Source organism: Artemia sp. Qi Xiang Cuo, chromosome 6 (assembly GCF_049724085.1).
Source record: "Artemia sp. Qi Xiang Cuo chromosome 6, ASM4972408v1, whole genome shotgun sequence".
NCBI lineage: Eukaryota > Metazoa > Arthropoda > Branchiopoda > Anostraca > Artemiidae > Artemia > Artemia sp. Qi Xiang Cuo.
In genome coordinates this window covers 54,990,664-55,279,021 of record NC_142799.1, presented here as the reverse complement: position 1 = coordinate 55,279,021, position 288,358 = coordinate 54,990,664, and the positions used below count along the sequence as shown (strand labels likewise).

Sequence of the window (288,358 nt, the reverse complement as noted above, 5' to 3'; positions counted from 1 at the left end):
TCGTGTCATCTTCCTTCTTTCTTTTTGATCTTTTATGTGAAACCCAAAGAAAAGGAGAGAGGGAAAGGTCGACAAACCCGGGTTGGAGAATTCTCAGTTTGTGACAGTCCATTTTTGCTAGTCTTTTATAACAGGCTATAAGAAAATAATTAGTGTTATTATTAAGAGTCACTATTAAGAGATTAAGGGACTGATTGATATTGCCCTGGGTGTTCCAATAATCCGACTAAGAAATGTCACTTGTTTCAGAATTAAAACGATGCCAGAATCTATGATATCGCATCCCCCTAGGGTCCTAGTTGCTCTGAGACTTATTACGCCTTTTTGAAGCAATGAAACTCTGGGAATAAAATCTGTTTTTCCTCAGATGCTAAAATGGTGTGCACTGACTCGAAGTTCAAGTTAGCTCCAGAAAGAGTTTAGCTTGCAAGCCTGAGAGGAGCGTAAAATTTGTCTTTGTTTTAAATGAATAATGTGAGTTTTATTTTGTTTAGCATTTCCCGTAAGTATGAAAAACACCATTCGATAAAGTGGAAGAGGGACAAAAAATAATTTAAATTATTTATATAATATAATAATATAAATTATTTATAGATAGTGTCAATGACAGGAAAAATACAAAAAAAAACTTAATTTTTCATCTTTCCTGGATACAAATAAATACTGTGCACATTGAGAGTAAAACGTTTTCAGTATTCTGAAAATATAAAATAAAATATAGATATAAAAAATAACCACCACGAAAATACTTTATCAATTTATACCATATTTGGAGCCTTAATAAATTGAACAGAGGCTAGAACGCGTTGAGTGTAGATAAGGTATGGTGATATTAGAACTTCCAGACGCGCAATGAGATGAACGCGAATACGTTATAATAATTAAAAATGAAAAACTCACTAAATTGTTAATGTGAACACAGTGGTGTGCAAAAAGACTCGTGTCGTGCAGACAAAAACAATATAATAACTCTAATTTTCACTCCCCTCTTTAACCGATTCTCATGTAATTTTTCTTCTAAAAACATCAAATGGGGAAAAGTGTTTGAGCTCCCCTCATAGTTTGTGACTCTGTAGATAATTTTGTCGCACATTCACAACACGGCTTTTATAAATTCGTGTTAATTATAAAATTTGTTTGACTCGTATTTAGAGTTAGCTTAGTTGAGTGTTACTCTTGTAACAGCCATTGATCTGAATCTTATGCCTAGATATTATACATAAACTAGATATAATTTTTGGCTCGCTTCTAATTTGGACATTTATCTCAAACTATATGTATGAACAGACACGTTCGCTGGTTTTTTTTTGGGGGGGGGGAGGGGGGGGGGGTTCAATCAAGCAAAAAATCTGCCAAAAGTGCGGAAAACTTCAAAAATCAAGACACTCGGAATGGGTGAGGCACGATCCCAAGGGACCCACTCTGTGTATGTGCCTGAGTGGGAAATTTCTATTTTACTAATGACGCCTTACTGGCGACATATAGTCGTAGTGACTATATTACTGGAGCAGAATATACTTTTTATCTTTTCCAGTGATTGTAGTCAATGTTAAGAAAGAAAAGACGAAAGTTATGCAATAAAGATACTTTCTGTTTGTTGAGTTTTTTTTATTCCTCTTTTTTGCCTCATCCTTCGTCTAAATTACGTAACTAAACTGAATAAGTGAAAATGGAAGTTCAGGAATCAGTACAATAGCCATAGCTCTACTGCAAAACGAAGCTCTACAGTATTTTTTTCTTCTGTATGTTTTTTTTTCTAATGTAATTTTCGATTTTAGATCTCAGTTCTTGGATGACCCAGCACGATCACAAGCCTTAGACGCCGTCTTATACCGTTTAAACGAACCTGAAACCCCACCAACAGCTTCTGCAGTGCGTACCACTTCACGCGATTTGGCGTCTACCCTCAAGATACTCAAACGAATTGATCAAGTCTTTCAAGGTAAACGTTTATTCCTAAAATTTGACTATTCCTAGGAAATTAAGTTCATTTTCCGACTATTTCATATTTTCCTGGGGATGGGTGGGTACTTTGGACCGACCTCTAAGCCCCCCTCCTGTGTACAGTTTCGTATATTTTCAAACGTAGACACGCTAAATCTAAACCATTGCATAATTGCATTTACTTTTTTTGTAGATATATTCTTTGCTTTTGTAACATACCATTGTTCGGCAAAGTTGTCCCTTTTGGCTGAATAGTCGTCTGCGATGAAATATCAATAAAATGTCTCTTGCATCAAATTCATAAATTGCTTGCATAGACATTATCATTGAAAAGGATGTCCCACAGGTTGCCAAAGTAAGTTTCTGGGTGGTATCTGAAGCCACAAAAAAAAAAATTTTAACCTAAATTTTCCAATTCTTCGTGAGGGGGTGGGGGTTCTCTAGACCCATACTAAAATATTTTCTCCTCAGCCCTTATTTGGTAAGTCGCAAATGACAGCCACCTTTGTTGCAAGTTTGATTGCATAATCTTTATCCTCAACAAATGTAATCAGTAACTTATTCTGAATTATTGGACTTCGTCAACAGTGGTTTCCAATAAAGTCATAGAATTTGTGATGAAAGCCTTCATTCAGTGCAAAATAGCTAAATTTATTACATTGCGAAACTGAATCATATTTAAGGAGGCCCTAGACGGTCAATCATTTTGATCAACAGAAGTGTGATAGATTAGCTTTGGTCAAGATTGATGGATTGATTGAAGGGTCGATTGAAGGTTGATTAAAGAACACGTCAATCGATTGACGGAAAGTTTTGATCAAAATGACTGACCGTCTGTTGCCTCCTTTACGAAAGTAAAATGCTCCATTCATTCATAAATCTTCATACATGTGAAAGCCATTATACCCATTTTTGGCTATAAAAAATAGACCATCTTATAAAGCTACTCGAGCAGTACTGCAAGCAGGGCTGGATTTAAGGCTTTGACGCTTCTAGGCCCAAGGATTTATGCCGCTCCGTTTTTGCAAAATTTTCAGGAAAATTCCCAAAAGTTTAGGGATAGTGGAAGCACTGAACAGATCACAACTGATGAGCCAAAAGTAATGAAAGAGAGATAGGTAGTACCGAACTCTCAGCTGTTATTCTTGGGAGACATCTAACAGTTTATAAGTGGTGACGGAATTCCTCTGTTATTTTAAAATCATTTTTCTGTGAATAAGCAGCGTGGCGGCGGAGTGCACCTGGCCCTTTGACGATAAATCACATCAGTCCAGTTTTTGTTAAGAAAAACATTACTCAGTGATAATTTATTGCGCCCCCTGGCTTTGTGTGCCCCTAGGTCTCGGCCTAATGGGCCTATTTGTGAATCCTGGTCTGACTGCAAGCTGTGTTATGATTCAAATCATTTAAATCTTTCACGTTTTTAGTTAATCCAAATGAACGTATCCTACTAAGCTGATGTATACAAACGTACTTTTCAAATCGATGTATATAGAATTATTTAGAATCAGATTTGGATCCAACCATCTACCCTGGGAATTGAGATCCACGGTCATAGTTTGGGTCTGCACCTGATCTTACCTCTGCGTAGAGGAGTAGGAGGGTGATCAACACGTCGTTTTAACCACCTAATTATTAGACGACTGTCATAATCATTCAGCAAATCAATAGTTAGGGTGTCGGATATAACTGTATTTTTTTCTGACGATTTTGAAGCCTTATGTATTTTTGTCTTCCTTTTACATAATACGTAGCCGTCCTAGCCGAGTGGTTAGCGCTCAGGACTTGAAATCTTGAGGTCAGAGTTAGAGTCCTGCTGTCGCTGGCTATTTGGTTTGGAACGGGGGTCAATGGTTTCACTCTGTAAGCTCGGCCAGAGTTGGTCCAGCTCCAAATGAGTACCTGGAAAAATCTGGGGGAAAAACACGGGAAGCGTTGAATGGTTTGCCCGCAACCACGCACTGTACTCCCAGCCGAAGGCGAAGAATCAGGAGATCGGTACCTTCGCAACGCAGACCTTTGGTCAGCCTGCGAAAAGGTTCAAGGGGGGACGCCAGTCCAAAGCCGTTTTGGCGGATTTGAGCCCTTTTCCTGGTCGGCAAAAAGGCTCAAAGACAAAGGTATCAGATTTCACACAGACTTGAGTAAACAAACTCGAAGAGGGCGACTTCCAGGAGTTCCTTACGCTTTCAATATTAGTTACATTTTATGATAGATACTTTCACGGAGTGTAATAGGTAGATATGACACTTATTATATATCCTACTTATTCGCATAATTTGTCGAATGTCCAACTCTTAAGCTAACGCTTTCAAATTATACACACCAAATAAATCATTTCAAGAGCTAAAGCTTCACTAAATCAAAGTCCAACTGACCGCTTTTGAACAAAAGGAAGCTTTAACCCCCTCAGCATAATTTATGCGCCCACATCCGTTTGATTCCAAGTATTTTAGGCTCTTTGTCGGGTGATAAGCAATTTGAAACGTTGGTATGTAAAGTATTCGAAGGGACTGCAGTCAGCAAGTGTTTTTTATAAAAATAAGCTGCAACCGCTTCAATAGAATATTTTTCACTGCATTTTTAAGTACCAATTACGACAATATTGACTGCAGCGATCTTGCAGGCAAACCCAAAATAGGTTTTTGAGTTTTTTTGGGATTTCAGGAAAAATAGGTGTCGGCTTTAGCATTTTGCTAAATCAAAATGTTCACCTGATTCTATTCTATTAGAAAAGACTGAGACCGCCTAACTGCCTCAACTATTAATGTCAGTCAAACTCAAAACGCTTACTATGGGAGAGATAAGGAAGGTCGCTTCAAGTATGGTCGCCCCTTAAGCTAAAGGAAGTTTTACATGATAAGGTGATTAAATAGAAAGTTAAATAGCTATAAACGAATTAAATAAAGATAATATTTGTTTCCAAAAGGCTATCACAAACTCTGAGAGATTTTGGTTTGCTTAATACGATAAAATATTATCAGAATTAAGAGAAAACTTGTAAATATTAAGAGGGAATGAAGATCTTCAGATGTATATGTTAAATGGATGCAAGAAACAATCCTTTGAAGTAATAGACTCAAGCAACTGGTTGAAATTAGAAAAAAAAACTGCATTGTCTTCATTATAAATAAGGGTGTATTTTGCTATTGCGCAATTATTAAGATTGACAAGATAAAAAAGTTTTTAGTTCAAAACAGCCAAAAAAAACTAATAAGTTAATTTTTTAATAATTGATATTTTTATTTCTTAATATAATTAATAATTAAAATAATAAATGTTAGAAAACCAATAAATTAAATTTTAATAAATTAATATTTTAGTAAGTTAATATCTAACAGTTTTTTTTTCAGGGGTGATTGCATCGACCCATCGATCCTAGAATATTGTGAGAGGGCTTATTCGAACAGAAATTAAAGGTTCTAGTGCCCATTTTAAGTGATCTAAAAGATTGGAAGGCAAATGGACCCCCTCCCCTGGCACTTTTTTCCCAAAATCGTATGATCAACATTTTTACATAGCCATTTTGTTCATCATAGTTGAAAGGCCCAATGCCTATACCTTTGGATATATGAACCATTCTCCCCCCCTCCCACGGCCCCAGGGGAAGACCTTTAAGTTATAAAACTTGTCCAATGTTTACGTATAGTATTTGTTATTGGGAAGTATGTATACATTTCTGGAAGGGGGGTGAATTTTCTGCTAGGATTTTTCCACAGGGGAATTTTCCATGGGGAGGAAAATTTCCAGGGAGTGAACTTATCAGGGAGAATTTGCCAGAATTCTTGTACAAAACTTTTTTTTTATGTCTTGCTTTCTCTTTTTCGTCTCAAGTTTACGCGTGGATTTGTTAAAGGTGATTGTCCTGGATAAATTTTCACCGGCATTGAATTGTCTAGATGATATTTCCGTCGGGATTGGGATTTCTCCGTGAAGGTGGGGCCAGATTTCCTGGCATTATTCGAAGAACAATCAGAAATTAAAAATATAAAAAAAGAAGTTTTTTTCAACTGAAAGTAATTAGCAAAATTAAAACTTAAAACGAACAGAAATTAGTACGTGTACGAGGGGGGTTGCTCCTCCTCAACACCTCGCTCTTTATGCTAAAGTTTGAATTTTGTCCCAACTGTCGACTCCTGAAACACAAGGCTCGTTTACAGGGCCGTATCCAGGATTTTTGTTCGGGGGGGGGGGGGGTTACCCGTTTTTTTTCACGTGGACTTTGTCTAACATCCTCGAGCAACATTACGTTAGCTCGAGATTGTTAGTCCGCCCCTTACGAACGAGGAAGCGTCCACTAGGCATATTTTCGTATCTTTAAGGTTTTTTTTTTTTTTTTAGTAACGAAAAAACAAGACAAGTATTTACATAAAGTTAAATACTACAAACTAAATTTTTGTTTTTCTTTGGAGACAGCAAAAACAGTTAACGCAAAAAGAAGCCAAATAGTACAAGTAGTCTATATATTTTTTTGTTTTTTTGTTGTTGTTTTTTTAGCTAAAAGTAAGGGCGAATATCTATAAAACGAAATCCAGGTGACGATTTTTCTTCCCTGCAAAAATGTCGATGACCTTGCCAGGGCAGATGTCAACGTCCCTATGGACTGCAAGGAGGGCTAAGCCACTCAATCGTTCTTCTCCTGTTGAATTTTTCAGCCAGGTTTTGAGCCCTCTGAGCGTTGAGAAACTTATTTCCGGAGTAGCAGTGCTAACAGGTAACGTCGCAAGAACAGCCAGAAGAAGAAAAACATTTTGAAAAAAGGTGGCGTCGCATGCCTGAAGCGAAGACACAGCACAAGTAGGCCTCTCTGATACCGGAACATTCTCCCACTTGATGCGCCATAGTTCAATTTCTTGCTTCAGACAGTCTGGCTCGGGAAGAATATCGCTATACAATTCAACCAATGACTCCAGGTTTAATGCCTTCAGATCAACAGAAACAATTTTGGCAGGAGAAAGGACGCTGAGATTTGACAGCAGTTTCTGGTGAAGCACAAATTGTTCTTTCAGCTCGAAAGTGAAGGGGTCCAGGAAAGGAATAAAGAGCGAGGTTCTATAGTGGTTGAAAATGTCTGAATCGTCTGTATGCATACTCCGGCCACCTCTCGTCCTTGGACGAGTCATCTCCAGTCCTAAGTCGCTGCAAAACGCTGGGCTTCGTCGAAAATAGCCGTGAAAGCAGTAGCAGCATTTCCTCGCATTTCCTTTGTTTTTGAAAGGACAAATTCCACGTGCCTGCATGCAGCTGCCAAATCACAGTCAACTGACTGAAGAGTTTTGCACAGTGGAAGCGTAAGGCAGAAAAGCTCTTTGACCACATGGAGACACACAACAAATTGCGACTGTTTCATAGTGTCCAGCAACTGCGCCGCTTTTGCAGAAGTCTCTGCATTTCCGTTCTCTTCAAGAGCTTCCAGGGATCGCAGGGTTGGTCGGTACAGCTCAAGAAAACGCACGACTGAATCGTGGCGCTCCACCCATTTTGTTTCGCAGAGTCGGGTTAAAGTATGTTTCCTCGAATGCGGTAGTATTTCATTGATCTCTTCTATTAAATTCTGTGTCTTGAGTTGGGAAGTCTGGTAAAAAATGCAGACTTGGTAAAAGACATAGAAGAAATACTTAAATGCCAGAATAGAGTATACAGAAGAGATGACCATGTTGATACTGTGCCCACTACAATAGATGTAAAACACCTTCGGATACTTTCCATGTATAACACCCTGAACACCCCTAAGATGTCAAGTCATCACTGCCGCACCGTCATATCCCTGACCAACCATCTTGTTCAGATTAAGACCAAGGCTTTCGAGAAATCGCAGGATTGATGAAGCCAGACCATACCCATTCAAATCAGAAACTGGGGTAAAACCAAGGAAGTCCTCATGCAGGTTCACTTTGAAAGTGTAGCGGACGCAAACAGACAGCTGCTCGGTATTCGAAACGTCCGCCTTTTCATCGGCAAGCACCGAAAAGCATTGACTTGCGTTTACTCTTTCCACAATAGACAGCTGAAGAAGCTCCCCGGATGTGACAATAATACCATTCTGGATGATGGGAGAAAGATATGTGGCATTACCGGCTGGAGAAAGAAGATGGTTCTTCAGAACATCGTCACCGTGTCTCGCCCTCAGCCGCAGTAGTGCTCGGAAATTGCCATCATTGTGAGAAGGTTCTGGACCCGAGACCGAAATGGGGCTGGAATCGTCGGTACCACGAAGGCCAAGCTCTTGCCGCCCATAAACTTTCACCGTCTCAACAATTGGTCGCAACTTCTGGTGATTTTCTTGAACCTGTGCTTTCCTCGCCGCGTCTAGTTGGTGCACGATATTGTCCTACCTTTTCTTCGAGACAGAAATGAAGTTTTCAGCCGATACGATGCAGTTTCTATGAAACTGTGCTTGTTGGTGAGCTGTGAAGCACTCTATCGCATCCTTCCAGTTCCTGAATGGTTTGGTGACTAGATTCCCCAAGCGCTGGCGGCAGCCTTTGCCAGCTGTCTCTGACGAGAACGGGACGCAAAATCTGCAAAAAGCAGCGTCCTCAGACGGAGAGTAGGACAACCATCTAAAACGAGTGAGCCAAGTTAACTGGAAATTCAGCATTTGTTTTTTGTATACTCGAAAAATCTGGGAGATATCTGGAGTCCAAGGGCTTTTCAGAAAACAAAATTTAGAATTTGCATCAAGACCGGATGATTTGTTGACAAAACGATCGATGTCATTTGCAAACAACGACAGAGCTGGGTTGGTGCAGGTGCGTGTTGCGTCGTGGTTGGTTCCAGTGTGCGTGATTCGGAGGCTTCAACGATGGCTCCAGTACCCTTTAGATCCGGTGATGTAGATGAATGCTCTACAGATATCCCGCTAACGCCGATGTCAGAACCATCTCAGGGCCGCTTGGGCGGGAAAAATGAAGGAATGTCACACTTCCTCTTTATGTTGAAAATCGCTCTTCTCTTATCCAAGTCCGAAATTGAACTGAACTGACAATCTTGCACTATCTTATAACATTTACCTCGAACCCTCATTAATCCGAATTTACTGTACAAGGTCTGACCTTGCATAATAATGCGAACATGGGGTTACCTCATTACGTAAGCTCATCTCAACCGTTTACCCACAAAATTGCAAAAAGATTTTTTGTGCCACAAAACGCATTAGGATAATAACGTATATTAACCCTAATTTACTATGCAAGGTCAGGTGAACATGGGGTTACCTACGGTTACCTAATTGCAAAAGCTGATCAGAACCGTTTACCCACGAAATGCAATAGGATTTAGTGTGGGAGCATATTTTTTTTCTGGTAAGGTTTTGTCTTTAAAGATATTTTTTAGACTAATTTTTGACTCAGTCAAAATTTTCAGGGGGGGGGGGGGTTAAAAACGGGGAACCCTCCCCCCCCTGGATACGGCCTTCATCGTTTAATTGGAACATTAAGAAGCTTTTTTAAAAGTTAAAAAAAAAAACTTTAGCATAAAGAGCGATGTGTTGAGGAGGGGGCATTCCTTGTGATATACGTAATAATTTCTGTTCGTTTTAAGTTTTAATGTTCTCCTTACTTTCAGTTGGAAAAACTAGTTTTTTATTTAATTTTTTCTTCAAGGCCTGAATTACCGTTTGCAGTCTTTTTTTTATCTTGGAAGAAAAGTTCTTAGAAAATGTGAAAAATTGAGAAAAAGAGGAGAAAATGTTAGAAAGTTTAGTCCACAAGCGAAACTCTTCGATTTATTTCTTTTTTCAATTAAAAAGATCAAAAAAAGGATCGACACTGTCGTAAACCATTGTAGATTAACTGGAAAACAAAAATTGAAAAAAATCTGTACACAATTCAAAAACAATGTATATAAAAACTAAAAGGAAAATTCGAAAAGATCAATCTCGCGTAAAACTAATGCGAATAGGAAAAAAAATAATAAAAAACTACGAAATGCTTAAAAACTTACTAAATTTAAGAAATCAATCAAAGAAAAAGAGTTGTCAAAGCTAAATGTTAATTAAAAATAAGAGAGCATATAGACTAAAAAATTGAGTATAACATAAACTAAAGTGTAATTATCTTTGTTTGTTCTTAGCTTAGTCTGGAACTTTGGCTTTTCTCTTCCTCCCAGGCAGGCCGTTTGTAAAATTATTCTATGGACATGGTCCTCTTGCATTCTAACAACGATCCCAACCCCCTAAGCGGTCCTTTTATAATGTGGTCAAAAGATGCATTAACTTAAGAATGTTCTCTTTTATCTGATATGCCAGTGTTTACAAGGGACTTTTATTTATTTTTTTCTACACGTGAAAAAAAGTCAAAGATTAAATATATGATTTAAAGTAATTAGCGAAACTGCAAGATTTTCCAGAAATGGAGAGGCTACTGGGAGACTGTGTGTGGCAGTTTTGTCAAGGATGGGTTTCAGGGTTTAATTAAAGTTGTTACAGTATTCCTTATTGCTGCTACCCAAAACAGTAATTAATGTTAACTTTCAGCTCCCTGTTTTTGATATCAGTGTGAAAAGGGCTTAACTTTATGATTAGGTGTTTTGGAATAACATTCATGACAAATAATGAATGGTCATTAGCAATAATTACCTTTTGGAGCCCACCCAAATTCGATGCTTCGATAAAGCGTAGTTTTATTGTTGTCTAAGTAAAGCTATGTCAACCATATCATTCATGAATTTAAATACCAAGGTTCATTAAAAGAAAAAAAAATATGCAATGTTTCCAATGTGGTTAATTCCTAAATGTTAAATCCAGCCAATTTCTTTTATTTTTAAAGTATCGATGCATGAACGTAGCTGAAAAAAAAATATTTGACATTTTAGTCTCGAACGGAATTCTAAAATGTTTTCTTAGATATAGTAGCTGTTTCTAGAATCCTGTGAAAATACATGATTTCTTTCCAGAGGAATACTGAATCAAATCGACCTTGTTTAGAATTGTTTATTGTTTTCGGTTTTTTAATGTATTGTAGGCTTAAGGCGTAATATAGTCCCTGCAGCTCTGGCCAGAAGAGCTAGCTCTTCCCCTTTTCAAAGCTGAATAACTGGATTGCGATCAGAACGTATTCTTTACGTTGTCGGTTTTTTTTATCCCAGTCAGTGGCTGTTTCTCCTATTTTGATAAAGTAAATTTATCTTAAACAAATGCGCCCAGTGGATACAGGCTCCTTGGGGGGGGGGGGGATTTTAAGAAGAAAAACAACTCGTCTTGGAAAAAAACATTCACACAAGTCCTTTTGGTTGAAAATGTGCATCCGCTTCCGAGTAGTGTTTCTTCATTAATTATTTTAAATTAATTTGTTTTTCTTCAGAAATTTCATTTTGAGTTATTTGTTTTAATCGAAAACGCAAATAGTCAGAATATTTTGACTTATCAAACAATGATCTTCAACGGACGAGGAATAAAAAAAATAGAAATATTTTAAATATCAAGACAAAAAATTGCGAAGAAGAGAACCTTTTCTCTTCTTCGCAATTTCTGTTTTGTCATGATTAAAAAATAAATACCAATGGTGACTCGTCTTCATTCATTCCATTTGCTTATTAATTTCTAATATACCATTGGAAGGCAATAGAAATGAAAAATATATGGGTATTCACTAACAATTGCTTTAAGCTTACATAAGGTTGCCCTGATTAAAACTATAATTAAATAAAGCAAAGGGCTACAAAACAGTAACTGCAAAATTAAAGTAGCCGGGGCTAGTGGCTACTTCACGGCCAGCTTAATCAGGTATAAAGATACGTCAAACAAAAAATCAGTTGTTAAAATGACGAAGAAAACAATCTGCCGAGTATGCCCCCCCCCCCCTGGAAACCAGATTCAAGGTGAAATAAAAAAATGAAAAATAAAGCTCCTGGTATAACCTAACCCACTGGAATGTACTCCCGGTGGCCCTCATGACACAAAGAAACTACCATGGGTTTCTGTCGCCGACGTGAAACTTTATTCTTTCTTTTGGTAAGACTCAAGCTTTTTATTCCAGTTAGTTTAGTATAGATTTCTTTGTGTATTTCTTGGTAAGGGAGAACAATTCCGTGACAAAAGTTGAATTGTCTATATTTCACTCCAAATAGTTATATATTTAAAAGTTCTTAAGTACGACGACTACAAGGCAATTTGGCCTTCATGTTTATTTACGAATAGTCGTTGTTTTTTTTCTAGTTCTTGATGATACGCTTTTTGAAGAAATAGAAGAAGATGACATGCGAGGAGATATTTAATAATTCTTAAATTTATAATCAAGTCTTTCCCTATTTTAACAAGTCCTAAAACTAAACCCGTCCTGTGGACCAAAGAGTGATCCAATTTAACATTGTTTCATCATAGGTGCAAGTGATTAGTCTCATTGTGATTTTCTTGTGCTTATTTGTGAAGCTTATTTTATTGTGCTAACTCTGGTACAGCTGCGCCAGAATTCTTTGCGTTGTTTAAATTTTTGTAGTGTCGATAATGTTGAAGACATTGGATAAAGAAATTCTTGATAATGTTTTATTTCTGAAAGTAGTATTATCATGTCATCTCGTGCATTTATTTAGTTATTTAAATTGATGCTCCTTTCACTGTTAAAGTTTTTTGTTTTTAATTGAATTGTCTAGTAATCATTCAATAAATGTCAGGTTGATCGTTCTCATGTTCCATTTTTTTGACAAAAAAAATTCTATAAATGATAAATTAACATAATCATTATCAATACTAATTAATGTGAATAATTAATCAAAAGATGTCTTATTAGTGTTAACGATAATTGACAATAAGTTTTTATAGCCAATGTATTAATATAAAATAGATCAAATGAAGTTTATATTTTGAGCCCTTCCCTGTCTGAGTCTAAACTTTTCCTTTAATAGTTAGCTATTAAACTCTTATTGTGGCTTACTGAAAATGCCGAATAATCACAATAAATAAGAATGAAACTAATCCAGTGCTGGTCGTTGAATATTAAACGATTTTTTAACCAATTTGATTAAATTTCCCTCTAAAATGGGTTTAAATTCATTATTCATATTCAATCAAAGACCCCATTTTACTAGACACTAAATAACCCTATTTAAACGATCACTGCGCGTCTTTGTTTATCGACAACAAGCATAAAACCGTCTATCAAACCGTTCTTTGGGTTATTTTTTTTTCTCAGACGTTTAAACGTTTACGTTTTAATTTTAACAATTACCGTTTACGTTAGAATGTTAACGTTTTTCTAATGATATATAACCTAATTTGATAAATTTTCGTCCAAAATTTATTTAAAGTCACTATTCATACTCAATCAAATACGCCATTTTACTAGACTCTAAATAACGCTATTAAAACGATCACCGTGCGTCTTTGTTTATCGACAACAAGCATGAAACCGTCTATCAAACCGTTCTTTAGGTTATTTTTTTCTCAGACGTTTAAACGTTTACGTTTTTATTTTAACATTTACGCTTTACGTTAGAATTTTAACGTTTTTCTAATGATATATAACCTAATTTGATTAATTTTCGTCCAAAATTTATTTAAAGTCACTATTCATATTCAATCAAAGACCCCATTTTACTAGACACTAAATAACCCTATTTAAACGATCACTGCGCGTCTTTGTTTATCGACAACAAGCATAAAACCGTCTATCAAACCGTTCTGTGGGTTATTTTTTTTTCTCAGACGTTTAAACGTTTACGTTTTAATTTTAACAATTACCGTTTACGTTAGAATGTTAACGTTTTTCTAATGATATATAACCTAATTTGATTAATTTTCGTCCAAAATTTATTTAAAGTCACTATTCATATTCAATCAAAACCCCATTTTACTAGACACTAAATAACCCTATTTAAACGATCACTGCGCGTCTTTGTTTATCGACAACAAGCATAAAACCGTCTATCAAACCGTTCTTTGGGTTATTTTTTTCTCAGACGTTTAAACGTTTACGTTTTAATTTTAACAATTACCGTTTACGTTAGAATTTTAACTTTTTTCTAATGATATATAACCTAATTTGATTAATTTTCGTCCAAAATTTATTTAAAGTCACTATTCATATTCAATCAAAGACCCCATTTTACTAGACACTAAATAACCCTATTTAAACGACCACTGCGCGTCTTTGTTTATCGACAACAAGCATAAAACCGTCTATCAAACCGTTCTTTGGGTAATTTTTTTTCTCAGACGTTTAAACGTTTACGTTTTAATTTTAACAATTACCGTTTACTTTAGAATGTTAACGTTTTTCTAATGATATATAACCTAATTTGATTAATTTTCGTCCAAAATTTATTTAAAGTCACTATTCATATTCAATCAAAGACCCCATTTTACTAGACACTAAATAACCCTATTTAAACGACCACTGCGCGTCTTTGTTTATCGACAACAAGCATAAAACCGTCTATCAAACCGTTCTTTGGGTAATTTTTTTTCTCAGACGTTTAAACGTTTACGTTTTAATTTTAACAATTACCGTTTACGTTAGAATGTTAACGTTTTTCTAATGATATATAACCTAATTTGATTAATTTTCGTCCAAAATTTATTTAAAGTCACTATTCATACTCAATCAAATACGCCATTTTACTAGACTCTAAATAACGCTATTAAACGATCACCGTGCGTCTTTGTTTATTGACAACAAGCATAAAGCCGTCTATCAAACCGTTCTTTGGGTTATTTTTTTTCTCAGACGTTTAAACGTTTACGTTTTAATTTTAACAATTACCGTTTACGTTAGAATGTTAACGTTTTTCTAATGATATATAACCTAATTTGATTAATTTTCGTCCAAAATTTATTTAAAGTCACTATTCATACTCAATCAAATACGCCATTTTACTAGACTCTAAATAACGCTATTAAAACGATCACCGTGCGTCTTTGTTTATTGACAACAAGCATAAAGCCGTCTATCAAACCGTTCTTTGGATTAGTTTTTTCTCAGACGTTTAAACGTTTATGTTTTTATTTTAACATTTACGCTTTACGTTAGAATGTGAACGTTTTTTAATGATATTTAACCTAATTTGATTAATTTCCCTCCAAAATTTATTTAAAGTCACTATTCATGTTCAATCAAATACACCATTTTACTAGACTCTAAATAACGCTATTTAAACGATCACCGTGCGTCTTTGTTAATTGACAACAGGCGTAAAACCGTCTATCAAACCGTTCTTTGGATTAGTTTTTTCTCAGACGTTTAAACGTTTACGTTTTGATTTTAACATTTACGCTTTACGTTAGAATGTTAACGTTTTTTTTAATGATTTTTAACCTAGTTTGATTAATTTCCCTCCAAAATTTATTTAAAGTCATTATTCATGTTCAATCAAATACACCATTTTACTCGACTCTAAATAACGCTATTTAAATGATAACCGCTCATTATTGTTTATCGATGATAAGCAGAAAACCGTCTATCTAAAATCTTTGGATTTTGTTTTCAAACGTTGGGATTTTTAACAAGTGAACCTCGCAATACGTTAAAATTCTGAGTGGCAACCCCGAGCTACCCAAAAATGTAGCTCTCAAGACTAATACATTGCCAGCAAGTATTAAGAATTGTAAGGACTAAGTTTCCTCTGATAACTTTGTCATTACAAAAAAACGGTATTCTCCCTTCCCATTTTAGTAAAACCTAAGAATAAGTATAAGCAATTCTTAAATATTTTATAACCTAATGTAAACTAATAATCTATGTATAATATACCCCTAAGAATAAGAATAAGTATTTCCCCACCTCTAAAGCAATCCGCTAGTGACACCCGTGCGGATCAGTAAACTGTTTTAAAAAGGGTAATCAGTTACCAATAATAAAGCTTGATTTTATGACGAAGAATTCTATGACAAGGCTTGAATTTTCAGTGTTGCTTTAATTTTTTGGTAATAGAGAAATTTTGAGGCTCTTGTAAACTTAAATTTCGCTTTACAATGAAGTATTCTGTTCAGAACCTTGTGTGGCAAAAAATATTAGTCTGTATTTTATTGTTTTTAACCTGCTTATTGGATATGATAATCATTTAAGTAGCTGTGATTTTCCCTTTAAATATTATAAATTGCTTATGATCTTGTTTGCCTATCCGAGTGATTGTTGCTATTTGTAAGTTTTCTTAGTTTTTATTACAGCGTTATTGCAGCTCTTTTCCGATATATATTTAGCTCCGTTTATACTTGTTTCCGGTTGAATAGCTTTTTATTCCATTAAAAATTTACAATCTCCTTGCTTTTACTTAGAGTTTTACTCTGGTATTACCTTCAGTTTCATCATTCCTTCGTTTTCGTGTTTTACCTCCATTTATATTGCCGCCCTCATTGTCATCATAATGCTATCAACCATCCGTAAAATGAGGAGCTTCTTCATCAAGCCTTCGCCATACCATCTTTACCATTGCGCCAGATTGTTTACTGTTTCTAACGGTTTTTCTGAAAAACGGTTAGTACACACAGTTTTGAGTTTATCGGGTTGAGTTATCAGTGTGTAGAACAACATGGCATTGGGCTGAAGCAGTCGAATTTTGTGTTAGGGAGGGGGTGCAAAACTGTGTTTCTTTGATCTGCACAAAAAGCACACGATACATTTTGTTTTTTGTGAGTCTTATCGAACAGGATTCACCATGGGCGTAGGGAAGGGGGGCAGGGGGGTAGCTGCCCCCCCCCCCCTAGAACTTCCAATTTACGATAGATATTAGCGAGAACTTTTCGTATGTTGGAATTTTTTGTTGGATGTTACCTGGTAGATGGTTAAAAAAGCGGGAAATAAACAGAAATTTTCAAATATCGTTTGCGATATCAACATTTACGTTTCGATCTTCAATATTGATTTTCGGTCCGATATATATATATATATATATATATATATATATATATATATATATATATATATATATATATATATATATATATATAGGAGACTGGCCCACGATCGGCTGATTTTGACTTGTTTAATTCTCCATGAATTGATTCAAGCGATAAGAAGTTGCTGAGCATGTCAAAGCAAAAGTAACTCATTCCATCCTTGAAAAAGACAATTAGAAATACTCCGCCATTTTTCCACCTGGATGCCTCTCTATCCAAGTGGTCAAGAGTGCCAAACCTGGGCCATCCCGGCACTGGTTCAGTCGTCTCTGCCTTACGTTTTGCCACCGGACAAAAGAAAAATGACCAGGGGAACATTAAAGCTTGTTTTTTGGCTATAAAATTAAGAAACAATATGGTCAGCATAAAAAACTAAAAAATGATTTTCTTTAAGGTTTAAAAAAAAATAAAGAGCATTCATTTCAAATTATACATTGACTAATCAACACCAAAAGTAAGCTGCTCCGCTAATCTTGGAGCTCTATCTTTCAATGGTTTCAGTTTTATTTCAACTTCTGTCTTTATGACACTATTCATCTCGTCAGTTAGCGCAAAGTCTCTTGCTCCAGTCTTCTTCCAAAAGAGGACCTTAAGTTCTTCAGTTGCTACTTTTGATAATGATAATATTGTGAACAGAATTCCCTTTCTTGCTCTTCGGCTCAATCAGAATGTAATCACAAGCCTTGACTTTCTCAGTGTCAAATTAGAAGTTGCTGGTAGGGGGATTGTCTTCAATGTCTATGCTGGGGTCTGAAGAGTTGTTGTATACAGGATCATCTACGTCAGAATCGTCACTCTAACTCAAACTCTTGTTGCCAGAGACACGCCTTTTCATTTTTAGTCTTTTCAGGTGTCTGACTTTCTTCCGTTCCAGGACTACGGCTTTTTGGCAGAAACATCTCTTATCCAAGCAGTAATGCATTCTTTCATAGGGGTGTCAGTGAGCACTTCTGACTTTGTCATATTTTTTTCCTGTTGATTTTTTGGGTTTGAGTTGATTGATAAAATGCTGCAAGTAAAGCAAAGAATGAGAGGCAGTCATCCAGCCAGAAGTATTTCTGAGCTGATCGTGATGGTTCCTGGTAAAGCTCCCCTGAGTAAAATTTCCGGACACTGTTTTTGTGGGGAAATAAGTAGAGAAGGAACTGTGTTCCCAACACATTAACATCAGCACAAATCGTGGTCAACTGAACTCTTTCTGCTGACGTGACCTTCCCTACTTACTTCTAGCCTCGCAGTGCAATGATTTTACCAGGCTTGTGGATTTTTTCAGACCTGATTCGTCAAAACTTCCAATGTCTTGTGGTCTGAACATGTGTTTGTATAGGCCTCAATCCAGGTTGTTAAAGAAAGCTCCTTCATTGTGACAGTTGAAAGCAGTTGTCCGTCATAGGCTTGTACTTATTGGCGTTCTTACCGATAGAGTTTTAAGTCAATCCATAAAACCACGGTACCAATCTTTACCTGTAATTCCTCCACTGTTTCCACTACCTTTGCAGTTCCGTTATCCGGAACGTTATCTGAAAATATCAAAAGGCCCTAACAGGTCGAATTCCGCTTCGAATGAGTCCTCATTCACCCGGATCCGTTGCCAACTGTGGCCTAAGTTCCAACTGTGCAGATCCGTTGCCAACTGTGGCCTAAAACAGGGTGTAAGGAAACTCAGGTCCAGACCTTTTAGATGGATATTCAGCTTCTCAACTTTTTTTTTATGTAGTCTTGCAGCGTTCCTCTAGGGACACCCATGGTACTTCCATAGAATCCAACTGACTTCTTGTAGAATAAGACAGAAAAAACTTCTATTTTATTTTCTTCTGGATCACAGCCACCTTTCTTTCTTTTCTCTTCTGTTTTACTTTTAATCATTCTATCTTGAATGAAATTAACAGAAAAAAAAGAACTTCAGTTCACCTACTGTTCTGACAGGATTAAACAACGCCAGAAATAACACAGTTTTGGGTATTAAGCTTGCCTTCAACCTTTAAATATTCTGTTTACACAGCTTTTACAAGCATAGCCCACTTTTGGACACCTTGGTACGGCATGCCAAATTTACCCTGGGTATTGTGGCCAAACATGGGAGTTCACTATCCCACAGGATGAAAAAATAATTACAGCAAACTGGTGAAGATGGCACGTCTCGGAAGCTGGCAAACATAAGCAAATAGTAAGGGAATATAATGTGAGTTTACAACACGAGTTTTTTAGTATTCGTAATTAGGCAAAGACTTTCAGACAAAATTGAAAAAAATTCCAGAGTTAATCACCATAAAACCTGATCCAATCTGAAATTTTTGGTAAAAGTATTAATTAAGGTCAGACTTTTAAACAAAAATACACTGTAATCTGTCAGAGCTTGTATAATCCACCAGAAGCCCCATAGGTTTTTGTATTGAAACTGTTTGCTTTGGCTAGACGTGGGCCGGTCTCCCCTATACCAATTTTAATATTTAATTTTACCCAACTGTAAACTTTTGAGTTGAATTCTTAGAAAAAGCTGTAATCTAACCATAATGTGATTTGTGTCAAATCGATTTTGTGGTGTTCATGTTTTCTGGAAATTGGAAGTAGGATATTGGGTCTCTTAAGTTATACTGTTGCAGGAAAAGTAGAACATGGAAAATGTTGAAGGCCGAGTTTTAGTGAAATATAGAATGACTAGTTTCTAAAGACCTATATTCAAAGGACCTCGGGAAGTATTAGTAAGATCCCTTCCCCCTCCTTCACAGAAGCGGCTGCCCCCCCCCCCCCCCTACACAAGATGCTGCCTACGCCCATGGGATTCACTACTAGTTTTCTTTTCCGAAGGGTTTAGAGTATATAAAGCCGGGTATAATAGCTATAATTATTGTTTAACTGAAAGCCCCAGCGTGACGGTGGTAATATAGGGAATACATAATAGTGCTCTGTGTAGGATGAAGATATATCTGATACCCTGACATCAAGTGTGGTAGTCTAGTGAAAGTGCAAGATTGTGTTTGTACTGAAAGTGTTTAATGGGGTTCGTTTCAGATGGTATAGTCAGTTTATACCCGAGCACAGCTGCGGTAATACAGTGAGTGTAAAAGAGAAAACTCGAGCATGACTACGGAAGTATATGGCCTCTACAGATGGGGTATGTACAAATCGTAAAATAAGTGTATACCCAATCCAGGCTTTTGCTTTATAATAATGTATACAGCATTGCAGTCCAAATAGCAATACTGATACTCTTGTGTGTCTGAAACGGCGAGTGCTGAGGGCCATAAAAACCAAAAAATAAGGAGAGTAGCATACTAATTTTGTTTTAGTGTTGTATCGATTCACTCGATAGCTTAGCCTTTTCTACCAACTGGTTAGAACTTAGTTCACTTTTGCACCGAGAGAATCCATAGCTTAGACGTAGCTTATTTTTGCAGGCAGATTGAAAATCACGGCATGAATTAAACGAGATACAACATGAGTACATTTTTGCCAAAACGTGGGTGATTGAGGGGATGAGGGGTTTTCTATATGATTCACCAGCCCAATTGGTCCCTTCAAACCTACAGAATTAAGTACCTTATATGAGCCCGGTTTTATCTCGTTTTTTGGGCTTTTAAAATTGAATGAGTCCTCTTCCAAGCTGATTAGAGCAACGAGATATAAGGCTCCGTTTTTTTATAAAGGCGTTTAATATTTGGTATTCCTAACAAAAAGAAAAAACTTTTTTTCACTGTCTGATTGTCTAGGGCTTCTCTCCCAGATCTGGGATTTTTTATGTATTTTGTCGCTTAAAAAAGTGCCTCATACACTGGAACGACTGTGACAAGACAAATCGGAGTGTTATTAAATCATTAGAAAATATAAAATGTAATTGGCTGCATTGATTCGTGGAAACCGAAAATGTGCCTAAAAGTCTTTTTGTCTCTGATAGCTCTGAACATACACTGAGAATGGAGTCGGTATCATCTAATTGTCTATTCTTTTCCTCTCTAAAAATAATCTTGATTTTGTATAATTCAACTTAAAACGTCATCTATTCTTCGTAGATCTTTGCCAACTTTGAATATAGTTTTTTTTTTGTTATATCTTCCTTTAAAGACTCATTGCCCTCTAAGTCGTAATTTTTCTTCTCTGGGGTAAAACTTCTCTGGCTCATTTTGAAAATCGACTGAAAGGGGATTCATATTTTCATCTTTTTCGTTCACCCAGTCATCATAATATTAATCATGTCCTCGTTCCTGGCATGTGAGGTATCAAAAACTCATAGTTTTAGTTTCTTTTAAATTATTATGTGTTACACTGTAACTGGTAATCTTTGATTTCTATATTGATTTGTGTTGCATTTTATGTGTTTTTCCTCGTGATGCTCCACGTATTGTACCTCTGTACAGTGTGGGTTAGAAATAAATAATAATAATAATGCCTTTAAAAACTAATATTTAATTTTCGTCATGTTCTGGATTTTATAGTCTCGGGCTAACTGCATGGGCGAAATTTAAATATTTCGCGATTTTAAGGGATTCTAAGCTGCTTAGGACCAGGGCAGACCATGCACATCTGTAAGGATCTTCTTGGTTGGATGAGGTATCATTAATATTTAAAATTAGATCCGAAACAAAGAATAGATTCAACAGAGGTTATTCAAGATCTAAGTAGGATGTATGGTTAGGGGTCTTGGGGGGACTGGGCATCATTAATGTTTAAAATAGAGCTGAAAATATAGAATATAAAATATAGAGTGTACATATGTTTATTAGTACTCTTTGCTAAGATGAGATACTTTTAGGATTTACAGTAGATTTGAGAAGAAAATGAAATTCATAGGAGTTAGAGTGAAAGGGAGCCTTTGACCTTTACTGAAAATAAAATATATATAAAAGATTTCTCTTTTATGGAGTGAAAAATAAGAATGAATATAGTTACCGCTTTCGAGAGGGAGGGAATATACCTGAAACTGCTTTTTAAATCTTGATTAGCATCAATATATTCTTATTTTCTAAAAATATTAAACACTTTTGATAGAAAGATATGTTTATCTTGAGGTGGGATAATTTGACACGTCATCCCTTTATATGGTGGAGAAGAGAGATTATGTAATTTTTTTATAGTCCAGATAGGGATGAATATAGTCCAGACAGAGAAAGTGGGCAAAGGACTATCAAGGAGGCACACTTGCGCCTCTTTAAAGAGGTGACCCACCACAATGTTAAGCGATTTCCGGTCCTAGCGGTCGTAGAGAAACGGCGGTGATCGCATTTTGTAGCCTAAGCTCAAACTAAGAAACCTGCAAAATTTCACCCCCCTCCGACTTTATCTTTATGGGGGAAAGTGGGCCGGAAGTTTCGACCCTCCCACCAAAGCCCCCCTTTAGCGTTGTCTGATCGAGCTGAAATTTAGAGGATAAGCTTTCCTAGGGCTTAGGAGCTAATCCTCAAAATTTCAGCTCAATCCAATCATTCCTTCCCTGTTTTCCAAAAACGAAATATAGCCACTTAATGCTCATCAAGTTTTTTTTTTAATCAGCCACGCCTACAGGCCACAGTTGGCAACGGATCCGGATGGAATGAGGACTCATTCAAAGCGGAATTTGACCTGTTAGGGCCTTTTGATATTTTCAGACCAAAAAAATTATCCCCCGAATTTACATTTACGAAAAACCTCGCTTTCCTATAAGAGCCCATGTTAATTTTTGAAATTCCTAAAAGCATAGTATTTCATTATTAAATTAGATCAAAATAGTCGCCTTAACCTGACAAGACCGACTGCAAGCTTCCAAAAATTCCAGCTCTTTCCCAGAAGTTTTTTTGTCGAAAAACGAAAATCTTACTTTGTATTTGCTTGCGTCGACTCAGTAAAAAAGAAACTCAGTTTCTTTTTTAAATCCAATCTATTAAATCCTTCGGCTCAACAGGCGTCTCCAGAAGAATATCACAGTCGGCCTTCAGCTTACAGGTAAGTCTCCATTGCTTTGATAACATGCCGTATACCCGCATGCTCGAAGAAAAGTTGAAAAAAGAAAATTTTACTGTGCATTTGATTTCAGTATTCAAGAATTAAAAGCCTTAACACAAGAATCTTCAAAAGCGGGGGGTTTGGGGGCGGCAGCCCCCCAACTTTAACTCCTGACACGATCAGCTAACAGTTAGTCAAGCAATAATACTTAATAAACTGTACAAAAACATGCAGAAATTATTTGAAAAAAACTACGTTTTCTAAAGAGTTAGAGAGGCTGAGTCACAAGTTCGAACCTTAAAACGTACAGGAATTAGAAGGTACAGTAGGGGGCTGCCGCCCCCCAAACCCCCGCTTTTGCAGCCTCTTTTGTTAAGATTTTTATTTTGGGGGTCTGCCGCCCCTCTCAACCCCCGCTTTTTCCCTTACAAAGAAATACTTTGCAACACGAACGAAGTCTGCTTGAATTTTTTACCGTAAGAACATCCTATTGCATCTCTTTGATTAGAAACAGTACTGAGCCTGTTGCTGGATTTTTTACAGGAGATTTTTCCCTAACCGATAAAAAGCTATAATGTGATGAACTTGGTACGACCAACTGATTGCAGGCTACAGGACTTAAAAAACCTTAACAAAAGAGGCTGCAAAAGCGGGGGATTTGGGGGCGGCAGCCCCCCAACTGTACCTCCTAATCCCTGTACGTTTTAAGGTTCGAACTTGTGACTCAGCCTCTTTAACTCTTTAGAAAACGTAGTTTTTTTTTCAAATAATTACTTAAAGGGATGATGGTTCAATAACACGAACAAACAGTATATCATACAACGGCTGGGAAGTGATAAAGAAGGAATTCAACCAAAAGAAATAAGGGGTAGAAATCTTTCTATAATAAATCTCGATGTAGTTCAGACATGGAAAAATATGTCACTCATTTCTCAAAGGTCGTAAATTTGGTCGAAATCTCAAGCTACTTTACTCCTAACTCTCTTGATCTAGGAAAAATATTAATTTCCCAGTCATTCCTGTTATGATATACATACATAATGACATTCGTTGATGTTTGCTGTTTCATGGTTTCCCTGAATTAGGGAATAATACTTATGAAGTTTTAAACAAAATCACCACCAGAAAAGAAAAAAGTTTTTTTTTATCAATCCTTCCAGAAATGAAACCATTTTTTATCAATCATTTCCCTAAACCAGTGGTTCTCAAACTTATTTAGACACTGTACCCTTTTTACCCATAAAACATTTTAGGTACCCCTACTCAGTCACCAGTACTAAGTAAACTACAGCTAAAATATAAATGAAATTACCTGTCCTAAAGTCAAAGGGTTGTTTAAATTTTTTTTGTTGGTCGGCCGCGTACCACCCAGGGATACGCGTACCACAGTTTGAGAACCACTAAACCATTAGGTTTGAGCCCTAAACCATTAGGGAAATGACCGCCAAGAGTGGTTCCAAGATATTGGTGTATTTTGTAGATTATAAGACCCATGCTACTTCCTTTTTAAATTTGAACACCAAGCATTTTTTGTATACCTCCAAGGCAACAGGCTCAACTTGCGTCCCTATCACCATAGCTTTTAACGCCCATAGACTAAATTTTAGGGGGGGGGGGGCTTACCTGGTCTAATCGGCACTTCCATTTCTGTATAATTGAAATCTCAAGACGAATATCATAGGCAGCGCTATAGCGCTGCCTAAGTAAAGAGCGATGTGGGCACAATATATTGTTCTTTTTAGACCAGGGCACTTCTTATAGAAAGAAATGTCACAGGAACTTCAAAAGAGCTCATGGAGGGCAACCAGCTCCCCCTCTCCCACGCCAATCACTTCCCCAAACACATCCAATCAAAATTTTGAGATAGCCATTTTGTTCAGTGTAGTTTTAAGGTCCGGAAATTATGACTTTGAGAATGACAACCCCCCCCCCACACACAACCCTCAGAACAAGGTTTATAAGCTATACCCTATGGGGATATAAGGCTTTTTAAAGAAAGGGTGGTCGTATAATCCTCACAGGGGGCTCATTTGATTGGTAATCAGAAGTTATACTGGCATTTTTAACAGTCAAAAGTGACTGGAGGTCATGCAGCCCCCCCCCTTCACCAATCATTTCCCCAAACACATTCAATCATAATTTTTGAGATAGCCATTTTGTTCAGTGTAGTTGAAAAGTCCAGAAATTATGTCTTTGAGGATAACCCTCCCCCCATATAGCCCTCAGGTCAAGGGTTGTAAGTTACGCACTGGGAGCACATAAGGTTCTTATAGAAATGGTGGTCGTATAAACTTCAAAGAGGGCTAATTGGATTGGTAATCAGAAGTGATAGTGCTCTTTTTAAGAGTCAAAGCGATCACAAAGCAAATAGCCTCCCCTCCCCACACACACACACGTTGTACTTTCTAGAAACCTATAGGATGGAAATATTAATATGGTCATTTGTTGTCGTAGAAACCTCAAAACGGGCTCATTCGGCTGGTAATTGAAAGGACTATTGTCTTCTTTAATATTCAAAAGTGATTGGCGGGCAACATCCCCCCCCCTCCCACGCCCATCATTTCCCCAAACACTTCCAGTCAAAATTTCGAGATATAGTTATTTTGTTTGACGTAGTTTAAAAGTCCAGAAATTCTGTCTTTAAGGATGAGAACCCCCTCACAGTCCTCAGGGCAAGGGTTTTAAGGTATGCCCCGAGGGCATTTAAGGTTTTTATGGAAACTTTGGTCGTATAAACTTCGCAGGGGGCTCATTGGATTGTAAATCGGAAGTTGAAGAGCCATTTTTAAGAGTCAAATATATCGGAGGGCAGCTATACCCCTCCCCCCCGCTTCGTATTTTCCCCCAATGCATCCGACAGAAATTTTAAGATAGTCATTTGTTCAAAAATAGTCCAAAGATCTCATAACTCGGCGTTTGGGGTTGACACAACCCCCCAAAGTATGGGGATAAGGGTTTTAAGTTATGCCCCGGGGGATGTAATGTTTTTTTATGAAGAGGTGGTCTTGTGAACTTTAAAGGAGGCTCATTTGATTGGAAATGCATACTTTAATTCCATTTTAAGAGTCAAGAGTGAGGGAGAGAAAACAGCCCCCCCCCTGCCTGATATCCTCTTTTCCTCAACCACATTCGACCGAAATGATGAGATAGTCATTTTGAAACCAATAGTCCAAAGAGAATATAGCAATGTCTTCAGTAATCAAATATAAGAAATATTTGGGCAGACGTTTATCTAAATTAACACAAATTATGAGAATGTGAGCTTTAAAAAGGTGACAAAGCAATATTTCAAGAACAATTTACATTTTTAAGTTAGATGTTTAAGAGTAAGTTATGGGGGATTTTGAACTAGCCAGACTGCAATATGTGTATACTTTTAGTACTACAACTTCAGCTACTGTAACTAATGACGCTTAGAGTATTAAGGTGAAACTTCTAGGAAGTGTTTAGGGGGAGTTCCAATTAAACGAAAAACTGTATACATGCAGGTTTTCAAAAAGACGTATAAGCAATATCATAGGCAGCAGCACTATATAATACCTAGAAATATCATTAAAACATTTAAAGAAGCTAATTCGATCCAAAATTCAAAGTTCTAGGGTCCTTTCTTAGAGTAAAAAGAGATTGGAGGGCAATCAGCCCGTCTTTCAAGCCGATTTATTTCCAAAACACATCTAGTCAAAATTTTGAGACAACTATTTTGTTCAGCATAGTAGAACTGTCCAGCAACTATGTCTTTAAGGATATTGGGCATCTCAAACCCCCACAATTATGCCAAACTATGGATTCTTATAGAAAAAAACGAAAAGATGTAAAATATTTTTTTTCATGAAAATGACTTTGTCAATAAAAAAACGAACAGAAATTCATCTAAAAAGCATTTTCCACAAAACAAGCTTTTCAAAGAAAAGTAAAGAGCTTCATTAAGCAAAAAATGGACCGAAATGAATTCAAGTAATCATCTAAGCGTAAAACTACCACACATCACTATCAATAAATAAATGAAACTCAAAATGAACAGAAATTAGAATAAATGGCGGAGTCGAACTCGAAATGAGCAAAAATTACATTAGTAGGGCTGATAACCCCCATGCCTTCTCAACACCAGAACATAATTTGCGCTTTACTGAAAACAAAATATGTATTAATGTTTTTACTTTTTTTTACTTAAATAAGTTGAAAACTTTTTTTCCTCACTTTTTTACCCATTTTTTTATTTTAAGGAATAAATAACAGTATAGGGAAATTAAAATGACAATCCACGGTCATTTTTTTATTTTTTTCAGTAAAGCCTAAGTTATGTTCTGGTCTTGAGAAGGCATGGGGGTTGTCAGCCCTAGTAATGTTAATTTTTGCTCATTTTGAGTTCGACTCCGCCATTTATTCTAATTTTTGTTCATTTTAAGTTTCATTTAATTGTTGATAGTGATTTGTGGTAGTTTTACGCTTGGAAGATTATTTGACTTTATTTCTGCCCATTTTTGGCTTAATAGAGCTCTTTACTTTTCTTTGAAAACTTATTCCGTGGAAAGTTTTTTTTAAATTAATACAAATATACGACAACGTCATTCATCCAGAGGAGGCTGGCGCCCCCCTTGCCCCCCTTATGGGCGCCCATGGTCCTATTGTATCTTTGTACAGTTGATATTGTTTAGTCTCGTTCAAGTTCAATTTTCCTGCCCCCTAGGCCTTCTTTGCCACATCCATCTTCTGCAGAATAAAATCTGGCTTGTTTGAGCTTTATAATCTTGGTCCTCTTCGAGCGATTTGAAGTTTTTTGTTGCCATGTATCTTCCTCCTTTCTAACGATAAATATTTCCTTATTCATGTTTGGCCGCATATGATCCCTTGAAGTCTGATTATATAGGTCTTTATTATTTTGCAAGGGGCTGCTCCAAATGTATTTTTCTAAGTTTATACATGCCATTCGAACTCACTGAGTATGATCTGCTTATTCTGACATTGTCGGACCGACGTTTTGAGGTGCTAATTTGCTTTTCCATAAAGGAATTTTACTGCAACAGAGATGCAATTTCCTGCCAATTTTTTTGTGACATAGTTTTTAAAAGGCTCTATCTTATGGCTAACGTTTTCAGTTCCAATATGCGTGTCCCGTATTATTTTTTGGAAGACATTTATAGCGGTCTTCAAATCGGTACTTCTCTTCTTGTAGATGATATGCTTGGAGCCTGTTTTTATTAGGTGCTAAAGATTTGCTTCTGAAGAAAATTTGTTTTTATTGAATCTTTAAATAATTTGATAAGTTTTTGTATCGCCTAGTTGCTAAGAAGTTTAGAATGGAGGTCCCTGTGTAATTTTACCAGATTAAAAAGAAAGGCTGTACCTTTTTTGGGACAGGTTTAGCACATTCCTGCTTCTGAATGCGCAACCGATAATGAACATATTGCCTCAGTTCAAGATAGACGCTAGAGGTATAGACGTTGATATATCCTAAATATTGGTGACTGTGCATTTCTTCATATGCATAGAATCATTCCAAAAAATATGAGTTTCTATTCTCTTAAATGGTCCGTTTTAGTTTACAGAAAATACGTGGTTCGGCTTTTTTGACTTCCTTGTGGTAAAACCTGTAGCAATACAAAGTGCTTCTTGCATCGCTTATTCAAGCCTCCATCACAAACTACATTAGTCTAATAAAAGTCATTTTTATATCGATTTTCACGGATTGTCAACTTCAATGACTCCCTTCTATATGCCAGAGCCACACCACTTCAGATCTGTCAATAAAACGCTAAATTTTATAAATGACATGGGGTTACTCTTGATTTTAGCGCCGCACTTGTATTTCAAAAAGTCAAATTTGAAATTACAAGAAATTGTTTTAAAAAGTTTGCACAACTCTAATTTGATTCCAACTAATTTTTCTTCTTAACTTTTTTCAGATGTATTTTACGTATAGAAAATTTGTTGTTCCAAGCTTCCATTTTTTTTAGTTTCAACAAATTAATGCAAATAGAGTATACAATTGGCACTGTAGTCGTACGTGATTTTGATTTTATCAACAAATTTGACTAATGTGGCCTGGGTCTTATTCAATATAGTAGTAATCTGATCCATCCAAGCACTGCATACTCTGCACTCTCTATGTACATGAACATTCCAGATGACATGTCCTTTACGCCGACGACAGCCAATACTTCGCTGAGGAAGGAATATCCGTTTTTAGAGCCTGGAACCCGCCAAATAGATTTTAAATTGTTGTCCCCTCGCAGCTTGCCATTTTCTTTACCTTCATCGACATCATTGGATGTATTTGAATATTGTAGAGCAGTCACGACGGGAACTTGGGGTTCACCGCCAGTTCTTTTTTTCCATGCATAATTAACACAGGTAATTATAAATTCTAGTTGTAATCTGACGTTCTTGACGGTTCTTATTTTGTGATTAGACTTGCCATTTTTGTGGCTCACTCGGTTAGCTACTGTACCTAGGTCCTTTTTAATCAAATAATATACAGTAATGAGTAATAAAGTTACGTTTATGTATTTTTATGCCCTATTTATGTTTAATAAACTTTAACATCTGAGACTAAAATAAAAAAAAATCAAGAATCAATAAAAAACATGAAAGAGTTAAAATTGTTGTGTTTAAGTAATTTTGTACTTAAGTAATTTTTGAATCAATAAAACATATTTGATGTATAAAAATACAGAGTAGGTTTTCAGTGCTTCAATTTTGGGTTTAAAATAGTCAAGGGAAAATACCTCATCTGGAAGCATAGTTTAGCTGTTGGCAGCATTAATTAGACTCGGAATTACACGGTCTCCATGAAGTTTAGGGGCCCACCTCAACTTAAATGGTTTTTGTCAATTTTTTTCAAAGTCTCCTGTCACCTTCATATAATTTGGCCGATTACGTGCATGTGTGTTCGTCACTTCCTCCAAACAAAAAGTTCGCTTGCTTTAAATATATACTTATGTAGAAAAGTCGTAATTTATTCATTCATCAATTCTGTGAGTTACAGTGATCCCTCCTCCCCCTATATCTCCCTCTCTCTCCGTCCCTTTTCAGAGCATTGCATACCCTCTATAGGTAATGGGGTCTAAAGTGGAAATACACACAGGAATTTGGATTGGGAGAGGAGAGGAGATACTATATGTAATAAGGAGACAGACAAATCATGCAAAATTACTGACAATTATAAATATTAGGTGAGGCCCAAGTATACTACCTCCCTTGGGTGGATATTCATTTTTTTCTACGCTTCCTTCTGATATCATCGATGGGTGCGCTGGATTTAGGATTCTTTGTCCGAGAGGACGAGGGTTCGAATCCTAGTGTGCCCAATTATTTGGTTTGGGACGGGGGTCAGTGGTGTGACTCTGTAAGCTCAACCAGAGTCGATCCAGCTTTAAATGGGTACCTTGGAGAGATCTGGGGAAGGTAAACAGGAAGGGTGTGCGAAAGTACAGGATGGTTAGCCCCCAGCCCCCCATCGCACTTCCTGGCTGAATGGCCAAGAAACGGAGATCAGCACCGCGGGTAGGGACTGCAAAATCCAATGCCGTATTCTTTGCCTTACCTTTACCTTCTGATATCAAAATCTGCTTTTTTTGTCGATACAGCAGTCATGAGTAAAATTATTACTCGTCAGTACATAATATTCTTCCATTGCCTGATTTTCTTTCTCCTTCTTATATATTAGAGCGAACAATTATGATTTGTAGTAGATAAGGAAATTCTAGGGTAGAAGGCAAAAAAAGACCCTAAAAAATGTACGCCTATCATAACTCACTGTCGAAAATAAGTAAGGAATTAGAAGGCTGAAAACCACTTCTTTTTCCTTTATGCATTGGATAAAAGCCTATATTATTCTGACCTTTCTTTGCAATAAATAAAATTAATTTGTCCAAATGAAAGCGAAAAGTAACATTAAAACTAAAAAGGAACAGAAAGTAGCCTATATACGAGTGCGCTGCCTCCACTTTTACTCCTCAGCACCTGCATTGCACTCTTAGTGCAAATATCTTCATAAGAGTGAAGGGAGGTCAGCCAGCCACAGCTTCAGAGTTGTGTTTTTGGAAGGGGGAATGAGGGTTGGTGATATTTATAATGGAGATGGAGCTTAATTTATTCAAGCAATTATTCATTGCTTTGGCAAAAGTTATTAAAATTTAGTATTTTTGACACGTTTATCCATAATGAAAAGGAACGAGTGTCACAGCCAGGTTGATCTTATGAGTAAAGGCATATGCGAACTCGATGCTTAAGAAAATACTTTTTTGGAAGAATGTGAGACAGACCCGACCCTATTAGCCACCTACTTGAATTTGTTTGTAAGGTCAGGGGTTTAGATTCCCTCAAATATCTGTGAAGGACATTTCACATTGGATAATTTGGACATAAAAGGCACTTTTTGAGGCTTTTGGTACCATCTTCTCCACACTAAAATATTCAATAACCCTCCCCTAATAGCGGATGTGCAAGTATTCGAACTCATGCAGCCGTTAAAATTAGTAAATAAACAGTCAAACCTTTGTTGTGTGTGGACTGCAAATATTTCTGGTTACAAGTCTGCCACAGCTTGGTACCATATCCTTTAAAACTGGGAGAAAGTAAAATTATCTTTGGCTTTTTCAGAGTATCATATCTAGATACCATTTTGAGCCTATTAACAAAGGACATAAATCGGAACTTTACTGTGTTTTGATCTATTTTAATTACTTAAACAGGGCCACAAAAACTTTATTTTTGCTAGACATCCGATATTGTACAACGAATGAAATAACATCAGGATTCTTGGAAAAAGACCACATTTAGAATTATGAAATATCTTTGGGACAGATATGAGTTTAAAACTTTCACTCAAGGATTTATGGCAACAAGCTATAGGATTTGGCACCTGAACCCGTGAATTTCATCAAGATTTTACCCCTATGTGATGGTTTCCCTGTCATTTCTTTTTTAAATTTACAAATTCTTATGCTAATGGCTAATAGCTGAATATAGGTTAATAACTAATAGAAATCAGAATATTTGAACCTGTTTAAGGGCTAATTAAAAAGAAAATTGCTGTATCTAGTGGGTTTTGCAATTAACAAAATATAACATCTAAACTGTGATGACATTTTTGACAAAACTCTGTAACTTCATATACAAGATAATCTTAAGTAGATCCAATAAGTTTCAAATTTTTTAGCTCTTAGCATATATACATATATTAGCAATTTGTATAAGAATTTATATATGAGAAGCAAACCATCAAAAATGGGAACAATTTTGATGACATTTACTCGTTGAGTTGCCAGAACCTATGGCATTTTGCAAAAAAAAATTCACATAGTGACGGTTTATTAAGCTCCAATCTTTAAAAAAACGAAATTTTGTATTATTGCGTGGTGTTCTTGTCCAGGAGGCCATAATACTGCATCATTAATGAAATAACGTTGGCAAAGAAAATATGTTACTTTCATGGCGTATTTACTCAGTGAAGTAGAGGTAGAAAACAATGATTCTCCCTGTTGTTCAAACCAATTTATTTTCCTTGTTCTTCAAGCTAGACACCAAAATAGCAGTGGTGATTGGTTGACAGGGAATGTATTTCAGGATATTTTTTCGTAGGAATAATTTTTTGAAAATACTTTTAGGAAGAAACTCAAATAAAAAAAGCAATTAAATTTTATGTGAAATGAAACAAAATACTGTAAATTTTAAACGAAAAGGATTCCTGGTAAAGGGATCAATTTATTTAATCAATAATATATTTAATTATTATGCATTTAATATTAAAAGAAATGCAAACTCAAACCAAAATTACAGAACTATATATTGCTTCCGTAGATTATAACAGATGTAGACTTGTCTTTATGCAATTTCCTACGCCTTAGAATAATTTACAGAAGGAGTAGATATACTCAAAAATTATCCTGCCTGCATAGATACCAAACGGCCATGTAAAATGTATCTCTTTCATAACAGGACAATTTTCTCCCTCGAACTGAAATCCCTTATATATTCAGACATTAAAAAGAAAATGGAATAGCGAAAGAAAAAAAAACTTACTATCCAGATGTCAAATTGCCCCTCTTTCTTTTTATTATCCTATTCAACTAAATAAAATGAACAGGTTATAGAAATTTCGTCACAGGAGAATCTTATCAAATAGTTAAAGTAAAAAGTGACTTGGCCCAATATTCACCAAAACTAAAAATGGAATTCTCATGACAATTGCTACACCGGCAGTATTGGCTTTTTATGCTGATTCTAAATACATAAAATTCTTTCAGTTTATTGTTACCTTAACTTGACTTACTTGACTTAAGGCTCCTGCCGAGGGTTCGGTGTAGAGAACGATGAGACTAGGCGCCTCAAGGTTGACCTATCGCTTGCCAGGATCGTAGCTTCTTCCACCGGGATGTGGGCTTGGGTGAGCTTTTTATTGGCTTTGTCTTTCCACCTAGTTGGGGGGCGTCCCCTGGGTCGCTTCCATCCGTGTAGGGTGGGGTCGAAGTTGAATGCGACCCACGCTGGGGCTTAACATGATAGGCAAAGGAGATGGCCGTACCACTGAACAGTACGCTGGGCGAGCTGCGTTGAGAAAGGAGTTTGAGCGGTAGGTGGCAGGAGAGTCTGGCTGCTAACGAAGTCAGTCCAGTGAACTCTTTCGATTCTTCGGAGATGTTTCGTCTGAGCAATATCGACGGCGCTGATGATAGATTTTGTAGCTGGTCACGTCTCCGCTCCATACTGCAGGGCGGTGCTGACTGACGCATTGTAAATGCGCATTTTTGTAAAGTGGCTTATGTTTGGCTTTCGCCAGATGCTGCTAAGCCTCCCAACAAGTGCTGAAGCTTTGGCAATTCGAGATGTAAGCTCTTTTGGGATCAAGCCATCATTCGACAGAATAGATCCCAGGTAAGTGAAGTCTTCAACCACATCTACTCGGTTGCTTCCGATGTTTACTTCCTTTACAGTAGAACGAGACGTGGGGGGCCCAAGGAGCATAACTTTGGATTTCTGCCAGTTGATCTTCAGTCCAACTTTCGAGGCTTCTTCTGATAGCACCTGGAGAGCTTTGGTGACCTTTTCGACGGTGCTTGCAACTAGCACTATGTCGTCGGCGAAGTCGGCATCAGAGAGTAACTGGTCTCCGAACTGAAGACCAAACTGAAGGCGATTCGTCGTGCTCGTCATAACATGGTCTATGACGCAGTTGAAAAGCTCGGGAGCGGCGGCGCAACCTTGCCAAACGCCAGTCTTCACCGCGAATGTGGGACTGCGTCTTCCATTGACTTGCACGCAGCTTTCCGTATCCTCGAACAGCTTTTCAAAAAGCGAGCAATATTTCTTGGGTAGGCCCGTAGTTCTTAGTATCAGCGAAAGTGAACAGCGATCAACAGAATCAAAGGTAGCCTTAAAGTCCACGAATGCGATATACGCTTTTTAGTGGAACTCTTGGGTCTTCTCTATCAACTGGTGCATAGTAAACATTTGCTCCGTCGTCGACCTGCCGGGCATGAATCCGGCTTGCTGGAATCTTCTCTTTCTACGCAAAAAGGTGGAACACTTTTCCAGGAGTGACATGGTGAAGAGTTTACCAGGAACGGAGAGAAGCGTGATCCCACGATAGTTGGAGCAGATTTGACGGATGCCCTTACGTTTCCAGAGCGGCAATATGATGCTAGCACGCTAGTCATTCGGTATGCTTTCCGTCGTCCATACAATTGAGAAGATTAGCTGGAGCCACAGAATCGTCGCTGCACCCCCGTACTTTAGGAGTTCTGCAGAAATACCACAGACGCCGGGGCTCGATTATTATTTAACCGTTTTACAGCATTTTGGATCTCAAAGGTGGTAAGCGGTTGTGATACGAGGTCGGAAGTAGCCTCGGGTGTGGTCATTTCTGCTTGAGTCAGATCAGGGTCGGGATGAGCAACTGCCTCGGCATTCAGAAGCCTTGAGAAGTGACTGCTCCAGGCAGAGAGTTAGCCTTCATCGTCATCCGGCATGCTTCCGTCAGCAGACAAAACACGGCTCACGGTGGAAGTCTTCCCTTCCGTCAGCTCGCGGAGGTGTTTGTACAGGTGTCTCCTTTTCTTGAGGCATCTTCAATATCGCTGGCTTTCTTGTCGACAAAGGTCTTCCTATCACTGTGCAGTAGGCTATTGGGCAGGCCATTGAGTCGTCTGTACTCTGGCATATTCTTTGCTAAGCGGGCCTTCCGGCGTAGCTCGATTACAGACTAAGTCTCCTGGGATATCCAGGGTTCATTCTTGTGTGTGCTGCAGCCAGTGATACTGCCAGCAGAATTGAGTGTATTATCTTTGAACGACCTCCATGCTACTTTACGGTCGTCCAGAACTTGGAGGCAGCTAAACCGGTTAGAGATATCGAGAGCATACTTCTGCTGCATCTCAGATGTAGCCAGACTACTCAGATCGAGCTTGGGAGGCCGTCTCTCTTGTCCTTGTGCTCTCAGGCGTAGCCTGAGTGTGGCGACTACCATCCTATGGTCTGTGTTTCCAAGCTCGGCCCACCTATAAGTCCGACAATTTGTTATCGACGAGCACCAGCGACCCGAGATCATAACATAATCGATCATCTTCTTTGTCTGGCCGTCGTTACTATACCAAGTATATTTGTGATATCTCGTCTCTGAAAGAGCGTGTTTGATATGACCAGATTATGCATATTGCAGAGCTGGAGGAGTGTTTGTCCGTTGTCATTCAGTGAATGTGGAGTCACAGGGCCGTGAACACTTCTCCACACGCCCTCCCTGTCATTTACCGTCGCGTTAAGGTGTCCCAGAAGAGTGACGATGTCGTCCGGTGGGAATCTAGACAGGGTCGCTGAGAGCTCCGCATAGAACTGATCCTTCACTTCCGCAGGACCCGGATTGATGGGAGCATAGCATACAATAATTGTCCACTTTCCATGCTTGTGCTGGAGCTGAGCCACCAGTATTCTATCTGAAATTTGTTTATAGGAGAGAAGGCATCTCTTGGCTCTGGCGTTCAGCGCGAGGCCTACACCATTTGTCTTGCTTTTTGGGTCACCACACCAGACCAGGTGATATCCTTCACCAATATCCTCGGACTCTCTTCCGACAAGGCGGGTTTCCGTAAGGCCAATCACAGCTATATTGAAGCGTTTTAGCTCATAGGCAAGCATTGATTTAGCTCCAGGAAAGTTGAGTGTGAGTACGTTCCAGGTGGCGAGTCGTATTCCACCCTCGTCAATAAGGTTCATTCGATGGTCTGAAATCGGTCCAGGGACATTCTGGGTTCGTGGAAGGTAAAGGGGGGGGGGTAGGTCATCCGAGGCAGTATCATCGTTTTTCGTTGCGGTAAAAATTTGGGTGGAGGGTTGCAGGCCCAACCGACCCTATACCTGGGATCTAATTAGAGCTAGGACTTGCCTAGATACTGACAGTCCCTGGGGTGGGCTCCACCCACCTCGTAAGGTTGAGGCTGCCCATTAACATGGAGCGTTTAGTTAGGGGAAACCCCATATCCAGAGGCACATGGTCAGCAGACATAGTCTGCCTCATTCCGGACGAACTCCATTGCCTTATTTTTTTAAAAAAGGGGAAACATCCCCAAAAAAGAAAGCGATCTGATTGAAAAACCCTTTATTAGATACATTATATCAGAGAACCCTACCATAGAGGTTTCAAGATCCAATCTTCAAAATGCGGAGTTTCGCTTTGTTTTTCAGAACAAACATCGTCGATGCATATTTATTTGTTTTGCTTTTTCCCAGGGGTGATTGTATAAAATTGAAGGTCCAATATAATTGAGAGGGAGCTCATTCAAACGTAACTTTAAAGCTCTTTTTGAAGTGACCATACAGGTTGGGCCAGGGGAAAGTCTTGTTTTCTGCCATTTTAGGGCACCAAACTATGATTTTACCCCAAAGAGGACGAATTTGCAATGAATTTAAAACTCTGAGAAGCTAATTGAATTAAAAGTACCAACAACTACTTTTTGAACAGTACCAATGAGCCCTTATATAATTCTCTATTATGTTCCAATGCCCCACTAGGAGCAAAAAAAAAACGAAAAAAGAATGCTTCCCATGCAAAACAATGGTTTTCCCTGTTGTTCAAATCGATTTATTTTCCATGTTGTTCAAGCCAAGGGTCTTTAAGTTTCTTGTGTTAAGTTCTCGGTCAAGGCGATTAAACCGGTGTACTTTTTATGTACTGTTTAGATTTGGCACCACATTTTGGTGTAATTGTTTTTTTTGTTACTATGGGCTGTGTTGTCTTTTACAAGGTTGCAGCTAGCACTGGAACCACGATCTCACAAGCCAGTTTTTTTTTCAACGTTTTTTTAATTCTAGTTACTATGGGACATGGTTTAGCCTTCATCAGCTTATAGCTACTGCTACCATTATGATGTGACTGATAATATCTTGTTCATTAATTGTTGGTGTAGTACATTGGTAAGGAAGCAATCTCTAAGAAATAAAGCATTTGAATTCAAGCCTGTCTGCGCTAACGATCCTAGAACAAAATTTGGAAACGGCTTCTTTGTTCGGGAATGGAGTACCAAGTAGGGAAACGGAGTACGGAGACTAAGAAAATGGAGTGTAATTTTTTGGAACGAACTGAAAACAACTAAAAGACAAAAAAGAAATTTTATTTATCTAGACATCACGGGAAATAATAAAAGAGGATTTAAAAGTGGTAGAACGGCAACCAGCCCCCTCCCGTGCCCTTTTTAGCTGCCCTTCTGAGTGTCACAAGAAAACGGGGTAGTCGAAGGGTCCTATCAAAGCAGGGGGAGGGTAGGGGAGTATCATTTTTAAATGATAACACCTTGAATTTTTTCATTTATATGCTACTTGGTACTAATTCAAGTTATGTTGTGACATCATTAAATTAGTTTTAAATATTGACACAAAAGCTAAACTTTAAATCACCTAATGAAAAAATATGCAGCCAAAAAACAGTGAGACTGTGTCAGATAAATGACGGCTTAATTCAATTTTATTAGTATTCATCCTTTTCATTATTCATTTACTTGATTAATTCTATTAATTCATTATTCAATTACTTGATTTTTCTTGATTAATTTCTATCTTGTTACTAACAATGTAGCCAGAAGACCGTATTGAGAAATAGACGGCCTTCAAGGATAATTCCAGATTATAGTGGAATTTTAGAATAATCTTAGCAACGCACAATAAGCTTTGAACCATAGAAAAGCAATAGAAAATGACACAAAAGCCCTTAAAGATAGTTTTTGGTTATTATGGCCCGAGTCGTTTTACTCAAAATTACATTTTATTTCAATATTTCAGTTACTATGGCCAGTAGTTCATTCATTACAACAATTTTTTGCGAGTTCAGGGTGCTAGAATTTGTTTGAAAATTAATGTTAGGAAGACTAAGTCACTAAGGCTAGGAATGAGTGAAGATGAAAAGGTGACGTTGGGTAATGAAAAGATTGATCAGGTGGGCAGCTTCACTTACCTTGGTAGTATTATTAGTAAAGATGGTGGGAGCAGTGAAGATATTAAAAATAGAATAGCCAAGGCTCAGGGTGTTTTTTCACAGTTAAAAAAGTTTGGAAGAATAGGAAGATATGTCTGCAAACCAAGATTAGAATATTAGAAGCTACAGTAATGACAGTGGCCAAATATGGCTCTGAAGCATGGACGCTCCGAAAAACGGATGAAGATTTGCTAGATGTTTTCAAGAGAAATCGCTTAAGGATTGTTCTGGGTACCCGGCTGACTGGCCGTATTTCAAACAATAGGCTATACGGAAAATGTGGTTCAATACCGCTCTCTAGGGCTATAATGAAAGAAAGGTTGAGGTGGTTAGGGCACGTTGTGCGGATGAACGATGACAGATTGCCGAAGATTGTTCTTTTCGGCCAACCATCTAGGGCTAAACAGAAAGCAGGTCGTCCCCGTCTGGGGTGGGAGGACGTCATAAAGAAAGAGTTAAAGGAAATGGGAACTTCGTGGGCGGGTGTAAAAAGGGAGGCATTGAATAGATTGGGGTGGAGGAGGATCGTGCGTAGCTGTGTTGGCCTCAGGCGGCTTGGTGCTGCGGTGAGTTGTTAGTAGTAGTAGTAGTAGTAGTAGTAAGTTATATATTTCTGTATATAACTTATATAGTCAGTGATTTATATATGTTTATAAGTAGTAGGTTATATATGTCAGTAAGTTATATATTTCTGTATATAACTTATATAGTCAGTGAGTTATATATATTTATAAGTAGTAGGTTAAATATGTCAGTAAGTTATATATTTCAGTATATAACTTATATAGTCAGTGAGTTATATATATTAATAAGTAGTAGGTTAAATATGTCAGTAAGTTCTATATTTCTGTATATAACTTATATAGTCAGTGAGTTATATATATTTATGAGTAGTAGGTTAAATATGTCAGTAAGTTATATATTTCTGTATATAACTTATTTAGTCAATGAGTTATATATATTTATAAGTAGTAGGTTAAATATGTCAGTAAGTTATATATTTCTATATATAACTTATATAGTCAGTGATTTATATATATTTATAAGTAGTAGGTTAAATATGGTGGCTCTGAGGTCAGAAATAAGTTATTGAAGATTATGAATAGGATTTTTGAAAAAGGGGAAGTACCTAAAGATTTTAGGAAAACCTTAATTAAGCCACTTTATTAAAAAGGTGATAAAAGTGAGTGTGGTAATTATCGAGGCATTAGTCTGGTCTCTGTAGGTAGTAAATTACTTAGTAATATGATACTTTTTAGACTGAGAGCTGCCGAAGACAAAGTTTTAAAAGAAGAGCAGTGCGGTTTTTAGAAAAGGTAGAGGATGTGTCGACCAAATTTTCACTCTTAGGCTAATGATTGAGAAGTGCCTGAGTTTTCAAACACCTTTGGTCCTCAGTTTTATAGATTAGGAGCAAGCGTTCAATTCTGTTGATAGAGGAGCTTTATTAAACGTTTTATCCTTGTATGGTATATCAGACAAATACATTAAAGTGATTAGTTATATGTATGAGAATAACACGACTTCGGTTAAGGTAGGAAATGAGGCTGGCAGCTGGTTTTGTATTAAATAAGGAGTTAAGCAGGGTTGTGTTCTATCCCCCTTTATATGGACTATTTTGATGGACTTTATTTTAAGGAGCACAGGAAAGGCAATGGGAGACCACGGAATCAAATGGAGAGGAAAAAGTCTCCTGGACTTGGATTATGCTGATGATTTAAGCATCCTAGATGAAAGTGTGAGCAAAATGAATGAAGTTTTAGAAGTTTTGCGAGTTCAAAGTGCTAGAATTGGTTTGAAAATTAATGTTAGGAAGACTGAGTTAACTAAGGCTAGGAATAAGTGAAGATGAAAAGGTGACGCTGGGTAATGAAAAGATTGATCAGGTGGGCAGCTTCACTTACCTTGGTAGTATTATTAGTAAAGATGGTGGGAACACTGAAGATCTTAAAAATAGAATAGCCAAGGCTCAGGGTGTTTTTTCACAGTTAAAAAAAGTTTGGAAGAATAGGAAGATAAGTCTGCAAACCAAGATTAGAATATTGGAAGCTACAGTCATGACAGTGGTCAAATATGGTTCTGAAGCATGAACGCTCTAAAAAGCGGATGAAGATTTGCTAGATGTTTTCCAGAGAAATTGCTTAAGGATGGTTCTGGGTACCTGGCTGACTGGCCGTATTTCAAACAAAAGGCTATACGGAAAATGTGGTTCAATACCGACCTCTAGGGCTATAATGAAAGAAAGGTTGAGGTGGTTAGGGCACAGTTGTGCAGATGAAGGATGACAGATTGCCGAAGATTGTTCTTTTCGGCCAACCATCTAGAGCTAAACTGAAAGCAGGTCGTCCCCGTCTGGGGTGGGAGGACGTCATAAAGAAAGATTTAAAGGAGATGGGAACTTCGTGGACGGGTGTAAAAAGGGAGGCTTTGAATAGATTGGGGTGGAGGAGGATCGTGCGTAGCTGTGTTGGCCTCAGGCGGCTTGGTGCTGCGGTGAGTTGTTAGTAGTATTAGTAGTAGTAGTAGTAGTAGTAGTAGTAGTAAGTTATATATTTCTGTATATAACTTATATAGTCAGTGATTTATATATGTTTATAAGTAGTAGGTTATATATGTCAGTAAGTTATATATTTCTGTATATAACTTATATAGTCAGTGAGTTATATATATTTATAAGTAGTAGGTTAAATATGTCAGTAAGTTATATATTTCAGTATATAACTTATATAGTAAGTGAGCTATATATATTGATAAGTAGTAGGTTAAATATGTCAGTAAGTTATATATTTCTATATATAACTTATATAGTCAGTGATTTATATATATTTATAAGTAGTAGGTTAAATATGTCAGTAAGTTATATATTTCTGTATATAACTTATATAGTCAGTGAGTTACATATATTTATAAGTAGTAGGTTAAATATGTCAGTGAGTTCTATATTTCTGTATATAACTTATATATTCAGTGAGCTATATATATTTATAAGTAATAGGTTAAATATTTCAGTGAGTTCTATATTTCTGTATATAACTTATATATTCAGTGAGTTATATATATTTATAAGTAGTTTGCGTGTTTGGGTACTTCCATAGGAGGCACGGACCAAGGGGGGACCTTGTCCCTGGGAATCTTGTCCCAGATAATAGAATCTGGGACGCCCTCGCCCGGGGTCATAAATACAGGCGGAGGAGGAAGAAGGCCCCTCAAATGTACACTCAAAAGGACCCACTGGTTTGTCCACAAGTCCCATGAGTTGCAAACCTTCTCCCAATTATTGGTTAAATTGCATGGTGATGCAGAACACCCTCGCGGGAGAATCCTCTATAGGGGGACAACTGCGGCGGGGCGTAAGATCCAGATCTATGGACAACGGTCTCTGCAAAGGGTTGCCTCGACCTTTTCGGGATACCGACAAGACTGGGGACCTTGCGGTCAACTCTATTCCCACTTGAGAAGTGGCACCCCTCGAGGAAATTATAGCCTAGTAAATGACACAGCATTCGCATGGGTTTGTGACTAATGAACAATTCTTCTGGGCTTGGTTTGTTCTGATGTGTGTCTACGGCCTGAAAAACCTCTTCCTAGCTAATTTATCTATTATTGGTTGCCTCCCCGTAGTAGTATAATATTTGTAGGCATGAATATATAATGAGTCGGAAGTAATAGGCTTGAGAATGTCTGTGCAGGATTTCGACTCTTGTTGATAGAAGAGCATCGCCAAGTGCTGAAAACCATGTTGTGACCAAGATGGGCCCAGGATTGCACAAAGCCTCCATTCATGGAGGTCCCAGGGACTTCTTGCTCTCCGGTTCTAAGACAGGTTAAGCGCTTCGGTATAGACTTGAGAAGATATGTTTATCCCCGTCCTGAACTGTTGTCTGGGATCATTGCTTTTCCTGAGGCGAAAATAATTTCAATGATTTAAAGAACATGAAAATTGGAACTTGGAATGTTACGACATTAAAAGATGACTATCGTATCGACATTTTGACTAACGAATTCAGACGATTCGAACTGGATTTATTGGGAGTTTCAGAAACTCATATCCCAGGGGTAGGAAGCATGAAATTAGGTGATATAGAATTTGTTTACTCAGGCAGGAAGGATGGGGTACATAGACAGGGAGTAGGGCTCATGATGAATAAGGAATCTGCTAAGTCTTGTTTAGGCTGGGAAGGTATTAATAATAGAATACTAATTGCTCATTTTATGACTAGAAAGTTCAGAGTATCAGTTATAGTAGTATATGCCCCTGTATAACCGACTGACGGAGATACTAGGGACTCAGATGAATTTTACTTACAGTTACAGGAGCAAATAGACAAGGTCCCAGGTAGAAATTTGATGTTATTACTGGGAGATTTTAACGCCCAGGTTGGTAGAAATAGGGATAGTTGGTATTCTAGCCTAAGTAAATCTGGAGTAGGAAAAGAAAACAGTAATGGCTACAGACTTTTGTAATTCCTTAGGCATAACAATCAGGTTATAACCAATGCGGTGTTTGGTCATAAAATGGCCCATAAGTTAACATGGTACTTACGTGATGGTAAGACAGCAAACTTTATTGATTAGGTTATAGTAAACCGAAGACTGGCAGGATCAATAAAAGATACTAGGCTATGTAGGAGTGCTGTTATTGATGTTAAAAGTAAAGATCACCATCTAGTAGTGTCAAGGGTTAATTTAAAACTGAAATATCGGAAGCGTAACTACCTCCCGGGAAGTTATGATGTTGGCAGACTCCAGGATGAGAATTTGAGAGAAACTTTTCAGGAACAGTTGAATACTAAACTTGAGAGTTTAAAATTTGATAATGTGGAAGATGTTTGGAATAATTTTAGAAAAATAATTTGTGAAGTTGCTGAAGGTGTATTAGGGAAGAAAGCTAGAACTACAGCTAAGAATATTAGTGAAAAAGCTTTATGTTTAATAGAAAGGAGAAAGGACTTGTACAAGAATTATCTGAGTGATAGATCGTATGAAAATAAAAGAAATGTAAAGAAAGTGGGGAAAGCATTAAAATATGAACTAAGTAGGTGTGAAGTGGAGGCCATGGATAAAATTGCCGAGGATCTTGAAGATGCAGCTAGACGGCATAATAGTAAAATATTGTACTGGCACGTTAACAAATTGAGAGGGAGTAGTCAATCCGGACTTGTCCCAGTTAAAGATAGGAATGGGGTCGCAATTAGCGATAACGAAAAAACTAAAGAGATATGGGCCGAACATTTTGAGAAATTGCTTAACCGAGATAGAGTTGCAAGAAAAAATATAGAGGAAAATGAAAAAGTTTGTGATACTTTGGATGTGAAGGAAGATTTGTTTTGTGAGGAGGAATTAGCAACAGTACTAACAGGATTAAAGAATAATAAGGCTCCAGGTGCTGATAGGGTGGTAAATGAGTTTCTTAAATATGGTGGCTCTGAGGTCAGAAATAAGTTATTGAAGATTATGCATATGATTTTTCAAAAAGTGGAAGTACCTAACGATTTTAGGAAAACATTAATTAAGCCACTTTACAAGAAAGGTGATAGAAGTGAGGGTGGCAATTATCGAGGTATTAGTATGGTTTCTGTAAGTGGTAACTTACTTAGTAATATGATGCTTTATAGACTGAGAGATGCCGTAGACAAAGTTTTAAGAGAAGAGCAGTGCGGTTTTAGAAAAGGTAGAGGATGCGTCGACCAAATTTTCACTCTTAGGCTAATAATTGAGAAGTGCCTGAGTTTTCAAACACCTTTGGTCCTCAGTTTAATAGATTATGAGCAACTGTTCGATTCTGTTGATAGAAGAGCTTTAGTAAAGGTTTTATTATTGTATGGTATACCAGACAAATACATTAAAGTGATTAGTGCTATGTACGAGAATAACAATGCTGCGGTTAAGGTAGGAAATGAGGTTATCAGCTGGTTTTGTATTAGATCAGGAGTTAAGCAGGGCTGTGTTCTGTCCCCCTTTATATGGATTATTTTGATGGACTTTGTTTTAAGGAGCCCAGGAAAGGCAATGGGAGACCACGGAATCAAATGGGGAGGAAAAAGTCTCCTGGACTTGGATTATGCTGATGATTTAAGCATCCTAGATGAAAGTGAAAATGAATGAAGTTTTAGAGGTTTTGCGAGTTCAGGGTGATAGAATTTCTTTGAAAATTAATGTTAGGAAGACTTAGTCACTAAGGCTAGGAATAAGTGAAGATGAAAAGTGGACGTTGGGTGATGAAAACTTTGATCAGGTGGGCAGCTTCACTTACCTTGGTAGTATTATTAGTAAAGATGGTGGGAGCAGTGAAGATGTTAAAAATAGAATCGCCAAGGCTCAGGGTGTTTTTTCACAGTTAAAAAAAAGTCTGGAAGAATAGGAAGATAAGTCTGCAAACCAAGATTAGAATATTAGAAGCTACAGTGATGAGAATGGTCAAATATGGCTCTGAAGCATGGACGCTCCGTAAAGCGGATGAAGATTTGCTAGATGTTTTCCAGAGAAATTGCTTAAGGATTGTTCTGGGTACCTGGCTGACTGACCGTATTTCAAACAATAGGCTATACGAAAAATGTGGTCCAATACCGCTCTCTAGGGTTATAATGAAAGAAAGGTTGAGGTGGCTAGGGCACGTTGTACGGATGAAGGATGACAGATTGCCGAAGATTGTTCTTTTTGGCCAACCATCCAGGGCTAAACGGAAAGCAGGACGTCCCTGTCTGGGGTGGGAGGACGTCATAAAGAAAGATTTAAAGGAAATGGGAGTTTCGTGGGCGGGTGTAAAAAGGGAGGCTTTGAATAGATTGGGGTGGAGGAGGATCGTGCGTAGCTGTGTTGGCCTCAGACGGCTTGGTGCTGCGGTGAGTTGTTAGTATTAGTAGTAGTATATCTACATTGTCGAATGCCTTTCTTAAGTCTAGAAACGCAATATACAGCTTATTTCTACCTGATCCATACTTCTCTATCAGAGCACTTAACACAAATGCTCTATCTGACGTACTATACCCTTTCCTGAAACCCCCCTGCTTGTCTTTAATTACCCCATAACCCTCCAACCATTCATTCAACCGATTGTTCAAAATCTTTTCTAAAAGTTTTACTAAGTGCAGACGCTAATGCTATCAACCTATAGCTATCATAATCACTAGGACTACCTTTCTTAAATAGAGGTACCATAATCTATACTTTCCATAAGGAAGGCCATACACCACTATTTATAATTATATTAAAAATATTCACTAAAACTAGCAAAAAAACCCAAGAAACCTCTTCAGCAAAACTGCTGGTATACCATCTATTCCTGGCCCTGATCCTCCCTTCATCTTCTAAAATACTTTCCCAACTTCATCTGAGGTTACCTCCTTCACTAACTCATAATCTTTGTCGTTCATGGGAAATTGTGGAGCAATCCTTGATTCTTCACTATCAAGGCCACTAGAATCTTCATCTATACTCTCAAGAAAACTAGGCCAAGTATCAGCTTCAGGGATTTGTAATTGGCCTTTTCCTCGTCTATTCTCCTGCCTTATTCCTGACCAAAATTGCTTTATATCCCCTACCATATAAGCCTTCTCTATCTCTTTCTGTTCATCTCTAATTTTCTCCCGTTTTAGCTTATTATATTCCCTTCTCGTTTCCTTAAACCGTAAAAACAAACTCTGCCTTTCTTCCTCTACAGAGCAAGTATTTACCAAATCTAATAACTCCCCCAACTCCTTTTTAAAAGAACTACATTCATCATCAAAAAAACTATTTTTCCTTTTCATATTTGATTTCTCTGACACACGAGCACACTCATAAATCACAAAACCCAAATCTTCCAAAATTTCATCTATATCTCTTGTTTCATTATGCAGACTCTCAACTTTCTCAATTATTTCAGGCCTCAAAAACTCCTCTTTCATCAACTCCAGCTCCTCTTTACTCCATTTACTCTTTAAAAACTTCCTGAAAAACAAAGATCCTTTGTAACTCTACTAGTAGCAAAATCACCTTTTTTATTCCTTGGCACTCCTCTTCCAAGGCAAAGCTTAATCTCAACTGGTAAGTGGTCAGAGCCTACGACCCAAAGAACATCAACTGTCAGGGCCACGAGCTCAATACCAACCAAAATATAATCAATTACACTAGGGTTTGTCCCCGACAGACAGGTAAACTCACCCTCCTCCCCATCCTTCCCAAATCTTCCATTTCCAATCACTAATTAATGCATTGTCTGAACACAGTTCCAGAAGCCTTTTACCCCGACAATTAACCCTTCTTTCAATGTCTTTGCTCCTTCTAGATGTTTTATACATATCAGGTATCAGGTCCGGCGTATCAACAAATGAAACTTGATTAATCTCATTACATATCCCCGTATAAGCATTAAAGTCCCCCATCACCAAAAAATAATCCTTATCAAAACGTAATCGCAATTGCCTCCTCTAATAAATCCCATGTCACTTCTACTACATACGAACTATTCTGGGGGGCAATATACACGGCACCTAAAATCAAACTTTTACCACTAACAAGATGAATCCGAACCCATATAACATTTTCCGATACACCAGAAATTCGAGAATGTTTACGGAAACGACCTTGCTTAATTAACAACAAAATACCTCCATAGTATCTCATATTCTTTGCTGGTTTACGCGCCACATTTTCTACCCAGTATCCTTCCAAATAAGGCACCGTATCGTCACTATGCCACATAACATAGAGAACGAATTCATGAGCGCCGGGGAGCGGAGCGAAAGTCAAACTTTTAGATCCACAAGCTTTTTGGGAGAGATACTAAACGTGTCCCTTTTTGCTAATTTTGACACTTTGGTTCGGACAATCTTCGGCAGCTGCAGCTTGTTCTTTGTTCGCCAAGATTCAAAATTAATACCTCATTTAAAGGTTGTAACCAAGAAAGACCAATTAAGCCTAGAAGGTAAGTCACTTTCTGCTCAAATCCATAGAGTAGACAAACTTATAATACAAATCATTGGGTAAGGTTTAGACTAATGGACTACTCATGTAGCTCAGAAATAAACTTACCTCCATATTCAGAATTGCACCCTGAATCCAAATTTAACATTTGTTTATGTCAGACACAAACTTTACCCCCACTCCTATATATACCAATTCAGGGTATATTCCAATTCAGAATATATTTTCAAATTAGGGAGGTAGGGGTAAAGTTAACTTCTGATGCAAATGAATATTAAATTTGGATTCAGGATGCAATTCTGACTATAGAAGTAAGTTTGAACTTTGCTGTCACCACCCTCCCTAATGTGCAAATATATACCCTGAATTGGAATATACCCTGCATTTGTATATATAGGGCTGGTGATAAAGTTCATTTCCAATGCAACTGCATGTTAAATTTGGACTCAGTAGCCTATGCAATACTGACTAGCCTATGGAGGTAAGTTTATTTCTTAGCTACCTGAATAGTCCATAATTATTTTCTTGCATTGCCACTTACCTATATTTCTTTTTATTTCTAATCAGCTTGAATAGGCTATTTTTGTACAGATTTTCTTTCATTGAATGATGTCTTTCACCAAGAAAGAGGATCTTGTTACTACACTTGCATTGCAACATGCTGTAGTAAAATAGGGACAGTCCAAAAACCCATCTATATTTCTCTGGAATGCTGAAGATAAGTGGTCTTTCTTGAAAAGAGGTTTTAGCCTATATATAAGTCAGGTTAGTAATTATATAAGATTCTGTAGCTGAGGTGGAGATAAGGTGAGTGCACTACTTGATGTATTTTCTTAGGCCTATGCTTTTTCCAAAAATAATAACTGTTTCACTAGCAAGTGCACTTTCCTCTCCTATAGTCCTATGTAGGCCTATAGCCCTATAACATAGGGTTATACAAGAGTTAAAATAAATTAACAACAAAATCCTTACTTTATAATATGCAGTATGCTTTTATTAATCACATTCATGGGTGGGTATGCCTACAGAATTCATGTTTATAAGGGGCACCAACAAAACTGGACTCCTCCAATGGTATTTTTGCTCCTCTACCTAAATAATGATTACAGCTTTCAACCTTTTTTTCTTAGGGGGGGCATGTGCCCCTAAAACCACCCCTTTGATCTACCCCTGACAGTGGCAAAGCTAGGGTTTTGAGCCTTGAGGGGGGATATAAAGAATGTGCCATCAAAATTGTCCAGTGTGCTGACAAATGAAGACATATGGTAAATTAAGACACCCAAAGTTCCAAGGCATCAGCACTGTGTGCTTCCTCAGGGTGGAGGAAGCCCTTCCCCCTAGCTGCACCCCTGAGCACATTATCAGGTTTAATTTATTTGTAATATGAATTTATAAGTCATTTTCAAATAATATTTTATGTCCACTAGATCTGAAATTCTTTTGTATTCAGATATAAGTCCAATGGTTTTGACAGGTGAAAAAAACCTATTCACAAAGAAAACTAATCATTGTCAAATATTGTCCAAAAAATACTAAAAGATTTATTAATTGTTTATTAGTTTGTTGAATTTGTTTGTTTTTAATCAATAATGTTTTTAATCAAATTGAATAGATGACTTGGAAAGAAATGATTTTTAATTGTTTGACATGTTTTTGACTACATTTCTTAACCCATTTCTTCTGCCAAAAATAAGGAATAAAGTATCACTTTAGGATACATTAAAGGGTTTTAGATTGGATTGGCAAGCAAAACCATTATTATATTTGGAAAGAGCATAAAAAAGGCATTCTGTAGTATGCTCACCTTATACCTACCTCAGTTATAGAATCACATATATATTTCTACATGTATGTACTTTAATCTTGTATATAACATACCTTGTTCCCTATATAACCCTAAGATCAAGGGTGTATCAAGGACTTTTTTTCAGGGGGGAGGCATACATAAAGTGCACGAAAATTTGTTTATGTGCATTTTTGTTATGTTTTTATGATTTGAATATTTTTTTGGAGGGGGGAGGTGGGGGCTCAAATGCAATGACACCTCTCCCCTCATCCTAGATGCAACCTTGCCTAGGATGTAAGTTTGTACAAAATTAAAGACAAACTATTAAATAATGATGAATACTAAACTGGAGAGTTTAAAATTTGACAATGTTGAAGATTGATAGAATAATTTTAGGAAAACAATTTGTGAAGTTGCTGATGATGTCTCAGGGAAGAAAGTTGGGAGTGCAGCTAGGCATATTAGTGAAAAAGCTTTATGTTTAATAGGCAGGAGAAGGGGCTTGCACAAGAATTATCTGAGTGATAGATCATATGAAAACAAACAGACTGTAGAGAATGCATTGACCAAATTTTTACTCTAAGGTTAATAATTAAGAAGTGTCTTGAGTTATCAAATGCCTTTGGTCCACAGTTTTATAGATTATGAGCAATCATTTGGTTCTGTGGATAGAAAAGCTTTAACAAATATCTTATCCTTGTATGGTATACCAGACCAATGCATTAAAGTGATTAGTGCTATGTACAAGAATTACACTGCTGCAGTTAAGGTAGGAAATGAGGTTAGCAGTTGGTTTTGTATTAAATCAGGAGTTAAGCAAGGCTTTATCTTAATCCCCCTTGATTTGGATCAATTTGATGGACTTTATCTTAAAGAGCACAAGAAAGGCAATGAAAGACTACAGAATCAAATGAGGAGGAAAAACTCTCCTGGACTCAGATTATGCTGATGATTTGAGCATCCTAGATGAAAGTGTGAGCAGAATGAATGAACTTTTAGATGTTTTGCAAGTTCAGGGTGCTAGAATAGGTGTTAAAATTAATGTTATGAAGGTTAAGTCACTAAGGATAGAAATAAGTGAAGATGAAGAGGTGACATTAAGTAACAAGAAGATTGATCAGGTGGACAGCTTCACTTACCTTGGTAGTATTATTAGTAAAGATGGTTGGAGCAGTGAAGATATCAAAAATAGAATAGCCAAGGCTTAGGGTGTTTTTTTACAGTTAAAAAAAGTTAGGAAGAATAGGAAGATTGAGGTGGACTACAATCCAAGATTAGAATTTCAGAAGCTACAGTGATGACAGTGATCAAATATGGCTCTGAAGCATGGGCGCTCTGAAAAGTGGATGAAGATTTGCTAGATGATTTCCAGAGAAATTGCCTAAAGATTTTTCTAGGTACCCAGCTGACTGACCACATTTCAAATAGTTGGCTGTATGAAAAGTGTGGTTCAATCCTGCTTTCTAGGGCTATAATGAAAGAAGGGATTTAGTTGGCTAGGGCACGTTCTACAGACAAAGGATGACAGATTGTCCTTTTTGGCCAACCGTCTAGGGTTAAACTGAAAGCAGGTCACCTGCAGTTGGGGTGGCAGGATGTCATAAAGAAAGATTTAAAGGAGATGAAAATTTTCTGGAAGAGTGTAAAGAGGGAGGCTTTGAATAGATTGGGATGGAGGAGGAGCTTGCATAGCTATGTTGGCTTCAGGTGGCTGGGTGTTGTGGCGAGTTGTTAGTAGTAGTAGTCAAGGAACCTGTCACAAAGAAAACAAAGGATCAACAGATGCAAAACAGCAGAGAAATAGATTATTTAGGGCTATATATAGGACAGTTAGATGAAGGGTTGGTTCATTTGTAAGTAAAATGATTATTCTGTTAAGAAAGAGCATAAAAAAGCACCAGGTAGTATGCTCACCTTGCCCCTATGTCAGTAATGATGTATGTGCTGGTGCTGTCTCTGAGAGCATCAAGTGATGAGATTAAGGCATATTGCCAAAAATGCAAATATGATATTCGAAAAGGGCATAAAATAAGGAATCTAGTGATACTATTTTTATTTTGTTAATATGTTTCCTTCTGTGGATCAACAAATTTAGAATGTTGCCCTTACTTCATTTCATATTTAACTATGTTTATTGTGTTACAACACTTGCTTTATTCTAACTTTTACGATTCTCTGTCTAGGATTGGGTGGGATTTTCTGAGTGTACACTCAAGCTTAAAGCACCAAGGACATACAAGTGAAAATAGTTTCTGGCCCTTGAACCCATCTCAGGTCTATTCATACCTGAAAACCATGATTTTCCACAATTTTCTTTTTGTTGTTTCAAAATGATGGTGTTCTTAGGGCATTACCAAATTTGTTTCAGTCTTGCCATGTTAAACTGCAAAAATAAATCAGTAGAAATTTTTGCTGTATTTGCCAACATTTGAAAATCCAAGCATTAACAATCTGTTAATTGAGATTAAGTAGTCTCCAATCTAACAACTGTTAAACCATCGTCCTTAAAGTAGAAATTTTTTCAAAATAAAGTTTTAGTGCATACAGCTTTCACATGATGTAAAGTTCTTTGAAATTCGCTATCATTTGGGAGGTTTTACTTAAAATTAAGAATACAAGTATGAAATTGATGTAACTCCAGATGTCAGAGAGTTCACCTAAACCACACAGTTGTTTGGCATCTATTTGGAAAAGAGCTTTCAAATGAGGTGCTGCACAACAGATTTAAGTGCAATGTTGGGGGTCCAGTATTGACGATAGGAAGGTAGGTCCAAGAAAGTCTGATTTATTTTAATTTTCAATCCATCATAATGAACATTGACAGAATACTATCTGCTGGAAACAACTCTGGCATAAATTCCCACACCTATACTGAAATAGCTGAATAAAATTTCTTTTTCTTCACACATTTGACCTCCTTCAAAAACTTCCTGATTTGACCAAGAATAACGAAGATAAGCACAAACTCCTAGAACTCAGGTCTATTCTAAATGAAATACTTTGCTCATTGATAGTGATAATTTTTGCTTATAATTGCTCAGTGATAATTTTTCGCACTGCCTGGCATTGTGCGCCCCTAGGCCCGGGCCTAGTGGGCCTATTCGTAAATCCTGGCCTACCATCAGGGAAGGTTAAGGATAAAGTGATGCATTGTGCCCTTAGGTATGAGATAAGTAAGTATTTAGGATTGTTTTAATATAGCTTTCTGAATTTGTTGGTCTTTCCTTCAAATGGTCCTCAGTCCTAGCTATTACCTTACATTAGGATGACATCACAATTGGTAGGATGTTTCCTGTCACCACGGTCCATTAGAGATAGTGAGATGGATCACCTAGTCCTTCCCACACTGTTTTCTATGGCTTGGTGCACCATTAGAATTTTACTTTCATTGAAACTATACAATGAGATCGATTTATTGAGGGAATTCTCAAGTCAATAACTTGTTTGGTGAAGAATGAGCTATAAAGTTCTAGATGAGGCAACTTCTTTATTAGATAATATTTAAGTTAACCAAAGAAAATTTTCCAGATTAGATCCTAAATTACACCATAAAGAGGATAAAAGATTCACCTCTATTCCTTCGAAAGGCACTGAAATTGGTTGAACTTGCACGAACCTTATGTTATAACAACAATATTTTCAAAAATACATCTATAAGGCAAATAATGATAAAACTGAAGCACAGGGACTCGTTTGAACAAAACCCTAAAATATTCTGAAAATCACTTAAAAACAACCAAAATAATTTACTCATGTCAATCCTAAAAGCTCATTGCTTCACTTTACTCCTCTATCTCCCTAACAGAGTAATAAATGGTAATATATTTTACATTAGCATAGGCTAACTCTTTTCTTTCTTCCACTTGTTTAGTATTTGCTATAAAAAAAAGAATTGTTCTATTGTAAAATATTAGTTAAAAAAAAAATTTAAGAAATAAGTTTTTCAAAGGAAATTATAGAGCCATATTAAAATTCAGACTAACAGAAATAAATTCCTGTAATAATTCAAACTCAAAACGACCAGAAATCATAGGCAGAGCAATAGCGCTGTCTAAGTAAAGAACGATGTGGGCACTATGTATTATAATTTTTGGTTTCTTGGTGTTAGACCAGGGCACTTTTTATCGGAGATGTCGTAGAAACTTTGATAAGGGCTCATTTGATTGGAAATTGCAGTGGCTTGTGCCCTTTCTAATAGTTGAAAGTGATTGGAAGGCAACTGACACTCCTTCCACCCCCACCATTTCCCCAAAAACATCCAATCAAAATTTTGAGATAGCCATTTTGTTCAGCATAGTTGATTTCCAGATAGAAATTATGTTTTTGAAGAGGACACTCCCTCACAGCCCCAGGGTAGGGGTTGTAAGTTATGCCCTGGGGGCATATAAGGTTTTTATAGAAACGTTCTTGTAGAGACTTCAAAAAAGGCTCGTTCGATTGGAAATTCAAAGGGCTAGTCCCCTTTTTAAGAATTGAAAATGATTGGACAGCAACTAACCCCCCCTCTCAAGCCTACATTTTTCACCCTCACCGCCAGTCAATATATTTAGATAGACCGTGTTTTCAACGCAGTTGAAAATTCTAAAAATTATATGTTTAGGGGTGCTCCCCCCCCCACAGCCCTCAGGGCAAGGGGGGTAAGTTATGCCCTGGGGGCATATAAGGTTTTTTTTATAGAGAGTGTTGTTGTAGAAACTTCAAAAAGGGTTCATTTGATTGGAAATTGAAATGGCTAGTGCCCTTTTTAATAATCGAAAGTGATTGGAAGGCAACTAACACCCCTTCCATGCCCACCCTTTATCCAAAGACATCCAATCAACATTTGGAGATAGCCATTTTGTTCAAAGTACTTGAAAGGTCCGGAAATCATATCTAAGAGGATGAAAATCCCCCCACAGCCCTCAGGGTTAGGGTTGTAAGTTATGCCCTGGGGGCATATAAGGTTTTTATTGAAAGCTTTGTTGTAGAAACTTTAAAAATGGCTCATTTGATTGGAAATTCAAATGACTAGTGCCCTTTTTAATAGTCGAAAGTGATTTGAAGGCAATTGACACCCCTTCCACGCCCACCATTTCTCCAAACACATCCAATCAAAATTTTGAAATAGCCATTTTGTTCAAAGCAGTTGAAAAAAAATTTTGAGATAGTCATTTTGTTCAAAGCAGTTGAAAGGTCCGGAAATTATATCTAAGAGGATGAAAATCCCCCCACAGCCCTCAGGGTTAGGGTTGTAAGTTATGCCCGGGGGGAATATATGGTTTCTATTGAAAGCTTTGTTGTAGAAACTTGAAAAATGGCTCATTTGATTGGAAATTCAAAGGCTAGTGCCCTGTTTAATAGTCGAAAGTAATTGGAGGGCAGCTAAACCCTCTCTCACGCCATCTTTTTCCCCAAACTCATTCAATCAAAATGTTTAGATTGCCATTTTGTTCAACGTAGTTGAAAGTTTTAGAGATTAGGTCTTTGAGGATGATAACTTCCTCAGAGCCCTTGGGGCAAGGGTTGTCAGTTATGCCCTGGGGGAGTATAAGGTTTTTATAGTTAGTGATGTTGTAGAAACGTCAAAAAGGGCTCATTCGATTGGGAATTTGAAGGGCTTGTGCCCTTTTTAATAGTCGAAAGTCATTGGAGGATAACTAACACCCCTCTCACACCCACTATTTCCCCAAACACATCCAATCAAAATTTTGAGATAGCCGTTTTGTTCAACGTAGTTAAAAAGTTTGGAAATTATGTTTTTGAGGATGACACTCCCCCCACAGCCCTCAGGGCAAAGGTTATAAGTTATGCCCTGCGGGCATATAAGGTTTTTTTTTATAGAAAGCGTTGTCACAGAAACTTCTAAAAGGAATCATTTGATTGGAAATTGAAACGGCTAGTGACCTTTTTAATAGTCGTAAGTAATTTGAGGGCAAGTAACCCCCCTCACCATTTCGCCAAACACATCCAATCAAAATTTTGAGATAGCCATTTTGTTCAACGTAGTTAAAAGGTCCGGAAATTATGTCTTTGAGGATGACAACACCCTCACAGCCCTCAGGGCAAGGGTTTTAAGCTATGGCCTGGGGCATATAAGGTTTTTATAGAAAGCGTTGTCATAGAAACTTCAAAAAGGGCTCATTCGATTGGAAATTAAAAGGGCTAGTGCCCTCTTTAATAGTCGGGAGTGATTGGAGGGCAACTAACCCCCTTCCCATGCCCACCGTTTCCCCAAACACATTCAATCAAAATTTTGAGATAGCAATTTTCTTCAACGTAGTTGAAAGTTGTGGAACTTTGAAACTTTGAGGATGACAAACCCCTCCCATCCCCAGCCCTCAGGGGAAGGGCTTTAAGTTATGCCCTGGGGGCCTATAAGGTTTTTATTGAAAGCTTTGTCGTAGAAACTTCAAAAGGGCTCATTTGATTGGAAATTGAAAGGGCTAATGCCGTTTTTAATAGTTGAAAGTGATTGGAGAGCAACTAAAGCCCCTCTCACGCCCACCATTTCCCCAAACACATCCAATCAAAATTCTGACATAGCCATTTTGTTTAACGTAGTTGAAAATTCTGGAAATTAGGTCTTTGAGGATGACAATCCCCTCACAGCCCTCAGGGCAAGGGTTGTAATTTATGCCCCAGGGGCATATATTGTGTTTTAAAAAAACGAAGAGATTTAAAGAATTATTTTCTTTTTCCCTGAAAAGACTATGTCAATATAAAACGAACAGAAATTAATTTAAAAACTTTTTCCATAAAACAAGTTTTTCAAAGAAAAGTAAAGAATTCCATTAAAACAAAAATGATAAAAAATAAAATCAAATAATCTACCAAGCGTGAAACTACCACAAATCAGCATCGATAAATAAATGAAACCCAAAACGAACAAAAATTACAATAAATATCCGAGTCAAACTCAAAACGAGCAGAAATTAACATGAGTAGGGCTCAAAACTCCTATGCCTTCCCAAGGCCAGAACATAATTTACACTTTACTGAAAAAAATACAAATGAATATGCATTGTCAGTTTAATATGCATATACTGATATTTAGTAATCAAAATCTTAATATTATTTGATTTATTAAAATTATAAAAGTAAAAACATTTATATTTTGTCAGTGCTAGTTTCACGCTTGGCAGATCATTTCATTTTATTCTTGCTCATTTTTGGTTTAATGGAGTTCTTTACTTTTCTTTGAAAAACCTATTTTGTGGAAAAATTGTTTTTAATTAATTACTATTAAAGAATAAAAGAAATCCAAAACGAACAGAAATTAAATAAACAATCATAGCAAACAAACATATAACAGGTACTAATTTAAATGAATAAATAAATCTTAAAACGAGTTAAACTGAAATTGAATATTCAAATCAAACTTAGAACGAACAAAAATCGCTACAAATAAGAGTTTGGCTACTCTCCCCTTCCCTAACTGTAAAAGCCTAAAGCCAACTGAGTTATTTGCGTTTTATTGAAAACTATACATGTCTTGAACAGTTCTTGGAAAGAACTAATAAAATTAACCTTAACATTTGATATATAATGGTGTTAATTTTTGAAAGCTCTGCAGTTCAAGATTTTATTTCACTGTAAATTTTGTTTTTATTTTCAATATTTTAAGTACAAAATAAAATCTCAACTAAAATCTAATAAAGTAATATAGGCTAATTCGTTTTAAGTACAGCACAAATGACGCAGTAGGCTTTAGACTTTCACAGTTAGGAAAGGGGGCAGTTGCCAAACTCTCGTTTGTAGTGTTTTTTTTTTTGCCTGTTTTAAGTTTGATTTAAATATTCCATTTGAGTTTTAATCGTTTTAAATTATTTATTCTTTTGTATTTTTGCAGTTAGGGAAGGGGGAAGTAACCGAACTCTTGTTTATAGTGATTTTTTTGTTCGTTTTAAGTTTGATCTGAATATACAATTTGAGTTTTACTCGTTTTAAAACTTATTTACTCTATCGTATTTTTGCAGTTAGGGTAGGGGGAAGTAACCAAACTCTTGTTTATAGTGATTTTTTGTATTTGTTTTAAGTTTGATTTGAAAATTCATTCTGAGCTTTTACTCGTTTTAAGACTTATTTATTCTTTCATATTAGTACCTGAGGTATGTTTGTTTGCTATGGTTGTTTATTTAATTTCTGCTCGTTTTGGGCTTTATTTGTTCTTTGATAGTAATTTCTGGCCGTTTTGAGTTTGAATTATTATAGGAATTTACTTCTGCTGGTCTTAAATTTAATATTGATCGTCGCTTTTCTTTGAAAAATTTGTTTTTGGATAGTTTTTTTATTAATTTCTGTTCGTTTTTGATTGGCAAGGTTCCAAGTTTTTCAACATTCCGTATTTCAACATAAAAGTTTTTTTTTTCAATATCGAATTTTAGTTGAAGTATCAAAACATCAAACTGATGTTTTTTTTCAACCTTAAAGTTTCAAAGTTCATTATCCCCCTCAACATTCCCCTGAAAGTGGTTACGAATAGATGTAGTAGAAGCTGCAAATTGTCGCAGTTGGAAGTAGTCACAGTTGCAGTCACAACAAGTCTCATTTGCAGCCGCAAGTATAGTAGTATCGGTCCTGGAAGTTTCAAGTTAATACTCTTACCTGTTTGTAGAATATTGCAGATATGCCTTTTTGATATCTTTGATGCATGTAGTTTTTTCTATTTGGCTCAACGTACCCCTCAGTTTTCCGAAATTTTGCCTCAATACCCTTAGTCTTTTTGGACACACCCAGGATCAAACATTCCCCCTTTTCTAAGGATAAATCCTGCATGTAAAAATGGACAAATCGCAAAATTTACATTCCTTTCCCTGGGGGCTGCGGGGGATAGCATCCCCAGAAGCTTAGCTATTTGACGTTGTGACTATTTCGAATAAAATCATATTTTAAGATTTTAAGATATCAATGTTAAGGGTATAATCTAAGAGGGGAGAGGGGTGGCTGTCCTTTGTTGCTTTTCAACATTCCTTACAATATGCTTTTAAAGTTTCAACGTAATACCCTTAGCTGTTCTTTAGATATTGCTGTTGTGTCCTTTTGAAAACCCTCCTGCATATTATGTACTTTTTCATTTTTTTTTACATCCCCCTTAATATTTTCTAAAAGTTTTACCTTAATATTCTTAGCCTTTTTGTAGACTCATGATCAAACATGTCACGTTTCACCAATAACCAACCTTGTACATAAACAATGGACAACTTATATAACTTGCAACACTTGCCCCAGGTACTTTGGGTTTTTAGAGGTTTTAGAGGTATAGTTATTTGACTTTCCTACTATTTTGAACAAGATGGCTATTCCAAAATTATGATCAGATATCTTGTAGGGAAGGCGGCTAAAAAGGGAATGGGAGGGGAATTTGTTGCTCTTCGACCACTTTTTAACATCTTCCTCAATATGACCTGAATGTTTAAACTTAATAACCTCAGCTGTTCTTGTGATGTTACAGGTACACCTTTTAATAAACAGGATGCGCATAGTATCTAGGTTTATTTTAATACGCCCCTCAACATTCCGTGAATTTCCACCTTAATAGCTGTAACGGTTGAGCTGTGGCGGTAATGTGACTGAGGCGAATCATTGCCACTACTGGCCCCCACTAGAGTATTGTAATGCGATTGAGCTGTTCAAAGGGTTCTTCAAGTTCATCCGCACTGATATTACAACCAGTAGGAATATGACAAGTGTACTAACTGCAAGGAGAGGGAGGGGTAAGGGCCATGCTATTTGGCCCGAGGTGCCATGACCCTTGTCAGCATTAATGCCTCTATAAATATCTCTTTGGAGTGGGAACAGACCCTCCTGTTAATACTACAATGACGGTAATTCTCAATACTCTTTTCCTAATCCCCACCAGGGTTCGAGGAAAAATAATCTCATGCAGTCGTAGAAAATAACTCACTTTTATTTTCCAATGTCAACTCTAACACTATTTAATAACTAACTGAGACGAACTCTGAACATGGACCCTCAATACGAACTAACTACAAAATATCTGTACACATAAAAAGAAAGGGTCGCCTCGGGTGTTTTCTAGTGTGACGCGAGCACATCTAATCTATCAAACCCAGAATTGAATTTACAGTGCCCATTAATTAGGAAACAATGGGCTAAGGTTTAGCTCGCCCGTGCGGTGACCCATGCAGAATAGTAATACAAAGCCAATTTGTTTTCTCTGGCGAAATTGTTTCCTTGACAACGAGAATTTAGCTTGAAAATTATAAATATACTATAAGTAAGTCTAAGCAAAAAGGAAAAGGGATATTCATCTGAAAGGAAAAGGGGCACTGCCCAAACCCCTCCTCCGCTAGATAAATGGCCACCCATGCGCCACGCTGATCCACCTTTAACAACATAAAGCATTAAACGTCAACTTTACAATCTCCATTTGCCCTCTGTCTTCCATTTTCTTCCAATGTCTGTGCTGCGGCTTCTCAAGGCTTGGCTCTGGATCTGTCGCCATCCTCCTGTCTCTGTCAGACAAATCGAAGTTGCTGGCTGTACAGCCTTCCACATCAAGTTTTGGATTTTTAAGGAGGAAGATCCACGAGAGTTGTGGAACACAATAGTGCTAATCTATCTAATCATTTTTAGCCATGGCCTAAGGTTAATTCATATCCAGTCTACTAGCATAAAGGAACAATTCAAAGAAATCATATAGGTTTTGGTTCCTTATGAATCAAAGTCTATTAGCACGATTAAATCAGAAATTTTCTCGCTCTCAAGAATTTACGTTTGAGAGAAGCGAAAAAACAGGTTCTGGCATATGCGACGATGCCAGTCGACAAAGAGGAATTGGCTAAACTACCCTCTTAACATCCGACAGTGAAAACAACTCTACATCTCAATTAAAACGCGAATTGTCTCTTGGCATAACTTGAAATCATCCATGGCTGAAAATATCAGGGCCCTCGAAAACGGTGGGGTTACAGGGAAGTCATGTAAAAATCTGGACGAACCGTGAATCATTTTTTCTGGGTCCACTCCCCTGGAATAATCAAATGAACAATGCATGTTGATGCTAGCTGAAGATGTAACTTGGATACATAGCTCAAGGAATAAAGTTTGTAGGAAATAATTATCGATTCCCATGAAGAGTAAGAACAGCGAATGAGTCTTTACTGAGTACAGGTTTGGGTGAAATATGAAGTGACTGGTAGCGGGATAGAGTATCTCCCTGAGGCCCAAAATTGGAAAGGCAAAGTGTCTGTAACGAGATCACAACTTTTCCCACCAGTTGTGATTGAGGGAACTGTCTGTCATTCATGGCTCCCCGAAGGGGCTCACCCCCCTTAAAGAGACCAAATACCCCTTAGGGCTGGTAGGACCGATTCCAGATTCCTTCCCAAGTCTTTCCAATCCAACCCAAAATTCAATACCTCCCAACCTTTCTACTACCCTTTGTAATCCATCCAATTCTACCCTTTGATCATCTCTGGTTATTCCCAATGGGCTCTGGACCTCTTCGTTCCGCCTAGGCTCTTCTTCCCGTAGTTTTGTAATTCTCCCAAAATTTTACCTTCTACCATCACAGACTGAATTTGTAAATCATATTTCTTTTTTTTCATCTTTTGTCTCTTTTTTTACTTTCTTCCAATTTTTTCTTGATTCTTTCTCTCTAGTCGACAGTTCCAATTGATTATGGGCCGTGGTTCGTTCCTTACTAAATTACTTACTAGGTCGGAGCCACTGCTGCAATCATGATTAAAGTGGCTTAATGCTTCTTCACAAAGACTTAGATATTTGGAAGACCGAGTCAAAGTGGAAATTTCGGAAGGGTAACTACCCCCCCCGGAAGATATGATGTTGGTAGACTCCAGGATGACAATTTGAGAGAAACTTTCCAGGAAAAGTTGGATACTAATCAGGGGAGCTTAAAATTTGACAATGGGGAAGATGGATGGAATAATTTAGGAAAACAATTTGTGAAGTCGCTGATGGTGTCTTAGGGAAGAAGGTTAGAAACGCAACTAGAAATATTAGTGAATTTTTTATGTTTAATAGAGAGAAAAAGGGGTTCTTACAAGAATTGACTGAGTGATAGATCATATGAAAACAAAAGGAATGTAAAGAAAGTGGAGAAAGCATTAAAATATGAACTAAAGAGGTGTGAATTGGAGGCCATAGATAAAATTGGCGAGGATCTGGAAGATGCAGCTAGACGTCATAGTAGTGAATTATTGTACTGGCATGTTAATGAATTGAGAGGTGTCAGTTAAAAATAGGAACGGGACCATAATTAGTGATAAGGAAAGAATTAAAGAGAGATGGGCAGAACATTTTGAGATTGTGCTAAACCAAAATAGAGTTGCAAGAAAATATATAGAGGAAATGAAAAAGTTTGTGATACCTTGGATGTGAAGGAAGATTTGTTTTGTGAGGAAGAATGAGTTACAGTACTAAAAGAATTAAAAATGATAAGGCTCTGATTGTCTGGTAAATGAGTTTCTAAAATATGGTGGCTCTGCGGTTAGAAATAAATAATTGAAGATTATGAATATGATTTTTGAAAAAGGGGAAGTACCTACCCGATTTTAGGAAAATCTTAATTAAACCATTATATAAGGAAGGTGATAATAGTGAGTGTAGTAATTATAGAGACATTAGTCTGGTCTTTGTAGGCAGCAAATTACTTAGTAATATGATATGTTTTAGACTGAGAGATCCTGTAGACAAAGTTATGAGAAAATCACAAAGTTATATTAATAAAGACAATAGGAGCAGTGAAGATGTTAAAAGTAGAATAGCCAAGGCTCAGAGTGTTTTTTAACAGTTAAAATAAGTTTTGAAAAATCGGAAGATAAGTCTGCAAACCAAGATTAGAATATTAGAAGCTACAGTGATGACAGTGGTCAAATATGGTTCTGAAGCATGGGCGCTCCGAAAAACGGAGGAAGATTTGCTGCATGTTTTCCAGAGAAATTACATATTGACCGTATTTCAAACAGTAGGCTCTACGAAAAGTGTGTTTCAATCCCGCTTTCTAGGGGTATAATGAGAGAAAGGTTGAGATTTCTAAGGCACATTCTGTGGATGAAGGATGAAAGACTGCCGAAGATTGTCCTTCTTTGGCCAACTATTTAGGGCTAAACGGAAAGCAGATGGCCCGCGGCTGGGGTGGGAGGCTGTCGTAAATGAAGATTTAAAGGAAATGGGAACTTCCTGGCAGGGTGTAAAGAGGCTTTGAATAGATTGGGATGGACGTGCGTAGCTGTGTTAGCCTCAGGCGGCTTGATGCTGCGGTGAATTGTTAGTAGTAATAGAAGCAACATTTTGAAGTAGATCCACACAATATAAACGCCAATGAGTTATAATGTTCTGTGCCGGACTTTTTATGGAGAGGGTTGGGGGTAGAAGCGAAAGGACTAAAAAGTTTAGAGGACTAAAAAAGTTTAGAAGAGAAGCTATTTTTACACAAAAGTATAACTTTTTCCCCCAGACATTGCAAGATTTTCCCGTCTTTATTTCGTTTGGTCTCCAGTCGGGTCTGACCCCGCCTCTAGTTGGTGTCCTTGATGTTTGTCTTTTGAATTCCTTCCTTAAGTTTTAGAGCATCGTCGATTTTGAGCAATTAAAACAAAATAAAGTAATCCTACTGAATTTTCGAATCGAATTTGTACTGAATTTTCCTTGATTTAATTGGTTTTTCTTTTCACTGTGAATGAACTTTTAGGACATCTTTTATACTGGTTTACAAACTGTTGCAAAGAATAAGAAAATTCAGAAATTTACGGTTCTGAGTTCAGTGTTCTATTGATAAGCTAATAGTATACTGTGTTTTGTGTTTTGAGATTTAATTTTTACCTAAAATGAACTCAAGCATTTGACCAATTTCATTGATAAAAACTGACATAATTTGTGATTTAAAAGAGGAAAAGGTTGAATCTAATTATTTAGTAAATGTAACATTTTAATGGGTTTTTTTCGAAGTTCATTCAATCTTTTGCAAAAAAAATATTAGGTGGATTCCATGTAATAAAGCTGTTGTTGTTCAAAGAATATGTTTTCTGGTTTGAGTTAAAGTTCTTCAAGATAACTCTTCTTTCTTTTCTGAATGATAATAATAATTAAAAAATCAAAGTCAAACAAAAATCACATTAAAAGATTAATGCAACAAATTCTGAATCGCTATTCAATAATGAATAACTATGTAAGTTGACGCAGTAGACAAAATAATTTTTCTCTAATCCAACACTTCATTTGTTTGTTTTTTAATTTCTTTCAATGGTAATTGCTTGATTTCATTTTAGGTCACGTCATGGACAAGTTAAATACATTGGCCAGTGACCGTCACCCTAACAGTAGAAGTACTTCTCCTGCGAGAAATAATTCTGGATTCATTTCGTTTCTTTCGCGGAAAAATGACCTGACTGTACCAAAGCCCGAACGGTCTCGTTCTAATCCAAATAATCTGTCAGATGATATTACACCAACCACGTCTAGTTTGTCACTTGCCGGAGACGGGTCGATGGTTCTTGAAGAAGGGAACGAATCTGTAAATGATGGTATTAATGATAATGATTCACTGATCTCTGAGAAGCACAAATATGCATATGATGTAATAATTTCAAAGTTGAACAAATCTAAGGAAAAAATAAAGGAACTCCAATCTGAAAAAGACAAAAATGTAAACGAATATTTGCAGTTATCTGGTTCAATTAGCGACAAGGCGCAATTGGCAAAAATTAAACAGACCTTTGAAAAACGCAATTTAAAGACGTCCCATGCGATAAGCCAGCTTCAACGGAAATGTGAGTCATATAATAAGAAATTAGAAGATTTTTTGACAAGTGGTGTACCTTTGTCCAAACCAAAACATGGAATTAAGGAAGGCTTGCGATACGTAGGAGGTAACATACGTGAAGGCGTCACTGGACTAACAGGGAGGCCAAAAGAACTTGCTAATATGATAAAAAGTAAATTTGGAAGTGCTGATAATGTTAGTGACCTCAAGACTGAAAAGGCTGACGCTGATGAGCTGTCAACTGCAGAGAAAGGATCAAGTTCGGTTACTATTCATACCACATCTCATGGTGGATCTGGTGGCACCAAATATACATCAGAAGAAGGGTCTGAATGTGGAAGCTCAGCAACTAGTGAAAATGTTGTCAATCAAATCTCACCAAATCATCAGTTTTCCCTGGAGATGGAAACAGTGTGGAGTGAATTAAAAGATTTGAGGAGTGAAAGTGAGAAGCTTCGTGAAGAAATTGAGTCTTTGAAAGCCAGTACACAAAATGATAACTTGTTTGTCAGTCAAGCACTCCAAGAAATGAGGTATAGATTGGAAAGGCTTGAAGAACAAGTAAATGATCTCTCTGATCTTCACCAAAGTGAAGTTTCGTCTCTTCGCCAGGGTGTAAACGATATGGAGGATAAGGTTAATTATCAGTCTGAAGAAAGGGTTAGGGACATTCATGAAATGCTTGAGACTTGTCTTACACGAGTTGCAAAACTTGAACATCAAGCTGCTTATACCCAACAATATGTATCATTTGATAGAATTGAAAATGGCTTTACTAGGGGCGCGATTGCCAAGATTTTCACTATACTTTTGACGGTGTTGCAAGTGATTTTAGTTATTGTTGCTAATCTATCAAATGCTATAATGCCATTGTTCCGAAATAGGTTGCATACTCTCATTACATGTGTTGTTGTAATTTGCATTGCTTTCTTGATGAGTCAATGGGCCGAATTGAAAGCACTAACTTCAAGCTTCCTGCGAAATTATAGAGAAACATTGAATTCCAGTGATAAAGGCCTTAGATAGCTCGAACAAATATTTTGCAACAAAGAAGACTCGTCAATGGATCTGACTTTTGCACGTGTTGTTAGCTTGGGTGTTGTTTTGAATCTTTTTATGAAATTGTAGCTGTCATTTGGTTTTTTGGCTTTTTTCCTCGGACTAATTAGTCTCTACTAGGACGCCTATTGTGATTCAGTTGATTCATTTGTGAGTCAAAATATAATTATCTTGCCACTTATTTTGTTTTTCCCTTACATTCCCATGGCATTTTTTTTGGTTCGACAAATAAAAGGCTATCCGATTTCGGGGCTTTTCGCTAAGAAAGTTATTGCGTACTTCTAATATTCGTATTTTTTTTTTCTTAGTGATGCATGAATGTACCTTAAATTATCTATGAATTTTCCTTTCGACTATTATCATTACTGTCACTATCACTTTTACTCCAATCTAAATTATATATCTCTTCTCTCTAAAAGATATCTTGTCTTTCAAAGACAGCTTATTGAAATTCATTGGTTTTACATTTGACAATAGGAAAAACGTATTTGAACTTAGGACATTTAGATATATTCATATCTGCACATAGGGAGGGAGAAAGGGATTTTATTAAGATTAGTCTGAGAGCAGCCCCTGAGAAATTATGGAATATTTTGGCCTAGAAAGATGCTGAAGCGTGTTCCTCTTCCACTGCTCCGCAAAATCTTATGGAGACCAATACTTTGGACTAACTTATATTAAAGTTTCAGTGCACTTTTATTGCCTTATTTGCTTGCTGAAGCAAAAATAAAGAAAATAATTTTTCAATAAAAAATACCAGTATGCTTTCTAACAACCAAGGATTGTCCTACTATTTTAGTACTATACATTGAGTCCATCAATCTGGGCACATAGGCAATTTCATTATTTTTCTTATTTATGTAATTTTTATTTCTACATTGAATGATGATTTGGTCTTCTCTGCCCAATCGGTTTGAAGCAAAAATACAACAAACCGGAGGGGAAAAGACGAAATTAAGGGAGAGGGGTTGGCCCATTTTTTCGCTAACCAATTTTTAAAGTTTGTTTTCATGTATTCGGGTTTTCTTGATCCTGGAACTTCTGATAATAATTTCAAGTCGTTCAGAAAAACAAAATAATTTTTTGGACTTTTTTTTAGAAAACCAACTTTTTATTTCTTTTTGGGAACAGGGTCTCCTTGACCCAATGGTTTACGAATATAAGTTTCAAGCCGTTCGAAAAAATTTTTTTGACCCATTTCCAAAGGGCCTGTGTCCTAACTCAAATCGTTTTGCAGATTAGGGTCCTCATGCCTCAAGAATTTGCGGTTCTAAGTTTCAAACCGATCAGAGACAAGGTTTATCAGCCTATTCTTGGCCACAATAAAATGTGAGGTCCCTTTACCCTTAAAACGATATATGAAAGTTTTAAGTCGACCGTCTTGCCAAGACTAAACCATCATTCAATCAGGAAAATAAAGACAACAAATACGAACCCAGATTTTGTGGACATTAAATAACTTTACTATCATTAATATAATTGAGTTAAATATTTTGTAGACAATTAACGTGGATAAATAAGTTTCCATAGTTTATTTATCTTTATTAAAATGTTCTTTGGGTTCAAACTGCAGTATTTACATGGTTCTTTATTTCTGAATAAATAAGCAATGTCCACTAAAAGGTATTGTTAGTTAATTTTAGATACAGCTCAAAATTGCTTTTAAACATTTTTTGATGTGACCCCGTATTCCAATTCTGGTTGTTTACTTCATTCTCAATTTGTGCTATTTTTATGGCTGCTACTTATAAATGTTGTCTTCAATGGCTGGAACTATAATAGGCTAGCCTGAACCCTTTTTTCGTCTTCTTTGCTGTAGCAATAGTTACCGGACAACTCTGTACATTTTAATCTTCGTATTTTAATATGAAGAGGATGAGGCTGAAACAAAATGTCTGAGGGAACTAGGCTTTAATTCACGTTTGGGAGAAAATAACTTAAAACCGGTATCTATTCTCGTTCTTAAAGGGAAGAAAAACATAGGAACCATCATGTCTGCACACAGGACGGAGGAATCGAAGGAATTCGTAGCCCCTACCCGGGAAAAATCTTGCAATGCCTGATCCTCTAAAATTTTGGCTATTTTAACCTATAGTTGTACTAACAAATATTTTCCAAAGTTTTACCTACGAGAAAAGAAGGTGCAGGCCCTTCTTCCACATAAAAAGTAAAAGAAAAACCGTGAACACTATTACCATTCCTACTCACGCCACAAGGGCGAACGGAAAGAATGGGGAGAACTCCCCTAGCATTCCGTGAACCGAGAAAATGTCTAGGAAACCCAGATATGCAAGCCTTGTTTAAGTTATAAAAGTGAAATACTCTTGAATTATTGTCATGTACTTCTTGAGCAAGAGAAGTGTTCTAACAATAAATTATTCAGGTATGGAAATGTGATCAGTTGAAACCAGGAATTGACTTTGTTAATCTATGTGGATCCTAATTAGGGCTTTCGTTCATCTTTTTTTCTTTTTTTTTGAGGGGAGGGGGGGGGTCCTTTAGGTATGTAGCTCTCGGAAATGTGCTATTAATTTTTAATGTTGGGTATAACCATGAAAGAGGGGTTAATACGGTGAATTGTTTTGTGTCGTAATCAGTGTTTATTTAGTCAATCTGGTCTCTTTCATAACTTGCAACCTTAGGTTGAAGCTCAAATTAACCCGTGCTCGTGAAAGAAGATACTAGTACACTTCCCTGTCATAGGGTAAAAAATAATACCGTATTTTTTAAAACTGGCATAGGCTGACCTAGAAAACCCAAGCCTTGGTTTACAAAAACCCCTGCTCTTGCCTGAAACCTTAAACTTTGCTAGTTTTTTTTTTAATTCTAATGTTATTTTGTATTTTATTGCTATTACTTATTTGAACATTTTGGGAAATTTTAGAGCTTTCTGGCTGTGTTTTTTGAAACCGTGCTTAATTCTATTTTATCACTTTGTTTCGATTTAAATTTAGGCCCTTTTGAATATTAAAGCGATAGGACTGTTATAGGCTTCGCCAAGAGCTTCTTGCTTAAGGATTGAAAGACTTTTTTTAATTGTAAAAAATATTTAATGATTTTTTACCGATAAATTTGAAGCTTCAGGGCGTTGGTATGGATTGCCTTGATTGACATGAAAAATTGTAAAATTTTGCTTAAAAGATAAGGCTTTTTGAAGTGTGAGGAAGGGATTGGTAGATTTAAAGGGTCGTCAAGTCTTGGCTAAAGCTGTTGTTTGAGGGGGAGTGACGGCGATTGTGAATTAGGGGTAAGATCTTAGATGAAAGAAGAGTAAAAAAAAAGACAATCAAATTTTATCAAAAAGCTTAGACACTGGAGGGGAAAAGGAGGAGGTTAAGCTTCCCTTGTTTTTGAACGGTCATCTTTTTATTAAAGCTCTGTCTTATTTTTTTTTTGCTTTATCTTTTTAATCTTTCGTTCTTTTAATTAGGCTTTAAGTCAGCCGAGAAGGATGTATGTTCGGATGATATTGTTTATACTGATTTAGGCTGCTTGAATTGTTCGTAAATACTGTTGTTGAAATTGGAATAAAATTAAGTTTTTGATTTCATTCTTGTGTTTGAAGGAAAGAACGTATTTTTGCCATTTAAACAGAAGGTTGAAGGGGCGTCAGTTCCTTCATATAGGGGTAGTCTCGAGCAATTGAATAGACCAGCATTTGGGGTCTAAGTATGTTTCTTTGCTGTATAGTACCAGTGCTCTTCGGCAATAAAGCATTGGATTGATGCTCAGTTCAGGGGCGGAACCAGAATTTTTTTAAGGAGGGGGGGCGCAAAGTAGGTTGATCTGATAAAGTTGCGGTAGGAGCAAGTTTAATTAACGCAAACTTGAGTTAATTAAGTAAATTACACTACTCTAGACTACGCTAGGGGGGCGCGCGCCCCCTTTGCCCCCCTGGATCCGCCACTGGCTCAGTTAAGGTACCTGTATCATTGTATATCAGAATTTGTACCAGTTCTGGGACTGTTCTATTTTTAGCCCTTTTTGTACAACATGTGACGTTTGAAGTGATAATATTTGTATGGGTCTTTTTTGCGACCTTATAGTTTAGATTCTCGTAAATTTTGTTATCTGAAATAAGGCTAATATTCTGCAAGACAGCTGATGTGGCTTGCGATTTCGAGCAAACGAAAACACTTTAATATGATAGCAAGATTTAGGTTTGCTATTTTGGGCTTCAGTTAATCAAGTATACCATTGCTGAAAGTAATCGTAGATAGTGTTTATTTAGTATAAAATCTGAAGCTGAGAGGACTAGAGCGTAAGCTTGTGACTCACGGTGCTTATAAATTGAGTCATCGGGCTAGAATTTCAAAAAATTGGGCTAGGGGCTTATTGCCAAAACGGTAACTTCTCTCTGTTCAGAGAACCTGTGACAGATCTAGTAACTCTTCTCTAAAATATTCAGCATGCAGGTTCTTTTATCACCAAGTGACTTTTATCATTAACTGGGATTGAAGAAACAGTCTGAATGTCGGATTTTAATGTTTTACCTCACTATTTTTATTAGACAATGTCATATGCTATTTTGAAATGTGATCGCGTACTCGACACGGGCCCAGAAATTTTGCTTGTTATCAGTGAAAACTAGGCTTCAATAGAAAAGCAAGGAACCATAGCATACAATAAACCCACATTTTTGGAGGCTGATAATACACTATCTATAATGCTAATAAATAATTTATCTTTGTTAGTTTAAAGTGCTAGGTCACATTCAGACTGTTCTCGGGCGGATCTGGTGCTTGCATGTTGGATGCACCCGATCTATAGACTACATAATTGGTTTAGAATTTAGGTTTCTCTCTTAAACCTTTGGTGTTGTAAATTGCACAGAGAAATTCTTGTCACAGCAGGGAACGAAGGGGTGCCAGTTCCTTCATATAAAGGTATTTCGGAGAAACGGAGTAGAATATGGTTCGTATAAAAAATGTTTCTGTTTTGTTACGCGGGCTATTCGGAAATTAACCTCTGTTTCTGAGCAGCTTGAGAAGTATTGGAGATAGTGATACCCTTTGTGTTGCAGGGAACATATCAGTTTGTGGTGCGCCTACCTATGCTTTTGGTAAGGTCACAGTCTTCTCCGTCTATTGAAGACGGAAACGGAGTAGAATATGGTTTGAATAAAAAATGTTTCTGTTTTGTTAAGAGGGCTATTTGGAAATTAACCTCTGTTTCTGAGCAGCATGAGAAGTATTGGAGATAGTGATACCCTTTGTGTTGCAGGGAACATATCAGTTTGTGGTGCGCCTACCTATGCTTTTGGTAAGGTCACAATCTTCTCCGTCTATTGTAGACGGAAACGGAGTAGAATATGGTTTGAATAAAAAATGTTTCTGTTTTGTTATGCGGGCTATTTGGAAATTAACCTCTGTTTCTGAGCAGCATGAGAAGTATTGGAGATAGTGATACCCTTTTTGTTGCAGGGAACATATCAGTTTATGGTGCGCCTACCTATGCTTTTGGTAAGGTCACAGTCTTCTCCGTCTATTGAAGACGGAAACGGAGTAGAATATGGTTTGAATAAAAAATGTTTCTGTTTTGTTATGAGGGCTATTCGGAAGTTAACCTGTGTTTCTGAGCAGCATGAGAAGTATTGGAGATAGTGATACCCTTTTTGTTGCAGGGAACATATCAGTTTATGGTGCGCCTACCTATGCTTTTGGTAAGGTCACAATCTTCTCCGTCTATTGAAGACGGAAACGGAGTAGAATATGGTTTGAATAAAAAATGTTTCTGTTTTGTTAAGAGGGCTATTCGGAAATTAACCTGTGTTTCTGAGCAGCATGAGAAGTATTGGAGATAGTGATACCCTTTTTGTTGCAGGGAACATATCAGTTTATGGTGCGCCTACCTATGCTTTTGGTAAGGTCACAATCTTCTCCGTCTATCTGTTGCAATCTCACAAAAACTTTCGCTAGAAAAACCACAAAAAACATAGATCCTGGCGTGGTGCGTTTAGTGCCGTAAAATGGTGTGCACCAAAAATAATCGCCCGGATCATGGCTTTTGGCGAGATTTTGCATGTAATACTCCTTACAGCAGCATTAATTTTTCCTGTAATCAGTGTCGTCACCAAGAAAAAAATGCTAATAATGAAGGTTTTATGCTACAGTGATAAAAGGAACTAACGTTTAAATATTATCGAACCAACATTTATGAAGAGGAAAGAACTAGTCAGGCATAAGGAAGGTTTTAACCTTTCACCGAGATGTTTACATTGGCCGCTTGCCTATGACTTTTACCACTTAAAGTAGAAAACTGTCACCTAGTCAAGAGTGAGGATTTGCCTGTGAAAAAGAAAAAATTAAATGCACAAACGACATAAAATATCGGGTGACAGGGTTCTTTAAAAAAGTTTATTTTTTGTAAGCTGATTATTTAAGAATAAAATAGAAAGCTGTAGTTTCAATATGCATAAAATGGAATTTTTATGCCTTTATTCCTTTTTTATTATTGCTAAACAGGGTTTATATTCCGAACCGAGTTTATGGAGGACACGGAGACCACCAAGAGTTGACAAGAGTCAACCGAGTTTATGTTGGTTGACAGGGTTCTTTGAGAAAGTTTTTTTTTTGTATGCTGATTATTTAAGAATAAAATAGAAAGCTGTAGTTTTAATATGTATAAAATGGAATTTGTATACCTCTATCCCTTTTTTATTGTTGCTAAACAGAGTTTATAATTCCAACCGAGTTTAATTCATGTTCTAAATATAGAAAAGAAATAGACTTCAACTTTTGAGTTGAATGAGACCATCGTCTGATTTTATGCGGCACACGTTTGATGTGCTGCTTCCCAAGTGCAAAAAAAAAACAGTTTGGAACGAGGCTTGAAACGGTATATTGAAGCAGCAAAAAAATAGAAAATATTATGTTGTTTGGTAAGGATTTAACCGAATGGTCGCACTCTCTCAGATCTCAGGTACACACTTGGCGTATGCCAAGTGTGACAGAACCGTGCCAAGAGTTTTAGGGAATGTGCTAAGCGTTTTGGTAACTGTGCCAAACGTGGTGGAACTTTACGGCACACGCGGCGTTCCGAGATGTACACCATTGGGGGGGGGGTCTGAGATAGTTTCTATCATAATTTTATTCCTTCTTAGAGAGGTTTAACCGCTTTTAAACCACATAAATGTGTTTAGTCACTTAGCTTCCAGCTTAAATTCTCGTATATCCTGCAAATTTAGAATCTTCCTGAAAAAAAGGTTTTTTTTCGCCAAATGTATAGGTTTTTAATGGTAGCCTGATGCTAGTGTTGCTCTGCACGAGAGGGTCGCCTCTTTTGGGACCATAATTTTATTTTAAATGATTCTTATCCTGAGAGCTTTGCCAACAATAGAAAGATTTCCCTTTAGATTACATCCTGCGACGGAGTTGACCATCTATCATTGGAAACAGGACTTATATTGGAGTCGCTGACGCAATATACAAGAACAAACTATTTTTTTTTTAAACAATACAAAAGCTGTGTAATCCATTCCTAAGCTTATAGGAAAACTAAAGACCAGAAGCTGTGAAATACCTATATTTAATAGCTTAGAAACTGTTCTGATTTAGTACTTGCATAGAAATTTCACGCGTAGTGTTTCTGTTGCCTAAGCTGAATTTTTTTTTATCGTTGTAGTTGAGCTCTTTAGTGGAATTCGTACCTCTGAACGAAGCTTTGACCTTTTAAATAGTAGATAAGATGAGTACACTGGTTGTTTTTTTCAATAAGACACAATTTTTTTTGAATTTTGAGCTAGACTAAATTACGCCACGCTTAGGTTTCAGGAATATTTTATAAACGTGGGGAAGCAAATTATGGATTTCGTGTTTATAAATGCGGGAGAACATGACATTCTTCGAAGAAGAAGTGTCCAATCGTTAAACATTTTGCTCATTTCATAGTTTTTCAACTAAATAATTTAAATAGGTTATTCACTCATCATATCGCAGTTTTCAGTTGGGGTTGACTAGTAAGGCTACACTAATTTGTCAGTTGTATCGCCTTTTTTATTCGAGCTATGACTTGTTCATGGTAAGGAACCGAGCTGTGAATGTGGTGTTGATTCTCATAATTTGTCCAGCAGATTGAGTGTGCAGTAGATTTGGTTCTAGCAATGTGGTTTTTTTTTATCGCTTGTGATCAGACTGTCCATAGCTATGTTGAATGATTTTCCGTCTTAAAAAAAGTACTCATCTGTTATATTGCTCAATTTCTTAGAACTGAGTGTAGGCAGATTAAAGCTGACCGGCCGGCTTTGTTTACAGTAGAAAAGTGGTTTTAGATTCTAACCATGGCTGCAAAAACTGTCACTCTCGACCAAAAAATACTGCAAACTCTGTCACTTCCGACCAAATCAGCTATAGGTAAAGCTCAAGTCCGGCCAGATTGACATTAAGACTCTGGGAATTCCCAGCACATTTCCTATGTCTAGTTCTTAGGCCACCTGGGCTGGTAACGCACGTGGAACAACCAAGCTGGCAGATGCAATAAACACACTGGGCTTTCCCGTCATAAGAATTTTCTTCTATTATGCTCGAACATACTCAGACCTAATTTCCTCTACTTGTATAGTTACATTAAACCTAGCTGCCACCTCTGCAACAACAACAAAAAAATTGTATTATCATGTTTGAATTTGTTCACATTTTTTTTTTGTTTTACCGAATAAAAATTGCGTACGGAGGCCGTATTCTCTCCAATATCTTTTGTGTAGGCTACTAGCATGAAATGTTCAAATTTCCTTTATCCATCCTTGCTTAATTTATGACACTAAGAAGAGTGACATACTTAAGCGGGCCCCTCCCCCTTTTTCTTTTTTTTTAAACCCACCTCCTCTCTTCTCAGTGAAGACAAATTTTAAGTTCAAAATACATCTAATTTTAACTTTAGACGTCACCTACTCTTTTTTTTTTTAAATAGTAGCCGAACTGGACACACTTCAAGTCACCATATGCTACCAAAAAAAGAAAAAAATTTGCCATTCCCGTGGAAAAGGGCGTTCTCCCCCAACAGGAAGCCCTTCATACGGTGGCCTATTTTAAAGGGCCCCTCCCCTTTAAAATAGGCTGATTGCTTTCTTTTAATATTATTTTCATTTTTAAATATATCCTAAAACTTAAACCTTTCTTTTAACTATATGCAAAAATTATCCCCATGCGCGGGACAAAAGCTTAGAAAATTGCTTATTTTTTTGCGAAAAAAAACTTGTGTTTTATTGCCTTCTGATATTTATTCACATGGAATTTTATAATTGAATTTTATTCCCTTCCCGAAAAATCCCCTCCGTGTTTTCATATAATGTGAAATCCTTATTTTTCTTTTATCTGTATTTACTTATTATTAAGCGAATAGAGGGAGGGGGGAATACCACCGTCCCTGAAATGTTAATTTTGCTGATATGCTAAATATACTGGAAATTGAATTTGAGAAAAGCAAGATTTTCAAGCCAAATGTCTTGTTTGTTGTTTGTTCAAAAGGCAATCGAGGTGATGCGATTCCAGTAAACTCCATACATTTTATTTTGCGATTTTCGCCAGACAAAATGTGATGCAAGGTTTAATACACAAAGGTTTTACCGGTACCGCCTGGTCTATCTATGGAAAAAAAAATTTGCAACATAATTAGGATCATTGGCAGCCTGTAAAATATTGTCAGCAATTTCCACCTGTCTTTCTTGCAGAAGCTGATAATACTTTTTCCAGTAGCAGCTGACTCTTTAGAATTTAGGAATTCCGTGTTTTGGTCATCTTCGTATTTCTCAGTGTCGTCCATATCATATCTCTCCACCCCAAAATTAAAATTTTGACCTTCTATTGCCGTCGTATTTAACTCGGATGCAATAGTACCATAAGCACGTTTGATTGCAGTATCTTCAAATATATTCTTTCGTCGTGTATGCAGAATAAAATCCTCTGCTACCTGATTTTTGGATCTTTCCCAAAAGCCTCTTGGCTCTCCAGAATGTCCAAAAACAATAATCTGACCAAAGAGTTCAGATTCTTGGGACTAAGAAAGTCACTGTCAAACAGTTTCACTGTTTAAAAGGCATTCTGGACAGTGTCAATTCTTCTAGGCCATTTATCTACTGTTTGTCGTCGTATGCGAGTCAATGAGCTACGCGTGCTTGTTTGTGTGTCATATAACGAGTGTAATTCACAACAAGGACAAGGAACTCTTCAAAACTTGTTCTATCATTCACATAATAGATAAGTACTTGCAAATTGAAGCACTCTGGAGGAGCTGCATAATTTACGTTGTGAGTTCGACCAGTCCCACGCAATCGACGGATTCCTGGTTCCCACGTACTGATTTTCCCATTCCATTTAAAGTTTTCGAGTATTTTCCTGTAATAGTAAAATTTCTGGTTTGTTTGATTTTCTTTCAAAGCCTGGTTATGTCGACAATACGCTTCTAACATTGAGCCCTGTTGTCCAATATCTAATCTTTTTGGGTTGGACTGACATCTTGCATTGGGTATTGTCCAGGTAAATGAATTCAAACGTTGAACGATAATCATTTTTCTTTGGATATCTTGACCAAATAGTCGCCAGAATGCTTCAGTTGATAAACACTTTATTGGGCCGATACTCCCAACATATTGACCATTAATGTGAAATTGAATTTTTTTCGGTAGATAAGCATTATATGTGGCGATATGACGATTATCACGTGTGACTCGGCGATTATTGGAGTCTCTTCAAAAACAGCAAGATCATGTAAAAATTCTTTTTTGTCTCTTTCGTCCAATTTGGGGTCATTACGTCACCGATACTTTGGTTTTTCATCATGCACTAGAGATGTATAAAATTGCATTGCATTGGAAAACCGAAGTGGCAGTACAATTTTCCATTTTTATTAACCATACAACTGGCATGTGCATTTAACTCCCCGCATGGATTATAAATTATTCGCTTTAACACTAATTCTGTTAATGAAGGATCGTAGGTTATTTTGAATTTCAGCTGATACTAGATCATCAATATCGACTGGGTTATGGATTGGAGCACCAGGACTCATGATTGATAGCAAATGCACGTGTGGTAGTCGACATTTTTGAAATTCAGGTGCATACACACATACTGCCACCTTTCTAAATATCTGTCTTTTATCCAAATGATTGATTATTTCATCAAATTTTTGTTTCGCAATTCCATCAATGAGATCGGGACAATCTCGAGTGGACTGCTCTATGATGAATTCATTATCATCAGATATAATCCTGACGTTCCAGCTGGACAAAACATTGGGTAGGTAAAGGGCTCCGCACGATGGTCGGTATTTTTTTTAACTGACAACATTTTTCCCACGTTGTTTTACAAGCATTTCATTTGACGGAAGACCATGATCAGCATTAAGAATAAGAACAACGCATACTTCATTAAATGCAAGAAGGTTGAACCGTCTATAATCCACACCATCTGGCACAGTAAAAATGATCTGCGCGTTTGGAGGTTGCTGTCCTAGTGAAGCAGCACGTTGATTTACATCATCCTCCATTTCTCGGATCTTCATATATTTTTAAGCATAATTGTTGTGTCTTGCAATATTTTTTTCAACATATCCATTAAGTTACGAGAGATATCATAATTTAAAGGACCTGCAAGGCGTTCGTCAACAGCTTCATCGGGGTCTAAAAAATAGTATATTTGACCATATGAAGGTAGTTCAGATAACATTGACTGGTTCGATGGATGTGCTGCCAAGTGACCTTGTGATAAATTTGTCAAGCTACTTTGAAGCTAAAAACATTACGACTATTGATGGTTCGATTGTCGCTTACTTTGAATAAATCTAAAGCGAAACATGAGTTCAAGTTTCAGATTCGTTTGTCTCACTCTTTAGAGAGTGAGTGACGTCCTAAAACAAGGCAAACCAATTCATCTGGAAACTTTGAAGGTGGCAATGCAATTCGACCATGCAAGCAGTAATGCAAGCCATGCAAGACGAAATTACATGAAAAAATTGAAAATACTGTAAAACTTTGGAAAAAAAATTTAGAGAGCGAATGATGTCCTAAAACAAGGCAAACCATTTTATTTGGAAATTGTGGAGGTGGCAATGCAATTCGACCATGCAGTCAGCAATGCAAGCCATGCAAGACGAAATTACGTGAAAAGAAAATTGAAAATACTGTAAAACTTTGAACAAAAAAGACGAAATTACTTAAACAACATTGGAAAAGGCCAAATTACGTTAACAAAAAAGAAGAAGTTATAAGAGCAGAAAAAATTTAATATTATGAAAAAACTTCTGTAAAAAATAAAAGAAGGCGAAATTATATGAACAAAAATTTGAAAAGACGAAATTACTTGAACAAAATTAAAAAAATACAAAATTATTTGAACCAAGTTTGAGGAAAAAGACGAAATTTGTTGAACAGAAATTTGAAAAAGTCGAAAATATATGGACAAAAATTGAACAACAGAAATTACTTGAACACAAAGTTTTAAAATGGCGAATTTACTTGAACAAAATGGAAAAAGACGTAAATGCTTCAACAAAAGTTGTAAAAGACGAAAGTACTTGAACAAAATTTGGAGATTTGACAAGCCGAAATACTTGAACGAAATCGGAAAAAGATCAAATTGTTTGAAAAAACTGACATGGTGGAAACTTTGGGACAAAAAGTTGAAAAGCCAAATCACTTGGACAAAAGCTAAAAAAGAAGGAATTACTTGAGCAAAAACTAAAAGAAACGAAATAACTTGAACAGAAGGGAAGACGAAGTTACTCGAATAATATGAAGAAAAAAACCGAAATTACTTAAAACGAAATTTGAAGAAGACCAAATTACTTGAACAAAAACTGAAGTGGTAAAAAGTGTAGGGACAACAATTTAAGAAGACGAAACTAATTAAATCATTTTTTTTATAGTCGTTTTAAAATATTTTTCTATATAAAAAGTCGTTGTATATATATATATAAAGTATTGTATATATAATAAGTGAAAGAGGTGCATTAAGTTTTCTTAGGGGTCTGCGGAAGAGTGGGTATTACCCCTTTTTAAAAAATATAGTGAAAAGATTAATAAAATATTTCAAGTTAGAAAAATAAAATGTTAAGGGGGAGGAGTGTTGCTAGCTATGTGCTGTTGGTACGATCGGAATTATTACGCGATTTATGGAAGGGTTAGATCTGTGACACATTTGTCTTTAGGATAAGCTATTATTATTATTTGTAAAATAGACATGACAATTTTGGAATTTTTTTTTATTTCGTAGTTCCTTCCATTTTTTTATTCCTTTTAACTTTCTTCAGCCTGTTTCTAACTTCTTAGCTCCCTTCTGGCTTTATTTATTCCAGTTGTAATTCCTTTAGTCCGTTCAGACCCTCTCTTTGACCTTCCTTTTGAGCTTTCTGACAATCTTGTACCTTTAAAAAACTTTTAGTCCTTCGAATTCCTTCCTTCTTTTTCGATGTTGATATTTTTTTACCGACTTGCTTTAGTTTCTTCCGACTTCCTTTAGTCCTTTCCGTCTTTCTCAGCCTCTTCCAAATTCCTTTAGTCCCTTTCGACTTTCCTAGCCCCTTCAGGCCTTATTGAATCTACTTGCATTTTATTTAGTTGTTTCTGATTTTTTATGTGATCCCTTCCGACTTTTTTTTAAATTATTTTTAACTTCCTTTAGCCCCTTAAGTCTTTCCTTGTCTCTTCTGACTTTAATTACTCCATTTGGATTTTCTTTAGCCCTTTCTGACAAACTTCCTTTCCTGCCCTCCGATATTTTTCACCCCTTCTAAATTCTTTTAGTTCCTTTGACTTCCTTTCGTCCACTTTCATATTCATAGAATTAATGGCGTTCTTGGTCCCCTCCGCCTTCCTTTAGTCCCATCCGATATCCTTTAATTGCTTTGAACTTCTGTCTCCTTAACTTCCTATAGCCTTCATAGTCTTTTCTGACTTTATTCACTCCGTTTGGCCTTGCTTTAGTCCTTTTTGACCCCCTCAACTTTATTTGGTCCCTTTGGTCTTTCTTTAGCCCCTTCCGACATCCATAGTCCCTTCCAAATTCTTTTAGTCCCTTTGACTTCCTTCCGTGTCTTTCAGGAGGAATTGTCTATAGATAGTTTCAAGTACCCGTTCTACTGACCGTAGGTCAAACAACAAGCTCTAATAAAAATGTGGTTGAATCCCACTGTCCAGGGCTATAATGAAAGAAAAGTTGGGATGGCTAGGAAACGTCTGACAGATGAAGGATGATAGATTGCCAAATATAGTTCTTTTTGGCCATCCATCTGAGGGCAAACTTGAATTGGATGATAAGTTGCTACAAGGAAGGATTTTAAGGCAATTGGAACTACTTGGAAAGGGGCAAGGAGTGAAGCTTTGAATAGATTGGGATGGAAGAGGAGCTTGTGAAATCCTGTTGACCACTGGTGGCCTGGTGCTGCACCTTTTGTTTTTATTAATAACTTCATAAATAGTATTTTGGAATTTTTTTTCCACACTCATATCTGAGGCCTAATTAATAATGCCAGTTCAAGGAGGCACACTTGTGCCTCGATAAAGAGGCGACCCACCACAATTTTAAGCGATTTCAGGTCCTAGAGGTCGCAGAGAGACGGCAGTAATCGCATTTTGTAGCCCAAGCTCAAACTAAGAATCTTGCGAAATTTCATCCTCCGCCGACTTTATCTTCATGGGGTAAACTGGGCCGGAAGTTTCGACCCTCCCACCACAGCCCCCTTTAACGTTGTCCGATTGGGCTGAAATTTAGAGTTTAAGCTTTCCTCGGGCCCGGGAGCTTATCCTCGAAATTTCAGCTCAATCCGATCACTCCTTCCCTGTTTTCAAAAAACCAAATATAGCCACTTAAAATTCATCATCATCATTTCTTTTTTTTTCTTATCCAAGCCTACAGGCCACAGTTGGCAACTGATCCGGGTGAATGAGGACTCATTCGAAGCAGAATTCTACCTGTTAGGGCCTTTTGATATTTTCAGACCGAAAAAATTATCCCCCGAATTAACATTTACATGTTGATATTTTTTACCGACTTGCTTTAGTTTCTTCCGACTTCCTTTAGTCCTTTCCGTCTTTCTCAGCCTCTTCCAAATTCCTTTAGTCCCTTTCGACTTTCCTAGCCCCTTCAGGCCTTATTGAATCTACTTGCATTTTATTTAGTTGTTTCTGATTTTTTATGTGATCCCTTCCGACTTTTTTTTAAATTATTTTTAACTTCCTTTAGCCCCTTAAGTCTTTCCTTGTCTCTTCTGACCTCGTTTTCCTATAATAGCCCATGTTAATTTTTCCCACCACAACCCCCTTTAACGTTGTTTGATCGGGCTGAAATTTAGAGGATAAGCTTTCCTGGGGCCTGGGAGCTTATCCTCGAAATTTCAGCTCAATCTGATCACTCCTTCCCTGTTTTCCAAAAACCAAATATCAAGTTTTGTGGGAATTTGCTTTGCGAAAATAGATACCATTTACTAAAAAACAATTACAATTGTGTCTCATTAGTCCAGCGGTTGATACTTCAGACTGTCAGGCGGAAAACCCGGGTTAGATTCACCGTCAGAGCAAATTTTTTATATACTGAATTTAAACTTTGAAAAAGAAACTCAGTTTCTTTTTTAAATTATTTGAAAAAAATTACGTTTTCTAAAGAGTTAAAGAGTCTGAGTTACAAGGTCGACCCTTAAAACGTACAGGGATTAGGAGGCACAGTTGGGGGGCTGTTAAAGAGGCTGAGTCACAAGTTCGAACCTTAAAACGTACAGGGATTAGGAGGCACCCTGTACGACGTGATTTGAGTATTCAGGAATTAAAAGCCTTAACACAAGAATGTTCAAGAGCGGGGGGTTTGGGGGCGGCAGCCCCCCAACTTTAACTCCTGACACGATCAGCTAACAGTTAGTCAAGCAATAATAAGTAATAAACTGTACAAAAACGTGCAGAAATTATTTGAAAAAAACTACGTTTTCTAAAGAGTTAAAGAGGCTGAGTTACAAGGTCGAACCTTAAAACGTACAGGGATTAGGAGGCACAGTTGGGGGCTGCCGCCCCCAAATCCCTCGCTTTCGCAGCCTTTAAATAAAATAAAAAGTTTTTTAAACTGAAAGTAAGGAGCGACATTAAATCTTAAAACGAACAGAAATTATTCCGTATATGAAAGAGGTTGTGCCCTCCTCAACGCCTCGCTCTTTACGCTAAAGTTTTTTATCGTTTTAAAAAATAAAGTTGTGAGACAGAGTCACACTTTAGCGTAAAGAGCGAGGCGTTGAGGAGGGCACAGCCTCTTTCATATACGGAATAATTTCTGTTCGTTTTAAGATTTAATGTCGCTCCTTACTTTCAGTTTAAAAAACTTTTTTTTATTTAAAGGCTGCGAAAGCGGGGGTTTGGGGGCGGCAGCCCCAACTGTGCCTCCTAATCCCTGTACGTTTTAAGGTTCGACCTTGTAACTCAGCCTCTTTAACTCTTTAGAAAACGTAGTTGTTTTTCAAATAATTACCCAGATAAGTTGACTAGGACAATTGATGTGGAGTCCATTTCAAGAAACTTGCTTTTCCAATCGGTATTTGCGATAATTTTCACTGACTGATCGAATAAGCCGACTTTGTTTTCCAAACTAGTATTAGCGACTGTTACTCTTTTGCACGCACTACTGGCATTTATTGTCAATCCACAAAATCATTAAGGAGTTAGGGACATTAGTGATGTGAATTGTTCCTCTATCCCCCCCCCCTCCTAAAAAAATATACTTTCATTGAAAAACATTTGTATTGAGTTTTTTTTTTTTGAAAAATGACTAACGTACCCCAATAGACTTTAAAAAATAGATTCTTCCTCCCCCCAAATTTTTTTGTTCATTGACACCACTGAGGAGAACTTTATTGTACGTGTTCCCTAGTTTTGGCATTTCTAAGACTTAGGTTTATTATCAGCTGAGAAACAAAATTTATCGTTTCCCGCCATAAAGCTATGAAATTCTTAAAGATAATGATAACAAACGATTCAATAATACTAATTAAAATTCATATTGCAATATTTCCGCTATTACTAAGTAAAACAATGTAAATGACCACCAGAGATAAGTAACAGAATTATAAACTGATGTCTTCAAGAAAGGAACTAGAACTTCGTTCAGGAAGAAGGGTTGATGATGCCGAGTTGACAATTAGATAATGTACTATCTTGCGTTATATGACCGTAACATTGTATGCCATTAGCCTATATGTTGGTAAGGGTCCATGACAACCACCGAACTGTTAATTTGAAAATTTTTGCGTGATAGTATAGAAAGGTTAACAGTTCGACCGGATAATTTTTCCAAGATAGTTGGTTTTTGGATGGTCATAAGAGTATTTTTTCTGCTTGTTTTATGCCTCAAGACTAAAGCCAATCGAGTACCGTACATCTCATTTTTCGATATTATATTCAGTAAGAAGACTTCATTAAGACAGTGGCATCAATCAAGGGAGGGCATTTGCTTCCTAGACTCCCCCTCCCTCTATATTTGTGGGATATTCTAGTTGAAAATGCCTATTGTTTCGGTATCTCCACTGAAAAAAAATAAATTGCCCCCCCCCCAAACCCAGATTTAGAAAAATATGTTTTGCCCCCCTCCCCCTTCAAATTTTCGTGAATTGACGCTACTGCGTTAAAAGGTTGCGGATTTTATGCGTTGCTTGATAAGTATAACCTGTTTTATCTTTTATCTCAGGGATTGAGTTGAAAATTTCATGATTTTTTTCTTAGGGGAGGGGGGGGGGTTAGGAGATACTATCAGCTTTGAGTTTGGGGGAAGGGGAAACAATTTTTCTTCTGTCCTCAAAAAAGAGTATACACTATGTTTTTTTATGCCTGTCGTTTGACACCCTTTGACTAGTCAACAAAAAATAGTAACTCCTGTAATGGCAAATAAGTGCTTTTCTGTTGACGGTTGGAGGGGATACGGAAATACGTAAAGCTTGCTCTCTCTGGTTATGCCCCTGTCTCGTAGAATTTAAAGTGCTTAAACACAATTGAGTTGTATTTATCTTTAAGGGTGCTTTTAACGAGCATGTTCACATGGTCAAATACAGATAGTCTTGCCATAACGAAAGAGTGAATAGGAGTGGAATAATTAGGCTCTTAAGTCGCTATGCTTTTGACGATAAAACTCTTTTTCAAGAATATGTAAGAAGCATCTCTATAAACCGTAGTGTGTAGCTAGCGTGGCTTTAATTTGGTATATGGCTCATGAAATTATGTTGGGCAATTTTCGGGCTAGAACTACAGACACTTTTCGTCCTGACCGTGTCTGGTTCCCTGTAACTCCAGAAGCCTAAAGAAGTAGATACGCCTCTGCGAATGTGACCAGTAGGTAAACATCTATAAAGACCGAAGTGTGTCATTTCCTGAGTCGTTTTCACAAAATGCTTGAGAAACGCCCTTTTATTTCAAATAAAGCGATATGAAATCGTCGAAATTAGTGAACTTAGAAGTATAAATGCATCACGGCAGATTTTTATGTGGTTTTTAAATACATGAATCCATTCAACAGGACAACCCCTTGTCACGTTGTAGCTGACTTACTATAAGTTTTAATTTGACTTAGTTCCTTTTTAATATTTGTCTCATAGGTACAAATATGTCTGGAGCGTCATATGAAGAAAGTATAAAGAATTTTAACTTGAAAGAAATTTTGTCAGAGAAGAACCGGTTAGCAGAAGAAAAGAGGATAAGAACGGATCGTCTACAGGAGCTTGCTTATCAAAATTATGAGATTTTCATCCGAACTGGAAATGCACTGGATAATGCTGACTCAGAGGTATTTTCTTTCTTTTTTGTTATCTGTTTGTTTGTACATCTACTGAACCGGGGATCATCTTGAGGAACAAACTAAAAGCGTCTTTCATTGTATTTTTGACATTACATATTAAATTTTAGAATTCAAAATACTAAAACATGTTACTTAAAAGGCTAAGAGAAAGGCTGGACAACCTGAAGTGGATTGGGATGAGATTATAAGAAAACACAAATTTACGTCTTTGAATGTTTTTTTCCTGGGAGGTGATCAAAGCAGTAGTATTAAATAGGATGGAATAGAGTAATGGAGTTTGCCGGTTTGTCAACGTCATTTGGCTTAATTTTGCGACGAGTTTGTGGCGAAAAAAAAGCAGGAGGTGGTGGACCAAACAAAAAGGAACGAGAATAAACTTTGTTGTTTAATTTTGTCTTAATCAGGTTTCGACAGTGTAGTTACGGCTTTAAGAGTCAAACATTTAAAATAAATTATGACATTTTTGTGCTACACTCGATTTAGAAACTTAATTAGTTCAGGAAGTTTTTGAAAAAGGGACCTGGGTACTTGTGCATTATATCCTACACACGAAAGAAGTCAAGTTTGGTTAATGCTAATGACAGAAGCGCATCCAGGATTTTTCTTCGGGGGGGGGGGGGGGTGCCACTAATTTTTTTAGGGGGGGGGGTACATAAAAAACCTAAAAAGACGCGTACAAAATTTGTTTATGTACATTTTTGTTACGTTTTTACGAGTCAAACAAACATTTCGGGGGGAGGGGGGGTTCAAACCAGGTAACCCCCCACCTGGATACGGCCTTGGCTAATGAAATAAAATAAAATAGGATGAAAATATAATAGTTTAGAAATAAATTTGAGCTATATATTTGCACATTAGGGGGATGGGAGGCAAAGCATAGCTTATATAAAATACGTAACCTAACTAATTCAGGAAAATTGAATGAAAACAATACCTAGGTACATTCTCCCCCCCCTAAACCTCAAAAAACAACAGTTTAAATATTGTAAAAGCAATAAGAAATTATACGCTTTGCTTTCCATTTATCCATTGCAATACCCGTTTGACTGGTTTCCTGTAGTATTTCCTTATAAAGTCTGTAGCGCTGTGTAGGATATGATGCATAACTACTGGGACCTGCTTCGGAACAAATTGCAAGAGTAATTTTTCGTTCTCTCACCGATGTAACGATTCCAAGTTGGTAAAATTTACTCATCTAGCTGTATCACAGATACCACTTTCGAGACTGAGGCTCGATGGGTGGAGTTGAAATCTGGATTACGTAGAAAACTTGTTAAACCTTGAAATAAATACGTATTTTGAGGCAGTAGGCTGTGCTGAAACAGAAAATGACCTCTTTTTAAACATACGGTGGTAATTTTTGGCAAGGAATTCCATAAAAGGAGCTTCATGTCCGTCTTTCTCCGAATTCTAGGGTTTTGTTAAGTTTTCTTCTTATATCTATAGCAGCAGAAGCAGTCGTAGTCACAAATAGTCGCAGTCAAAATCACAGTTGTAACAGTGGTAGTAGGATCGGTAGCAGTAGTAGGGAATCAGGTATTACTCCGAAACTTACATAAATTATGCATGGTTTATTGATCCACTAAGGGGAGAGAATTTCTGGGAAATTGATTTGCATAATCGACAGGGAATTCTATCATGAGGGGATTTCATTTTTAAATATGGCTTCTCTGATCTTTAGGTCTGAAAGATAAATTAATATTTTATTTTTAAATATGGTTTTTCTGATCTTTATGTCTGATAGCTAAATATTAATATTATTTCGAAACCATAACAGTTTAACGAGGAACATATTGATTTTTTCAAAAATAAGTACGACATCAAGACAGATTGAATATATTTTACGCGGGAAATGGTTTCCTGGGAATTTCAAATGTGACAGCGCAGGGATGCCGAAACAAAGGAACACGCAGGAATTAGTTTTAGGGGATTATTTTGGCGAAACAAATTAAACGGCATTTAAGAGATTGTTTGGGCGAAACAGTTTGAGACATTTTAGAAGATGATTTGGGGTGAAACTCTATGGTCGTTATGATACACAAGCTCCATTTGATATAGAAGGTCCCCTACCCCAACCCCAAAGGGCCCACCTCCCCCTGGCCCCCAAAGGGACCCCCTACCTCCGGGCCCCCAAAGGACCCGTCCCCCTTGGCCCCTCAGAGGGCCCCCTCCCCCGGGCCCCCTCCCCTCAGGCATCCCAAAGGGACCCCCAAAGCACCCCCCTCCCCCGGGCCCCCAACGGGCCCTCCTACCCCATGGGCCCCCAAAGAGCCCCCTCCCTAGTTTAGAGTTTTAGTTTGATATTAGCTTACAGTTTTAGATAGAGTTATAGTTTAGTTTAGTTGTAGTTCAGAGTCTAGAGCTTCAAGTTAGACTCTCAGCACTCAGAGTTTTAGTTAGAGTTATAGTTTAGTTTAGTTGTAGTTGTGTTTTTGGACTTGTAGTTTAGTTTTAGCTAAACATTTTAGTTTAGAATTCCTACCTAGTGATAGATATAAATTTTTCAGTTACCCTTTTCCTTTTGTCCAATTTTAGTGAAAAGTTCTAGTTTAGAGTTGAAGTTTCATTTTACAAAAGTGTTTTATTTAAGACTTGTAGTTTAGTTTTAGCTAAGAGTATAGAGTTTTAGCTTAGAGTCTTAGCTTAGAGTTTTACTTAGAGTTATAGTTTGGTTTAGTTTTAGATCAGAGTTTTAGTTTAGACTTTAGAGTTTTAGTTTAGAGTTCAGAGTTTTAGTTATAGTCATAATTTAATGTTTGTTAAGAGTTTTAGTTTAGAGTTATAGTTTAGTTAAGAGTTTTAGTTTAGAGTTTCAGTTTGGTATTAGCTTACAGTTTTAGTCAGAGCTATAGTAGTTAAGAGTTTTAGTTTAGAGTTTAGAGTTTTTGTTTGGAGTCTTAGCTTAGAGTTTTAGTTAGAGGTATAGTTTTGTTTAGTTAAGAGTTTTGTTTAGAGTTTTAGTTAGAGTTTAGAGTTTTAGTTTAGAGACTTAACTTAGAGTTTTAGTTCTATTTATAGTTTAGTTTAGTTTTAGTTGAAAATTTAGAGTTTTAGTTTTGAGTCTTAGTTTACAATTTTTGTTACAGTTATAGTTTAGTTTCGTTTTAGTTAGGAACTTTAGTTTAGAGATCCAGTTTAGTTTTACTTCAGAGTTTTAGTTTGTAGTTTATAGTTTTAGTTTACAGTTTTACTTTAGAGACTAAAACTCTAAGCTAAAACTCTAAACTATAAACTAAAACTCTTAACTAAAACTAAACTACAACTCTAAACTAAAACTCTTAACTAAAACTAAACTACAACTCTAAACTAAAACTAAACTATAAGTCTAAACTAAAACTCTCAACTAGAGCTAAAGTAAACTATAACTCTAACTAAAACTCTAAGCAACCACTCTAAATTAAAACTCTAGACTCTAAACTAAACTAAACTATAACTCTAACTAAAACACCCAACTAAAACTCTTATCTAAAACTAAACAACACCACTAAACTAAAATTCTAAACTAAACTAAACTATAATTCTAACTAAAACTCTCAGCTAAGACTCTAAACTAAAATTCTTAATTAAAACTAAATTAAACTATAACTCTAACTAAAACTCTAAGCTACGATTCGAAACTAAAACTCTAATATCTAAACTAAAACCCTTAACTAAAACTAAACTAAAACTATAACTTTAACTAAAACTCTAAAGTAAAACTAAACTATAGATCTAAACTAAAGCTCCTAATAAAACTAAACTAAACTATAACTCTAACAAAAACTCTAATATAAGACTCTAAACTAAAACTCTAATCTAAGACTCTAAAATAAAACTAAACTAAACTATAACTCTAACAAAAACTCTAAGCTAAGACTCTAAACTAAAACTCTAAATTCTCAACCAAAACTAAACTAAACTATAACTTAAAATAAATATCTAAAACAAGACTCGAAACTATAATTCAAAAATATAACTAAAACTCTAAGCTAATACCCTAGACTCCAGACAAAAAACCTTTAACTAAAACTAAACTAAACTATAACTCTAACTAATACTCTAAGCTAAAACTCTAAACTAAAACTATAAACTCTAAACTAAAACTCTTAACTACTATAACTCTAACTAAAACTGGAAGCTAATTTCAAACTGAAACTCTAAATTAAAATTCTTATCTAAAACTAAACTAAACTAAAAGTGCAATGAAAAACTCTAAGCTAAGACTGTAAGCTAAAACTCTAAACTAAAACGTTTAGCTAAAACTAAACTACAAGTCCAAAAACACTTTACTAAAACCAAACTAAAATACAACTCTAACTAAAACTCTAAGTGCTGAGAGTCTAACTTGAAACTCTAGACTCTGAACTACAACTAAACTAAACTATAACTCTAACTAAAACTGTAAGCTAATATCAAACTAATACTCTAATCTAAAACTCATATCTAAAACAAAACAACAACTCTAAACTAAAAATCTTAACTAAAACTAAATTAAACTATAACTCTAAAATAAAACACTTAACTAAAACTAAACTACTCCAAACTAAAACTCTTAACAAAAATTAAACTAAACTATTACTCTAACTAAAACTCTAAACTCTAAACTAAAACTCTAAAGTCTAATCTAAAACTCTTAAATAAAATTAAACTATAACTCTAACTAAAACTAAACAACAAATCTAAACTAAAACTCTTAACTAAAACTAAACTAAACTACAACTCTAAACTAAAACTCTTAACTAAAACTAAACTATAACTCTAAACTAAAACACTTAACTAAAACTAAACTACTCCAAACTAAAACTCTTAACAAAAATTAAACTAAACTATTACTCTAACTAAAACTCTAAACTCTAAACTAAAACTCTAAAGTCTAATCTAAAACTCTTAACTAAAATTAAACTAAAATATAACTCTTAACTAAAACTAAACAACAACTCTAAACTAAAACTCTTAACTAAAACTAAACTAAACTGCAACTCAACTAAAACTCTTAACTATAACTAAACTATAACTCTGAACTAAAACTCTTAACAAAAATTAAACTAAACAATAACTCTAACTAAAACTCCGAACTCTAAACTAAGACTCTAAAGGCTAACCTAAGACTCTTAACTAAAATTAAACTAAACAATAACTCTAACTATAACTCCAAACTCTAAACTAAAATTCTTAACTAAAACTAAACTACAGCTCTAAACTAAAACTCTTTACTAAAACTAAACTATAACTCTAAACTAAAACTAAACTATAAGTCTAAACTAAAACTCTTAAATAGAACTAAAGTAAACTATAACTCTAACTAAAACTCTAAGCAAACACTCTAAATTAAAACTCTAGACTCTAAAACTAAACAACACTTCTAAACTAAAATTCTTAACTAAACTAAACTATAACTCTAACTAAAACTCTAATCTAATACTCTAAACTAAAACTCTGAATTGAAACTAAACTAAACTATAACTCTAACTAAAACTCTAAGCTAAGATTCAAAACTAAAACTCCAATATCTAAACTAAAACTCTTAACTAAAACTAAAGTAAACTAAAACTTTGACTAAAACTCTTAACTATAACTCTAAACTACAGGACTAAACTATAGCTCCTAACTAAAACTCGACTAAACTATAACTATAGCTGAAACTCTAATCTAAGAATTTAAACTAAAACTCTAAATTCTCAACTAAAACTAAACTAAAATAAAAATTGAACTAAAATTCTAAGCTAAAATTCTAAACTAAAACTCTAAACTCTAACTAAAACTCTAAGCTACGACTCTAAACTCTAAACAAAAACTCTTAACTAACACTAAACTAAACTATAACTCTAACTAAAACTCTAAGCTAAAACTCTAAACTAAATCTCTAAACTCTAAATTAAAACTCTTAACTACTATAACTCTAACTAAAACTGTAAGCTAATACCAAACTGAAACTCTAAACTAAAATTCTTATCTAAAACTAAACTAAAGTAAAAGTGCAATGAAAAACTCTAAGCTATGACTTTAGGCTAAAACTCTAAACTGAAACGTTTAGCTAAACCTAAACTACAAGTCCAAAAACACCAAACTAAAATACAACTCTAACTAAAACTCTAAGTGCTGAGAGTCTAACTTGAAACTCTAGACTCTGAACTACAACTAAACTAAACTATAACTCTAACTAAAACTGTAAGCTAATATCAAACTAATACTCTAATCTAAAACTCATATCTAAAACAAAACAACAACTCTAAAATAAAACTATTAAATAAAACTAAATTAAACTACAACTCTAAACTAAAACTCTTAACTAAAACTAAACTACAACTCTAAACTAAAACTCTTAACAAAAATTAAACTAAACTATAACTATAACTAAAACTCTAAACTCTAAACTAAAACTCTAAAGTCTAATCTAAAACTCTATAACTAAAATTAAATTAAACCCTAACTAAAACTCCAAGCTAAGACTCTAAGCTAAAACTCTAAACTAAAACTCCTAACTAAAACTAAACTGCAACTCTAAACTAAAGCTCTTTACTAAAAATAAACTACAACTCTAAACTAAAACTCTTAACTTATACTAAACTAAACTAAAATTGCAACGAAAACTCTAAACTCTAAACTAAAACTCTTACTTAAAACTAAACAACACCTCTAAACTAAAATTCTTAACTAAAACTAAACTAAACTAAAAGTGCAATGAAAAACTATAAGCTATGACTCTAGGCTAAAACTCTAAACTAAAACGTTTAGCTAAAACTAAACTAAAAGTCCAAAAACACTTAACTAAAATAAAATATAACTCTAACTAAAGCTCTGAGTGTTGAGAGTGTAAACTGAAACTCTTGAATCTGAACTACAACTAAACTAAACTATAACTCTATCTAAAACTGCAAGGTAATATCAAACTAAAACTCTAAGCTAAAACTAATATCTAAAACTAAACAACAATTCTAAACTAAAACTTTTAACTAAAATTAAACTAAACTAAAACTCTAAACTAAAATTCTTACCTAAAACTAAGCTGCAACTCCAAACTAAAACTCTTAATTAAGACTAAACTTAAACTATAACTGTAACTAAAACTATAAAGTAAAACTCTAAGCTAAAAATGTAGACTATAAACTAAAACTCTTAAGTAAAACTAAAGTGGATATCTAAACTAAATTTCCTAACTAAGACTAAACTTAACTATAAATTTAACAAACACTCTAAAATAAAACTCTAAACTAAAACTCTAAACTCTAACTAAAACTGTAAGCTAAGACTCTAAACTCTAAACAAAAACTTTTAACTAAAACTAAACTTTAGTTTTAGAGGAAGCGGCCCGAGGGGGGGGGAGGGGGCCCAGGGAGGCTCGGGGGTAGGGGGAGGGAGGGGGGCCTTTGGGGTTGGGGTAGGGAACCTTGCAACACTGTTCAAATGGAACTTGTGTATTATAATGACCATAGAGTTTCACCCCAAATCATCTTCTAAAATGTCTCAAACTGTTTCGCCCAAAAAATCCCTTAAACGCCGATTAATTTTTTTCGCCCAAATTATCTCCTAAAAGTAATTCCTGCGTGTTCCTTTGTTTTGGCATCCCTGCGCTGTCACATTTGAAATTCTCAGGAAACCATTTCCCACGTAAATATATTCAATCTGTCTTGATCTCGTGTGAATTTTTGAAAAAAATCTGAGGTGTTCCTAGTTACACTATTATGGCTTCGATAGAATATTAATGTTTATCTCTCAGACCAAAAGATCAGAGAAATCATATTTAAAAATGAAATCCCCTCATGATAGAATTCCCTGTCGATTATGCAAATCAATTTCCCAGAAATTCTCTCCCCTTAGTGGATCAATAAACCGTGCATAATTTATGTAAGTTTCGGAGTAATACCTGATTCTCTCCTAGTAGTAGTAGTAGTATTAGTTGCGAGCAGTTGCAGTCGTAGTCGCAAGCTGTTGCAGCTGTTATTTGCCTTCTACCCCTCTAGTCCCCACGTTTAGTTAGAAATTTAAGAATATAATAAAATACAAGTATAGTCCTTCTAATGAATTCTACGACTTTATGTTCCTTCCGGTTTTTCTGGTAGTTTTATTCTAGAGGTCATTACACCTTTGCCAAGAGGAACGAGTATAACTCGATTGGTGATTAACATCTTAGTGTTAACTGAGCAATGACTAAAGGAACATTTGAAGGTGGAGAAAAAAGGGGTAATTAGCGATTGGATAATTTTAACAAGAAATGACCGAAAAGCGTTTTGGTTTGCACAGTGTTGTCAATTTTAAATAGTTTAGAAATAAAAAAAAATTAACAAGAAATGGCTGAAAAGTGTTTTGAGGGAGTTGAGTTGCACGAGGGTTCAGTTACATATGGATTCAGCTACACGGGGATTAGTTAAATGGGGTCGAGTAACACGGAGGTTCAGTTGTACAGGGTTTCGGTTATACAGGGGTTGTTACATGGGGGGGGGTTCAGTTGTACGGGGTTTCGGTTATACAGGGGTTCAGTTACATGGAGGGTTCAGTTATTTTTTCTGATTTTGTTTGTTTTCGCAAGAAAATAACTGGTCTTTTAGCAAACTTAGCCATAGGTATCTGAATTGATAGGTGATTTGAATAAAAGGAATTCAAATATTTTGACTATGAAATAGAAGCCAACTCAATTTGAGAAAAGATATTCCATTTGAACAACTCTGATCTGATTGAATTTTTGCCGACAATGAGATTTAATCGCTGCTAAGCCTATTGTTATTGCGAAAGGGGTTACTTAATTTACTTCTTAGTGTTAAATGACAGATTTCCAAATACGATCATTTTGAAAAGCAGACAAAAAAATTGGTTTGTCCCCTCATTTCTGTAGGGCAGGAGATAACTTAATTTACTTAGACAATGAATGATATTAATTAGTGATTGATTGTATCAGTGGAGAAAAAAAAGGATTAAACTGATTAACAGTTAAGGTAACCCCAAAGGAGCTTTTAACTGATGTAATTTGTTATAAATTTGAAAAATACCTAACGACGAATCGGAAACGTTTGATTAACATTTGCAAAAAAAAGGAGTAATGAGATTTGCGAATTGGAGGAGATGGGGTGGTTATGCACTGTATAATACACAAGTGATGTTTTGGAGAGTTAGGGGTCGTGTGTGTCTCTTTGGGCTATGTGTGTCTCTTTGGGAGCGTTTGAATATTTTTGTTACTAAAGTATTATATTTTCATCATGTTTTAGGACATTCGATTAGGATTAACTTAACTTCATTCCTTGAGTGTTGTCGGGGGTAACACGTAAGTACCAAATTTTGATGTCACTGTAAGGGATTTTCCACAAGGACAATTGTCCACGGGGAGGGAAATTTCCAGGAGGTGATTTGTCACAATTTTTATGGGAAATAATCCGTTCAGAGGTTTTTTTCCAAATTTTTAAAAAAAATTTTCAAATGACAAAGGCATTGTTGCACCAAACTTATGCTAATTTCTGCTCGTTTTGGGTTTTGATTTGATTATTTCCTACATTCTTTACAGTCTCATGAAATGTAATTAAACAAATATAAAAGATTGTTCAAATAAAGTAAGGAGCAAGTTTAAGACTCATAACAGATTTTCATTACAAATTTAGAAAAAAAAGCCAACTTCACAATAAAGAGTAAGGAGTTAAGGGTGAGACAGACTTTTGATCTTTTACATAATTAAATAAATAAAAACGGGGGGGGGGTGCTTTGTCGTGGTTTAGCTTTTCACAGTTTTAAAATATCTTTACGGGGATTGAGAGACTAAGTTGCCGGATTCCGGGTGGTTTTTCTTTATTCCAGTTTTTATAAAAACCAGTATTGTCTATAACTTAATTTACGTTGGTTAAACTTCCGATGGTTAAGAAATCGTAACAGGTAATTGAAGTTTGAGGAATGGGATGCTATAATTAGAATGATTTTAAGTTGAAAAATTGTGACGTAAAAATAACTCAGTTATTTGCTTGCGTGTATAGGAATTCCCAAGTTATTTGCTTGCTTGTATTTTGTGTTAAAATAAGTAGTTTTTGTATCTTTTAAAAGAGCTTTAAGCGGTTTGAGAGACTCAGTTGCCTAATTTCGTGTGATTTTTCTTTACTTGATGGTCATTAAAAACGAAATTTTTGTGTTAAATCAGTAGTTTTTGTATCTTTTAAAAGAGCTTTAAGGTGTTTGAGAGATGTACTGTATAATACACAAGTGATGTTTTGGAGCTTATTGTCAATTTAACGAAAAATGACCGAAAAGTGTTTTGAGGGGGATGGGTTGCATGGAGGGTTGAGTTGCATGAGAGTTCAGTTAAAGGGGGTATAGTTACAAGGGGTTTTTGGTTATACAGGGGTTCAGTTACAAGGGGGTTCAGTTACACGGGGGTTGAGTTAAATGGGGATTGAGTTCCACGAGAGTAGTGCTTTGTCGTGGTTTAGCTTGTCACAGTTTTAAAAGAGCTTTACGGGGATTGAAAGACTCAGTTGCCGGATTCCGTGCGGTTTTTCTTTATTCCAGTTTTTCTAAAAACCAGTATTGTCTATAACTTGATTTACGTTGGTTAAACTTCCGATGGTTAAGAAAGCATAATAGGTAATTAAAGTATGAAGAATGGGGTGCTATAATTAGAATGATTTTAAGTTGAAAAATTGTGACGTAAAAATAACTCAGTTATTTGCTTGCGTGTATAGGAATTCCCATGTTATTTGCTTGCTTGTATTTTGTGTTAAAATAAGTAGTTTCTGCATCTTTTAAAAGAGCTTTAAGGGGTTTGAGAGACTCAGTTGCCTAATTACGTGTGATTTTTCTTTACTTGATGGTCATTAAAAACGAAATTTTTTGTATCTTTTAAAAGAGCTTTAAGGGGTTTGAGAGACTCAGTTGCCTAATTCCGTGTGATTTTTCTTTCCTTGATAGTCATTAAAAACGAAATTTTTGTGTTAAATCAGTAGTTTTTGTATCTTTTAAAAGAGCTTTAAGGGGTTTGAGAGACGTACTGTATAATACACAAGTGATGTTTTGGAGCGTATTGTCAATTTAACGAGAAATGACTGAAAAGTGTTTTGAGGGAGATGGGTTGCATGGTGGGTTGAGTTGCATGAGAGTTCAGTTAAAGGGGGTACAGTTACCCGGGGGTTTCGGTTATACAGGGGTGCAGGCACACGGGGGGTCAGTTGCACGGGGGTTGAGTTAAATGGGGATTGACTTCCACGAGAGTAGTGCTTTGTCCTGGTTTAGCTTGTCACAGTTTTAAAGGAGCTTTACGGGGATTGAGAGACTCAGTTGCCGGATTCCGTGTGGTTTTTCTTTATTCCAGTTTTTCTAAAAACCAGTATTGTCTATAACTTAATTTACGTTGGTTAAACTTCCGATGGTTAAGAAAGCGTAACAGGTAATTAAAGTATGAGGAATGGGATGCTATAATTAGAATGATTTTAAGTTGAAAAAATTGTGACGTAAAAATAACTCAGTTATTTGCTTGCGTGTATAGGAATTCCCATGTTATTTGCTTGCTTGTATTTTGTGTTAAAATAAGTAGTTTTTATATCTTTTAAAAGAGCTTTAAGGGGTTTGAGAGACTCAGTTGCCAAATTCCGTGTGATTTTTCTTCACTTGATGGTCATTAAAAACGAAATTTTTGTGTTAAATCAGTAGTTTTTGTATCTTTTAAAAGAGCTTTAAGGGGTTTGAGAGATGTACTGTATAATACACAAGTGATGTTTTGGAGCGTATTGTCAATTTAACGAGAAATGACTGAAAAGTGTTTTGAGGGAGATGGGTTGCATGGAGGGTTGAGTTGCATGAGAGTTCAGTTAAAGGGGGTACAGTTACACGGGGGTTTCGGTTATACAGCTGTTCAGTTACAAGGGGGTTCAGTTGCACGGGGGGTTGAGTTAAATGGGGATTGAGTTCCACGAGAGCAGTGCTTTGTCGTGGTTTAGCTTGTCACAGTTTTAAAAGAGCTTTACGGGGATTGAGAGACTCAGTTGCCAGATTCCGTGTGGTTTTTCCTTATTCCAGTTTTTCTATAAACCAGTATTGTCTATAACTTAATTTACGTTGGTTAAACTTCCGATGGTTAAGAAAGCGTAACAGGTAATTAAAGTATGAGGAATGGGATGCTATAATTAGAATGATTTTAAGTTGAAAAATCGTGACGTAAAAATAACTCAGTTATTTGCTTGCGTTTACAGGAATTCCAATGTTATTTGCTTGCTTGTATTTTGTGTTAAAATAAGTAGTTTTTGTATCTTTTAAAAGAGCTTTAAGGGGATTGAGAGACTCAGTTGCCTAAGTCCGTGTGATTTTTCTTTACTTGATAGTCATTAAAAACGAAATTTTTGTGTTAAATCAGTAGTTTTTGCATCTTTTAAAAGAGCTTTATTGGGTTTGAGAGATGTACTGTATTATATACAAGTGATGTTTCGGAGAGTATTGTCAATTTAACCAGAAATGACTGAACAGTATGTTGAGTGAGATGGGGTACAGGGAGGATTGAGTTTAATGAGAGTTCAGCTAAGGGGGGTACAGGTACACAGAAGCTTCGGTTATAAAGGTGCTCAGATACAATAGGTTTCAGTGACACGGGGGTTTAGTTAAATGGAGATTGAGTTCCACGAGAGTAGTGCTATGTCGTGGTTTAGCTTGTCACAGTTTTAAAAGAACTTTAAGGGGTGTGAGAAACTCAGTTGCCTGATTTCGTGTGGTTTTTCTTTACTTGGTGGTCATTAAAAACGAAATTTTTGTGTTAAATAAGTAGTTTCTGTTTCTTTGAAAAGAGCTTTACGGGGATTGAGAAACTCAGTTGTACCTTGTCACAGTTACATTTTCTTGATTTTTCAAAGTTCATTTCGAATTTCATTCGTTGAAATGCAAGAGTTGGAATATTTCAGTAGTGCTTGGTTGTGTTTTACCTTGTCACAGTTACATTTTCTTGATTTTTTAAAGTGCATTTTGAATTTCTTTCGTTGAAATGCAAGAGCTGAAATATTTCAGTAGTGTTTGGTTATGGTCTACCTTGTCACAGTTACATTTTCTTGATTTTTAAAAGTTCATTTGAATTTCTTTCGTTGAAATTCAAGAATTGCAATATTTCAGTAGTGTTTCGTTGTGGATTTCCCTTTACAAGGTGAATTGACAAGATTCTTCATTGTTCATTTGAATTTTTTTTGTTGAGAAGAAATAGTTGAAATATAACAGTTGCGTATTGTCTTGATTTTCTTAATCTCAGATACATTTTCGTGATTTTTCATTGTTCATTTTGATAAACTTACGTTTTCAATAAATATTATTGCGATTGAAGTAGTGTTTGTTCGTGGTTTACGTTGTCACAGTTACATTTTCTTGATTTTTCAAAGCTCATTTTGAAATTTTTTTGTTTAAATGCTAGGGTTGGAATATTTCAGTAGCAATTGGTTGTAGTTTACCGTGTCACAGTTACATTTTCTTGATTTTTCAAAGTTCATTTCGAATTTCTTTCTTTAAAATTCAAGAGATGTAATATTCAATTTGTTTTTTGTTGTGGTTTTCCTTGTCAAATTTACATTTTTTTTTTTTTTCAAATGTCATTTTGAATTTCTTTCGTTGAAATGCAAGAGTTGGAATATTTCACTAGTGTTTGTTTGCGTTTTAACTTGTAGCAGTTAATTATTCTTTATATGTAAATTTTCAATATTATTTTCTTTCATTTAATTACAATTTCTTGAATGTTTAAATTGAGTTTTTTCGTTGTTTAAATAGTCAAAGCTACAGATTCCTAATTTTTAAAACTTGATTTATAATTTTTTTCACTGAAAATCAAGAGTTGGAATATTTCAGTAGTGTATGGTTTTGCTTTAGCTTGTCACAGTTACATTTTCTTGATTTTCCAAAGTTCATTTTGAATTTCTTTCGTTGAAATGCAAGAGTTGGAATATTTCAGTAGTGTCTGGTTATGGTTTAACTTGTCACAGTTACATTTTCTTGATTTTTCAAAGTTCATTTTGAATTTCTTTCGTTGAAATGCAAGAGTTGGAATATTTCAGTAGTGTTTGGTTGTGGTTTACCTTGTCACAGTTACATTTTCACAGTTACAGTTACAAAAGTTAGGTTGATCTAGGTTCACTTAGAGTGGCGCGCCACTCTAAGTGAACCTAGATCAACCTAACTTTTGTAACTGTAACTGTGAAAATGTAACTGTGACAAGGTAAACCACAACCAAACACTACTGAAATATTCCAACTCTTGCATTTCAATGAAAGAAATTCAAAATGAAGTTTGAAAAATCAAGAAAATGTAACTGTGACAAGGTAAACCACAAGGAAACACTGCTAAAATATTCCAACTCTTGCATTTCAACGAAAGAAATTCAAATGAACTTTGAAAAATCTAGAAATGTAATTGTGACAAGTTAAACAACGACCATACACTAGTGAAAGATTCCAACTCTTGCACTTCAACGTATGAAAATTCCAAATGATCTTTAAAAATTCAATAAAATGTAACCGTGACATGGTAGTACACATCCATAAACGACTGAAATCTACAAAATCTTGCATTTCATTTAAACAAATTCAAAATGAACTTTGAAAAATCAAGAAAATGTAATTTTTGACAATGGTAAACCACAACCAAACAATACTTAAATATTCCAACTCGTCCATTTCAACTAAATAAATTCAAAATTAACATTGAAAAATAAAGAAAATGTAACTGTGACAATGTAAACCAAAAAAAAACAATACTTAAATATTACAACTATTGCATTTAAATGAAATAAATTAAAAATGAACTTTGAAAAATCAAGAAAATGTAACTGTGACAAGGTAAACCACAACCAAACACTACTGAAATATTCCAACTCTTGCATTTCAACGAAATAAATTAAAACTTAACTTTTAAAAATCAAGAAAATGTAACTGTGACATGGGAAACCACATCCAAACGCTTCTGAAATAGTAAAACTCTTTATTTAAAAGGATAGTAGATCAAATGAACCGTGGATTATAAATTATATTTATGTTTTACAATTTGACTCCCAAGTAAACATTACTAATATATTTTGGATCTAGCTTTAAAGTAACAGGAATACAAAATGAACTTTGAAAAATATAGTAAGAGTACCTTTGACATGGTAAACCATAACCAAACACTACTGAAATATTCCAGTTCTTGCATTTCAACGAAAGAAATTCAAAATGAACTTTGAAAAATCAAGAAAATGTAACTGTGACAAGGTAAACCACAACCAAACACTACTGAAATATTCCAACTCTTGCATTTCAACGAAAGAAATTCAAAATGAACTTTTGAAAAATCAAGAAAATGTAACTGTGACAAGGTAAAACTGAGTCTCTCAATCCCCGTAAAGCTCTTTTAAAAGATACAAAAACTACTGATTTAACACAACAATTTCGTTTTTAATGACCACCAAGTAAAGAAAAACCACATGGAATCCGGCAACTGAGTCTCTCAATCCCCGTAAAGCTCTTTCAAAACTGTGACAAGCTAAACCACGACAAAGCACTACTCTCGTGGAACTCAATCCCCATTTAACTCAAACCCCGTGCAACTGAACCCCCTTGTAACTGAACCCCTGTATAACCGAAACCTCCGTGTAACTGTACCCCCTTTAACTGAACTCTCATGCAACTCAACCCTCCATGTAACCCATCTCCCTCAAAACACTTTTCAGTCATTTCTCGTTAAATTGACAATACGCTCCAAAACATCACTTGTATATTATACAGTACATCTCTCAAACCCCGTAAAGCTCTTTTAAAAGATACAAAAACTACTTATTTAACACAAAAATTTCATTTTTAATGACCACCAAGTAAACAAAAATCACACGGAATCATGCAACTGAGTCTCTCAAACCCCTTAAAGCTCTTTTAAAAGATAGAAAAACTACTTATTTTAACACAAAATACAAGCACGCAAATAACATTGGAATCCCTATACACGCAAGCAAATAAATGAGTTATTTTTACGTCACGATTTTTCAACTTAAAATCATTCTAATTATAGCATCCCATTCCTCATACTTTAATTACCTGTTACGCTTTCTTAACCATCGGAAGTTTAACCAACGTAAATTAAGTTATAGACAATACTGGTTTTTAGAAAAACTGGAATAAAGAAAAACCACACGGACTCCGGCAACTGAGTCTCTCAATCCCCGTAAAGCTCTTTTAAAACTGTGACAAGCTAAACCACGACAAATCACTACTCTCGTGGAACTCAATCCCCATTTAACTCAACCCCCCGTGCACCTGACCCCCCGTGTTACTGAGCCCCGGTATAACCGAAATCCCCGTGTAACTGTACCCCCTTTAACTGAACTCTCATGCAACTCAACCCTCCATGCAACCCATCTCCCTCAAAACATTTTTCAGTCATTTCTCGTTAAATTGACAATACGCTCCAAAACATCACTTGTGTATTATACAGTTCGTCTCTCAAACCCCTTAAAGCTCTTTTAAAAGATAGAAAACCTACTGATTTAAAACCAAAATTTCTTTTTTAATGACCATCAATTGAAGAAAAATCACACGGAATTTGGCAACTGAGTCTCTCAAACCCCTTAAAGATCTTTTAAAAGATATAAAAACTACTTATTTTAACACAAAATACAAGCAAGCAAATAACATGGGAATTCCTATACACGCAAGCAAATAACTGAGTTATTTTTACGTCACTATTTTTCAACTTAAAATCATTCTAATTATAGCATCCCATTCCTCATACTTTAATTACCTGTTACGCTTTCTTAACCATCGGAAGTTTAACCAACGTAAATTAAGTTATAGACAATACTGGTTTTTAGAAAAACTGGAATAAAGAAAAACCACACGGAATCCGGCAACTGAGTCTCTCAATCCCCGTAAAGCTCTTTTAAAACTGTGACAAGCTAAACCAGGACAAAGCACTACTCTCGTGGAACTCAATCCCCATTTAACTCAACCCCCGTGCAACTGAACCCCTGTATAACCGAAACCCCCGTGTAACTGTACCCCCTTTAACTGAACTCTCATGCAACTCAACCCTCCATGCAACCCATCTCCCTCAAAACACTTTTCAGTCATTTCTCGTTAAATTGACAATACGCTCCAAAACATCACTTGTGTATTATACAGTACATCTCTCAAACCCCTTAAAGCTCATTTAAAAGATACAAAAACTACTGATTTAACACAAAAATTTCGTTTTTAATGACCATCAAGTAAAGAAAAATCACACGGAATTAGGCAACTGAGTCTTTCAAACCCCTTAAAGCTCTTTTAAAAGATACAAAAAATTTCTTTTTTAATGACCATCAAGTAAAGAAAAATCACACGGAATTAGGCAACTGAGTCTCTCAAACCCCTTAAAGCTCTTTTAAAAGATACAAAAACTACTTATTTTAACACAAAATACAAGCAAGCAAATAACATGGGAATTCCTATACACGCAAGAAAATAACTGAGTTATTTTTACGTCACAATTTTTAACTTAAAATCATTCTAATTATAGCACCCCATTCCTACATACTTTAATTACCTATTACGCTTTCTTAACCATCGGAAGTTTAACCAACGTAAATTAAGTTATAGACAATACTGGTTTTTAGAAAAACTGGAATAAAGAAAAACCACACGAAATCCGGCAACTGAGTCTCTCAATCCCCGTAAAGCTCTTTTAAAACTGTGACAAGCTAAACCACGACAAAGCATTACTCTCGTGGAACTCAATCCCCATTTAACTCGACCCCCGTGCAACTGAACCCCTTGTAACTGAACCCCTGTATAACCAAAAACCCCTTGTAACTATACCCCCTTTAACTGAACTCTCATGCAACTCAACCCTCCATGCAACCCATCCCCCTCAAAACACTTTTAGGTCATTTCTCGTTAAATTGACAATACGCTCCAAAACATCACTTGTGTATTATACAGTACATCTCTCAAACCCCTTAAAGCTCTTTTAAAAGATACAAAAACTACTAATTTAACACAAAAATTTCGTTTTTAATGAACATCAAGTAAAGAAAAATCACACGGAATTAGGCAACTGAGTCTCTCAAACCGCTTAAATCTCTTTTAAAAGATACAAAAACTACTTATTTTAACACAAAATACAAGCAAGCAAATAACCTGGGAATTCCTATACACGCAAGCAAATAACTGAGTCATTTATAAGTCACAATTTTTCAACTTAAAATCATTCTAATTATAGCATCCCATTCCTCATACTTTAATTACCTGTTACGCTTTCTTAACCATCGGAAGTTTAACCAACATAAATTAAGTTATAGACAATACTGGTTTTTAGAAAAACTGGAATAAAGAAAAACCACACGTATTCCGGCAACTGAGTCTCTCAATCCCCGTAAAGCTCTTTTAAAACTGTGACAAGCTAAACCACGACAAAGCACCCCCCCCCGTTTTTATTTATTTAATTATGTAAAAGATCAAAAGTCTGTCTCATACTTAACTCCTTACTCTTTATTGTGAAGTTGGCTTTTTTTTTCAAATTTTTAAAAAAAATCTGTTATGAGTTTTAAACTTGCTCCTTACTTTAGTTAAAAAATCTTTTATATTTGTTTAATTACATTTCATGAGACTGTAAAGAATGTAGGAAATAATCGAATCAAAACCCAAAACGAGCAGAAATTAGCATAAGTTTGGTGCAAAAATCCTCTTTTCATTTGCAAATTTTCTTTAAAAATTTGGAAAAAACCTATGTACGGATGATTTCCCGTGAAACTTGTAGCAATTCACCTCCTGGAAAATTCGCTCCCCATGGAAAATTATCCTTGTGGAAAATCCCCTGCAGTGAAATCAAAATTTGGTACTTACGTGTTACCCCCGACAACACTCAAGGAATGAAGTTAAGTTAATCCTAATCGAATATCCTAAAACATGATGAAAATATAATACTTTAGTAACCAAAATATTCAAACGCCCCCAAAGAGACACACATAGCCCAAAGAGACACACACGACCCCTAACTCTCCAAAAACATCACTTGTGTATTATACAGTGCATAACCACCCTCTCTTCTCCAATTTGCAAATCCCCGGAACGCTTTTTTTTGCAAATGTTAATCGAAAATTTCCGATTCGTCGATAGGTATTTTTCAAATTTATAAACAATTCAATCAGTTAACAGCTCCTTTTGGGCTAACTTAACTGTTAATCAGTTTAATCCTTTTTTTTCCACTGATACAATCAATCACTAATTAATATCATTCATTGTCTAAGTAAATTAAGTTATCTCCTGCCCTACAGAAATGGGGGGACAAACCAATTTTTTTGTCTGCTTTTCAAAATGATCGTATTTGGAAATCTGTCATTTAACACTAAGAAGTAAATTGAGAAACCCCTTTTGCAATAACAATAGGCTTAGCAGCGATTAAATCTCATTGTCGGCAACAATTCAATCAGATCAGAGTTGTTCAAATGGAATATCTTTTCGCAAATTGAGTTGGTTTCTATTTCATAGACAAAATATTTGAATTCCTTTTATTCAAATCACCTATCAATTCAGGTAGCTATGGCTAAGTTTGATAAAAGACCAGTTATTTTCTTGCGAAAACACACAAAATCAGAAAAAATAACTGAATCCCCCATGTAACTGAACCCCTGTATAACCAAAACCCCTTACAACTGACCCCCCCCATGTAACTGAACCCCTGTATAACCGAAACCCTGTACAACTAAACCTCCGTGCTACTCGACCCCATTTAACTAATCCCCTTGTAAATGAATCAACATGGATCTGAACCCTTCGTGCAGCTCAACTTCCTAACACAAATTTTCAGCAATTTCGTGTTATTTTTTTTTATTTCTAAACTACCTAAAACTGACAGCACTGTGCAAACAAACACCATATTCAATCATTTCTTGTTACAATTATCAAATCCCTCATTACCCCTTTTTTTTCCACCTTCAAATGTTCCTTTAGCTCAGTTAACACTAAGATGTAAAAAACTATTCCTTTTATTCAAATCCTAATCACCAATCAAGTTATACTCGTTCCTCTTGGCAAAGAGTGTAATGACCTGTAGAATAAGACTACCAGAAAAACCGGAAGGAACGTAAAGTCGTAGAATTCAATAGAAGGACTATACTAATACAAATGTTACTCGTTTTTAATAATTACAGGCAATTTTCTTAGTGTCCCAGTTTTACTCCCTTGTTTTTGTTGCTGCTTGGGGTTTAACGCGTTCGACCAGTAGGTCATATGCGTTCGTATCACTCGATTATTTTGTGCTTTCTGTAATCACTAGCTTGCTTGGGTGTCACTTCAGTCAATATTCACTGAACTAGATCATGTATACCTTAATTTGCCATTGGTAGGGGGTTATTCACCTGCAGCAATTGCCCGCATTGAAAAACAGGAATCAAAATGATGCAACTATGCTTCATCACACAACAACTAAACTTCATATACAACACAATTATAATAAATAATACAGTTTTACATTATAACCTGTCACATACTTCCAGATTTAAAAATTCAAGCAGATAAAATAACGATAATAAAAACAAATAAAACGGTAAATAGGATAGTTCTAAAATAAAATAATATGGGAGGGGGCATCAGGGCCTGCAATATTAAAATAATATTGGGCCATTTACCACTTATTTTACTATTTGTAGGGGTTATTCACCAGCAACAAGTGCCTGCATTTCGCCCTTATTAGCCTTTCCCATAAATTAAGCTCTTTAAAAGAAATGCCATGTTAGAGATAAGGTACATGCTTTTCTAAATCATCGTCCAATCAGGCTTTAAAAAAAGTATAACCCTACCCTCAAGCGAAGAGCTAATTTGTCTAGCCCATGACACCTCACAATTGGTCCTCTCTTCACATATACACTGATCTCATTCCGTGATCCCCAAACCGAAAGTCTTTTACACTTTAAAATAATGACAATTTTAGGAATCTCCGTTGTCCATTGATCTATTCTAGAAACCCCTATTATTGTAATATATGTTTTTATATTAGGATGTTGACTTTTAACTCCTCAACATCACTATCAGTTTCGTAAACTCGTCCTGTACAACAGCTATGTAAGTCAATTTTACATATTCGGAATCTACATTTTTGCTTCTTGTCTAGAAGCAAAAGAATAAGTTGTTTTTTAATTTGTTTCGGGTGAGACCGTTCCCTTTTTGGACCAACTAAAACAAAGATCGCCTGTAGGAGAATAATTTTCTACTTTGTGTCCTCGTGTTCATTATAATATCAGAAAAAAAGTTACTGATAAAATTCTTCAGATTTTAGTTAGTATCCTACAGTTTATACCCCAATTAATTTGAAAACTTTACCATGCAAAATAGTCCTTAAGTTCGAATAGCTATAAATTGACGTCTTGTACTATTGTAACTTTTTGTAATTGTTCAAGTATAAAATCTACCTAGCCGTTTTGCAGGGTGCAATTCCGTGTTGGGGTACACCTCCTACAATAAAATGTACAAAAAATCGACAAAAATACGTTTTTCGGCTAAAAATTCCGTTTCTTCACCCTGCATTCTTTCTTCCCATTTTACTCACTAATGCCCCAAACTCATTTAAAATTAATTTGCTGGTGTTTCAAATTCACCCAATAATCCTATATAACAATGGACTAAACAATTAGACAAGTTTTTTATTTTCATTTTTCAAACTTTTATTTTACTTATTTTCACACAGCCCCATGTAACTTCTCACAAATTAAAACAGTGAAGCACAGCAGTGAAGAACAAAAACCTCTGAAAATTTCCGGGAGTAACTATTTTCAAAACTCTTTTCTAATTGTTAGCATATAAGGATTATTGGCAGGTTAAAATTTCAGACTGAATATGGTTTTGATAATGCTATTTTGTACTGAAATGATGAAAATCATATCGTTAATTTATTTAAAAGAAATGAAAGCTATTTTTCGGACTCTTTAAACTAGAGATTTTCTGATCGTGATTAGGAAAAAGTGTATTAAAAGCATCGACTATAGCCTAATACTCTTCTACTTCATGTATTCTAACTAAACAAAATATTAATTATCACACTAATGAATAAAATGTTTACTAAGCTATTTCTTTAAATTTATGAAATTTATTATGTACTTTGTATTTTTACTGAACTGAAGTAGACACAATGGTATTGACAAAATTTTCATAGACTCTACAGCTGAGTTAGGTCCATCCTGGACCAATCAGTTCGTGGTAACCACAGTTTATATAATATACCAGTAAGTTTACCGCAGATGATTTCTGGCTCTTCATTCTCGGTGCGAACAAAAAGCTCCTCCCACTTATTTCTGCACTTATTGTTCACTTATTGCTGAGCCGGCCAAGTGGTTTTGTCAGTACTTGTTCCGTAGGTGATTATTCTTTGTCTACCCGTGAAAAGATCTAATGCCGCTTGCGATTTTATTTTTTATTTTATTTTATGTTTTCGAAGGGTGATCATATCGACCCAGTGGCCCTATAATACCGAGAGAGGATTCATTAGAACGAACATTAAAATTTAAAGTGCCCTTTATAAGGGACCAAATAGATTGGAGGGTAATTAGGCCCCCTCCTCCACACCTTTTCCCGCAAAATCGTCTGATCAAAATTTTAGATAGCCATTTTGTCCATCATAGTCAAAAGACTCAATAACTATGTCTTTGGATATAACATGACTCCTACAGCCCCAGGGGAAAGGTCTTTAGGCTATAAAATTTGCCCATTATTTACGCATAGTATTTGTTATTGGAAAGCATGGATATATTTTTGGGTGGGGGGGGGCCGAAATTTCTTTTGGGGGCTTTCCCAAGGGGTAATTTACCATGGGGAGGGAAGTGTCCAGGGGGGTGAACTTATCAGGGGAAATTTTACAGTGTGGGAATATGCCAGAATTCCTATACAAAATTTTTTTCATATGTCTTGCTTTCTCTTTTCTGTATCAATTTTACGCATGGAGTTGGAGGATAATTGTCCGGGGTAGATCTTCACCGGGATTGAATTGTCTAGAGGATATTTTCATGGGCAGGGGGACTTCTCGGTGGAGGTGGGTCCAGATTTCTCAGCATTATTTAAAAAAAGATCAGAAATTAAATATAAAAAAACAAGTCTTTTCAACTGAAAGTAAGGAGCAACATTAAATCTTAAAACGCACAGAAATTATGACGTATATGAAGGGGGTTTCCCCCTCCTCAACACATCGCCCTTTACGCTAAAGTTTTAATTTTGCCCTAATTCTTTAAGAACGACTCCTGAAACACAAGGATCACTTAATTAGAATAATGAGAAGCTTTTGTAAAAGTACTAAAAAACTTTGTAATTCTGTTCGTTTTACGTCATAATTTCTGTTCGTTTTAAGTTTTAATGTTGCTCCTTACTTTCAGTTGAAAAAACTTGTTTTTTTCTTAATTGGATGAAAAGTGGAAGATAGGAAACATTAATCTAAGTTGATGCAAGTTTTTATCAAACAGTTCGTGGTAGCAAAGTGCAAGTAAGTAGCGACTCGGCCCAATAGTAACCAAAACTTTAAAAAACTAAATTTTGGTAACAATAGATACATCAAAAGAATTTATCAGAGAACATACTGTAGAGGTTTTCAAGCTCCAATTTGCAAAAATATGGGATTTTGTATTTTTTTTGCCAGAAGAAACATCCCAGATGCGTGTTTATTCGTTTTTTATTATTATTATTTTTTTGTTTTTTTTTGTTTTATTTTACCAGGGGTGAAAACCATCCACAGGCTCTGGGGATGGCATGACCCCCCACAGCCTCTGGGGAAGGTTGACCCTTCCCCCGTCCACACAACCTCCGGGTAAAGGGCCGTAAGTTTTGAAATTAGCTCATTATTTTAATATACTATTTATTGTTTACCAGGGGTGATCGTATTGAACCAATGGTCCTGGAAGACTGGGGGAGGGCTAAACCAAAGTGAAATCCAGAGTTCTATTGCCTTTTTTAAGTGACCAAAAAGAAAGGAGAGCAGCTAGGCCCCCTCTCTTGCTCCTTGTCCTCCAGTCATCTGATTAAAATTTCGAGATAACCATTTTATTCAGCTTAGTTGAAAGGTTCAACAACTATTGCTCTTGGGATGGTATGACCCCCTACAGGCTCTGGGGATGGCATGACCCCCCACAGGCTCTGGGGATGGTTGACCCTCCCCCCGCCCATACAACCTCCGGGTAAAGGGCCGTAAGTTTTGAAATTAGCTCATTATTTTAATATACTATTTATTGTTTGGATGAATGCGGACATTTTTGAGGGGGGATTGGCTGTATTTTCCCAGGGAGAATTTTCCGTGGAGAGGGAAATTTCCGGGGGTGAATTTTTCAGGGAAAATCTTACACAGGAAAAGTTTTCCAGAATTCCTATGTAAAATTCTCTTTATTTGTCTTATTTTCTACTTGGCGACTCAGTTTTACAGTTCCGGGGGAATCGTTTGGGGGAAATTTTCAACGAGGTTGGAACTGTCTGGGGGATTTTCCGTGGGGAAAGCGGAATTTTCCGTGGGAGAAACTTTTCAAAGGCGGGAATTTCTCAGAAAAATTTTCCATGAGGAGGAATTTCCGGCGGGACTAGAAAAACGATCAGAAATTAAAAAAAAAAAATCTTTTTTCAAATGAAAATAGGCTCAGGAGAATTTTCCTGGTGGAATTGTTCATAGGAAATTTTCCGGGGACATTTTCAGCGAGGATGGAACTGTCTGAGAGAATTTTCCGAGGGGAGAATTTTACGCGGGAGGAACTTACCGTGGAGGAATTTTCCATGGAGGGGCAAGGCAGGTTTCCAGGCATTGTTTGAAAAAAAGATCAGATATTAAATATAAAAAAAAAACAAGTCTTTTTAAATGGAAGTAAGGAGCAATATTAAAAGTGACGTCGAACAGAAATTATTCTGTATATGAGGGGAGCTTCCCCTTCCTAAACCCTCGCTCTTTACGCTAAAGTCTTAAAGTTCTTTAAAAATACCTCTCATTCAAATTCAACGGCCCTTGTTTTGAGCAGTCTCTCTTAAAGAATTATGGCAATAAGCCAAGCTTTAGCGAAAGATCGAGGGTTGAGGAAGGATACCCGCCCCCCCCTCCTATACACAAAAAAATCTATTTGTTTTCAGGTGAATTTTTTTTCCTTCTTTCAGTTGAAAGAACTTGTTTTTCAGTATTTAATACGGAATTAAGATGATAGATGTTCAAGCAGCTAATTTCAAGTTTCTGTTTGTTTATTTTTATAATTTTATAACAAATGAACAAACTAAACTAAAAACAATCTATTTGAAATAAAATCAGCTTTGAATTATGAACTGTGATTTTCTCATGTTTTGTTTGCTCTTTCATTGTGAGACTTGGTGCAGCACTGGTTTATTTTTTTATTATTTTCACCCTTTTCGTTTTCAGTTTGTTTTGTATATTTATCATATCTTAATTGCTTTACTACAAGACATTAACGTCAGTTCACGAACATTTTGGGGGGTAGAGGGTCACGGCAAATATATCTTTCAATATTTTTTTTGGGGGGGGGAGGGGGTCGATTTTGCTTTTATTCAACGGAAATACACAAAAGAGTTATTTTCAAGAAACGTAACGAAACAAATATTTTTTTCAATCTAGGGGGCGGGGCAAAGAAATCTAGGGTGGGAGGGGGGATAGAAGTTAAATCATACAAAACAATAAAAGATGAATAAATTAACCAGAATAGGGTATAACCGAATAGGCGCAAAACGTCCAACTTGTTTTTTTTTTATCGTTTAGTAAAACAGAATCCTTTATACGCCAAAATACTACATTTTTTCAAACTTTTGTTAAGGATATTCTGCCTTCTTAGTTGAAATAATTGGGCACTCGCCCCCCTCCCTATCCATTCGCCTTATAAGATCAATAACATAAGAAAGAGCAACATATTTTTATAATTCGAAGAAAATATACAAAACCTCTGTCTAACATATGTCTATTTACCCCCCACTGCCTGTAAAAATTGCTCCTGGCCCTTGGCAAATAATTTTATATCTATATACTGATTTGTTAAGTTTCTTAAGTTACGTAATCATGAATATCCTCTGGTATATAACTGAAATTTCAACAATGAAAAAAATTGGACAAGTTGCCCACATGATGCATGTTCCTTGTTTTTATTTGTGTAGGTAAAAACAAAAAGAAAAAAAGAATACGGCATTGGATTTTACAGTCCCTACCCACAGTGCTGATCTCCGTTTCATGGCCCTTCATCCAGGAAGTGCAATGGGGTGGGAGGGGTGGCGGGATGTGGGCCAGCCATCCTGTGCTTTCGCACACCCTTCGTGTTTACCTTTCCCAGATTTCTTCGGGTACCCATTTAGAGCTGGGTGAACACTGGCTAAGCTTACAGAGTCACGTCACTGACCCCCGTTCCAAACCAAATAGCCAGGACTGGAACCCCTGTCCTTACGGACAAAGGATTTAAAATCTAGTGAGGTAATCACTCGGCAAGAAAGGCTCTATTTGTGTAGTCATGGTCTATCAAACCCAGTTTCTAGATGAAAGCCTGGGATTGGATGACATTTGATGTATCTTTTGTTTATACAAGAACCTCTCAATTGAATATTCTTTATAGCTATGCAATCTTACAAAGAGTAGTCACAACTTGTCGGATCATTTAGCTGTTCTGTCTGACCGCTGCCACCGATTTTCTAAAAAATGGGAACATTCAGAAGAAAAACGAAGAAAAACAGCATTAACTTTGGCAGAGCATTCACAAATAATGGATTTGCTTGAAGTGCCACAAACAATGCAAAAGTTTGTTCGTGACGGTGCTTTTGAAGATGCTCTGCATTTAGCAGAAGAAGTGAAAAAGATGGAATCAAAAATTGGAAACATTCCAGTTGCACAGGTTTGAACCCTTTTAATTTTTATATTGTCTCTACTAAGTATTTTTAGCAGCACGGTCCTCCCTAAAATCGGGTACTCGGTACATAGGTCGGTGCTCTTTAGGATCTAAAATCAGGGCAAACCAGGCTCTTTAGGATCTAAAAATCAGGATCTGAATTCGTATAAAATAGTGTTTTTTTATGTATTGTAAAAATAAGTTGAAATGAATGTTTTTTTTGTTTTTTTTTCTAATGTTTTTTATGGGTGGGAGAGGAATATTTATTCTTTTTTTCTTTTTTTTTTAGTGGCTTCTTCGTAGAATTAGAATTTTAAAGAATGTTTGTTTTTAAATGGTGTAAAGTGGCCACCGTAAGCGGGGACTTCCTGTAGCGGGAGTGCGTCCTCTCTTTTTTATTGTATTTTTTTAGTGGTAGTAGTAAAATAATGCGAAGACCACTCTTCGGCTGCTATTTTTATGAATTCTAGAGTTGTAGGTGGCATTTTAGTTTTGTTTTGTAATTATTTAAAATGTGTTCTTTTTATTTTATATTTTATTGGTGCCACTGAGAGGAGAAGAGGTGGGGTTAAAATTAAAAAAAAGGAGAAAAAAATCAGGGCAATAGTTTGCTAAGCTCGAGATCTAAAGGCATTGAAAATCGGGGTAGCAACTTGCTAATTCTGGTACCCTAAAATATCTAATACATTGGATTTAAATACTGACAATTTAATAATTTGTTTCCGAGCAGTATTCACGAAAATATAGTCGACGTAAGAATTTTGTTAATGTTTTTTCCAATGAAAACTCAAAAAGGTTTTTTCAAAAATACATGACGGGGGTTTTTTCACTTTTTTTATTTTTAAAAGAAGAAACAAAAAATACAATTTTTAAAGTCTAGGATTCACAATTGTAAGCCCCTTCTCCTCCCGATTGGCATGTTTTGTTGTCTATTCTACCCCTCTATGCCCTTCTACTACTCTATATCTTCCCCGGTAAGAGAAAATACGAATACTTTGCAGCAGACAAAACATGTTACATTGTTATGACTAAAGTTTTCATTTTTTTTTTTGGGGGGGGGGAGAGGGGTTAGGTTGTATATGAACGATACGTGTTCCCTGTTTGTTTGTTTTTTCATACACATTATTAGCAAATGTCTTCCAAGAAAAGCGCTTTTTGAAAGCAATAATCCCGTCGGCACTCGTTGTATGCACTCTCATATTATCTAAATTACTTTAATTATTTTTCCTGTGAACCAAAGTTTGAAAACAACATCCTCTACTTTAGATAGCTTCAAGTTTCTTGGGTACCGAAATTAGCAAGCTGCTCCGTATTAGGATCCAAAGAGGCCCGACTCAAGTACTGAAGCACAGATTTCTGTTTTATCACAGCAACAGTAAATATATAGAAATAAGAATCCTTGGGATCAATACTGTGATTTGAATCGAATTAGCACTAATTGTTGCTTCTTCGACTACTTTTGAAGGAAAGAGAGTCGCTAGTGAATGGCGAAATTCTTATGAATGTACAGACTTTGGAATTATTTTCGGGGGGGGGGGGGGGCTGATTCAAGATAACTAAAAATAGAAAAGTTAAATGAGCAATATTATAAATTATATGAAAAAAAACATTTTGGGGAACGTCAGGAGATGAATATACCCCCCACCCCCCCCGGCTTGCGGGCCTCATCTCATGTCTCTATTGTTTTTAAATTATTGAAGAGAGGGAATAACACTTTACAAATTGAATTTAAACATTCTAGATGCAATGCTTCTATTGACCAATAATTTGGACCTTTTATGTCCATCCTAATAGCTCTTGGACCAATAGATGTACCTTGAGATCCGCTATACAAAAAGTATTAAAATGATCTTTATAAAAAAAAATATGCAGAGATAGGAGTTTCACTGTTCACCTATGAGATGGCAGCATTGCCAAACTAAGACGAGCTATTTAGGATTAAATAAAATAAAATAAAAGTTTTTTTTAGCTGAAAGTAAAAAGAAACGTTGAAACGTAAAACGAAGAGAAATTATGAGAGAGACTGCCCCTTCTTCATCCTTGTTCTCTTCACGCTGAAGTCTTAAAATTCTTCTCGTTCAAATTCAACAGTTCTTATGTTTCAGTAGTTGCTCTAAAAGAAAATTGGGGAAAAATTCAAACTTCAGCGTAAAGAGCGAATAATTTACCTTCGTTTCAAGTTTCAATGTTGTTCATTACTTTCAGTTGGGAAAACTTTTTTTTATTTAATTTCAGACCGTTTTTCAAATCAAACCAAGAAATCCCCCTCCCCCCTTCCGTTTTAAATTACTTTGGAAAATTTCCCCCAAAAACTTTCCTCACCAAGGAAAATTCTCCGCGCAGAAAATTTCCCCGAATAATTCCCTTATTTTCCTAATAACAGATACAGTATGTAAACAACGGATAAAGGGCATAACCTAAACCCCTTTCTTCAAGGGCTGTGGGGAGTCATGTCATCTCCATAAGTAGGGTTATTGAGCCTTTCAAATGTGCTGAATCAAATTGCTATCTCAAAATTGTGATCGATGTCTGTAAGGAAAAAAGAGGCATGGGAGGGGGTTAGCTACCCTCCAATATTTTGGTCACTTAAGGAGGGTATTCGAACTTTTGATTTTTGTTCGACTGAGCCCTCTCCTGATCTTCTGGGACTATTGGTTTAACCTTGGAAAAAAAAGCTGAAAACAAATAAACTCGCATCCGTGATCTTTCTTCTGGCAAAAAAAAAGAAAAAAAAAATCCACACTTTTTTGGATAGTAGCCTGAAACCTCTTTAGTACAGTTCTGTGATATGTTGAACCTGATGGTGTGATTTTCATTATGATCGCTTGACTTTTAGGTATTGTTTCTCCTTTTTTTGAAAATCAGGCAAGTTTTCTCAGACTCGTAGCGTTTGATGAGCACCATTATACTTAATGAATGTTATGTACTTGTAATCAGTATAAAAGGCCAATTCTTTTCATGTATTGATCGTTATCAAAATTCATGGGCCGATTTGATCCTTACAGTTTTTTTTTATCACGAACTGTAGTTTTCAAAGCAGCTTGCAGCTGTGTCTATGTCAATCTGATGTTGCGTTTGAGCGCAGGATGTTTTGCATGGTTGATACAGTTGCCTTTTCCACAGTATAGGGAATTTATTTTGCACGATTTCATTTTAATTTTATAATTGAACACCAATGACCTCAATTCCATGGAAAAAGAATAAAAAATTACAGAGAGCTAGCTTTTTGATTTTGGAACAGCCATAGCCATGGTCCATTTTACCGTGCAGCATATGTGAATTAAAGCCAATGCTCCGAATTTTCAATTTCTGTGCAAATTCATAGGTGAATTGAGCCTTTGAAAGCCGTGACTGGACGACTGGGTCTAATTAAATTTTTGTGTTTTAAGCACTACATGTTTTAAAAACTGATTGGAAGGAAAGAGCTCACCGTTATAATTCCCTGGCCCTCTCCTGCAATTTATATCTAGAAATTATATATATACGCTGGTTTTTTTAAAACTTTTTTTTGACAGCAAACTTCTTTTTATATTCGATTTTTTTTTGTAACTCCGAGGTCACTAACTACTTACCTACAGTATCATGTTATGTAGTTACATGTTTACATGTGTATTAGACAGGGTTGCCACCGTCAGTAGGATTTTACTAGATCTAGTAAAAAAAAAATCTAGGGAATTTTCAATCATACTATGAAAACGAAAGAAAAGAGGAAAAGAGAAAAAAAAAGAAAAAAGGAAAAAAGATTGTGAAAATCGTATTGATTATCCTCCTATGGTAAAAATCAATGCTTGATGGTGAACGTGCGGTGTAACCGCACGCGCAAAATTTTTTTTAAGCATTTAGTAAAAACAGATGCGATCTAGTAAATTTTTCCTCTCCGATTTAGTAAATTCTTCCAGGTCAGGGTGGCAACCCTGGTATTAGAAGTTCACCATATGGTCTACGGATCCCTTAAGGGTTTCTTATGGGCTCTTTAAAGGCTTTGCGCATTCTAGTTTTCTAATTTATTAATTTGAATTTATTCCACTTTGCCATCTTGCTACATCAAATCTATTGCCTCAAGTTTCCAAGTCTATACTTCATTTATAATAACTTATATATACACAAGTTAAATAAGTATTTGACTAGGATATAAGTGTAGTATTAGGTCCATATTGATTAATTGAAAAAAATCAAAAAAGAAACATGGCAAAATAAGCTTGATAAAGGTCTTTCAACTCGAAAGTTTGTAAACGTTTCCATGGTCACAACTTCCTACAATCATGTAAGTGCTTCTGTTTTATTACCTTTTCAGAAAAAATTACACTTGAAAAAAGCTAGGAAGAATGAATAATCACAATTCATTATATAGCATGAGTTTCTTCACTAGAGGTATTATTTATTTCGTCAGTAGTGAACATTTGTATGTCCAGGTTATACTCAAATATAAATCCCTGAAGGAGAGAAAAAATCTGCGTTATTAGTGAGAAGTTAAGTAATGAGACAGCACACATTTTATCTCTCTCTCTCTTCTCTTCTCTTCTCTCTCTCTCTCTCTCTCTCTCTATATATCTCTCTCTCTCTCTCTCTCTCTCTCACTTTTTTCTCTCTGTCTGTGTCTCCCTGTCTTTCCCCACTCTCTCTCTTTCACTCCCTCTCTCTTTGTCTTACCCTTCTCTCTCTCCCTCTCCCCATATATCTCTCTCTCTCTCTGTCTCTCCTCTTTCTTTTTTCTTTGTTTCTTGCGGTTTTGCTTTAGATTTATTAACTTGTATGATGTTACACAGGTTACGGAAGAAGTGTTAAATTATAAGATTATTCAGTGTGCCCAGGCGCCATTAAAAGGACTTCAGTGATAATTAAATGTTTTCAAATATGTAATTGCTCTGCATCTATTCTGTATATAAAATATCTACAACTATCACAATAGACATTTTAAAATTTTCTAAGGTAATAATAGTCCTCGCTCGTGTTCACAAAGCATTGTAAGTAGTGCTCAGAATAATCGCTTTATCTGTAACACAAAAACTATGAAAATGGGATCTTTAAAGAAACGTACAAAGCTTAAAATCTGTGCCAAAAGATCCTCTTCCCGTTTCTGCGTACTTCCCCAAAAAGATAACTTATTTCTCTGTGAATTGGTTTTGTCTCGTCCTTTCACCCTCATTTTATTTTCTTTTCTTAATCATTTTTTCGTTTTTTATCAAATGTTTCGCTCTTTCATTTTTCAATGATTCAATATTTTAGAAAATTTATAAAGAAGTTGAAGAGCAGCGATTGGCAATGCTGTCGAGTCTGATATCACAGCTAAGAGGCCCTATCCAGCTCTCTCAGTGTATCCATATCATAGGTTATCTTCGACGATTAGAAGTTTATTCTGAAGCTGAACTTCGCCTCAAGTTCTTACAATCACGTAACTTCTGGCTACAGTCTACACTAGACTCTATTCATTCCGATTCTAGTAAGTCTCCATTGATCAATAGCTCAAATGAGAAACTGTTCCCAGCATCTGTCCTTATCCTTTTTGAAACCTAGGGATTTTGGAATGAGACATTCTGATATCCCTTGAGTAATATATGGTGATGTATTAACCTGGATCTTCTGTTTTTGAAGGTTTTTCCGTTTGTCCTAGGAAAAGGGGAGAAAGAGACAAAAAAATATGTTAATATGAATCATATTCACATCCGAGCAAGTACCTTAACGCAGACTGTGTTATATTCATCCCAAACAAAGCAGAATGAAGTCAAAATTTTGGAGTTCATAATATAAAAAGAATCAATTGTAAGAAAAGAAAAAAAAACTTGAAAATTCCATAAGAAATGTGGTCAAAGTAGTCAAATACCGAGATATTCAAGATTCATAGTAATTAGGCTACTTAAGGGATATTGTTGCACAACATAAACTTGGTGATAGAGCAATACCAAACTTTATCATTCCCGATGCCATCTCGTGATTTGGATAGGATTTCCGATTCCAATTCCTTGTCAAATTGAGCGTGCCATATTATCAATTTTTCTACAATTAGTGGGGGGTTGTAGAGTATTTTAGCCCCCTTATTTTAAAACTATTTCTTGTTGTACCTTTAACTGCAATTCACTTTTGTTTCAAAAACTGTGTTTTTCTATTTATTTCATGTTTAATTAACGGATTTGTACATTAAGAGAAACTTTTTCCAAAAACTTTTCCCAGATTTTGTAATTTCTCCCCATGTTTGGTAACAGTTTGAATCTGGTCCTTTTTTATCCATTAATACTTAAAATATATGTATCCTTGACTGTATTTAAAACCATTTTCTCTCTAAGCAATTGGAGTTAGATATACTGAAACCGTCTATCCCATTGGATGAAAAACTTAAAGCTTAAGAGAAAAGAGGAGGGGGAGGGAAATTGATAATAATCAGGAAGAAAAAAGAGACGAGGCAGGTAGAAAAGAGGAGAAGATTTAAAAACAGAAGAGAACATAAAATAAGCAGGTGACAGAAAAGATAAAAGAACTGGAGAATTTTTTTTGAAACACTCAAAGAAAAACTCAAACAGAATAATTATTTAGGTTAATATCGGCTGGAATGGAATTTTAAAATGACATAGGAAGCACTGTTGCCACATTCAAAGCCGCTGTGATTGGCCCTGGTGACCAAAAATAGCGACTTGATTGAAGGGGCGTAATTTCATCTAAATCCTGGGGCAAACTTGGAGCTAATTTCCCCAAATCAAGTGAAACTGATAGTAAAACTAAAAAATAAGCCATTTGGTACCATAAAGGTACTATTTAGTACAGTAAAAGTACTACAATTATACTACATAGTACTATAAAGGTAAATATGTTCTAAAATAACTAATATCTTTCTACTTATGCTTGAATTATGCAGGTTTATCTTAGTTTTGACAAGATTTTGTAAGAAATTGTAAGTAAAGAGCGAGGCGTTGAGGAGGGCACAGCCCCTTTCATATACGGAATAATTTCTGTTCGTTTTAAGTTTTAATGTCGCTCCTTACTTTCAGTTTAAAAAACTTGTTTGTTTTTATTTAAAGGCTGCGAAAGCGGGGGTTTTGGGGGGGGGGAGCCCCCAACTGTACCTCCTAATCCCTGTACGTTTTAAGGTTCGAACTTGTGACTCAGCCTCTTTAACTCTTTAGAAAACGTAGTTTTTTTTCAAATAATTTCTGCACGTTTTTGTATAGTTTATTACTTATTATTGCTTGACTAACTGTTAGATGATTGTGTATTATTCTTTTCTTTCTCGACAGGGTGTTTTAAGGGTCGACCTTGTAACTCAGCCTTTTTAACTCTTTAGAAAAAGTATTTTTTTTCAAATAATTTAAAAAAGAAACTGAGTTTCTTTTTTAAACTTTAAATTCAGTATATAAAAAATTTCCTCTGACGGGGAATCGAACCCGGGTCGTCCGCCTGACAGTCAGGAGTATCGACCGCTGTACTAAAGAGACACAATTGTAATTGTTTTTTAGTAAGTGGAATCTATTTTTGACGCAAGCAAATCCCCACAAAACTTGATATTTGGTTTTTGGAAAACAGGGAAGGAGTGATCAGATTGAGCTGAAATCTCGAGGATAAGCTCCCAGGTCCCAGGAAAACTTATCCTCTAAATTTCAGCCCGATCAGACAACGTTAAAGGGGGGCTGTGGTGGGAAAAATTAACATGGGCTCTTATAGGAAAACGAGGTTTTTCGTAAATGTAAATTCGGGGGATAATTTTTTCGGTTGAAAATATCAAAAGGCCCTAACAGGTCGAATTCTGCTTCGAATGAGTCCTCATTCACCCGGATCAGTTGCCAACTGTGGGCTGTAGGCGTGGCTAACAAAAAATTTTTTTTTTGAACTTTAAGTGGTTATATTTGGTTTTTGGAAAACAGGGAAGGGGTGATCGGATTGAGCTGAAATTTCGAAGAAAAGCTCCCGGGCCCTAGAAAAGCCTAACCTCTAAATATCAACCCAATCCGACAACGGTAAAGGGGGGCTGTGGTCGGAGGGTCGAAACTTCCGGCCCACTTTTACCCATGAAGATAAAGTTGGAGGAGCATGAAATTTTGCATATTTCTTAGTTTGAGCTTGGGCTACAAAATGCGATTACCGCTGTCTCTCTGCAACCGCTAGGACCGGAAATCGCTTAACATTGTGGTGGAACGCCTCTTTATAGAGGCACAAGTGTGCCTCCTTGATAAATAATAAACAAAAATTGCGAACTTTTCTTTTTATTTTTAGACAAAACTTTATTTTGGAACTATATGTAAACTCAATAAATTTGAATTGACTTCAAAACACATTCTTATTTTTGAAAAATTCCTGATTCTCAAGAAAATGAGCATCAACGCAGTTGTTATATCGCTATGATGTTCATTTAAAAAAAAAGAGCAGCTCAGTGGCTTTGTCTTCCTGTATTCTTTTTGTGTGTCTTTGTGTGTATTCTCTTTGTGTGTGTGTCTTTTTGTGTGTCAAAACGATGAGGCTGGCGATAATTTAAGGAATACCTAACTTCTGAACTGTTCAGTGGCCATCTTAACTTAACCGTAACAACAAATGACTGAGAAACCTTCAAATGAAGATTTATCGCTTCTTTTGATTTAATGCAATGATGATCTAGTTGAAAAATTATCTTTAATTTGTGGATGTTAACTTGTGCGCTTTAAATATAGAGAATGATGACAATATTTTGTCAACGATGAAGGAGATGATATTTTGAAAAATACCAAACAACTGAACTGCTCAGTGGCTAAGTTGACGAAGCCCTGAAACAAATATAGATAGAGAAAGAGAAATATAGTTAGATAAAGAAATGTTTAAAAGAAAGATTTATTGCTGGCCTGGATTTTAATGCAATAACGATCTGGTTGAAAAATCATCTATAATTTGTTGGTATTGATGCTTGAATATGGAAAATATTCTCAAGTGTATAATAGACTTCTTCAAATTAGCTAAATAATGTTTTGATTTTTGTTGACAACTGTTTGTATCGTGATTTTGGTATTATCGTGATTTGGTTTGTATCGTGATTTGCCCTATATAAATAATAAATGGGCACAGAGAGACCTTGGTAATTTTGGGAATCCTTGGATCGTATTATTTCTTAACTTGAAATGTGCAATTAATATTAAATAAACTAATTGCAAATCTTGGAAACAAATAAAGAAAATTAAGGTGTCTCCTACGAAATGAAAACACCGCTCAATCATTGTGTGTAACTATATAAGATAATTTTTTTAGTTTTTAATTTTTTATTGGATTCTGCTGTTTCGTATTTTGTCTCTATTGGAGATAAGAGGGGGGGGGGCTTCACCATCCCTTTATCTTTTTTATTATTATTGATATTTATTTTAATGTATTTTCTTTCAAATTTTTATTTTTATATCATCATTGTGCTATTGGGACCGTTGGTTGAGACACGTGTTGGTTAAAATGGTAGACAAATGCTTTGACTTCCGCTTCTTTTTATTTCTTTATAATTACCATTATGATTGGTTTTTGTGGCTATAATAGATGGGGCTAAAAAAATTCCAGACCTAATAAAACGCTTAAAAAAGAAAGAAATTAACGCCTTCAGTACGGAGTTGCCGGTTTGTTTGCCGAAGTGTTCTTTAATCCATAACGCTAAAAACTCTTAAAAAAAATAAAGAATCCTCTCTGATTTTCAAATGATTTACCACGTTCGCGACTTCGATGAAACCGAAAATCTGCGAGATGGTGCCCAAATTGTCGATTTGGCATCTCCATGTCATTATCAATCCATTCAGACTCATCAGCACAGCTTTTAGAAAGAAATATAATTACCAATGTACTTTATTTTTAGCGAGTGTTGGTTTTCCTCTATAATCCCCAAATTGGAGAATCTTTTATTCTTGTCTAAATAGAAGCCAATGGAACTTTTTCTGTTAGGATTTGTTCTATTTCGTATCCTAATAAAGAACGGAACTATGTAAGGGAGCCAATAAGAGAGAAAATAAACTTATAGCACTCACAATCGAGAGTACTAAATGGAAGCTCAAAGGAGAAAGACAGAAATAAAAAGAACTAGCTCGTTGAATGAAAGAAAATCCAATTCTATATTTTGCGATCTTTTTATATGATTTATAAATAAAATATCATTGATGAAATTTCAAACCAACAAATCGGTTTTTACAGTGATTTCTTTTCTTATATGATTCATAATAGCTTAAATATTAACTTAAAAAGGTAATATGCTTGAGTGTTTAACACTTTTGCGTGTTTAACACTTTACTTGAGTGTCAATGTATAAATGTTCAAAGTTGGATGCTACAACCTTTGAAATTACCATATGAAAAAATACCAATTGAAAGCACATTATAGATAGAAACATAGACGAGCTTGTTAATACCCCATTCACAACAAGATCTTACTAAAACTGAGATTTAATTATCTCTAATTTAGGCCAATCTGAATTTTTCAAAGGATTTTTCAGCCAATCAGAACATCCTATGATTGGCTCAAGTTAGCGCTGCCTAATTATTGCTATCAGTAAGATTTCACTGTGAATCGACCTTAAGTCAAAACACACTCAGTTATAATTTTTTTTTCGCTACAAGACGTGTCTAGGCGGCGAAGAAGTGAAGTTTTGAGAAAACAAGATAAAACTAAGCTGGCTTACAAGACAGGCGAGTGAAAATTGTACTAGCTAGTCGCGAATAATGAGAGCAAAATCAAGTTATTTGAAACCTGACCACGCATTCATTTTACAATCAATTGTTATGTATAAACCCATATTAATAATTAGTCTCATTGATTATCTTGCAAATTTTTCAAAAATGCTAGTCTTATTAGGCCGAAAAAACGTCTTAAATGCTCAATCAGACTAATTTAATTTCAATAGTTCGTTTCTGATTTGAAACAAATCATGTATTTTTTAGCAGGACATCCTTGAATAGAATTTGAAGATATCATAAGCAAGAATTTAAAAGAATATTAGAACTTTATGAGCGTGAGTAAAGAGTCAAGTTTTGAATTGACTGGGGAAGGAGGGGGGTGCAGAGCTTTGTTGGACTCAAGTGGCTTGATGCTGTGATGAATTATCGCTAGTATTTCTAACAATGAGTTGCCGCTATCTTCCGAAGTAAAACAATCTCAAATATTTTAGTTTTATGGCATGGATCCCCCTTCCTATACTCAACCGACAACGTTGGCGCTCTAAACGTTCTGTTTCCAAGAAACAATGTTTTAGTATTCTTTTCTGTATTCTTTATTTACGTTTTGTAAATTAAATATTTAGCAGCTCAGATAACGCAACCGGTATAAAAAATAATAGTCCGGAATATAGCTGTCTTAGCGGTAATTCTATCCAGTTTTAAATAGAACATTTCTGGTGATATCATTTCCTTGATGGATAGTCAAAAGTGTAGGCGATGTAAAGCTAACGTCCCGAGTGTTGTTTGCCTACATCTTTGTTTTTAAGTCTTTTTTTCTAGTCTCGATCTGTTTTTTCATCATTTATGACGCATAAAGCCTCCTCACTTGTCCCAAAGTCATGCAGTATTTCCATACTTACACAAAGGAGGGGGGGCATCCTTGCCGTTGGAGATTGTTCTGAAGACTCTCCGTGAAAAGTGAATAACAGTGGCCTTTAAAAAAGTGGGCTTTCCATCTTTTACCTCCTCCTCTATGGAAAACAGTCAACGCTGGCGTAAAGCCAACGTTGCGAGTGTCATTGGCCTACATCTTTGTTTTTAAGTCTTTTTCTAGTCTCAATCTGTTTGTTCGTCTTTTCTGACGCATAAAGTCTCCTCACTCGTCATAAAATCATGCAGTATTTCCATACTTACGCAAAGGAGGGGGAGAGGGGCATCCTTGCCGTTGGAGATTGTTCTGAAGACTCTCTCTGAAAAGTGAATAATAGTGGCCTTTGATGTGGCTTTTCCATTTTTGACCTCCCCCTCAAAGGAAAACAGTCAACGTTAGCGTAAAGCCAACGTCGCGAATGTCTTTGGCCTACATCTTTGTTTTTAAATCTTTTTTTCTAGTCTAGATCTGTTTTTTCGTCTTTTCTGACGCATAAAACCTCCTCACTTGCCATAAAGTCATACAGTATTTCCATACTTGCACAAAGGAGGTGTGGGGGGGGGTATCCTTGCCGTTGGAGATTGTTCTGAAGACTCCATAAAAACTGAATAATAGTGGCCTTTAAAAATGTACCTTTTCCATTTTTAACCTCCCTCTCAAAGGAAACCAGTCTGACCCTTTTCTAAAGGGGTAAATCTGTATGCAAGTATGTTTTTTTTTCGGTAATAGGTTAAACAAATAAAAAACGTAAACAATTGTTTTTGCATGATGGAAACGATTAAAAACTAAAATTTATTAATAAAAGTCATAGAAGCTTCGGAATATGCCTGTTTTTCTTTAATTATCTATGACTATAAAAAATGAGGTTTGATAAGCAGGGGGGGGGATACATAAGATAGGTCACACAGAACACTTGGAGCAACGGAACACTGAAATTAATTTCTAGGTGCTTTAGGGTAAGGTGATTTAAGGCTAATGATACATAAGATGTAAGGATGATTTAAAGCTTTAAGGCTTATTCTTTGTTACGTATTTAGGAGACTAGACTTAGAATTGCTGAACATAAGCGATTTTTAGTTTATTATTTGTAATTTAGCATCCTTTGGTACTTATTTATGAAACTGAACTTGAAATTGCAGAACATAAGTTTCCAAGCTGTGATTCATGCAGGAGGTTTAGCTGATATATCGATCTTCTGAATAATCTTCTTCTTCATGGAATCCTAACTTTAAATAATAAATATGTAAAAAGGAGTAATGAAGTTAGCTGGGTATTTTGATATACCCAGAACAACGTTAAGTAATATTTCAGATATGAGTTGGGAAGTAATTTCTGTCCCAATCAAGGTCGGTTTCAACTACTCACTATAAAGTAAACATACCTTCACAAGTGCAAACAGTGGATGCCTACCCAACAGAAAAATTTTTCTAATTTTCTGGTCATTTACGAAAAACCGCATGAGTTACTCTCTTTTGTTTAGGGTACGATGATTCACTGAATGTTATTCTTGTTCATTATAAGGTAAACAATTACTTTCATAACAAAGTCTTTTTTAATATTAAAAAAAAAAGTTGATCCAGATAAAGGAAACTTAAAAAAAAACAGTCAAATATCAAATCCTGAAAATCTGGGAAGTTTCTTTTACTCAACTCTACTTTAAAAGATTAAGGAAGCTTTGTTTGTAAATTTTGCATTTTAAACTCCTATTTTAATATAGTCCACCTTTTTTTGAAGGCTACCAGTTGGTGCTGCAGATCATTCAATTAACAAGGCAAAATCTTTTTGATATCGTGAACCAGTACAGAGCACTCTTTAATCTGGACGACCCCCTCCTTCTAATTGAAGGAACCCATGGAAATTGTGTCAATGAAACTGCAATTCTTCCACAGTGGCTTTCTTACAGAGTAAGTAGATCCTCCGCTAGCTTTATTGAAGAAACAGCTGGTAGGCCAAGAGCAGACATTGGGGTGTTTAGAAGTGGCCCGGAACGTGAATTAGCAATACTTGTCATAACTTGTTCCTAAAATTTTTTTAAGAGCTTTAGAAATTATCTCAATGCAGAGGATTTAACCATTTTTATTTAAGCACTTTAAGTCGTAAGTTTAGTTTAAGAACAAAAAGATATAAAAAGAACAGAAAGAAATTATATTTAATTACGAGGAAATCGAGGAGGAGAAACGGAGCAAAACCTACCTCCCCTTGTATATGTTCTTTTCATTTGTTTATATTCTTAATAGGAATAGGTGAGAAGAAAATAAGAAAGTGTAGAGAAGTGGATCTTTGTTTTTTTTAACATGGGCGCAAAAATAGTTAAACTTTTACCGTTGTGGACAAAGTAATAATTAGCTGGCCGAAATAAAAAGATGAAATACATTTGACAAAGGCAGTACAAGCATTGGTGGTACTATTAGCCGTTGATATCAGGTACTTTAACGTTGCAGAGTGAAATTAAAAAAGCGTCAATAGTTTTAGAATTTTGCCAAGCAATATTTGGTAGAGTTGATTTTTTTTTCTTATTTTTCTTTTTCTTGAGAATGCTAATCATTTTCCATAATTTTGCTCAGGCTGTACTCGTTAATGAGGTACTGACACACAAGTCTTACAAGCTCTACAGCTAAATCCTTACAGAAAACAGTAGATTTTTATCCTTTCTAGTATTCGGAAAAAAAATAAGCCCCTCCCCCCCCCTACTATGCTGAGTTTAAGGTAGTTTCCTGTTTCTGAGCCGGAAGTAATTCCGATTTGATTGTTGTGATTTCCTACAAAGGTCAAATGATTTTCTACATTCCGTGTTCCTAAATGTGGGCGGCCGTTCTAATATGTTTTAGTGGTGGTCCTGGTGGCCACAAGGCTGAAACCATTCTATGGAAAAATGGACTGTTTTCCTTCTCATTCGGATGCAGATATGTTTTATGTTTTTGCCGCACGATTTTTTTCGCAATTTGGTAGTGTTTTTTTTTCACTTTTTTCTCCTTTTTAGGTTGGGGGAGGGGTAGAAAATATATTCGAGATTGTATTGTGAATTATGTAGATGGATATGTTTCTTGTTTCTGTTACTTTATTTTTCATTTTCTTCTTTATCTTAGTTTTAAATGAGAGGCAGAGTATGTGTTTAATCACCATAGTATTTGACCGCGAGGGATAACGCATTATTAGTGTAGACCCCTTTCCATCCAGATCCTTTATTACTTTCCAACTTAAGTTTTGTTTGCCTTTGCTTTAAAACATCTTTCTGATTTAAATCCTATTCTAATTTGTTTCTAAGAGAGGGTATTGACCTTGGAAATGAAACGTCAATTACAAAAAGTCAACTAATAATAATGAAACGTCAGCTAATAATTGTTTGTGTTCCATTTTTTGCAAGATACTAATCAAAATAGTAAGCTAAAAGACAGGCCCCTTCTCTTTAAATTGTCATAGTCTATGTTCAGGGTCTAATTTCATATCTGAGCTTTTTTGTTGTTGTTAGTAATGCTTTGTTGTGACAGGAATTAAAGAAATTTGAATGTAGGGTTTGTTTTTACCCCTTAGGATATTGACGGTTATATTCGTATGAAAAGTATTTTAGTATATATCAGTGTGGTAGTTTGTAAGGTTATTTAAAGTAAACTTTAAAAACTCGGAGAGGAGACGATTTTGTGTATGCATTGAAAGGGTGTTTGAAAGTCCGGTGCTGTAAGTAGTAATTAAGGGCACAGTTCGTGTTATTATTTTTTTCACTAATGCCCATTCACATAATATAACCAATGTTAATTTGAGCAAATTAGAATTTTCCATTGAACTTTTCAGCCAATCAAAAATTGTATAAAAAACATGATTGACTCGAATTAGTCTCATTCTTGATTATATCTCATTGTGAATAGGTATTTAGTGACCAATCATCTTCAAGCCAACAGTTTATTTGTTACAAAACTCAACAAGTTGTCAGTAGTCACTCGCCAGGGCATTAACAATCAGAGATTTTAATTATGATTTTAATTGAGCCAATTAGAATTTTCCATTGAACTTTTCAGCCAATCAAAAATTGTCTAAAAAATATGATTGACACGAATTAGTCTTGTTCTTGGTTATATCTCATTGTGAATAGGTATTTAGTGACCAATCATCTTCAAGCAAACAGTTTATTTGTTACAAAACTCAACAAGTTGTCAGTAGTCACTCGCCAGGGCATTAACAGTCAGAGATTTTAATTATGATTATAATTGAGCCAATTAAAATTTTCCATTGAACTTTTCAGCCAATCAAAAATTGTCTAAAAAATATGATTGACACGAATTAGTCTTGTTCTTGGTTATATCTCATTGTGAATAGGCATTTAGTGACCAATCATCTTCAATCCAACAGTTTATTTCTTACAAAACTCAACAAGTTGTCAGTAGTCACTCGCCAGGGCATTAACAATCAGAGATTTTAATTATGATTTTAATTGAGCCAATTAAAATTTTCCATTGAACTTTTCAGCCAATCAAAAATTGTCTAAAAAATATGATTGACACGAATTAGTCTTGTTCTTGGTTATATCTCATTGTGAATAGGCATTTAGTGACCAATCATCTTCAATCCAACAGTTTATTTCTTACAAAACTCAACAAGTTGTCAGTAGTCACTCGCCAGGGCATTAACAATCAGAGATTTAATTATGATTATATTTGAGCCAATTAAAATTTTCCATTGAACTTTTCAGCCAATCAAAATTTGTCTAAAAAATATGTTTGACACGAATTAGTTTTGTTCATGGTTATATCTCATTGTGACTAGACATTTAGTGACCAATCATCTTCAAGCCAACAGTTTATTTGTTACAAAACTCAACAAGTTGTCAGTAGTCACTCGCCAGGGCATTAACAATCAGAGATTTTATTATGATTTTAATTGAGCCAATTAGAATTTTCCATTGAACTTTTCAGCCAATCAAAATTTGTCTAAAAAATATGATTGACTCGAATTAGTCTTGTTCTTGGTTATATCTCATTGTGAATAGGCATTTAGTGACCAATCATCTTCAAGCCAACAGTTTATTTGTTACAAAACTCAACAAGTTGTCAGTAGTCACTCGCCAGGGCATTAACAGTCAGAGATTTAATTATGATTTTAATTGAGCCAATTAGAATTTTCCATTGAACTTTTTAGCAAATCAAAAATTGTCTAAAAAATATGATTGACTCGAATTAGTCTTGTTCTTGGTTATATCTCATTGTGAATATGTATTTAGTGACCAATCATCTTCAAGCCAACAGTTTATTTGTTACAAAACTCAACAAGTTGTCAGTAGTCACTCGCCAGGGCATTAACAATCAGAGATTTTAATAATGATTATAATTGAGCCAATTAAAATTTACCATTTAAATTTTAAGCCAATCAAAAATTGTCTAAAAAATATGATTGACTCGAATTAGTCTTGTTCTTGGTTATATCTCATTGTGAATAGATATTTAGTGACCAATCATCTTCAAGCCAACAGTTTATTTGTTACAAAACTTAACAAGTTGTCAGTAGTCACTCGCCAGGGCATTAACAGTCAGAGATTTAATTATGATTTTAATTGAGCCAATTAGAATTTTCCATTGAACTTTTCAGCCAATCAAAAATTGTCTAAAAAATATGATTGACACGAATTAGTCTTGTTCTTGGTTATATCTCATTGTGAATAGGCATTTAGTGACCAATCATCTTCAATCCAACAGTTTATTTGTTACAAAACTCAACAAGTTGTCAGTAGTCACTCGCCAGGGCATTAACAGTCAGAGATTTAATTATGATTATAATTGAGCCAATTAAAATTTTCCATTGAACTTTTCAGCCAATCAAAAATTGTCTAAAAATATGATTGACACGAATTAGTCTTGTTCTTGGTTATATCTCATTGTGAATAGGCATTTAGTGACCAATCATCTTCAATCAAACAGTTTATTTGTTACAAAACTCAACAAGTTGTCAGTAGTCACTCGCCAGGGCATTAACAATCAGAGATTTTAATTATGATTTTAATTGAGCCAATTAAAATTTTCCATTGAACTTTTCAGCCAATCAAAAATTGTCTAAAAGATATGATTGACTCGAATTAGTCTTGTTCATGGTTATATCTCATTGTGAATAGGCATTTAGTGACCAATCATCTTCAAGCCAACAGTTTATTTGTTACAAAACTTAACAAGTTGTCAGTAGTCACTCGCCAGGGCATTAACAATCAGAGATTTAATTATGATTTTAATTGAGCCACTTAAAATTTTCCATTGAACTTTTTAGCAAATCAAAAATTGTCTAAAAAATATGATTGACACGAATTAGTCTTGTTCTTGGTTATATCTCATTGTGAATAGGCATTTAGTGACCAATCATCTTCAAGCCAACAGTTTATTTGTTACAAAACTCAACAAGTTGTCAGTAGTCACTCGCCAGGGCATTAACAATCAGAGATTTAATTATGATTTTAATTTAGCAAATTAAAATTTTCCATTGAACTTTTCAGCCAATCAAAAATTGTCTAAAAAATATGATTGACTCGAATTAGTCTTGTTCTTGGTTATATCTCATTGTGAATAGTTATTTAGTGACCAATCATCTTCAAGCCAACAGTTTATTTGTTACAAAACTCAACAAGTTGTCAGTAGTCACTCGCCAGGGCATTAACAATCAGAGATTTTAATAATGATTATAATTGAGCCAATTAAAATTTTCCATTGAACTTTTCAGCCAATCAAAAATTGTCTAAAAAATATGATTGACTCGAATTAGTCTTGTTCTTGGTTATATCTCATTGTGAATAGATATTTAGTGACCAATCATCTTCAAGCCAACAGTTTATTTGTTACAAAACTTAACAAGTTGTCAGTAGTCACTCGCCAGGGCATTAACAGTCAGAGATTTAATTATGATTTTAATTGAGCCAATTATAATTTTCCATTGAACTTTTCAGCCAATCAAAAATTGTCTAAAAAATATGATTGACACGAATTAGTCTTGTTCTTGTTTATATCTCATTGTGAATAGTCATTTAGTGACCAATCATCTTCAATCAAACAGTTTATTTGTTACAAAACTCAACAAGTTGTCAGTAGTCACTCGCCAGGGCATTAACAGTCAGAGATTTAATTATGATTATAATTGAGCCAATTAAAATTTTCCATTGAACTTTTCAGCCAATCAAAATTGGTCTAAAAATATGATTGACTCGAATTAGTCTTGTTCTTGGTTATATCTCATCGTGATTAGGCATTTAGTGACCAATCATCTTCAATCCAACAGTTTATTTGTTACAAAACTCAACAAGTTGTCAGTAGTCACTCGCCAGGGCATTAACAGTAAGAGATTTAATTATGATTTTAATTGAGCCAATTAGAATTTTCCATTGAACTTTTCAGCCAATCAAAAATTGTCTAAAAAATATGATTGACACGAATTAGTCTTGTTCTTGGTTATATCTCATTGTGAATAGGTATTTAGTGACCAATCATCTTCAATCCAACAGTTTATTTGTTACAAAACTCCACAAGTTGTCAGTAGTCACTCGCCAGGGCATTAACAATCAGAGATTTTAATTATGATTATAATTGAGCCAATTAAAATTTTCAATTGAACTTTTAAGCCAATCAAAAATTGTCTAAAAAATATGATTGACTCGAATTAGTCTTGTTCTTGGTTATATCTCATTGTGAATAGGCATTTAGTGACCAATCATCTTCAAGCAAACAGTTTATTTTTTACAAAACTTAACAAGTTGTCAGTAGTCACTCGCCTGGGCATTAACAGTCAGAGATTTAATTATGATTTTAATTGAGCCAATTAAAATTTTCCATTGAACTTTTTAGCAAATCAAAATTTGTCTAAAAAATATGATTGACACGAATTAGTCTTGTTCATGGTTATATCTCATTGTGAATAGGCATTTAGTGTCAGTAGTCACTCGCCAGGGCATTAACAGTCAGAGATTTAATTATGATTTTAATTGAGCCAATTAAAATTTTCCATTGAACTTTTTAGCAAATCAAAAATTGTCTAAAAAATATGATTGACACGAATTAGTCTTGGTCTTGGTTATATCTCATTGTGAATAGGCATTTAGTGACCAATCATCTTCAAGCCAACAGTTTATTTGTTACAAAACTCAACAAGTTGTCAGTAGTCACTCGCCAGGGCATTAACAGTCAGAGATTTAATTATGATTTTAATTGAGCCAATTAGAATTTTCCATTGAACTTTTCAGCCAATCAAAAATTGTCTAAAAAATATGATTGACTGGAATTAGTCTCGTTCTTGGTTATATCTTATTGTGAATAGGCATTTAGTGACCAATCATCTTCTAGCCAACAGTTTATTTGTTACAAAACTCAACAAGTTGTCAGTAGTCACTCGCCAGGGCATTAACAATCAGAGATTTTAATTATGATTTTAATTGAGCCAATTAGAATTTTCCCTTGAACTTTTCAGCCAATCAAAAATTGTCTAAAAAATATGATTGACTCGAATTAGTCTTGTTCTTGGTTATATCTCATTGTGAATAGGCATTTAGTGACCAATCATCTTCTAGCCAACAGTTTATTTGTTACAAAACTCAACAAGTTGTCAGTAGTCACTCGCCAGGGCATTAACAGTCAGAGATTTAATTATGATTTTAATTTAGCCAATTAAAATTTTCCATTGAACTTTTCAGCCAATAAAAAAACTGAATAAAAAATATGATTGACTGGAATTAGTCTCGTTCTTGGTTATATCTCATTGTTAATAGGCATTTAGTGACCAATCATCTTCAAGCCAACAGTTTATTTGTTACAAAACTCAATAAGTTGTCAATAGTCACTCGCCAGGGCATTAACAATCAGAGATTTTAATTATGATTTTAATTGAGCCAATTAGAATTTTCCATTGAACTTTTCAGCCAATCAAAAATTGTCTAAAAAATATGATTGACTCGAATTAGTTTTGTTCTTGGTTATATCTCATTGTGAATAGGCGTTTAGTGACCAATCATCTTCAAGCCAGCAGTTTATTTGTTACAAAACTCAACAAGTTGTCATTAGTCACTCGCCAGGGCATTAACAATCAGAGATTTTAATTATGATTTTAATTGAGCCAATTAGAATTTTCCATTGAACTTTTCAGCAAATCAAAAATTGTCTAAAAAATATGATTGACTGGAATTAGTCTCGTTCTTGGTTATATCTTATTGTGAATAGGCATTTAGTGACCAATCATCTTCTAGCCAACAGTTTATTTTTTACAAAACTCAATAAGTTGTCAGTAGTCGATCGCCAGGGCATTAACAATCAGAGATTTTAATTATGATTTTAATTGAGCCAATTAGAATTTTCCATTGAACTTTTAAGCCAATCAAAAATTGTCTTAAAAATATGATTGACTCGAATTAGTTTTGTTCTTGGTTATATCTCATTGTGAATAGGTATTTAGTGACCAATCATCTTCAAGCAAACAGTTTATTTGTTACAAAACTCAACAAGTTGTCAGTAGTCACTCGCCAGGGCATTAACAGTCAGAGATTTAATTATGATTTTAATTGAGCCAATTAAAATTTTCCATTGAACTTTTTAGCAAATCAAAATTTGTCTAAAAAATATGATTGACACGAATTAGTCTTGTTCTTGGTTATATCTCATTGTGAATAGGCATTTAGTGACCAATCATCTTCAAGCCAACAGTTTATTTGTTACAAAACTCAACAAGTTGTCAGTAGTCACTCGCCAGGGCATTAACAATCAGAGATTTTAATTATGATTTTAATTGAGCCAATTAGAATTTTCCATTGAACTTTTCAGCCAATCAAAAATTGTCTAAAAAATATGATTGACTGGAATTAGTCTCGTTCTTGGTTATATCTCATTGTGAATAGGCATTTAATGACCATCATCAGCTCTTATAATTTAGTAAATGTGTACTGGTTGCGTTTTTCAAGCATATATGTGCTTTATTTCTAACCGGTCGTCAAGCCGGCATGGATTATTTTTAGTAAAGTTGTTGAATCTTGAATCTTTTCATCTTCTAGCGAACAGTTTATTTGTTACAAAACTAAATAAGTTGTCAGTAGTCACTCGCCAGGTCATTAATAATGAGAGATTTTAATTATGATTTTAGTATACGGAATAAACGACATTTTCGTAAATTTTGCTATTTAATATTCTCTTTTAATTTCCATCTTTCATTTAATATTTGCTCTAGATATCAAAGTTTGGTGTTTTTAATTGATTGTATCGTTAGGAAATTTGATTAATTGGAGTCATTCGTGATTCAGAATCACGCATCTAATTCTCTTTATATGATGGCAATCATCATTACTTAGTTTTGTGGGTAAATATCTTTCACAAATACACAATTATTAAATAACTTTAGAAATAGCTTGAGTAAAATTGTTGGGGTTTCAGGAACCGAAAACATCTTTTTGGGGTAAATGAGCCAGAATTATACCAACGAGGGCGATCTTCAGGGTAGGGAGTGTTTTACAAATACGTCTAATGCAAACAAAAGAGATAATCCGCGTAAATTTTCCAAAATATCCACCTAACAGTGGAGATGAAATTGGTTGACAAATTTGTAAGAATTTTAGTTCTTCTTTGAAGACACTTTTAAGGTCAACCGTAAGGTTTAACCACTTTAAGAAACATTGAGAATCTGGGTCGTTATCAGGCAAGGCTAATAAATCTCGTTCGCCTCTTTCTATTCACAAGTATGGTGGCTCTGGTGTTGTTGTGAAATGAATAGTTGGCCATCCTTCCTCAGCCAAGTTTAAAGTGAGAAAGAGTAATACTTGATCTATAGGCTAATTGGATCATTTCCAAATTTTTGAACCAGACGAATACAATTTCGTCAATTTAAAAAATTTAGAGGGTGGCAAAATATAGTTCTCAAAATCTTGGAGGCGGAAGCAAATTTGTCCTCTTTATTCAATGAAAATATAAAAAAAGGCGTTTTTCAACGAAAATATAAAAAAAGCTATTTTTCAAATCTATTGTGGGGGGGGGGGTAAACAAAATAGGGAACACATGCCCTCGGAAGTAAGCTTAAGGTTGCGGCTGTTTCGTGAGTATTTTGAAGGTGTCCGATGCTTGTCACCATCAAATTTTGTGTATATAAACTTGAAAGTTGTGGAATCCGTAGAAATACGCTCGTAATTTTTGCTCTAATCTTGAATATCATGTTCTTTCTTCTGAGATTCGGAAATATTTATCCAATGGTCATAGAGTAAATTTTGGAGTGCCTCAGGGATCTATATTTTGGAACTTTTTTTGCTTGTTTTCTGCACTATGGCCTGCGCACATAATTTATCGGAATTAGCACAAAGAATGTAATTTGAAGCAAGATTCATGACTTCGAGGCTGTCTTTTTTATTATTTGCTGACTGAACTAGTCTTTTTTTCTAAGTGAGGAAAAAAATCGAGTTTTTAAATGTAACTCATTTTAGTTTACTAATGATTCTTGTTTAGGTATCTTTCTCAGGATCTTCCATTATCCGTGTTTTATAAAGGTTGAGCTAGGCCATTCTTCTATTTAGAATAAATCTCTGGTTAAACGATTGGGTATTTTTTTTCGATGGTTAATTTTCTGTGAACTTACTAAAATGTATATCTTCCAAAAACGGCTAAAAAATAGAAACTTTTGGAAAAGTTAAAACTTTTAGTGTTTTTTTTACACTTCTTCTGACGAGGTAAGAAAATCCCATTTTGCAGTCAGTGTTTTGCACGCATACTGATTTTAAATGACAATACATAATGATGGGCGTGTCACCCCCTCCCCAACATCCTCACTTCCGTCACCACCAATTTTCTGCAGAAAGGTATGATTTTGTACATTGTTTGGACTAGAATTGTTCATGGATTTGTTGTGTATTACTTGTCGGCAAAGTGACTCCATGGCCCCTCCTATAGCAAATTTTTTGTAGCAGGGTTGGCATTGTTGTCGTACCTTGTTTGAATCAGAATCATGCAAGAAAATTTACTGTCTATGATAAGAGTAACAATGTGGGCCAGTAGCCCCCGTACAACCTTCAGCTCAGACACTGCCTCCGCTAATTTTCAAAAGAAAGGTGAGAATGTTCATTGAGCCGGGACCATGCAAGGATTGTCAGTCTGTGTAAATAAAGGACTACATTGAACCCATGGCCGAACTCTCCAAGTATTATGATCGAACTCTCCAAACTGAAAGCAATAGTATATAATAAAATATTAAAAAGAAAAGGTAACTTTTTTCAGCTACTGAGACAAATTAAAATTTTATAAGACTAAAAATGAAAGTGTCGAGTGATTATGTCGCAAAAGCTCAGTAGAACTACCTTATAATCATGTGATCTGGTCTTTATGTTCAAAAGTGTAGGATACAGTGTTGTAGGATACAGTGTATAACTATAAAGCATGTCACAGCTCGGATTTATTCCCGTTTATTATCAAGGTTAAATCTGGATTGACACGTGACATTATTATCTTCAACTATATCAAAGTGTTATTGAGTGGAGGGAGAGTAAACAGAGAATTGGCCCTCTCACAATTTTTCCCCCAGGTTATTTCTGGTTTTTATGGACAAAATTTTGCTTTTAGACGTACAACACTGCCAAATGACAGGGAGGGGCAGGAGAATTTTAAGAGAATCTAGTCGGTATTGGAGTGAAATCAGAGTGGTGGATGTGTCAAAGTGTCAAAATGTCAGGATAATTGGGTGGTAATTAAATAGGCCAGGGGAGGATTAGAGTTGGCCATGGTTTAAGGGAGGAGGGTTTCTAAATAGGTGATTTAGAGAATAGAGTTCTCGAGTCGTGCCTTGATTGATATTTCTGTCTATTCCAAACCAGGATGATTTCTCAATTCTCTTGGATCTTAGATTACATTTTCTAGTCTTAGGGGAATCCCAATGAAGAGAGTTTTTTTGCTATTTGGATTTTGATCGTTTAATATGTTATACTACTTTTTACTTTCTATTTTTTACTAATTTGAAATGAAGGGCGTGGTTTGCCCTTTAGTAGCTTTGCCCTTTCTTTTGTGAACCCAATTTGATGAATTTAATAGATCGTATAAACTATTTATTTTTGATTGACCTGTTTTTATATATCCACGGTAAGATGAATGAAATACTAAACTGTAATAGATTTGATAGTTTTGATCATTTTATTTCAAGAGATGCTTCAGTTTGTAGTTAGATTGTGGCAAAATATTTTCATTTGCTCCCATAAATCAGGATTGATGAAGAATACACTATTTCAGTGGTAACTAAAAAAGAGATGTGATACCAAAAACTATACAACAAAAACAATTATAAAATGATCGAACTACGCTGAGTAGTTGACTAGCTGTGTGCTATTTTGCAATATTTTTGCTTTTCAAATAAAAATTCCACTATCTTAAAAAAGGAATTTTCTATAATGGCATAAACAATGAACTTTTATTTATATTGAACACAATTTTATCAGTTGATGGAATGATTTTTTCAAATTCTTGTTTGAAACCGAAGCGAAACGAATTTTTGCCCAGGTTAAAATCTGAAGTTCGTTCCAGGTAGAAATTAAAAATTGATTCGTATTTACTTCAAATATAATTCGAATTAACTGCGTACCTGGAACGGTTTATTAACTAATACCTTAATACACATTGTAACTGATTATTAAAATATGAGTCATTTTAATGAGTAAATGAGTAATGAGTAATGAGTAAGGAGTAAAGTAGGAAAAATATGAGTTTTGATGCCTTAAAAGTCATTAATTATCATTAAGATGGTGATTTGCCTCCATTTTCCCAATTTGAAGATGATTATAAAGAAGTTAAAATACTAAAGGAACTAGTAAACCGTATTAGTAAAAAATTTGATATAAATTTAATATAGAATTAATTTCCGATCGTTCCAGCTGTTTTTTTGCTCTCACTTAACGAAGAATGAATTTTTTTATGAAATATTATTAACTTTTTGTAGAGCCTAGAATTTGCTCTTAATTATCACGGGTAACAGGCGCTTTACATTTGAAGGAATTATTACACTGCTGTTAAATTTCTGATTGCTGGAGCCAGATATCTGGAAAATGTATGTTAAAATTTTTCTTGATTGCCAAGAAATTTACAAAATCAGTAATTAACATGATAAGAACCTAAATTTGCAAGAGATTATAGACCTGTTGTTTTTGTTTACTCATTCAAACCTGGGAACTGTTTCAAGTCACTGTCCCCGGATTTTTTTTTGAAAAATTGCCAAATTTTGCATTAAGAGCTTCTGGAAAAAAAACGGCTCTCAAGATTCCACATTTACTCGCGCGAGTAAAAAAAAAAGTCTGAAATATGGAGTCTGCATTTTTAAATTTAAATTCCTTATATTGGAGTATTTTTAAGTCATTTCGATCTAAATTGATATTAGGGTTTATTTGTCAAAAAAAAAAAAAAAAAAAATACACCAGTAATAATGCTCAGAGGACATAGCCTGTAAGGGGTTAAATTCAATAGTAAAAGTTATTTCAATATATGTTAATTGAAATAAGTAAAAAAAATCTGAGATTTTCACTTAAACACATTGCCAACCATCCGAAAAAGCAACAGCAAAAAAACTATTTCTGCGTCCCAAAATATTGTTCAATGAAGGTTTTTCCGTAATCATTGGATAAAATTCGTCAATCATTGGACAAATGCAACCAAATTGAAAAAGAATGATTATTTTTCTTTAATTCTGTGATTAAAAGTGTACTTTAATTTCATTGGTTTACGTCCGTGATGTTTGCTTAACCCAGCCAAATTATTCCGTAAGCATTGGCCAGAAAAACAGCCAATAACCTACCTTATTAATAACTGATTTGAACCATGATAGATCTATATGTTGTTCTTCCGTTTTATGTAAACGCAAGGTTTTATTTGTTTTCTATTGCTTCCTTTCTCTTTTCTAGTTACATTTCTCGTTTATTTAATTTACTTTCAGGAAAACTAATATTCATGTTTGATTCATTCTGATTTTTACATTTAATTAATTTATGGGAGAGGATTGGCATCACGAATTACATTGGTATTTAGTCAGTTGATTCAGTTTTAATCGGTTTATCCCAAGTGAAGCTGCATTACTGAACTACACACCAATGATGCATTTTTCTAAAAAATTAAATCTAAAAAACAATCACTTTAAAACTTTATTGTGCTTAAAATATAATAAAATATAAAACTATCTTTAAGATAAAAATATCTTTAAAGATATATATATATATATATATATATATATATATATATATATATATATATATATATATATATATATATATATATATATATATATATATATATATATATATATATATATATATATATATATATATATATATATATATATATCAGAAGTATATATCTTTAAATTTTGGGTGCGAGTAGTTACTTAGGTTAGGTTAGGTTACGTATTTAATATATGCTATGCTTTAATGCTATGGCTCATACAATTCTTGGCATATTGGCAATGAAAGGCATAAAAGAGCGACACAACTCCTCAAAAAGCTCATTTTCTGATGCCAAAAGACGCTCACGTAACTATTGCTACAATTCGAGAATATAATTAATTGTTAATACTTTATTATTTTTCATGCTCTAAATGGAGGTGAATTTTGTTGCTTAACTCCGTTTTCAAAAATTCTATTTTATTTTAAAGTAGCTTTTCATTACCTAATTTTTTTTTTCTTTGTTGCTTTTAAAAATTCTTAAACAAATGAAATTTTCGATTCTAAAATTGTCCACCACGCATTTTAAATGTCCTGAATGCCCTGAAATTAAATCAACAAATCTTTCCTTTTTATATCAATCAAATTTGAAGATTTAAAACTAAGTCAACTAAGATTTAAAACACCAATCAGCAAAAATCAGAAAAAAATAAAATAAAAATCATTACATTATGCAGCATAATATCACATAGTTTCAAACCGTAAATAGTTTCAAGTGACAAAATATAACATATATTTTACACCCACACACACACACACACACCCACCCACATATTTATATATATATATATATATATATATATATATATATATATATATATATATATATATATATATATATATATATATATATATATATATATATATATATATATATATATATATATATATATATATATATATATATATATTAGAAATTTTATAGAGAGAATATCTAAGGGTTTGTTAAGCAAGAAATTCAGCTATGTATCGGAACACAACTTTCACTATTTAATGTTTCCTATTGTACAGAGCCCAAAATGCCTGTAATGGGAATTCAAGTTAGCTAAGCGTGCTTGCTTTGTTATTAACTCCCTGGTACGGAAACTGGGACATTAATTTTATTGCAAGAGGATTTCAGATGTTTATGTCAATTGCCTCTTCGACAAATTTTCTCTTACCTATTGGCTATTCGTTTTAGCCGGTGGTTTTTGGTGACGATAAGAGCACTGGACGTAAAATCAAATATTTGAGGAGAAATATTTTCAGGAGATTTTATCTCTTCAGAGAAGCGTGATAAGTAGCATTTTCAGCAAAATTATCTATCTTTTTATGTTAAGTTTTAGTTTTTTTTCAGTATCTTCTTTTTGAAGGTCATAGCCAACCTAAATCACCAATTGACAAACCACAATTGTGTTCTTTTTTCCTACCTTATCAACTATCTATTGTCTGTTCTGCTCTTGTAGCATTCTGTCATCCCTCCTTCCTGCTTTTACCATTTTTTCATTATAGCTTTGTAGCAGTGTCGCCAATTAGATGAAGGAGGACATTTCCCCACTAGATTTTTTATCCTCGCATAGATTCCGAAAAAATCATTTTTTGATATTTTGGTATCGTCATTGAAAACTCGATTTTTTTTTAACATACGTTTTTCCCCACCCGTGTCACTTTTTGGAAATGACAACACTGCTTTTTGGTTTCTTACTCTGTATGTTTTTTCCTAGTAAAGTTAAGTGTTTCCTATTATTTGATGTATTGAATGTTCCGTTATTGATTACAGGCTTCCTCGCCGCATGGCTGCAATTTTTCGTTTAACTCTGGGTGATATAATAAGTGTACGTCTATCTCACTTAGAACAAATCTGTGGACATAATTTGTTACTGATGAAGCAAAATTTAATCCGTATATTTGCCGTGCTCACTATGGCTTTGTAGTTCTTCTTTTTATTGAAATTTGTTTTGGTTTCTTTGAAATAATCTTTCTATTTTTTTTTTGTATTTCACTTCTTGTGTTTGTTGTATTTTTACTATTTATTCTAAATATGATTGCTTTATTCTTGTGCTCTAATGATGTATTAATGGTTATTTCTTGATTTACTTTAGTGTATTTTGGGTTTAACAAAGTAAGTAATAGAGAAAAAAATTTCAGATTCGGATTTTCATTGGTAAGCTACAGGAAATCTTGCCGAGTATCCCCTCAGAATCTTTAGATACTATAGTGTACCAGTGTATGCATTTTGGAATGAGTTTCGGAAGAAAAGGTGCAGATTTTCGGGATCAGTTAGTTTCTGTCTTCTTGACCATATTCTTTGATAAATTCGCTGAGAAGATTTCAAAAGCTAAAAATGTCTTTAAAGAGAATTTGGAAAACTGGGATATTCAAGATGCTGTTCGAAGTGTTTCGACACCCGCTACAATGCCACAGGTATTTATGAATTGTGTTTTCTTTTAAGTTCACAAATATGAAAAAAATGTCAAGAAGGAACGAAAGTAAACTATAAAAAATAGTTTATTAAATTCACTGAGAGAATTTTCAAAATTAAAAATATATTTACATGAAAATTGGAAAACTGGGATATGAGGATGGTAATGGAAGCATCTCAACACCCGCTATGCTTTCACCGGTCTTTCCGTTTCTTTTATTTAGTTTTTTCTTAATGGTCCCAATAAAAAAATTCAAACAAGCAAGAAAGTACCCGGTAGAGATAGACTTATTCAACATAAAAATAGCAAGACCCTACTTTTGTAGAAAGTCAACTACTGAAGTTCTGACTTGAACGTTTTGACGTCCAGTGCGGCGAAGTATTCTGCTTCTAATCGTTTGAATGGGTTTTTTTTCTACATACAATTTTTTGCAAGATTTTTTTTTACGTAGAAAATGTTTCATACCTTCGCATTTACTTAGATATTAAATATAGTTAATATCTTAGATATTAGATATTAAAAATAGATATTAAATATATATACCAAGGATACCTTTTCCTATGTTATCAAGCCATTTCTGTTGTCTTTTCTATTATTTTTATCTATTACTACTAAATTAGTAAAGTTTATAATAAAACTTATTTGTCATTCTTCCCAACACATTCACGACGACCTGTTTTCGATTGGCCCCAGATACATGGCCCGAAAGAACAATATTTGGCAATTCGTCATCCTAAAAAATGATCATCTTTTGGGAAAGATAGGGCACGTCTGATGGGTAGTTTTATCCTATTTGTGTATGGTCACAATTGTTTATACATAACAAAGTCTGGTCCAATTTCAACTTTTTTTTCAAATGGAAGCTAAGAGCACTTTAAAACATATGATTAAACTTTGAGCGAGCACCCCAAATAGAAAGGATCTGTCGCCCCTCTTAAACCCCATTCGCAACATTCAAGTCATTGATTGTCCTAAAACTGCAGATTATCTCGTTGAAGACATAAAAACACTTCGTTTTTTTTCTACGAAAATTCGTAACTATCCAATTTATCATCTTTTTGGCGTCAGTTTTCAGTAAAGAGCAAGCCACCTCTTGAACATTAAGAATCGGAGTAAGACCGTTTATGACCTGTGTTTGCTTAATTTCTGTCGGTTTTTAATTTCTCATTTAAATTTAGTGTTTTGCTTCCAACAAGAATGATAGAGACTATACTTGTTTATTTTGATCAGCATTTACTTTCTGTGATAAATTGTCATTACCATTTTTGCTTATAGGCCAATAAGAGTTTGTGGCAGTCAATATGAGTTTTTTAGCCTTTTTTCCCCACAATATGAGTGGGCCTTTCCCAAAAGTAAATTGCAATTGTACAATAAGATCAACTGGTCAGGGACTTAAGGTCTTAACTTCCAAGCCATTAAGAAAAAAATGGTTCTTCTAGGGCCCATTTTTAAGGCGAGTTGCAGCACCCTAGACCCAAAAATTTCAAAATAGAAATTTCAGCTCAATAAAAAAAAAAAAAAAAAAAAATTGGATGTTAGTTTTTGGGGGGTCCTTGCCAACAACCTAAATTTTTCTTTGCCTATGGATTTTTCCATGGGCCTCTTGACCCAGGGAAGGATCCCTGAAGTTTTAGAAAAAACCTGACATCCATGATAAGAATTTCCCTTTACGAACTGTAATATATATTCGTAAGCAACGGGAAACTTGAATAATTTACAACCATTGCCCTAGGGTCTTGGGAGGTCACATCTTCCCCTCAATCATATTTACTGGAATAGTTTTATGTTTTTGAACAAAACACCTCTCTCAAAATTTGATCGGATTTTGTGGGGTGGTACTGCAGGGAGGGGTATGCATCACGAAAATGGACGCGAGGGGCTAGTTGCCCTACAATTACTTTTTACGATTAAAATGGCACTAGAAGTTTTAGTTTTCAATTGAATGGGCCTCTCTAAAGTCTCCACGAAAAGATAAATAATGCACTGAAGGCCCATGGCTCTTTACTTAGGCAGTATTAAAGCGTTGCCTCTAACTAGTTTTTCTGTGCAGCATCTTGGCAGCGTGTGGTAGCATCAGTTGCCCATAAAATGGATGGCGATCGTCTCCAGTGGCGTGGGTACAGCTGGTTACGAAGAGCTAGGTGCAACATTTTTGTGTGTCCCTCCTATAGTCGAACCCGATGTAGTATATCGCGCACATGATCAAATGTGACTTGTTCTTGATTAGCTTTGCTTAAATGAAAGCTATAAAATGCTCCATCAATGCAAAAATGACATATTCTCAAGCTACGATAATTTGAACTAAAGATGTAATTGAACTTGTTCCTGACTCCGAGTCCAAAGTCTTATCTACCGAAAAAAGCAACACTATAAGTACTTACGACAGGATTTTATTCAAAGAGAGCAAACGAATTTATTAAGACAAAATTAGAAACTAATTTTGGCAGTATCGAAAAATGACACCGGAATACAGGCCTACAATTTGTTTCATCTCCGATAGGTATGAAACCTACGGTGCATGTAGACACGGCCAGGTATACCTCTAGATACAAAATATATTGAAGTTTGGTTGTAACACTATGTAATAATTGAATTTGGGTGACAAATTTCATTTTATCTCGCTGGCTTAAAGCTACAGGGAATGTAGAGGGGGATAAGGAGACCTCAAATGAAGAAAAAAACTATCGAAAACCATTTATTCTAATGATTCGTGACGCCGAAAATAGGTCCATATTTGTTTTGTGTCTGATCGACTGATTTTGAACAGAACGAACAGAATTTACTACAAATAAGAGTGCGTACATGTATGGGACAAATAAATAACGCAGCTAATACAAATCGTTTTCAGTTAAGTCCAAATTACGCTCTGGCTTTTAGTGGGTTTAGGGCAGCGGTAGCCCTACTCTTATTTGTGGTAATTTCTGTTCGCTTCAGGATCCATTTACCCACCAATAGTAGTATTTGTTATCGTTATGTTAGATTGTGATTGTTCAGTTCAGTTTCTGTTCGTTTTGGGTTTCGCTTATTCATTCATAATGATTTTGGTTTAGATTTTGATATGACTCGTTACTCTTCTTCGAAAAAATATTCCCTTTTTGATTGTTTTGATTGTTGTTTAATTGTAGTCACCTTTGGCAAGTTTTTGAAGCAAGCTTAAAAACAAAAATGTTATAATGTAATTTAAATTTTGAGCAAATATTTGACCTTTCTATGATCAGCAATATTTTTCTAATCGAATTACTGTATAACATTTTGTTTTAGAATTTCTTATGCATGGATAGAGGGATTTTATTGATAGTTATCATTTCTAAGTATCAACTGGGTTATTTTTCTCACGAGGCAAAAAAACGCATTGCCACAATGTTTTGCCACAATGAGCGTTTGTTCGCTCCTTATTAGATTGCAAATATTGCCGTGACTGTATCTCAAGCCAAGTCTCCATTATGGCTTTCTCAAGCGAAGTTGCCCGTGCTTTTTTACTCTTTCTGGCAGCCTTAGTCTCGATTGGTACTTTTTAAGGCCCAAAAGGCAAATCAGGCGCATTTGAAGTGGCTTTTTTTTAGGAAAAGTCAAACCCAGTGAACGAAATGCTGCTTTTATTCGGCTGAGATTCTCGTGAAATACACTTACCCATAATGAAGACAGAGGTTTATTATAATTACCTTGTAAAGTGTAGATATTTTTAGCAATAACTGTACTGTGCCTTTTTTCTTCTTTTTTCCTTTGTTTAATTTTTACAGTGTAATAAGATTAAGGTTTATTTAGTATTATTGATCCTTATTTTCATGAGTATTTATTCCCTACTTAATTTATTCCCTATGTCAGATTCTGAAAAGCAAAACGGTTTTTCGCTTCTTGATTCGTAGAAGGAGTCAATGCCGTTTCTGTTTTTAGTAAAATTTATTAAAATATTTGCCATCTCAATATTTAAGTCGTTGATAATCTCCGACACCTTTGAAAGCTTGTAAAAATATATTTCTAAACAATTAAATAACTAATTTAAATTTAATTAAATTACGTTTAAACTAAATAAATAAAGAGCTAAATAATATATTACTAAAAATATATTACTATAAAAAAATATATTACTGTCCCTGGAGGTGTTTTTTTTTACCCTGGGAACTTCTGTGACTCTTTTAAGCTCAAGGGAAAATCTACTTCATCTCTTAAACTAGGAAATATCTGGCAATATGTACCAAAGAAGTTTCTTTTAGTGATGATTTCAAGGAATTTTATTGCAAAAGGATTTGTTTTTGTAGGACAAGGCTTTGAGAAAAGCACAATTAGTATTTTGCTAGATTTTGAAAGTGGAAGAATAATTTTATGCTCTTAATTATTTATATATAACATATCCTATCGCGTAAAATTGTGTAATGAAGGATTCTAAAGGTGAATGAATCAGATGATGACACCCCTAACTTCTTTTTAGGATTACAGAACCCAAAAGGCACTGATCCTTTTGGAAATTTTTTTTTCAAAGCGGGGATAGTCCAGTAGAAAATGGAAAAATCAAGTTGATTTATTCTTTGTCGATTGTTTCCGTTTCATTATCTTCAACCATCGTTTCATCATTTTCTTCCGACTTTTCCTTTTTCTTGATTCCTCTCTTCTTCTTTTTCAAATTCTTCTTCGGTTGTCAGATCAGGCAAGAACTCATCCAGTATTGAAGTGGTCCTTGTCCTATCTAATTTATGACTCCTCTACAAAATAAAACATGCTTTGTTAACAAAAGAAAAAAAAATATTTCGGATCCTAATGTAACGGTTTAAATTTTTTCAATTATTAATAATCCTAATTTCAACGTCCTTCCTGTAAGGAGCATTTTAATTTTCTAATAACTTTTCCTTTCCAGAAAGGACTTACTATCTCTTACCAATCCGCTTTAGTCTTCAAAGTCTTGGCTAGAGTAATAAAAACTGGAAAGCTTTTTAAGAGACGAAACAGAGTCAGAAGTTTTGATTGAGGACTTTAAATTGCAGCAACTAAGATTCTGTCAAGCCTTGAATAATCTTACGCAATAAACGCATAAAAACACTTTTGGGTATATACTAATTTTTCAAACTCGACTTAGGCCATCTTTCATAAAAAGATAAAAGAACCATTTCCTTGAAAGTCAAACAGTTACCCTTAGAGGGTAGGGTAATCAATATTTAGCTATAGTTAAAATAAGAATGACCATATAAATCATTATCTAACTGATACAATCGATATATAATGTAAATACGATTAAGTGTACACTTACAATTATGGGGTAAAATTAAGGGGTGTGTGTGCAACTTAACCTATTCATCTCAATCCCCTTTTAACTCAAAACTCATTAAACTCAACCCCTATTCAATCCAATTCCTTTTTGATCCAACAATTCTTCAAATTTGCCTATGAATAATTTTGAACTGGCGCTGATTAGAAGCTTAAAATCTGTTTCTCGCTTTGCTTGCAGTTTTCAACTTATATTGCGATTTCCCAAACTTAAGGTTAGATCTAATGTTTTTACAATTTTACAAGGTTTAAGTTTCAAGTGAAATCAGGCTTCTTAAGGTTTGGGCCGTAAATTTGTCGAAGTTTCAATTAATTTTCTAGCTTCGCTAGCATTTGATTTACCATCAACGATCTTTTTAAATACAATAATCTCTACCGCGTAATTGCATCCCAGCTCTGCTAATGGATGAATGTAGCCCTAGCTTATATGCAAAACGCTCTTGTTTTTCATTTCTTCTTTTTAATTGATATTGTTTGGGATTATGAACCAACTGTTCATTAGATATAAACACAAAAAAATCAATACAGACAAACACGCCCCTCAAGATGCTGTATATAGCCTAGGACTATCTATATCCAGGCATTAGGAGGACAGGGCTGAGATGCAATTGTACGATGGTAATTTCGTGTTCAGAAACAGCATTGAACGACAAACCAATGAGAACACCCTGATAGTGTCAATATCCTCATTGTTCGGATCAGAGGAGATTGTTAGCCAAAATCGCCTGTGAGCTAAGCACTTAGTTCCCTGCACAACTGAAAAAAAGTTTTGTGTCAAGGGAAGATTAGTTTTAATATAATAGACAAAAGAGTCTATTAAGATACTACTCTAAATTATTATTTCAATAATGATTTGAATATTATTTTGAAAATGAGGTAATGATTCATAAAAAAAAAGTAATTTGCTGATAATTTCTATTCTCATATATGTAACCGTTGCGCACATGTTTTTAAATGCTCCTGACTTCATATTCCAAGGCATCATAGGCGGATGAGAAATAAAAAACTTATAGCGTCAAATAAGTAATGAATTTAGCCAAGATTTCATGGGATTGGAGGGGGGTGGAAGCCAGGATTTATATAATTTGGAAAAGGCAGAACTCTACTTAACTTATTTTGTTTTAAGGAGAGAATATCTGATATTTTATGGTCCCCAAATTTTATCTACAAAATTATTGCTACTGTCTAATCAGTATTTTTTTTTTTTAATTTCTGTTACAAAAATTTTCATCTACTTTGATTTCACCCAGAGTAATTTTTTCAGTCTGCCGAGTCGCTGTCACCGTCTTCCTCCCTGGTTGCTTACGCCCCTTTGGCAGAACTCTGTAATGCATTTGTTCCAGCCTTTAATGACATCAGAATTTCTCCACCTCTGGCCATATATAACAATATACTCAACATTTTGTCCGAGGCACTCGAGTTTGCTGCAGACCAACTGCAGGTGTTTCACAGGAGAAAAGTTACCAATGCAAGTCCAGAAGCGAAAGATTTTTTTCATTTGATGTGTGTCGAGTTTCGAAATAATGTTATTGGTTTCTTAGAAACTGCTGTAGGGCTGCTGTACCCTGCGCAGGAAGTTTCGAAGTATTCTGGCATGACTATCATGGAAATTCAGAGCCAAGTATGCATGTTATTTATATTTAGGGTATAAGCCTAGGGTTCCAGCAGTAGATAAGGAAAGATGTTAAGAAAACAATTCTGTCTTCATAATATGCAGAATAATTGTAGTTAACATATTTTGCAGGGGGAGAACCTTTACCTTCACTTCTTTCATTGTATTTCCGGTTTTTCTATCACGTTTCTAAATATTTGTGTCTATTCTCAAAGTCTAGAAAATCGTTTATAAACAATCGCCCAAATGCCATCTAACCTGACCAAACCTAACTTAACGTATTTTATCAATCTTTTTATATTGACTGGTTTTTGTGATGCATAATTAGATGTCACTGACAGTGCTTAATCACATATATAGAATATTTGAACACCGAAAAATGCAGCCGAATCCATGTTTGTTTTTTAAAAATTTGTTAAAAAAAATTGCACAACAGTGAAAGAAGAGAAAATAAAGGTTCTCCTCTTACAAAATGTGTGAGCTAGGATTATTCTGTATATTATCAAATCTAAATCGAATAATATATGCGGTGAGTGGTATTCCAGTTGATGCCAGCCTATTTTTGAACACTAGCCCCAGTTTTACAAAGAGCTTCAGACAGGAGCCGTGCTACATCCAGGATTTTTGCTCTGAGGGGGGAAAGGAGGGGTACAGAAAACAGTGTACAAAACGCAACAAAAATAGTTTATACGAATTTTTGTTACTTTTTTACATGTTGAACAAAAATTTCGAGAAGGGAGGGTTCAAACCGGGTACTCCTCTTCTGGATACGGCCCTGGACAGAAGCGATATTCACTTGTTATGATTATAATCGCTATAAAAATTTTAATTTTTTTGTCAAGCAGTTAACGGAGTTGAAAAAACGCGTTTGTTGGGCAACTACGCAATTTTTCTCATTACCAGCAACGGTCATGGATGATGAGGTTGAAAGTTTAATTAAAAGGTTAGTGGATTAAGTAAAAAAAAAAAAAAAAAAAAAAAAAAAAACAACTAGACGAGCGTAACCGCCAGTAAAATTGCTCATTGATGCAGTTGAAAAATGTGGCCTATTGCAATCTTCTCTGAACCTAAGGTAATTGCACTAATGTCTGTTTGAAGTTAATGTCAGTTACTAAAAAAAAAAACAAAAAAAAAAATGCTAAATGCATTAAAAAAATGTTAAGAATATATTTAGGGTTCTTAGAAATTAAAAAAAAAAAAACAAAAACTAGACGAGCGTAACCGCCAGTAAAATTGCTCATTGATGCAGTTGAAAAATGTGGCCTATTGCAATCTTCTCTGAACCTAAGGTAATTGCACTAATGTCTTTTTGAAGTTAATGTCAGTTACTAAAAATAAAACAAAAAAAAAATGCTAAATGCATTAAAAAAATGTTAAGAATATATTTAGGGTTCTTAGAAATTTAAAAAACTAACACATTTTCAACTGCTCAGTTAATATTTATGTTATATAATATAATCACGTTGATTTATATAATTAAAGTTATGTGAATATTAAATAATTATTATATAAATAAATAAAATTTCATAAAGTTATATAAATAATTATGTGGTGACAAACCGTCTTCACGCATAAACTTGTTACACAAAACGGGTGAAATCTTGTACAATACAATTGGTTCGATTTTTGTTCAGAAACGTAGCTCCATCTACCCAGAGAAGGAAAGTTAAGAATAATTTGTTTAAGGACTTGTCAGGCCATAAGCTGTAACTTTTGCTCAAAAATATTTTTGGGTTGACATACTAAAATTTATGAGAGACGTGAATCTCAGCGAGGAAATTTTCCAAAGTTATCTCTGTTCGGATTGGAATCTTAAGAATGTCTCACATTTGCACTTTAACTTTTTTACTATCAGAAAGTATAATATATATTTGTATTTATAGTTTTTATTTTACTATTTGTATTGAAACACATTGTGTGTTTATTTTGTTTCAACTAATTTTGTATTGTAATTTGCTACAAAAATTTAATTAGTATATCGTTGTTCTCACAATTAGATTTAAACTTTATTTTACTTTTGAATCATTACCTTATTCAGACAATAGTTTAGGGTAGTATCTTAACCGATTCTTTTGTTTCCTAATTAAACAACTAAAACTAATCTTCTCTTGACACAAAACTTTTTTTTAGCTGTGCAGAGAACAAACTGCTTAGCTCTAATTGCTATCGTTACAATTGCATCTCAGCCCCTGTCCCCCTACTGCCTGGATATAGATGGTCCTAGGCTATATACAACATCTTGATGGGTTTGTTTGTCTGTATTTTTTTTTTTTTTTGTATTTATATCTCATGAACAGTTGGTTCATAATCCCAAACAATACCAATTAAAAAAAAAGCAAAAAAAAGGAAAAAAAGCACCGGTTTGCATATAACCTAGGGCCACATTCAGCCATTAGCGGAGCTGGGAGGCAATTAAGCGGTAGAGATTATTGTATTTGGAAAGATTGTTGATGGTAAATCGAATGCTAGCGAAGCTTGCAAATTAATTGAAACTTCGGCAAATTTACCGCCAAGACCTTAAAAAGCCTGATTTCACTTGAAACTTAAGCCTTGTAAAATTGTTAAAACATCACATCTGACTTTAAGTTTAGGGCATTGCAATATAAGTTGAAAACTGGAAGCAAAGCGAGAAACAGATTTTAAGCTTCTAATCAGCGGCATTTCAAACTTGTTCATAGACACATTTGAAAGTGTTGAGTCAAAAAGGGTTTGTATTGAATAGGAGCTGAGTTGCATGGGATTGAGTTAAATGAGGATGGACTTGCACGGAAGTTGAGTTGAATGAGGGTTGAGTTGAATGGGGTTGTGTTAGACGGGGGTGAGTCGTAAACACACTCCTTACTTTTACTCTATAATTGTAATTGTACATATAATCATAGTTATATTATACATCGATTATATTAGTTAGATAATAATTTATATGGTCATTCTTATTTTAACTATAGCTAAATATTGATTACCCTACCCTCTAAGGGTAACTGTTTGACTTTCAAGGAAATGATTCTTTTATTTCTTAATGAAAGATGGCTTATTCCAAGTTAAATTTGGAAAATTAGTATAGACCCAAAAGTGTTTTATGCATTTATTGCGTAAGATTATCCAAGGCTTGACAAAAATCTTCTTTGCTGCAATCTAAAGTCAGGAATGAGAACTTCTGACTCCGTTTCGTCTCTTAAAAACTTCCATTTTTTATTACTTTAGCTATGACTTTAAAGACTAAAGGTAATTGGTAAGAGATAGCTAGCCCCTCCTGGAAAGAAAAAAGTTATTAGAAAATTAAAACTTTCTACCCTTAGAAGACGGATTTTTAGCAATTGAAAAATTTTTTAAGCTTTTTTTTTTTTTTTTTTTTTTTTTTTTTTTTTTTTTTTTTTTAACAAAGCATGTCTTATTTTGTAGAGGAGTCAAAAATTGGATAGGACAAGGATTACTTCAATACTGGCTGAATTCTTGCCTGATCTGACAACAGAAGAAGAATTTGAAAAAGAAGAAGTGAGGGGTCAAGAAAATGAAAAGTTGGAAGAAAATGATCAAATTATGGTTAAAGATACTGAAGTGGAAACAGTCGACAAACAGTAAAGCAACTTGTATTTTCAACTCTAAAGTTAAAAAGGTGCATTTTATTTTTACTAAGTTTTCTGCTTGGAAAATACACTTTTCCCCAAGGATTGGATTCTGTCATCCTAAACAGAAGCAAGGGACGTCGTCATCCGATTTATCTTACGACTCCCTAATTAAGCAGTTGTAAGGGATAAGCCCTGTTCTTAGCATCCGTCTGTTTTTGATGTGATAACAGTTTTTAATTGTGCTTTTAATAGTAGGATTCTTTATATAAAGTTTAGACTCTCTTTATGAACTTCAAGTCTAGAAAAGTATATTTCAAGATAGAGACTCCTGAAATTCAGGTAAATAAATAAATTTTCGGTAACTGTCGAGATCAGGCCATAAAACATAGCCAAAAAACATGTTGTAGTAGTTTTAAGTCTGGCAATAGTGTCCACAAAAAATAACCAGCACCACCTAGTGCCTGGCGTTTCTTGGCTCTTTTTCAAGTTTCATAAATTTTTTTTAGAAACTTAGATCAAACGCTTATTAGTAAACTATTTTGCCAATTACATTAATTTTATCTCATTTTATTATGCTAAAAAAAAAGCCAAAATCTAGATGGCACTGTTGTTATCTTTGTTGACACTTGTCTAGTGTTCACAAAAAATGACCAGCACCACCTAGTGCCTGGCGTTTCTTGGCTCTCTCTCAAGCTCCATCTTTTTTTTTAGAAACTAATATCAAACGCTTATTAGCAAACTATTTTGCCAATTACATTAATTTTATCTTATTTTATTATGCTAAAAAAGCCAAAATCTAGATGGCATTGTTGTTATCTTTGTTGTCACTTGTCTAGCGTCCACAAAAAATAACCAGCACCACCTAGTGCCTGGCGTTTCTTAGCTCTTTTTCAAGCTTCATAATTTTTTTTTTAGAAACTAAGATCAAACGCTTGTTAGTAGACTATTTTGCCAATTACATTAATTTTATCTTATTTTGTTATGCTAAAAAAAAGTCAAAATCTAGATGGCATTGTTATTATATTAGTTGACACTTGTCTAGCGTGCTTAATTAAGTTATAAGTTATCTATGTTCTTTGGTGACCCTGTGAAAAACAGTAAGATAGTTTTGCAACTGATTGAAATATTTTGATCATTGTGCGAATTAGAATTTAGTTTGAGTATGCCTCGTGAACAATTGAAGCTGTACTAATGTATCTGGGTTGAAGGTCAAATAAAAAGTAATACAATTTATGTTTTGATGGCTCCGTTTTTAGCTTATTATAATAAAAGACAGGTTACAGGGAGGATACAGAACACAAATTTATTTTTGGAACGAAATATCTGCAAACTACCTTAGTGCTGACGCTGTTTATCGGGATACTACCTACCACGAGACTGCCAAGTTATTCTTAGTGAAACACCTAGTTAACGCTGTTGCAGATAATTACGGTTATTACCTGATTCAACTTGCCAGCCTTGGTTAGGACAACTGCTATTTGTGCAGTTGCTTGATTGTAAGGCTTAAACCTTGAATGATTGGGGTACTGCTGGTTACTAGCAGCAGTACAAGCAAATCTTGAATAATGCTATGGAAAAAACTTACATTGTCCCCCCAATATGTAATGAAATTATCTCGTTTTCTTGAAAATTCGAAAATAGATTTTGGTTCCATAATTCCCAAAAATTATTTCTGAAAGCATTATTGCCTCATAGAATTATTTTAGCCGAAATAATACAAGAGAGGGAGAGAGACCTAAATGAACTTGAAAAGTAAACTACCTCTAGTTTGAACGACTGAAGTCTACCCGAACATGAATGCAGGAGCGAACATCACCCATGTAAAATAGATTGATGTGTTCTGAACGTCATACGACAGACAGACAGAGACAGAGTTACTGAGAAAAAAAAATGCTTGGCGATATAATTCCATTGATAAGATTTACCTTATCTATCAAGGATGTGAAAAACAGTAATATTTTTCCAAAGTTGTAATCAGGTCTATCGATCAGAATAAAAAGAAAAGAATTCTTACAACAAACAACCAACCCACCCACTTTTGTCTAAATGTTGCATCTTCTTTGCGGTTTCCAGTTTACTGATATGTTATTCGACAGGTTTGACTGTTCCACAAATATTGAAGGAGATCATCGTGAAGAAGTAGAAAATGTTAAAGTTTTTTCCTAATCAATGCAAGATGTCCAAATTTAGTAAGATCTCTACAGCAAACCAAATGACTTAGTTTTTGTTAAGTTTCATTGGAATTTTGCTTCTATTTTAAGGTCTTCTGAAGAAAAGAGTACCGAAAATTCCCCAGTAATTTTCGAGTAATTTTGCTTCTATTTTAAGCTCCTCTTCTGAAGAAAAGAGTACTGAAAATTTCCCAGTAATTTTGCTTCTATTTTAAGGCTTCTTCTGAAGAAAAGAGTACCGAAAATTCCCCAGTAATTTTCGGGTAATTTTGCTTCTATTTTAAGCCCCTCTTCTGAAGAAAAGAGTACTGAAAATTTCCCAGTAATTTTGCTTCTATTTTAAGGCTTCTTCTGAAGAAAAGAGTACCGAAAATTCCCCAGTAATTTTCGGGTAATTTTGCTTCTATTTTAAGCCACTCTTCTGAAGAAAAGAGTACTGAAAATTTTCCAGTAATTTTGCTTCTATTTTAAGGTCTTCTTCTGAAGAAAAGAGTACCGAAAATTCCCCAGTAATTTTCACATAGTTTTATACATATGAAGTTTTAGGATCATTCCTTATCTTTGTTTAGATTTGGCATCATTTCAGTGCGATTGCATTTAAATTTTGTAGGAAAAAAGTCGTTAGACCAAATATAATCCATATAATAATTTGCAATGACTGTAAACTCGGCCAGAGAAAACCTGTTTATTTTAGCAGATAATACAACAGAGGTGTAAAGCCAAATGAATAAGCTCATCTAGCTTAGTCGGTAAAGCATAGATTGTACTCTTAATGCCAACGTTTTTTTCCAGCTCGAAGTAGAGTTCCTTTCCCGTCAGCAGAAGGTCCAAACATTGAGAATACATTCCTTTGTAAGCATGGGCGCCCAGAAGGGAGGGGGGGGGGGGCGCTAGCCCACCCATGGCTGAATGAAGCTGTCTTATATTTGTATTAATTTAAAAAACTTTCCACAAATTAAGTTTTTCAAAGAAGAGTAAAGAGCTGGATTAAGCCAAAAATGGGCAGAAATGAAGTCAAGTAATCGTCCAAGCGTAAAACTACCACAAATCACTATCAATAAATAAATGAAACTCAAAATGAAAAGAAATTAGAATAAATAGCCGAATCGAACTCAAAACGAGCAAAAAATTAACATTACTAGGGCTCACAACCTCCCTGCCTTTTCCCAAGACCAGAACGTAATTTAGGCTTTACTAAAAAAAAACAAAAAAAAAAACACGTGGATTGTCAGTTTAATCTACCAATACTGATATTTATTCCTTAAAGTAAAAAAATCGTAAACAAGGGAGTAAAAAAAAAGTTTTTTACTTATTTAATTTAAAAAAGTGAAAACATATTTTGTTTTCAGTAAAGCGCCAATTATGTTCTGGTCTTGAGAAGGCATGGGGGTTATCAGCCCTACGAATGTTAATTTTTGGTCGTTTCGAGTTTCACTCGGCTATTTATTCTAATTTCTGTTCGCTTTGAGTTTCATTTATTCATTGATAGTGGCTTGTGGTAGTTTTACGCTTGAACTTCATTTCAAGATAGTGGCTTGTGGTAGTTTTACGCTTGAACTTGACTTCATTTCTGCCCATTTTTGGCTTAATGGAGCTCTTTACTTTTCTTTGAAAAACTTGTTTTGTGAAAAGAGTTTTTTTTTTAGACTATTTTCTGTCCGTTTTTCATTGAAATAGTCATTTTCATGAAAAATAATTATATCTTTTCGTTTTTTATTTCTATAAGACTGGCTTGCTATTAGTATGTTGGGAGAAACTTTTTCCACAATTTTTAATCCTGACACCAATTGTATTCTTTAGTTTAATTTTACACCTCCTCAATTTGATCTGAAAAAAATGTATGCCTTTTTGAAAACCTGCATGTATACAGTTTTTTCGTTTAATTGGAATGCCCCTAAACACTTCCTAGAAGTTTCACCTTAATGCTCTTAGCGTCATTAGTTACAGTATCTGTAGTTGTAGTATTAAAAGTATACACACAGTACCTTCTGGCTAGTTTAAAATTCTCCACAACTTACTCTTAAATGTCTAACCTAATTATACAAGATATTCTTGAGATATTGCTTTGTCACCTTTTGGAAAGTCCACATGTTCAACGTCCGCCTAAAGATTTCTTATATTTGATTACTGAAGACATTGTTAAATTCTCTTTGGACTATTGGTTACAAAATGGCTATCTCGCAAATTCGATCGAATGTGTTTGGGGAAAAGAGGATATCAGGTTGGAGGACTTTTTTCTCTCCATCACGCTTGACTCTTAAAATGGAACTAGAACAATGCCTTTCCAATAAAATGAGACCCCCCTCTTCATAAAAATCTAAAATGCCACCGGGGCATAACTTGCAACCCAACCCCATACTCCCCAAAGTCCGTTTAATGAGATATTTTGACTATTTTTGGCCAAATGGTTATCTCAAAATTTCTATTGGATGCATTTAGGGAAAATATGACGGGGGGGGGGTATAGCTGCCCTCCGATAAATTTGAATCTTAAAAATGGCAGTTCAGCTTCTGATTTCCAATCCAATGAGCCCCTTCTGAAGTTTATACGACCACTGTTTCGATAAAAACCTTAAATGCTCTCGGGGCATAACTTACAACCCTTGCCATGAGGACTGTGAGGGGGTTCTCATCCTCAAAGACAGAATTTCTGGACTTTTAAACTACATCAAACAAAATAACTATCTAGAGATTTTGATCAGAAGTGTTTGGTAAAATGATGGGCGTGTGGGGGATGGCTGCCCTCCAGTCACTTTTGACTATTAAAGAGGGCACTAGCCCTTTCAATTACCAACCGAATGAGCCCTTTTCGAAGTTTCTACGACAACAAATGGCCATCATAAAGTTTCTATCAGATGCGTTTTGGGAAAATACGACATGTGTGTGTTTGTGTGTGTGTGTGGGGGGGGGGAGAGTATTTGCCCTCTGATCACTTTGACTCTTAAAAAGAGCACTTGAACTTCTGATTACCAATCCAATGATGCCTCTTCGAAGTTTATACGACCACCATTTTTATAAAAAAAAACTTTATATGCCCCCAGGGCGTAACTTACGACCCTTGCCCTTAGGGCTATATGGGGGAGGGGGGGAGGGTCATCCTAGAAGACATAATTTCTAGACTTTTCAACTACGCTGAACAAAATGTCTCGATCAAAAATTATGATTGGATGTGTTTGGGGAAATGATTGGTGTAGGGGGGGGGGGCTGGTTGACCTCCAATTACTTTTGACTGTTAAAAAGGCCATTAGAACTTATGATTATCAATCCAATGAGCCCCCTCCAAGGTTTATACGACCACCCTTTATATAAGAAACCTTATATTCCCCCAGGACATAACTTCCAACCCTTGCCCTGAGAGCTTGGGGGGGGGGGATTTTCATCCTCAAAGTCATAATTTCTGGACCTTAAAACTAGGCTGAACAAAATGGTTATTAAAAGTTTTGATTGGATGTGTTTGGGGAAGTGATTGACGTTGGGGAGGGGGAGCTGGTTGCCCTCTATAAGCTCTTTTCGAAGTGCCTATGACATTCCTTTCTATAAGAAGTGCCCTGGTATAAAATAGGCAGCGCTATCGCGCTGCGTGTGATATTTTGTCTTGAGATTTCAATTATACAGTATTGGAAGTGCTGATTAGACCAGGTAAGCCCCCCCCCTTAGAATTCAACCTATGGGCGCCCATGTTTGTAAGTAGTGTTTTTTGGAGTAAAAAATCGATATTTGTCTAAATTCCGCGTGCAGACGGATAAAGAATTTGATGAAAGGGAATGAGTGGGGTGTGACATTTTCTCAGGGTATGAGCAGGGTGCGACTTTTTCAGTAAATACGTATCATATCGGGATATATGTTTTTTTTTTCCAAAATTAAGACTATACAGAGAACTACCCCGGCGAAGCGATTACCAGCTGCAAGGCCGAAGGTTCGTGTACTGACGCGAACAAAGCTGGAGCCGAAAGTCAGATCGAGAGTGGAGAGAAAAGCCGTTTTTTTTGAAACGAAAGGCCCCAAGAACCGGTTCTTTCTATCTAGTACAATAATAAAAAAAAACTAAAATAGTCTTAAACCTTACATTCCAACCTTAAACCTGAAAAGAACATGACTGCTATCCCTTCAAGCCCAACTCTTAACGGTAAAGTTAGATGTACTGACACAGGTTTAGGACAATTGATGTAGGTAGAAGAAATTTGATGATAATGAAGATCCAGAGTCGGTCAGAGACATCATTTGCAAGAAAAGTCTAAACTTTTTAATGTTGTATCATTGGAAGGTATCTTTAGATTTTGTTAAACTCTTAAAAAGTGTGCTTGACTTTTTGGATTATTTTGACCATTTTTTGCCAAAGTTGAAATTTAGTTGTAGTCGAATTGTAATTGATTAACGATATCATGGCAACCAATCAAACAGTTCGTGGTAACGAATTGTAAGTAAGGAGCGACCCGGCTCAATAGTAACCAAAACTCTAAAAAAACAAAATTTTGATACCAATAGATGCATCAAAATAATCGGATTTTTATGCTGGTTTCAAATATACAAGTTTCACCAAGTTTCGTCTTACCCATCAAAGGTCACGAGGCTGAGAAAATTTCGGGGACATACCCCTTAAAAGTCATAGAATCTTAATGAAAATCACCCCATCAAATTAAGCTTATCAGAGAACCCTGCTGTAGAGGTTTCAAGCTCTTATCTGCAAAAATGTGGAATTTTGAATTTTTGCCAGAAGAAAGATCACGGACGCGTGTTTATTTGTTTTTTTCTTTTTCCCAGGGGTGATCGTATCGACCCAGTGTTCCTAGAATGTCGCGAGAGGGCTCATTCGAACGGAAATTAAAAGTTCTAGTGCGCTGCAGTAGGTTTTAGACTTTTACAGTGAGAGAAGGAGGTCATACCCGAACTCTTGCTTGTGGTGATTTTTGTTCGTTTCAAGCTTGATTTGCATATTCAATTTAAGTTTCACTCCTTTTAAGATTTATTTATTAATTTACATTAATATCTATTGTATGTTTGTTTGTATTGTTGTTTATCTAATTTCTGTTCGTTTTAAGTTTCATTTGTACTTCAATAGGAACATATTTTTTTCGTCTTAAGCTTGATTTTCATATTCAATCTAAGCATTACTCATTTTAAGATCTATTTATTCATTTATATTATTACTTGTTGTATGTTTTTGCTATGATTGTTTATTTATTTCTATTTGTTTTGGGTTTCATTTATTTTTTAATAGTAATTTCTGGTCGTTTTGAGTTTAAATTTTAAAAGGTATTTGTATCTGCTGAGCTTAAGTTTAAAATGCCCTTTACTTTTCTTCTAAAAACTTATTTTTCGGAAAGTTTTCTTTTTTAAATTAATTTTTGTTCGTTTTTTATTGAAAAAAAAATCAAGTTTTTAAAAATTCCTTATTTCAAAATCAAACTTTAAAAAAATCAAATATTCATCAAAGTATCAAAACTGATATCAAAGTAACATTATCAAAGTGAAAAAATGGGTCTCTGTTAACCTCAGAGTTTTTATTATCTGATGTTTGAACGATTTTTAACAAAATTGCTATCTCAAAATTTTTATCGGATGGGTTTGGGGAGAAAGTGCGTGGGGGGACTAGGTTAAGCTTTGGTCTCTTTTGACTCTTTAAAAATGAACTAGAACTTTCTATTTTCCATCAAATGAACCTTCTCTGAAGTTTATATGAGTATCACTTCTATAAGAACCATATATATCCCCAGAGTATAACTTACAACGCCTGTCCCTGAGGGGTTGTGTCGACCCTGGAGTTTTAATATCTGATGGTTGAACTATTTTTACCAAAATTGTCACCTGAAATTTTTAACAGATGGGTTTATCCACCCGATACAGCCAAAGGCGTGGATGGCGGGAAGGGCTAGCTGCCCTCCAATCTTTTTCACTCTGAGTAAATGAACTACAACTTTTAATTCCCATTCAAATGAACCCTCTCTGAAGTTTATGAAGTTTATACGAGCATACCTTCCATAAGCCCCCAAAGCAATATTTACAACGCCTGCCCCGGCCCTAGAAGGGGGGGGGGGTTGTGTCAACACAGGAGTTTTGTTATCTGACCTTTGAACTTTTTTCAACGGAATGGCCGTACGTAAACGAGTTTTTGTTAGATGATCGTTGAAATATTTTTAACAATATGGCTACCTCAATTTTTTTATCAGAAGTATTTGGGTAAAAAGGATTTGGGGGGGCCAGTTGCCCTCCGATAATTTTTTACTCTAAAAAAGAGCAGTAGAACTCCCGATTTCCAATCGAATGAGCCCCCTTTGAAGTTTATACGACGACTCCTTCTATATGAAGTGCCTCTGAGAAAAAAATAAATGGATTGTGGGGGGAGGCTAGATGCCCTCAAATCACTTTTGACTCTTACAAAGTCAATTAAAACTTTCAATTTCCAATCAAATGAGCCTTCTAGGAATTTTCTACGAGCATCCCCTCCATAACAACCATATATGCCCCCAGGGCATAACTTACAAAGCCTACCCCCAGGCCCTGGGGGGCTGTGTCGACAAGGAGTTATTTGTTATCAGAACTTTGAACTATTTTTAACAAAAATCCTATCCCAAAACTTTAATCTGATTCATTTAGGGCGTGGATGAGGGGGGGGGGGCAGTTACCCTCCAATCTCTTTTGATTTTTAAAAAGTGAAAAAGAAGATTAAATTTCCAATAAAATTAGCCCTCTCTGAAGTTTATACGAACATACCTGCCATAAGAACTATATACGCCATTAGAGCAGCGTTCAAAATGCCTGCCTCAGGGTCCTTGCAGGTTGTGTCGACAAAGGAATCTTTCTTATCTGACCTTTGAACTATTTTTAATGAAATGGCTATTATAAAAATTTTATCGGACGGGCTTGGGAAAAAAAGGGTGCGTGTGTGTTGGGGGGGGGGGGCTAGTTGCCCTCGGATAGCTTTTGACTCTAAAAAATTGAACTAGAACTTTCAATTTCCAATCAAATGAGCCCCCTCTGAAGTTTATACGAGCATCCCTTTCATAAGAACCATATACGCCCCCAGGACAACACTTACAACGCCTATCCCTCGGGCTCTGGAGGAGTTTTTGTAATCTAATTTTTGAACCATTTCCAAAACACTGGCTATCTCAAAATTTGTAGCGGATGGGTTTGGGGAAAAAAGAGCGTGGGGGGAGGGGGGCTAGTTTAACTTTCTTGACTCTTAGAAAGTGAACTAGAACTTTTAATGTCCAATCAAATGAGCCCTCTATGAAGTCTATAGGAGCATCCCTTTGATATGAACCATACATGCCCTTAGGACATAACTTAGAACGCCTTTCCCTGTGCCCTGGGGGGTTATATTGACACCGGATTTTTTCTTATCCGACCTTTGAACTATTTATAACAAAACTATTCATCAAAATTTTCTATCTCAAAATTTTCATCAGATGGGTTTTGAAAAAGAAGGCGTGGGGGAGGGCTAGCTGCCCTCGGATCTCTTTTGACTATTAAGAAGTGAGCTCGAACTTTCAAGATCCAATCAACTGAGCCCTCTCTGCAGTTTAGACGAACAGCCCTTTCATACGAACAATATATGCCCTAGGGCATAACTTACAACGCCTTCCCCCGTCCCTGGGGGGTTGTAACGACACCTGAGTTTTGTTATATGACTTCTGAGCAATTTTGAACTTAATGGTCATCTCAAAATTTTTACTGGATACATTTGGGGAAAAGGGGAGGGGGGGGGGGGGTAGTCGCCCTCCAATCTCTTTTGACTCAAAAAAACTGAACTAGAACTTTTAATTTCCAATCAAATGATCCATCTCTGAATTTTTTGCGAGCATCCCTTCAATGACAACGATATATTCCCCCAGAGCATAACTTACAACACCTGCCCTCGGGCCCTCGGGGGCTGTGTTGACCCCTGAGTTTTCGTTATATGGTCTTTGAACTATTTAAAAAAAAAAAACTATCTCAAAGTTCTTATCGGATGGGTTTGAGGAAAAAAGGGCGTGGAGGAGGGGGGGGGGCTAAGTGCCCACCAATCTCCTTTGACTCTTAAAAAGTGAACTAGAACTTTCAATTTCAAATCAAATTACCCCTCTTTGAAGTTAATACGAGCTTCTCTTCCATAAGACCCATATATGCCCCCAGGGCATAACTTACACCGCCTGCTCCCGGGGGTTGTGTCGACACCGGAATTTTTGTTATATGATCTTTGAATTATTTTTAACAAAATAACTATCTTAAAATTTGTATTGGATGTATTTGGGAAAAAAGGGTTGGGGGGGGGGGGAGAAGCTGGTTATCCTCCAATATCTTTTGACGCTTAAAAAATGAACTAGGACTTTCAATTTCCAATCAAATAAGCCCTCTCTGAAATTTATACGATCATTTCTTCCATAAGACCAATAAATGGCCCTTGGGCATAAACTATAGCCCCTGCCCCTGAAGATTGTGGGGGGGAGTGTCTTACTTAGAGATGAAATTTTAAGAACTTTCAACTACATTGAACAAAATGGCCATATCAAGATCTTTACTGGATGGGTTTTAGTAAATGATGGGCATAGAAGGGGTGTCAGTTGCCTTAGGATCATTCTCGGTTATTAAAAAAGGAAGTGGGCATTTCAGTTCCCAATCGACTGAACCCTTTCTGAAGTTTCTGTGAGAACACTATCAATACAAAACCTTATATACCCTAGGGCATAACTTACAACTCTTGCCCTAAGGGCTGTGGGGGAGTTGTCATCCTCAAAGACCAAATTTCCAGAACTTAAAACTACGTTTATTAAAATGGTTATCCCCCGAGAGGGGGGTTAGTTGCCCTCCAATCACTTTCGACATATTAAAAAGGGCACTACCCTTTTGAATTTCAAATCGAATGAGCCCTTTTTGAAGTTTCTACGACAATGCCTTTTATAAAGACTTTATATGCCCCCAGGGCATAACTTACAACCCTTGCCCTGAGGTTGTGGGGGAGTGTCCTCCTCAAAAAAATATTTTCTATCTGAAAATCAACTACGCTGAAACAAATGGCTATCTAAAAATTTTGATTGGATGTGTTTGGGGGCGTGGGGGCTAGTTGTCCTCCGATCACTTTTGACTATCAAAAAGGGCATTAGCCCTTTGAATTTCCAATCGAATGAGCCTTTTTTGAAGTTTCTACGACAACGCCATCTATAAAAACCTTAAATGCCCCCAGGGCATAACTTAAAACCCTTGCCCTGAGGGTTGTGGAGGAGCATCCTCCTAAAAAACAAATTTTCTATCTGAAAATCAACTACGCTGAACAGAATGGCTATCTAGAAATTTTGATTGGATGTGTTTGAGGGAATGATGGGCGGCGGGGATAGTTGCCCTCTAATCACTTTCGACTATTAAAATGGGTAGTAACTGTATGAATTTCCATTCGAATGAGCCACTTTTGAAGTTTGTACGACAACGTCTTCTATAAAAACCTTATATGCCCCCAAGGCATAACTTAAAACCCTTGCCCTGGGGGCTTTGGGGGAATGTCCTCCTCAAAAACATATTTTATATTTGATAATCAACTACGCTGAGAAGAATAGCTGTCTTAAAGTTTTTATTTGATGTGTTTGGGGGAATGATGGGCGTGGGGGTATTTGCCCTCCAATCCTTTTCAAATATTAAAATGAGTACTAGAACTTTTAAATTACAATTGAATGAGCTCCCTTTGTAGTTTTTAGGACGACCCCTTCCACAATAAGTGCCTCTGGAAAAAAATAAATAAATAAAACATTGGAGCCGTATGGCCTTTACCATAGGCAACGCTATAGCGTTGCCTCTGATAAAACCCTTTGCGATTCAGGGGTCATTCTTAAATAATTGGAACAAAATTCGAACTTTAACGCAAAGAGCGAGGTGTTGACGAGGGGGCAAACCCCCTTATATACGTAATAAAAATATACGAATATAGAAGTTCGTTACGTAAGTTACGTACATTTATTACTAATAAAAACGTTCGTAAATAAAATTAAAAGTTCTAATGCGCTTTTTAAGTAACCAAAAAAATTGGAGGGCAACTAGGCCCGCTCCCCGCCCCTTTTTTCTCAAAATCGTCTGATAAAAATTTTGGGAAAGCCATTTAGCCAAAAAAGTAAAATTAATATGCAAATTTCGTTTTAATTATTCATGCACGGTGAGCCAAAATCAAAACCTGCATTAATTCAAAAACGTTCAGGAATTAAATAAAAAAAAAAGTTTTTTACCTGAAAGTAAAGAGCGACATCAAAACTTAAATCGAACAGAAATTATTCCGTATATGAAAGGGGATGTCCCCTCGTCAACGCCTCGCTCTTTACGCTAAAGTTTGACTCTTTCTCATAACTCTACTTTTTAAAACAATAAAAAACTTTAGCGTAAACGTCTTTAGCGTAGCGTTTAACGTCTGTTCTCAAATAAAAAATAACTAAACCCAAAAATGTGTTGGACAAAATAAAATTATTTAACAAATATAAAACAAAAATACATATCATTTCTGTTATATTTCCGTCAAAATATTTCCGATATAAGAAAGGAGCTATTGCGTGCACACCTCAAAATAGAGCTACGGAGTTAACTCCATCCCTCTATCGATATGAAGAACACACGAGCATCATCAGGAAATTACCAGGGGGCTGGGCAATTGCTACCAGTAATTTTTTTTTTTTTTTTACCAAAGTTTGAATGAAAATACTCTCCACTTTCGTAGCCCCGCCCTACCCGTGTCCAAGAAAAGACCCGTCCTGGAACGTTATAAAACATAGGCCTAAAATTTTCGTTTTTCGGATTTTGGCCCACAAAATAACCCCCCTACCAAATAAAATGTATGTTTTAATAGCTATTAGGTAGATAGCACTTTAGATTTTTGTCACATCTCTCATTTATTTATGGAGATTACTATTCTGAAAAACTAACTAAAGCCAATACGTTCCCACAATCTAAATACCTTAAATTGCTTGCTCTTGGTAATAATTAGTCACAAGAAGAAATGTATATTTCCTTGACAAAAATTCCAAAAATATATAAATAGTGAAACGCTGTTTTACAAATTATCTAGGGCTTTCTCTGCTCCTTATTATAGCATCTAGATTCATCGAAAAGACTCAGAGTCATGTGGATAAATTATTTCGAAATTTCACTCGGAATCAGCTGACTAGTAGTTTGTAATTAAGGGGCCAATTTGAAACAAAAAGGATTACAGCCCCCCAACTTGAATAACGAGGAAAAACATGTTTGCATGAGTAGCATTGATATATCTCGCCCTTTTGAGCTTTAGTGTGGGAATAATAAAAAGGATTTTTGAATTTCTACGAATTTCTAGGAGTATGGAAAAACCATTTATTCTGAAGAATTTCTTCATCTTTTGGACATAAACAAAGAGAAAACTTTTACATAACGCTTCGATCTCTTAAAAGTTATATGCTAAAAATCTGGAAACTCCTTTAACTAGACGTCTATATATTCTCGATATTCCAAGGAAACCATGGATGACGAAAGGCCTTGTGAATTCTATAAATAAAAGACATCAACTGTATATGATAAGTGTTTTGAGTGATTGTGATATTGACCATGAAATATACAGGAAATACAATATTGCTCTAAATAAGTTGTTACGGAAAGCGAAACATGGATATTTTAAAAACAAATTTCAAGAAAACCATGGAAATCCTTCTAAGACGTGGGAGACTATTAGGTCAGCTTTTGGTGGAAAGAAAGTGGTATTACCAGAAATGAGTGAAAATCGCGGTGCTAGTCAAATTGCCGATGAAATGGCTCAGCGCTTTTCTCAAATTGGGGAAAAAGTTAAATTGCATGTTGAAAACCGGCCAGGAGATGGTTCTTATGAGCAATACTTGCCTGACCCTAGTGATACTAGTCTTTTTCTTCGGAAAACTAGTCAGCAGGAGGTGACAGAAATTGTGAGTGAAATGCGAAATAGAGCGGCTGGAGCGGATGTGATGTCTTTGAAAGTAGTGAAGTATGTTTTACCCGTGATATTGCCGAGTTACATTGATTTAATCAATGGTTGTCTTAAAGAAGGGGAATTTCCCGATCAATTTAAACATGCCAGAGTAGTGCCATTGCATAAATTTGGTGACCGAGAAGATTTCAGCAATTATAGACCTATTTCGCTACTCCCTATTCTGTCTCGAATTTTTGAAAAAATGTTATATAAACGAATGGCTGAGTTCCTGAAAAGGAAGAATTTCTTTTATGCAAACCAATTTGGTTTCAGAAAGAGGCTCTACGGAGCATGCTGTTCAGTATCTGACATCTATGATTAATGGTGCTATGGATGGGAAGTTGAAAGTGGCGAATATATTCCTAGACATTTTGAAGGCATTCGACACAGTGGATCATGTGATTCTTCTGAAAAAGTTGGACAACTGTGGTATTAGAGGAAATGCTCTTACAATTATTTCATCATATTTGAGTCACCGATCTTTGCATGTGCAACTGAATGATGTGAAGTCAAGCGATTACTATGTTAGTTGCGGTGTTCCCCAGGGGTCCCCTCTCGGCCCTCTTTTCTTTTCAATATATATTAATGACATCCTCAAGCAATCTGTGATTTGACAACAAATGTTGGAAATGGAGAAGAAATGTATAAACCTAGGAAATTTCTTGTCCTGTTTGCTGATGATACGAATTTTTCAGCTGCGGAGCGCACCGAAACTCAGCTTTTAAGGACACTGAGTAATGATATGGAAAAAGTGGAGAAATGGCTAAGACTAAACAAGCTGAAAGTAAATCACAGCCAATCGGAGTTCGTTGTCTGGGGCAGATCACCTTCATATTACTCCTGGTTGCAAGAGCTTACGGTAGGAGACGCGACAATAAGACGTAATAATTGATGAAACACTAAGTTTTTCAGAGCATGTACAGTGTATATCGCCGAAAGTAGCAAGGAATATAGGTATGATAAAAAAGCTAAAGCATCAGTTTCCGCAGAAAGTTTTGCGTCTTTTATATTTCTCATTAGTCCATCCTAATTTACTATACTGTTGTTCTGTTTGGTCTGGAACATTTTATGTTCACCTGAAACCTTTGCGTGTTCTCCAGAATTCAGCTGTGCGTGTTATTTATGGAATCGATAGACTTGCCTCAGTTAGAAATATTTATCCGCGAGTCCGTATTTTACCGTTTTCAGGGTTGTGCTGATTTTATAAGCTTCAACTAATGTATGATATTATTAATAATATGGCTCCAATGTGTCTTCGTCATACGTTTGAGACAGCTGCTGATGTCCATGGGCATTTAACGAGACAGGTTGGTATGTATAGAAGACCGATTAGAGTGTTTGCGAGGTCTGCTTTCTCTGCTCGTCATATTCTTCCGTTGCTGTGGTCTTAGACGCCATTTTCTATTAGGGACATTGCTGAAAGGTTTGACTTCCGTGAGCAGTTGAGGTACCATTGCCTGCAGGTTTATGAATTCTATTTTTTTTTTCTCAAGTAGTTCTATATGTTTAATATGTGTTATATATATTTTTTGTTTTGTTGCGAAATGGGAACCCGAATGTACTGATGTAAGTGGATGTAAGTTTTTTTTGGAGTGGCAATACAAGCCCAGGTTACTGGGCTTCATGCTTTTTTTGTGAATAAATTATATCTCCATTGAAAAAAAAACAAAAAAAAACAAAAAACAGTGGAACAATAATATTTATAAAATTACAATCCAACACCTACAAACCGGAAAAAATCCGTTCTTTTCAGACCCATTACATCTATGACACTGAAAACATTGAAGCTGAGGCGAAGTAAATTGCAGGTTATCAAATTTATAATTTCAGGCCTATTATAATGGAGCTAGAAATCGCGATCTCTTGAAAAATTCTGACAAAGATCTCTTAGTAATGCGTTGTTCATCATTCATACCGTTTTTCTCCACAAAATTTGTTTTGAAAAGTCAGTGGACAAGGACACTGAAGTAGAACTTAAAATAAAAAGAAATGACCACAGTGTGGTGTTGCTCCCCCCCCCCCCTCAAACCCCCCAGTCAAGAGATGTTCGCATTTTACTTAAAATAAATAATTAGCTTAAACTGAAAAGAAGAAAGAATACATAAATGAAAACGCATTGCATATTAGACTATTAGGACAACGGTAATTATTATAAAGGTAATGATATGAGAAAAAAATCCATTGAATTTTGAGCAGTATTGAACTTTTGTTATACGTAGTAAACGCAGAAAAGGGTTCATAATATTTTTTCCAGTAAAGGGCAGATGACTATCTTCATGAGGGGGGGGGGGAGGGTCGAGGGGAGGGGCAGGATGACGCTTAATTGCATGAGTTCCTGGGAGAGACGGGGATATACCATATTCACAGGACATAGTTTTAAACACTCTTCTGACGATTCTAATGGGGGTGGTAAAGCCTTTTATGAAGGACACCCTACCTCCTTCTTGGTTTTGACCAAGATAGTTGTCACTAGATTTATAGAAACGTGAACAATATGTAAATTGGCAAGACAATCAAGAAACATGGATCATAATTACAATATATAATGGCTTTCTATTATATTTTGTTGTTCATCTTATAATTTCAGCTACCAAGGTTTAGTAGCTAAAATACTCGTGATAGCCGAGATAGAGCTTCTTCTTTCTTTGTTCTATAAGACTGTTTGATAAAATCGTTGAATAACACTCAAAATTCCATTTCATAACAATTTTTTTCAGTAGAGTAGAAAAAAACTGAATTCTGAATTCTAAAGTGAATTTCCAAAGATAATGACATCAGCCTAGGTCTTCTTTCATTTAACAAGTTTTCTTTTTTCATAAGATGTATAAATCTTAAGACTTTAAAGTCATAAGTTTAACCCTCGTATGTTACTTATCATTAACATTTAGATACATGGTATTAGTTGTGTTAAAATCGAGAGAAATACAATTTTAATGTTTGTAGTCTCAAGCACTGGTGCCAGTTTCGGGCGGAGGGGCAGGGGTCAGCCATCTCCTGGCGCCAGTTTTAGGCGGACGGGCAGGGGCCATAGTCATCCCCTGGTGCCAGTTTTAGGCGGGGGGGCAGGGGTCATAGCCATCCCCTGGCGCTAGTTTTAGGCGGAGGGGCAGGGGTCATAGCCATCCTCCAAGACACTAATTGGGCTGACTCAGTTCCCTAACAAAACACATGTTTTCTCTTTCTGGTCTTTTTTGCCCTGAAGTATTGTGTCAACTTTAATTTTGGTTTGCTTATATTTCTTGTTTTGTAACAATAATCACAAGGCGTTTTATTAATGTCTACTTATTTTCTACGAGTAGGCAAATCCAGTAACATCTTGAGAAAACTGTAACAAGTAGCTTAAAATCTATAAAGGGCCGTTTATTAATATGAAGACAGTCATGTTACTCTGCGTGGTTGCTAATTTAACGGAGAATCGCTTATTGCATTGTTCTTCTCTGCACGTCACTGATTCTCTTGATTAATAAACAATAAAATAAAACATAATTAATTTCCCTGCTCTCTATATTTTCAAGGTGAATAGTAACAGAAATAGTATTTTATTTCTTAAAGTACCAAGGACATCCAAATAAAAACAATTTTGACCTCTGAATCCATCTTACATCTATTCATACCTGAAAATCACGATTTTCTAAAATGTGTCTTTTAGTTGTTACAAATTATGAAATTTTTAGGGTAGGACCACATTTTCGTTAGTGTTACAAAGTTGAATCGACAAAATAAAAAGCAAAACCAATTAGTTAAATTTGGAAACGCTTTCCTTCCCGAAAAATATTAAGCATCAAGATTTTGTTGACTCCCTAACACAACTGAATCTTCAAGGAAAGCTACATCTTCTTAAGCTATTTGGTCCCATATGTTTTTAGTTGGTACTTTTGCTGAATTCTCACCCACGTTTCTTTTGTTTTAAATTTGGCGCCTGCTAATACCAAAAACTATATAACTGCATAAGGAGGTCTTTGTTGTTCGGTAATGAATTCTCAATTTATCATAGTTTCTCCAGATATAGATGGCTCTGTGAATTTCCACTGAATCAATTCAAACAATTAGATTCCATTTTCATTGTCCTTGGTACTTTGATCCCAAGGAGATTACCCCCCATATAAACAACAAGGACCAGATAGCTGAACTTTTCTAAATCGTTCAAGAGAGTTCGAAATCTTCAAAAGAGTGAATGTAAATGTTCGATATTCGAAGTAATCTCGAAAAAATTACTTTAGACTAATGGTGTCTACCACGGTGATTCTTGAACTAACCAATGCAGGCTGAAGCTTGGCTACACAGAAATATACAAGCGGAAAAATTGTGACTTTAGATGTACAGTGGTGATATAGCAATAGTATCTCAGTTAATAGCCTAATTAAACACCAACTTCGGTCCACTACCGTCATGAAGTTGAAAAACAGGCACTCCAAACTAAATAATACCTCCCTCCTTCCCCCCCCCCCGTCACAAAAAAAAAAAATTAGTTGAGCTAGGAAGCCATCATAGACCACGCCTCTAAAGTAAAAGAAATACCACCTTTTATAAATTAACGGTTAAATTTCGACTGTTTTCATATATTTTTCTAAAATTAAAAGTACTGGAGTCAGAACTGTTTAATTTGATATAATGAACTCAAAATGCTACAAAAAGCAAGGTTAAAACATTCATTCATATAACCATATAGAAGGTATGTACACAAAAAAAAAAAAAAAAACTAACAACCGTATAAACATTATAAATTCATCTTTAGTTAGTTACAAACAATGGAGTTAAGGTAATAAGCAAACCCTTTGATGTATAAAGAAACTGCAAAAAAGTAAAAGACAGAAGATGATTCACTCTCACATCATACCTTAAAAACAAATTCTTAGAAGCGTTTCAATGTTATATCTCACATACTTCATTGTGCACTAAAGTAAGAGATTATTGAATTCAAGCAATAGTTCTTTCGAAGACACTAAACGAGACAACTCTGAAAGAAAAACAAAAAAATATTATAGGAATTAGTAAAGACAACTAACAAAGAAATGAGCAATGGCACCAGTTCACTAAAATACAAGGGAGGGGGGGGATGACAATTTTTTGGAGATATTTTTTTTTCAAAATCTAGGAAGGACAGCCCCCTTAGGAGGTTCTTTGGATCAAGCTTGGGTGAATACCTCCGCTTTTCCCTATTTTGTTAGGATATGTGCGTGAATAACTACTTTATGCCTCTCAATGAACTAATTTATGTAGAAACGAATTTAACTTATACAGTTACTTAAAAAAGGCGCGTAACTTAAAAAAACGAAAAATTACATGGAAAACATAAAAAATTATAGGGACAATAAAAAAAATGCAGAAACTACAGAAAAAGAAGTACATCGTTCGAATGGAATCAATAGTGTAGCAATTATAAATAAATACTTGAGACAAACTAAATCGAACAGGAAATACTTCGAAATACGAAATACCCCGACTAAGTGCCGAGTGAAATATCTTAAGATACCTCAGGGGTAAATATCTTAAGATACCTCAGTACAAGAAGCTAGACACAAATTTGTGACCGAATCTTTTTCAATTGTCGGGGTCTAGTGGTAGATCTATAAGTAGGGGGTCCTCAAAAGGATTTGGGGGTCGAATTTTTCTTTTCATTCAAGGTAGTTAGTATAATTATAAAACGGTTTCTTCTTTTTTTCCGAAAAATGAGGTTTTATGAAGTCGGTTAAAAATCATTATTTAAAAGAATAAAAGAAAACACAAGTTTTTCTTGGTGTGATTTTTGCCGATTTTGTATACGTCAAAGGAATTATTTTCCAGGATCCAACTGGTACTTACATGCAGCTTAACTTATTATACTTCGTCGACATATACAAATACTCTATTTATTGTTAGAGAGGGGGGCGGGGGGTACAGAAATTATAGAAAATTAGAAAAAAGAGTCCCTATTCGCACTATTCCATATCCGTATTCAAGAAATTTAAAAAGCAGAAAAAAAAGACACGACTCACCATACTTTTACAGCTCCAAGGCCAAAGAGGTTACAAAATGTTACATTTTCTTTTCTTCTGAGGCTCAGGAGGTTCCAATGCCGCAAGAATTGCCTCATCAAATACATTCTTTAAGCCTTTCTGAAATTATGTATAATGGTATAATTACTAGTTATATTTTCAGAATTCCCTATAAAGTAGAGTTCAATAATAAAGCTGGCCAAAATTATATTTAATCTTTTCAAATCTAAAACATTTTCAACGCCATAATTTCAAACAAGAAAGGCGCTAAGCCTTGCTAGATGTCAAAACAGCTTTTTTAAAAGCTTAAAACAGGAATAACAAAACACGCACAATCTACAGCATTTAACTATTATATGTTGCTTTGAGCTATATCATATCTGCTTAATCTTACTATGCTACTAGCCCCCACCCCTCCTAAGTTATTGTCGGTCTTCCACAAAGATCCAAATACACCTCTACAAATAGTGTCTAACAGATGAAGAGCTGCTTGGGAATTCATGGGAGCATAGTCATTAATTACTTGACCAAAGAATTTTAAAAATGGCTTAGTATAGTACGTTTTTCGTACACCCCCCACAAAGGTTAAATCCTTTAGGTTGTCGGATATTAATTTAATTCTTAGGCTTAAAATGCACATTTTTTACATATTGGTGAGGGGGGATAAACTAAAATTTACCATATTTAAGTCTAATTTTATTATTTTATTGTGAACATCGAATTTTACCCATAGATGAAGAAATTAAATACATTTTATATTTATACTGATTTGTTGATTAGTGTTGTGGTACTAGTTATGACCATGGCCACGATTTTTTTTCAAAGATTTTATTTTCTCTACCCCCCTCCCTCCCCCGGACAAGCCTAGATTTTTATAGGAGGCAGCCAAAAATTGTTAGTTTTTTAGTTTTAAGTAAAATCCATCATCTCTTCCTTAAATCTGGCCACCAGCTTCTAACGATTTGTAACCAGTTCTGGGGATTGCGACAGTGATTCCTAGAAATCCCATCCCGATCTTCATTTTCAAAGTCTAGTTTAGTCAGCGTAATTTTTTTGTTAAAGGAAAAAAAATTAACATCTTAAACGCCCATAGAAAAATCACAACTCTGCAGAGGAAACTTTTTGAAAGACTGAAAGATATTTTGACGATGAAAGCCACATAAAGCCGTGCCATTAGCAATACTTCCTGGCAAAAAGTCGATTTTTTTGGGAAAACCTTGTTCAAATTGAAACTTATAACAGTGATTATAATAGATGATTAAGGCATGTTTATAACATGCTGTATTTGGCATTTCTAGTGATTATTGAAATCTGACTACACCTGTTGATAGTACTCAAAGTTAATACAACCATAAACGCTTATCTTGACTTCAGCGTTTTATATAAACTCAAATACATTTTTTCTTGGTCCTTTCTAAAAATTATGTTTCACTGTGTAATTTAAATTTGCGTCTCTTAGTATCCTACTATTTAGATGTTATTCTTTTCTGGACGTTTTTTTTTGCATAATCATTAGGTTTTTGGACGATATTTTGAATAGCTTTCGTTTCCTTCAAACCAGAGGCAGCCATACTCTTTGCGCGTGTAGGCCGTCTGAGTTGAAGACAGTCAAAAGCTTCATCTGCGTCCTCATATATTTAAAACTTTTCCTTTAAACCCGTCAATGAAATCCGACAGATTTATCACCTCGTGCTATTGTTTACCCTATAGTCAGTAGATCAATTCCGGAAATACATTTCTTGTTTATTTTTTTGAATGTGCCTGACTTCAATTCTAAATCTTTTTCAGCACTAAACTCCTTGATCTAGCATTAATATACCCTTTTTTGTAGTTTCATTCCAATTTATTCACTGATGAAATAACTAAGCTTCATTTAGAAATAATAAATAGAAACAAACTAATCAGATTAGGATAGATTCGTACCGCACAGAGAGCCATCTCATGTTCATAGCAGGAGATAGAGTAATAAATTTTCTTCTAATTAGTAATCAAAGGCTTCCTACTATATTGAACTAAGTGTTCTATTTTGGTCCATTCTTTGCTGTAACGGCGTTTTTTATTAGCTAGTCAAAAGGCTGGTCACATGAAAGGCATAAAAAAGAAAAAATACGTAGTGTATATTCTTTTACAAGAACCAAGAGGAAAATTATTTCCTCTCTCCCCCAAACACAAAATTATAAGTGCCCCGAACACCCCCCCCCCAAAAAAAAATCCTGAGAAGTTTCAGGATTTTCATCATGAAACTAGGGATTCCTCCTTATCCGTGAGACAAAACAGGGTATGCAGACAAACCTATTTATAAAATTTGTCATCTTTTAATGAAGCCCACTGACTGTATACAATCCCTATAATCAGATATACTCGCTTGCCTTAAGGCTTCTGATATAGAAAAATGCACAAAATAAATACATAGTCTTTTGTAAGCATCCAAAAACCACCTGACTCTGATTGTAAAAGCACCCTGGAGAGACTATTAACCATTGTTGAACCTCAAGTGACTGTTTTCAGATTAACAATTAGCTGGGTGTTATCAAAAGCTACCAATTATATAAAGTAAGATTGTGTCAAGTCAGTTTGTATGATACCTGTGTTAAAGCTGAACATTCAACATATTTCACTGCTTTTAATTCCTTGGCAAGCTTTTCTCCTTGTTCAAGAGTAATTGGCTTCTGCTTGTTCTTCGCCAATTTTTCAACAGTAGCGGCATCATCTCTTAAGTCTATTTGTGTACCAACGAGAAGGAATGGTGTTTTTTGGCAGTGATGCTGAATTTCTGGGACCCACTGTAAAGATGATAAAACAAAATCATTTAGACTCAAAATAATAAAACAATTACAGATAGGCATATAACATGTCAGCTGGTGAAACCAGCCAACACGCCCAAACTGATCGCAAGCCCATTAGCAAGGAAACTAGAGCCCTCAAGCAGCTTTACTCCCACTAAAAAATTTAGAAATTTCCCTTGTAGTTCTGAACTCTTGTCTTCCTCCCCAAGATAATCAATTTTTGGTATTTAACCTCCTATCTTAAGAAGAAGAAGAAAAATGAAATAAAAAATTAGACCCATCGAAAAAGGAAAGACTGGATCCACTTTTCAGCCCTGTAAAAATTTATAAATGATACTAAATACAAAATAGCAAAGGTCAGTGAAAACTGAAAAGTAGCCCAGGTATAAGTATTTAAAAATAAAAGAACAAGCAGACAAAACATACAGGAAAGATTGACAACAAACAGAAAAATGCAAAGCCCTGATTTAGCCCTGAATTTTCAGATATTGTTTAGGTCCTTCTTAGACTTTTTTCATCGCCAATTCCATATCATATTTACAGCAATGTGGTCTTTGATAATACTATGGATTAGGAAAACTTGACTCATTTGTAATAAAATTAAATATTAGAGCAATTTGCTCCAAAAGATAAGAAAAGATATGAAAGATAAGACATAGAAAGATATATGTATGTAAATGTAAAAAGATAAGAGCAATGTTTTAATAAAAGTACCGTCTAATGAAATTTTATTCATTGGAAATGAAATTAAATATTATTCACTGTAAAAAAAATATACTTATTAAGCTTAGCAAATACTTTCCAAGAACTTCCGTTTTATACGATCTCTTAAATGATACAAATGTTATGAAAAGTTCGATTAACGTTTACTTAAACAAACTAAGGTTTAAGTACGATTTGTTTGAACAAAGAATAAAACATTAATAAATCAATAGATAAAGACAAACACGTCTAACTACACCCTTTGTGTTTATTTAATACAAAACATTCTACTTCAATATTTTGGCATTCCTTTTTACCTTTCATTTAGAACAGTCATGAATATATACTAATCATAATTATAATGATTACATTATTTTACCTTCCTTGTAAAGCTTAGTTCTGACAGAACTTAGAGCGTGAATATTGCTTCGCCAACCAAAAATTGCTTCACCGAGCCACAAAAGGGCCTTCCGAAGCGAATAAAATTGTTTCACCATGCTTCAACTTGAAGTTGAAAAAAAAAAAAATCGCATAGCGAGGCGATATTAAAAAAAAGAGAATGAATATTGAAAAATCAATAACAAGCATTGGGTCATATCCACTTTAGTATGATATAAGCTGTAAAGAATACAAAGCCCTGGGAATCAAAGATAATGCATGGAAAGAGGGGGCAAAAAGACTTGATGACTTAGGTAAAAATGTGTTTGGTATTTGTTCAATCTTTGGAATGAGTAGCCTAGCTCTTAATAAACAAAGGAAAATATCACAAGCTATTTGCTTGTAGGTAAAGTAAGCAAAGTAAGTAAAGTTACTAGTTACAAGTAAAGTAAGGACAGAAAAGCAAAGAACGTCATTTTTTTTCCCCTTATTTCTTGAAGCAAAAATTTTTTGTCGCGCTTTGTCAGAACTTAGCTTAAGGCCCAGCCCGACAAAAACTGTATCTAGGGCTTATCTTCATATTCAGATTTTAGCTTGAAAAAACAAAATGTGCCAAGACAACTAACTGCAACTGGGAGGTGATTACCTGAGACTTGTTAAAAAAATATCCTTCCCCTCACCCTGGAAATATAAAATTGTGGTCTAAAATATACTTTTCTCAACCCCCCCCCCTATAATAAAAATATTTTAATCCCCTGCCCATAACAGTAAAACCTTTGGAGACCAATATGTAGAAATATGTTGTTATAAATGAAAGTCAAATATTGGATGAAAACACAAAACCAGTCAAGTAGAATATTGAAGATTTGATTTACAAGTTTTGTTTAAGAAAAACAAGTTGCCAAGTGCACGTTCTCGTTAACGACCTCATGACAAAACGTCAAAATAACATAATATAGAACATGTCACATAAGAAAAAAAATTTGGATGCACAAGTTCAGACTATTATCAAAAAAACACGCCGAACGTCTCGCTTCTATTCGTCATTTTCTGACCGACCTAGGCGACGATCTTGAGAAGAATCAACTGGATATAGAACGGGACCATACTTACAAATACTTTTGGTTAGCAATAAGATTACAAAAATCTAGCCAATGAGACATGCTTGTACTTGGCGAAGATGATGCTGTGACAGGACAACCCAATGAACAGACACTGATGTGAATTGAATTGTTGAACTTCCATTTGTTTAATTTCGTTGCATGAGCAGCCGATACAGAGTATCGGCTGCTAATCAGTTTGCAGACAAATGTTAAAACAACACAAACATTAGGCATCAATGTCTAACAATGCTGGGTGTTGTGTACAGGGGCGTCCCGAAGGGGGCGGGGAGCCCCCCCCCCCCGACGTTTTAGGAAATCGGTAAGATTTTCGCCAAAGGCTAAAATTTTAGCATACTTGTTGCAAAATTGGCCAAAATTTAGCAAAACTCTTTATCTCTTCAAATAATGCGGTACAAATAAGTTCGAAATTCGGTCAAATTTACGAAGATTGCCCCCCCCCCAATAAAATGAGCCTCAGGACGCCTCAGGACGCCTCTGGTTGTGTACCCATATGAGAGAATCAAATAAGCAAATTTCAAGAATGTTTCCGATTGAAATCTGCAACTGTTTAAATCTGCAATTTTGTATTATGTGTTCTCAAAATTAACCGATTTTATAGTCTAGAACATAAAACAAAAAGTGATGAAACCATATGTCTACGCATGGCTCTAGTCTGATTTTCCAGATTAAAACATAAAATTCTTATCACTGAAACGACAAAATTTAGCCACGGCTATACGTCAAAACAGGGGTAAGAGACGAGTTTTAGAATTGTTCTATTTGCTCAGTTCCAGCAAACTTTTCTCACGGTAGCTTTAGGTTAATACGACATTGATAAACTTTTTCTTTGTGTTCAAGCTACTACAAGCAAGCAGAATAAAGAAATGACAGAAGATGGGCAGGTTTGAGAACAAACCTTTTACCACTGTTGGCACCCTGTCAGCCTGAGGACAAAAATTCACAAATACCCCCCCCCCTCATTGGCGATTTCAATTGCAGAAATCGACAGGTAGAAAAGTTGAATTTTGTTGGCTAATACTGTAAATGCAAATTGTACTAAAATACTTAAATTGTATCACAAATTCAAATTTTCTGTAGTTACAATAATCGCTGCAAACTTCAATCGAATTTTTAAGTTACGAGTTGAGGTGTAAAATTTGACTGGGAAAGGTCAGTTCTCAAAAAGGCCATGGTAACAAACTGTAAAAAAGGGGCAACTCTGCTTATGAGTGACCAGAAATCTATAAAAAAAGGGGCTTTGATAGCAATACCTACATCAACAGAATTTACTTTTTATTTTGATTCTAAAAACATAAGATTAATCAAGTTTAGTCACCAATTAAAAGTTACAAACCTGAGAAAATTTGTCACGTTTTTGAAAAAAGAGGAAGCACTCCCCGAAGGGCAAATGACCTTGACAAAAATCAAACCGTCAGATGTAAGTCAGGTTGAATCAGCACGACACCACTCAACCTGACAATATAATTATTCGAGCCGCGTTTAGTGAATACTTATTTTTTTTTCAAGGAACAAAAGTTTTAACTTTAAAAAGAATAACACTGGAGATATATCAAGATTAAACAGATCAACAAGTTTACAATTCTAATATAGTTCTGAAGCTTTCGTTACTAAACTAATTCTACTCATAATAAACATATTAGGCATTAGTACACAAAGACAAAACTTCAGCTTAATTCTTAAGGAGGAGGGGAATGTAATGGCGGGGAACGGAATTTTCTCCCTAAGTGAAGGTATGTAATCAAACTTCTTGAAAGATATTGAATTATCGGATAAAATCAGCACTAATACGAAAAAAATTCTATATTTTTGATTTTGCAGATGTTTCTCAACTACACTGCATTTTAAGAATGTCACTATATCAGAAAAAAATTGACCTAATTATTATTTCAAGAAAAATCAAGAGCCCTATAGGGCTTGTGAAGGCCCCTCTCAATGCTTTCTATTTGTTCTCTAATTCTATATGTCTTTCAGGTATATATATATATATATATATATATATATATATATATATATATATATATATATATATATATATATATATATATATATATATATATATATATATATATATATATATATATATATATGGAAAAATCCACCATTCCGATCAAAACAAATGTGCTTCACTCAATGTTGAGAGCAAATTTTAGTTCCTTTTAATTCCAGGTGGGTTAAGCTTTTTTTTTTGCGTGTGTGTATTTTAGGATGCGGCTTAATGTTACATAGAAGACACTGGTCTTTGGTGATAAAAGAGTTGGATATACCTGTCGTACGTTAACACGTAACATCGTGAAAAAAAACCGTAAAGACGTACTTTACTGATTTTTATCCCTCCCCCAACCCTTTCCAGACATTTGCTTGATCTGTGTGCACCAATGACAGAGCTGAAAATACTCAATAAGTAGTGGTTTAATTTAAAGTAGCAATGTAGCTAAAATTCACGAGTAACGATCTTTCTTTACCTTACACAGAACATCTTTCTATTTTATACATTTAGTGTCGGGATATTCAAAGTAAAATATGAGAAATTCCACCCTAATGCTAGAGCTTTGTGATTCAAACCCAGCTAATTTTGAACAACAAATATTATTCGGACAATCATCCTGGGTGTTGTTTTATTAATTCATTTCTATCCTTAACTGATAAACTTCAATCTCATGCATTAAATATACAGGGTTGCAGTATTTTTAATGAAATGCCTACTCAACTAATACTCTGTCTATGGTTCATCTGCTTGTTTAAATAAAAAAGATTGGACAAAATAAGCTAATTGAAAATGATGGTTCACCTTCAATAATTATCAGAAATGAGGATTTAAAAATCGTTCTTAAGAATTTTCGTAAGCATTATTTTACATCAGCTTTGCTGGATATCAAACAACAAGGAAAAAGAAAGAATCGGTTGCAGTGGATGAAAACAGGTTTCTGAAAGGTTTGATATACAGGACTATATAAAAGCAAATAGTGTAATGGACTGTTAAGGGTTTTGCTATCATTATACCAGATAAAACAACTCAAAGACAATGCAATGGAAGCTTAGGAGACTGAAGCAACCTCCCTGGGATTTCCATAAGAACACATAATTCTAATAGATCTAAATCAATAATGAAGAATATAAATAAGGTGCTGCTTGACTGCCAACCAGCCCTTAACAGATTGGACATTAGCTTGCGTCAATTCTGTCCCTTAAAAGAAGCTGAAAATAAAGAAATACGGAATTACCTTTTCTCGAACGTTTTCAAAAGAAGATGGAGATACGACTGAGAAACAAACTAAGAAGACATCAGTTTGTGGATAACTCAAAGGCCTTAGTCTGTCATAATCTTCTTGACCTGAAGAAAAAGAAGCTTATGTTTGACTCTCATACAGATGAATAGATGCTTTCAAATTATGAAAGCATTCACAGAAACAACGTTTGCTTAAAAATCTATGGAGACATTTTTGCACTATTACATACTACTATTCATAAAGCCCCAACATAATGAACAAAACCTGTCTCCATACCCGCAATGGCAATCTCTTCATTCTTTTGGCTAAAATAGAACAAAGGGAAAAAGCGATATGCAAAACTTTCAGCTGGAGGTTGGAGTAAAATCCCCTTTTTAAAGTAAGTATTAGATTCCCCCCCCCAAATATTACTTAATTAATGCAAAAAAGTCCAGGTTTACCCGCGTACAATATAGCTTATTGCAACTGATTTTCGTTAATGATAGCCTATGCAAACTACTCTCTTTCAAATAGCACAAAAATATACTAATCTTCAAATGTGAAAAGCTACACAAAACCTACAAGGTCAAAGGCTTTACATAGCAATGTGAAAGCAACTTTACAATACATAATAAAAACAGAAGCGTACTATGGTTAGTCCATCATTAAGTCTACTATAAGTTAGATTAGTTGTACTGATAAGAACAGTTCAGATTAACCCTTGAAAGCAGGGTTGCCATCCCTAGGGATTTATCACTAATTTTGATGATTTTTTTTACCGATCTTTTCTCGTGATTCAACAATTTTTATATTTTCCTCCTGAACAACCACACAAAAAGCACAAATATGAGTGAGCCTAAACGGAAATAGTTTCGTTATAAAAATTTCACATCAACACAGTATTCTATCTTTACATCCACCTAATTCGATCTTAATTCATTCTACCGTCATTTATCTTGATTCAAATCCTATCTTTACATCGACTCCGGACATAGCGCAAAAGCGGATCAAAAAGTCCAGACTGCATTATTTATTTATAGAAAAAAGAGTTCTAAACATGGAAAACATGAGGTCTACAGAATTTATACTCCGAAGCCCCCTCCAGTTTCACGTGGTAAAAAAAAATGCAAAAAAAATTATACGTTTGCCAATTTCATGTCTATCAAATACTAAAAAAAAAAAAAAAAACAGCTGAAAGAGCCCAACATCCCAATTATAATATATGTGCTTCATTTCATCCTTTGCTCCACTCCAACCAATACAAACTAATACATGAATAGAGTCCGAGTTTATTTTCAGAGATGTTTATAGTATGTAAAGAAATATACTGTCATGATCGCACAGGCACTAACATATACTCAGGTAAATTTTTGATATGAAAGTCAACACAAACTAGTGTTGGGCGATATTTTTATTAACCGATCTGTCGATATTTTTACTTTCGATATTCAATGTATCGATTTCGATATTTCTGATCAGTTTCTTATTCAGATTAACTCTTGGCTTTGCTAAAGTTAAATAAAAATCAGGTACTTATCTATTATCCAGTACACACTCAAGAATTTGGTATACACTCGAAAATTTTGATCTATAGAATCAGACAATAACCGGCTTATTGCTGTTTGTATACGGAGACAATTAGCTTCGGCTCAATGGTAAACTACATTGTAGCTATATTCTAATAAATATTCAGTTGGTATTTTGGTTAGATTAGGTTACATTTTGCATGCAGCTCCGCTATATTTAACCCCCCCCCATATGCAAATATATCCTATATAGCATCTCAGTTGTTTTAACCCTGTAACTGTAGATCCAAATTTTCGAGTGTGTACTGGCTAACAGATAAGAAACAAAAATTGTAATAAAAGTGTATTTTGTACAATTTTTTTCAAACTTCGAATAATGTAAAATTAAGCAATAAAAACAAACTTTGATTAAACAAATGAATGTAATAGAAATCCAGATTTCAAATTACTCGGGCTCAGCATAAAGAAAGATATCCTACTGACTACTTTTGGCTATTCAAACTCAGCAACATGTCAATGTTTTCCTCGGAGAATTGGTTCTACCTTTCCGTGATTAAATAAAAAAACAACAACAAGTTTTTCACCTGAACGCAAGGTTCAGCATTAAAACTTAAAAAGAACAGAAATTATTCCGTATATGAGAGGGATGCCCCTCATATACTTTTTTTCTAGTATTTTAAAAAAGCTTCTTATTCTAATTAAATAACCCTTGTGTTTCAGGAGTTGTTCTTACAGAATTGGGACAAAAAGTAAAAATTTAGCGTATAGCGAGGTATTGAGGAGGGGGTATCTCCCCTCATATACGGCATGATATCTTTTAGTCTGAAGTTTCAATATTCCTGCCTAGTTTTTAGTAAAAAAAAATTCGTTTTTTATTTAATTTTTGATCGTTGTCAAATAATGTTGGGAAACCTGCCTCTCTCCTTCGTGAAAAATCTCCACAAAATTAGTCCATGGAAAGTTCCTCCTGCGTAAAATCTCCCTCCCCAACGACAAATCCGTCCCTGCTGGCAAATACCACCCAGAAATTTTCTTGTGGACAATTTTGCATAGAAAATTATCTTTAGCCTATTTTCATTTGAAAAAAGAGATTTGTTTTTCATTTAATTTCTAATCTTTTTTCAAATAGTACCGGAAAACCCACTCGATGGGAAATTTTCCTTTAAAATCCCATCCTCTGAATGGAAAATTTCGCCCGCGGAAAATTCTGCCACGAAGAATTTCACCCACGGAAAATTTCCCATGGAGAATATCTCTTGCGAAAAATTCCACCATGAAGAATATCCCCCACTGAAGACTCCTCCATGGAGAATTTCTCCCGCGGGAAATCCCTCCCTCCCACGAAAATATCCCCCAGGTAATTTTAATCTCTCTGAAAATTTCCCCCAGACAATTTCCCCGGAACATCTCTAGATGTAAAATTGAATCAGCAAAGACAAAGTAATATAAATTTTGCATAGGAGTTCTGGAAAATTATCCCGTGTAACATTTCCCTTTGTAGGTTCATCTCCGGAAACTTCCCTGCCCATGGAAAATTCTCGCCGTGGAGAATCCCCCTGCGGAAAATTCCCCTTCCTAACAATGTGTATTTACTTCCAAATAACAAATACTTTATGTAAACAATTGGCAAAATTCATAGCCCTTCCCCAGGTACTATAGGGGGATCATGAAAATTTCCTTGGAACATCTCTACATGTAAAATTGAATCGGCAAAGAGAAAGTAAGATAAATTTAGTATAGGAGTTCTGGAAAATTATCCCGTATAATATTTCCCCTTGTAGGCTCTTCTCCGGAAACTTCCCTGCCCATGGAAAATTCTCGCCGTGGAGAATCCCCCGCGGAAAATTCCCCTTCCTAAAAAATGTGTATTTACTTCCAAATAACAAATACTATATGTAAACAATAGACAAAATTCAGAGCCCTTCCCCAGGTACTATAGGGGGATCATGAAAATTTCCTTGGAACATCTCTACATGTAAAATTGAATCGGCAAAGAGAAAGTAAGATAAATTTAGTATAGGAGTTCTGGAAAATTCTCCCATGTAACATTTCCCTTTGTAGGTTCATCTCCGGAAACTTCCCTGCCCATGGAAAATTTTCGCCGTGGAGAATCCCCGCGGAAAATTCACCTTCCTAAAAAATGTCTGTTTACTTCCAAATAACAAATACTATATGTAAACAATAGTCAAAATTCAGAGCCCTTCCCCAGGTACTATAGGGGGATCATGAAAATTTCCTTGGAACATCTCTACATGTAAAATTGAATCGGCAAAGAGAAAGTAAGATAAATTTAGTATAGGAGTTCTGGATAATTCTCCCATGTAACATTTCCCTTTGTAGGTTCATCTCCGGAAACTTCCCTGCCCATGGAAAATTCTCGCCGTGGAGAATCCCCCTGCGGAAAATTCCCCTTCCTAACAATGTGTATTTACTTCCAAATAACAAATACTTTATGTAAACAATTGGCAAAATTCATAGCCCTTCCCCAGGTACTATAGGGGGATCATGAAATTTTCCTTGGAACATCTCTACATGAAAAATTGGATTGGCAAAGAGAAAGTATGACAAATTTCCCTGTCCACAGAAAATTCTAGCCGTGGAGAAATCCACCCACAGATACTTCTCCCTCTCTAAAAAGTGCATGTTTACCTACAAATAAAAAATACTATACTTAACCAAGAGGTAAAATCCCTAACTTAAAGCCCTTTCCCCAGGTTGTGGGGGGTCATGTTATCTCCGGAGACACAGTTATTTGATCTTTCAGCTATGGTGAACAAAACAGATACCTCAAAATTTGGATCAGATGACCTCAGGGAAAAAAGGGCGTGGGAGGGAGGTTAGTTTCCCTCCAATATTTTGGGTCACTTTAAAAGGGCACTAGAACTTTTATTTTCGTTCGAAAGAGCCTTTTTTCCATATTCATGAGCCATTGGTTTGGTATGATCACCCTGGCAAAAAAACAAAATAAAAAAAGGATAAATAAACACGCATCCATGATCTTTATCCTGACAAAAAATACAAAAATCCACATTTTTGCAGAGGGAGAGGTTGAAATCTTTACAGTAAGGTTCCATGATATGCTGAAACTGATGTTATGCTTTTCATTAAGCTTCTTTGATTTTTTAGGGTGTTTCTCCCCTTTTTCGAAAATCACACAAATTTTCTCAGGTTTGTATCTTTTGATGGGAACATTAAACTAAATGAATCTTATAGACTTTGAATCAGCATAAAAATACAACTCTCTGTTATATGAGGAAGGCCTACAAGCCTAGAAGGCATTATATACAGCCAAGCCCTTTCGGAGGTCCTCAGTAAAATTTGACAGTCCTCCCTCGCTAAACATGTTTTGATTTTGAGAACAGGCTATACCAATTTAAGGATACCGGTATGTATGCTGTGTATCAGCATGTATGAATCAATGGATTAGACACATCATTGTTCTTCTTCTCGGAAACAATTTTCTATGTTGGATCTTTTCTGCAGGACGTTTACCGGTAGATAGAAGAAAAAGCCGAAAACAGTCAAACATTTTCAAATATCGATAATCGTTCCGATATATCGATATATCAATATTGATATTGAATATTGCCCAACACCACCCCTCAAGGCAGGGTAAAAGGCTAGATATAGCAATGTGAAAGCAACTTTTTCATTAAGCAATCATTAAGTCTAATATAGATTAGATTAGTTGTCCTGATACAACCAGTCCAGATTAACCTTTGAGAGCAGGGTTGCCACCCCTAGGAATTTACCTCTAGTTTTGGTTGTTTAATTTGCTACTAATTATCACTAACTTAGCTCCTTAATGCTCCAAATTTTTTGCATGCATATTTAGTATTTATTAATTAGTTAGTTCCTACATGAAAAAAGATAAGTTGAGTAAACAGTTTTATTGAACATCTAATATGTTTGATTAATATTAGTCAGATCAATTTACCTGCAGTATCAAAGAGACCAAGAGTGTAGGGTTCTCCTCCAATCATTACTGTCACTGCATAGTTGTCAAAAACCTGGAATGAAAGTGAAAGCATGGTAAAACAGCATAAAGCAGCAACTACTAAAACAGGCAATTGCTAATTGAAAAGCATATACATGGTAATTATAAAAACACTAATGAAGTATACATCATAATTAAACTAAGGCATATTATTTTTACTTGATGTGACTTTTACCAAAAGAAATCCAAGAAAGGATGAAATTTGTTTTACAAACTATAAATGCACGGCCTCTACTCCAACATTAGTAAGGATATAATATATCTAGTAAAAACTAGAGCCAAGTTGCAAAAATCAAAGGACTTGAAGTTTATTCTTAAAACCAAATTTACATATTATGGCTGCTGCGTGAACACCTTGTATAATAGAGAAATCAAATTGTTCAGGAGACAATAAGAACGGATTTCATGGTGCAATTTTTTAAATCAAAATACCAAATAATCCCAAATGACTCAGAAAAAAAAATTTATGCGCAGATTAGAGATATGCAAGACATGATCAGAGATATTACAAGATATTACAAGGTGTTTTTTTTCGTATTTCGTCATGTAAGTATTAGAGATGGAATTTTTCTGTTGTCAACAGACAACACGGCATGAAAAACTGCATCAGACGCATATAAAATGCCATTTCCGATAAAAGTCGATTACACAAAGTGTACATGCAGAAACCACAATATCTGGACTGTTCAGAGCCCAAACCGACTCTACTTTTTCAGCACTAATTTAACTTATGTTTTTAAAGCTTATTCTTTAACAATAAACTTTGAAAACATAGATGAGAAAAAAAAGAAGAAAAGAAATTCAGCAATTGAATGTAAATATGCTTTTCAAGGCCAGTTTGGTCAAGTTAAAACTGTACTAGACTGTATTTCTATGCATATCTATTTTACTTGCAACATAAAAACAAAAACCCAAAAAATGCTTGATATTACATGGCAATATATATATATATATATAATATATATATATATATATATATATATATATATATATATATATATATATATATATATATATATATATATATATATATATATATATGTGTGTGTGTTCATTGCTTGCATCCTCAAGCAATGAATGAGCTTTTAAACCATGGAGTATCATCAGATTTAGTCAGGCCTATTCTTTACATGTACTGTTATATGAAAGCTATCACAGGGATTCCCAGAAATGATTTTTTAACTAATGAAATGCCAATTCACATTGGGGTTAAACAGGATGCAATTACTTCACACACAGTGTAGAATAACACAACAATGCGATCTCATTGCCAACTCTCTTGGTGTTGCATTTATAAAGATATTAATTTACCAATACTTTGTTATGCAGATGGTGTTTTTAATGGTTTTAGGAAAACAATATTTCCCTAAATGCAGAAAAATGTGAAGTTATGATTCTTAGAGTTAGGTGTGACTAGGGATTGTTGATGTAAAGATAGATTGAAATGATGCTGAAGTTAAGCCATGTGATAAGTTGACATATCTTGGTCTTCCAATAGATAAAAATCTTAAGAAAACTAAGTTACCAACATTGGAATATCTGCAGAGTAAAATCCATTGTTCATATGGTGTGATTGTAAGTTCCAACTTCCATTTGAATAGAGCCCTTCTAGCAAGGGTTTATAATAGTGTAGCCATACCACATATTTTTATTTAGAGCTGTTTTACCAAATACTTTTTAATCTGATTGTCTTATGAGCTCTGAGTCCCTCTCGCCATGGACCAGTAACTTGTGCTCAATGAGAAAATATAATTTATCAGATCCATTTACCAAGCTATGGTAGGTTAATGCTCATGAGTCCAGCAGGCAAACAGGCCATGAATGGCAAGATGTCATTTTTTGCATGGTAAATATTTGTTGCTGTTTTGAGTGTTGATTTTCTTTTCTTTGTTTTAACTGCACTCCATATTTTTCCTTAATATATATTTGTATTTATAACCCAATATACAAAAAGGATAAAGATGGAGTAAAGTTTGAACAAAACTTTACAAAACATATATATATATATATATATATATATATATATATATATATATATATATATATATATATATATATATATATATAATAATATATAGAGGCTACATATATATATATATATACACACACACACACACACACATATATATATATATATATATATATATATATATATATATATATATATATATATATAGACCCCGGCGCCGCGCCGGCGGATCGACCGAACGCCGCCGACGAGACGCCCGGTCGAGCGCCACCGAAGTGTCGTAACGCCACCGGCACGCCGCCGCCGGCAGAGGCGTTCGGTCGAATTCAAATTAATTTTGCGGCAATTTTTTATTGCGTCAACCGCAAAGTCGGAGCTTTTCCTTCTCGTGTGGTTTAGTATTTCGATTTGCCTTATTAGAAATTAAGCAGGGCTTTCACTATCCCCGACTTTTCGAGGATTTCCCAAAAAATCCATGTGCCACCCCGAAATACAATTTGGTTCCCCGAGTCCCCAAAAATCACGCAATCACGGTGCCCCCCCCCCCCCCCCTAGCGATTTATCACCAGTGACTTTCCCTGCCAAATATTACTTTGCATATTGTAATTCTTCACTACTCTCTTGTTCATTAATTTTTGTCTCTTTTGTTACTTTGCATAAAAACCAGACAGATGCAATATGCAATTGCAAATATTGCAATATACACAGTTCTTCATATGTTGACAAAAAAAGTATTGTCTTTATGAAATGAGTTTGTCATTTCGAAAGCAGTTTCCCAATCGCTATTTCTTACATCATTCATAGTCAAGAATTTTATTTTCAAGTTGAATAGAATTATAGAACGCATTCACTACTATACAGCTTTAGCCTTCATTGGATTTTGAAATTGACAGCCGACAGATTGTTTCTACAGCTGAATTGTAAATTTGCATTTTTTTTTTGCTGTTTTTAGGTAAGATTTTTTTAATGTTTAATACTCAATTGTTGAACGCCTTATAGAAAATACAATCTTCTTTCTGAAAAATTTTTACCCCCCCCCCAAAAAAAAAAACAACAACAACAAAAAAACCTTCTATTGAGACAAAATTTAGCTATAGACTAAGCTATGTAGAAGATTGGGGAATTAAAGATTGAACCGGAAGTTACCCCAAAAATAAGCTTCATAAATAAATTGTAAATTATTGCCTATAGGGGGGCATAGGGGGCTATCATTTTAAATGATAATACCTCATTTTTTTATTGAAAGCAGGGATGCCAAAAAGATAACTATTTTTTTCATTTAAAGTGGAGACAGAAGAAAATGATATTAAATTCCCTGGGAAACCATTGAAATATTTTGATAGACCCAGGGCCCCCCATTAGGACTTGTTCATTGTCTTGGGTATTTTGCGATTTCTCATAGGCTACTGGTCTAATTTGGCTTTTGTGTGTGCTCCCTTTTAATTAGATTCTTTGGATCTTATTAAATGCCACAGCAAATCTATGACTCAGTTTTTCAATAATTTAAGGTACATCTGAATAATGTAAACATTTTTGTTGTTTCATTTGTACACCTTTACTCATACCCTCAATTTTTTTTTTCAAGTAACATTAATCCGTTTGACGTTAGTTTTCGTTTTTGTTTTAACCATATAATTACCTAGTTAATTATTAAGTAAATTATTTTTATAATGAAGGCTGAGACAGTATCCTATCAAGGTGGTCTCCAGAGAGGGGAGGGAGGGAGGTATTACATTTAAATGATAATATCTTGATTTTTTTTTTATTGAAAGCAGGGATCCCAAAAAGTTTTTTTTTAATTTAAAGCAGAGACAGCATCCTATCAAGGTGGTATACTGAGGGGGGAGGGGGTAGTGAGCTATCACATTTAAATGATAATACCTCAAAGTTTTTTTTTTTTTGAAAGCAGGGGTGCCAATAAGTTAATTATTTTTTTTTTTATTTAAAGCAGAGACGGTATCCTATCAAGATGGTATCCAGAGGGGGGGGGGGGACAGGGAGTTATTATATTTAAGTGATAGTACCTTGATTTTTTTTTTATTGAAAGCAGGGATGCCAAAGAGTTGAAAAGCTGAAAAAAAATTAACAAGATTTTTGTAAGTTATACTTGATACAGCACTTGCATGGTTTTGTTGTCCAAAGGGAAAGGGACAAATAAGTCCAACCCGTTTTTTTCTTATTGATGAAACGGGTTTACTTTGAAAACATTCATTCATAAGTACCAGGCAGATTCACACTAAAACGAATTGGTATGATGAAAGCAATATCAACATCCCAACCTAACATTGCACTTGAGGGACAATGGCGCCCTTTGTCCAGTGCCCAAGTTACATTAAAAGGCAAGGTCATAATAAAAGCTTTCAATTTGGGAGGTTCAAGGAGGAGTCTTTGACAGTCTTATGACCTCAGGGTACTAGATGTTGCAATGTTCATAAGTATCTACAGCGGTTTAAAAAATTTGATCACCTCACAAATGATTACCAAAAATATGCACAAATATAACAAATGTAACATTTGGAATATTATAACACTTTTTTCAAAGCTTTGAAGAAAAGCAAAAAAAAGGCTAAATACCCCTAACTACGCTCAAAAGCTATTTTAAAAAGAAACTCTTGGGAGATTTCCATGGAAATGACCATAGCAGAAGCTTTAAGCCTGGGTGGGGATCAAAGAGGAGTATTTGAGTATTTTGACCCCATGTTGTTGCAACTTTCTTAAATTTGGTAATTTTTGTGAGCATTTGGAAATCAAAGCTTAAACTCAATAACTGATACTAAGTGTCCTAACATTTTGCTTGGATTAAAAGTGACAAACTAGGATGAAAATCCCAACATCTTCCTGGAGCTACTTCAGTCATGCATATTAATTCATTTAATTACATTTAAAATAGATGAGCTTTTCCTTTTTTACCTAAGAAAATAGCTGGCACTTCATTTTTCTTCATACCAAATAAACCATTAAGTGTTTTTTGTTTCATTGTAATTGAAATGTTCTCATGTGAAGTGTTCATCATATATTTTTCAATTTGATAAATTTACTCCTTTTAGATGCAGTTTATAATTTGACTGATATTAGGCAATTATCAGTTTATAATTTGGAATGAATCCCAAAAATAAAAAATGAATAATATCCAAAAGAGCAGCCAAAACCAATAAAAAAGCAACAGTTCAGCCTTAACCTATATGACATATATTCTATAAAGAAGCCAAAAAAAACTTTAAAATGCATTTTTTTAAAAATTCTTATTAAAAACCAGTTTTTAATACAAGAAGACTTTTTAGGAATCCAAAAAAGAAAAAAAAACAATCAATATCAAAGTCGCCCATTTCAACTGTTTTAAAGGTGACAAAACAGATATAGACAAAGGGCATTATGAAAAAATTAGGCTTCAAAGTTCAAAGTTATATTCAAAGTTTTTACTAAGATAACTGACAAATTTTGTGATACAGTATTTGAAGTTTTGTATGCAGTAATGCTCAATGAAAAAAACTACTAATTTTGATAATTATTTATGCTAAGAATACATAGCTGATAGATACTTCAACTACTTGTATTATGCAAAGGTTCTAAAATGCCACAGCCATTTTGTTTCTACCAGATTTCTACTTCTCTTGATGAATAACAAAGAAGACCAGTTTCCAGCCAGCAACTTGTGAATTTTTGAACTCATGAATAGGCTTGAATCTGTTGTAAATTGAAGCTGTGACTTGAGAAAGACTGATGAAAACATTAATGTTTGCAGTTAACATTGATCGCGCCGGCGGCGCGCCGCCGACATCTTACCGGCGGCGCGGCGTGGCGCGCTATTTTTGGCCCCGCCGCCACCAGTCTCCCCTCATCGGCGCGGCGCTGGGGTCTATATATATATATATATATATATATATATATATATATATATATATATATATATATAATAGAAAATATACATAATTATGTATAAATATACATAATTATGTATAAACACACATAATTATATATATAGCATATATATATATATATATATATATATATAATAGCAAAATATGCACAATATATATAATAGCATAAATACATAGCAAAAATGGACTGTTACTTACTGTAGGCACATATTCTGATGGAAATTTGTTTGTTGTGTAGGAGATCAAAAGGCAGGTTTTACCTACAGCACCATCCCCTACAACAACACACTTGATTGTCTGCATGTTATAGAAGCCTAAAAGCAAAAAGAAATAAATTATACATTAGGGAGGTTACACAAAAGTGACAAAAGCAATCAGATTGTATGCTACAAGGCAGGGTAGTGTGATAAACATGGTGTATGCTTAATAATACCTAGTTCTTAAAAAATAGTGGACGAGTCAAATTTTTCTCTTCACTTGTATGCTGCAGTTAAGAGCATACCAAAAAAAGGATTATAAATAAATAATTTTAGAGTTTTTCAATATCTGCCCATTTGATGCAAACTACATTGATTTTTTAAAGTGCCTCAAAGAAAACAGAAAGCAAGATGACAGCCAGGAGTATAGCTCTTTCAGTTAAATCTTCACTTTTAACACACCTGGCAAAACTCTCATTTGTCAGACATGCAGTAAGACATCTAACAAACTAAAAATGAGTTTTGTCCAATACATGGAAGAAAAAACAGATCTCAGTGTTTTATAAGAATAGTGACTAATCTTGGATTAGCAACAAGGAGCAGGAAAGTTAATATTACTTGTGGAGATGAAAAACAATTTGTCCAAAGACAGCTTTATTTTTATAATGCTGAGTGTGCCCTTTTTCATGGGCTGTTTTTTTTTTTTCATTGAAAGATCCTTATATTTAGAAGTCATTTATTTTCCATATTTAGAGAAGTTGTACTGCAGCACAACACTTCTACTTTTTTGAAGGAAGAGCTCCAATACAAAAAAAAAAAAAAAAAAAAATCAAGCTTCTATATGGTGTATAATTACATTAAATTACAGCTTGGATCAATCAAAAGATTTTTTCTAGTGAAGCTCTAAATTTTTGATTGAATTCAGTGGTTTTCCCAGTCAAGACTCCACTCTCTAGAGGACCACTTGGCATCCAGCCTTTGTTTGACAATGTCAGTCAGCAGTAATTATATCTTCAGAGTTTGATCCCAATCAGTAACAATCCTTTGGGTAAGGAACTGTATTATTACTGGATTATTGTAGACGTTTTTATAAGTTTCAACCAACAACCCCTGGTTGGAATCAGGACCAACAACAGGGGAAAATATTAGTTTTCATTAGCTTGTAGGTTAGAATGGCATCAGTTTTTAATATCCTATAGAAAAGTGTTGGTAGTTTCAGCTAAGCTAGTCTTGCAGGGTAAGAAAGTTCCTACAAGCTGGATACCATTTAGTGGAATTTCTGTGCACATCTTCCAGAACTTTGATGTTTTTTTTAAATACAGAGAGGATAGATATATTCCAACTTCAAGCTTGGGATGTGTTAGTCAACTAGTTCTTTATACAGCAGACTAATTACTTTGGGGGAACAAGTGGAAAGGTGCACTTAATCAGCCCATAGTTGAATTAGCACCTGCAGCTGACTTCTCAGCATGGGTGCTAAATTTCAATTCATTGTCAACCAAGATTTTGTCCATCATTTACAGAAAAGATTAGATGGCAAAAAAAAAAAACTTTTATTTGTCAAAGTCAATAAAACAGCACTTGATAACATTAAATTCCAAAGGCCAGGTCTCAGCCCAATGCCCAAACAGTTCATGATAATTTTGTGAAAAGGCATGATCTTGTCCAAGAAGTTTTGATTTGTCAGCATAGAACATTAGCTTACTGCTAATAGTAAAAGGACCAAAATTAAAAAGATGTTTAATAGTGTATGACACAATACACTTCCCTAAGTAACACTGTTCAAACTTCTTGAGAGAACGAAAAGATGTGGTTAGCAGAGCCATTAAAAGCTAAACATACTGAGATTGCTGATGAAGAAAATAAAGGATCCAGAGCAGGGATTTCTCTTCAAGCTTGACTCTACACAGCTTAATCTGTGTTTTGTGACGTTTGTATTTTGTGACACACTTTGCCAAACACTTACAAAAGTCAAGTAAAACCAAACACTAGTAAAAAGTCAAGTCTACAGGCACCTCTACATCAAGAAACCTAGTGATGTAGTCATATGATCCTTGGAAATTGGTATCAACTGATCTTCCCAAACAAAAACCATACTGTGATTTATGCAAGACATTATTTGCTTCAAGATGCCAAATAACTGCAGAATTGACTATACTTTCAAGAACTTTAACAACCTCAGACATCACGCTTATAGGTTGACAGTTTTCCACAAGGTCCTTTCTACCCTTCTTAAATATGAATTAAAAAACTTTTTCAATAAAATAAGCATTAAAAAAAAGTGAAGAACTCCATTAAACCAAAATGAACAAAAATAGAATCAAATAATCTACCAAGAATTCAACTATCAAAAATCAATATCAATAAATAAATGAAGCCCAAAATAAACAGAAATTAAAATAAATAAGAGTCAAACTCAAAACGAGCAGAAATTAATATGAGTAGGGTTGATTAATATGAGTTGGGGAAATGGCAGGCATGGAAGGGGTGTTAGTTGCCTTCCAGTCACTTTTGACTATTAAAAAGGGTTCAAGCCATTCCAATTTCCAATCAAATGAGCCCTTTTCAATGTTTCTTTACAACTCCTTCAATTCAAAGTGCCCCGGTCTAAAGAGGGAAAAAATAATACATTGTGCCAACATTGTTCTTTACTTAGGCAGCACTATTGTGCTGCCTATGATAGGAGGGATATTGGATGTTTTCCAATCCAGTGGTAGTTTGGAAAAACTCATTGATAGGTTGAATAGTAGGAAAGTGGCCAGAACAAAACTGCTTGAAATTTATGCAGGATATGAGGATGAATGTAGAAAGAGATACAGGTTCCTTTAGAACCATTGAGCCAGTAATCAAAGTTGTTTCCATCTTAAGCAATGCATCATATACAGGAGGATGGGGAAAACAGTAGAGAAATCAGAAGAGACAGAAGAAGAACCTAAGAATTGTTGGTTGAGGGTTTCAACTACCAGCAACAAATTGACTACTGTGCAGTATGTCAAGGATTGAACATATACTATGATGTTTTTGATAAGCATAATGCCAGAAATTTTATGGGATATATTTAATATCCTCAGCCAAATTTTTCTCAAACTTTCTCCTTGATTAGGTTATTTGCCTGGTTAGAAAAGATTTGTAGATTTGATAATTTTGGGGGATTTTTCTTTTTCCTGCTATGTTTTCCCTTAATTAGTCTACTAATTTGAGTGGCAAGAAATGGTAAACTTCTAGCCTGTTTAGTCCAAACAATTCAGGCACAAGACTGTTCAGCTTGGAAAGTTTCAGCTTTAATACTTGACCAACTCTCTTCAATATCCTCAGTAATGATCCCAATTGACTCAGGCAAGTTTTTTGGAGACTAATTTGAAAACACAGCTCTGAAGTAATTGCAACATGGTCACTGTTTCCAACTGGTGATGAGATTTCATTTTTAATAAGAAGGTTGGAATTACTGACTATGACCAGATCAAGAATGTTAGAAGTTTGGGCCTCTCTAAAACAAGTTGGTTCAGATATTGTTTAGTTCAGAAAGTTTCAGAGAGAGAGCAGTCAGAAATGGAAAATTTATTCTCTAAAACAAGTTGCTTTAGGTATTGTTTGGTAGAGAAAGTGATCAGAGAGCAGACAGAAATGGAAAACTTCTTGTTCAAAAGGCAGATCCATCAATACAATGAATTTTAGGATGGTTTAACTCACCAAAGAGGAGAATGTTATTACCTTAAATTACCTTAAATCGCATCTTCTAGCGACTAAGGTTGCAGGAACCTGTAGATGTTGCCAGGTAGTATTGACAGGAGTTCGTTGCACAATTCATTAGTGGATCATCACATCCTACACGTATACAGGACAGTTGAATATCACACACTAATAGACCCTAGTGGTGGATGCAGGCTCATCCCACTGCGTCCTCCATGGCTTGTTCCTCCAGTCATGGTCAACGCCAGTCTTGAAGCTGTTAACTGAAGCTGCGGAAACAGTTGAATCGCTCAGTGAATTCCACAACGGAACAACGCGATTGGTGAAGAAGTTGTATTTCTCACGCTTTCTGCTGAATCTTTGGCGGAGTTTTATGGGGTTACCTCGCGCTCTGCTAGACTGGTCCTGTTCGAGAATGGGCTTGATAACACTGCTGTTCATCAACTTATATGCCAAAATTACGTCCCCCCTTTTTCTACGGTAGGTCAGAGTTTGCAAATCAAGCTTTTCTAGGCGTTGCTCATATGGGATTTGTTGGTTGGCAAATGGGAGCCTAGTAGCTCTTCTCTGGACTTTTTCAAGCAACTCTGCATCGCATTTAAAGTGGGGGTGTGCAACTGCCATCCCAAACTCAAGATGAGGGCGGACAAGGGCTGTGTAAAGCTTCTTAATGACCCTGGGGTGGCGACTAGTCACTGATCGCTTGATTAGGCCTAGGATCTTGTTTGCCTTTGCGGCTTGAGTTCGGCAGTGACTATGGAACTTCAGCTTATTATCTATGATTACCCCGAGATCACGTTCTTCCTCTGCGCTTTGGATGGGTGTTATAGCACCAGTAGAGTCCAACATATGGTAGCTATGGCAAGGGTTGTTCAGTCCAAGATGTAAAACTTTACATTTGCTTGGGTTAAACTCTAGTGTCCAAGTTGAGGCCCATTGGCAGAGGTTTGTTAAGTCTTGTTGCAGGGCATTGCAGTCTTCGTCAGAAGCGGCGGGTCCAAAGAGTTTGGAATCGTCTGCATATAGTTCCAGCAGATTCTGGACAACCTCAGGAGCATCGTTAATGTAGAGGTTGAATAAAGTCGGGCCCAACTTAGTTCCCTGTGGCACACCACTTCTGACATGTACTGGTGCCGAGTACACGAGGTTTCCGTTGTGGTCGTAGACTGCAGCAATCTGGATTCTATCAGACAGAAAGCTATGGATCCACTGGGCTACGTCTACATCAATGTGATATGCTGACAGTTTAATCATCAGGTACCGGTGGGACATTTTATCGAAGGCTTTTGCCTGGTCCAGTAGGAACACGTCTACAGGGGATCCCGATTCGATAACCTCAGTGATTGATTCATAAGCTTGGATCAGGTTCGTTTCAATGGACATTCCTTTTCTAAAGCCATGTTGGCCGCTGTAAAGGAGACCATTCCTTGTCATGTGAGCTATAACGGCATCATTGACAATTCCTTCAATCAGCTTAGCAACGACTGAGGTAAGGCTTATGGGCCGGTAGTTCTCTGGCTGGCTTCTGGAACCTTTCTTAAATATTGGAGTTATTGTTGCTGTACGCCAATCAGGTGGTAGTTTCTTTGTCTTCAAAGACAGATTATACAAGGAGCAGAGCGGTTCGGTGACTATATCAGAGATTTCTTTGAGCAGCCTGGGATGGATGCCGTCTGGTCCTTTGGCTTTGTTAGGGTCCAGCTTTGATAGTCTTTTCTTAACCTCTTCAGTCGTGATGATGAGTTTCGGCATAAGATGTTCGATATGTCTGGGGTCAGGACATGAGGGTTCAGCTGATGAGTCTGAGGAGAAGTTCGAAGCGAAGGTAGTGTTAAGCAAGTTTGCTATAGCTTCTGGGTCTTCCAACTTTTTCCCTTCAGCGTTGAATAAGAATGGTATTGATCGCCTGTTCTTATCTTTCTTGGACACATACCTCCAAAATCGTTTAGGGTTTTCCTTTATACTAAAGGCTATCTTCTCCTCATATTCTGCCATAAAATGCCTAGTTAGATGTCTCAACTTATTCCTGGCTCTGGCATAATGCTCCCAGTGTCGTGTGCATACACACTTCTTGTACTTCGAAAGTGCCTTTTTCTTCCTGTTCATGGCTCTTTTAATGGGTCGATCTATGTGAGGCAGTGTTCTAGGTGCCTTGACAAAAGACGTTGAAGTACAAAGCTGCTCAACATGGAGGACGGCGTTCTTGAAATTTAGCCAGGCTTGCTCTATATCATCACTGTTAGTCACTTGATCCCATGCAACCGCCTGTAGTATTTCCCTGATCCTGCTGTAGTCGGTATACGTTCGTTTGGTGCAGTTGTTTGGTGGTTGACTTATTAGCAAGTCATGGGAAATACAGAGGTGATCGCTAGCGCCAATGGGGGGCAGGTAATCAGTATTCACTAGCAGTCCTGGGTTGTTAGTGATTGTCAAGTCTAGTAGAGATGGTATCTGGTTGTTTTTGTAACGGGTTGGCTGATCAATTAATTGGTACAGATTATTGTTGCCTAAATATTCCACAAACGGGTTAGTTGCAGTTGAACTTTGATGGTAACCTGCTCCATCCACCCACAAAATATCAGGCATATTTAGATCTCCAATTAAAATAAAATCTTGGTTACAATGCTTAGATGCATGATCAGCTAATTGAGTAAGAGCCCCATAAGAGGCAGCGGCATCTGGGCTGCTTGGGATTCTATAAACGCATCCTATTAGAAGTGGCTTCCCCCCAATAACAATATTAACAAAAACACTCTCAACCCATGGGGAATAATCATGATTCAAAGTCAACTATCTGACCTGTAATACATCCTTCACATAAACAGCAACGCCTCTTCTGGGGTGAGTTGAGAGATTCGAGAACAGGCGATATCCGGGGATCATGATATGATCATCTTCCAGTGGGGTAGTAGAGTTCTTGGGGGTCAGCTCGCAGATACACAACACATCGTATTCTTCAGCAGTAGTTGTAAGTTTTAGTTCAGGAAGCTTATTTGTCACTGTATCAATGTTCGTGTAAAAAAGCTTCAATAATTTCTTTTGACTATTCTGTGGAGGGTTACTATAATGTATCACTTTTGGCAAACTCTTGAAACTAATATCTGATGAGCTAGGGCTCGAGCATGAATGGAAAGCACAACTATTATTGCCACTCTTAAATGAATCACTATCATCGACACTACTACAACTGTGGAAACTATTTACATATGGGCTATCCTCAGCAGGCAGTGGGCACTTTAGTGCTCCGTAGCTGCCCCGTTTTTTGAAGTTTGGGTTTGTTTTCGTTTCTCCCTTTCCGCCTTTGTGCGGTCAAAGTGAAACTGCACAGCACCCTTCAGCTCCCTCGACTTAGTCACAATCTCCTTTTTTATCTTGTAGTTATCAGTGAGGAAGAGGACAGGTCTAGGTCGGTCACCTGGTTTCGGTGGATTGTTCCCGAGCCGCTGCGGCTTCAAAATTTTGACAGAGGGCAGATTGTATGACTGGGCAAGATGATCCTGAATAAACATCAGAATATCAGCTGCCTCTTCACATGATTCAGGAACTCCGTAAACTACGATGTTGAGCTGCCTTTTCTGTCTCTCTCTGTCCTCACGGATGATCCGTCTAACATCACTTTCAAAGTTCTTGGTAGTATCGCTCTGACACCGGTTCAGCCTGCTAGTAACTATATCTTCTAATTTGGATTCAACTTCTGCTAGGGTGCACTTGCCTGCGATCTCACTTTCCAAGTTAGAGATTTTGCTGTTAATGTTCCCCAGTTCTTGTTTAAGATCTTGCTGAAACTGATCCAGAGAAGAGGTCACAGCTTTTGAAACGGTAGCTTCGATAAGCTTTTGTGTAGCATTTGAGCCAAGGCTGCTATTCCCAGTAACCTTACACACAGGACAGAACCACTCACAGGTGAGGCTGTCAGTCATTTTGCAAAATAGTTGGTATTCTGATTTTGAGATTCCAACGCAATCTATGCACAGCCACTTATCACAACCATCGCAAGACAAAGCTTGGGACTGTTCATCAAGTTCGCGTCTACAGCTACCACACTCATCTTCATTTTTCTTTGGGCTTACCCGGGTTCTCTTGTTTGTTGACACTTTCGGCGGCATTTTCTTCTATTTCTTCGCTGAGAACTCGGCTGAGAACAAAACCACAGTACAACGCCAAGCGATCAGAACTTGGCGCCCGGGTTAAAATTTAAAAAGGCACGTGGGCGGGCGGTCACGTAGGCACTTTTATCGCGAGCTTAAGTTCGATAATTGCACAGGATTCGATGAAAAGAATAGTCAAAACTGATCAGCAAGTATATAAAATAGTCTATGTCCTATTTATATTTCCAAAAAACTGTTCTAAGATTTCACTTGATCCACTCTCAAGGACGCCAAGGTCAACACAAGGACGCCAAGGTCAACACATTATAATTTGTAAAATCAGACATCACTTCAGATAGCTTAGATTCACAGTCTAAAACATAAGATATGTGTTTTTCAGAGTTAAAACTTGCGTATTATAAAATTTGTAGGAACTTTGGCATCTTAAATGTTTGTTGGTAATATACATGATTCTATTACTGACATAGGAACAAGGTGAACACACTAATTACCTTAAACTGCAGCTTCAAGCAATCTAAGGATTTCTCCTTGTAGAGCTCCAGAATGAAGACTTGAGTTGTTTTCATGGTTTTTTAGAGACCAGGAGGAGTTGGATGACCAGTAGCATCTCAATTGTTTACACTCTCTGGAGGACCACTCAGCATTCAGCCTTCATTTGAAGACATCAATGAATTCAGCAGTAACTGTTTCTTCAGATAATTTGTTCAAACTGTTGACAATTTGTGGGGAGAAGAATTGAGTGCAGACTCTGGATATGGTAGACTGCTTGAGATGTTTCAGGTGATGACCTCTAGTTTTTGAATTGGTAGCAACAGCAGGGAATAATGCTGGGAGAGTCCTCAATAACTCATAGGCTAAAATGGCACCCCCTCTATTTTTTCAGTAAACAAGTGCAAAGAGATTAAGCTTTGATAGTCTTGCAGGATAGGAAATCACAAATAGAAGACTATTAAATAGAGTATAATTAAATAGAAGACTGATGACTTAGGGGGAATGAGTGGAAAGAGTATGCTTAATCAGTTCCCTAATTAAACTAGCACCAGCAGCAGACCTCTTAGCATGAGTGCAAAATTTTAGTTTATTGTCAATAGTGACACCAAGATCTTGTTCACTATTTACAGAGGAGAGTGGGATGCCTAAGAAAAAATTAGCAACAAGGACTCATTTTTCCAAAGTGAATGTTATGGCACTTCACAACATTGAATTCAAGAAGCCAAGCCTCAGCCCATTGACCAAGCAGTCCAAGATTATTCTGTGGAAGGGCATGATTTTCACAGGACAAGGCTGGTCCAAGAAGCTCATTTTTTATGCTTTTTCAAAATATATTAATCATTGCACTTACAAATGTACCCCACCCTGATGGTTCTATACATAACCCTAATTGATTTATCTGTTGTTTTGCACCTGTTGACAGTTTTTATTTTTTTTGTGAATGGGTTCCTTAGCCTGTCAAATCTATTATACTTATATTTGACTGTAAAAGAATTTCAAAAAAAGCAAAGCCTATTTTAAATATGTAACCTAACCAAAATACCTAATTAAAATATAGCTACAATTTATTTCCCAACCAAGCCAATTCTCTGGTATAAAGAAGTTGCTTGACCAATTTTTTTGTGTCATGTTTGCATCATTTGCAATCAAAATTCTCAAGTGTGTTTTATATAACCAACAAGTACCCATATTTTTACTGCATCTCTACTATAGTTTACCCCCCCCCCCTAATGTGCAAAATTATGGCCCAAATTATACATTTCCCATGTACTCTGCCACCTGTCACCAGGCGGGCTACTCCTCAAAAGGTAATTGAGTAGTGCACATTAGGGGGGTGGGAAGTTTAAACTTGCTCTCTCATTTACATCAGAAATAAAATTTACCCCCACCCCCCTACTGTGCAAATATATACCATGAATTTGTATATATTGGGGTGGGGGTAAAATTCATTTCCAACAAAAATGATTATTATATTTGGAAAGAGCATAAAAAAAGGCATCGAGTAGTATGTTTACTTTATTTGTAAGTCAATAATGTGAATAATGAAAAATTTACCCAATGATGACTTGCAGCATGGGCTGTAGTGGAAATGTCCTATGTGCAAGGGCCACTCAAAAGGCAGTGTTAATGCCTCAGAAATAGCAAAAATTGTGGACAGTAACTTAAAAAAGTCACTGAGTGGTCTTGATGACATAATGACCTTTAAAAACCTGTGTATTATAAAAGTGGGTAAACTTTTTGTTATTTATATTATTGACTTATAAGTAAAGTAAAGATACCATTCAATGCTGTTTTTATGCTCTTTCTAAACATAATTATCATTTTTGTTGAAAAAGAATTTTACCCCCACCCCTGTATATACCAATTGAGGGTATATATTTGCACATTAGGTTAATCATTAAAAATGATTATTATATTTGGAAAGAGCATAAAAAAAGGCATCAAGTGGTATGTTTACTTTATTGATAAGTCAATAATATGAACAGGCCTAATGAAAAATTCACCTAAAAGTGAAACCTTGCAAAATAGATCTTCTGCTTAAATGAAGTAGGCCTACAACTAAATTCCTTTTTGTTTCACAACTCTGCTCAATTCCAATTTATAAGGTTTTAAAGATATGCAAATACATTTCTGAACTTTTGAAAAAAAAACCATTGATATGGCTTAAAAATCTACTCAAAATAACAGGAATTGTATTTTCAGAACAAAATCCAGAGAAAAAAAACTGTTAGCAGTAAATTAAGGTAAAACATTGTTTTGACAAAATTTCAATAGGTCATGTAGGCAAATTTCAGGACACTCTAAAGGGAGAAGCAGTGGAAGTAGGTACTTCAGAATCCCTTACTGGGAGATATATTAGCCTGTATACTCATCCCTGAAAGTTTCCCAGAAACCATGTTTAAACTTTTTTTTTACTAGCCCTAGCCTACATTTAAGGAGTCTTCTGCAGAATCTTCTGAGAATAAGATATAGCATAGGGGTGGAGAAGTAATATGAACTTAAGGGTCAAAATATACGAAATCATATTATTGAGTTAGTACGGAAGTGAATACACCATTTGATGCCTTTTCTATGCTGATTATGAATATAATAAGCATTTCTATCCAAAATGAATTTCAGCCCCCCCCCTATATAAGCTATACCTAACCTAACCCTGAATTGGCATATATAGAGGGGGGCTGAAATTCATTTCTGATAGAAATGCTTATTATATTCGTAATCAGCATAAAAAAAGGCATCGAATGGTGTATTCACTTTAGTCCTAATTCAATAATATGATTTCGTATATATTGACCAACTTAAGCACCTGAATTATTTTGAGATAAAACTAAGGCTCTAAATCTAATTTAGACCTTTTATTCACCAAGGCTCCTTATCTGGGACTGTGCTTCTGGTAGGCTGATCAACAGAGAATCATAGCCACACAAAGTAGCCTCCTAATGTTAAATAGGCAAATTAAAATTGGACAAATAAAAAAGCAAACATTAAAGACTAATTAGTTTTTACAAGTGGTAGATTCCAGTAACTTGAAAGCAGTTTAATTATCCACCTATCTCATTAAATCTTCCTTTCTTTATTTAACACATTGACAAAAACAGGGTTGGTAATATTTTGGGCTAAGATTCTCAGTTTTCCCGCCAAAAAGTGTCTATGCAAATCTTAAACTAAACCCATGTCAACGCCGAAATACTTTGACCATGCAAATACCAGGGTCACTAAGCCACTGCCTTCACCTCTCTTCGTAAATTGTTGTTAATATGGTCATTGTATTCTATCGCAGCCTTAATCTACCTCCTTCTTCTTGCTTTGCTTACTGCTGCCGACATCTCAAGCTTTTGGCCCTGGCAAATGAAACCCAAAGTTACTTTTCCAGGCTTACTATGGTTGGCTGTCAGAAGCACAAAAAATATTTTGTAATGAAGATGTCCAACTGAAATATTTTGTTGGTACCAATCAATTTGGAGTGTGTGCTTGTCTATTTTTCAACATTTAAAAATGGAGTGCTTACCCATCTGCATTAGGGGTCGGCGCCGTTTCTGTTTGTGTTTGTTTTTTTTCTACCGTTTTATGTTCTGTTTTTTTTTTGGGAAAACGGAAAAAAAAGAAAAAAGGTAGCCGTGTTTTTAGTAACGTTCCCGTTTCTGTTTCGTTTTTTTCTCGCCGTTTTTGCCGTTTCTGTTTTTTTTAAACCCTTTTTTATTAATTTTATGTGTTTTTATTATTAATAGCACCAAAGCGCAGTCTAGCGACTTTTATTTGATTTGAAAAACCAGGAGTAAAGGCTCTAATCTCTAAACTTACAGGAGGTCTTACTAGCCCCTCAGCTCGTACTGTTGCAAGACATCTAGTAACAGCAAAGAAAAGGAAGGTCAAACAGCTCAAAGCTGAACTCCAGAAAGTCCGGAAACTGAATTTGACCCTAGACTGCTGGTCTTCAAGAACGGGGTCTGGCTTTCTAGGTATTACAGCTCATTATGTGATGAAAAGCACTGATGGCAAGCTCACTTTGGTGCATAGAATCCTTGAGTTTAAAAGACTGAAAGTTGCTCACACTAGCGCCAACATTATTCGTGCAATCCGTAGTAGCCTCCAGAAGTTCAGAATTCTACGGAAACTCTACTTTATAATTACTGATTCGAGAGCTAATATAGTAAAGGCTCTCAGAGACGGTGACAGTATGCGAAGCTCATGCTTTGCACACAACCTGCATAATGTGGTGACTAATGCCCTTAAGCTGTGGGAATGCAGAAACCAGGTAGATTTAGTGAGTGTTCCCCACCTGAATGATTTAGGATCCAGTTCAGAATCTGATGACAACGTTGATGCTGCTGAACAAGATGACTTTCCTGACCTGATTGTAGGAGACGATGACATTGAAGAAACTGGGTATACCGACTGCAGTATGATGATGACAGTAGCTCAGAATTAAATGATCCAGACCTTGACAGCGATAGTGAGAGCTCAATACCTAGACAAAGAGGCGTATCTAGTGAAGTATTGACGCTGGGACCAGCACTGGTAAAAATACGAAAGCTGGTTAGAATCCTGAAAGTATCTTCCAAATCCCACGATCTTTTTGAAGCTATCTGCAAGATATATAATCTTAGTCCATCCATCACAAAAGACATGAATGTTCGATGGAACAACACACTTACCATGATAGAAATGTATTGTGCACGAAAAAAGCCACTGCGCAACTTCTTCAACCAAAACCTACGTGACGCTAAGATTAGAGAGCTCGAACTTCACAGCAATGAGTGGTCCATTATGGAAGCTGTCATTGAGGTTCTTCGCCCGTTCAAACAGGCACCAGTGATAGCTAGTGGATAAAATTATGTTTCGGCAAGCAAAGTCGTGCTGATGATTTAGGGATTACTGTTGTTTTGTCAGACTCCAGATACTAGTATTATGGCTGAGTCAATCAATGGGCTGAAGGAGCTTCTAGTTGTTCAGCTCAGGAGATATTTTTCAGCCAGTCCTAAGTTTGATATGATGCTCTTCACAAGAGCTGGCTTTTTGGACCCTGCAATTTATAAAAAAATGACACGTGTAGACAGAGAGTCAGCTCGTCAGTCCATATCCTCTCCTCTCCAGCAATTCATCTCCGAACAGAGAAGCACAGAAGAACTCGATCCAATCCAATTGAACTCCACATCTTTCCCTATTGACGCCGCTCCTACTAAGGCAGGGACTAACCGAAAAGGGTCACCAGAGACTCTTGATCAAGAAGACAGCTTGTTTTCTAAGTTTCTCGGCACGACTGGGTTACGGATGAACTCTACGAGGCAAAATGCCAACAGTATGAGCATTGACCGCGTGGCAGCAAATATTATCAGGGCATATGAGGAGAGAGTTCCTGTGTTTTTGAGCGAGAGACGAAGATCAGGACAAAATAATTCTGATCCACTAGAATTTTGGTCTGATTACTTTTACACTTACCCGGAGTTAAGTGAAATTACATGTATGCATCTATCAGTCCCTGCAACTTCAGTTCCCAGTGAGAGTGCATTTAGTATTGCTGGGTACTTTACGCGAAAGCAGTGCTCACGAAGTACTGCAAAGTCAATTGAACTCCGAATGTTTTTAAGTGATAAATTTTAATTTATGTAGTCTTTTCATATATTTGGTCTTTTTGTATATTTGGTCTTTTTTATTAATCTATATTAATAAATATTCACTTTACTCTCGTAAATCTAAAGAAACTGAAAAAAAACACAGAAATATCTGTTAAAACGGCTGTTTTTTAATTAAAAACAGGTCGTTTATGTTTTTCGGTAAAAAAAAGGAAAAAAAGAAACGGATTTCCGTTTTTTTTTCACCGTTTGGGGTTGTGTTCCGTTTTTTCATTGCCGCTTTTTACCGTTTCTGTTTTGGCCAAAAACAGAAACGGTGCCGACCACTAATCTGCATCCTATACTATTTGTCTGTGGTCATAAGCTTTATCCCTCACAGGCTTATTACTATGACGCCACATTTTTATTCCTTTTAGTTAAAATATTTTTTTGACTTTTACAGACTTTATACCAGCCCTCTCGTGAGTTTTTGGCGTCTTAGGTAAATCACTGATAGAGCCCCCAACCCCTGACAAGTACACCACTGAAGCATAGGAGCAAAAAAAAGCACCGTGGTGTTTCGAACTTAGCAAGAGATTACTTTGCGAACTTAAATGTGTGAAGTGACCACGGGTATTTTCTGGCCAAATCCCCTAGACAATTCATGATACGAAGGATCCGATTATTTAAATACTTTCTAAGAACACATTGGCTATACATGAAGTATGAAGGAAATGGGAAATAATAAATAACTAAGAGAGGAAAGGAAATAATAAATGATAAATAAAACCAAAAAAGATTGAGAAAACGAAGATTTTGTCAGCCAGTGGTAAAATATCACCAAGGACGACTTGGCGGAGGTCCTTGTCGAAATATTTGCTCGTTTTTCGTCTTCATATTTTACCACTGGCTGACAAAATCCTCGTTGTCTCACCCTTTTTGGTTTTATTTATCATTTATTATTTCCTTTCCTCTCTTAGCTACATACATCCGATTATTTGTAGATTTTGTATAGATATAACCGTTTGTTTAATTGTTTTAGATTTTTTTCCTTTCATTTATATTTTTTTTTTTGGGGGGGGGGGTATTAAATGTGTGTTTTACGATTTTAATGCCAAGTCTAGAACTTGTTGTAAAAGCTTCAGGTTTGAAGGACTTGAAAAAGACTTTTAGCATCGATGCTTGCAGTGCATTGGTTGTTGCTTCATATTATAGATCATTAAGATTTCAGACTTCAGGTTGAGCAAGTATATTGATATATCGAGTGTCTATGAACATGAGTTTATAGTTCTTAGATGGAATTACCATATAACTAGTTTTTACTATGATACAATTGTTTTCCTCGTGGCACTTCTTTCTGTTAAGATTCTTGCAATTATTGGGGCGCTTTTCACTAGAAATACTTTACTGTTGTCTTGTAGTTTTCCAAGTTATCAAATTGTATATAATTGCCAGAGATCGATTCCTAGTTGGGAATGTTGTGCCGCAGGTTTGATTCAAAATCTCTATAAGTATTACCAACTGTATGCTCCAAGTATGTCTGCTTCCTAGATGGGCGTTTGCTTCAATTTCAAAGTAACCCCATAGATGTTTGAGTATTGTTAATAATTGTATTATTCAAATTAAAAGAAACTCTGTAAATTTTACTCTTTCAGTCAGTAATAAGTTGTTCCTAATTAAAAGTGGGCTTTCAAATGAGATGATCATTTTTCGGTGCTTCAACTTAATACCCAGGGCTTTCTTCATTGACTGATAAGATGAGGCTGATGGTTTGTGATGGGTGGTGTAATGTTATTGGATTATATGAGACTTCCTGGATTCAATTAATGAGATACTTCTGGATATACCCGGTTTCAAGATGGAGCAAGTAAATCGTAGAAAGATGGCAAAAGGTAGTCTTTTCTTGTCTATAAATTAAAAAAACTTTTTCCTCAGAATAAGTTTTAAAAAAAACAAACAAGAAACTCCATTTAACCAAAAATGAGCCAAAAAAAGAATCAAATAATCTACCAAGCATAAAACTACCACAAATCAGCATTAATAAATAAATGAAACCCACAACAAACAAGTAGGGTTCAAAACACCAAATAAATGAAACCCAAAACAAAGAGTAGGGTTCAAAACACCAATGCTTTCTAAAAGCGAAAATATAATTTACACTTTACTGAATAAAATTCAAACGAATGTGCATTGTCAGTTTAATATACATATGCTGATATTTATTCCTTAAAATATCAATTAATTTTTGATGTTTTAAAGTTATAAAAGTGAAAACATTTAAAACAATTCTTTTTCAATAAAGTGCAAATTATATTCTGACTTTTAGAAAGCATTGGGGTTTTGAACCCTACTCATTTTAATTTCTGCTCGTTTTAAGTTTGACTCGGTTATTTATTGTAATTTAGTTTTTTTTTGTTATGATTGTTCATTTAATTTCTGTTCTTTTTGGGTTTCATATATTCTTTAATAGTAATTTCTGGTTGTTTTGAGTATGAGTTATTTTAGATTTTTATATCTGCTGATCTTAAATTTAATATGGCCTTTACTTTTCTTTAGAAAACTTCTTTTTCAGAAAGTTTTTTTTTCATTAATTAATTATATAAAAAGGTTAGAAGAATTTAGAAATAAAGTTAATAATAAATGTTTCTAATTATGAGTTTAAGTTTTTTTTTGCCATTTTTATCTATCTCTTATTTATAAAATTATGGAATAGTAGTGAAAAGATAATTAATGACACAAAAGGATTTGAAAAATTTACAATTTGAGTTAATAAATAAATATATCTTAATTTTTCATTTTATGCTATTATTTGTCATTTTTACTATCATTACTATTTTTATTTCTTCTTCTATTGTTGTTTGAGGTGCATCAAGGAGTATAGTGGATTCTTTGGATTTTTTTCTCGTCATTAGGATGACTCAATTAGCAACTCGGCAAGAAATTATATATATATATATAATATATATATATATATATATATATATATATATATATATATATATATATATATATATATATATATATATATATATATATAGCAGCAGCAAAGAAGCTGAAAAATGGGAAGTCGCCTGGCGAAGACAGGATATCCGCGGAAATGATCAAAGCGACTGTTATGACCTGCATCAAGTTCTGGACAGCGTTGTTCGCAGTAATCTGGACGACCGCCAAAGTACCTTCGGATTGGAAACGCAGCACGCTTGTGAGGATCTTTAAGAAAGGCGATACGTCCTTCCCAGGCAACTGGCGAGGAATCTGCATGCTTTCCATACCTAGAAAATTGCTGATGCACATTTTACTGCAGAGAATCAGCTCGCAGCTCGACAGACACCGTCGCGACGAGCAACATGGATTCAGACCGAACCGTTCATGTGCAGACTTGATATTCACCCTACGGCTACTGACGGAAGAAAGCAGAGAATAGCGCTCCAAAATCTATATGATATTCATCGATTTTGAGAAGGCATTTGACTCAGTAGACCGCCAAAGTCCGGGGAAAATCCTACTGCATTACGGAATCCCTGAAAAGATAGTTTCACTGATCGTTGCGTTTTATGAAGATAGCGAGTGCTGTGTAAAGACACCAGATGGCTAAACCCGTTTCTTCCGCATTATGTCAGGAGTTAAGCAAGGTTGCGTCTTGTCACCGCTACTTTTCGTAATTGTCATTGATTACATACTGCGAAGTACAAGCACAGACGGAATCCAGCTAAATCCAGAAACACGCCTCAGTGATGTAGACTTTGCTGACGACATCGCCGTCCTAGAATCATGCAAGCAAAGACTCCAAGAACTCCTTGACAAAGTGAGGGAGAGAGGCGGCCATGTCGGCCTAAAAATAAATAATGAGAAAACAAAATGCATGGCTACCACAGATTCACCCCTGAGCATCACTTGCGGGACCAACACATAGAGCAAGTTGTCCATTTCAAATACTTGGGAAGCATAATAGAAAGTACCGGATCGACCACAAAAGTAGTGCTCACAAGAATCGGCCAAGCTAATGGGGCCTTCAATAGATTACGGAAAGTGTGGCGGTCCCAAAGCTTCTCTATACGGCTAAAGTTATGACTGTTCAATAGCAATGCTATGCCAGTGCTGCTTTACGCTGCCGAAACCTGGCACCTGAACCAGGAACAAGAGCTAAGAATACTTGCTTTCGAAAACATATGTCTCGGAAGAATTCTCAACATCCGTTGGCAGCAGAGAATAACAAACCAATCCATCCGTGACAAGACTGGCCAGCCTCTTGTGACACATATTATAAGAGTCCGCCGATGGAGATACCTTGGCCATGTACTACGTATGGACAATCTCCGACTACCAAATGCAGCGCTTCATTGGCAGCCAACGGGTCCACGCCGCAGGGGCAGACCCAGAAACACCCTGCGTCGAACGTACCAGACAGATCTCCGTAACCTGCACGCATCAATCCAACCTCAGTGGGAGGACATACTTGCAGCAGCAAATCGGCGGGAAGATTGGCGGCTCCTTCTTGATGCCCTGGGTGCCTCTGGAGGCACAGGCGGATCTAAGGTATATATATATATATATATATATATATATATATATATATATATATATATATATATATATATATATATATATATATATATATATATATATATATATATATATATATATATATATATATATATATATATATATATATATATATATATAGCCTAATTATGATGACGTTATCTAATTGACTTAAAGAATGACGTCAAAACGAGTATAAAACTACTTGCCTAGAAGGAATCATTTTAGTATAAATTTAATCACTAAGAAAAATTAATTTTATGATGAAAGCTTTTGGGACAGCTATTCCTACCGTAGTTACTGGTGCAGCGCTAGTGTTTGGCGCTGCTGCAGTTGCAAGTTTTGTTCACCTTAGATATCGTTTTGAACAGTTTTTTCGAATTCAAAGGAAGAAATGTGAACAGTTAATTCACAGCAAAGGACTTAAGATTCTTATGATTGAAAGTAGAAATGATTGGACTAAAATACCACCGTCTTTTTTTATGTCAGTCGAGAAGTCCAAGATTGTCGGCTTAGATTGTGAGTGGGTGGCCGAAAAAACCAAAGAGCCAGTTGCTCTATTGCAAATTTCATCGCATTCTGGAGAATGTCTTTTAATTCGACTCTGCAAAGTTAAAAATATTCTGCCGAAAATTCAGAAAATACTCGAAAATGAAGAGATAATCAAAGTTGGAGTTGGAATTCAAGGTGACGCACTTCGATTGAGAGGAAATTCTGGAGTGGCTGTTCATGGTTGTTTAGACTTGCGCCATCTTGTTTTTAGCCGTCAAGACAAAAAAAAATTGAAAAAGGGAATGGGACTAGCAGAACTATCAGCGGAATTCCTTGGCATAACCCTCAAGAAAGATCTCCAGATCATTTGCAGTGACTGGGAAGCACCGCAGTTGAAAAATAGACAAATTGACTATGCTTCCCTGGATGCTTTTGTTTCAGTGCCTATCTTCTGTGAACTTGTTAATGATTTTTACCAATTATCCATTAAGAAGAGGTTTTTCCCTGTTACTGCTTCAGAAAGCTGGGCTATTGCCCGACAAATTGTCAAACCGTACCTGGACAAGCATTTGAAAACTGGTACACATCCAATCGAGAGTAAGGTTTCATGCAAAATGACTCCTCTCAAGGAATATAAAAAATCCCCAATGAAAGGCTCAAAGTATAACAATTGCTACTTAGAAGCACCAGATGGCAAAATTTTGTCTGCCTGTGGTCGCAAAAGGACTGACTGGTATATTAGGAAAGGTATTGGAAAACAGGTGAAGGAGAACCCTTTTACAGTTCGACTCAACTTTGAACCATCGGTTCGAACTGTTGGAGATTGTGACGAATATTATAAGAAACCTATAGACATATGCTGTGTTGTATGTGGCGAAAATGAATCCTTGGTGAGAAAATATGTTGTCCCGCGAGAATATCAGAAGCATTTTTCGGATATCATGAAACACCATCAGTCTCACGACGTTCTTTTGTTATGTATCACATGTCATAAAATTAGTAATAATTGCGATCAGGCATTACGTAAACGACTGGCTGAAGAATGTAATGCTCCAATTGGACCCAAAGACAGGGTCAAAGCAACCAAAGATCTTTTGTTGAAGAAAGTTGGATCAGCGGCAAGAGCCATCAAATCCGCTAAAGATAAAATTCCACTCGATAGGCTTGCTGAACTTGAAGCGATAATTACTGAGTATTACGATGTCAGTCTGTTAACTGACGATGTCCTTGAAAAAGCTCTAAGGATAGGAACACAGTCGGTGAACGAAGTGTATAAATCACATGGTCTTAAAGTTGTAAGCTACTACACCCAGAAATGTGGTTTTCACTATGGCAAGACTATATTAAATCTGGAAAGACTATGGAGAAAGCATTTTATTGACTCAATGAAACCGAGGTTTCTACCGCCACTGTGGTCTATAGACCACAATACAGAAAGGCTACAGAATACAGAAAAATCGAGTTGATCCTCAAGATTACCTGATATCTGTCGCTGGGGGTCCGGCAGTTTCATTTTCTTTATTATTTGGAAGATTATGACTCTTTATGGAATATACTGATAAACACAATTTCCAGCTTCTCAAACTCTTAATTTCACTTCTAGTGTGACTTTTGACGCTGAATTCGGGACCGGACTCATAGTGCACAATTTTCCCAAATGTTTCAGAGAAAAAATCGTTTTGAATTCTTTAAAAGTATACAAATTGTGCAAAATAATAAATCTTCTTACTTATAAGAAAATTAATCTTCTTACTTATAATTTTGCTATATTTTTGCTTTTATTGCTTTTACTTCCAGGGGAAAACCAAAAAATCATTGGGCTAGGAAACAGAAATTATGGCATCAACTACGATTTTGCCGTAACTCTTTCTTTCGCTCCAGTGTTGCCTATAGTAAAGAGTCATGTGTCTTCATTGCATTCTTTTCAGTCATTGTTTTTTTCTCGTCACCCTTGCTTAGAAGGTATGGCCGTAGAAACTTGAGAAAAGCTTATCAATTAGAAATTGAAATTTCTTGCTCCACTTTCAAGAGTTAAAAGTTGCTGAAAGCCAATAAGCGGTCCTTTCATGCACTTTTTTGCGACCCGCCCGCCCCGCAACCACCACTAATATTGGATAAAAATTTTGAGACAACCATTTTGGTCAAAATGTTTAATAAATGTGTTTTCAGTAATAATGTAATGTGATAAAAAGCGAACAGGAAACAAAACAGATTAGCTTAGTTCGCTCGTGTTCTTTGTACTTTAAGGAGACTTTAAAGGAGACATGAAATTGGGTAAAATTGGGAGAATTTGAATAAGAAAAAATAAACACCACGTAACCAATAAATATACTGTACTGAAATCCCGGTTCAAGGTCGGTAGTTATGCAGCACTTGTTAGTCCAAGTTATGTCCTCCCATTTCTGTCTCCTATGAAGTGAACTTGCGTCAACAAATCCGATCAGTGGAAGATTTTTTTTCGCTCTTTTGAACCATATTTGAAAAAGTACGAGTTAAGCCATTTAATTTTTTTGTGAGACGATAACCGCTCTAAAAGAACAAAAGCTACAGCTGTCAAGATAAAAATGAAGGAAAGAAAATTGAAAACTGCGTTTATTTTCAAGGCAAGACAATACAAAATTCGTCTATCAGAGATCGCCGTATAATACAAAAAGTACACTTTATATAAAACAAGACACGAGATCTAATTATTTCCCGAATATACAAGTGATCTAGGCAAACTGCACAAAAACACTAAAATCATCTTGCGTCATTTCTATTTGTCAAGTTTCAGATACACGATATGTCTATTTGGACCTACTGAAAATTAATGATAGAAATTGCATGAATAACATAAGTAAATAGAAAGAGGGGAGAGTGTTGGCGCAGAAACACACTGGAAAGACACAGAACTGGCATTCTAGAGTCAGCTTGATCCACAGCATAAATTTTTTACAGTATGAAAAATTTTAATGCTCTCCTTTAAGAATTTTTAGGAAACCTCACTCGCACACCTTTCGTCATGACTCCGCCTTCGCGCGTGCGCAATGACAGATTTTTAGCGCATTGCGATGGAGATATAGGATACCTGTTGAAGCTATTGCTGTGACGCTTTAAGAAACTTCCGAAGCCACGCGCTGTTATGTTTCCCATTTCTGAACCAAATTTTCTAAACTCTATAATATTTATGCTGTGGCTTGTTCCAATAAAGCATGAGAAAACCAAAAGAATTTCTCCCCTTCAAATTTTTATGTGCCAAATATAGGTAGAATACCAGTTTTTATATCTTTTTAAACTTAATCTTAAAGTTCCTTCCTTTTTCAAATAAGTACAATTACGTTGTTCCGAAAGCTAGACCAAGCTATTTCTAACTTACACATTACTTTCAGAAAATGCAAACTACCTAAAGCTATGGCGAGGATCAAACTCATTGGGATAGGAGAAGCAAATTTAACTGAATTAATTTTTTTAAGGTTTGTTATTGTTATCTGTATTCAATTATATTGGGTCTATGCAAAGTCTCAGCTTTTTTGCCATCATCACACAGTTTAACGTATATTCATTTCTCTCCTTCTAAGTATATCATAGTATAATATTAAAATTCTATATACAAAGTAACTGAATTCGTTAAAAAAAACGTTGCGTTAGGTACTGATACCACTTATTCTTTATAATTGACTTATTTTTTTCTGTCTACATTATTTTCCCCTTAAATTACTGGAGTCAATTCAAAAAAATTTAGGGGGGGGGGGGGTAATTTTCATATTTTTTAATGGGAATACCTAAAATAGCATTCTTCAATTAAAATACTCCGAAAGCTGGAGTGATTAAAAATCTGGGAACAGGAAAAATATATAGGGGCTGGGTGGGGGTGAATTACCCCCAACCCGACCCCCCTCCAATTGTGTCTATTAACATAAACCTTTCTCACTAATATTTTTAGCTATAGTCCTAGCTTTCTTCCCTATGACACCTTCAGCAACCTCACAAATTATTTTTCTAAAATTATTCCAACCATCTTCCACATTATCAAATTTTAAATTCTCAAGTTTAGTATTCAACTGTTCCTGGAAAGTATCTCTCAAATTCTCATCCTGGAGTCTAACAGCATCATAACTTCCCCGGGAGGTAGTTACCCTTCCGAAATTTGAGCTTTAAATTAACCCTTGACACTACTAGATGGTGATCTTTACTTTTAACATCAATAACACCACTCCTGTATACCCTAGTATCCTGTATTGATCCTGCCAGTCTTCGGTTTAATGTAACACAATCGATAAAGTTTGCTGTCTTACCATCACGTGAATACCATGTTAACTTATGAGCCATCTTCTGATCAAACACCATATTGGCTATAACTAGATTATTATACCTACAAAATTTCAAAAGTCTGTATCCATTACTGTTTTCTTTTCCAACACCAAATTTACCTAGGCTAGGATACCATCTATCCCTGTTTCTACCAACCTGGGCAATAAAGCCCCCTAGTAAAAACATCATATTTCTACCTGGGACCCTGTCCATTTGCTCCTGTGACTGTTAGTAAAACTCATCTGAGTCATTGTCAGTCGGTTCTACAGGGGCGTATACTACTATAACTGATACCCTGAACTTTTTAGTCATAAAATGAGCAATCAGTATATTCTATTATTAATAAATTCCCAGCCTAAACAAGACTTAGCAGCTTTCTGATTCATCGTGAGCTCTTCTACCTGTCTATGTACCCCATCCTTGCTGCCTGAGCAGACAAATTCTATATCACTTAATTTCATGCTTCCTACCCCTGGGATATAAGTTTCTGAAACTCCTAATAAATCCAGTTCGAATCGTATGAATTCGTCGGTCAAAATATTGAAAATACTTGGCGAACAAGATCAAAAGCCCTTTGAATCTGACCGGGACAAGTTGATATTACTTGACCTCCAATGAATTTACCATGAATTTATGTAACAGGATGTTGTCGAAACTTATCTGCTATGAGACATTTGACAACATATTATTCTTAATTTCCAGACAGGATGATGTGTAATTGATACAGACATGAATTACGTTGAACTTATTGTGTACTTCGATTGTGTAATACTTCATGAGAGAAAAATCAAAAGACTTCATAGGAATTTCAAATTTACCTGTGCAAAGTTGTCAAAACAATGGAAACATCAGAGATTAATTAACATTTTAAGGGACTATTTGGGGTGAAACAGTTTGAAACATGTGACTTGACATAGCTTTACTTCTCGGCTTCGGTCGCTATAACGGACAAGTACACAATATGGGATTAGTGAGATGGTTATGGATTTGAACCATCAAGGACCGCATCCACCAATTCCCTAGCCACCAACGACCTCAACCTCCAATGTCCCCTATCCCCAACCTCCAAGAGGCCCCATGCCTCCAACTTTTTGGGCCCATCCCCCCATTTTTTATACTTTTTTGAAGTTTATTTTTTTTAACATAATAATTTTATTTCTACTTTTCTTACATGTCTTAGAATGAACAAGTACACATTATGGGATTAGTGACATGGTTATGGATTTGAACCATCAGGGACCGCAACCACCAATGACTCTAGCCACCAAGGACCTTAACCTCCAAGGTCCCCTCTCCCCAACATCAAAGGGGCCCCCTCCCTCCAACTTTTTGGGCCCTCCCCCATTTTTTATACTTTTTTAAGTGCATTTTTTAAACATTATAATTTTATTTCAACTTTATTTACATGTCTTAGAATGAACAAGTACACAATATGGGATTAGTGAGATGGTTATGGATTTGAACCATCAAGGACCGCAACCACCAATGACCCTAGCCACCAAGGACCTCAACCTCCAAGTTACTCTCTCCCCAAGCCCCAAGGGGCACCCTCCCTCCAACTTTTTGGGCCCATTCCCCCATTTTTTTTATACTTTTTTGAAGTTTATTTTTTTAATATAAAAATTTTTTTCCACTTTTTTTTATATGACTTAGAATGACATAAAACATACTTAAAGCATAAAAAATTGACATTTTAGGGGATTATTTGGGGTGAAACAGTTTGAGAATTGTGACTTGACATAGATTTACTTCATGGTTTTAGTTGCTATAATAGACAAGTAGAGAATATGGGATTAGTGAGATGGTTATGGATTTGAAACATCAAGGACCGCTACCACCATTGACCCTAGCCACCAAGGACCTCAACCTCCAAGGGTCACCTCCCTCCAACTCTTTGGGTCCCATCCCCCCATTTTTTAATACTTTTTGAAGTTTATTTTTTTTAAAATGATAATTTTATTTCAACTTTTTCTACATGTCTTAGAATGACATAAAATATACTTAAAGCATAAAAAAAAATCACATTTAAGCTAGAACACTTTGGGAAACTGCAAATGTGAGTCCAGTTTTTAAATTTTTTTGAGTGTTTCTCAGGTTTATCCCCAGTTATCAGAAATTCACCAGCCAAATGGAATAATTCATAGATCTAAAGACCAATATGTTCGTTTTTTGGGCATTCTTGTTGATGAAAACCTATCTTTCAAACGTCACATTGATTTTATTAAAATGAAGATTTGCAGGAGTCTCGGTATTTTAAGAAAACTTAGACATACTTTTCCTGGATCAATTTTGAAAATCCTTTTTCACTGCTTCATCAAATCTTACGTTTCTTACTGTCCGATTGTGTGGATGTCAACTTTTCCTTCACTGTTAAAACCACTTTCTAAGGTAAAATTCAATATTGGATTTAAAATAATATCTGAGTCGTCCATTATTTCATAATTGCACTTACGGTAATCAAGAGACAACCAATTATTGGCGAAATATTTGAAGCACGAATAGCATTGACTTTCTGATCAAATATACCTACTTTAAGAAGGCAGGCAATTTTCGAAAATGTTCTATTCTATGCGTAATTTGCAACTGCCTCTTCCAGACCTCGGTTCGCCCCCCCCCGACCTCTGTTTGCCTCCCCCCAGCTGAAATTTAGTTACTTCCAAAATTTTGTCGAAACTAAGAGAAACCTGCATAATTCAAGCATCAACAGAAACATTTCATTTTTTAACTACATATTTGCCTTTGTAGTTTAATTATAAAGTACCTTTATAGCACTATAGTATCTTTATAGTACCAAATGGCATATTTTTAGTTTTTACTGTCATTATCACTTGATTTTGGAAAATTGGCTCCAACTTTGCTCCCCCCCCCATAATTTTGAAAAAAATTTACCAGTGCCCCTAAAAGGCTTAAAGGACTCAAAACAGCCTATAGGCTAGGCTAGTAGGCTAACTAAAAGTTTAAAGATATTTTGGACCCTACCTATCAACCCTGTTGCAGGACTAAAAATTTCCAAATAATTGTATGATTTTGAAAAATGTGGCATTTTTGAAGTAGGTTATCAAAAATATTGGTAAAGATCTACAAAATCATATTATTGAGTTAGGACTAAAGTGAATACACCATTTGATGCCTTTTTTATGCTGATTATAAATATAATAAGTATTTCTATTGGACATGAATTTCCGCCCCCCCCCCCTATATAGGCTATGCCAATTCAGGGTTAGGTTAGGTTGGGTTAGGTTAGGTATAGCCTATATAGGGGGGGGGGTGAAAATCATTTCCAATAGAAATGCTTATTATATTTGTAATCAGCATAAAAAAGGCATTGAATGGTGTATTCACTTTAGTTCTAACTCAATAATATGATTTTGTAGAACTTTACCAAAATGTTTTCACAGTTTCACCTACTGTACCTGTAGGTTAATGTTAATAAATGGCACCCAGGGGAAATACTTGTATATCAGCAAAATATTACATAATGAATATTCTATTTACTTTTTACAGCTGAAAAGTCTCTTTTCAGAGTTAAAAGGTTTTGAGTATTTTGTCATTTATGTATAAGGTAGGCTATTGGCTATATAATATTTTGTCATTTATATATAAGGCATCAAGGGTGCCCACAGAAAATTTTTCAGGGGGGGGGGTGCAGATGCCAGAGTAGCAGAGATTGGAGGAGAAATAAATTTTGTAGTAAAAAAAATACAAAGAAGTATTTCGTTGATCAGTTAAGTATCATTTTTGAGTTTTAACCAGTTAGCTACTATGTCAAACTTGTTGACAAGCTTGTTCCATGGGGGGTATTTTCCAAGAGGTAATTGCTGGGGAGGGGGGGGTTGTAAATGCCAGCCACCAGACTGTTCATATTTCAAACACTGAGTTGTACAAAAATGTGATTTGGTATAAAAAAAACAAGAGTTTTACAATAAAAAAATGGTTTTTATTTTATTAATATTTTAACTGATTACTATTAATTCTACTATTCAATTTAAGCAATTTATTTGTAATTTATTTAGAAATATTTGTTGATTAATTATTAATTATTTGTTGATTTATTAAAAGATCAATATTTTAATTCATAAATTCTGGTATCTTGACTAAATTCCCATTCAGGTTTAAGCTAAAAGTTAAGTTTCATTATTATGAAAGAAAAGCAAGCAAAATTCCTAATAGGATAAGACCTTATAGAATACATCCAATGGAATAGACACAGCGTGATCATTAAAGACTTAAGCAAAATTAGAATCTTACCCCTTAAGGAAAAGAGTAAAACAAATTAGACTTACATTTTTAGCTTGACAAAATATGAGCAAAAACCAAGACCAAACTGCCTCCTGGTAGGGCATGATGCTGTATATGAATGAATGAATTTGTTTAATAACCTGTCTTACAATCAACAGAAAAAGACAGAGCACAAACAAAAAAGAAAGAAAAAGCAAAACTGGCAAGAAAAACAAATACAAACAGAAAGAACTACTTAATAACATAACTATTGGAGAAGGTGGATCCACTCGTGATATATATAAAACTTTCTTTGTTTATTAATTCCAAAATGCAGTAAGCTTTATCAAGCTTGTCACACTATTGCTTGGGCATAAGAATGCCCTTGAAAGTATTTACTCTACACCCTAAATTTGGTTCTGGTTTTGGTGTCCTTTAGATAGATAAATAATGACCTGTATTGAGTTAATTTAAGATATAAGAATTGAATCTAAACAAGTTTCATAGCAGTTCTAAAAGACAAAACAAAAATAAGAAATTCTTTTTGTTTGATTAGTTGTTACATTCTATTTTCTTCCTACTCTGGTCTAAATTCCAGGGAGGGGGGGCATGCCCCCCCCCTTGTGGGTGCCCATGTAAGGCATATGGGTTTCCAGCAAGCCCACATGCCTGATGCAAGCTAGTCTTCCCTCAAATATGCCTTGAACTAGCCCTTCACTTTCAACCCTTGTTAATTTCTTTTGTATAAAGCTGAATGTCAGGATAATTGACAAGGTTTCAATCAACTCATGTAATAAACCCCTGAATCAACCTTACATCAAGCCACATTAATAACTTTTCATAAAGCAAAATGGACAACCTACATAGAAGAGCAGCATTTTCTTTTAGTTTTTGGTCTTGAAGCTCTTTATCTCTGGTTCAGATTAGCTTAGCTGACCTATGCCATGGAAAGTTATAGATCTTTACTGGAAGCATTGTATCTGAATTAATTTTTTTGAATAAAGGTTAAAACAGTTGTGTATATATTTTGATTCTTAACATGCATCTTGTGTTGATATTTCATAAAGAATGAATTTAGTTTTTATACTGTGTTTAATTTTTTTGTTTGACACCTGATTGTAGCAGTGTTTCTGCTCTCCTAAAATAAATTGATCCCTAAGAATTCTAGTTTTGGAAGTTAAAAGACATTCTTAGCTAAAATGATAAAGAATTTCTTTATCAAATCAAACTGTTGGTAGAGTGTTAATCTCAAAATCAAACATTTTGGCAAGTAAAAATAAAACTTATTAAGTTTTACTATTTAAACAACAATTTCTAACAACTGTCTAGTTTTAAAGTTTATATTATATTTTTCACCTGTTCAAAAGTTTGAAATTGAGAATTAAGCCTAAAATATTCTGAATCATTTCTGTATTTTCTGGAGAATTTATGTGTTAAACCAATTGTCATGCATAAGTTTCTGCTAGACAAAAACTTATTCAGTGTCCACAAAGTAACAGATCATTGGTAATAGACATAATGAAGGAATTAAGTCTGAATCCAGGAATTTGCTTGATACCAGCCTGCTTTCTGATGTGAATATAAAACTGAGATTTGCCTTGCTATTGGCTTGTTATAAACCTAAAAATTGTAACAAGGCAAAACTGGGCAACTAGCAGGCTTCAAGGAAATTTTTTTAGGCTTCTGGCTTAATTTTGCAAGCTTTTTTTTGCCTCTCCCAGAAAGTTTGAGTCAGCAAAATTTGCTATATGGAATAGGCTTATTACTGTAGGCCTCCATCTCACTGGCCTCAAGCTTACTACTGTTTTAGCTTCCAATAACAAGCGAACCATTCATTGTTGTTTTTTGGCAATTTTTCAATTTTTGTTAGTGTTTAAGAATCTAGTCGGTTTCATCTTAGAAATAACAGGTGGGTTTTCCAAATGCTACCTATTATGAAAAGAAATCATTAAAATTCTAGGTTATGATATTTTGAATACCAGTACATGTTGGAATTACTAATAAATGTTATAATCTAAAATCAGATTCTTCCATCTGACTGCTACTTTGGGCACTCAATAATTACATGACAGATTTGGTCATTTTAAAGTGAGATTTTTAAAATCACCAAATTAGTGTTCATTTCTTGAATTCTAGCAAGCTTTGATAAGATTCTCGCAGGTTGAGTTTCTAGGGGTTTCAAACAAGCTTGAGGATCTTTAAATTGGTAATTGGTTCCAGATACCAATAAAAGATACATCTGGAAGTGTCTTCGTTTGTTCCGGAATGGTTTCTCAGTGACCTCTGGGATTTGATTGTGGCAATATTGAAACACTTTTTGTATGTAATTTTTATTAGCTTGACTAGTATGCAGGTATTTCACAGGTTTGACCTGACATAAGGTTACCATATAGATCTTATGGTAGAGGCGCCACCGTTCTGGGTAAAGAATGTAAAGCCTCGAAACCCGCTAAGGCCGGTGGTATTCTTCTGATGAGCCCTAAATGGAAGGTTTTACTTGGAAATATTTTGCTAGATTTAAGGTGCTTTTGCTGGTAATTTTACAACGACTTACATTTATTGATGACAACTTTGCATGGATTTGGACTTTTCTATTTGGTTGATGGTTTGGGTATACTGTTTGGTCCTAGGTAGTTGGATGGATGTGTAAGGTGAGAGCCTCGTTCAAGTGCACATTTGTCTCAGGTGCTGGATTAGGACTACAGTTTTTTTTTTTTTTTTTTTTTTTTTTTGCCAAGTAATTACCTCTTAAACATAATAAGATAAGATTTATTCCTCATTAGATACACATACAATATTACATGTTGTTATTAATCCCCCAAAGGATCATTGGCCTGTACAAAGGGGGAAAACAAATGGGTTGCTTGCTCAGAGATGAAAAACAAAAGAAAATTTAAAATGATCACTTACTCACATACGAAGGAGAAGAAAAGAAAATAAAGATAAAATGAAAACTATAGAAAAAATAGAATAAATAAACTAAATTAATTAGTTAGATTAAATACACTAAAAAAAAAATAAATAAAAATAGCTTCTACAAAGCCAAAGAATTTTTAACAATTTTTTTTAAACAAATCGAATGAGTGGCACCCTCGAGCTGATTCAGGCAACTTATTCCAAACAATATGACACGCCATTAGAGGATTAAAGTCTGACCTTATACAAGGAGTAAATGGAACTTGAACATGATTTGTCATATTACAAAGATTATAATTATTTTGATCAGAGGTAAAAGATAGCAGAACACTTAGGGGCCAGGGGAGGTCACCATGAAGCTGAGTAAAAGTAAAACATGCACATGAAAGAATGTATAGTGACTCAAGATCAAGTAATGGTATAACTAGTGAACAGTTAGTTTCCTGAATGAGGTTTCTAGCTTTACTGTAAACCTTAGAAAGTGGTTTTAACAGTGAAGGAAAAGTTGACATCCACACAATCGGACAGTAGGAAACGTAAGATTGGATGAAGCAGTGAAAAAGGATTTTCAAAATTGATCCAGGAAAAGTATGTCTAAGTTTTCTTAAAATACCGAGACTCCTGCAAATCTTCATTTTAATAAAATCAATGTGACGTTTGAAAGATAGGTTTTCATCAACAAGAATGCCCAAAAAACGAACATATTGGTCATTAGATCTATGAATTATTCCATTTGGCTGGTGAATTTCTGATAACTGGGGATAAACCTGAGAAACACTTGAAAAAATTTAAAAACTGGACTCACATTTGCAGTTTCCCAAAGTGTCAAGTGTGCTGTCATCAGCAAAACAAACAAAGACATCAGAAGAAGGCGAACTATAATTGCCACTATGGGCAAGGGAAGGCTCAGGATGACAAAGTCTACAGCAATTAATAAGTTTCTGCTTTCTTACAACATAATAAAGATCATTTACATACATCAAAATAGCACAGGCCCTAAAACTGATCCCTGGGGGATACCAAAATTCACTTGCAAGGGTGACCGGAAAAGTGGATCAACAGAAATTAACCTATCATCTTTTTTCCAACTACAGTAAAGTCAACAAAGTCATGAGGGGAAAACAGTTTATTAACTTTGTTTACAGCTTTGTTAGCTCTGTTGACACCATGGGAGCCACTTATTGTTTTTGTAAAAAGTCCTATCCATGTTTTTTACCTTCTGGTATCTGGCATTTGACTTAAGTTTTGATGTCTGGAGGTGTTTTTTGACAAAACTTTTATGACAATAAATAAACAATCAGGAACTGAATTAGAAATACTTTGCCCAGTAGTTGTCGAAGAAACTTCGAAAAGGGCTCATTCGATTGGAAATTGGAATGGCGAGTTTCGACCTTTTTAATAGTCGAAAGTGATTGGAGGGCAACTAGCCCCCCCCCCCTGCCCATCATTTCCTCACATACATACAATCAAAATTTTGAGATAACCATTGTTCAACGTAATTGTTTTCCGGATAGAAAATATGTTTTTGAGGAGGACACTCCCCAACAACCCTTAGGGCAAGGGTTTTAAGTTATGCCCTGGGGGCATATAAGGTTTTTATAGAAGGTGTTGTTGTAGAAACTTCAAAACAGGCTCACTTGATTGGAAATTCGAAGGGCTAGTACCCTTTTTAATAGTCGAAAGTGATTGGAGGGCAACTAGCCCCCCCCCCCACGCCCATCGTTTCCCCCAACACCTCCCATCAAAATTTTGAGATAGCCATTTTGTTCCGCGTAGTTGATTTCCAGCTAGAAAATTTGTTTTGAGGAGGACACTCCCCCACAACCCTCAGGGCAAGGGTTTTAAGTTATGCCCTGGGGCCATATAAGGTTCTTATAGAAGGTGTTGTTGTAGAAACTTCAAAAAAGGCTCATTCGATTGGAAATTCAAAGGGCTAGTGCTCTTTTTAATAGTCGAAAGTTATTGGAGGGCAACTAGCCCCCTCCCACGCACATGATCCCCCCAACCACATTCACTCAAAATTGTTAAATAGCGATGTTGTTCAGTACCGTTTATTTTGTGATAGAAAATATTTTTGAGTAGACTAATCCCCAACAGCACTTATGGCACGGGTTTTAAGTTATGCCTTGGGGGGCATATAAGGTTTTTATAGAAGGCGTTGTCGTAGAAACTTCAAAAAAAGCTCATTTGATTGGAAATTCAAAGGGCTAGTGCCCTTTTTAATCGTCAAAAGTGATTAAAGGGCAACTATTCCCCCCCCTCCAACGCCCATCAATCCCCCAAACACATCCAATACAAATTTTGAGATAGCCATTTTGTTCAGTGTAGTTCCAGATAGAATTTTCAGATAGATTTCCAGATAGAAAACATATTTTTGAGGAGGACACTCCTAAACAACCCTCAGGGCAAGGATTATAAGTTATGCCCTGGGGGCATATAAGTTTTTTTTTGAAATTTTTGACCTAGAAACTTGAAAAAGGGCTCATTCGATTAGAAATTGAAAGGGCTAGTGCCCTTTTAATAGTCGAAAGTGATTGGAGGGCTACTAACCCCCCTCTCACGCCTACCTTTTCCACAAACACATCCAATCAAAATTTTTAGATTTTGTTCAACGTAGTTGAAAGTTTTGGAAATTAGGTCTTTAAATATGACAACCCCTCCCCTCACAGCCCTCAGGGCAAGGGTTGTAAGTTATGCCTTGGGGGGCATATAAGTTTTATATCGCCTATACTTAGGTGATATTTATATCGCCTAAGTAAAGAACGGGGACACTTGAGAACGAGACAAGAAACGGGGACTAAGTAAAGAGGACACTCCCCCACAACCCTCTGGGCAAGGGTTTTAAGTTATGCCCAGGGGGGCATATAAGAACGATTTTGGCACAATGTATTGTTTATTAATTTTTTCCTTTAGAGCAGGGCACTTCGTATTGAAGAAGTTGTTGTAGAAACTTCGAAAAGCGCTCATTCAATTGGAAATTGGAGTGGCTTGTGCCCTTTTTAATAGTCAAAAGTGATTGGAAGGCGACTAACAGCCCTTCCACGCCCAGCATTCCGAAACACATCCAATCAAAATTTTGAGATAACCATTTTGTTCAGCGTAGTTGATTTCCAAATAGAAATTATGTTTTTGAGGACAGTTCCCCACAGCCCTTAGGGCAAGGGTTGTAAGTTATGCCCTGGTGGTATATAAGGTTTTTTATAGAAGGCGTTGTCATAGAAACTTTAAAAAAAGGCTCATTCGATTGGAAATTCAAAGGGTTAGTACCCTTTTTAATAGTCGAAAGTGATTAGAGGGCTAATATCCCGCCTCTCACGCCCACCTTTTCCCCAAACACATCTGATCTAAACTTTGAGATAGCCATTTTATTCAACGTAGTTTTAAGTTCTGGAAATTAAGTCTTTGAGGATGACAACCCACCCACAACCCTCAGGGCTAGGGTTGTAAATTATTCCCAGGGGGCATATAAGGTTTTTATATAACGCGTTGTCGCAGAACCTTCAAAAAGGGCTCATTCAATTAGAAATTTATATGACTAGTCCCCTTTTTAATAGTCAACAGTGATTGTAAGGCAATTAACGCATTTTACACACCCACAATGTTCCCGAGCACATCCAATAAAGATTTTTGAGATAGCCAATCTGTTTCACGAAATAGAAAATTCTAGAAATTATACCTCTGAGCTGGAGACTCCTCCCACAGTTTTCAGGGCAAGGGTTATAAGTTATGCCCTGGGGGCATATAAAGTTTTTTATAGAAATATTTGTCGTAGAAACTTCAAAAGGGCTCATTCGATTGGAAACTCAAAGGGCTAGTGCCGTTTTTAATAGTCAAAAGTGATTTGAAGGCAACTAACCCTTATTTCAATGAATTTCAGGATGATAACCCCCTCAGAGCCCTGAGTACAAGGGTTGTAACTGACGCCTATCTTTTCTCCAAACATATCCAATCAATATTTTAGATAGCCATTTTATTCAACGAAGTTGAAAGTTTTGGAAATTAGGTCCTTAAGGATGACAACCCCTCCCCCCCCCCCAAAGCCCTCAGGGCAAGGGTTATAAGTTATGACCTGGGGGCGTATAAGGTTTATATTGAAAGCGTAGAAACTGCAAAAAGGCTCATTCAATTGGAAATTGAAAGGGCTAGTGCCTGTTTTATTAGTTGAAAGTGATTGGAGAGCGACTAACGCCTTTCTCACGCCCACTATTTTCCCAAGCACATCCATATCAAAATTTTTAGATATCCATTTTTTTCAACGTAGTTGAAAGTTCTTGAAATTAGGTCTTTCAGGATGATAACCCCCTCACAGCCCTGAGTGCAAGGGTTATAAGTCATGCCCTGGGGGCATATAAAGTTTATATTGAAAGTTGTTATAGAAATTTAAAAAGGGCTCATTTGATTGGAAATTGAAATTGCCCTTTGTACAGTCGAAAGTGAGTGGAGAGTAATTAAGCCCCCTCTTACGCCCACCATTTCCCCAAAAACATTCAATCAAAGTCTAGATAGCCATTATGTTCAACGTAGTTGAAAGTTCTGGAAATTATGTATTTAAGGATGATAAACCCCCAGAGCCCCAAGGGCAAAGGTTGTAAGATCTTCCCTGGGGGCATATAAGGCTTTTATAGATAGAGTTGTCGTAAAACTTCAAAAATAGCTCATTAAATTCGAAACTGAGAGGGCTAGTGCCCTTTTTAATAGTCGAAAGTGATCGGAGGGTAACTAACCCCCCTCTCACGCCCACCATTCCTCCATACACATCCAATCAAAATTGTCAGATAGCCATTTTGTTTAACGGAGTAGAAAGTTCTGGAAATTAGGTCTTTGAGGCACTCAGGGCAAGGGTTGTAAGTTATGTCCTAGGGGCATATAAGATTTTATTGAAAATTGTGTCGTAGAAACTTCAAAAGGGCTAATTTGATTGGAAATTGAAAGGGCTAGGGCCATTTTTAATAATGTAAAGTGATAGGAGAGTGACTGCTACCCCTCTTACGCCCACCATTTCCCAAAACATATCCAATCAAAATATTGAGATAGCCTTTTTGTTTAACACAGTTGAAAGTTCTGGAAATTTAGTCTTAGAGGATGACAACCACCCTAACAGACCCTAGGGTAAGGGTTATAATTTATGCCCTGGGGGCATATAAGGTGTTTATAGAAAGCGTTGTTGTTTCCAAAAGGGCTCATTCGATTGGAAATTGAAAGGCCTAGTGCCCTTTTCAATAGTTGAAAGTGATTGGAAGGCTTGGCATTTTTATAGTAAAGATCGAAGTGGGTATAATGTATTATTTTTTGTTGTTGTTGTTGTTTAGACCAGGGCACTTCGTATCGAAGGAATTGTCGTGGGAACTTCGAAAAGGGCTTATTCGGTTGAAAATAGAAAGGGATGGTGCCCTTTTTAATAGTCAAAAGTGATTTGAGGGCAACTAATCCCCCTTCCACTCCCACCCCCAACGCCAACCCTCCCATTTCTGCTCTTAAAATTTAAACAAATAAAAATAGCGTAAGTGTTTCCAAGCTTTCAAAGAAAATAATCATATTTTTTTTTGCGAATGGTATCAGGTTTTCCATTTCAGGTCTACTAGAGGAAGTATGAAACTAAATTAAACATTACTATTTGTGTCCAGATTTTTAAAGGGGTATATGTCGTTAAAAATTGCTGAAAATTTTTCTCCAGCATACAAATAGCAGGTCAAACTATAAAGTCTTAAGAAATGAATAGATTTAAAGTATTATTTTCTTTTTCCCTAAAAAGACTATGTCAATATAAAACGAGAAGAGAAATTAATTAAAAAAACTTTTTCCGCAAAATAAGCTTTTCAAAGAAAAGTAAAGAACTCTATTGAACAAAAAATGAGCAAAAATAAAATCAAATAATCTACCAAGCGTGAAACTACCACACATCAGCATCGATCAATAAATGAAACCCAAAACGAACAGAAATTACAATAATTAACCTAGTCAAACTCAAAACGAGCAGAAATTAACATAAGTTGGGCTCAATTCCCCTATGCCTTCCCAAGGCCAGAACAAAATTTACACTTCACGGAAAAAATTCAAATGAATATGCATTGTCAGTTTAATATACATATACTGATATTTAGTAATCAAAATGTTAATATTATTTGATTTATTAAAATTATAAAAGTAAAAACGTTTATATTTGTTTTGCTCTAAGATGAACCCCAGACAAAGTTGTGGACAACCCCTCACTTCTCAATCTCAAGATTAGCCTGAATGGTCTCTTTAAGAATCAACGATTCTTTAACCATTCCCCCCTCCTCTCCTCGATTTTTTTTGGGCTACTATTATGAGCAGTCTTACCAATCAGAGTCGGGGCTTAGACGACAAAGACAAATTACCCCTAGAGCCTCCAGAGGCACCAATTCATGGAAATTGGGTGGGAGGGCAAAGTGTTTTCAAAATCTAGACAGTATTTTTTTCAATGAAAATACTAAAAGAAAGTATTTTTGAAAAATCCATGAGGCGAATCCATGAATTTTAATATCCATTCCTTACGAATAAAAGTTCATTTTATCCTTAGACTCAATTCTGCATGCTAGGGGGCTAGTTGCCCTCCAATCACTTTCGATTATTTAAAAGGGCAGTAGCCCTTTGAATTTCCAATCGAATGAGCCTTTTTTGAAGTTTCTACGACAACGCCTCCTATAAAAACCTTATAAACACCTAACCTAGGTACCTCCCCCCCCCTATATAATATAGCATAGCATATAACAATAATATATGCTATGCTAAATTTATGAATTTCAATAGCTACAATAAAGTAACAACGAGTACATGTTTTCAATTACGTACAAACTAAATATCAGTATATGTATATTAAACTGACAATGCACATTCATTTGTATTTTTTTCAATAAAGTGCAAATTATGTTCTGGCCTTGGGAAGGCATAGGGGTTTTGAACCCAACTTATGTTAATTTATGCAGTTTTGAGTTTGACTCGGTTATTTATTGTAATTTCTGTTCGTTTTGGGTTTCATTTATTTATCGATGCTGATGTGTGGTAGTTTCACGCTTGGTAGATTATTTGATTTTATTTTTGCTCATTTTTTGTTCAATAGAGTTCTTTACTTTTCTTTGAAAAGCTTATTTTGCGGAAAAAGTTTTTTTAATTAATTTCTCTTCTCGTTTTATATTGACATAGTCTTTTTAGGGGAAAAAAATAATACTTTAAATCTATTCATTTCTTAAGACTTTATATTTTGACCTGCTATTTGTATGCTGGAGAAAAATTTTCAGCAATTTTTAACGACATAGACCCTTTTAAAAATCTGGACACAAACAGTAGTGTTTAATTTAGTTTCATACCTCCTCTAGTTGACCTGAAATGGAAAACTTGATACCATTCGCAAAAAAAATCTGTTTACTTTCTTTGATAGCCAAATATATATACATTTGGTATTGAGTCTGGAAAAACCTTGTTTTTACACCTTGTCCCCAAAATCCCGGATCTTGGACATCGGTTATTTGTTTCACTATGTCAAGACATAGCCCGTTCTTGCATCAAGTCAAGATGCAGCCAGGTTGCGAAATTCCGTAGTTTGTATTTCGCCCATTTTTGCTTTGGCTCAGATTGTAGCTTGGGCATTATGGCACCAATTCAAGATTTGTATAATTTTTTGCAGCAAATGGCTGCAGACCACCTTTTGCCATTCAATCATTCAAATTGTATTTTTGCATAATTCTGGTTTAAAGAAGTTGAAACATGCCTATAGTTCTGTTAAAAAGTGGGTGGTAGAGGGTGGGGATTGGAGGGATTACAGGCCTCATTTTCTGCTAAATTCCTTGCATGATTCTGATTTGACAAGGTGCTATATCCCCAAATTTTCTAATAAAATAATTTTTTGCAGAGCGGTTGCTTTACATAATTTGGGTTCTTTTCTATGGGACTGCCTAGGTTATATCTCTCCTGAAGTTCCATTTATTGGACCTTCCAATCATTATCATTGAAATCGGTACCCTGGAAGTGTTTCCTAATGTTGTTCTGTTTTAAAGAGGCTTAAAATCGTTAAGGAAAATGTTTTAAGAGGCTTTAAATCGTTGGTTCTGTTTTAAAGAGTTCCCTAGTTTTTAAAACCATCTATTCTATAGATGGTTTAATAGACATTTATTGCAGCAAAAGCTTCCTATAGGCCATGACAGAAAAACATGGCACATGCTAATAATACACTAATAACCTAAACTAAAACAAACATAATAAGACACGTAATACCAAAAATGTAACACACATAATTATAAGACACATAATAATAATGAAACCTTACTAACGCTAATCTGCTCCCAGTTTATCAAAAAACATTCTCTATGTGCCTCACACACATGGACAAATTTACCCTACCCTATGAAATCATCAAAATTTCTACTTCAGGGTTTTTTTTTCAAGCCAATCCATCCATTAAAAATACGTTGAAAATTTCTCCTTCCTCAAATCCCATAACTTTTTACATGTACAAAATGAAGAAGCTCTTTCTCCTATCTACTCATAGGACATGGATAAGGACTTTTTTAATTGGACTTTTCCCTGTGTATCTCCTATTCTCACTAATACCTAAAAATAACCATGAATCGAAATTACCCATCTTACATCCTTCATACTCGTTCCCGCTTTAAAATTAAATTCTCCCAGGTCTTCTTAGCCAGCTCATACAGCCCTAGAAACTCTGAGGATGACTTCCGATTCTGTCACCTTTGAATTCCCTGTTCTATTCGTCTATGCTTTAATTTCTTTTTTTTTCGCAACTAGCCCCACTCCCAAACCTAGCCCTTACATGAAGTAGTTAATGATTTGACCACTATATGAAGTGGTCAAAAAGAAAAAAAGATGCAAGACATGTTGCTTTTCACTAAGTGACTTCAAATTGACTTGAATCCTACTGCATTGAGTCTGATTTTCATGAATCAGACATAAAAGCTATTTTTTGTAGACAGTGTTTAACACTATGCAAATATGCACAAGCTAATTTTAGGTTTTCATCATGCTATTTTTACTGTAAAGTACTGCTTCAAAAACCATATATAATGACTAATTTGATACATCCTTATAATTCCTACCCAAACTAATTCGTTATATATATATATATATATATATATATATATATATATATATATATATATATATATATATATATATATATATATATATATATATATATATATATATATATATATATATATACCTTGTTCCTGCTAAAATTTATAGTTATAGTCAGTCTAAGACCAATCTCAGTGACTTAAATTCTAGCCATCATTCGTTCTATATCATTGTGAAGTTCCATCCCAGCTAGTGCTTCTAAAACATGATTTTCCCCCTGTTTTGGTTGACTAGTCTAGTGACCGTCCTTCAGCTAGTGTCCATTTTATCATATTTCTTCAATTTATATTTCTCATTGTTTCCCAATCCCCTCCTTTTCCCTCCATTTATCCTCCTTTTCCCCTCCTACTCTTCCTCACACACGCACTATCTTATTTTTCAGTTCGATGGGTTGGATGGTTTCTTCGTTTTTGCTGCTGCTTCAAGAAGTTTTTTCTGAAGGTGCAGTTATAAAACCGAATAAAAAAGGGATACAAAACTGGAAGAGAAAGTGCCAAATTTTGGTAGCCTATATAGTTTTTTCTGATAAAGAAATAAAATTTATTTTTGTCTTGTCAAAGTTGGAAAACAAACGTAAATTAAGTAAGAAACAAGGGTTAAAAAAATAAGAATAAACACTAATTAACCTGAAAATGGCCCAAGTTTAAGCTGTACTAGAGGGGGAAGGGGGCTTTCATAACCTATGCTCGTGGCTAACCCGAGGTAAGCAGTATGTTGATGAAATATAGCACATTCAATTTGGCTGAAAATTGGGACTTTGAAGTGGAATTGGCGTAAGAATTGGGCCAAATTTTTGCATCCGTCCATGACTATTTTTGATCTTTTCGATTTTATTTTCAGGTAATTTAATCAAGATTTTTTCAGTTACCTTGACAAATTTAGTCATGCCTATGATGCTGTTTGTCATTAACTTAGTTAGTGAAGCAAACTAGAAAAGTTTCAGGAACCGTACAATTATCTGCGCAATTAAATTTTTGCTTTTTCAAACAGTTCGTGGCAACGAACTGTAAGTAAGGAGCAACTCGGCCAGTAGCAACCGAAACTCTAAGAAACAGAGTTTTGATAATAATAATATATACATCAAAAGAATTGGCTTTTATGTGATTCCAAATATATAAAGTTCATTAAGTTTAATGTTACCCATCAAAAGGTATGAGCCTGATAACACTTGCCTGATTTTTGAAAAAGGGGAGACTCCCCTCCCCCCAGAAGGTAATGATATCGTAACGAAAGTTACACCATCAGATCTAGCATATCAGAAGTAGGGAAAGGGGTACCAGTCCGATCAGTACATAATTTATGCATGTTTTTATGGTTTTTCTCACTGAGAATGTTTTTTCATGGTTTTTCTCACTGAGGATAATTTATTCATGGTTTATTGATCCACGAAGGGGAGAGAATTTCTGAGAAATGAATTTGCATAATCGGCGGGGAATTATTGATCAACGAAGGGGAATTAAGAAACAATATGTTGTTTCTAAGCGTATTGATCGAGTCTAACGGGAAAGGGTCAATGACACCATTTTCAAGGGCAATGTATTGATCCACGAAAGGGGACAGGATTTCTGTGAAATTGATTTACATAATCGAAGGGAACAGGATTGCTGAGAAATTGATTTACATAATCGGTGGGGAATTCTATCATGCGGGGATTTCATTTTAAATATGGCTTCTCAGGTCTTTAGGTCTGAGAGATAAAATTAATATTCTATCAAGCCATAATAGTGTAAGTAGGAACACCTTGGATATTTTTCAGATATTCAAGACAGATTGAATATATTTTACGCGGGAAATGGTTTCCTGGGAATTTCAAATGTGACAGCGCAGGGATGCCAAAACAAAGAAACACCTTGAAATTACTTTTAGGGGATTATTTGGGCGAAACAGTTTCAGACATTTTAGAAGATGATTTGGGCGAAACAGTTTGAGACATTTTAGTAGATGTTTTGGGGTGAAACTCTGGTCGTTATAATACACAAGTTCCATTTGAACAGTGTTGTGAGGTCCCCTACCCCAACCACCAAGGGTCCCCCTCCCCCGGACCCCCAAAGGGCCCCCCGGGCCCCCCAATGGCCCCCGGGTCCCCAAAGGGCCCCCAACTTTTTTGCCCCTCCCATTTTCTTAATACTTTTTTGCGCACTTGAGACACAGAAGGACCCCTCCCCCCCAACTTTTTGACCCCCTCCCACCATTAGTGTTTTATCATGGTGTACCATGTCACTGTTACATTCTCTTGATCATTCAAAGTTCATTTTGAATATTTTTCGTTGAAATGTGAGAGTTGAAATATTTAAGTAGTGTTTTGTTATGGTTTACCTTGTCACTGTAACATTCACTTGATGTTTCAAAGTTCATTTTGGATTTTTTTTTGTTGAAATGTAAGAGTTGAAATATTTCAGTAGTGTTTTGTCGTGGTTTACCTTGTCATTGTTACATTCTCTTGATGTTTCAAAGTTTCTTTTTGAATTTTATTCGTTGAAATGTAAGAGTTGGAATATTTCAGTAGTGTTTGTCGTAGTTTACCTTGTCACTGTTGCATTCTCTTGGTGTTTCAGACACTACTGAAATATTCCAACTTTTACATTTCAACAAAAAAGTCTAAAATGAACTTTGAAAGATCAAGAGAATGTAACAGTGACTGGGTAAACCGCAACAAACAGTACTGAAATATTCCAACTCTTACATTTCAACGAACAAATCCAAAATGAACTTTGAAACATCAAAAGAGTGTAACAGTGACAAGGTAAACCACAGGCAAACCCTACTGAAGTATTTCAACTCTTACATTTCAACAAAAAAATCTAAAATGAACTTTGAAACATCAACAAAATGTAACAGTAACTTTGTAAACCACAACAAACAGTACTGAAATATTCCAACTTTTACATTTCAACGAAGGAAATCCAAAATGGACTTTGAAAAATCATGAGAATGTAGCAGTGGCAAGGTAAACCACGACAAAACACTATTGAAAATTTTCAACTCTTACATTTCAACGAAAAAAATCTAAAATGAACTTTGAAACATCAAGAGAATGTAACTCTGACAGGGTAAACCACGACAAAACACCACTGAAATATTCCAACTCTTGCATTTCAGTGAAAAAGATCCAAAATGAACTTTGAGACATTAAGAGAATGTAACAGTGACAAGGTAAATCACGAGAAAATACTGCTGAAATATTCCAACTATTGCATTTCAATGAAAGAAATCCAAAATAAACTCTGAAAAATCAAGAGAATGTAGCAGGGACATGGTAAACCACGACAAAACACTACTGAAATAATCCAACTCTTACATTTCAATGAAAAAATTCAAAATGAACTTTGAAACATCAGGAGAATGTAAGAGTGACAAGGTAAAGCACTATAAAACACTACTGAAATAATCTAACTCTTACATTTCAACAAAAAATCTAAAATGAAATTTGAAACATCAAGATAATGTAACATTGACAAGGTAAATCACTACAAAACTCTACATACATAATCCAAGACATACAATTCAACGAAAAAAAAATATCAAAAATGAAGAATCAATCAAAATGATAATTTAAAAGTGGCAAGGAAAAACCCAATAAACACTGTTGACACAATCCGGCTATTACTTTTCAGTGAAAAAAAAATCCAAAGTTAAATCCTAAATAGCATGGAAATGTAATTGTGATATGCTAAACCACGGGACAGCACTAGTAAAATGTTCCAACTCTTCCATGTCAAGCAATAAAAAATCAAATGAAGGTTGAAACATCAAGAGATTGTAACAGTGACAAGGTAAACCGTGAAAAACACTACTGAAATATTCCAACTCTTACATTTCAACGAAAGAAATCCAAAATGAACTTTGGAAAATCAAGAGAATGTAACAGTGACAAGGTAGACCAAGACAAAACACTACTGAAATATTGCAACTCTTACATTTCAAGGGAAAAAAAAATCTAAAATGAACTTTGAAACATCTTCAGGATGTAACATTGACAAGGTAAACCATGACAAAACACTACTGAAATATTCTTACTCTTGCATTTCAATGACAGAAATCCAAAATAAACTCTGAAAATCAAGAGATTGTAGCAGTGACATGGTAAAGCATGACAAAACATGACAAGGTAAACTACGAGAAAACAGTGCTGAAATATTCCAACTCTTACATTTCCAGGAAAAAAAATCTAAAATGAACTTTGAAACATCTTTAGAATGTAACAGTGACTAGGTAAACCACAACAAAGACTACTGAGATATTCAAACTCTTACATTTCAACGAAAAAATCCAAAATGAACTTTGAAACATCAAGAGAATGTAACAGTGACATGTTAAACCACGACCAAACACTACTGAAATAATCTAACTCTTGCATTTCAACAAAAAAAAAAAAAAAATCAAAAATCAACTTTCAAACATCAAGAGAATAAAACTGTGACAAGATAAACCACGACAAAACACCACTGAAATATTCCAACTCTTGCATTTAAACGAAAAAGATCCAAAATGAACTTTGAGACATAAGGAGAATGTAACAGTGACATGGTAAATCACGACAAAACACTACTGAAATATTCCAACTCTTGCATTTCAACAAAAGAAATCTAAAATGAACTCTGAAAAATCAAGAAAATGTAACGGTAACATGGTAAACCACGACAAAAAACTACTGAAATAATCCAACTCTTACATTTCAACGAAAAAAATTCAAAATGAACTTTGAAACATCAGGAGAATGTAACAGTGACAAGGTAAACCACGAGAAAACAGTAGTAAAATATTCCAACTCTTACATTTTAAGGAAAAATATCCGAATGAAGTTTGAATACTTTTTGAGAATATAACAGTGACAATGTAAACTGTGAAAAACACTACTGAAATATTCCAACTTACAATTCAACGAAAGAAATCCGAAGTGAACTTTGAAAAATCATGAGAATGTAACAATGACAAGGTAAACCACAACAAAACACTACTGAAATATTCCAACTCTTACATTTCAACGAAAAAAAAAAATCTAAAATGAACTCTGAAACATCTTCAGAATGTAACAGTGACAAGGTAAACCACGACAAAACACTGGAAATAATCTAAATCATGCATTTCAACGAAAAAAAAAATCCAAAATGAACTTTGAAAAATCAAGAGAATGTAACAGTGACAAGGTAAACCAACTCTTACATTTCAACGAAAAAAAATTCAAAATGAACTTTAAAACATCAGGATAATGTAACACTGACAAGTTAAACCAATACAAAACACTACTGAAATAATCTAACTCTTACATTTCAACAAAAAAATCTAAAGTGAAATTTTAAACATTAAGAGAATGTAACAGTGACAAAGTAAGCCACGACAAAACACTACTGAAATAATCTAACTCTTGAATTTCAACGAAAAAAAAAATCAAAAATGAACTTTCAAACATCAAGATAATGTAGCAGTAACAAGGTAAACCACAACAAACACTACTGAAATATTCCAACTCTTGCATTTCAACTAAAAAAAAAATCCAAATGAACTTTGAAACATCAAAAGAATGTAACAGTGACAAGGTAAACCACGAGAAAACAGTAGTAAAATATTCCAACTCTTACATTTCAAGGGAAAATATCCAAATGAAGTTTGAAACATCAAGAGAATGTAACAGTGACAATGTAAACCGTGAAAAACACTACTGAAATATTCCAACTCTTACATTTCAACGAAAGAAATCCGAAATGAACTTTGAAAAATCATGAGAATGTAACAATGACAAGGTAAACCACAACAAAACACTACTGAAATATTCCAACTCTTACATTTCAACGAAAAACAAAAATCTAAAATGAACTCTGAAACATCTTCAGAATGTAACAGTGACAAGTTAAACCACGAAAAAACACTGGAAATAATATAACTCATGCATTTCAACGAAAAAAAAAAAAAAATCAAAAATGAACTTCGAAACATCAAGAGAATGTAACAGTCACAAGGTAAACCACGAGAAACACTACTGAAATATTCCAACTCTGGCATTTGAACGAAAAAAAAAATCCAAAATGAACTTTGAAACATCAAGAGAATGTAACAGTGACAAGGTAAACAACTAGAAAACAGTAGTGAAATATTCCAACTCTTACATTTCAAGAAAAAAAAATTAAATGAACTTTGAAACATCAAGAGAATGTAACAGTGACAAGGTAAACCATGAAAAACCCTACTGAAATATTCCAACTCTTACATTTCAACTAAAGAAATCCAAATTGAATATGAAAAATCATGAGAATGTAACAGTGGCAAGGTAAACCACGACAAAACACTACTGAATTATTTTAACTCTTACATTTCAAGGGAAAAAAATATCTAAAATTAACTTTGAAACACCTTCAGAATGTAACAGTGACAAGGTAAACCATGACAAAACACTACTAAAATATTCCAACTATTGCATTTCAATGAAAGAAATCCAAAATAAACTCTGAAAAATCAAGAGAATCTAGCATTGACATGGTAAAGCACGACAAAACATGACAAGGTAAACCACGAGAAAACGGTACTGAAATATTCCAACTCTTGCATTTCTAGGAAAAAAAAAATCTAAAATGAACTTTGAAATATCTTTAGAATGTAACAATGACTAGGTAAACCACAACAAACACTACTGAAATATTCCAACTCTTACATTTCAACGACAAAAATCCGAAATGAACTTTGAAACATCAAGAGAATTTAACAGTGATAAGGTGAACCACTAATAAAACACTACTGAAATAATCCAACTCTTACATTTCAACGAAAGAAATCCAAAATGAATTTTGAAACATCAGGAGAATGTAACAGTGACAAGGTAAACCACTACAAAAAACTACTGAAATAATCTAACTCTTACATTTCAACAAGAAAATCTAAAGTGAAATTTGAAACATTAAGAGAATGTAACAGTGACAAAGTAAGCCGCGACAAAACACTACTGAAATAATCTAACTCTTGCATTTCAACGAAAAAAAAAATCAAAAATGAACTTTCAAACATCAAGATAATGTAACAGTAACAAGGTAAATCACAACAAGCACTACTGAAATATTCCAACTCATGCATTTCAACGAAAAAAAATCCAAATGAACTCTGAAACATCAAGAGAATGTAACAGTGACAAGGTAAACCACGAGAAAACAGTAGTAAAATATTCCAAATATTACATTTCAAGGAAAAATATCTGAATGAAGTTTGAAACATCAAAAGAGTGTAACAGTGACAAGGTAAACCGTAAAAAACCCTACTGAAGTATTCCAACTCTTACATTTCAACAAAAAAATCTAAAATGAACTTTGAAACATCAAGAAAATGTAACAGTGACTTTGTAAACCACAACAAACAGTATTGAAATATTCCAACTTTTACATTTCAACGAAAGAAATACAAAATGGACTTTGAAAAATCATGAGAATGTAGCAGTGGCAAGGTAAACCACGACAAAACACTATTGAAAATTTTCAACTCTTAAATTTCAACGAAAAAAATCAAAAATCAACTTTGAAACATCAAGAGAATGTAACTGTGACAAGGTTAACCACGACAAAACACCACTGAAATTTTCTAACTCTTGCATTTCAACGAAAATGATCCAAAATGAACTTTGAGACATTAAGAGAATGTAACAGTGACAAGGTAAATCACGACAAAACACTGCTAAAATATTCCAACTATTGCATTTCAATGAAAGAAATCCAAAATAAACTCTGAAAAATCAAGAGAATGTAGCAGTGACATGGTAAACCACGACGAAACACTACTGGAATAATCCAAATCTTACATGTCAACGAAACAAATTCAAAAAGAACTTTGAAACATCAGGAGACTGTAAGAGTGACAAGGTAAACCACTACGAAAAACTACTGAAATAATCCACCTCTTACATTTCGACAAAAAATCTAAAATAAACTTTGAAACATCAAGAGAATGTAACAGTGACAAAGTAAGCCACGACAAAACACTACTGAAATAATCTAACTCTTGCATTTCAACGAAAAAATATCAAAAATGAACATTGAAACATCAAGAGAATGTAACATTAACAAGGTAAACCAGTACAAACACTACTTACATATTCCAACTCTTGCATTTCAACGAAAAAAAAAATCCAAAATGAACTTTGAAACACCAAAAAAATGTAACAGTGACTTGGTAAACCACGAGAAAACAGTAGTAAAATGTTCCAACTCTTACATTTCAAGGAAAAAAAAACAAATGAAGGTTGAAACATCAAGAGAATGTAACAGTGACAAGGTAAACCGTCAAAAACACTACTGAAATATTCCAACTCTTACATTTCAACGAAAGAAATCCAAAATGAACTTTGAAAAATCATGAGAATTTAACAATGACAAGTTAAACCATGAAAAACACTACTGAAATATTCCAACTCTTACATTTCAACGAAAGAAATCCAAAATAAATTTGAAAAATCATGAGAATTTAACAGTGACAAGGTAAACCACGACAAAACACTACTGAATTATTCCAACTCTTACATTTCAAGGGAAAAAAATCTAAAATGAACTTTGAAACATCTTCAGGATGTAACAGTGACCATGACAAGGTAAACCATGACAAAACACTACTGAAATATTCCAACTCTTGCATTTCAATGAAAGAAATCCAAAATAAACTCTGAAAATCAAGAGATTGTAGCAGTGACATGGTAAAGCATGACAAAACATGACAAGGTAAACTACGAGAAAACAGTGCTGAAATATTCCAACTCTTACATTTCCAGGAAAAAAAAAATCTAAAATGAACTTTGAAACATCTTTAGAATGTAACAATGACTAGGCAAACCACAATAAACACTACTGAGATATTCCAACTCTTACATTTCAACGAAAAAATCCGAAATGAACTTTGAAACATCAAGAGAATGTAACAGTGACATGGTAAACCACGACCAAACACTACTGAATTAATCTAACTCTTGCATTTAAAAAAAAAAAAAAAATCAAAAATCAACTTTGAAACATCAAGAGAATGTAACTGTGACAAGGTTAACCACGACAAAACACCACTGAAATATTCTAACTCTTGCATTTCAAAGAAAAAAATCCAAAACGAACTTTGAGAGATTAAGAGAATGTACCAGTGGCAAGGTAAATCCCGATAAAACACTGCTGAAATATTCGAACTCTTAGATTTCAACAAAAAATATCAAAAATAAACTCTGAAAAATCAAGAAAATGTAACGGTAACATAGTAAACCACGAAAAAATAATACTGAAATAATCCAACTCTTACATTTCAACGAAAAAATTCAAAATGAATTTTGAAACATCAGGAGAATGTAACAGTGACAAGGTAAACCACTACAAAACACTACTGAAATAATCTAACTCTTACATTTCAACAAAAAAAATCTAAAATGAAATTTGAAACATTAAGAGAACGTAACAGTGACAAAGTAAGCCACGACAAAACACTACTGAAATAATCTAACTCTAAAATTTCAACGAAAAAAAAAATCAAAAATGAACTTTTAATAATAAAGAGAATGTAAAAGTGACAAGTTAAACAATGACAAAACACTACTGAAACATTCCATCTCTTGCATTTAAACGAAAAAAAAAATCCAAATGAACTTTGAAACATCAAGAGAATGTAACAGTGACAAGGTAGACCACGAGAAAGCAGTAGTAAAATAGTCCAAATCTTACATTTCAAGGAATAAAAATCCGAATGAAGTTTGAAAAATCAAGAGAATGTAGCAGTGACATGGTAAACCGTGAAAAACACTACTGAAATATTCCAAATTTTACATTTCAACGAAAGAAATCCAAAATGGATTTTGAAACATCAAGAGAATATAAAAGTTCCAATGTAAACCACAAAAAAACCCTACTGAAATATTCCAAGTCATGAATTTAAATGAAAAAAAAATCTAAAATGAACTTTGAAACATCTTCAGAATGTAACAGTGACATGCTAAACCACTACAAAACACTACTGAAATAATCCAACTCTTACATTTGCACGAAAAAAAAAATCCAAAATGAACTTCGAAACATCAAGAGAATGTAACAGTAACAAGGTAAACCACAACAAACACTACTGAAATATTCCAACTCTTACAATTTCAACGAAAAAAATTCAAAATGAACTTTGAAACATCAAAATAAAGTAACAGTGACAAGTTAAACCACTACAAAACACTACTGAAATAATCTAACTCTTACATTTCAACAAAAAAAATCTAAAATGAAATTTGCTTTAAACCCGTGAAATTCTTGAAATAAAGAAAATCTTATTCAAGAATATTGCTTTGAATCGGGATACAGGTGAATATGGGCTGGACTCTATCTATGATAATTTATTAAAATCTGACAGAGTAAAGTTCAATTCACCCAATGTAGTTGACCTTTGTCCAAATGATGTATCATTGAACGCTAATGAACCGAATCCAAGAAGGTCAAAGAGAATAGCTTCCGCCTTTGCTTTGAAAAGAATTAGAGATTTAAACAATATGTAGTGTTATTTGATTTAGTATATAAACTTTTGCTTTAAATTGTTTTATTTTAGTTTTACTACTGATAACAGTCACTGTATATGTGACCGAAATATCTAGTATTTTTGTGAATTTCTATCATCACTGTCTATTAAAAGGATTTGATCCCTATTTGAACTTTTATTTATCGTCATGGAAAGGCAGTGTGGTCTCCGAAATTATCTACATCAAAAATGAACTTTCAAACATCAAGAGAATGTAACAGTAACAAGGTAAACCACAACAAACACTACTGAAATATTCCAACTCTTGCATTTCAACGAAACAAAAATCCAAATGAATTCTGAAACATCAAGAGAATGTAACAGTGACAAGGTAAACCACGAGAAAACAGTAGTGAAATATTCCAACTCTTACATTTCAAGGAAAAAATCCAAATGAACTTTGAAACATCAATAGAATGTAACAGTGACAAGTTAAACCGTGAAAACACTACTGAAATATTCCAACTCTTACATTTCAACGAAAGAAATCCAAAATGAACTTTGAAAAATCATGAGAATGTAACAATGACATGGTAAACCACGACAAAACACTACTGAAATATTCCAACTCTTACATTTCAACGAAAAAAAATCTAAAATTAACTTTGAAACATCTTCAGAATGTAACAGTGACAATGTAGCAGTAACAAGGTATACCACAACAAACACTACTGAAATATTCCAACTCTTGCATTTCAACGAAAAAAAATCCAAATGAACTTAGAAACATCAAGAGAATGTAACAGTGACAAGGTAAACCACGAGAAAACAGTAGTAAAATATTCCAACTCTTACATTTCAAGGGAAAATATCCAAATGAAGTTTGAAACATCAAGAGAATGTAACAGTGACAAGGTAAACCGTGAAAAACACTACTGAAATATTCCAACTCTTAAATTTCAACGGAAAAAATCCAAAATGAATTTTGAAACATCAATAGAATATAACAATGACAAGGTAAACCCCAACAAAACACTACTGAAATAGTTCAACTCTTGCACTTCAACGAAAAAAAAATCTAAAATGAACTTTGAAACATCTTCAGAATGTAACAGGGACAAGGTAAACCACGACAAAACACTTGAAATAATCTAAATCATGCATTTCAACAAAAAAAAAATCAAAAATGAACTTCAAAACATCAAGAGAATGTAACAGTAACAAGGTAAACCACAACAAACACTACTGAAATTTTCCAACTCTTGCATTTTAACGAAAAAAAAAATCCAAAATGAACTTTGAAACATCAAGAGAATGTAACAGTGACAAGTTAAACCATGAAAAACACTACTGAAATAATCTAACTCTTACATTTGAACAAAAAAAAATCTAAAATAAAATTTGAAACATTAAGAGAATGTAAAAGTGACGAAGTAAGCCACGACAAAACACTACTGAAATCATCTAACTCTTGCGTTTCAACGAAAAAAAAATCAAAAATGAACTTTCAAACATCGAGAGAATGTAACAGTAACAAGGTAAACCACAACAAACACTACTGAAATATTCCAACTCTTACATTTCAAGGAAAATAAATCCAAATGAACTTTGGAACATCAAGAGAATGTGACAGTGACAAGGTAAACCACGAGAAAACAGTAGTAAAATATTCCAAATCTTACATTTCAAGGAAAAATATCCCAATGAAGTTTGAAACATCAAGAGAATGTAACAGTGACAAGGTAAACCGTGAAAAACACTACTGAAATATTCCAACTCTTACATTTCAAAGAAAGAAATCCAAAATGAAATTTTAAACATCAAGAGAATGTAACATTGATATGGTAAACCCCAAGAAAACCCTACTGAAATATTCCAACTCTTACATTTCAATGAAAAAAAAAATCTAAAATGAACTTTGAAACATCTTCAGAATGCAACACTGACAAGGTAAACCACGACAAAACACTTGAAATAATCTAACTCATGCATATTAACGAAAAAAAAAAAATCAAAAATGAACTTCGAAACATCAAGAGAATGTAACAGTGACAAGGTAAACTACAACAAACACTACTGAAATATTCCAACTCTTGCATTTGAATGAAAAAAAAAATCCAAAATGAACTTTGAAACATCAAGAGAATGTAACAGTGGCAAGGTAAACCACTAGAAAACAGTAGTGAAATATTCCAACTCTTACATTTCAAGGAAAAAATCCAAATGAACCTTGAAAAATCAAGAGAATGTAACAGTGACAAGGTAAACCATGAAAAACATTACTGAAACTATTCTAACTCTTACATTTCAACGAAAGAAATCCAAAATGAATTTGAAAAATCATGAGAATGTAACAGTGACAAGGTAAATCACGACAAAAAATTACTGAATTATACCAACTCTTTCATTTCAAGGAAGAAAAAAATCCAAAATGAACTTTGAAACATCTTCAGAATGTAACAGTGACAAGGTAAACCATGACAAAACACTACTTAAATATTCCAACTATTGCATGTCAATGAAAGAAATCCAAAATAAACTCTGAAAAATCAAGAGAACGCAGAAGTGACATGGTAAAGCACGACAAAACATGACAAGGTAAACCACGAGAAAACAGTACTGAAATATTCCAACTCTTACATTTCCAGGAAAAAAAAATCTAAAATGAACTTTGAAACATCTTTAGAATGTAACAATGACTAGGTAAACCACAACAAACACTACTGAAATATTCAAACTCTTACATTTCAACGACACAAATCCGAAATGAACTTTGAAACATCAAGAGAATGTAACAGTGATAAGGTAAACCACTAATAAAACACTACTGGAATAATATAACTCTTACATTTCAACGAAAGAAATCCAAAATGAACTTTGAAAAGTCAAGAGAATGTAATAGTGACAAGGTAAACCACGACAAAACACTATTGAAATATTCCAAGTCTTACATTTCAAGGAAAGAAAAATCTAAAATAAACTTTGAAACATCATGAGAATGTAAGAGTGACTAGGTAAACCACAACAAACACTACTGAAATATTCCAACTCTTACATTTCAACGAAAGAATTCCAAAATGAACTTTGAAACATCAAGAGAATGAAACAGTGACAAGGTAAACCACTACAAAACACTACTGAAATAATCTAACTCTTACATTTTAACAAAAAAATCTAAAATAAAATTTGAAACATTAAGAGAATGTAACAGTGACGAAGTAAGCCACGACAAAGCACTACTGAAATAATCTAACTCTTGCATTTAAACGAAAAAAAAAAATCAAAAACTAACTTTCAAACATCAAGAGAATGTAACAGTAACAAGGTAAACCATAACAAACACTACTGAAATATTCCATCTCTTGCATTTCAACGAAAAAAAAATCCAAATGAACTTTAAACATCAAGAGAATCTAACAGTGACAAGGTAAACCACGAGAAAACAGTAGTAAAATATTCCAACTCTTACATTTCAAGGAAAAATATCCAAATGAATTTTGAAACATCAAGAGAATGTAACAGTGACAAGGTAAACCGTGAAAAACACTACTGAGATATTCCAACTCTTACATTTCAACGAAAGAAATCCAAAATGAACTTTGAAACATCATGAGAATTTAACAATGACAAGGTAAACCACAACAAAACCCTACTGAAATATTCCAACTCTTACATTTCAACGAAAAAAAAAATCTAAAATGAACTTTGAAATATCTTCAGAATGTAACAGTGACTAGGTAAACTACGACAAAACACTACTGAAATAATCTAACTCTTTCATTTCAACGAAAAAAAAAATCAAAAATGAACTTTCAAACATCAAGAGAATGTAAGAGTGACAAGGTATACCACAACAAACACTACTGAAATATTCCAACTCTTGCATTTCAACGAAAAAAATCCAAAATGAACTTTGAGACATTAAGAGAATGTAACAGTGACAAGGTAAATCACGACAAAACACTACTGAAATATTCCAACTCTCGCATTTCAACGAAAGAAATCTAAAATAAACTCTGAAAAATCAAGAAAATGTAACGGTAACATAGTAAACCACGAAAAAATAATACTGAAATAATCCAACTCTTACATTTCAACGAAAAAATTCAAAATGAATTTTGAAACATCAAGAGAATGTAACAGTAAGAAGGTAAACCACTACAAAACACTACTGAAATAATCTAACTCTTACATTTCAACAAAAAAAAAATCTAAAATGAACTTCAAAACATTAAGATAACGTAACAGTGACAAAGTAAGCCACTACAAAACACTACAGACATATTTTAACTCTTGCATTTCAACGAAAAAAAAAAAATCAAAAATGAACTTTGAAACATAAAGAGAATTTAACAGTAACAAGGTAAACCACAACAAACACTACTGAAATATTCCAACTCTTGCATTTCAACGAAAAAACAAATCCAAATGAACTTTGAAACATCAAGAGAATGTAACAGTGACAAGTTAAACCACGAGAAAACAGTAATAAAATATTCCAAATCTTACATTTCAAGGAAAAAATCCGAATGAAGTTTGAAAAATCAAGAGAATATAACAGTGACAAGGTAAACCGTGAAAAACACTACTGAAATATTCCAACTCTTACATTTCAACGAAATTAATCCAAAATGAACTTTGAAAAATCATGAGAATGTAACAGTGACAAAGTAAACCACGAGAAAACCCTACTGAAATATTCTAACTCTTGCATTTCAACGAAAAACAAAAATCTAAAATGAACTCTGAAACATCTTCAGAATTTAACAGTGACTAGGTAAACCACGACAAAAAACTACTTAAATAATCATTCATGCATTTCAACGAAAAAAAAAAATCAAAAATGAACTTCGAAACATCAAGAGAATGTAACAGTAACAAGGTAAACCACAACAAACACTATTGAAATATTCCAACTCTTGCATTTCAATGAAAAAAAAATCTAAAATGAAATTTGAAAAATCAAGAGAATGTAACAGTGACAAGGCAAACCACGAAAAACACTGCAGAAATATTCCAACTCTTACATTTCAACGAAAAAATTCAAAATGAACTTTGAAACATCAGGATAATGTAACAGTGACAAGTTAAACCACTACAAAACACTACTGAAATAATATAACTCTTACATTTCAACAAAAAAATCTAAAATGAAATTTGAAACATTAAGAGAATGTAACAGTGACAAAGTAAGCCACGACAAAACACTACTGAAATAATCTAACTCTTGCACTTCAACGAAAAAAAAAAATCAAAAATGAACTTTCAAACATCAAGAGAATGTAGCAGTAACAAGGTATACCACAAAAAACACTACTAAAATATTCCAACTCTTGCATTTCAACTAAAAAAAAAATCCAAATGAACTTTGAAACATCAAGAGAATGTAACAGTGACAAGGTAAACCACGAGAAAACAGTAGTAAAATGTTCCAACTCTTACATTTCAAGGGAAAATATCCAAATGAAGTTTGAAACATCAAGAGAATGTAACAGTGACAAGGTAAACCGTGAAAAACACTACTGAAATATTACAACTCTTACATTTCAACTAAAGAAATCCGAAATGAACTTTTAAAAATCATTAGAATGTAACAATGACAATGTAAACCACGAAAAAACAATACTTAAATATTCAAAATTTTAAATTTCAACGAAAAAAAAAATCCAAAATGAACTTTTAAACATCATCAGAATATAACAGAGAAAAGGTAAACCACGACAAAACACTTGAAATAATCTAAATCATGCATTTCAACGAAAAAAAAAGAATCAAAAATGAACTTCGAAAAATCAAGAGAATGTAACAGTAACAAGGCAAACCACAACAAACACTACTGAAATATTCCAACTCTGGCATTTGAGCGAAAAAAAAATCCAAAATGAACTTTGAAACATCAAGAGAATGTAACAGTGACAAGGTAAACCACTAGAAAACAGTAGTGAAATGTTCCAACTCTTACATTTCATGGAAAAAATCCAAATGAACTTTGAAACATCAAGAGAATGTAACAGTGACAAGGTAAACCATGAAAAACACTACTGAAATATTCCAACTCTTACATTTCAACTAAAGAAATCCAAAATGAATTTGAAAAATCATGTGAATGTAACAATGACAAGGTAAACCACAACAAAACACTACTGAAATAATCTAACTCTTGCATTTCAACGAAAAAAAAAAATCAAAAATGAACTTTCAAACATCAAGAGAATGTAGCAGTAACAAGGTATGCCACAAAATAACACTATTGAAATTATCTAACTCTTATATTTCAGCAAAAAAATAAAAGCTGAGCACAGAAAAATTAAGACAGTGTAACAGTGCCAAGTAGAATGATAACAAAACAATGCTGAAGAATTTTAATTTTTGCATTCAACAAGAGATATCTAAAATGAACTCTGAAAAAATCAAGAGAACGTAACAGTGACATGGTAAACCACGAAAAAATAATACTGAAATAATCCAACTCTTACATTTCAACGAAAAAAATTCAAAAGGAATTTTGAAACATCAGGAGAATGTAACAGTGACAAGGTAAACCACTACAAAACACTACTGAAATAATCTAACTCTTACATTTCAACAAAAAAATATAAAATGAACTTTGAAACATCAAGAGAATGTAACAGTGACAAAGTAAACCACGACAAAACACTACTGACATAATTTACCTCTTGCATTTCAACGAAAAAAAAATCAAAAATGAACTTTCAAACATCAAGAGAATGTAGCAGTAACAAGTTATACCACAACAAACACTACTGAAATATTCCAACTCTTGCATTTCAACGAAAAAAAAATCCAAATGAACTTTGAAACATCAAGAGAATGTAACAGTGACAAGGTAAACCACGAGAAAACAGTAATAAAATGTTCCAAATCTTACATTTCAAGGAAAAAATCCGAATGAAGTTTGAAAAATCAAGAGAATGTAACAGTGATATTGTAAACCGTGAAAAACACTACTGAAATATTCCAAATCTTACATTTCAACGAAAGAAATCCAAAATGGACTTTGAAAAATCATGAGAATGTAACAATGACAAAGTAAACCACGACAAAACACCACTGAAATAATCCAACTCTTGCATTTCAACGAAAAAAATCCAAAATGAACTTTGAGACATTAAGAGAATGTAACAGTGACAAGGTAAATCACGACAAAACACTACTGAAATATTCCAACTCTCGCATTTCAACGAAAGAAATCTAAAATAAACTCTGAAAAATCAAGAAAATGTAACGGTAACATAGTAAACCACGAAAAAATAATACTGAAATAATCCAACTCTTACATTTCAACGAAAAAAATTCAAAAGGAATTTTGAAACATCAGGAGAATGTAACAGTGACAAGGTAAACCACTACAAAACACTACTGAAATAATCTAACTCTTACATTTCAACAAAAAAAAAATCTAAAATGAAATTTGAAACATTAAGAGAACGTAACAGTGACAAAGTAAACCACGACAAAACACTACAGAAATTATCTAACTCACGGATTTCAATGAAAAAAATCAAAAATGAACTTTCAAACATCAAGAGAATTTAACAGTAAAAAGGTAAACCATAAGAAACAGTAATGAAATATTCCAACACTTGCATTTCAACGAAAAAAAAAATCCAAAATGAACTTTGAAACATCAAGAGAATGTAACAGTGACAAGGTAAACCACGAGAAAACAGTAATAAAATATTCCAAATCTTACATTTCAAGGAAAAAATCCGAATGAAGTTTGAAAAATCAAGAGAATGTAACAGTGATATGGTAAACCGTGAAAAACACTACTGAGATATTCCAAATCTTACATTTCAACGAAAGAAATCCAAAATGGACTTTGAAAAATCATGAGAATTTAACAATGACAAATTAAACCACGACAAAACACTACTGAAATATTCCAACTCTTACATTTCAACAAAAAAATCTAAAATGAACTCTGAAACATCTTCAGAATGTAACAATGACAAGGTAAACCCCGACAAAACACTGGAAATAATATAAATCATGCATTTCAACAAAAAAAAATCAAAAATGAACTTCGAAATATCAAGAGAATGTAACAGTAACAAGGTAAACTACAACAAACACTACTGAAATATTCCAACTCTTGCATTTGAACGAAAAAAAAAAAATGAACTTTGAAAATTCAAGAGAATGTAACAGTGACAAGGTAAACCATGATAAAACACTGCTGAAATATTCCAACTCTTACACTTCAACGAAAAAATTCAAAATGAACTTTGAAACATCAGGATAATGTAACAGTGACAAGTTAAACCACTACAAAACACTACTGATATAATCTAACTCTTACATTTCAACAAAAAAATCTAAAATGAAATTTGAAACATTAAGAGAATGTACCAGTGACAAAGTAAGCCACGACAAAACACTACTGAAATAATCTAACTCTTGCATTTCAACGAAAAAAAAAATCAAAAATGAACTTTCAAACATCAAGAGAATGTAGCAGTAACAAGGTATACCACAACAAACACTACTGAAATATTCCAACTCTTGCATTTCAACGAAAAAAAAACCCAAAATGAACTTTGAAACATCAAGAGAATGTAACAGTGACAAGGTAAACCACGAGAAAACAGTAGTAAAATGTTCCAACTCTTACATTTCAAGGAAAAAAAACTAAATGAAGGTTGAAACATCAAGAGAATGTAACAGTGACAAGGTAAACCGTGAAAAACACTACTGAAATATTCTAACTCTTACATTTCAACGAAAGAAATCCAAAATGAACTTTGAAAAATCATGAGAATGTAACAATGACAATGTAAACCACAACAAAACACTACTGAAATGTTCCAACTCTTACATTTCAACGAAAAAAAAAAATCTAAAATTAACTTTGAAACATCTTCAGAATGTAACAGTGAAAAGGTAAACCACGACAAAACACTTGAAATAATCTAACTCATGCATTTCAACGAAAAAAAAAATCAAAAATGAACTTTGAAAGATGAAGAAAATGTAACAATACCTAGGTAAAATACAACAAACACTTCTGAAATGTTCCATCTATTGCATTTCAATGAAAAAAAAAATCCAAAATGAAATTTGAAAAATCAAGAGAATTTAACAGTGACAAGCTAAACAACGACAAAAGATTAGTAAAATGTTCCAACTCTTACATGTCAAGGAAAAAAATCCAAATGAACCTTGGAACATCAAGAGAATGTAACATTGACAAGGTAAACCACGAGAAACCCTACTGGAATATTCCAACTCTTACATTTCAACTAAAGAAATTCAAAATGAATTTAAAAAATCATGTGAATGTAACAATGACAAGGTAAACCACAACAAAACACTATTGAATTATTCCAACTCTTACAATTCAAGGAAAAAAAAATCTAAAATGAACTTTGAAACATTTTTCAGAATGTAACAGTGACAAGGTAAACCATGACAAAACACTACTAAAATATTCCAACTATTGCATTTCAATGAAAGAAATCCAAAATAAACTCTGAAAAATCAAGAGAATGTAGCATTGACATGGCAAAGCACGACAAAACATGACAAGGTAAACCACGAGAAAACAGTACTGAAATATTCCAACTCTTACATTTCTAGGAAAAAAAAAATCTAAAATGAACTTTGAAATATCTTTAGAATGTAACAATGACTAGGTAAACCACAACAAACACTACTTTAATATTCCAACTCTTTTATTTCAACGACAAAAATCCGAAATGAACTTTGAAACATCAAGAGAATTTAACAGTAAAACACTAATAAAACACTACTGAAATAATCTAACGCTTACATTTCAACGAAAGAAATCCAAAATGAACTTTGAAACATCAGGAGAATGTAACAGTGACAAGGTAAACCACTACAAAACACTACTGAAATAATCTAACTCTTACATTTCAGCAAAAAAAATCTAAAATGAAATTTGAAACATTAAGAGAACGTAACAGTGACAAAGTAAACCGCGACAAAACACTACTGAAATAATCTAACTCTTGCATTTCAACGAAAAAAAAAATCAAAAATGAACTTTCAATCATCAATATAATTTAGCAGTAACAACTTAAACCATAACACAAACTACTTAAATATTCCATCTCTTTCATTTCAACGAAAAAAAAATCCAAATGAACTTTGAAACATCAAGAGAATCTGACAGTGACAAGGTAAACCACGAGAAAAGAGTATTGAAATATTCCAACTCTTACATGTCAAGGAAAAAATCCAAATGAAGTTTGAAACATCAAGAGAATGTAACAGTGACAAGGTAAACCGTGAAAAACACTACTGAAATATTCCAACTTTTACATTTCAACGAAAGAAATCCAAAAGGAATTTTGAAAAATCATGAGAGTGTAACAATGACATGGTAAATCACGAAAAAACTCTACTGAAATATCCCAACTCTTACATTTCAACGAAAAAAAAATCTAAAATGAACTTTGAAACATCTTCAGAATGTAACAGTGACAAGGTAAACCACGACAAAACACTTGAAATAATCTAACTCATGCATTTCAACAAAAAAAAAAAAAATCAAAAATGAACTTCGAAAGATCAAGAGAATGTAACAGTAACAAGGTAAACTACAACAAACACTACTGAAATATTCCAAATATTGAATTTGAATGAAAAATAATATCCAAAATGAAATTTTAAACATCAAGAAAATTTAACAATGACAATGTAAACAACGAGAAAAAATGAGTGAAATATTCCAACTCTTACATTTCAAGGAAAAAAAAATCCAAATGAACCTTGAAAAATCAAGAAAATATAAGAGTGACTAGGTAAACCACGAGAAAACAGTAGTGAAATATTCCAACTCTTACATTTCAAGGAAAAAATCCAAATGAACTTTGAAATATCAAGAGAATGTAACAGTGACAAGGTAAACCGTGAAAAACACTACTGAAATATTCCAACTCTTACATTTCAACGAAACAAATCCAAAATGGACTTTGAAAAATCATGAGAATATAACAATGGCAAGGTAAACCACGACAAAATAATACTGAAATATTCCAACTCTTACATTTCAACGAAAAAAAATCTAAAATGAACTTTGAAACATCTTCAGAATGTAACAGTGACAAGGTAAACCACGACAAAACACTTGAAATAATCTAAATCATGCATTTCAACGAAAAAAAATCAAAAATGAACTTCGAAAGATCAAGAGAATGTAACAGTAACTAGGTAAACTACAACAAACACTACTGAAATATTCCAACTCTTGCATTTGAATGAAAAAAAGAAAATCCAAAACATTACTGAATTATACCAACTCTTTCATTTCAAGGAAGAAAAAAATCCAAAATGAACTTTGAAACATCTTCAGAATGTAACAGTGACAAGGTAAACCATGACAAAACACTACTTAAATATTCCAACTATTGCATGTCAATGAAAGAAATCCAAAATAAACTACGAAAAATCAAGAGAATGTAGCAGTGACATGGTAAAGCACGACAAAACATGACAAGGTAAACCACGAGAAAACAGTACTGAAATATTCCAACTCTTACATTTCCAAGAAAAAAAAATCTAAAATGAACTTTGAAACATCTTTAGAATGTAACAATGACTAGGTAAACCACAACAAACACTACTGAAATATTCCAACTCTTACATTTCAACGACAAAAATCCGAAATGAACTTTGAAACATCAAGAGAATGTAACAGTGATAAGGTAAACAACTAATAAAATACTACTGAAATAATATAACTCTTACATTTCAACGAAAGGACTCCAAAACGAACTTTGAAAAATTATGAGAATGTAACAATGACAAGGTAAACCACGACAAAACACTACTTAAATATTCCAACTCTTACATTTCAAGGAAAGAAAAATCTAAAATGAACTTTTAAACATCATGAGAATGTAAAAATGACTAGGTAAACCACAATAAATACTACTGAAATATTCCGACTCTTACATTTCAACGAAAGAATTCCAAAATGAACTTTGAAACATCAAGAGAATGAAACAGTGACAAGGTAAACCACTACAAAACACTACTGAAATAATCTAACTCTTACATTTCAACAAAAAATCTAAAATAAAATTTGAAACATTAAGAGAATGTAACAGTGACGAAGTAAGCCACGACAAAGCACTACTGAAATAATCTAACTCTTGCATTTCAACGAAAAAAAAAAATCAAAAACTAACTTTCAAACATCAAGAGAATGTAACTGTAGCAAGGTAAACCATAACAAACACTATTGAAATATTCCATCTCTTGCATTTCAACGAAAAAAAAATCCAAATGAACTTTGAAACATCAAGAGAATCTAACAGTGACAAGCTAAACCACGAGAAAGGAGTAGTGAAATGTTCCAACTCTTACATGTCAAGGAAAAATATCCAAATGAACTTTGAAACATCAAGAGAATGTAACAGTGACAAGGTAAACCGTGAAAGACACTACTGAAATATTCCAACTCTTACATCAACGAAAGAAATCCAAAATGAACTTTGAAAAATCATGAGAATTTAACAATGACAAGGTAAACCACAACAAAACACTACTGAAATATTCCAACTCTTACATTTCAACAAAAAAAAATCAAAAATAAACTTTGAAACATCTTCAGAATGTAACAGGGACTAGGTAAACCACGACAAAACACTACTGAAATAATCTAACTCTTGCATTTCAACGAAAAAAAAAATCAAAAATGAACTTTAAAACATCAAGAGAATGTAGGAGTAACAAGGTATACCACAACAAACACTACTGAAATATTCCAACTCTTGCATTTCAACAAAAAAAAATCCAAATGAACTTTGAAACATCAAGAGAATGTAACAGTGACAAGGTAAACCACGAGAAAACAGTAGTAAAATATTCCAACTCTTACTTTTCAAGGGAAAATATCAAAATGAAGTTTGAAACGTCAAGATAATGTAACAGTGACAAGGTAAACCGTGAAAAACACTACTGAAATATTCCAACTCTTACATCAACGAAAGAAATCCGAAATGAACTTTGAAAAATCATGAGAATGTAACAATGACAAGGTAAACCACAACAAAACACTACTGAAATGTTCCAACTCTTACATTTCAACTAAAAAAAAATCGAAAATTAACTTTGAAACATCTTCAGAATGTAACAGTGACAAGGTAAACCACGACAAAACACTTGAAATAATCTAAATCATGCATTTCAACGAAAAAAAAAATTAAAAGTGAACTTCGAAACATCAAGAGAATGTAACAGTAACAAGGTAAACCACAACAAACACTACTGAAATATTCCAACTCTGGCATTTGAACACAAAAAAAAAATCCAAAATGAACTTTGAAACATCAAGAGAATGTAACAGTGACAAGGTAAACCACTAAAAAACAGTAGTAATAGTTCAACTCTTACATTTCAAGGAAAAAAATCCAAATGAACTTTGAAACATCAAGAGAATGTAACATTGACAAGGTAAACCATGAAAAACACTACTGAAATATTCCAACTCTTGCATTTCAACGAAAGAAATTCAAAATGAATTTAAAAAATCATGAGAATGTAACAGTGGCAAGGTAAACCACGACAAAACACTACTGAATTATTCCAACTCTTACAAGAACATCAAGAGAATGTAACAGTAACAAGGTAAACCATAACAAACACTACTGAAATATTCCATCTCTTGCATTTCAACGGAAAAAAAAATCCAAAATGAACTTTGAAACATCAAGAGAATGTAACAGTGATAAGGTAAACCACGAGAAAACAGTAGTAAAATGTTCTAACTCTTACATTTCAAGGAAAAATATCCAAATGAATTAAACCATGAAAAACACTACTGAAATATTCTAACTCTTACATTTCAACGAAAGAAATCCAAAATGAATTTGAAAAATCATGAGAGTGTAACAGTGACAAGGTAAACCACGACCAAACACTACTGAATTATTCCAACTCTTACATTTCAAGGAAAAAAAAATCTAAAATGAACTTTGAAACATCTTCAGAATGTAACAGTGACAAGGTAAACCACGACAAAACACTACTCAAATATTCCAAATCTTGCATTTCAATGAAAGAAATCCAAAATAAACTCTGAAAAATCAAGAGAATGCAGCAGTGACATGGTAAAGCACGACAAAATATTACAAGGTAAACCACGAGAAAACAGTACTGAAATATTCCAACTCTTACATTTCCAGGGAAAAAAAATCCAAAATGAACTTTGAAACATCTTTAGAATGTAACATTGACTAGGTAAACCACAACAAACACTACTGAAATATTCCAACTCTTACATTTCAACGACAAAAATCCGAAATGAACTTTGAAACATCAAGAGAATGTAACAGTGATAAGGTAAACCACTAATAAAACACTAATGAAATAATCTAACTCTTACATTTCAACGAAAGAAATCCAAAATGAACTTTGAAACATTATGAGAATGTAACAATGACAAGGTAAACCACGACAAAACACTACTGAAATATTCCAACTCTTACATTTCAAGGAAAGAAAAATCTAAAATGAACTTTTAAACATCATGAGAATGTAACAATGACTAGGTAAACCACAATAAATACTACTGAAATATTCCTACTCTTACATTTCAACGAAAGAATTCCAAAATGAACTTTGAAATATCAAGAGAATGTAACAGTGACAAGGTAAACCATGACAAAACACTACTGAAATAATTCAACTCTTACATTTCAACAAAAAAGATCCAAAATGAACTTTGAAACATCAAGAGAATGTAATAGTGACATGGTAAATCACGATAAACACTTCTGAAATATTCCAACTCTTACATTTCAACGAAAGAAAAATCTGAAATGAACTTTGAAACATCATGAGAATGTAACAATGACTAGGTAAACCACAACAAACACTACTGAAATATTCCAACTCTTACATTTCAACGAAAGAAATCCAAAATGAACTTTGAAACATCAAGAGAATGTAACAGTGACAAGGTAAACCATGACAAAACACTACTGAAATAATTCAACTCTTACATTTTAACAAAAAAGATCCAAAATGAACTTTGAAATCACAATAGAATGTACCAGTGACTAGGTAAACCACGACGAACACTACTGAAATATTCCAACTCTTGTATTTCAACGTAAAAAATCCGAAATGAACTTTGAAACACCAAGAGAATGTACCAGTGGCTAGGTAAACCACAACAAAACACTACTGAAATATTCCAACTCTTACATTTCAACAAAAAAAATGATTTTTGAAACATCAAGAGAATGTAACGGTGACATGGTAAACCACGACAAATCACTACTGAAATAATCTAACTCTTGTATTTCAACGAAAAAAAAAATCCAAAATGAACTTTGAAAAATCAAGAGAATATAACAGTGACTAGGTAAACCACAACAAACACTTCTGAAATATTCCAACTCTTACATTTCAAGGAACAAGAAATCTAAGATGAACTTTGAAACATCATGTGAATGTAGCAATGACTAGGTAAACCCCAACAAACACTACTGAAATAATCCAACTCCTACATTTCAACGAAAGAAATCCAAAATGAACTTTGAAACATCAAGAGAATGTAACAGTGGCATGGTAAACCACGACAAAACACTACTGAAATATTCCAACTCTTGCATTTCAACGAAAAAGATCCAAAATGAACTTTGAAACATCATGAGAATATAGCAATGACTAGGTAAACCACAAGAAACACTACTGAAATTATCAAACTCTTACATTTCAACTAAAGAAATCCAAAATGAACTTTGAAACATCAAGAAATTGTAACAGTGGCATGGTAAACCACGACAAAGCACTACTGAAATATTCCAACTGTTGCATTTCAACGAAAAAGGTCCAAAATGAACTTTGAAACATCAAGAGAATATAACAGTGACAAGGTAAACCACGAGAAACACTACTAAAATTTTCCAACTCATACATTTCAACGAAAAAAAAAATCCAAAATGAACTTTGAAACATCAAGAGAATGCAACAGTGACAAGGTAAACCACGACAAACACTACTGAAATATTCCAACTCTCACATTTCAACGAAAAAATATTCAAAATGAACTTTGAATGATCAAGAGAATGTAACAGTGACAAGGTAAACCATGATAAAACAGTAATGGTGGGAGGGGGTCAAAAATTTGGGGGGAGGTGTCCTTCTTTGTCTCAAGTGCGCAAAAAATTATTAAAATATGGGGGGGCCAAAAAAGTTAGGGGGATCAGGGAGGGGGCCTTTGGGGTTTGAGGGCGAGGCGGGGGGACCTTTGGGGTTCTGGGGGACCCTTTGGGGGCCTGGGGGGAGGGGGTCCTTTGGGGTTCGGAGGAAGGGGGGCCCTTGGGGATTGGGGTAGAGGACCTTACAACACTGTTCAAATAGAACTTTTGTATTATAACGACCACAGAGTTTCACCCCAAATCATCTTCTAAAATGTCTCAAACTGTTTCTACCAAATCATCTTCTAAAATGTCTCAAACTGTTTCGCCCAAATAATCCCCTAAAAATAATTTCTACATGTTCCTTTGTTTTGGCATCCCTGCGCTGTCACATTTGAAATTCCCAGGAAACAATTTCCCGCGTAAAATATATTCAATCTGTCTTGAATTCTGAAAAATATCCAAGGTGTTCCTACTTACACTTATATGGCTTCGATAGAATATTAATTTTATCTCTCAGACCTAAAGACCTGAGAAGCCATATTTAAAATGAAATCCCCTCATGATAGAATTCCCCACCGATTATGTAAATCAATTTCTCTGCAATCCTGTTCCCTTCAATTATGTAAATCAATTTCTCAGAAATCCTGTCCCCTTTTATGGATCAATACATTGCCTTTGAAAATGGTGTCATTGACCCTGTCCTGTTAGACTCGATCAATACGCTTAGAAACAACATATTGTTTCTTAATTCCCCTTTGTTGATCAATAATTCCCCGCCGATTATGTAAATCAATTTCTCAGAAATCTAGTTCCCCTCGATTATGCAAATCAATTTCTCAGAAATGTTCTCCCCCTCGTGGATCAATAAACCATGAATAAATTGTCCTCAGGGAGAAAAACCATAAAAACATGCATAAATTATGTACTGATCGGACTGGTACCCCTTTCCCTACTATCAGAGAACCGTACTATAGAAGTTTCAAGCTCATATCTACAAAATGTTTAATTTTGTATTTTTCGGCAGAAGAAAGATTACAGTTGCGTGTTTATTTGTTTCTTTTTTCTTTTTTTAATTCTTCTCAGGGTTGATCATATCGAAACAATGGTAAAGAAGATTGGGAGATAAATCATTCGAACGGAAATCAAAGGTTCTATTGACCTTTTTAAACGACGAAAAAGACTGGAGGCACATAGCCCCCCTACTACGCCCATACCTTCTCCAAAGACATCTGATGAATTTTTTTTCGAAATGTTATGATATCCCATATTGTTCACATATAGTATTTGTTATTGGGAAATATGCGAACATTTGCTTGGTAATTTTCTGCAGGGAGGGGCATTTTCCATGTGGAAAATTTTTCGTGAGGACAAAAGTTCGTGGGTAAATTTTTCCAGAAGAAATATTACATGGGGGGAGGGGATTTCTTGCCATTATTTGAAAAATAGTAGAAATTAGTTTAAAAAAACTAGTTTTTTCAACTGAAACTAGGATCAACATAAAAAATGCAAACGAACAGAAATTATTCTATATATTAAGGGGGCTACCCCTTCCTCAATCCTCGCTCTTTACGGTGAAGAGCGAAAATGTATTCCCTGTATTTCCTTGAAAATGTATTTAACTATGCCTTTATCAGTTCCTTCTAATGAAAGAAGCTTCAAAAAATTAAGGTTAATTAAAAACTACATTAAGAAACGGGACGCCAAAGCAGCGATTGACAAACTTTAGTGTAATCAGCATAGAACGTGATATGGCTTTGATGCTTTCATATGCAGACATTGTAAAGACATTTGCTTCGAGAAAAGTAAGTTAAGTTTTGATCTACAGGATAAAATTGATCGTGTATAATTTAAATTGTATGCGTACTATGTCACCAACAAAATGTTGTTACCTGGAATCTTCGATAGGTTGTTGAACCTTATCATACATATCAAGATTTAGATAAAAATATATTAATGACAGTAAAACAATTAGATAAATATATTCTTTAGAGAAGTAAGGTATCTGTAATGGGTTCATTTACCGGGAGGAGGGGGGGGCTAAATGCTGTTCTTACCCCGGGCGCTGACAGGTCTAGATCGCTCCCTGGAGGTGGCTGCGTAAAAAAGACGAAGAAAAAGAAATAATAACCCGTAAACTTTGAAGTATTATACCCCATTAATCTGTCCTACTTTTATATCTCATTTGTGAACACAGTTAGATAGTTCAAATAAGATTTGGCCTGGTACTCCTATGTTAAACGCACTCTTTTATATAATGCTAGTTTGGTTAATGCTAATGAAATAAAATAAAATAGGATGAATATATAATAGTTTAGAAATAAATTTGGGCTATATATTTGCACATTAGGGGGGGGGGAGGGAAGCATAGCATATATTATTACGTATCCTAACCTACGTACTTTTTTCTTCCCTAACCCCCCCCCCCCCCAAAAAAAAAAACAAAAAAAAACAACAGTTTAAATATCGTTTACGCAATGAAAACCACGCTATACATTGTATTACCCTATAGCTGTGTCTTGAATTAAACCTGTTTTCGTGACTGGTTTCCATTGTAATATACAAAAGAGTGCGTTTAACATAGGAGTACCTTTGGTCCATACACACGATTTCTTGTAAAGCGAGAGGTAAATTGTTTGAAACAGTGAAATACAATCGAATTATTTTGAATTTGTTGAAGAAAACGTAAAAACTCTAGATGTCACTGCGGTACCGAACCCCTCCCTTCCAGGCATACGTTCCTCCGTTTCAACCTAATCTGTCACGCTCATATTAATGATTGTCCGCTGAAAGTTTAATAACTGCATTGTTTATTATTTTAACAAACAAATTTTAAACCAATTTTGACAAACAGCACTTTTCTGGATGCTTAGTGTTAGTAGTTAACGAAAACCTAACCGTTTTTTCTTCATCTCTGCTGAACAACAACGAGCCCAAAACTTAGAATTTGTTTCGTTAACACGGCTTACTTCCTGTTGTCCACTGACCATTCTTAGACCACACATTCAGCGGCTTTCTTTGACTATTATCTCCTTTCCCCCCTTTTCTATTACACCTCTTAGTTTGTCTATTCTTTTCTTTGTATATTGATAAATGCCTGGCTAGTGATACCTTTCACTGGTCAACAGGGGGCATTATTGGGGGCACGCTTTTAACAATTGATGAATAGATAACCCACAATGTATCGAGCTTGACTACAAGAAGAACACGAATAATCCTTCTATGAAAGAATTGAAGTTTCTAAACATCTGGAATGTTGAGTTGCAGGTACCTTTGCTTCGGTTGAATATTATACTTGGGCTTCCCTTGCTTAGGCTACTTGAAAGCCCTGTTTCCATTCAATTTCCCGTTGTTCATTGTTACTTTTATTGCTATGCTAGTCCCGGGTGTTGAGGGGGAGGAGAGACACTGACCCACTTCCCCCCTAAAACTCTATTTTTATGTACTGATTTAAGAAATCGTATATTTTTATAATGATTCGCCATTTTTTGTTAGTTTTTTCATTTTGTGACGAATATGGCTTTTTCAGGGCAAGAGTTCGATTATTTTTAGGTCTCGTCTTGTAGACTAGTTAGATTTCTTTTGATTTCCGATCATTCAAAAATCATTTAGGGTATTGTCCTTAAAAGTAAAGTCGTAATCTTTGAACATACCTAACTATATACAAACTCAGGTTGTTTTGTATGCATTAGTTCAACTAAAATATTTTGGCTGAAAAAAGTCGTCGTGTAACTTCAACAAATTAACGTTTAGTATATTTTTTATTTCCGGAATATACCGGAAAGCGTTAAACGGTTTATTTAAATTCTCTTTATTTAGGATAAGATTAAGTTTTATTCCCAGTAAGTCTCTCACTAGGAAATATTGCTTGCATTTATAGAAAAAAAATAATGCAGAACAAAAGTTGCAAAAACAAACAAACAAAAAAAACACTTCGAAACGATCATGAAAATATATAAGAGGATTAAAAGCAAAATAAAAGAAAGCTTTTTGGTCAACGAAACTTTAATTTTACCAACCTCAATGGATAAAAATAGATCCATTAAAAAAAAGAACAACAGTAAAGGTTGGTCAGAAAAATTAAAAACCCATCGAAGCAGACTTCGAAATATATAAAAATGTATTGAAGCTTACTAACAGAAGCTTGTTGGTCAACGACAATTCTATTAAAAGTATGTTATAAATCGATAAAATCGAGAATACAACAATTGTCATAAGATAAAAAGCAAGGTAAAAACGAAAGAACTTGTGGATTTGAATAGGGTGAAATGCTCGTATAAACATTAAAGAGGGCTCATTTGATTGGAAATTGAAAGTTCTAGTTCACATTTTAAGCGTGAAAAGATATCGGAGGGTAACCAGCCCCTCCCTCCCCCCACGCCATCTAAAATATAGTTAAATATCAAATTTAAAAAAAAGGAAGGACCAAACTCTCCTTGTACCAGGCCGTTTCAGAATGAATCAGAGTTGTCAATGGGACCTTTTGGCCTTTCTCCAGTGGAAGCCGTATCCTTATCGGGTTTAAAAGGGAGGGAATGGTTTCTTGGTCTAAGAATTAGTTAAAGCCTTTTGGCTGAAGCTGATACAAAGTGACTCGACTTATGTAGGGTGAGAGTTACGCTATTGGTGTTAGTGATAATAAAAAGCAGAATACAAAAATTCATTCAATAGCTTTATTCTCAGACCCGAACCATCAAAGTCTTGATCATCTGGGCTTGTGCGCCAAATTTAATAACTTTGCTAATCAATTTGTCAAGGTTAGGTAATAGTCCCATCTCAAATAGAAAATGGCCGGAAACCTGTAAAAAATATTACCACCTTTCAAATTTGTTACACATTTCATACTATCTATTATAATCGGAAGTAATTTTCTTGAGTGATTCGGTATATTTACAACAATGGCCTGGCCTGGCTCTTCTTGTTGGCTCCTGTTCACCCAAAATTATCTTCGGTCATCCTACCCAAGTATTAATCGTCCATTTATTGTATGCGCTATATATCCTGTTGGAAAAGGGAAGAAGAAAGATATATCATATTATTTTGTTACAGCTTCTCTGGTACAGCTTCCAGCAAACATGCAGGGCCTCCAAAAGCTTAATTCTGTACGTATCCATGGTTATTCTAGAACTACCTTACTCTAGGGATTGACCGGTTCAGGGGGAATTTTATATATATATATATATATATATATATATATATATATATATATATATATATATATATATATATATATATATATATATATTTCTGATCGACGGAGGGTACTCAAGCTCCCAGATCTTCCAGTGTTTATGCTTAAAACTTGGTTATATAGAGAAAGGTGGTTACATTTGATATATACCGAAGATTTACGTAGTCTAGTTTTTGAAAGTATTTGGTTGTACATAGTATTTGAATTCTTTTTTGCCGATTCTGGCTTTATTTATTTGTGACGCTACTAGTAATATTTTTTAGGTTAAAACTTTATACTTTGAATTTTCTCCAAAAAGTATTTTTCATTGGTCTTATTGACTATATTTTAACTATGTAATTCTCCTCAAAAGTGTTTATGATTAGGGTGGACTACTTCAGCAAAAAAACCTTAGAGGTCAAACCTAACGGTTTGAACAACTGTTGATTCTTTCAAGTCGTAGGCAGTACAATATAGCGCTGCCTAAGTACAGAGCGAAGTAGGCACAATGTATTATTTATTTTTTATTTTGTTTGTTTTGTTTTCGGACCACGGCACTTCGTATGGAAGGAGTTGTCGTATAAACTTTGGAAGGAGCTCATTCGATTGGAAATTAAAAGATCTAGTGCCTTCTTAAAAAGTGACTGGGGACAACTAGACCCCCCCTACGCCCATCAATTCATTAACGACATCCAATCATAATTTCGAGATAGTCATTTTTTCAGTACAGTTGAAAGGTTCAGTTATTATGTCTTTGGGGATGTCATCCCCCCCTACTGCCCTCAGGGCAAGGGCTGTAAGTTATGTAATTCGCCCATTGCTTACATATAGTTTACATTGCTTACATATTGCGTACATATAGGAGAAAGGTGGGCATGCTTGACCTTTAATTTCTAAAAGACGAAGGGCATTCAGCAGAGCCTTTCAGAGAATGTTAAGGGGAGTATTGAACTAAATCAAAACACGTTATGTGCATACAGGTTGTCAGAAGGGTGTAACTCAGGAATGACTGAGTATATTAATTTGGAACTTCTAGAAAATGATAAAAGAGATTATCAATTGACGCAAAAGGCAATATTTGTACTCTATTACTACTAATACAACTACCACTACTAGCACAAAAATTTTGAGATAGCCATTTTGTTCAGTATAGTTGAAAGGTTCAGTAATCATGTCTTTGGGGACGGTTCCCCCCCCCCCCCTCCTACTGCTCTAAGGGCAAGGGCTGTAAGTTATGCAATTCGCCCATTGCTTACGTATAGTATGCGTTATTGAAAAAGGTGGGCATGTTTGACCTTTACTTGATGAAGGGCTTTCAGGTGAGCCTTTCAGAGAATTTTAACGGGAGTCTTGAACTAAATCAAAACACGTTGTGTGCATACGGGTTTTAAAAAGGGCGTAAGTCAGAAATGAATGAGTATATTAATTTGGAACTTCTAGGAAATGATATGAGAGATGATCATTTGACGCAAAAGGTAATATTTGCACTCTACTACTACTACCACTACTACTATTACTACCACTAAAACTAATGCTTCTGTAGCGAGTGCTACCAAGGCTGAGGACATTGAAATGAGCATCTGAGGAAATGTTGACGGGAAAGTTAAACTAAATCAAAGCATACTATGTACATGCAGATTTTCAAAAGGCCGTATCAGCAATATTTTTGGAATGTCTTACCGCATCAAGACGAAAATTCCGGGGCATCATGAGAGGGATGTTCAACTGACCAAAAGGCAACATGTACATGCTACTACTGATATTTTTACTGCTGCTACTGGTGTTACTACTACTAATAATAATACATTATTACTGCTACTGCGTTCTACTACCTCTACTACTACGATACTAGTACTATTATCTTTTAATACTATTAATTTGAGAGAATATTGAGGGTAAATTTGAACTAAATCAAAAAGAGACTATGTGCATGCAGATTGGCAAAAGGGCTTATCTCAAGGATGGATAAGGGTCTAAAGTTGGAACTTTCAGAGTGCTTAAAGGGGAAGATAATTTTTAATTGGCTACCCAAATGAAAAAATATAAGATGTTTTTAAATTAGTGTAGGTGACTGGTGACATTAAAGTTTGAAATTAAGTGAAAAGGATTATTATGTCACCGACAGGAAAGGAGGTAGGATTGTTAAGATTTATTAAAGAAAAAAAAGAAGGGGAATATCAGTTGACCAAAAGACAATACGTGCAAGTAAATCAAAACATACTATGTGCATGCAGATTGCCCAAAGGGCGTATTTTAAGAATGGATTTGGGTATTAAGTTGGAACTTTCAGAGGATGCTTGCCTTTTAGTCAATTGACTAAAAGGCAATAGGTGCACACTATTACTAATACTACTACCAGTGCTACTTTTACTATTACTTCTCCAACTACTTCTATTGGAGGGACTTGTAAGGCTAAGAGTGTTAAGATGAAAATTTCAGGTAGTGTTGAGGGAGAATTTGAAGCTAATTAAAACTATGAATATACAGGTTTTCAACAGGGGATATCGACAATGTCATAGCAACGGCTGATTGCATTAAGTTGAAGCTTCCAGGGCTTGAAGAGGGGGTTTGTTCAACTGACCATAAGGCAATATGTTACTACTATTGCTATTACTAGTGCTATTATTGTTAATACTATTACTAGTCTTACAATTAGTACTACTACTGCTACTGTGAATGCTATTATAACTATGCCAAAGGGTATGAAGGTAAAATTTTACGGGAATATTGAGGGGGTAAGTTGAGCTGAATCCCAAGACGGTGTCTCTGTGCGAGTTTTTAAAAGGGTGTATCAGCAGTATCTTAAAAACGGTTTGGTGTGTGAAGTTGAAACTTACAGGGCTTGTTGTGGGGGATGTCGAACTAACCAAAAGGCAATATTTACATCGTAATTCTACTGCTACTACTACTACTACTGCTAATGCTATTGATACTACTACTACTGCTACTATAGCTAAGGCTACTACTATTAATTCTACTGCTACTGCTACTACTATTACTATTGGTACTACTACTAATGCTGCTAAAGCTAAGGGTTTTAAGGTGAAAATTTTGGGGGATTATTGGAACAGTACTGAACTAAATCGAAACACACTATGCAAATACAGGTTGTCGAGAGGACATGTCAGCTATGCTTCAGAAATGGCTTATGGTATTAAGTTAAAACTTTCGACGTGTGTTGAGGGGGGGGTTGAAGAAAACCAAAGGTGCTATGTGAATACTGCTACTAATACCATTACAACTATTTCTGCTACGCAAGTTGAGGTAATTAAGGTTAAGCTTTCGAGAAATACTTTGACGGGGTGTTGAACTAAACCAAAACGAACTATGAGCATGCAGATTGTCAAACGGGTGACACATCAATTTCTCAAGAACGGCATACATTATTAAGTTATACCTTTCAGGGCAAGTTGTGGCGGATTTTGAACTAGCCAGAAGGCACTATTAATACTACTACTACGATTAATCTTGCCCATTATGCTTTAAAACTAACAACTGAAAACAAAATACATTTAAATGTTTTCACTTTTTAACTTTAATGCATCAAAAATTATTAAGACTTTAAAAAATGAACATCAATATAGGCCTATGTATATTAAACTCTAAATCCACATTCACTTTTTTTTTCACTAAAGTACAAATTATGTTCTGGTCTTCAGAAGGCATGGGGATTGTTAGCCCTACTCGTGTTAACTTCGGCTCATTTTGAGCTTGACTCTGTTATCAACTATAATTTCTGTTCGTTTTCGGTTTCAATTATTTATTGATGGTGTTTTGTGGTAGTTCACGCTCGGAAAATTATTTGACTTTATTTCTGCTCATTTTTGGCTTGATGTAGCCTAGCTCTTTACCTTTCTTTGAAAAATTTATTCTGTGGAATTTTTTTTTAATGAATATTAATTCAACGGAAAGTAAGGAACAACATGAAACTTAAAACGAACAGCAATTATCCTGTACATGAGGCGGGGCGCCCCTTCCTCGACCCTTGTTCTTTACGCTACAATATTAAAGCTCTTAAAAATACTTCTCATTCACAATCAAGTGTCCTTGTGTTTCAGTAGTCTTTCCTAAAGAATCGGGACAAAAAGTCAAACGTCAGCATAAAGAGCGAGGGCTTAGGAAAGGGTAGTCTCTCTTATATAGAGAGTGATTTGTGTTCGTTTTAATTTGTAATGTTGCTTATTTGTTTCAGTTTGTTTCAGTTTGTTTTTTTTAATTTAATTTCTGACTGTTTTTCAAATCATGCCAGGAAATCCCCTTCCCTCTCACCAAAAAACACTTCTCCTTGAAAATTCCCCGGAAACCTTCCTCCCCCAGACAGTTCTCCCCCCAGACAGTTCTGGAAAATCCCCCGATCGGATGTCTTTGGGGAAAAGGGCGTGGAAGGGGGGGGGGCTAGATGCCCTTCAATCTTTTTGGTCTCTTAAAAATTGCACTAGAAATTTTAATTTCCGTTTAAATGAGCTATCTCCCGATCTTTTAGGACTATTGGTTCGATATGATCACCCCTGGGAAGAATAAAAAAAAGAAGAAACACGCATCCGTGACCTTTCTTCTGCCAAAAAACACAAAATTCCACATTTTTGTAGATAAAAGCTTGGAACCTTTACAGTAAGGTACTCTAATATGCTGAGTCTGATGGTGCAATTTATGTCAAGATCGCTTGACTTTTTGGGGTGTTTCCCCCCTTTTTTTAAAATTTGGCAAACTTTCTCAGGCTCGTAGCTTTTGATGCGTAACATTAAGCTTAATTAACACTATATATTTTGTAATCAGCATAAAAATCTAATTCTTTTGATGTGTTCATTGTTATCAAAATTCCGTGTTTTAGAGTTTGATTACTATTGGGCTAGGTCGCGCCTTACTTACAGTTCGTTACCACGAACTGTTTCAATAAATAAATAAAAAAACAAGTCTTTTCAACTGAAATTAAGGAGTAACATTAAAACTTGAAAAGAAAAGAAATTATTCGGTAGATGAAGGGGGCTGCCGCTTCTTCAATCCCTTGCTCTTTACGTCAATGTCTTAAAATTCTTTAAAAATACTTCTCATTCAGTTGAAAAAAATGTTTCTTTTTTATTTAATTTCTTTATGCTTTTCCAATCATGCCCGAAGATTCCCTTCCCTACCCCCACCCTGTGTAAAATTCCTCCTGGAAAACTCCCCGGAATATGTCCTTCCACAGAAAATTTTCTCCTTGAGAAATCCCCCCCCCAAAAAAAAGTCCGTATATTTCTCAATGACAAATACTATAGACTATGTGAACAATGGGTAAATTGTGTAACTTACAATTATATCCCTAGGGATATGAGGGGGGAATATATATATATATATATATATATATATATATATATATATATATATATATATATATATATATATATATATATATGTTTTCACTTTTTTAACTTTAATGCATCAAAAATTACTAAGACTTTAAAAAATGAACATCAATATAGGCCTATGTATATTAAACTCTAAATCCACATTCACTTTTTTTTTCACTAAAGTACAAATTATGTTCTGGTCTTCAGAAGGCATGGGGATTGTTAGCCCTACTCGTGTTAACTTCGGCTCATTTTGAGCTTGACTCTGTTATCAACTATAATTTCTGTTCGTTTTCGGTTTCAATTATTTATTGATGGTGTTTTGTGGTAGTTCACGCTCGGAAAATTATTTGACTTTATTTCTGCTCATTTTTGGCTTGATGTAGCCTAGCTCTTTACCTTTCTTTGAAAAATTTATTCTGTGGAATTTTTTTTTAATGAATATTAATTCAACGGAAAGTAAGGAACAACATGAAACTTAAAACGAACAGCAATTATCCTGTACATGAGGCGGGGCGCCCCTTCCTCGACCCTTGTTCTTTACGCTACAATATTAAAGCTCTTAAAAATACTTCTCATTCACAATCAAGTGTCCTTGTGTTTCAGTAGTCTTTCCTAAAGAATCGGGACAAAAAGTCAAACGTCAGCATAAAGAGCGAGGGCTTAGGAAAGGGTAGTCTCTCTTATATAGAGAGTGATTTGTGTTCGTTTTAATTTGTAATGTTGCTTATTTGTTTCAGTTGAAAAAACTTGTTTGTTTTTTTTAATTTAATTTCTGACTGTTTTTCAAATCATGCCAGGAAATCCCCTTCCCTCTCACCAAAAAACACTTCTCCTTGAAAATTCCCCGGAAACCTTCCTCCCCCAGACAGTTCTCCCCCCAGACAGTTCTGGAAAATCCCCCGATCGGATGTCTTTGGGGAAAAGGGCGTGGAAGGGGGGGGGGCTAGATGCCCTTCAATCTTTTTGGTCTCTTAAAAATTGCACTAGAAATTTTAATTTCCGTTTAAATGAGCTATCTCCCGATCTTTTAGGACTATTGGTTCGATATGATCACCCCTGGGAAGAATAAAAAAAAAGAAGAAACACGCATCCGTGACCTTTCTTCTGCCAAAAAACACAAAATTCCACATTTTTGTAGATAAAAGCTTGGAACCTTTACAGTAAGGTACTCTAATATGCTGAGTCTGATGGTGCAATTTATGTCAAGATCGCTTGACTTTTTGGGGTGTTTCCCCCCTTTTTTTAAAATTTGGCAAACTTTCTCAGGCTCGTAGCTTTTGATGCGTAACATTAAGCTTAATTAACACTATATATTTTGTAATCAGCATAAAAATCTAATTCTTTTGATGTGTTCATTGTTATCAAAATTCCGTGTTTTAGAGTTTGATTACTATTGGGCTAGGTCGCGCCTTACTTACAGTTCGTTACCACGAACTGTTTCAATAAATAAATAAAAAAACAAGTCTTTTCAACTGAAATTAAGGAGTAACATTAAAACTTGAAAAAGAAAGAAATTATTCGGTAGATGAAGGGGGCTGCCGCTTCTTCAATCCCTTGCTCTTTACGTCAATGTCTTAAAATTCTTTAAAAATACTTCTCATTCAGTTGAAAAAAATGTTTCTTTTTTATTTAATTTCTTTATGCTTTTCCAATCATGCCCGAAGATTCCCTTCCCTACCCCCACCCTGTGTAAAATTCCTCCTGGAAAACTCCCCGGAATATGTCCTTCCACAGAAAATTTTCTCCTTGAGAAATCCCCCCCCCAAAAAAAAGTCCGTATATTTCTCAATGACAAATACTATAGACTATGTGAACAATGGGTAAATTGTGTAACTTACAATTCTATCCCTAGGGATATGAGGGGGGGATCCTGTCATCTTTAAAGACATAGTTATTAGACTTTTCAACTATGTTGAATCAAATGGATATCTTGAAATTTTTATCGAATATCTTTTGAGAAAAAAGGAGCAAGGGAGGGGAGCTAGTTTGTCTCAAATATTTTTGATCACTTTAAAAATGACACTTGATCTTTTGATCTCCATTCGAATGAACCCTCTCCCGATTGTTTAAAACTATTCGATACAGTTCGGTGCAATCACCTCTGGAAAAAAAATGATGATACGATTTTGATTAAGATTGTTTGACGTTTTTGTGGGTTTTCCCCTTTTTCGAAAAGCAGGCAAGTTTCCTCAGGTCGGTTGCTTGTGATTGGTACCATTAAACTTAATAAACTTTATATATTTGGAATCAACAGAAAAAACTAATTCTTTTGATGTATCTACTGTTATAAACATTCCGTTTTTTAGAGTTTCGATTACTATTGGGCCGAGTCACTCCTTACTTACAGTTCGTTACCACGAACTGTTTGATACCTCTTTCTTTTAAGAAACAAATTCGAGTTGGAAGATTTGTAACAATTGTGTTTCTAATCGTTTTGGGTTTTAACGTAGCAGTTTACTTTCAAGTGACGAAAATTTTCAAACATTCACTTGTTTTTTTTTTTTTTTTTTTTTTTGTTATTGCGTAGACCTTCTTAAGAGGATCTAATTTTTACAAGGATTTCAAAAGTGTTCTGATTATTAAGTTGAAAGTCAGTTATTGTATTTTATTAGCATAAGAATATTTGCATAATTTCAGGTGAAGGGGAAACTGCTACAGCCATTATTCCTACCACGACTCCGTCTACTACTGCCACTGCCCCTACCACGACTACTGCTTGCGAATCAGTAGAAAAAACAGCCAATACAACCGCACCAACTGCTAAAATGATTAATACCACTAGGATACTACAACTACCAAAGTGACTACAACTACAACATCTAAGTACTTCTACTGCAAGTACAATTACTACTACAAATACTTCTACTGTTACTACTGCTACTGTTACTACTGCTACCTTGACTGCGACTGTGACAACGACTAAAACTAGTGCTACTGCATGAATTTTTAATATATATAGTTAAAGGGTCCAAAAAGGGGCCTGGGACCCAAGCCACTCCTACCACGACCTACTATCTATATCGTTTTTGAAAGGAGGTGGGCATCGCATTTTGTACTCTGGATTAGAATGTACAATCGGGAAGTTTCCACCGCTGTCAGTTTTATCGTGATATTTATAAAGTTTGGCGAAATTTTGATGTTTTGCGGTTACAAAAATAATTATTTACATATCACATACTATAATCACAACCTAATATCTTAGGAAAATCCTAACGTACATAAAAATGTATTCGGAACTTTTTTGTCACCCAAAGTTTTTGCCTGATGATTTTTTAGAACTTGAAAAGACCGTTTTTTTAGGGTTTATGAAAACGGTGGGTGAATATTTTTCTGGTTCCATCACTTATTAAATAAAAAAAAAATGTAGAATTTTATTGTTTCGATGGATTGAAGATGGGAGGTCCTAAAGGGATTCTTTGTTTTATGTTGTTCCTTCTTTTTTTTGGTGATTGATATATATATATATTTACGCCTACAGGGGTGGTTATTTACTTTAATAAAATGCGCTTCAGGTTTTGCTATATTTATTCTTTATTACTAAACCCCTTTCATACAAAAAAGAAAAAGAAATTGTCATTAAAATTAACCGAAATAATAGTTACAATTCCTGAATCAGCTTAAAATGGCGATTGGCAGTTTTTTTCTTAAAAACACCTTTTTTTAAATTCTTGGTCACTATGGGCTAGTGTTTGCTCTTTACTAGGTTGCCCCAAAGGGGTAACCATGATGGTTTGATCGCAAGTTGGATTATTACAGTCACGTTTTTGAATACAGGGAGGCAAAGGCCTTTGCGTGAGGGATAAGCTTCTTTTGATAGATTGAATAAGAAGATCGTGAAAGTCGGTTGGCTGACACGCGAATGAAATTGTTACTTTTAGACCATCTGGCACTGGTTCTTTTGTTCCCTGCCAGAAACCTTTACTCCTGGAATAGCACCAGGGTCCATGAATTCCAAATGTCTAGATGAGCTCTAGCTTTGAGAACCATGGCAAATTCTAATTGGTCACACTTAAATCACATTGGAATCTATTCCGCTGTTTATCGGGTGAACACCGGTAGCGTGTCGAATTCCTGTCTGCATCGATCTAGAATTGAAGTTTTTTCTTCTCTTCCCCTTTTTAAAGGACTGAGATGTTTTCCTTTTATTTTGAGACTTACTGAGGTTTGGTCTATTTTTAAGCTAAATTTTCCTCTGTTTTTGTCTTTCAACATAATATATATTTCTTAAGGGACAAGTGTGGCCTCAGAGATTTTTCTAGGGATGATAATCCAAGTGGGCATATTTTCCCGGGATGTGGGAAAAGGTTGGGGAAAGTGTTTATGTATGAGGCGGAGACTTCACGAACTTAAAGAGTCTTCGTGCAAGATGAATGAAACTCTTAGGAATGGATTTACGATCTAAATTGTGGTCAAAGGAAGTGTTTTGAGATCGTAGTTCCGCTCTTTCCACGCTTGTAAGGCTTGAGGAAATTGCTGAAAATTAGTTCTTGCTTTGAAAAATGAACTTATTTAAAATGCAGCTTACATCATGGTAGTCCATTTGTCAAGGCTTACGATGTACGAAAAGCAGACTTTATATAAAACTTGAATAATTCTTTTTTTCTTAGAATTATGGTTGGTATTGGACCTAGCTTCACGTAACCTTTCAAGCCATACAAACTTCAAGAAAATGTAGGGAAGAGCCTGAATATACCCTTATGCTCTAACGGATCTTTAAATCAATTCCTGGAACTTCCTTTGTGTACTATGTCAACTTTACGAGTTTCCAAAAGTCGATCTTCTCCACTTTTACCCTGGTGATTAGTTGAAGAACTACTTATTTTGTCAGTCAATCTGAATAAAATTATATATATATATATATATATATATATATATATATATATATATATATATATATATATATATATATATATATATATATATATATATATATATATATATATGTATATATATATGTATATGTATATATATATATATATATATATATGATATAGATATATATATATATGTATATATATATATATATATATATATATATATATATATATATATATATATATATATATATATATATATATATATATATATATATATATATATATATATATATATATATATATATATATATATATATATATATATATATATATATATATATATATATATATATATATATATATATATATATATATATATATATATATATATATATATATATATATATATATATATATATATATATATATATATATATAGGCCACACGCTACTGGTGGCCCTTAACTTGCAAAAAAAGCCAGCTTCCCAGAGTCTTGAAGACAATGCATTAAAACGAAAGAAAGTTAAAATTTGAGCGTAAAACATGCTGTTTTTTTTTAAGTTTTATATCTTTGCCTCTTAAAAATCTCCTGACCTTCATATAAATCTCTGGAAATTGCTACATCTATCTATAGATTGATAGATTGTTACATAATTTTGATTGTATGTAAAATATATTCAACGATTCATCTTTTTTTGGGGCTTGGGAACACTGCTCATATTATTTATTCTATGTGGCCTTTTGAACCATATATTTTGGGTAGGGTCATTTTTTTGGAGTATGCCGTCTTTGAAACAACTTACAGCAATTAAAATTACTCGGATTTTCAACCGTACCCAAGGTGTTGACAGTATTTCGAGGAGGCATAACTAAAACGGCAAATCCATTTCCTAACGCCAAGGATTGAAATTTTACGCCTCTCTATCCGAGAATTGAAGGGTTCCAAAACGCTGAAGTTTTTAAACTACCATCGTGGATTAAGTAAGCATAGCGGATAAGATTTCCCGTAACGGAATGGGCGCGAAATCTAAGTCGAAATTTATTTTAATACATGTGAGGTATGGTGGTGGAATGGTTTGATACCCGTGTATCTGTAAATGATTTGCTTCTACTAGCCGTAGAATTACCGTAAACATTGAATAACGAAACAGAACTAAATGAAATTGGCCTGGTGTTTAATCAACAAAGTCGATAGGTGTTTGAGTGAGACAGCATGGAATTAAGGGATCAATTGGAAAGGTGCTTCTGTAAACTTTCTGGCTTCATAGAAGACACAAAAAAGGTCACAAGTTGTATGAATTAACGAGATTATTGATTATGGCAAAATTTTACAAAAAGTCATGATCGTTGTTTTAGAAAAGGTAAATTCAGTTGAAGAATAAACAAAAGCTATCTTGCATAGTTACATTTCTTAAATATTTCATTTGACAAAATACAATTTAGCAGGTTATTTTTTAAAGAATGAGGAAATATTTAATAATATAGTAGTCCGTTGTATTTCTAGATGGCAGTATTTTATTTTATATAATTATATGTTTAATGTTGTTAAAAATAGGAATTTTGTAACAACAAGAATTTAAAAATTCATAAGAATTTTGATTTTATATGAAGGGAAGAGGACCCTTAAAATAAATAGTGTTCGGGGAATTTAGGGAGCACAGACGTAGTTCATGGCCTGAACTTACAATGATTTGATATTTAATTAGTATATAACACCTCGATGATCGGCTGAAGCTAGGAGGTCAAATGTTTTAATCTTCAACGCCGCTCTAACTTAATTCCGCATAGATTTGACTATATTCTTTGCTCTTTTTTTACTTTGTTATTTTCCTTCCTGGAAAATACTAATTAGCCTAATATGAAATCAACCCAAGGTTGTCGATTATGGGGTGGGGGCTGCTGCCTTTAAAAGTTTTAGCCCCCTCTCCTTGATTTTGCAAAAAATTGTATTTTTTTTAGTATTTTTATTGAAGAAACAACAAAATTCCCTCTCCCCCTTAATTTACTATTCAGAATATTGAGTTTGAACCGGGTTGAACCCCCTGTGATATTGTGCTAAATAATTTCTTAGATCATACCTCCAATTTACAAGTAATGCGAACTGAAAATATAGAAAAGCGGATATAAATGTTCATTAAGGCAATGGACAATTGAAAAAAGAGATGTTTCAGTAATTATTATAAAGGCCCGAATATTTAGGGTTCACGCCTGGAAGCTCTTATCAACGAAAAGAAGAAAACAAAATAAACTTACCCAACACATACATATATGTATATATTAGATCTTTGATTTCATGGTAAATTCGGGTACGATGTAAAAATGGTGACAATAAAGGTGAAAACAGTCGCTTGGTGCGGAAAACTACAGCCAAGGCTGTATCCAAGTATCCAATTTTTTTTTCGGGGGTGGGGGGGACGGGGGGGGGCTGTACAAAAAAACTTTAGAAAACTTGCCAAAATATGTTTATATGCATTTGTGTTACTTTTTTAAGAGTTTGACAAAAATTTCGGGAGGGGTGGGCGATGAAACCCGGTAATCCCGCATCCTCTTGGATACGGCTTTGACTGTAGCTGACATTTTTTTTTTCAAGAAGAAAATAGTATAGGCTAACCGGGAATTCTTATTTCTGTTTTGGCAGTCATCAAGTAAACCTGTATTGTCTTCTTTATAATGGCATGAACAGATTTCAATCCTATTTGGAAATCGTGACTTGGTCAAAAAAACAAAACAAAAAAGGCCAGACAACTTAACAAAACATGTCGTCTATTGAACAAATGGCTTTTTTTCTGATGTTGGACAGCCAAGTGTAAGCCCTAACAGCATAAAAAAGTGATTAGAGAAGAATTTCTAGTCTGTCTCCAAGAGAAAAAGCAATTAGCGCCCTCTAGCGTCACACAGCCAAGTCCCAAGTATATTACAAAAACGTACATAAATTCTTTTGTTGTATTTTTTCTCTTTTTTTTAACTCTTGCTGTATAAATCGAAGATAAATGAACTAATTTGGCAGAAAGGGCAAGATAGTGGGCTACATTCTTTTCTAGTTTTTTTTCTTTTTTTTTAAATTAGCATTTGTTTTGTATAAAACGCTATCTCTAACCTTTGTAACCATTGAAAAGATCTAAATATCTATCTGCAAGAAAAAGAAATCGTAATCCCAATTTTAGTAAATTAAAATTACCTTTGTTCTGAATTTTCACATTTGCTGGATAAGGTTTAACTCTTCAGTGGAGTCAGTTAACGAAAATTTAGTGGGGACTGTACATTTTTGAAAATCTAGGGGGGGGGGGGATTTGTCGTTTTAAGTTCTTTCTATGAAAACACAAAACAAGACATTTTCAATGAAAGTACTCCTCAAGGGACGTTTAATATCTAGGGGAGAGATGTCCAGCCTATCCCCTTCCCTGATTGACGCCAATGGCTCAAATTTCAGTGGCTTTTATAGCTAGCAGCTTTCAATTTTTAATTTGATTATTATTGTGGTAAACATTCTTGTCATATCAGTTTTCCAAACTGTTAGGGAATGCAACAGTTCAGTTCGGAAACTGTTTCCATTAAGGACACAGTTCTTTCCTTTTTCGGTTCTTCTTCTGTTATTGCTTTGCTTTTTTATTTCTTGTTTAATTTTCTGTTATGTAACTATGTATTTTTTTTGTCAGAATCTGTCAATCATTTTCTAGTTCTTGATAACAGAATATAAAAAAGAAGTGAAACTTACCGACAGAATACTGTTAAACTACAATAAACATGACTGTCGGGTGAGATGAGAGGGAAAATGCCCCTGACCTGATTCTAATTAAGGCCACAGGTTTTTTTTTATTTATTTATTTTTTATTTTTGTTTGCAGAACTTTGCAGGTATAAACTTAAGGTGTGACCGAGTCTGATTTTTCGACGTCTAAGACAACGCACTATAAAATCGTCGAATCTTCGTTGGTGTATCCTCTTGTCTATAAACTTCAATAAAATTGTACAATTTGAGCTAGCAATATCAAAAATGTATTACCATGAACTTGCAATTACGCATGGATAAGTAATAATTTAGGCCAGTCATTTAAAAGTAAGTGAAAGCGCAAACTGCATGAAAATATAACCTTTCGACGACTAACTTAAATTTCTTGGCACACTGGAAATACATAAATAAACAATTATTTCTTCTTTTTTTTTATTTGTGTGAGAATAGTTTTAGACGTAAATAAGTTTTTTTTTTCCCGTATTATTAGGGAGTGGGTTTGATTGTGTCTTGTTTTTATAACTTGCGCTATTTTAGTTGTGTTGGGCGAAACTAAGTGATATGATAAATATAAATGACCGCCTTACTATATTTACGTCTTAATTATGAAAAAATGGGCATTATAATCGTAATTGTCAATCTGAGGAGTTCTTCTGAAAGAAATACTAGTAAATAAAATATTTGTGCCATTTGGCTCCTCAATTGACACTTTCCAAGTGTAACAGTATGACATCCCTTCCCCCATTATGATCCCAAATATAGCCCTGAATAGTATATTTCTGTGATTTTTATCCAATCTTATGAACAATCGTATAGATTAAGAGAGAGAGAGAGAGAGAGGGGGGAGGGGGAGGGGGAGAGAGAGAGAGAGAGGAAAAAAACAAGCAAAACATACAAACTAAAGATTGTCCAAAATAAAATATGACCCTAATTGTTTCGAATTGAAATATAATGACTGGATCAATCGAATATAGATGAAAGGACAGAAACATATTGACGCTATAATGTACATGTTGTACAGATGGTAAATTCAAACAGGAATAAAATAGAAAAAAAAACGTGGCCACTGAATTTGATCCAAACTAAATTCTGCATTGAGATACGCTCTTTCGAGGAAACAAGCTTGATTGGAAAACAATGTTAAGAAAAACTTGGCCCGCAAATGATAACCCCACAACCTGCTCAATTGAAAAACAAAGCATTGTTTCGTAAAAATTTCTTTTTTAGAAATAGAAAAAAAATCTTGACAGCTAACTCAAAGTAAATATACAATTAAAGTGTTGTATAACACTTGAGTGATTTTTTTTTCAATAGGAAATAGGTTGTTTAAACCGAGATTAAACGCAGCAGGTTAGCTCTTAATGTGTCGTAACACAGTAGCATGAGTAAATCGCTAATAACCGTGTTAGACACGACTTTGATTCAAATTGCCAAAGGACGCAATCTAATACGACACACTAGTTTGTTCTAGTGGCGCAAGGTTCCGCCCTGAAATTCTGTCCGCCACGCTTAAATATTTTAAATGACTATGATTACAACTCATAAAACCCTTGAAGAATAGTTGATGCTGGGAAATGAATGGGTAGTTACATGTTTTATATTTGTGTCTAAACAAATTATATTTTATAAGGCAGAACTGATTGTGTATGTATTTAACGTGAGGTATGATACCTGGCTTTGAAAAAATTACACGTTACTACTGTATTGACTTTGTGTTTTTATTCTATTATCTTTTAGTCTTGGATGACGTATCTATAGAGGAACATTCTTCTTTTTCTCGTAAGAAAAGAAAGAATAATGGACCTCAAAGATTTTCCTGAGCAACAGCGATTTTATTTCGTTTTAACTTTTTTTTGCGACGGGGCATTTAGGGAATTGAATGAAACTTTAAAAATTGAAGGCTACAAGGTATGAGCCCTCAAGGAAATGTACGAAGTTACATTAAAATTATCACTTTTGTTTTGTATAACGACTACCCCTCCTTCCCGTAGCGTACCCCTCCTTCCATCTGAAATGAAGTCATCCAAATGAAAAATCGTTTGCATGGCATTGGGGAAGAAACGAAAAGAAGAGTCATTTTTATTTACAGAAACTGTTAGCTAATTTTAATGTTTTACTATATGAATCAGTTGAATTATCTAAATATTTTAATGAAATGTTTTTACGATCATTTAAAAATTAAAAATAATTTATTTCCATTTATTGTTAATTAAAGTAAATTTAATCATTAATTTTAAATGTTATTCAATTTAACTTAACAAATAATTTTAGTTGATACAGGAGCTAGATAAAAATGGCGTTAACAAGTTTGGGATTTATCCAGGGATGTACGCACGGGAAGCGAAGTCGGGATCCGGGCTCTCCCCGAAATCCTATATTTTTCTAAATTTCTTCGCACTTTATAGTCAAACTATAAATTAGAATTTTAATCCCCCCCCCTCAACCTGTCGAAACAATTCCTGCCCACGCGCCTGTGTCTATCATAAGAGTTGTCGATTCTTTCTTGAATAATTTGTTGCTTTCTCTTTCATCACATATTTATTTTTATGAGATCATGTATCCTCAAATGACATCATTGAATTTTCATTTATTTTATTCTAAGAGCTTGATTGTATTATATTAATGTAAAATCTCTAGACATAAATGACAATAGGTTATTTGTAAAACAAAAACAATGAATAAAAATAGTTAAAATGAAAGGAAAATATATGTATGCCAATATTTCTTAATCACGAGCTGCTAGAATAGTTAATCCAAATATTCCAAAATGAACGTTAGTAGAAATAATTGCGGAAGTATTTATAAACATAATGTTGCCATAGAATAATAGGAAGGGGAGGAGTCATTCAAAGGTTGCTTATGAATAATGTAAAATTCCCATCACATACCACCCTAGTATAGACCACCAGATTCGGCAATCACCATAATGTCTGCTATACAGGCTTAATGGTCTATTAGAAATGAAGCCGATGTCACCGAAACAGCATGTAGCCATTGAGGTGTAAAGAAAAATAGCCTACGTACCTTGAATGGGTTGAATAAGTAAATGATTTTGACGACGTGTGAAGGATAAATGATGAAGTAAGATTCATGGAGATGGTATGTACCCGCAAACGTTTGTAGATACAAAACACCTACAATGATTACCCTATTACAGCTAATTGCCAAGTCTCATCTGTCATATTCTTCATCCCATAAAGTTGGGTAGTGTCCTTTACATCCATTACATGAAAAAGAGACCACTTAAAAAAAGAATTAGAAAGCGAGTATCAAGCTTAAAACACACAGAAATCATTGATGGTAAAAAGCGTCTAGATCCTAAGACTTTTCTTCCTTTTGTAATAGACTGCGCGTTTTACTGGAAACACTTATTTGGTGCTCTGGCCTTCAATCTTGAAATTGCAATCCAAAGCTAGTATATTAATGTCTTTGAAAATTAACAGAAGTTTAGCGTATGAGTATTTCTTGTCTTTTAATTTCAAAACGATTAAAAGATATGTTTATATTTCTGAAAAATAACGTTTCTGACTTTCAGTTTAATTTTACTATTTTTAAAAGACAACTTATTTCTTATAACCTTTCTTTTTTATTCTATTTCATTCTAGCATAAAGAATGTTGATACAAAAATAAAACTTTTAACATGAATATTGGCAATTTTTGAAGGAATCTGTTTAGCTTGCGAAGGCAGTATTTTGAATTAAGCGGTGTTTTCAATCGGTAAGTTAATAATTGATTTAATAATTGACGTGAAAGGAATATGCTTAAACAATGGCAGTGCGGATAAAACTTTACTGCAATTTTTCAATGTTGGGTCTAACCTTGTCTGTTATGTTACAGCTAAGGTAATCCAATAGGTTTATGTTACACATAACATCTTACTTACATTTTGAGATAAGCAAATAAAATGAAACACTCGGTGTTTTTTGACTGCTACAAAAAAGGTTTTCATTGACAGCAACGATGCGAAAAAATGTGTGTATCAAAATTTTCGTTCTTTAACATTAATGAAAATAGATTTTTTGTTTAGATCATGAGATTAATTCCTGTAAGTCTCAGCAATTTTAGATTTTGTTAATATCATAGTGATGATTTTTTCCCATATGTTTTGTATTCAGTAAAGCACAAGTGACGCTCTGGCCTTTAAAAGGTTTAGAGGGGAGACGGTGGCCCTGAATTTATTTTTTATTTTTATAATAATTTTTTTTTACTATTTTTGTAACTATATATTTTTATAACGTAAGTGTATTTATTTTTTTTTACAAATTTATGCCAGGGTCGTTTGTAAAAAAAAAAGTTGTTGTCATAAAAAATTCGGACGTCATGAATCGGTGCTACTAGATTTGTTTCCTTAATTTTTTATATTAAAGGAGGCTTTTTGGCTCTGTCTACATGCCCTAAGATTTTTAAGCCGGTCAGCCAAAAAAAAAAATCCATTTTATTTTGCGCTGCTAATCGTTGTAAGCGATTTGCGCCGTCCAGTCTATGTACTCTGAAAGTTTCACACTGATTGAGGACAACAAAAGTGTTTGGCCCGTTTAGTTGAGCCACAAACCAATGCAGGCCTTTTTTCAAAACTTTTTCTCTTGTTAGTTTCGCTTTGGCTTGTGTATTTGCCCAAAGTTGAAAACCAATCGGAAAAACAAAAAACAAATGTGGCCTGTTTTGGGCGTCACGAGTCAAAACAACGAACCATTTTCAGTAGTTTTGTCTTCATTGATATCCCTTTGTTCTTTACTATGTGTCTTGTAAGTTTAAACCAATTTGAGAAAACATACTTGTTGGTCCAGTTTCTGGTATCACATATCGGTACAACCAAAATTCAAATTATTATCTTTATTGGGGTCAGCCCTGTCCACATGCCCTGTAGATTCCAAGCCTTTCAGTGACGAAACACATTTAAGGCCAATCTATGAGAGCTATGAACCAATACCAGCAAGTCTTCGTTAAGGTACTTGTGGTCCTGTCTGAATTTAACTCTAAAGCCCATTTGGAAATATCTATCTATTGTTTTCCAAATATGTGGTTGAAAAAAATATCGCTCCATTTTTAGCCCTATTTCGCCAGACACATTTTTTATGTTAATTTCCACTTGGCCCAGTGATTTATGTCTGTTTTTTGCTCATTTCTCTTAAAAAGACCTCCCAACAATAATTGGCCCAATATAGTCTCCTTGGCCCAGGGCAACAATCCTTGAAAGGTTTAAGCTAATTAGAAAACTAATGCCCTTTTATTGGTGTCATTTACGATGGGGAACCGAGCCTGCAAACTACAATTTTTCTTGTACATTAGGGTCCAACTAGCTTTGGGCTTTAAAATTTCAATCTGTTCCGAAAAAAGGGTTTATTTGCTCTTTTTGGCCCCAATTGGGCAAACCAGCGTGTTTTTCTCTTCCTTTTGCTGACTTGGGGTCCCCTTGGCCAAATGAAATACAGATAAAAGTTTCAAGCTAATCGAATATTTTTTTGATTAGTATCAGTTAAAAAACCTTTCGTCGGGCAAACTTGTATCCGATTTTGTTTCACATGAAGTTTTTATCTGAAATTCTGTTTTTTTGCGCAATTTTAAAAGGATTCAAGTCCCCAATCTGAATTTATTTAGTACATTTGGCTCCCGTTGCCTAGGAATTTACTGGTCTAATTTGATCAAGATATCATAGGTAGCGCAATAGCGCTGAAGTTGTTTTGAACTATATGGGAAATATAAGAAATTTTAGAATAAAGATAAATACTTCAAGATATCAGGGGGTTGAGGGTCTGGCACAGGTCCAGAGCCTCGAACCACCTTAGTGTGCACTTGAAAATGTGTAACTTAAAGTGGCATTAATTTATTAAGAATTTTAGTCACAAATTATTACTCTTGTTTATGTCTACTGATGGATCCTACAACATTCCTGGGCGTAAAAGCTATGTCTCAAGAGCCTATAACTTTCGGCAGTTATCATTTAAGTGAATTCATTTTGTGACTTAATAATGGATACTTAAATATCTTTCATTTGGGATTATTTATTTTTGATTATTTCTATTTACCATTCAGTTGAAAAGAAATCGTCTGCGAAAAATGTAAATGAAGTATTGGATAATTTGGCAAAAGGCTTGTTGAACGTCGACGAGAGCTTGTGATTTACTTTCTCAGAACGTTCCAATTCTGCTACTAGAATAATATTCCGAATTCCAATAGTATAAGTCAACTTTGCACCTTTATTCTGTACAAGGGAAAGAACAAGTCTGGTACTTACGTGTTATCCCGACAAACACTCAATAATTTTGCTGCTAAAAACCAGTTTACCATACTGTATACGGAGAGAATTAGCTTAGGTTCACTGAAATAAACTACGTTGAAGCTATATTTTAATTAAATATTTAGTATATAGAGTCGGTATTTTGGTTAGGTAATGTTAGGTATTTAATATAATGCGTTCTGGGCGGCCTGCTTTACTTAATTCTTTTTTGTAGTTTCTATGATTTTGTTACGAAAGTAACAAATGATTTCCACGAATTTGTTATGAACATAACTTCATTATAGAATTGTTGTCGGGATAACACTTAAGTACCAAAAGTCTTCAAATAAAAGTAAGAAGCGACGTTATATATTAAAATTAAAGTAACGAAACTGAATGAGCCTTATCATCCCCATAAAAAGTTAATTTTGAGACACTGACCTTGTGTTTAAGAGCATTTGTTCTTGAAGCATTGAGAAAAGAAAACTTAACTTCGGCTTACAGAGCGGAAGGTAGAAGGGATTGTAGTGCACTTCACATATACTTCTTTTTGTTGAACTTTTAACGCCGTTTTTCATTTGCATCTGAAATTTTTAACTTTTATTCAATTAATCAATGTTTTAATGGCATACTCAGTGTTTTTTTTAAATTGTGACGACTTCGGCTCCTGAACCCGACGTTCTTTTCACTTCAAAAATTCAAATTCTTATCACGATTCTCCAATCCTTAAAACCTACCGTTTCCTGCTAACAACATCTGTTTCTGCAATAAGAGGGTAGCTTTCCCTCAGCACCCGTATTACACGCTGAGCCCAAGTATATTCCTCCAAAGAAATGGAGGCTAGGGTACAAATTCTCAATCTACTTGAATCTGAAGTCGAAAATTGGATAATTTGGGCCTATATATGTACATTTTGAACCTTCTGGCATCCTTTCCCTAAATAAAATCTAATAAATCCGCTTTTAATAGTTGCAGTGCAACTTTAAAATGCTGTTAATCAATGTACGATCTAAAGTAGACATTTATTTTGTATGGACGGGTAGAACATTCTAGGAACATATTAAATAAAAAAAGAGCTAGTTTTTTTCAGCTAAAAGTAAGGAACAACATTAAAACTTAAAATGAACAGAAATTATTTCTTCTGTAACGAATTGTAAGTAAAGAGTGACACGGGCTAATTGATAGCAATACATTCATAAAAAAAAAAAAAAAAAAAAAAAATCAAGTTGAAGCTACCTACCAAATTGCATCATCAAATTCAGCATATCAGAGAAGCCTTTTTTGTACGGGGGTTTTAAGCTCATATGCATAAAAACATATGCATTTTCTTTCGAGAAGGAAGATAATGGATGTGTGTTTGTTTCTTTGTTTCTTTGTTGTTTCATTCACGGGGTTATCCCATCGAACCAATAGTACTATAAAATCAGGAAAGGACTAATCCAATTGGAAATTAAAAGTTATAGCGTCCTTTTTAAATAGCCAAAAAGATTGCCCCAAAGCAAAGTGGTGTTTTCTGTCGTTTTGTGGCACAAAACCAAGTGGTACATAACTTGAAAATTCTGAGAGAGCTAATTGATTTGAAATTATCGAAGAACTATATGTTGAGCTTTCCACTTTTAGTTTCCATTTTGTTCAGCATGGATGAAAGGTCCAACAACTGCCTCCAGTGATAAAACCTCCCCTTCCAGAGCTCTTGGGGCAAGGGCTGTAAGTTATGCTATTTGCCTATTGTTTACATATAAAATTTGCTATCAGGAAACCTTTGGTGTCCAAGAAGGCTAAGGGTATGCAGATGAAGCTTTCAGAGAATGCCGAAGAGAGTGTTGAACTAAATCAAAAGGCACCCTTGAGGTTCATTTTATGAACCTTCTGACAGTTATATCTGAAGTGGTCATCTAGAAATTTTTGTTCAGTCTCATGCTTGGTATCGGGAGGGTCAAGGGGCACAGATGATGTTAAAATGATGGTTGGGTGGCCTTTTACCCTTTTTGGTCTAGAAAAGAGGAAATGGAGCTTTTAGTTGACGATTGAATAAGCCGTCCTCCAACTTTCTACGTGTTTCTATCATCATTCGTTCTAAGTAATGACGTGAAGAAAATACACAAGAAATACGTACCGCTCTTCAATCTGTCACCTTTATTGCGTTGATTTTGGAAAACATAATTGCGTCAAATCCGGGATTTATTACTTTGCTATGCATTGTTTCTTCTTATGTTTTGTCTACGGCTGTGAAAGATTGTTTATGAACTTTTTGTTGATCAGCGTGTTTTGCCAGAACAGAAGCTTCTTCATGGAATGAAACGTTTCTTTCAGTTTAAATATTTTTTTAAAATATTGTTTTCATAATAAATAGCTTATTTTCATTTTAACTTATGGTAGATTATTAACTTACGACACATCAAGGATGAAAGACTGCCAAAGATTGTTGTTTTCGGCCAACCATCTAGGGCTAAACGAAAAGTTGGTCGTCCCTCAATTAGATGGGAGACGGTTGTAAGAAAGGATTTAAGGGAAATAGGAACTTCTTGGGAAGCTGTTAAGAAACATGTTATGGATAGATTACGATGGAGGAGGACCGTGTGTAGCAGCGTTGTCCTCGAACGGCTTGTTCTGCATTAAGTTGTTAGTAGTAGTATTAATATTAACCTATCAGTACTATAGCCATAAGTTTAAAGACCTCTGTGCAAAATTATTAAACAATATTCTTATTTTTCAGCCGTTTTATTTTAACCATTAATTGTTGGCTACAAACCTGCTGTTGGTCGCAAGAGTACATTTGTTAATGAAAAGTGAAAAGCAAAAAACAATTGCTGATCAGTAAGACCTCATGAAAATACCTTATATCCTGCAAACAAAAATTATATAGTTATTTTATGTGCTACATAATTATGCAATAAAAATAATAAAGGTGTGTGTTGCATCCAGTGTTGCACTTTTTTATTTACTTGTTTTTTAGACGCCAAAGCATTTTTTAAACCGTTTAGTACAGTGATTTTGGCATTATAAGAGGCTACGGCTTCAGGATTTCGTGGAGACTATTTGTCTACATCAAACTTTGGCAAAAATGTAAGTAAATGTTTGGAAATACATGATTAGTACCGAAAAGTTGATCAGTTTACTAAACGAATAATTCGGTTAAAAGTATTATTATCCCATAAAAATCCTTCGGAACTAAAATGGGCTAATTCTTCAACGGTACTGTGGTGCCATCCCTTCGATTTTTTATACTTCCAAGAAAGAAAATTCTTTTGGAACACAAAGTTAAGTCCACAACAGCTTATAAGACCGTACAACTTCAAAATAGCTAAGCATTAGGGCCGTTTACACTCATCAATGTGGCAAGATCTTACATCTTTTGTCAGAAAACGCTTAAAAGTGAAATCTTTGAACAAAGATCTTACATCTTTTGTCGTTTTTATGCAAATGTCTTTCATCATTCTGCTCTGATCAGCAGTATGAGAACAATAATGAGAATAACATCAAAGTCCTCTTATCATTTTTCTATATGGCAAAAACATGGCGTCTTTCACGCTTTTCGTTAACATCAGTGAGCTGTAAGATCTTAGAACAAAGATGGGTTTAAAAAACGATAATCTTTGCAGAAAGATGAAAGATCTTAGATGTAAGATGTTAGTGGTAAAAAACGGCCCTATTGCCAATATAAACCTTTAAACCTCATAATGAATCCGAGGGGTGGTCGACTTTCAAAAATTACGTACTTGAGGTGATGCGTGCCGATCGTGGTGAATGTGTGCCAGGTGTGAACAAAAATGTACTTCAGGTGTGGAAGTGTGCCTGAAACATGCCACTTCTTGCAGTTACTTAACCACGTGTGCTGGAACTCTGCGGTGTACGAGGTGCTCCGAGATGTACGCCAGGTGGCAGAAAGTGGTTAACCCCTCGGATGAATCGCAAAGATCGAAAATTTAACAGCGGGCTTAATGGTTTGGCTGAGATAATCGGAAACAGCTGTTTAATCTAAATTTCTTGTAATCGATTGGTTAAGTCTGTTTTGACCACCAATATTCCAAAATCTTCTTAACTCTAGGCAACTTTATTCTGTCAGTGCAGAAATCAAAAGTGACTGGGATTAAGTTTTCATATTAATCTGAATATAGGGCTTCAATGACTTTTCTTTAACCGACACAAATAGAACACTCATGATCCCTTTTACGGGTCATTTGTAATCCCAGGGCTTTGGGCCTTATCATAGGCAGCGCAATAGCGCTGCCTAAGTAAAGAACGATGTTAGCACAATGTATTATTTATTTATTTATTTTTTGTTTCCATACCCGGGCACTTCGTATCGAAGGAGTTGTCGTAGTAACTTGGAAAAGGGCTCATTCGATTGGAAATTGGAACGGCTAGTGCCCTCTTTCATAGTCGGAAGTGATTGGAAGGCAACTGACACCCCTTCCACGCCCACCATTTTCCCAAACATATCTAATCAAAATTTTGTGATAGCCATTTTGTTCAGCGTAGTTGATTTCCAGATAGAAATCATTTTTTTGAGGAGGACACTCCCCCACAGCCCTCAGGGCAAGGGTTTTAAGTTATGCCCTGGGGGTATATAAGAACGATGTTAGCACATTGTATTTTTTTCCTTTAGACCAGGGAACTTTGTACCGAAGAAGTTGTCTTAGAAACTTCGAAAAGGGCTCATTCAATTGGAAATTGGAGTGGCTTGTGCCCTTTTTAATAGTCAAAAGTGGTCGGAAGGTAACTAACACCCCTTCCGCACCCACCATTTCCTCATAAACCTCCAATCGAAACTTCGAAATAGCTGTTTTGTTAAGAGCAGTAGATCTTCATATGAAGATAATGTTTTGAGGAGGACCCTTTCACACACCCCACAGGGAAAAGTTTGAAAGTTATGTCCTAGGGGCATATAAGGGTTTCATAGAAAGCTTTGTCGTAGAAACCTCAAAAAGGGCTCATTCAATTGGAAATTCAAAGGGCTAGTGCCCTTTTTAATAGTCAAAATTTATTGGAGGGCAACTACCCACCCCCCCCCCTCTCACGCCCACCTTTCTCCAAACACATCCAATCAAAATTTTGAGATAGCCATTTTGTTCAACGTACATGAAAGTTCTTGAAATTAGGTCTTTGAGGAAAACAACCTCCCCCCCTCAACATTCCTCAGGGCAAGGGTTGTGAGTTATGCCCTGGACGCATATGAGGTTTTTATAGAAAGCGTTGTCGTAGAAACTTCAAAAAGGGCTCATTCGATCGGAAATTGAAATGGCTAGGGCTCTTTTAAATAGTTGAAAGTGATTGGATGGCAACTAACACCCCTTCCACGCCCACCGTTTCCCCAAACACATCCACTCAAAATTTTAGATAGCCATTTTGTACTACGCAGTTGAAAGGTCTGGAAATTATATTTTTGAGCTGGACACTCTCGCCACAGTCCTTAGAGCAAGGGTTATAAGTTATGCCCTGGAGGAATATAAGGTTTTATTGAAAGCTTTGTCGTAGAAACTTAAAAAAGGGCTCATTCGATTGGAAATTCAAAGTGCTAGTGCTATTTTTAAAAGTCGAAAGTGATTGGAGGGCAACTAACCCCCCTCTTCACGCCCACCATTTATCCAAACACATCCAATCAAAATTTTGAGATAGCTATTTTGTTCAACCTAGTTGTAAGTTCTGGAAATTAGGTTCTTGAGGATGACAACCCCTCAGAGCCCTCAGGGCAAGGGTTACAAGTTATGCCCTAGGGGGATATAAGGTTTTTATTGAAAGCTTTGTCGTGGAAACTTGACAAAAGGTGCATTCGATTGGAAATTCAAAGGGCTAGTGCCCTTTTAAATAGTCGAAAGTGATTGAAGGACAACTAACCCCCTCTCACGCCCACCTTTTCCCCAAACACATCCAATCAAAATTTTTAGATACCCATTTTGTTCAATGTAGTTGAAAGTTTTGGAAATTAGGTCTGTAAGCATGACAGACCCCCCCCCCCACGACACTCAGGACAAGGGTTGTAAGTTATAGCCTGTGGGCATATAAGGTTTTTCTTAGAAATCGTTGTCGTAGAAAATTCAAAAATGGCTTATTCGATTGGAAATTGAAATGGCTAGTGCCCTTTTTAATATTAGAGAGTAATTGGAGGGCAACTAATGCTCCTCTCATATAAGACCTTATCCCCAATATCTATATAAAACCATTTTGATTCGGCAAGAGAGGAGCCACAATGGTGAAAGACCATATGAATTTGAAGCATTTGTAAATAAAGTCTCTCGAAAGTTTAATTTAATGCGGCATAAGAGGAACCACAATGGTGAAAAACCATATGAATGTGACGCATGCGAAAATAACTCTGTATATAAGTCCCGATTGAGTAGGTATGAGAGAAGCCAAAATGTCGAAACATTATATGAACCATTCGAAGCATGTGAAAAGAAATTCTCTCTAAAGTTAAATTTAATTCGCGAAAAGAGGAACCGCAATGGTGAAAGATCCTATGAATATGAAGCATGCGAAAAGTAATTATTTATCACAAAGGATTTTTGCGTTATTTCCCTGCGACACGTGGGATATGAACCTGCCAACCTTCGGTCAGAACGTGCAGCTTCTTCCGCTACGTCATCGCAAGGTATTATCGGCAATAATTCTTCTATATCTCAATTTTTTTACTTTAACCAGTAGTAAGTTAATGACTAATGTATATAGTTTAACTAGGATGATATCATAGGCAGCGCGCTAGCGCTGCCTAAGTAAAGAACGATGCTGGGCACAATTTTTTTTTCAGCCGGGCACTTCGTATCGAAGGAGATAGTCGTAGAAACTTCATAAAGAGCTCATTTGTTTGGAAATTAGAGTGACTAGTGTCCTTTTTAATAATCTAAAGTGATTGGAGGGCAACTAGCCCCCCACGCCCATCATTCCCCCAAACACATCCAATCCAAATTTTGATATAGCCATTTAGATACAAAATATGGTTTTGAGGAGGAAACTCCCCAACAACCCTTGGGGCAAGGGTTTTAAGTTATGCCCCGAGGGCATATAATGACTACGTTGGCACAATGTACTATTTATTATTTTTTTCCTTTAGAGCAGGGCACTTCATATGGAAGAGGTCGTCGTAGAAACTTCAAAAGGGGCTCATTAGATTGGAAATTTAGAGTTCTAGTGCCCTTTTTAATAGTCGAAAGTGATTGGAGGGCAACTAGACCCCCCCCCCGCCCTTCATTCCCCCAAACACATCCATTCAAAATTTTGAGATAGCCATTTTGTTCAGTGTAGTCAGTAAACTGCAAATTTTGTTCTGGCCTTGAGAAGGCATATGGGTTTTGCGCCCAACTTATGTTAATTTCTGCTCGTTTTGAGTTTGACTCGGTTAATCATTGTAATTTCTGTTTGTTTTGGGTGTCATTTATTTATCGATGCTGACTTGTGGTAGTTTCACGCTTGGTAGATTATTTGATTTTATTTTTGCTCATTTTTTGTTTAATGGATGTTCTTTACTTTTCTTTGAAAAACTTATTTTTTGGAAAAAGTCTTTTAAATTAATCATATAAAAGCCGAGGTGGAACGATAGTGGTAAGTAGTGACCCCGCTGGCAGGACTTTTAGGAGTTGTAAACATGTATACTATCTCTTTAAACGAGCAATAATCGTGTATAAGTTTGAGAAAACTCG

At 35.0% G+C, this 288,358-nt stretch overlaps 5 protein-coding genes and 1 long non-coding RNA gene across 14 annotated transcripts in view; 5 read left to right on the top strand and 1 right to left on the bottom strand.

Moving 5' to 3' along the window:
- The window catches only part of LOC148951400 (uncharacterized), a 218,272-nt gene extending 155,179 nt beyond the window's left edge, over nt 1-63,093 (top strand). For 2 of the 7 annotated variants that reach the window (XM_089090846.1, XM_089090844.1), the window contains 3 exons: nt 1,779-1,942; nt 28,815-29,041; nt 36,995-37,155. In XM_089090846.1, coding sequence (XP_088946972.1) covers nt 1,779-1,942; nt 28,815-29,032 — 382 coding nt within the window. In that variant the 3' untranslated portion in view covers nt 29,033-29,041; nt 36,995-37,155. Of the gene's footprint in view, nt 1-1,778; nt 1,943-12,100; nt 16,139-28,814; nt 29,042-36,994; nt 37,156-63,071 lie in introns of those variants that run through there. The other 5 variants (XM_089090845.1, XM_089090850.1, XM_089090849.1 and 2 more) reach the window with 5 other exon arrangements.
- Nucleotides 46,982-150,865, top strand: Cog8 (conserved oligomeric Golgi complex subunit 8). Its single transcript, XM_089090852.1, has 8 exons — nt 46,982-47,055; nt 83,180-83,367; nt 109,853-110,128; nt 115,349-115,562; nt 123,359-123,528; nt 138,921-139,196; nt 145,719-146,075; nt 149,466-150,865. The coding sequence occupies exons 2-8, from the start codon at nt 83,188-83,190 to the stop codon at nt 149,643-149,645; spliced, it is 1,653 nt and encodes a 550-aa protein (XP_088946978.1). The 5' UTR covers nt 46,982-47,055; nt 83,180-83,187; the 3' UTR covers nt 149,646-150,865.
- On the top strand, nt 63,080-64,591 carry LOC148951399 (transmembrane and coiled-coil domains protein 1-like). The gene has a single exon (XM_089091087.1). It carries the CDS (start codon nt 63,080-63,082, stop codon nt 64,589-64,591), a length of 1,512 nt encoding a protein of 503 aa, XP_088947213.1.
- Nucleotides 150,866-168,320: 17,455 nt separating the features above from the next.
- Cdc42 (Cell division cycle 42) lies at nt 168,321-200,853 on the bottom strand. The gene is made up of 7 exons (XM_089090843.1): nt 200,764-200,853; nt 189,468-189,583; nt 183,363-183,435; nt 177,915-178,024; nt 172,289-172,486; nt 169,704-169,823; nt 168,321-168,685 (listed from the first exon to the last, which is right to left on the bottom strand). Exons 2-6 carry the CDS (start codon nt 189,570-189,572, stop codon nt 169,734-169,736), a joined length of 576 nt encoding a protein of 191 aa, XP_088946969.1. The 5' UTR covers nt 189,573-189,583; nt 200,764-200,853; the 3' UTR covers nt 168,321-168,685; nt 169,704-169,733.
- A 7,261-nt stretch (nt 200,854-208,114) lies between these two features.
- Nucleotides 208,115-209,882, top strand: LOC148951396 (exonuclease 3'-5' domain-containing protein 2-like). Its single transcript, XM_089091086.1, is given in 2 exon segments — nt 208,115-209,790; nt 209,792-209,882. Coding segments are annotated over 2 exon segments (1,767 nt in total).
- Nucleotides 209,883-215,022: 5,140 nt separating this feature from the next.
- LOC148951395 (uncharacterized) lies at nt 215,023-283,632 on the top strand. 3 transcript variants are annotated; one of them, XR_016141871.1, is made up of 3 exons: nt 215,023-215,086; nt 278,109-278,221; nt 283,438-283,632. It is a non-coding gene; the product is annotated as an uncharacterized LOC148951395 (long non-coding RNA). The 3 variants fall into 3 exon arrangements; XR_016141869.1 differs by having other exon boundaries at nt 215,052-215,172; XR_016141870.1 differs by lacking the exon at nt 278,109-278,221 and having other exon boundaries at nt 215,035-215,172.
- Nucleotides 283,633-288,358: the final 4,726 nt, after the last annotated feature.

Excerpts from the sequence above, each read along its gene's own strand:
- LOC148951399 (XM_089091087.1), top strand. The coding sequence starts at position 63,080 with ATGGACAAGTTAAATACATTGGCCAGTGACCGTCACCCTAACAGTAGA.
- Cog8 (XM_089090852.1), top strand. The coding sequence starts at position 83,188 with ATGTCTGGAGCGTCATATGAAGAAAGTATAAAGAATTTTAACTTGAAA. Across the intron at positions 110,129-115,348 it reads GAAACATTCCAGTTGCACAG|AAAATTTATAAAGAAGTTGA; the intron begins GTTTGAACCCTT and ends TCAATATTTTAG. Across the intron at positions 146,076-149,465 it reads TCATGGAAATTCAGAGCCAA|AGGAGTCAAAAATTGGATAG; the intron begins GTATGCATGTTA and ends CTTATTTTGTAG.
- Cdc42 (XM_089090843.1), bottom strand. The coding sequence starts at position 189,572 with ATGCAGACAATCAAGTGTGTTGTTGTAGGGGATGGTGCTGTAGGTAAA. Across the intron at positions 183,436-189,467 it reads CATCAGAATATGTGCCTACA|GTTTTTGACAACTATGCAGT; the intron begins GTAAGTAACAGT and ends CTTTCATTCCAG. Across the intron at positions 172,487-177,914 it reads TTGAAAACGTTCGAGAAAAG|TGGGTCCCAGAAATTCAGCA; the intron begins GTAATTCCGTAT and ends TCATCTTTACAG.